This window comes from Pelodiscus sinensis, chromosome 4, assembly GCF_052426305.1.
Source record: "Pelodiscus sinensis isolate ZL-2025 chromosome 4, ASM5242630v1, whole genome shotgun sequence".
Lineage (NCBI taxonomy): Eukaryota > Metazoa > Chordata > Testudines > Trionychidae > Pelodiscus > Pelodiscus sinensis.
In genome coordinates this window covers 84,469,863-84,758,220 of record NC_143055.1, presented here as the reverse complement: position 1 = coordinate 84,758,220, position 288,358 = coordinate 84,469,863, and the positions used below count along the sequence as shown (strand labels likewise).

General features: G+C 40.8%; 3 protein-coding genes across 8 annotated transcripts; 2 read left to right on the top strand and 1 right to left on the bottom strand.

Moving 5' to 3' along the window:
- The first annotated feature begins 10,452 nt into the window (after positions 1-10,452).
- LSM6 (LSM6 homolog, U6 small nuclear RNA and mRNA degradation associated) lies at positions 10,453-26,556 on the top strand. Of its 5 annotated transcripts, none has more exons than XM_075929987.2 (4): positions 10,453-10,592; positions 15,913-16,024; positions 23,122-23,235; positions 24,363-24,439. In XM_075929987.2, the coding sequence occupies exons 2-4, from the start codon at positions 15,931-15,933 to the stop codon at positions 24,422-24,424; spliced, it is 270 nt and encodes an 89-aa protein (XP_075786102.1). In that variant the 5' UTR covers positions 10,453-10,592; positions 15,913-15,930; the 3' UTR covers positions 24,425-24,439. The 5 variants fall into 5 exon arrangements, with proteins under 5 accessions (XP_075786102.1, XP_075786104.1, XP_075786101.1 ...); XM_075929989.2 differs by lacking the exon at positions 24,363-24,439 and adding an exon at positions 26,258-26,556 and having other exon boundaries at positions 10,472-10,592; XM_075929986.2 differs by lacking the exon at positions 10,453-10,592 and adding an exon at positions 10,825-11,196.
- A 15,883-nt stretch (positions 26,557-42,439) lies between these two features.
- REELD1 (reeler domain containing 1) lies at positions 42,440-59,756 on the top strand. Its single transcript, XM_006133849.4, has 6 exons — positions 42,440-42,685; positions 49,181-49,403; positions 50,586-50,758; positions 51,739-52,078; positions 53,092-53,155; positions 58,753-59,756. Exons 1-6 carry the CDS (start codon positions 42,478-42,480, stop codon positions 59,389-59,391), a joined length of 1,647 nt encoding a protein of 548 aa, XP_006133911.4. The 5' UTR covers positions 42,440-42,477; the 3' UTR covers positions 59,392-59,756.
- A 23,727-nt stretch (positions 59,757-83,483) lies between these two features.
- SLC10A7 (solute carrier family 10 member 7) lies at positions 83,484-278,207 on the bottom strand. Of its 2 annotated transcripts, XM_075929991.2 has the most exons (12): positions 277,634-278,201; positions 273,600-273,682; positions 265,477-265,613; positions 258,425-258,500; positions 210,340-210,378; positions 145,498-145,533; positions 127,489-127,572; positions 117,237-117,402; positions 114,102-114,153; positions 111,375-111,448; positions 90,851-90,996; positions 83,484-86,607 (listed from the first exon to the last, which is right to left on the bottom strand). In XM_075929991.2, exons 1-12 carry the CDS (start codon positions 277,731-277,733, stop codon positions 86,563-86,565), a joined length of 1,038 nt encoding a protein of 345 aa, XP_075786106.1. In that variant the 5' UTR covers positions 277,734-278,201; the 3' UTR covers positions 83,484-86,562. The 2 variants fall into 2 exon arrangements, with proteins under 2 accessions (XP_075786106.1, XP_075786105.1); XM_075929990.2 differs by lacking the exon at positions 210,340-210,378 and having other exon boundaries at positions 277,634-278,207.
- Positions 278,208-288,358: the final 10,151 nt, after the last annotated feature.

The window sequence follows — 288,358 nt, the reverse complement described above, 5'->3', positions numbered from 1 at the left end:
CTCAGGAAATGTAGCATTCTTTAGTCTGCCCATTAACAGATATGCTTATATAATCTTTCTGAATATATTAGTGAAGGAATTTATTCCAGATACAAATCACACTACACCAAAATACTCAACAATACATATCTTATGGTCAATTCATCACAGAGCTTCAAGCCCTAAAGGAAACACTGAAAGTCATCAAAGAAAGGGAATCTGCTTCAATATCTTTAACCCTGATCAGAGGGACATTAAGGGTGTACAATTCACAAACTCCACAGCCAAGCCTGACATTGGGCAGGTTAGGAAGGAGGCAAAATGTTATCTTGTTTGTGAGCGTGATATACCATCAGACAAAAATCGAAGTCATTTTATCTGTTGAATACTATAAAATAAAATAAAATAAAATAAAATGCAAATAGAGAGCTACCTATAGACTAAATGGCAAGTTAGGAACCTGGAGATGAGTCATAAACAAACAAACAGAATTTATATAAACACAATTAACATAGAAAAGTAAATACAAATTACAAAAATGGAGGACCCAAGAATTACAAATTACTAGTCACATTTGCAAAAATTGTTATGAAAACTGAGCAGCCCGCAGTCTCCTTGTAAAGTTTTTATTATACTACTAATAATGGGGAAACTAGTATTTTACCATAAAAAACATTACATACTGAAGATTAGTGGCCATGTTATATTTTGCAAGGTTGTCCCTAGCAATAACTATTTTAGGCTTCTTTGCTGCTTCAAGTACTAGATACAATCAAGCAGAGTTGGAGGCTCCTGATAATATGATAGTTGCCTGGCAACCCAATTGCAATATGGCTCCATTTATTTGGCCATGCCCATTCCAGAACTCGTAGGCCAGTAAGATGAACTTTATCAGGTTCACAGATCTTGCTTTTTAAAACTCTTTAGGCTTTGAGAAAAATGTTACCAATGAATGAAATAAAAATATATGTTAAATAACTCCAGCAAGAGGAAAGGGAGGCCTTCATCAACATGTTTTCAAAAGCTCCACACTCAACTCTTTTTTTATTATTTGTCATATATCATTTAATAAGTTATTAATATAATGATTGAAGAGACAGGATGAACATAAAATCAATCTCAGAAACATTTCTCAATGAACACAAGTAGTCCTTAAAGAGAATTGGCCTTAAAGAGAATGGTCCAATAATTAGGGTGTTAGCCCAGGAAACACAGACTCAATTTCACACACTGCCACAGCTTTCCTGGGTGGCCATAGTAAGGATGTGATTGTGTACACAGTTAAACTGTTACCTGATGAACCTGGGCAAGGATCAGGTTATAGGCTAGCACGCTCCCCCTTCTTCCCCCCGCAACTGGTGCCTCTGCTCTTAAGCCAGCTCTCCGCACACATCGGCTCCCGCAGAGATGCCTCCCCACGCATGTAAATATATAACCGCTGAAAATTTCAACAATTTCATGTTTACCAAAACCTCCTTGCTTTTGACCGTCCCTAGTACATAGGCATGTCACTTTCAGCAAGATTCATAAGGAGGATTTAGGTGTCACTGGCATTCACAACACCCCTACTCAGCGGGTGCTAATAGATTCTAGGCACCCAAGTTTCCACCATTAAAGTCCACAAACATATGTGTTCATTTTTTTAATTGTATCCTTTGGTATATATGGTTGTGACTATTTTCTTCCACTATTTGATCTGAGGAAGTGGGTCTGGCCCACGAGAGCTCATCATCTAATAAACCATCTTGTTAGTCTTTAAAGTGCTACATTGTCCTGAATTTTGCTACATTTCAGCAGTGTGGCATGCTCATATCCACTTTATTCCTGACACTAGCAATTGGCACCTTACTCATAATTCCCATTACAATTACTGTACAGCATAATTCACATATTAGACTTGCCTTTTGAGCCTAATCCAGTAGGCATGCTCAAAGTACACCTAAAACAACACAAGACAGCCAGAGGATGAAGCGGTGGTGCCACGATGTCAGACACCCAAGTTTAATTACTCCCTCAGCTTGATGTTGAGAAGGGATTTGAAGCTGTCTCTTTCTATTCCTGTGATTCCTCCCCATGAATCTCACCTGTAACTCCTCTGTGCTTAAGTTCCCCATCTATAAAATGAAGATAATATTTTCCTTCCTCACAGGGGAATAGTGAGAATATACTAAAGCTTGTGAGGAACACAAATACTTCAGTAATAGGGTCCTTATGAGTACTTTGAGATATAGACAAAAAAGTTTGGGCATCAATGGAATTTTATTGTAACATAATTATATTCTGCATCAAATTTTTTATGAGAAATCTATTTACATGTAATTTTCTGCTATAAATTTGACTAAGAAACACACAAAATATTACAAAGGTGAATCTCCCTTGGAAAATGCAGGCAGATTTCTTACTGGTTGTGTGAAAAATCAATAATTGTCATAATTCTAAAATAGTCTAATGGTCTAATGGAAAAACTCAAGTTAAAAATATCAGATTGAAGAACATAAGAACAGCCATACTGGGTCAGACCAAAGGTGCATCTAGCCCAATATTCTGTCTTCTGCCAGTGTCCAATGCCAAGTGCCCCAGAGGATATGAGCAGAACAGGTAATCAAGTGAGCCATCCCGTTTCCCATTCCCAGCTTCTGACAAAGGCTTGGCACGCCTTCCTTGCACATCTTGGCTAATAGCCATTGATGGACTTATTCTCCATGAATTTATCTAGCTCTTTTTTGAACCCTGTTATAATCTTGGCCCTCACAACATCCTCTGGCAAGGAGTTCCACAGGTTGACTGTGCATGTGTGAAGTATTTCCATGTATTTGTTTTAAACCTGCTATCTATTAATTTCATTTGGTGACCTCTAGTTCTTGTGTTATGGGAAGGTGTAAATCATTTCTTTATTCACTTTCTCGTCACCTGTCATGATTTTTATACCTCTATCATATCTCCCCTTCATTATCTCGTTGAAAAGTCACAGTCTTATTAATCTCTCCTCGTGTGGCAGCCATTCCATACCCCTAGTCATTTCTATTGCCCTTTTCTGAACTTTTTCCAGTGGCAAGATATCATATCTTTTTTGAGAGGAGGTGACCACATGTATATGCAGTATTCAAGATGTGGGCTTACCATTGATTTATATAGAGGCAATAAAATACTATCTGTCTTATTCTCTGTATTATTCTCTATGCTTTTCTTAGTGGTTCCCAATGTAGGAATCATTCTATTTTATTTTTTTACTGTTGCTGCACATTGAGTGGATGTAAATATTTGGTGCTGTGAGCTAAAAGCTTTTAATATATTGGCAAAATGCATAGTCTAGAATTTTGATAAATTTATTTTTCCATACCACCTCTTCAAATGTGTGCATTATTCTCTATGGGAGAAACAAAAGCAAAAATTATAATAAATGGTCAAAAAGAAAGAACTATTGTAGGTTGTTTCCCAGCATGCCTATTGCATAATCTCAAGACTTTGCATATCTGTTTGGGAGGATCTTCTTCAAGACCTGTTTTTAAAATTATAGCTCAAGAGGGAATGTGGAACTCCATATCTGAATTTTGTGCCAGATTATTTTGGAATATGTTAGATTCCATTGCCCACCATATTGTAGACAATTCCAGGGCAGTTGCTGCAGAGAGGTTCAGTACAGAGGCAGCTGTGTTCTCACTTTATTTTCCAGTTAATAGGAGGATAGAGGTCAATGGAGGGAGTTATGGTTAAATGGGGATAAACTATTGGCGTGCACACGGAGTGTGCCGGGTGTGCCCAGGCACACCCTAATGTTTCAAAGGGCCGCCCTGGTGCGCTGGGGAACGGACCCTGGGCAGGTTTTGCCACACATGCGTGGCTAAAACCGGTGGGTCTTAGGACCCCACAGAAACAGGCGGCAGGGAGCAGACTCGTCACCTCACCTCCCCAGCAAGCGAGGTAAGTTTAAACCCCGGGCGGGAAGGGGTTGCCTCCGGGCAGGGGATGGGAGCAGTGCGGCTAGGCCGGAGATCGGCTCGGCTAAGGAGCAGCACAGCTGGGGTTGGGTTGGGGCAGCGTGGCTGGGCTTGGGGCCAGGAGCATGCGGCTGGGCTCAGCCTGGGGTCTGGGGCAGCGTGGCTGGGTCGGGGCAGCGAGGCTGGCCTGGGGAGGGGTCGGGAGCAGTGCGGCAGGTCCGTGGGCGGGATTGGGGGCAATGCGGCTGGCCCCTGCCCCCCCCAGAGCTGCTTTCCATCCCCCCTTCCTCCCAGCTCCCCTCTTCTTCCCTGCCAACCCCACATTCCTTGACCCCCCCCCAGCTCTGCTTCCTGCACCTCCTTTCTCCTGGTCCCCCCCTTCCTCCCGGCCAACTCTGTGGCCCCTGACCCCCCGCCAGCTCTGCTTCCTGCCCCCCTTTCCTCCTGGCCAGCCCTCCCCCCACTAGAGGCTCCCAGTGCCGATTGCGCCCTACCTTCCAGTCATTCCCCCTGCCACCGCCAGGCTTCAGTCTGGCACCCAGCCAGAAAACCAGGAAATACCAGACATTGCAAGTGTCGGGTATTTTCTGGATTTTTTTTACCAGACAGAGGGCCCAAAAACCGGACTGTCCAGTAGAAAACCGGACACCTGGCAACCCTCTGAGTCGGACCTGGTGCAGGCACCAAGTGATGGGGAGACTACCGGAACTTTGGGAACCAGAGACTGTGGGGAGGGGGTTTATGGCCCAAAAGAGGGCTGAGAAACCTAAGAAAGACAGAGTAGGGGGAGCACCAGAAGGGTGACAGGGCGACCCTAGAACTCTGTTACAGACCAGCTGGTGGCTGCTGGAGGAGGAGGGGAAAATAGGGGGAAAGGGAAGGGGCTTGTGCTGAGGGGAGCGGGGATGGTCAGGAGAAGAAAGGAGAAGGCACCAAGGGACAGAGTGGAGGAGAGAGACAAATGCCAGGGGGCCAAGGGGAGACAATGAGGAAAAGGGCAGGAGGGGAAGTGTTAGTGAGAGGAGGGACAGGATGATGCTAGGAGAGGAGAGGGGAAGGGCTTTGGGGGGCTACAGGGGAGAAGGGGAGGTGCTGGGAGAAGGCTTGAAAGAAGGGGTGGGCATGAGGAAGGCAGGGATGGAGCAAGGCATGTGTGAGGGCACAGGGGAATGAGGGAATTGGGGGCAGAGGGTGGTGAGAGGGTGGGCATCAGGGAAAAAGGGGGCAGGGGCAGAGAGGGAAGGGGGAGGCACAGAGGGGTACAGGGGTAAGGGAAAGTGCAGGTGCCAGGGGATGCTGGGGGTGAAGCAGAAAGGCAGACACCTGCAGGGGAGGGACCAGCACCAGAGGAGAGAGGTAGGGCAGGTGTGTAGTGGGAGGTGTTAGGAGAGGGGATGAGGAGGGGTAGCTCACATGATCAGCGTGGGGCTACTGGAGGAGTGGGCACAGGGGGGAGAGAAGGGCTGGTAGAGGGGGGTAGGTCTCAGGAAGGCTGAGGTCAGTGAGAAGGGCAGGAGTCAGAACAGCAGAAGTGGGTGAGGGGTTGGGGGGGGCAGCAGGCACCAGGGGAGCTGATGGAGCAAGGGGAGGAGATATGGCAGGAGAGGAAAGGACAGAGGTTTATAAGATACTTATTAATAACTTGGGTGCCTCAGTGGTACATCCAAACAAGCCACAAACTCAGTACTGGTGCACAATTTATTGTGCTCATGGGAGGAAACTCTTAGAGGGGACACTTTCCCCAGCCTCTCCACCCCCCAAGTTAATGTCACACACATTGGGTTAAAGGAATTGCAGTCTAGTTGCATGGAGGGTGGGGTGGTGTGGGGTGGTGTGGTGAGGGCCAAACTAATCCCTATTGGTAAGAGGATGGTGGGAAAAGTCCTTGTGGGGGACGGGGGTCACACAACACCTTTTATTTCTGGTCATGTGTCCAAATTGCCCCAAAAGTATTACCCCCAGAGGCGTGGCTAATGGGGGTCAGGGGATGTGGCTAATGGGTGCCCGGCATGAGTGGCCCCGCCCCTGGGTGCCTGGCAGCCCCAAAAGGTTGGGGGATCCCTGATCTACATGGTGCTTCGTCCTGCCAACCTGCTCTTAAATATCTCCAGTGATGAAGATTTCACAACATCTCTAAGCAATGTATTCCAAGTGCTTAACCACCCTGACAGCTAGCAAGTTTTTCCTAATGTCCAACCTAAACCTTGCTGTCATTTAAGTTTCTTGTCCTATCATCAGATGTTTTAGGGGAATATTTTTTCTCCCTCCTCCTTGTAACACATTTAGGTACTTGAAAGCTGTTACAGTGTCTTGTCTTTTCTGAACTAAACAAACCAAATTATTTCAGACTTCCCTCATAGGTCATGTTTTGTGGACCTTTAATGGTTTTATTGCTCTTCCCTGGACCTTCTCCAATTTATACATGTCTTTCCTGAAAGATGGTGCCCAAAACCAGACACAATATTCCAGTTGAGGCCTAATCAGTGCAGAGTAGAGTAGAAGAATTACTTCTTGTGTCTTGCTCACAACACTCCTGTTAATGCATCCCAGAATTATGTTTGCTTTTTATGCAACAAAGTTACACTTTTGACTCATAATTAGCTTGTGGTCCACTATCACCCCTAGATTCTATTCTGCAAGAATTTATGGATGGTCCCTCCAAGAGAAGCTTGAGGAACATTTGGAGACTTGATATGAGGAAACTTGCATGCGGCTGTACACATTATATGAAGAAAGGAAACAAATTACCATTGTTGTCAATCAAAAATGTTTCCTAGGCATAGCAATCACTTACAAAATACTGAAAATAAACACAAGTGGAATTGTTATATGCTAGTAAAGTTCATATTATGCACTGTCAAATGTGTCATGCAAATAGAGGGTTAGTTTTCAGTACCAGCTATAAACAAGTGTGTGCAATAAGTGAGAGCAGTGGTTTTTAAACTATGGATTGAGATCCTATACTGGGTCACACAATGTCAGGCACTGAGTCACCATGCTGTGGTGGGTAACCCAGTGATTAGTGTTCCTGCCTGACCTGGCATTGTGGATCATCAAGCAGCCAGCAGCAGGTGTGTCTCCTAGCGGGAATGGGGAGAGGCTTCATGCACTCCCCCACCCTGAGCACTGGTTCCACACTCCCATTGGTCATTTTCAGAGTTGCTTGTGTGCCTCTGCCTAGGAACCAGACCTGTTGATGGTGGCTTCCGGGGCAATGCGTGGTCTGCAGTGCCAGGAGAGGCAGGAAGCTTGCCTTAGCATCTCCACTGTGCCGCTGTCTAGGAGCTGCTGGAGGTAAGCCCATGCCTCACCATGAGCATCAACCCCCTGTCCCAACTCTGAGGCTTCCCTGAACCAGGAGCCCCCCTCATGCATCCCAGATCCCTCATTCCGCCCCACCCCCCCACTCCCAGAGCGCACATTCTAGTCAAAAGATATAATTATGTTGAATCACAAGCATCAAAAATTTTCTTCAACTGGGTCATGAGAAAAAAAAGTTTGAAAACCACTGAGTTAGAGCATGGCTGAATGGCATTCATACCATGTAATATGCCACTACTCCTTCTTCATAGACTTGACTGGTTCTTAGAGAGAAACAAGACCAAAGAGTCGGTGTATTTGAAAGTTTGGACTATTAACCCTTTAAATGATATTATTGTTGGAAAAGAGAAGGCCAAGGAGAACTTTTCAGGTAGCTCTAAAATAGGGTTACCATATACAGGCAGTCCCCGGGTTACGTACAAGATAGGGACTGTAGGTTTGTTCTTAAGTTGAATCTGTATGTAAGTCGGAACTGGCGTCCAGATTCAGACACTGCTGAAACTGACCGCCAGTTCTGACTTACATACAGAATCAACTTAAGAACCCCAGGCCCCAAGTCAGCTGCTGCTGAAACTGATCAGCAGCTGATTCCAGGAAGCCCGGGGCAGAGCAACTCTGCCTGGGGCTTCGTGTAGTCAGCGCTGGTCAGTTTCAGCAGAAGCTGACTTGGGGACGCCTGGGGCAGAGCAGCTGGGGTGCTACTGGACCAACCCAGCAGCACCCCATCTGCTCTGCCCCAGACGTCCTGATTCAGCCGCTGCTGAAACTGACCAGCAGCGGCTGAATCAGGACCTGGGGCAGAGCAGCTGGGGTGCTGCCGGGTTGGTCCAGTAGTGCCCACGGGCGCTGCAGGACCAATCGGCAGCGCCCCAGCTGCTCTGCCCCAGAGTCCAAAACAAAAGCCTGGTCTGCTGGGGGGGGGAGCACACTAGCTGCGCCACCCCCCCAGTAGACCAGGGACACGGGGAGCAGAGCCGCAGCGGCAGCGGGGTGCCGCGCCTCTGAGGCTTTGCTCTGGCAAAGCCTCAGAGGCGAGGGACCCCGCCACGGCTGCGGCTTCAGTCCGGGTGCCTGTGGTCTGCTGGGGACCGTCCCCAGCAGACCACAGGCACCGGGTCTCAAGGGGCAGCAGCAGCGGTTCCCGCGCTTCTGAGGCTTTGCTCTGGCAAAGCCTCAGAAGCGCGGGAACCCGCCCGGTGCCCCTGGTCTGCTGGAGACGGTCTCCAGCAGACCAGGGGCACCGGAGCAGCTTACGAACGGGGCTTTCTCGCCCCGACTTCCGGGGCGAGAAAGCTCTGTTCGTAAGTGCGGATCCGACGTAAGTCGGATCCGCGTAAGTTGGGGACTGCCTGTATCTGGTTTTTCCTGGACATGTCCTCCTTTTTGGTCCTTAAATCTCCATCTGGCCGTGTTTTTTAAATATCTAAAAATGTCCGGGATTTTGCCTTGCTCATTCTTTTTCAAACACCTCCTGCCCTGAGTGTTGCCATTGAGCTGGGAGCCCAGAGCCCCGCAGAGGAACCCACCACCTGGTGAGCCGCCTTGGGGAGTGAGGGGGAAGCAGGAACCCCCCCTGGAGTTCCCTTCCACAGGACTTCTCCCCTGGCATGGACCCCACTTCCCTGAGCCCCGTGCTCCCCATCTGACCTGGCCCCTCTGCATGACCCTCCCCGAGCGATCCTGGCTTCGCCCCTGACACACCCAACTCCTCATCAGTCACCGCAGCCACCATGAGCAGACATCCCCAGCCCTTACTCACAATCTGACCCTCCCAACTACTGACACCTCACTTTTCCTGACTGCCCTCAGGCCCAACCCCTCCCTACACGTGACTGATCCCTTCTGACATTCCCTCAACTCACCTGTCCCGATTCCTGCATTCTTCCAGTCCACTTCTCTTTGAATCTACCCCCAAAAGCCCCTTTCCAATCATTGCTCTTCAAGTCCACCTCAGACTGGCCCAGCTAGTCCCCCATGCCTTCCTTCCACTCAGCATTTCCTCTAATCCGGACTTCCTTCCTCTCTCCTTAAATACCAAATAATCCTTAAACCCATGTTCTCCCAAATTTGACTGTATCTGTTCCAAAACCCGGATCCGGGCTTTAACAGCCCTAACAACCTATGTACCAAGTCACTTAACTGGCCCTCCTTCTGAAAATCAGTAACAACCCCCTCTCCTTGTAGAATCTGATGTAGTGATTATTTTCCTGGGTGACTGAAGAAACTTTTGCTGCTATTGCTTCCTCATTTTACTTTTTTTGCCTGAAGATTCTTCTGTATGGCATTTAGAATGAAAGGATGTTTTGGATGTTTGTTTCCACCTTATGGATACTGCATAAACAAAGGGGAAATGCCCTAGAGCAGCGGTTCCCAAACTTTTCCAGATGGGGACCCATTTTGATAATTCAGGAAGACGTGGTGACCCAAGGCAATTCAAAAACGAAGGGATGAAGGGAGGCAGAGCCACCTGGGGAGACACTTGGCGACCCGTTTGAAATGTAATGGTGACCCATATTTGGGTCGCAACCAGTAGATTGGGGAACCCTGCCCTAGAGGAACTGAGTTCCACCTAATTGAGGAAATCCATTATTTGCCAGATTGCTAATTTCCTTGGACTGCTAAAAAGGAACAAGAGACTAACACAAAGTTTACATCCAAATTCAGAGAGGATTGAAAGGGGCTGAAAAAGAAGCCTTCCACAAAAATCTAAACTTGGAATTTCCATAGTTTTCCTTTTGACCTGGGAAGGATCGCTTCATATTCCCTGCCTTGCAAGTCATAAACTCGTTTTGTGGAATTCATAACTAGAGAATTAAAGTAGTAGAATGACCTCTTGTGTGGATCCCAAGATTAAACAGGGGGGGGGGGGGGGGGGGGGGGGGGCAAACATCAGAAAGGACTCGTGAGGTAATGGATTTGGAATTTGCTTTTCATTTTTTTCTTTTTTATACTCACTGTTACACGTTGTATTAATATAGGGACTTGGTAGATACTGATGCACTGTCCCTCAGGAGTGTCCTCTTTTTGGAAAGTTCAACTATGGTAACCCTACTCTACAATTAAGTGTATTGCAACAAAACGTATAGGACACACAAGCAGCCAGAATGTCAGAACACCAGACCTGTGCTAGGAGGGACTGGTCATGTGGCCCTGTCACTAGGATCCAGGAGACAAAGGCGATGCAGGAGAGGAGGACACGGGGGTCACGTGCCCCCAGCCGATGTCTGCCCGCTCGAGGCAGGCTTAGTGCGGGTGACCTCCCTGCCCTCGGGCCAGGGCGAATGGAGGAGTCGCGGTTCTGACGGCGGCCGGCCTGTGGCTCCAAGGCCCCGCGCTCAGCCGGAGCCACGGCGGGTTAGTGCTGCGCAGGCAGCTGTGCGGAGCCGCGGACCCCCCATTTGCTGGGGCAAGGGGCCCAGGCAGCGGGCAAACCAGCGGGGCTGCCCCGGGACCCCGCCCCTGGCAGGCGGCGCCGTCTGCGGCCTCCCCCAGCCTGCAGGGGCGGGGCCACAGAGAGGGGGCGGGGCCCTGCCCCCTCCGCGCTGCCGCTGCTCCTCCCCGCTAGGAGGCGCCCAGGGCAGGGGGGGGGGCGCAGAGGAGCCCTAGTCTCGCAGCGCCTGAGCCTACGTCACATGCCCCCTGCGCATCTCACCGCAGCCCAGGCGCCAGCACCGAGCACGTGGGACACCCCGGGCTGGGTTCCCGCTAGGACGCGGGCGGGGCGCTGCCGCAGGGACTTGGCAGGGGAGGCCGACGGGTAAAACACCCGCCAGCCCCGAGGAGGCACCGTTCCCCAGCCCCTGGCCAAGCGCGCGCTCCGTCTGCTGGGTGTTTTGGCTCAGCCGGCTGACCGTAGCGGAGCCGGAAGTCCGGGAGCGGGCGTTGATTGGCTGGGAGCGCTGCCCGTCCCGCGCTCGGGACCTGGCCGATTGAGGGGCCGCCAGCGGACAGGGCGCGGGTGAGCGAACGAGGTGGGCGCGCCGGAGCTCGGGCCAGCCAGGGGCCCTGTGTCCGCTCGGGCGTCACGCGCAGCCGGGGAGCGGCTCTCCTGTCCCGGGGGGGGGGTGTTGCCGGCTGCCGCGAGGCGAGTGCGGCTCCGCCCCGGGCCCTGCCCCAGGGTGGCCGCGCAGCCGCGGGGGTTGGGAGTCAGGTCTCCGCGAGGGGGGTGGGAGGCTGCGAGCCCGGGAGCGGAGCCGGCGCTGATTGGGCAGCGGCCCCGCGTCCGAAGCGCGGCGCTGCCGAGGTGCCGCTGTGTCTGGTGGCGGCGTTTGGCTTGGCACAGCCCCGCTGCCCCCCCCCCCCCCCCCGAGCAGGGCGGGCAGTGGAGCCGGGACTCGCCCCTCGGCTGAAGGCCCCGCGGAGGCGGCTCTGTGGGCATCTGGTTCTTAGCTGTCGCGGTGCCAGCCTGCGGCCGGGATGTTTGCACATGGGCTTTGGCTGGGGTTTGCCTACACGCTGCGCCTACAGTCAGTGTAACTCCTGCTAGAAGTGACAATGCGGGAAGTCCCATTAAAATCTGCAGCGCCATTGCTGATCGGGAATATCCTCAACCGGAGACGAAAACCTAACCCAGTACCTGTGACTGTTAATCTGATGCAGTGGTTCTCATGTATCCTCCCTCCTGGCCAGACACTGCACTCATCCTTGTTCCTGCACCCTCCAGATGACCCTGTCTCCAGCCTGCACCTGCACCCTACCTCTCACTGAGCCCCTCATCTCCTCCTGCATCCCCATCCCTCTCCTTCGCAGCTCCTTCCCACACAGTGGACCTGTCATTTTTGGCCCCATCCCAGGGCCTAGGAGGACTCACAAAATCTACTAACGCTAGAATAGTTATTCTGGAGAGTGGGGAGCTCTGAACCTTGGTCCTCCCTGCCTTCCCCCCTCCGCCCCCCGGGGGCTGGAGCACCTGGGAAGTGAGGTGTCTTAGTTGGGGGCCACATCAATAAGGATTGGGGGCCACTTATGCTATAGCTCCAATAGCCTAATATGAATAATTTAGTATTTAAAGTATTTAGAAATAAACATAGGCATTTTGTCATCATGAGTGGTTGGCTGGTGGTATACGAAAAGGTTTTCATTGAGCGGGGTAGGCTATGAGCCAAAAAGTTTGAAGACCACTGATCTAATGCAAAATTGTTTCCTAGGCAATATTCTCAGAAACATTTAAAATCTCTTAATCTGTGGGTTCTTTGCTGCTTCCTTTGTGATACTTTAGATAACACTGTATAATAGCAACAAGCTTAGTTTGATCTTCATCTTATTTATATATCACAAAAGGTTTGTTTGATGCTGACCAATACACACATCTAAAGATTGTTCCTAAGCCAAGACACTTTCCATTTTCCTTATTTCATCCTGTAGTTGCTAGTTATATCTCTTAGAACAACCATAAGCAAAAACTTCCTTCTGCTTTTTACACTCAAAACTTCTTGTAGAGTGTTATATTCCTCAATCATAATTTAGCCAAACTATATACTTAATTCAGAGGGGTAGCCATGTTAATCTGTAACAGTAAAAACAACGAGCAGTCCTGTGGCATTTTAGGTCGTGAGCTTTCATGATGAAGTGGGTTTTACCCACAAAAACTCATGACCTAATAAATTTGTTAGTCTCTAAGGTACCATAAGACTGCTTTGTTGTTTTTAATAGTTAATTCAGTGTCTCTGGCCTTTCACTCACTTTGCTGCTCTTGTCTAAGTTGTCTCTGATTTATCAACATTTTTCCAGTTTTGAGGTGTCTGGAAGTGGATGTGGTAGTTTATGCGGGGTCTTACCAGTAGAGCTATGATTTTGTCACGTATGTTTTTAATATTTTTTTGCGGCAGAGGTACAAGGAAAAAATTTACGGAAAGAAGAGACTGGGAGACTATAGATGGGTGGTCTGTGGAAAGCAAGCCTACTTTACACTGACCATGCAGGGGTGCTTCATTTCATGTGGTTCTGGGCCTGGCTTCCTGCTCCAGGAATTGTGATCTGTACATGGTGTTACATTACCACTCAGATTTTGTGCATCCTTACTCCTCTATAGAAGTGTGGCTGGGCCAAACTTGAGTGGTGGTGCAATGCAGTGCAAGGGATCGCAACATCTGAAGCTGGGAACTGAGCTCGTGGTCACCTCTGCATTTCTTTTGGAATTTTGGATTTCCAGTTAACTCTCCCATTGGGTTTACAATGCTCTGCCCCCCATTACTAGGAGAATATTAATTAATATTTTATGGAAAGTTACAGAAAATAGCCATTGAGCCAGCAGCTGTTCAATCAGTTTACAAAGCTAAACTGACACTGTCAAGTCTTTACATGTAGCACCTATCTTCTATATTTGTCTATTTACATTCACACAGTAGTCTTCTCACTGTGAAGATACTGTTGCTTATTTCCACACTGCAGAGCAAAGTGGTTGATAATTGCAGAGGTAGTAAATTTTGTTTCTCAGTACCCTGTGGCAGATGCTACAATTGGCAAACTGTACACTTCTGTAAAGTATTCTGATTAGAATTGGCTGGGGTTATGTTTCTAATTCTGTTTGTTCCCAGCTGCTTGTGCTAGCATCCAGACACAGTAGTGAAGAGCCTGTAAAATCAGCTGGAAGTTAGGCAACCTTGCTTCTTTTAGAGGCTTCTGCTATGTTGGTAGAGGGGGAAACACAAGCTATCTCCAGATTGGAGCTGCCAGCCATCACCTGTGTCTGGAGCGTGTTAGGGAAGCATGTGCTAGGAAGAAGAGGATAAATAAACTGGACATACACGTGTAGGGACGAGAGAGGAACATATGGAAGAGTGACATGGATAAAGGACAGAAATAAGACTGTTATTTTCATTTGTGAAAAGGACAAACCACGTACTACCTTAACTTAGGGTTTGCCTACTCTAGAAATCCTTCTGTGGTACAGGTGCAGTGCTGCAGCATCTCCCCTGTAATACTGTAAATACATACTTCAGCAGGGGTGGACAACCTTTTTTGAGTCAGAGGCCACTGACCCCCAGAAAAATCAGTCAGAGGCCACACACACAAATGAGAAGCAAAAAAAAAAACCCCAAACCCTCACTGACGTGGCCCCTAACTGAGACGTCCACTCCCCACATTCTCTTCACACACCTGTGCTGGGGGGGGCCCTTCTGGTAGATTTTGTGTTTTCCAGCCTTGGGTGGCGGGGCGGGGGGACTCTGGAGCATGAGCACTGGGACCAGATCCAGGCAAGCTGGAGGCTGGATCCAGGCAAACTGAGGGCCACATCCGGCCCCCAGAGCTTTAGATTCCCCACCCCTGCACTACAGTGAAGGAAGGGGTTCTTGGTCACAATAGCAAATCTACTTTTCTGAGAAGTGATAGCTATGTCAATGGAAGACTAAAACAGGGCTTCATTTGTCTTAATTACACCACACAGAACTGAGTGATATAGTTAAGCCAACCTAACTTTCAAGTGTAGACTAATCCTTAGACTAGGGATGTAACAGTGCAATCGATTAACCAGTAAGCAAAAGCTTATAAGTTAATGCTGCACACATTTCCTCCCCCCCGGCCAGTAAATTGTTAGCAGGCTGGACAGCAGCCTGGCTCACGCTAGGTCTGGGACCTACCCCTGCTGCGGCTCTGCATTTAAGGTGTATTAGGAGCCTAGTGGGCAGGCAGCCTGACTCAGTTCCAGCTCGCGCCGGGTCCGGGAGCTTAGCGTCCCCCCGCCCCCGGACAGGGGCTGCTGCCACCCCACACTGCTGCCTCTGAGGCAGCCAGTCCATGAGGGGAGCTGTTTTTTAAACTGGCTCCCCTTGCAGACCAGCTCCCATCTGGCATCCTGCGCTGCTGCCTCTGATACAGAGGCAGCAGCACAGAGTGTCAGGGGGCTCCTCGGGACTGGGGACAGAGTGCACTGACTTCCAGCCCTATCCCCCAGGAACTACAGAATAGTCGAGTAACTGATAAGAATTCATTGGGTCAATCGACTATTCAATTAACCAATATTTAACATCCTTACCTTAGACTAGGGCCAGTAAAGGTTTAACCAATTAACCTGCAAGAATTGCCTTACCAGCATGCTTACCTGGTTAACCGGTGCCCGGCCCAGTTGAAATAGGCCCCTGCCTGTGGCACATAGTGAGCTGGGAGCTGTTTCAACCCAGCCTGGGCCTACTGCACCATGGGCAGAGGGCACTACAGCCCTGCCAGGCTGGAGCAGTCCGCTACTTGCACCATAAGGGCAGCTATGACCTGCCTGGGTCCCCTACGCCTAGCCACAAGCGGGGAGCATTCCAGCCCAGCTGAGCAGTTTCTTCTTGCTTTTTCCATTTTAACATACCAATCTTCATATAACACATGTACTATCATTTTTTATTTTAGATATGACACCCTCCTTAACTATCCTTGATTCCATAATTCAAGTAAAGCTGCTTTAAAAAAAGCTGTTATGAAAAATAACAGACTTTTTTGGCTATATTGGAAGTTTGTAAGAGGCACAGCATGGTGAACAACTGTGAAACAGAAAAACATAAGGATTCCTATTATTTCAGAAACTGCAGAAAAGTTAAATTGAATGTTTCATACTATGGCTGTGGAACTGCAGTTTTGAATCTGTCCTCTTTTATCCACTTCGATATTTTTTCCCTACTGAATGCATTGAATATACATTTTAAGATGTATATTTGAGTTATTTATCTAATATATCTTTCTGTCTCAGCCTATCAGGACCATCACAATGAGTCTACGAAAGCAAACCCCTAGCGATTTCTTAAAACAAATTATAGGAAGACCTGTTGTTGTAAAGTTAAATTCTGGAGTTGATTATCGAGGTAAGTTCTCCTAACTCTCTTCTGTAATGAATAATGTCTATAATTACCACTTTTTGGGGATAAAGGGATAAATACAATGCTTTAGAACAATGACAGACCCATAACTAATAAAAGCAAGAAAACTTCGTAGGACTGTTAATTTCTTGGTACCTGTATCTGTTCTGTGAGGCTGTGTTCATATGGTGGCTTATGATAATAATCAGGAATTATTGCTATAGCAGTAATAGCATGAGATGGATTCTCAGGCTTATGTTGTGACTGGTGCAACTTCTGTATCCTGTGGCCCCAAAGTGACTCATTCATTTTAGTGATTTACATATTCTCCAGAGAGAATTTTGGTTGGAGATCTTAAACTGGGGATCCCAGTTAGTATTGTAATGATATGAAGTGTTTCGATATCCAATTTTAGATTTGAGAGAGGGTGGCATAACGTTAAAAATAAAGAAGTCTGGAGAAATTGATGGAAAAAGACTTGGGTTTTTGATTAAAACAATTTGTGCAAGTTAGTGGTCTCGAAAGAAGCAGTGTAGGCTCCTAGCATGGACATTTCAAATCCTCAATTTGTGGGCTTGAATTATGCATATGTTCAACCATTGGATTGAGGCTTTAAGGACAGAATTTAAAAAAATTGCTAAGTAATATAGGAGCAACAATTCCAATGGCTCTATGTGAGATTCTTGCTCCTTATATCAGTTACATATATTGGAACAGGATACCATACTCAAAGAGGCTCTGGGAGACAGACCCATAGTCTCCTATAGACAACCACCTAACCTCAAGATGATTCTTACCAACCACCACAGGACATACCACACTAATACCAACCCTGGTACCTTCCCTTGCAACAAACCCCGTTGCCAGCTTTGTCCACTTATTCATTCTGCTGATACCATTATTGGACCTAACCAAGTGAGTTATAAGATCAAGAACACATATTCCTGCGCATCCAGAAATATAATCTACGCTATCATGTGCCGAAAGTGTCCGTCTGCTATGTACATTGGACAAACATCTTAGACACTTCGCCAAAGGATTAATGCCCACAAAACAGATATCAGACAAGATCACAAAGAGAAAACAGTTTCTTGCCACTTTAACCAGAAAGGACACTCTCTAAATGACTTAGCCACCTGCATTCTGCTACAAAGACCTTTTACATCTGCACTTGAAAGGGAATCCTCTGAACTGTCATTCATGTTAAAATTCGACACTTACCAACAAGGACTTAACAAGTCTTTGAACTTTCTCACCCATTACCAAGACAGTTTCCCCAATTATCACCTGTAATACCATTAACTCACAAACATCCCACTCTCCCTACCTTTAATATCAGCAATTCACAGACACTTACCTTCCTTCCTCCCCCTTCCCACCCCCCCGCATCCCCCTTCTGTTCTGCAATGTGATTTGTCCTTTTCATATTTGTTCATTTTTTTTAATTGTATCCTTTGGTATATATGGTTGTGACTACTTTCTTCCACTATTTGATCTGAGGAAGTGGGTCTGGCCCACGAAAGCTCATCATCTAATAAACCATCTTGTTAGTCTTTAAAGTGCTACATTGTCCTGCATTTTGCTTCAACTACCCCAGACTAACACGGCTACATTTCTATCACTATCAGTTACATGTTTTTGAAAATCCAAATTAGTCATGAACCTATCCTCTCATAGCATTATCAAGGAGAATTTTCTCTTACAGGTATAATGTCACTGTATGACTTCTACCAGAATAGAAGGCTCCCTATTTGCTTTTTTTAAGCAATGTCACCTGTGGGTTATACCGCACTGCTTTCTTTCAGTGAAGAAGAGGAGACTGTTGAGGGACAGAAAATACTGTATAACATTAAATTATGTATTTCAACTCCCTCCTCTACATTCCACATCCCGTCACACTTCCAAAGTATTTTTCTGGGTGTTTTAAATATATAAATATTATGGGCCAGATACCGATCACACCCATTTTCACATGGGTATAATTCAGCTCACTTTACTTTACACTGTTTGAGAGAATAGTGAATGTGCTGTGGTGAGGGAAATTTACTTAAGAATTTTTAATAATACAGGTTGAACCTCTCTAATCTGACGCCCTTGGGACCTGATTGGTGCTGAACCAAAGAGTTTGCTGAACCACAGGAGGCCAGAATTATCTAGCAGCATGACAAACACTTCCACTGCTCACTGGGCTGTTAGAAGACATTTAGGGGTAAATTAGAGCTAGCTAACTAACTGTACCTAACACTGAGAGCCAGGACTGATTGCTTTATGGGACTGCAGGAAACTTTGCCACACCCCTGATAAAAAGGACATCCAGCTAACTAAAATGCCAGACCAGAGAGTGCCAAACTAGAGAGATTCAACCTGCACATGAAACTGTATGTAAGCTGCATTTGTGAAACTCCTTAAAACATTTTTAAAAGCTTTTTGTTCAGAAAGGATTCCAGACTCTTGTTACAAATTTGTCGACAAATGTATCTACTTCAGTTTCTAGGTAATGTTGCTAGTTGTACTTTTTTGCTAAATGTCACCTAATGCAGGTATGACTGTGTAATTGTAAAATGCCTCAATTCTATGCTAAGTGAAAGCCACATTTAAGAGAAGCCATAAAAAAGCACAAACTATATTACATTGAATGCCTGTGTGTGTATATACATTTAAAATATACATAGTTTAGGAAAACATAACATTTAATGTCAAGTTATATTAGTAGAGTGGAAAAATACAAAGGGGAAGAAGAGAGAATGAAAAATAAGCATAAATGTACACTAGGAACAAAAAAGGTTGTGAAAATTCAGCCATTTGAAGCATACTGAGTGATATTTTGAAAAGGTTTGTAGTCAGCTTAAGTCTCACTTGTCTCATTTTTTGCCTACTATTGTTAAAAATAATTTCTGAGATTACTATAATAGGGTATGTCCACACTACCCCGCTAGTTCGAACTAGCGGGGGTAATGTAGTCATCCGCAGTTGCAAATGAAGCCTGGGATTTGAATTTCCCGGGCTTCATTTGCATGAAGCCGGCCGGCGCCATTTTTAAATGCTGTCTAGTTCGGACTCCGTGCCGCGCGGATACACGCAGCACAGACTAGCTAGTTCGGATTAGGCTTCTAATCCGAACTAGCTGTACACCTCATTCCACGAGGCGTACAGCTAGTTCGGATTAGAAGCCTAATCCGAACTAGCTAGTCCATGCCGCGTGTAGCCACGCGGCACGGAGTCCGAACTAGACAGCATTTAAAAATGGCGCCGGCCGGCTTCATGCAAATGAAGCCCGGGAAATTCAAATCCCAGGCTTCATTTGCAACTGCGGATGACTACATTACCCCCGCTAGTTCGAACTAGCGAGGTAGTGTAGACATACCCATAGAGATTATAGGGGAGGGAAGCCTTTCATTTTGTTTATTTCATGTAATTAACAGTGCTTTGTGTGTAATCATCAGTTTTTCCTATTTGTGTGGAAAGAGAAGGGGGAAAAACCCACTTGTAGGAAAATGTGTTCCCCCGCACTGTAGGGCAGGGTGTACTTGAGCTCGGCAGGTGCGCTCCTTGTGCTGCTTCTCTCTCCCCCCTCCACCTTCCTTACTGCTGGGGGGCGGGAGAGAACTCCCTCCCCCTCCCCACCTGCTGGGGTAGCAGTACCAAACTGGGTCTGGTGGGGAAAAGTCTGGGTTTCTTCTCCCCACCACCCTCCCCCCACCACACACACACTGTGCTGGTATCCCTGCTGTGTGGAGGGTGGGGAAGCTGAGCTCCCTCCCCCTTCTTACTCCACTTGGTGAACAGCAGCACACTGTCCGGAGGCTTTCCCGGCTGTAAGGAGCACGAAGCCAGGTGAGCGTCCTCCCTCATGCCCAGACCTCCACACTCCCCCTCACTCACTCCCCTCCCCTCGCTAAGACCCTGTACCCCCAACTTGCTCCGATACCCTCCTTCCTGGACAGACACCCTACCCCAAGGCCCCTCCTGCACTCTCTCTCCTGGCCAGACCTACCCCCAGCCTGCTCCTGCGCCCTCCCTTGCTCCTGTATCTCCCCCCCCCAACCAGACTCCTACTCCCACCATGCTCCTGCATTCACTGTTGCTCCTGCACCGTCCCTTTTGGCCACACACTGCACCCTCCCTTGCTCCTGATCTCTCCACCTGGCCAGACACCCTACTCCCAGCCTGCTTCTGCACCCTGCCACTCACCCAGGCCTCACAACCTCTCCCCCTTCTGCACCCCACCTCCCACCCAGATCCTGCACCCCATACCTATCCCACACTCTGGCAGAGCTGTCCCACACACTGACCCCCTCATTTTTGTCCCCACTCCAGAGGCTAAGGGGGTCCATAAGATCCACTAACTCTAGAAACCCAGAAAAGTAAATCTGGCCTGTGGGAAGCCCTGAACCTCAGTCTTCCCTGTCCCTTCCTCTTGCCCCATGGGGCTGGAGTGCCTGAGCTGCAGCTGGTTCAGAATATGTAGGCACTGTAGCCAGTCTGCCATTCCCCCCCTCCCCCTTCCTGCTTCTGCCTAGCATACAGATCCTTAAATAGATGTGAATACGTTAAATCTTGTCACGCCACTTCTGAAAGGTTGCCAACCCCAGGTCTATAAGGACCTACATGGGGAGCAAATATTTAATAATGGGCTTTTCAATCTATCAGAAAAAATATAATCCCATGACTGGAAGTTGAAATTGGGCAAATTCAGATGGAAATAAAGTATACATTTTCAGTTCAGTAGCAATTAACCTTTGAAACACTTTACTAGGGGGTATGGCGGAGTCTCTGTCACTGACAATTTTTAAATGAAGATGTTCTAAAAGATCTGTTCTAGGAATTATTGTGGGAAAGCTTTATGGCCTGTATTCTACAGCAGAACAGACTAGATGGTCACAAATGGTCCTTTCTGGTCCCTTAGAAATCTGTGGATGTTGGCACAAGAACAAACTGGCTGTGAACAAATTTGGGTCTGGAAATTAAAGAAGGTTTTTACTATCAGGGGAATGAGGTTTTAGATCAACCTGCCCATCAAGGTTGTGAGGGCAAATGACTTAAATGAGTTTTAAGAAAGAGCTGGATACATTTGTGGGTGTGATTGTATGACAAGGTTTGCTTATGATTCTAGGGGTCAAAGCCCAAAAGTCCTTGGGGCTCATTTCCAGTTTGTTCCTAAAAACTCATGCTTCAAGATTTTAGCCAGCTACCTTCAGGAGTCAGGAAGGGATTCACATCCCCTTGTACCCCATATCTTTTGTTTGTTGTTTTGTTGTTGTTTTAAAATCTCCTTTGTCTTGTGCATTAAGGATGAGCATGGCTGGAAATGGGACATCGAATGGGGGAACCAGGGCTCTGAGATGGCAGTGAGCATGCTTACTCTCTGGTCCTTGGATGGCTGGTTTTTGCTTATCTACGTAGGGTCTAAATTACTGCAAGGCGCCTGCAAGCCGGTGGTGGCTTCCATGGTCCCAAAGTGCAGCTCCCTGTTGATCACAATCTCTGGTGATCTCTAGAGGTGTAGTGGGGATGCCTCTAAGATGGGCTCTCTGTCTGCCCTGAAACCTATGCCACTCCTGCAATTGGCCAACAGGCTCTCACAGCATCAAGGAGAGAGAGGAGGGGAGCAGAGGTCTCCTTGCACTGATCCTGACTGCAAGCATCGTCCTCCCCAGTTCCCATTGAAGATATGGGGGGGGGGGGGTATAAATTCCTTCCTGATGCCTACAGGCAGCTGCCTGTAACTTTAAAGCACGAGCTTTTAGGAAAATAAACTGAAAATGAGCCCTTATCACAAGCAATTCATCATACATTCATGCTCATGCAGTTGTGGGGCAGTGCCTGCAGAAAGGGGTGGCATGTAGAGCCACGTGACTGCCCAGGGATTTGTTGGCTCCTTGAAGGAGCGGCATGGGGCCAGGGCTGTCTGAAGTGCCCACACACTTCTGCACCCCAAGTCCCCTCCTTCATCCCAAGCCCCTGCCCCAGTTCTGAGCCCCCTCCCAGAGCCAGCCCCTCGTACCGCCTCCTGCTCCCCAATCCCTTGCCACAAGCTCAGCTCAGAGCCTTCTTGTACACTGCAAACCACTTGTCCCCAGCCCAGAGCCTGCACCCCGTCCTGAACCCTAATCCCGTGCCTGTTGAAAATGGGGGGGGGATGGAGTGAACAGGGTGGGGCTTTCAGAATGTGGCTCTCACATTGAAGGTTTTTTGCCAAAGTGGCTCCCACTTCAAAAATAGTGAAGAATGCTGGTGGAACTGATCACTATTTGAGGAGTTGAGGAATTTTCCCTAGGTCAGATTGGCAGTGACTTTGGAGGCTTTTTGTCTTCCTTTGTAGCATGTGGTTGTGGATCATTTGCCACGATTATCTGGATATATCTCACTTAATCATTTCCCTGTCATTGTGGGAGACCCTGGACTCTGGTGTGCCTCAGACCCTTCTGTTCTCTGTCTGTGGCACATAATAGTATAGTCTCCTATGGTCTATAATACTTTCATCTAATTTCAGTTGTTTAGTTTAGTGCCTAGTGTTGGTGGCCTATGATATATAGGAGTTCAAACTAGATAATCTGGTCAGCCCTTCTGGCCTTAAACACCATGACTCTACTATGTTCCTGACATGTCATTTAGATAAAAAAAACTCAGCCTCTTTTATACAGACTTTCCATTCCTTTTTCCAGTTAAATTCAGTGTGCCCAGTTCATTTCTAATGCATGGGGCTCTTCTGTAGAATATTAGGGGACACTCATCTCTTGATAATACATAAATGAATTACACCATTTCAACTTTTAAAGCAGAAGCCATTGATCTTGTGTCAAAGTTCTGTTTTATCACAAGCAATAAAAGAGGCTTTATATTTCATTTACGGAGCAATTGATGAAGATTTAATCGTTACCTGATGGATGATGTGGATATGGTGACAGTTTTTCATTGTACCATTGTTGACCTGTTTCTAATTGGCTTAGAGGAGACTGTATGCTTCAGTTAATCAGAACAGTTTAAGAAAGGTTTGATTTTTATTATCTAAAGAATAAAAGACTTTCAGATTTGTTTACTTTTATTTCTGAAATCTAATCTGTTTTATAGAATATTTTTAATTTTTTTAAACTTGTCTTCAGGTGTCCTGGCTTGTCTAGATGGGTATATGAACATAGCTCTGGAGCAAACAGAAGAATACGTAAATGGTCAATTAAAGAACAAATATGGGGATGCGTTTATTCGAGGAAATAATGGTAACTCACCCTCTTGCAATTCTCTTGATTAAGAAATTGGTTTTGGCATTGAATTTTGATTTTGAAGCATGTATGAAAACATGTAGGTGACTGCTGGTCAATAGAGGCCTTACATAATCTTTTCTACCATCTCATTTTCTGCTGCTATTACAGTTCTGTGCTCTTCCTTATTGATCCCTATGATTCCTTCTCCTAGCTCTGTTTTTTTTAACCAAACACCCTCTCTTTTCTATCCCTTCCTTAAAGCATATTAATCTCATTGTTGATCACATGACACTTTCTTATGTTAGTCAGCTATCCACTGACATTTTCCTGAACTGTTTGTCTTGCCTATCATGGTGTTTCTTGCTTCACAGAGTGTAGCCTGAGTAGGACTTGTGGTGGAATTTAGGTGGGTAAAGTTCGCCAATCTGATCAGAGATTCTAAGTTCGTCCTCCCTAACCCAGGTTACAAGCTGGTGGAATGATAAGATTCTCCCTCTGGAGGAGGGTCTGCAGGTGCTGAGTGACAGTCACACTTCAAATCAAGAAATGCAATTAAAATAAGCTTTATTGCCACGGGAATCACTATAACGAATACTACAAAGAATACAGCAATAAATACACAGATTAATTGAATTTCTTCTGTGGATGGCATTAACAAAATCATTTTGGACTTATCTAAGAATACAAATCTTAATTACCTAACAGAATTTCATACAAGATTTTTTTTCTTAACAGGCTACAAGAGCTAACCATATCTTGCTCTTTAAAGAATTGTGCATTTATATGGGTGCTGTGGGTGTTGATAGTACTATAATATATGCTCATTGTTTGGTTGTCCAAAACAGAATATTTAAAATTATGCTTACAAGTGAAGACTTCACTCTCATTAAATAAGATTGCAGTAATTAACACTGACCTATGATACATTATAATGAGACTTTCCAAGGTTCAACTACCATGGAAATAGCTGGAGAATAAGTATCTAGACATATAAGTTGTGGTGTGGTTCAAGGATGGTTAAGATTCTATCTCCAGCACAAAATGGCCCATCTTTAACTGTATTGAGAGATAATGGTAGTATAACCTAACCCCTTGATCTGGAGGTATTTGTAATATAGGCATACCTTTCACCCTGATATCAGGAAATGCCAGAAAGCGTTTGGGAGGTGGTTGTGGACATTTCTTATGGAATTTGAATTGGTAAGTTGAAGTTGGAGAAGCAAATAAGGTCAAGGGGATTTTTCCCCCATTTTATTCTCCTCTCCCCTTTTTTAAAGACTTGGAAATAAGAGTATTTTAGAAATGTGCATCTGTCTGTCTGTGTCCATCTGTGAGTCCATTTGTTCAAGAACTCCTAAATGGTAAGAGCTAGAACCACCACATTTGGTATATAGTAGGGATATTAGATGACGTGTAATTGAATGGTCATATAACTGCATTACATTTTAGAGGTTACGTGACTATTCGATAAACCCCAGAAACAGGCTGGCAGCCCTCTGTAGGAGGCTTCAGGAAGGGGGTAGGCGGAGCCATGGAGCTGGCACAAAAGCCAACTTACCGCACGTATCTGCTCTTGCCTGCCCCCTAACCCTCCACGCTGGTGCCTCTCTATTAGATAAGGCTTATCAGTTAATTGTGTTGTCGTTTATAAATTGACATCCCTAGTATGCAGCTGCTTCTTATCATAACTTAAAGCAAGATAACGGTTTAGGCGTGCCAGGACAATGGGACATACCTGGAATTCGATTGTTTTTCATAAAATGGAAAGGGAGGGTCTGGCAGGATGGACAGTTATACTGCATTATAACCATTGGGGGATAGCAAGGGTCCTGAGATGGGGACCAGGACAGCTATAACTCTATAGGGCCAGCATGTAGAAGATGATAGAGAAAGGGACAACTATCTACTATATATTTCAGAGAGTTTGTATGTCTGTTTATCTGTGTGTGTCTCTGTCCCCCAGTTGGGGGACTGCATCCCTCACTCGGCTGTGTCTGCTGCAGCAGCCTTGGACAAGTGCTTCATACTGGGCCCCAACCTGCTGTGATGAGAGAGGGTTAGGATTGTCCTCCCTCCTTGGCCAGCCTGCATGCTGAACCCCTCATCCCCATCCCAGAACAATTATTTAAATGAAGAAAAACAAAACATATTTTAATTAAGGATATTCTAGTTCTGAAATATTTCACACTCTGGGCACCCAAGATCCAATTATTATGTAGTCTTGTGCCCCAGAGGAGACCCCTTCTTTAAAACTTGAGGGAAGCCCTTCTTCACAAGACACCATGAAGTGGCTCAGTAAGTAGAATGTACAGGCTAACTTTGATTTTTATCTGCTTCAGTTTAACTACCCAATCTTCAGATATTTACTGATGCTTTCTGTCTCCTACCTCCCTCCCTTTTTCTTCCCTCACTCCTTCCCTCCCTCTTTTCTATTTATTTTGGCATCCTAAACTCATAACTCTGGTCATCTGAAGAAGTGGCTGTGCCCACGAAAGCTCATGATACCATCTACATGTTTTGTTAGTTTATAAAATGGTCTCCACACCATTTGTTGTTGTTTTTTTCATTAGTTACTGTTAGTTCTGACACAAGTTTTAAATGAAAAGGAGTAAGGATCCTGAATCCATTTGTTGTCAGATCAGGACTGTTATTTCTGACATCCTTAATCCAAGCCACCTGAAAATCTAGTTGTACTCTCCTCGGCATCACAGAAGGCAGTTCCAGTGCAAAAGGTTTTAGGAACAATTATAGAATCCATCTGTACACACGCTATCTGTTATGGTGCACAATTTGACAAAATAATATATTAAACTGTGTTCAACAAGGAAAACTGAATTAGAAATTACTACATGTTTTGTTAGTCTATAAAGTGCTACCAGACCATTTGTTTTTTTACATCTAAGTAGTTTGACTTAGTAAATATTGCTGTTGAATTACAACTCCTGCATTTTCTGATTTCTTGATTTAATGGATAGGGCAACCACGATACCTTATGTACTGGAATTCTCTAACATGTTTCACTTTTTCCTTTCTACAGTTCTGTATATAAGCACACAGAAGAGGAGGATGTGAAGATGCCTAAAAGAGATGTTTTGTACTGCTGCATTTTCTCCTGATGTGAACTGTTTGATTTATAGTTAGAAATTTTTGGTTGAAAAATACAGCTCTTCAATATTTCTGTTGTTTGCTATAAAGCCAGATTTACTGCAGTAACTATAGAGAGAAGAGTTGTTTTTTAAAAATTTCAAACTAGAAAACTATTGTAAAATTTTCTGAACACCTTAGTTGTGAAAAGTGCTTTGTTACACTGCAATCTTAAATAAAACATGGAAAATATGTAGTTTATTTATTGTGCAAGACAAAATCTGAGGCAGTATTTGGTTTGGTTACTTCTGGTACTTCCTTGTTTTCCAATCTGCATTCTTGGGTTTTGAGAATAACCCCACATTGGAGCCTTGAAGCATTGGCAAGGCGATAATTACAACCCCCTTCCACCAGCTATACAAATGTTTTGTAGAAAATGAGGTAGCCCGCTCAGGGGAAAAATTAGGCCAAGTTTAAATACTGAATTATATGAAAAGTAAATGGGGTAAAATATTCAGCTGCTGACCGGCAAAATTGGTCAAAACCCTTTGTCTTATCAATCTGAATAGGGGATGTAACCATGATACCTCAACTATGAGGGTAGGGAATAAATGAATCAATTGGAAACAAAGCCCTAGGGATTAACTCTGTGGCAGCTATAGAAGTCAGTTACACAAGTGAACAGCTCTTTAGTTGGTATGCCAACAGAGCCAGGAGGTCACTTCAAATCCTAGCAACTTTCTTTCCTCCAGATTGCAGTTACTTTTTTTTTCCTTCTCTCTCTGCTCCCTACCAAAACAATGACGGTTTTTAAAAGTATAAAATTACTTTCATTTCAAAATAAATATAAAGCTTTTTTTAATTGCTTATCAGGTGAGGCTGTTAATCTCTATGCTGGATACTCAAATAAACAAATCATGTTTTTTTCATTATTCCCACCCCCTCCTTATAGCACACACTTTTGTGTTCTTCCGCTCTGCACTAGCCATTAATGTGAACAAATACATATCAAGCTCTCATCAGGGAGTGTGTCAGCAAGATAGGGAGTGGGGGGAGGCATTGTTGCACAAGCAATGAACTAAAAACTGTTTGCATGTATCCCACAGCAACTTTAAAGAGATTAAGTCAAAGCTCAGTGAGTAAATTCAGTGAGGTTTTGGATGGCTACTTCTTAGGTTTTTTTCTTTCTTAAATTTGTGCTTGATTGCAATAAAATATAGTTCTAGGGTACTTATGAAGCTAAATCAGAGTGGAAAACTGCACTAATACCTAGTACTTAGTGCTTTCCTGTTGCTCAGTCAAGGTGACAACTTTGGGTAATTTGCCTCATGCTGAGGTTGTTTAACCAATTTGTTAATGAGTTTTCTGAAACCCTGCTTTATTCTCTGAGCAGTTTATGCTGCCTTCAGGAACAACAAATACTTCTGAGCTGTGGATGAATGAGCACCAAACAATTGTGTGAATATTACATTGGCCCATTCTCCCCAAATACCAGCAAGTTCTCAATGTCAGTAGCCAATGGTAACATTTCAATTATCCAAGGGAGGGAAATGCATAGTCTGTGTCTTTTTTTTTTTTTAAGAGGGAATAATTCCAAACAATTATTTTGCAATTAATAGTTAACCTTTCTACATTAAACATTATGAAGGACTCTGCAGAACACACAGAGATACCACATTATAATATGCTTCAGTGATTTATCATTTCTTGACAAGGACTTGATAAGGATCCAGCATGTAAGTAGAGATCACCAATGTACTCTTCTATAATTGACTTATTTTCTGAAGAAAACTAATGTGCCTCCAAGTGGAGCACACAGTTTCTCATTAGGTAGTATGTTTGTGGTTGGCAAGTTACTGTCTTTCATTCCCTGAAATTGCTTTTAGAAATAACTTGTTTTTCCACATATCTATAGCAACTTATTTTGTTAAACTTAAATTATGCATTTCCAACTTCATAATTGCAGTTTTTCTACTTCTACAAGTTTAGACATGGAACAACTTTGTAATCATGACAGCTATATAAAATGGTGCTTCTGAAATGTCACCAGAACACGTTTTGTAATCATGCAAGTAGTTCAACATTGAGAACCAGAATTTGAAGAATATCTGCCAAGTACTAAGATTTTCTTATTTAATCTAAGACTAAAAATGAAAAAACCCTTCCATTATTTTCAGAGTGTTGGAAAAATATTGATTAATCTCCTATACCCCTTGTGACACAGATAAGCATTTCCATGCTACTGATGTACAGTTGTGGTGTTCATTCGGTGATTTTGATTTTTTTAAATTAAGTATTCTTTCAGGGTGAGACTTCCAAAAGTAACTAGAGATATGTGACTTTCAAAGGGGTTGGGTGCCTGGCTGTTTTAGTCACTCTTGGGAAATGCCACCCTAAAGTCACATTCTCCTCCTACCTCCTCTTTTTTGTAAACCAAGAAGCTATTAATGAACATCACTCTAGTCTTTGTCCATCAATCCCTGTGCTTAGATATAGCTCACTTTGGGTGTCTGATGTCTTACACTTTGGATTTAGTTCAAAAGATGAATGAAAGGCTGTTACTTCACCATTGTACTGTTAGAGAAAAGAAACTGCCACCCCCAGTAAAAAAGTTTGGCCAGGCCGCTCTTGCTCTAGTGCGCTGTAGTACTCCTTGGAAGAAACCAGCCGCACCCTTCCTGCATACCATTGCCTTTAGAAAAAGGGAAGGTGTGAAAAGGGGAAAATAGCCTCAGACTCTCCCACCAGTCACCTTGGCGTGAGAACTGCGGGGCTTACCTGGTCGCATGAAACCTGCACAGTTTCGACCCCTGGGACACAGACCCCCCCGCTTGGTGACCATTTGGCCATATATGGTAATATGCAAGCGCAGGAAAGTGATGTGCAGATTTGGGGATAAATACCCATTGCACAGTTCGCTCTAGAAGGTCTTCGCAACACACGTACCACTGTGTGTGTGCCTTCTTGTATACTTCAAAGCGCTGCCGGCCTGATCAACCGACCAGCCACCTCCCCCGACTCTCGGGCGTAACCAAGGCCTTCGCAACCGAACCGATATCTGTGAAATGTTCCGTGTGCTGTGTAAGTTGGTATGTATGATTTGATTTTTTTTCTTGTTGTATAAGCTTAGTGTTGTAGTTGTTTTGGGTAGTGAATAGAGTTTGTAGTTATCACTGTTATTTAATTAGTGTAGCTGGATATTTTAAGATTAGAGACTATTCCCCTTGCCGTTCCCATCCTTACATCTCTGACATGTTTAACTAGAAATCATAGAATAAATATAATACTGTAAATTCATTATTAACACGGTCTATTAAAATATTAAAATAAATACTATAAATTCACCACTGTCATAAATAAATATTTTTTTTTTGATAAAACTGTCCACCTGGTTCTGTCCTTCCCCCCTTGGGTATGCATCATCGGACCTGTGATTCTTGCGACATGTACCACAATAAACCAACTGTAAATGAATCAGGCGGGGATGGTTCCCTGTTACCCCAACATATATACTATAAGTTTTAGAAGACTTTCAAGTAAAATACATCAGCATGTGAAAGCAAAATAGCTTACAATAGTAAGATACCAAATTGGGCCATTTCAATGAGTTACTGTGGAGAATGTAGGATATTGCTATTTTTATGCAAAGTATGTGTAAGTACAGCATATAAACAGGGAAGTGTCTGGTAGTGAGATAGTAGGCATGTCAGAGTCAGTATGAGTAGTCTATTAAGAACTGTTCAGTATGTGAACAGAGACCAGTGATTGGACCATTGACTGGACAACTGCTGGCCAACGGGTACTACTTGTGAAAACAGCATGATTGGTACTAGAGCCAAAGAACAGAAGTCTGAGCAGACAGTGGTAAGATTTCTGATTCTCTGTGCAGAGATTCAGCCCAGGGAAGCTATGTGCATAGAGGCTTTGCTTTACCATTCTGTTCTAATGTTCCTACACACTGTGTTCCAGGTGTAACTAATCAGTCATGTCCTGTTGTAAATGGGCTGTTCTGTGTTGTTGTAAATGGGCTGTTGGTTCTAGAACTCCCAAGAGGGTACCGCCATGGTTACACTATGGGAACTATAGTGGCTTAGCAACGTCAGTATAGCTATGCCAGCATAACCCCATCATATAGATGCAGGCTACGGTGACCGAAATGAGCTGTAAGACCATCATCTCACTGAGCAACAGTAGCACTAGCTATATCAGGGTTTCCCAACCTATGGGTTGGGACACAAATATGGGTTGCCATTACATTTCAAAAGAGTTGCCAGGTGGCTCTTAAGGAGCTATTCACACACATTTTTTTTGAATTGCCCTGGGTCACCACGTCTTCCTGAATTGTCAAAATGGGTCCCCATCTGGAAAAGGTTGGGAACCCCTGAGCTACATTGATGGAAGCATTGTATTTGGCTGGACGAGGTAGTCCCCACCAGTGTTCCCGCTAAGCAGCACAGCTTCACAGGTGATTAATCAGCCCCAACCAAGTCAGTCAGCTCCATGCAGGGAGCCCTGAGCGTCTGACTAGGTGGAGCTGATTAATCACCTGTGAAGCTGTGTTGTTCCACAGCTTAGAGGGAATACTGGTCCCCACTAATTAAGACATTAGCCCAGATCTTTCTGAATTCTAAGATCCTAGCAATGAAGGAGAGGATTTGGCATTTCATCTCACATCCACATTTATGTCCAAAAATTGTTTCAAGAAAGAGCAGTGACCTTGGATCTGCTTGAGTCCCAACATTTGGCTGTAAATGCATGTGAAATTTGGGAAAGCCAGATATTAATTATATGTAGCTTCTCAACTAATAGCTCACATAGGGTGAGTACATATGAAGATGTGTAGCATCATCAAGAATGAGAAAAGGAGAACTAAATAGATACTAATTGGAAGAGATATCGTTGCATTCTGGAATAGTCAAAAGCAAAATAACCCTTCTGTGCTTGCAGCTGGCTGTATCCCCTAGAATGATATAAAGGGCTGATTACCTCAAGAGCATGTCAGGATCTCTCTAAAGAATCCCCTTTAAATGGTAAACCCAAATCAATGGCTATACAGTCATCTCTTAGGGAAAGAGCAAGGAACAAATACCCCATTTTTGAGAGAGACTCATGAAAACCAGCATAGGATTTTGAAGGCTTACTATATATTGTATTTGGATTAGTTCTGTCCATCTTTCCTGTGGTATGGCATTACATTGACAAAATAAATGTCTAGATCCTTTTTGGATATTAGTTGCTGTCTTTACTTGAGATTTGTCATAATGCTAAGCTTTCAAAAACACTCACTTTATTGCCACAAGAAGTCACACTGATTTCAATGGGATTAAAGTTAAACTTGTGCGTAAATTAAACATGTTTTTCCCAGCTTTGGCCCATTGTCATTTTTGAAAGCAAGCATTTGCTTAGGAAATTGCTTGATCTTTTGTGATTCCAGTTCCAAATTGTTCTTTTAGTGATACCTGTACAACCCTGTTCAAGTCAATGAAAATTTGTAGGCATAGGGAGCAGAACTTCTCTCATGGTCTTTACACTCTTGCTATTCACCAAGCAAAGGGTTTTTAAGTGTTGCCATCTGTGTGTCCAACCTCATTTAGACATAGGCCATTGCTATCTGTTTTAAAGATGAATTGAAGTGCTTAAAAAAATCAAAAGTTCTGTTTTGATCTTAATTATTTAAGGACCTGTTATTGTAACTCCACATGTTGCACTATGATTACTTACATGTGCCCACAGTGCAGCGCTCCAATTGGCCCAGATGCACTTGCACATATTTACCAGTGCATTACCAAATATCTGAAAGTTTCTCCTTGTTTTCCTCCCACCCCCATTACAGTCAGCAAGGTCAATAATGACACCGAAAGTGAATGCTGCTCCTTGCACCATTTTAGATGATAGTATTGTCATCAGCTTTTGAAGGTGGGCTGCAAAATCTTGATTTCTGGGCTTGGCAAGTAAAATGCTTTTCAGTTCCTCTCTAAAACCTTTCTTGAACTGAAAGCAGATGTATCTCTCTCTGCAATGTACTGTACGTACTTGTTCATAAGCTGACTCCTTTTTGGTAAAGCTTCCTGCTGTGAAGAGTGGGGGCCAGCTTATGAATGGGTTTTTCCACTGTGGGGAGGGGTTGGCAAACTTCCTATGGCTCCCATTGGCTAATGGGCCCCTGCCCATTTGTCGTCTACCTTGGCTGCAGGTAGGTCAGCCATACAGTCTGCCCCGCCAACCTGTCACTGTAATCCTAGTGCTGGCTACAGGCATGGAGCCTCTCAGCTCCCATTGGTTGGGAACAGCAAAGAGCAGCCAACAGGACTTGAAAGGCTCCATGCCTGCAGCCAGCATGGTCCTCAGCCCGCGCTGACACTGACGAGATGGGACTGGAAGTCTGTACACTGGAGTCAGCTTATAAACAGATCGTTGACTTTTTAACATTTTTTTCTGTAAATCTGGGGGGATTGGCTTATGAACAAATGGGCTTATGTTTGAGTATGTACGGTACATGGAATTTCCAGCAATAGCTAAATGAATAAGTGTTAGGTATAGATTACAAGTAGAAGGAATATGCTGCATAAAAGCCTAGGATGAGTATTGTTGGTCTGATGATGAATCTGGTCCCTAAATTTCTTAAATATAAAATAAAAATATATGGAGATATACCATCTCTCAGAGCTGGAAGGGACCTTGAGAGAGCATTGAGTTCAGTCTCCTGCCCTTGCAGCAGGACCAAACACTATCCCTGACAGATTTGCCCCAGATCCCTAAATGGCCCCCTCAAGGATTGAATGCACAACTCTGGGTGTAGTGGGGCAATGCTCAAACCACCGAGCTATCCATCCCCCCCAAAGCTTCAACTTGTGACTTAGTGTTTTGTTTATCAGGCTGCTTATAGAATTATGTCTGATGTTATTTTTATGTCTGCAGTGAGGTTTCTCAATATCAGTACTCTCTGTGAAGGAGCTAAGAAAAGAATAAATAGGATGCAGGTTGTCTTGGCCCTTCAAAATAATGTGACACACAAAATACTACATTACCAGCAGTAATGAGTATGAGTGCTGTCAAGTGCCTTACCTAGTGTCTGGTAGAGATTGGGGCATGAATGAGGTCTAGCTGACGGAAGCTGAATCCAGAAAAGTTTTCACTTGGGAGAGGCAACTAGAAAATATGTCGAGGACTAGATCTTTTCATTGAATGTGTATGCCTGCAGTTGTGTTCAAGCTGACACTTTGAGGTTGCTGTTGCAGGGGCGGCCCGAGACAAGCTGCTGGCAACTGGCGCCCCAGGCGGAATGCACGATCAGCGCTCCTGCCTTCAAGAGGAGCTGCCGGCAACTGGAGCTCTAGGCGGAATGTGTGATTGGCACCCCCGCATCCAAAGCCCTCAACAGCGGTGCATCATCATTGGGTTCCCCGTTTAACGCGGCGCTCTAGGTGACTGCTGAGTCTGCCTATATGCACGGGCCGCCACTGTAGCATAGCAGTACCGATCATGAAGGGGCTATTTTTTTTCCATTTCTGTTTGAGTGGAAGATTGTGAATCTTTCATTTGGATGCAGATCTTGTAGTTTGAAAACCATACATTTGACAACAAAGAGTAAAGCAGTGAGATGTGCTTGCCAGAGGGTTACATTTGAATTCAGCCCAGAAACTAAGGCAGATTAAAATGCTGCAGCCTTATTCTTAAACAATGTGTCCTGGGATAGCATAGGACACTGCTGCTCTGTGTTCTGAATTGTCTTCCTACTGGTTTCCAGGTGAAAGCCTCTTATGTAATAGACTTGGGAGCTGTTGTGGACAGGTCAGAGGAAACTGCTGTGTGTAAAAACAATGAAAAAAGAACAAAATATTTGGATGCATAAGTAACAGGATAGAAAATAATACTGAAAATAAATTGCTATTAAATTAGTCAATAGCATGCACTCATCTGGAATATTGTGTTCAGTTCTGGTCACTTTGACCCAGAAATGATCTAATGTTAGCCATAAAGATAATAAAAGATATGGAACTACTACTATAATAAGCATAAAAAGATTGGGAAAGTTTATTGTGAGACAAAGGGGACTATGACAAGAATACACAAAATAATGCCATACAAAAGGTAAATTGGGGTGTCAGATTATCCTCTCATGTAATAAAAGAACAAAAGGGCAATCAATGAAAGAAAGGGAAAAAAACTAAGACTGATTACCGGAAATATTGTACAATGAACTTGCAGGACCCTTTGCCTGAGGTATCACTGAGGCCAAGAAATTCATACAGTTCAGGAACGCTTGGTCATCAGGACAATGACAACATCTGTAGTTATTTTAGAAAGGATTTTAAAACAAATTTTTAATTGATATAAACAGTAATTCTGTAAGACACTTCTGCAATTCACTGATGGGAGTTAGGAAAGATTTCTCTGTGGAAATCTTTTTTCCAGATACATCCATTATGAAGTTTCATAATGTACTTTTCTCTGAAGCGGTTGGAATAAGCTACTATTGGGGCCAGATACTAGACTAATTGACCACTGATCTGATAAAGTATGGTAAGCTTCGTGTTTTTGTATTCCATAAAAATAAGTCTATTTGGTGAACAGCTGTGAGTGTGGGGATAAATGCATTAGTTGAATGTTTCTGTAATTCTGACCCATGTTAACATTTTAATTGTTAACATTAGGCTTCAGAGTTAACCCACCAAGTTGACTGGAGTATTCTTGTTTCTCAGAGCTTCATGATCTCTGTAGACCGCATCCATTTACACTTGATTGACATTAACAACATTTTTTTTTTGTAACTGCAAAAGCTAGAATTTTTTCATTGCAATGAACACTTAGATTCTGGAGCAGCATTTTATGGCAAGAATTGGATTTCACAATAGTGGAACTGCAAAGTATTTGTGACCTTGCATGTTAGATATACCATCAGCATTCAATATTAGGTGGGAAGATATAGGTGTGTATTATTAATATGGAAAATCAAAATTAATTCAATAATGTAAACCTTTATATTTTAGTATGGGAGTAAATAATGTATAAACCTGTTATCAAGAGCTTCTGTTTTCCTCTAGGTATCACTGTTAAGTGTGGTTCTGTAGTCTGCCTCAGCTGAGAATTCCAAATGGTTTTTAGGATAAGCCTCAAGACAGTATCTTATCTGTGCTCTATCCTAACCGATGTTTATGTGATGTAGTAGTATTTATATTAAATTTTATGGTCACCTGAGAGTGCAGTGCAATTAAAAACAAGAGTGTTTAAAATATCAGTGAGGATTTAACTTTAAAATGGGAACAAATTTTCAACATTGGGTTTGAAGGAGTCAAACTAAATTCAGGTTCATAAGTTCTTATTTATTTGAACTGGTACACTCATTTCTGAAGTGAACTAGTGTGTAGCTAGCTATTCAGCTGAATTCAGCAGTCTGAAAGTTCACAGAGAAAATAGCCCCTTTTTCCTCTCTGCAAACTGATTTATTTTAAATGCATACATCTATATGATGCATATAGATCATGTTCTCATTTGTGTACAAGATACAGGCAGCTACAGATTACAATAACAGCTGATGAACAAGCTACTGCTGCCACCTCTAATCTGTTCTAAGTCTCGCTTAGCTGACCTCAAGTGGGGAAGCAGGTGCTCTTTGTGGTAGTCAGTGTTCAAAGCTTTTAGGCTGTGTCTAGACTGGCCAGTTTTTCCGGAAAATCAGCTGCTTTTCTGGAAAAACTTGCCAGCTGTCTACATTGGCCGCTTGAATTTCCACAAAAGCACTTACTTCCTACTGTAAGAAATCAGTGCTTCTTGCGGAAATACTATTCTGCTCCCGTTCGGGCAAAAGTCCCTTTTGCACAAAGCTTTTGCGCAAAAGGGCCAGTGTAGACAGCTCAGATTTGTTTTCCGCAAAAAAGCCCCGATTGCGAAAATGGTGATCGGGGCTTTTTTGTGGAAAAGCGTGTCTAGATTGGCACGGACACTTTTCCGGAAAAAGGTGCTTTTGCGGAAAAGCGTCCGTCCCAATCTACACGCTCTGTTCCGAAAATGTTTTTAACGGAAAACTTTTCCATTAAAAGCATTTCCGGAAAATCATGCCAATCTAGACGCAGCCTTAGAGTTTATTGGTCAAAATCAACACCTGGGAACAGCCTGGAAGTTGGTGCTGACTTGTAAGCACTGAATGCCACTGTTAAGTAAGTGGGGTTCTATAGTCTGTCTCGGATGAGAATTCCAAATGGTTTTCAGGTTAAGCCTCAAACAGAGTCCATTATAATAATTAATCTGGAAGTGACATGAATAACAGTGGCCAAATATATGTATGAGAGAAAAGGTCACAATCTCCTAGCCAAGGAAAAAGGCACTCTTGGCAACCGATGCTTTCTGAACATCGAGAATCAGTCCAGGCATCAATAATGCCTCTGAATAATAATAGGTTAACACATTCCTTTAAGTGATGGAGCCAATATGATCTTTCCCATTTCCTCTAGTTACTTCTTGTACCCACCAGCATTACCTCTTTTCCCTCATATTGAGTCCTGGCTAACCAGTTTTCATTCAAGCATCTAAGTTCTGGGAAAACAAACAAATATAGTAACTGGGACTGGTGAAACTGAGTAATACAGCTGTGTGTCAGCCACATCTAGAAGTGAAAAAAACTTAAAAAAAAAAAAAACACCCCAGCTAGTCCTGCAGCATCTTAGAGATGAACAAAAAATGAAGATAATGAACAAAATGAAGTGAATTCACTCTGCAGTTCCTCATGTATCTTAATGCCTTACTATACCCATTGATAAAGAGATATGACAGAACAGAACTCGTAGTACCCTGCATGAGAGAGCTGTAGGCATGGATGAGAAATCATCTAAAATTATTCCTTGGGGTCTCAAACAGGAAAAAAAAATGTACCAGCTAAGTCATTCTGGCTGCTGTGGCCAGGGACTGCTGCATATTAGCAGTATTAACGTCTCCACATACATCTGAAAGCTAATGGTACAAAAGTGCTGTATTGAAGAAGAAAATTTGGCTGCTAATCTTCATAACATTGCTAGGAAGAAATCACTGACTAATGAAAACAATATAGTAACTGTCCCAAACACTGACTTTAGCTGCAGTGGCAAATCAAGGAAATCTGAGAACTACAGGTACTGCCATCACCTTCTTGTATAATATTTCATAGAAAGATTAGAGTGGGTGATACTTGATTTTGAGAATATCACCAATTATGTATTTCTGGAGGAAAAAATTGATAATCTTTTTAAGGGATGTTGTCATCTGATGCCTCCACTTACCAGAGGATCGACACTCTGGTAATTGATTTTTTGGGGTTTGATTTAGTGTGTCTAGGAAAGATCCCTCTAATTGAATGCTGAGGGCTCCTCCATTGGTGCTGGTACAGCTCGCTGTCATGAGCACTAAGGGAAGTCAAAGGGAGCATTTCTGCTGTTAACCTCCTTCTGTGGAGATCACTCCAAGCTCAGCTTAAGGTATATTGACTCCAGCAACATTATTTATGTAGCTGAAGTTGCATACCTTAAGCCGACTTTCCGGGTGCAGTGTAGACTTGGCTTTAGGGACGACTTGATGATCTCCAGGTGTAAAGTTCATAATATATCTGTCTACCTTTAATCTGCTGTAACAGATTGTGACTCACCACCATGGCACCTCCTGCTGGTCTGCTTGGGAATTAGCTCTTTAGCCTTAGAGAGCCTTCTGCTGGCAGTGTCTTGTCCTCATTTACCTGTCTTCTGCTGCACTGGTTCAGACCCTGTGTTCCTTCCTGCCCACAGTGCCCTTTCCTCATGGTACTGCTCTACAGCAGTACCCCTGCTCTCTGGAGTTCTCCCCTCCCAAGGAACCCCAGTCCCCTGTAGCCACCTTGCCTCAGTGATCCACTGCCAGTTGACATCTAGTCCCTGCCTCAGGCAAACTGTAGTCTGAGATGGTCACTCATCATTGGCAAGGGGATGGACCTGCTGCCTTCTGCTGCCCTGGCTGCCTCCCTGCAGCCCTTGTACCCCTCAGGCCCTGAGAGTAAGGCCTTAGCCTGCAAGCTTGCCTGACCAGCGCACCCCAGTTCTGCCTGCCCTTCCCTAGCCCTGTTGTGTCTCGGGTGCCCTCTCTAGCTTATCTAAGCATCCAGGTCATTCCTGCTCCACAGCTGGAGCAAGAGTCTCTTCACCTTCTCTTGAGGAGCCCCTGTTTATACTACCCTAGCTGGGCCCTAATTGGCTGCTATTTGCCTCAGCTGTTGGCTCCACAACCTCAGGCCTGGTCTACAGTGGGAGTTTAGGTCAAACTTAGGTGCATTAGATCATTTTTCTAAACAATGAGCGTTCATACTACCAAACGTCCATACTGACTTTAAGGTCAGTTAAAAGTTGATTTTTGTACTCCTGCTTTCATGAGGAGAAACCGCTAAATTCGATCTTGCATGGTCAACTTTCCAGTAGTGCATAGGCAGCACTGTGAAAGTTGACATTCTTGGCCTCTGGGCGGTATCCCACAGTGCCTTGCAGTGGCCGGTCTGGCCACAACTTGGAAGTATACTGCTCTCCAGGTGAGCAACTTGAATTTCATTTCCTATGTGGCCAGGGTGGTGAGCAGGCAGCACACCTGAGCAGCACACCTGACCATGAGTTCAAGTTCCATGAGCTCCATGAGTTTCCTAAGGTTGCAGACAAGCACTAGCATGGAGCATGCATGAGCTCCTGGACCTCATTGCTACGTGGGGAGAGAAATCTGTTCTCACAGAACTTACAAACCAGCAAAAGAAACATAGATCTATGTCAAGATCACAAAGGGCATGGAGGAAAAAGGATACACCAGTGACGGCCAGCAGTGCCAAGTGAAAAGGAAGGAGCTATCTTTTCAGTTGTACCAAAAGATAAAGGAAGCAAACAGATGGTCTGTAACATTGCCTCAAACATGCCACTTCTACGAGCAACTGCATGTGATTCTGGGGGGAGACCGAACCAGCTTCCCTAGCCAGTCTATGGATTCCTCCCAAGACACACAGGCAGCCTTGGGCAGCAGCATGGAGGGCAGCATGGTGAAGGAGGAGGAGAATGTTCAGCAGGCAAGCGGGACAACCAAGGTCACTGAGAGCCAAGAACTTTTTATAACCTTGGAGACAATCCCCTCCTCCCAGAATGTCTCAGAGTTGGGCACTGATCCCGGGGAGGGCACTTCTGGTGAGTTCACATTTTTTATCTTGCTAAAAGTGAGTTAAGGCAGTTGGGCATGATCTGTAGTGGCCACTGCGCCTACATAGTGGAGAGTCCCCAGAACAGCTTGTTAACGAGTGTGAATCCACCTTGCACGTCACCATAAAGCTCTTATAGACTAGGGACTCTTTAATCCTTCTCAAGGGGTTTTTGGAAAAACTTGCTTTATTCCGTCCTTCACAGTGTGATAATCCCTACCTCCCCCCCCCCCCCAATGCTTTATGAAATTGGCTTATGAATATAAATATGCATAACTTGAAGACACTTTGGACAAAATACCTCCCATGTAACCTATCAATTTTAATTTACAGTCTGCTGGATCGGTATATCCTTTTTTGGTGCATGTATTATTCTTGTATGTAAAGTTAGAAATATTAAATATGAGACCATTTATAGTTTTAAATATGCCAATGAGAGCCATTACTGATGCTTCCTTCCCCTTCCCCTCCTCCAGCCTTATCAACTGAGTGACCAACTTAACGACTTGTACCTTTTGGCTCTGGTACATTTAAGTTAGCTACTTATGGTTACTCTAATAAGGGTGTTTTGAGATTTACTCTGCTTATTTCTAGCAACATACTACTTTTGCTTCCATGTAAATGTGAGAGAAAATTCAGCTCCTGTATCCTTAAAGACTGAAGGAAGCAGATGTCTTTGTTTTGCAAATCTTTACCTTGCTAGTTTAAAAAAAAAAGAACAAGGGCCCCATCCTGCCAAGCACCAGTAAAGGAGTTTTAGGGTGATCCTGTTCAGAACATAGGGGTTTTTTTTCCTTTCCTTGCTTTGTTTTTACTTTCATCCCTGAGATGACTTGATGATAAAATGAATTAATAGCACAAGTGAGTTGGTGGGAGATGAGGAGGAAAACTAATACGATTAAAGCTGATTTGGGCACTGGCAGAGAGTTCCTGTCTGTGTTAGAGTAACAGCTGGTGCACTTTCCATTAGAGGATGAAGTGAAGAACTTGCCTTAAAGGATGTGTCTCTGGCAGGCTGAGGGGGAAACCGTTACAGTGAGCCTGAAGGAATGTGTCCCAAGGTAAGTGTCTATCAGTGGCCGGGAACAGAGCTAAAAGGATACTGGGGACTAATGCCCCCCTATCTGATAGTGAGGGGAGCTTATAAAAGTAAGACACTGGGAACAAACAACCAAGGGTTTAAAAGCAGGAAGTGTAATCTGGTGAATTTCAAAAGCAAAAATGTGTAGTTCAGAAGTATTTTTTGAGGCCCGGGGAGAATTCATCTCTTGCAAGGATGATGTAAGCCAGTGGTTCTCAAACTTCATTGCTCGGCAACTCCATTCCGACAACAAAAATTACTATATGACTCTGGAAGTGAAGGAGGGGCAGTAAAGGGATAGAGTCTGAGCTCTGCTGTCTCAGGCCCCAGAAAATGTAATGCTGGCCCTGGAGACCCCATTAAAGGTCTCACAACCCACTTTGAGGTCCTGTTCCACAGTTTGAGACCTGCTGATTTAAGTGTATCCAGGGAGGAGGCCAGCCAGTGGTATCACACTAACTTTCTCTTCAGCATGGGGTTGGAATTTTACGAAGGACTTCTGCTAGCTGCTATGAACACAGTATGGCACTTAAGTGATTGGAGTGATGGAGCTTTATACAAGGTTAAGCGGCTTAGCTGCTCTCTGCTTGAGGCTGGGAGCAAAGTGTTTCATGTGCAGTGGCAAGTTTTTCAGAATCAGTGGCAAATTCAGAGATGATGTGAAACATGATATAATTGAGACTCCTTTAGTCTCAAACTTGCTCTGATTTATACATGTTCACTTTCTGATGTCTGAGCTAGGGAAAGCGAAATTTGTATAAACCACAGATTTAAAAGGCTTTATTTGAAGGTGTACATTACAATTTGGCTAGCCTGCTTTCATGTAAACATTTGCATGGGAGATAAACATTTGTCTACACCTTCTCTGTTATTAGTTTTAAAACCTGCTCACTGAAACATGGAGATAGGACAATTGTAAGAAACAGGAATACATCTACTCTCTCTGTTTTAGGTATTTATTTAGTACAAGTCACCATAGACTATAAGTTCCTGGCAAGACAGCAGGAGTTAACTTTGTGAACCTTGTATTACTGTTAGAGTTTAAAGATGAAATCTTGGTATTAAGCAAAAATAAGGTATTTATCTTAGGCTTCGCATGTTGATTTCAAATTTAGCATCGTGTATGTTTTACTATCACCAAGTGGCATTGACAGAAGAGGAAAATTTAGAAAAAATAGTTAAATATTAAATGTGGATGAACATAGTTAGCATAGACATTCTAGGGTCAGTAAAACCCATATTTCCAACACCTTGATGGGTTTGCTTTCAGCAGAACTGTGGTGGTTCTGTTGTACATACTGGAACCAGAGTATGTACAGTTTCCCCACCCTCTGCCCTGTGATTCAAAGCCCAACTCGGTGTTGTCTCCATTTATCAGTGTGCAAATGGAGTAGGGACAGCAGATTGGTTGCTACATGTAATCTTTCACCGGAATGGGCATGAAGTAGCTTCCATGAAGCAGCTCCACATATTTTCGGGATAGATGTTTTTATCTTGTATTCTGCCCAGATACTTGGGCAGGGTGGTGAGTGTTAAGTTGAGGATTTTGTACTGTGTGTGGATGAATAAGAACATGCAGAATCCTTGTTGTTGACACTAATGGTAACAAGATTCTTGAAAGTGATGGTTTTCTACTGCTCTGTGGACAACTTCACAAGAAAAAGAATCCTCTTTTGGATCATACCCTGCTTCCTAAAATGCTTCTTGAATTGTTCCTTTTTGTAGATTACCGGGAAGGTCTCTGTGTGTCATGGAAAACATTTTTTAAAAAACTAATTAAAAGTGTTTGGGGAAGGGAATTCTGTCTCAGTGAATTCAGCGATGACAAATGTAACATGCTTACTGATTGTATCTTCCTAGAAATTATTACTTTGAACTTAACCAGTGTAATGCCTGTTGCTTTGAATAACATAAGGTGGAAGATGGAATGAAAGTCCAGGCAGTTATCATTGGATGGGCATGCATGCTCTTGTGCTTGGTTTCGTACACTGCTGCCTTCTCTCACGGTGCAAGTCTTTCTGCCTGTGCTGACATGACACCCAAACATATAAGAGCTCAGCTTCAGAACCCATGGAACAACTACATCACTATCCACACCAATATGTCCTCCTACTTTCCAGGTGATAAGGTTCCAGGTAAGAAGTATCAACTAACTTGGCAGTGCTGCTTAGGCCCTCTCAGAGAATGAGAGGGGCTTAGGCCACTTTGAGTTTAGAGGACTCAGGCCCCCCGACATATCTCACTTCTCATCCACGGGGTCATACTAAAACCAAAAGAATATATGAAAATAAACATTTGAGACATTTATTTATTAACAATTAAGTCATTATACCAATAGCATGTATTTTAAAAATTTAACTTTAATTGTGAGTTTCCACTGCAAGCAAAACTCTTCATTTTAGGTATGCTTTTCTGGTTTTGTGGGCAAAGTTCTTTATAATTGAAGACAAATCTAATTTATGTGCAATATTACTGTTAATGTTAAGCATTGTGAGCCCATTTAAATGCTCTTGTCCCATTGTAGAACTATGATCGTTCTTTACTTGTTTTAACATGTTGAATGTGCATTCACCTGAAGCCACTGATGCAGGAAGACTGACAAAAATACGTAATGCAGTTCTGATATTAGGAAACATGGTCGACAGGTCGAGATCGAATATTTCTTGAAGCAGTTCTTTTGGCTTGCAGTCCAATATAAAGTTAATGGAATGTATAAGTTTCAGGAAGATGACCTCATCACAGAGATCTCTTGAAATTTCGTTGTGCCTTTGTTGAAACTGTTCAGCTGCTGAATATAGATCTTCATCACTTAGTTCTCTGAACTCCCAAAGGAATCCAAGAGGGTACAAATTTGTTGCAGTGACTCAAATTGATGTATAAGACCAGATTTGATGGAGTCAATACTAACAAAAAAAATTGACTTGATAGTGCCTTTCTTCATCAGATTGAGATGTTAGGCTGCAATTGGTGGAAAACTCAGATAAAATGTCAATACCCTGTCCTGGATTGTGTCCCATTGATCATGAATCTTTTGAATATCTTTAAGAAGTCATTCAGTGTTATCCCTCTCAACATCTAATGTAGCATTGCATGCTAAATTACAAGAATAGTTTTGTGGATGATTTTTAGCAGCTTCATCCACATGGCAGACATTAAAATGCATTCAAATTTAGACGTGTACTTCTGAATTGATTTAAGCTCAGTGTGAGCCTGTGCTGTGAGAGTAAGAGATTCAAGCTCACTTAAAGCCTCTCTCTCAGAGTCCAAATGCTGTGCAACTGGTTTAACGCCATCAATTCATGCCGACCGTCTTGTCCACATTCTGTGCTGCTTCAGAATTTCTCACTTTCAAGGACTGCTACTGAAGAGGTTGTACAACTGCTGGATTGTTTCAAAGTATGTGATTGCTTTCTTGCATGATTCAGTGCAATCAATGCCAATAAGATTTAGTGTGTGGTTGCCACAACTGAAGAGAATACAGTTTGGATTTTGCTCAAGAAGGACTGCTTATACTCCACTGTACTTCCCAGATATGTTGGATTCATTGTCATAGGCTTGGTCAATGCAGGCTTGAAAATTTAATTTGAAGCTTTCCAGAAATTCTAATGTATGAGCAGCGATTTCTTTTCCAGTTTTATTCATGAAATTGTTGAACAAAATGAATCGTTCTTCAATTGGAACCAAAATTGTCTGTTCTTTATGAAAACAGTCTGGAGTTGCATCAATAATAATTGAGAAGTACTTCACATGTTGTATCTCTTCAAGAACTGTTGTTTGCACAAATGTCCCACACAGCCCAATAAATTTGTTTTGTATTCTGGTAGACAGATAATGGACTTGCATTCATGAACACGCTTAGCATGGCCTGATAAAAGTGGGTCATACTTGCTAAGAAGCTCAAGAATACCAAGAAAGTTTCTGTTTGTAGGTTCACTGATACATTGACTGGAACCAAACAAAGCCAGTCCTCATTCAGAAAGAAAAATAATTACTTTCCATATGCACTCAAAGAGGTTTTTTTTCTTCTTCCAGATATCAGTTTCTGTATTTTTCACTTGGGAGTAAGTTTTCAATTGAACTGTCAGCTAGTGCTGTTCTGCTAGCTGATTTCCATGTAACATTATCTTTCTGTGATACTGAAGTTTCATGTGCAGGTGTTTGATCTTTAAACTTCCTCCAACCTCTAGTGATGCTCCAACGAGATGAATCAGACAGTACTAATGCATTTGAAGTATTACTATTAAAAAAGAACCAGGGTACATCGTAAAGCATGATTTTCATCATCTTTCGGTATAGTACTTGGAATCTGAAAACAACTAACTTTGAGAAACTACTGCATTTGAGCAACATTGTTCTTATCGAGAAGTCCAATATCAGGTTCTGATGCCACTGTGTCCTGTACTAGTCATAAGTTCTTGCTCTTGCTGCGCAGCATCTCCGAGGTCCTGATTTTCTGCCTGCACAGTCTCTAAATCGAGCATAGATTCTTCATCTATTGCTACTGTTGGCATTTCTGTATCTTGATTAATGACCTCCTCATATTGAGGCAGTGGCATTGAAATGTCATTTTTGGGTACAACGTTTTCATCATCAGAACTGGAAGTGTCACTGTCAGTATGGTCATATTCTAATGGCTGAGGCATCTTTTCTATGAGATGATATTATTGGTTTTAAACTCTTAACTGTTGCTTCACTCTATTGCTTTCACCGGCTCTTACTTGCACCACTTTCAAATCTTGGCTTCATGTTTATAAAGAAATTCTTTTAAAACACAGCAACACACAATAAATTCATTCGCTAAAGGCTATTGGTTATACAAAATTTTAATTGTAAATACTTTTCAATTAATATTATATAATAATGGTTTGGAGATGTTATTTACTATAGCCCTTATAGCCTTATTTCAAAGTCTTGAAATTTTGTCTGCTAACATGTTCCTGTCATTAAATTCCTCTAATAACTGGTGCGTTATTATAAATATGAACACAGGGCGGTTGCCAGATTAGCTATAAAGTTTATTAAACAAGTAGAATTAATAGTTTATTATCACAAAAAAGCTTTTAAAGGTGAATCTAAAACTAAATAAAGAGGTAGATTACAGCTGAGCCAGATATATTATTGTCTATGAAGACACATAAGAAAAAACAGGAATATGAAAATCTCCCATGCAGAGATAAACATCTAATTTAAAGGTTAAACTCACCCGCAGACCAAGAAAAATCACTTCCCAGTAACAGAATTAATTATGACTTTCAAAACCTCTAAACTGTGCAAAGACTGTAAACAGCATTTCATAACATAGAATCACTAACCACAGAAGCTACTCTAGTCATGCAGATGAAAACTCAGATGTGACTGAAAATTTGGCGAAGGGCCAAAGTCCCACGATGGTTTAAATCTTTTTTTGCGGGTGTATATATAGCTTCTTTTGTTGTTTCCGTTATAACTGCAAGGTGTATAATAAATGGAAATGTCTTGGTAGAAAAATGTCAAACTTTGAGGCCCCTTTCTCTCCTGAGGCCCGGGGCCAAATGGCCCTCCTGGCTCCTCTTCTGATAAGGAATGGTGCTTCTAGTAGTTCTCCCCTGTTGTAGGTCAAGGCCAGAAATGCAAATCATGGCAACAGGATTCTGAATACTGTATACTAGCAGGGAAGTTTTCTAGTCTACATTATTGACTCATAAGGAGTAATTATTTAAGAGGAAACTCACATATATAATATATATATGATAGCTAATCTCAGGTAAGACGTTTGTCTTTGAGTGATGAAAAGAGAGAGAATCTACGCCTGGAAATGCCATGAATGAGTTATAGCCTCTCTCCTCATACGGAATACATGTAATTACAGACAGCAACCTTCATTTACGGTATGTATATAAAATACGCATTCTTTTTTTCTCATCGTCCATCAAGCCTGAAAGGATTATATTCTGCAATCAGTGATACCTAGGTAAATTCAGAGAATGAAACTGTACATTTCAATAGAGTCGTCTTCAGATTTTCACCAGGTAGCAGATGCTGAGCCCATGGCAACCCACACTGAAGTCAGTCAGGACCATAGAGCCAATGGGAGAGTCTCACACAGAGAATTATAAAAGCACCCTAAGTATTTAAAATGGCAAATGAAGAAGAATCTGACCTGTAAATGTATTCACCATCCTGCCTACCCACCCACATACTCATTCCTATTCAAAAGATCAGTTCTTAAACAGAAATGGACCCCACACTCCTTTGAGTAACAAGACAGTTTAATTCTTAAGAACATAAGAAAGGCTATACTGGGTCTGACGAAAGGGCCATCTACCCCAGTATCCCATCTGCCAACAGTGGCCAATACCACATACCCAAGAGGGAGGGAACATAAAAGGTAATCCTCACATGATCTCTCCCCTGTCACTTATTTATAGACAAACAGAGGCTAGGGACACCATCCCTACCCATCCTGGCTAATAGCCATTGATGGACCTAACCTCCATGAATCTATCTAGCTCTTTTTTGAACCCTGTTAAAGTGTTAGCCTTCATCATATCCTCTGACAAGGAGTTCCACAGGTTGACTGTGCGCTAAGTGAAGAAAAACTTCCTTATGCATGTTTTAAACCTGATGCCTATTAATTTCATTTGGTGACCCCTAGTTCTTTTATTGTGGGAATAAGTAAATAACTTACTTAATCACTTTTTCCATACCAGTCATGATTTTATAGACCTCTATCATATCCCCCCTTAGTCTCCTCTTTTCTAAGATGAAAAGCCCAAGTCTTTTTAATCTCTCTTCATATGGGACCCGTTCCAAACCCCTAATCATTTTGTTGCCCTTTTCTGAATCTTTTCCAATGCCAATATATCTTTTTTGAGATGAGGCGACCACATCTGTACTCAGTATTCAAGATGTGGGCATACCATGGTTTTATATAGAGGCAATAAGATATTTGCTGTCTTATTCTTTATTCCCTTTTTAATGACTCCTAACATTCTATTTGCTTTTTTGACTGCCGCAGAACACTGAATGGACGTTTTCAGAGAACTATCCGCAATGACTCCAAGATTTTTTTCTTGAGTAGCTGTAGCCAAATTAGTCCCCATCATATTGTATATATAGTTGGGATTATGTTTTCCAATGTACATTACTTTACATTTATCAACATTACATTTCATTTGCCATTTTGTTAGGGTATGTCTACACTGCATTCCTCTTTCAAGAGAGGAATGCAAATGCAGCTGAGCGAAATTGCAAATGAAATGCGGATTTGGGACCCCACTAGTTACCTCTCGCCACTCGGAAAACTTACCATTTATTCCTACCTTTTGTTTACTGTCTTTTAATCAGTTATCAGTTCAGGAAAGGACTTCCCCTCTTATCCCATGACAACTTACTTTACTTAAGAGCCTTTGGTGAGGGACCTTGTCAAACGCTTTCTGGAACTCTAAGTATACTATATCCACTGGATCCCCCTTGTCCACATGTTTGTTGACCCCCTCAAAGAACTCTAGCAGATTAGTAAGGCATGGTTTCCCTTTACAGAAATCATGTTTACTTTCCCCTGACAAATTATAGTCATCCATGTGTATGACAATTTTATTCTTTACTATAGTTTCAACTAATTTGCCTGGTACTGATGTTAGACTTACTGGTCTGTAATTGCCAGGATCACTTCTAGAGCCCGTTTCAAATATTGGTGTCATATTAGCTTTCTTCCAATCATTAGGTACGGAAGCCAATTTAAAGGATAGATTACAAAGCACAATTAATCGTTCCACAATTTCCCATTTGAGTTCTTTCAGAACTCTTGGGTGAATGTCATCTAGTCCTGGTGACTTGTTACCATTAAGTTTATCAATTTGTTCCAAAATCTCCTCTAAAGACACCTCAATCTGGGACAATTCCTCAGATTTGTCACGTAAAAAGAATAGCTCAGGTTTGGGAATCTCCACAATATCCTCAGCTGTGAAGACCAAAGCAAAGAATTCATTTAGCTTCTCCACTATGACTTTATCATCTTTGAGTGCTCCTTTAGCATCTCGATTGTCCACGGGCCTCACTGGTTGGTTAGCCAGCTTCCTGCTTCTGATGTACTTAAAAAACATTTTACTATTACTTTTTGAGTTTTTGGCTAGCTGTTCTTCAAGCTCCTTTTTGGCTTTTCTTATTATATTTTTACACTTAATTTGACAAAGTTTATGCTCCTATTTTCCTCACTAGGATTTAACTTCCATTTTTTAAAAGGTATCTTTTTAACTGTCACTGCTTCTTTTACCTTATACTCTTATACTGGATTTTTTTTATTTATTTCTTTTTGCAAAATCAATCAATATGGTGTGTATACATACATTAATAGTGCATAGATAGCTCTCTTTGTTCTAGTATAAATTGATTAGTAGTTTATAATTTAAAAAAAGACTCAGGTAAAATTTCCACATAACTTTCATACGGAAATAGTCAACATTAAAGAATGTTCTGATATTTTCAGAATACCTAAGAGAGAGAGAGAAGCAAAGTGGCAAACTTGGTTCCCTACAGATTCCTCCTCAGTTCACCAATTTCAATGAAACTTCCATTGCAAATGATTCATGTCAGAAATGCAAGTGGATGACTTGGACAAATTGTTTTTTGTACAATGGTTTGTTTTGCAGTGACAGTGAGGAGCACTCGTGATTTCATGGGCTTTTTGCTTCAAGCTCGCAGAGTATCTAATGATCAAGTTGCTGGCACTTTTGTTTTCATTCCTCTGGGTTCCAAACTGCTGACTTGTTTTGAAGATGGCGATACTGTAACCCATTCTGACAAGTCACTGAAGAGAAATCTGTCATTTGTGTGGAAGGCACCTGCCCAGCCCATTGGAGACATCAAGTTTTTGTAAGTATATATGATTCCTAACTCTAGTTCATATCTAGGGAAAGGAGTTCCTTGCTGTCCTTATAGTTTGTTTGCCATGTTAAATGAGGGAAGCGGCAGGGTAGTGGTGTGATATTGCTTGAAATTCATGTAATCTTGGAGTAATTTCTCAGCTGCTGTAAATTGTCATAGATTTATTGTCTTCAATGGCAGTTTACAGCAGCTGAGGATCTGCTCCTTTGTATTTACATGGTCAGCCTTCTACTAAAACAAATTTGCAGATGAAAACTGACAGCTTAAACACTTTGAGAATCAGTAGCCCTGTATCTGATTTCCCTCCTGTAAAAGGTTAACCATAAACACAACTGTTCACAGAATGATTATTGTGCTGCATCAAATAGTAATGGAGAGAGAACCAGATATCTAAGCTAAGATAATATAGCTAGGTTTAGGCTCAATATACGTTATCGGTTACATTAATACATATTGCATCTAGAAATACAGTCTTTAAAAGAATGTTACGGTTGCGAAGTGAAACACTCCAGAATTAGCAAATGGCAAATGACCCGGGACTGCCACTGGTGTTTAATTGCTGTGTACCCACACCCATAGAAACTCACAACTGTGGGAAAGTGGCGTTTAATAGTTACAGACCTTTCTTCCCCATCCCCAGGCTTGCCTTTGCCCTCCTCTGGCAGAAACACATCATGGAAAATTTTAGCCTGAATGATTAAAATCTGGCAGTATTCTAAGCAACTGAATAGAGGAGCTTTTTTAAGAGAGAGTTTCCGGAAGTCTCAGTTATAGGCAGTGCTACCAACCCTGTAATAATACCATTGTTATAAAAATTAAATAGATGAGTCTTTTTAATCAGTGAATCCTACTTGCCTCCTGGCCAATGGAAGCAGAGCTAGTCAGTTTCCCAAATTTACTTTTGTTAAAATTTGAAATTAATGTTTTATTTTCGCCTTCATTTTTTCACCAGCCCTAATGATAAGTGAACCTTTACATAGCATTTTCTCTAGAGTATCTAGTGTGATTTGTTTTTAACATTAATAGTGTACACGGTGGGCTAATCTATTAATATTTTTGCACTGGTTGTTTTTAGTTGTGTGTTTTTAAATCTGTTTGATTAGCTAAATGTTATGATGCTTTAGTAATGCATAAGGTGACTAAATTCTTGCATAACATTATTTTTAACAGTTTATCGGTAGTCCAGTCATATTTTGTTTACTGGGTAAGGATAGAATCTGCTATTGTGTCCCAGCCAATCCAAAACAGAACACCTGCAGGTAATAGCAAGAAGTCCAGCATTATAATACCAACACCATTGCAGAAACCTACTGTTCTAAAAGAAACAGTTACAGCAAGCAAAGGTACGTGTTATTTTACTGACAGCTTAGTTCCAGTAGAATATTTTTCTGGCATATTATGTCATCCTGCTAATACAGGTGACAAGATAACCTCAGGGTTCACTTAACATTAGTTACTGGGGCCTGAACCTATGAGGAGAGTCTTGAAGTGGGGGCACTCCTCACCATTCAGTGCTTTAGTGTGAATGAGGGCAGTGATATACAGTTTAAACCGTAAGATTTTATCATGAGTGCTTCTATAGTTGGTGTTTTACTCTAGACACACATGATTAGATAAAAGCTGAGTTTCTCATGCAAACAAAAACAATTTCTAGCCCTTACAGCTGCAAAGAACAGCAACAAACATGACCCGAGTGCATGTTATATACTCAAATGAAAAAAAAAGTATCCAAAATGTACTTTATCTCAAAATTTTAAGCCAGTCTCATGATTTTGGAGGCTTGACTCGTGTTTTTTGAATGTTTGGGCATGGCATTATTGTTTAAATAAGGGAGAATCCTATATTTATTGTCAGTGTTCACATGCCTCAGCTGTGTATATTGGACAAAAGGCAAGTCATATATCGCTTCTCTCAGTTTGGAGTGAGTTGGTCTTTTTTCAAAGTAAATGTATGTCTAGGTAGAATAGGTCACTATTTTATCATTGCTTTAGCAGCCTCAGGTGACTGAAATACCTTCCTCCGAAGATGGAACAAACCATGAATATAGACTTTTAAAAAAGGAGCCTTGTTTCTGAAAATATTCAGCATGGCACTGTGACATTAATTTAATTATTTTATCCAAACTTAATTTGGGGAGGGCTTTTATTGGTTTACCTTCGAGTTTCCATGGGATGCCTAGATTTCTACTTTAGCTTTGTGCTACAGAAATCAAAGTTATTAGTAGTATCCGAATACAGATAACGTATTAATTTCATTACAAAACAGGGTTTGAAACATACACTACAGTGGAAAGTACACTTGTCCTCTTTTTGTATTTCTTAAGGTTCCACTTCACCCAACAGTGTTACTGATTTTACTCAGCCTGCAGAAGTTATGCCTACCAGGCCGACTAGAATTGCAGTGACACATATATTGGACCCTGTTTCTGGAAGCAGACAAGACCCAGAGCAACTTGATAATGGAAAGCAACAATCTGAGACCTCTGTGGACTCAGTAGCCTTGAGGGTCAGCAGCAGACATGGAGGAGGACAAGCCAAAAGAAGCAGCTCCTACCATGATCAAAGGCTGGAGCCATCACTTGAGTTTCAAGAGCTGGACGTGGTGAACATCTTGCGAAGTTTCATTTTACCAGATTATACCTCCAGCCCCAGCACGCATGATGGGTACTGTGTGAAGAGTGGATATAATGTATTGAATATGAATACAACATTTCTCCAAAAGTTACGGAAGGAGTAAATTAATGGGTGTTTGGATGCTGAGATTTTGAAAATTACTCAGCCCCTTTTAGGGTGGGTGTGATGTAAAATTACGACAATGGGACACTACAGGTTGAACCTCTCTAGTCCAGAACTTTTTGGACCAGGAAACATGTCAACTGGAATGATTTTAGTTAGCTGGATGTCCACTTTTCATGGGTGTGGCCAACGTTTCCACAGTCCCATGAAGTTTGTTTACAGCCACCAGTCATAGCTCTCAGTGTTCTGTGCTGTTGTTTCGCTTTAATTTATCCCTAAATGTCCTCTAACAGCCTAGTAAGCAGTTGACATGTTGGTGATGCTGCTAGACAATATTGACCTCCCCTCACCGGAAAATTCTCTCGTTCATAAATGGTCAGGCGCCAAGGGTGCCGGATTAGAGAGGTTCAACCTGTATTGAAATAGAACTGAGGAGAAGGTACACAAACACTAGTAATAGTACAATACAAATATGGAGATGGACAGACTAGACTGAAGAGTGTTTAGACTTACATTCTAAAGATGTAATCAAAATCAATCAAGTAATAGCTATATTTTTCTAAAAAACATAATCAAGGAAATGGTGAATTTAGCAGGGCTATCCTTCCATCGCTCGGGAGAAGGAAAAGGAGAACTGAACATAGTTGATTGCAGAAGTTTGTATTCAATGGGATTTGGGCAGGATTGGGTCCAATATTATGGGGAGAGGGGATTGATAAATTCGGCCTTGAATGTTCTGCATTATCTTATCAGTAGTGCATTTGAGTTGGATTGCATTACTGCTGTCCGCATGGGTGCCTCTCAGCATAATGAATGTGTATCTCATGGGCTATTCTAGTACGTAACATTTTTAATAAAGTACAGACTGGATTTTTTTTCATTGCAATTAGTATAGATACACAAAATATATTAAACCTATCTTTCTTTTTCCAATATTTTAGGCTACCAGCCATCTTAAGCACTTCCACATCACAGCTGTGTTTGACATGTAAGGAAGATATTCAGGTAAGAACTGTGTGGGATGTTTGTTCTGTTTTCTATTGTTGGGGTTCCCCTGAGGCCTCTTCAGTTCCCTAAGAACTCCAATCTGTACTTCAGTTAGGTGTCAGTCTTGTGTTTCACCTTCTTTTATCAGCATATAATCAAATTACATTTGAGTTGATCAGTCTAGGGGTTGGGTACAGGGTATGCCCCATGTCCAAAGTTACACAGAAACCCGATTCCTTTATGTGCACTTACACATTACATTACATCACGATTTGGAACTTGCATTGTTTCTTTGTAGGAACCAATCCCTGTATATGCTCTGCCCATGCTCTGACTTACTCTTTACCTCATCTTATGTTCTAGATTTATCTGATCCTTTGTAAGCAGTTCCCTGGGCATTTTCCCTTATTTTAGCTGGTATAGATGTTTTGTTTCCAGTCTGCTGACCCCTTTACCTCCCTAATCCCATCTCCCAAAAAATGAGGCCTCAGCCATGTCCAATTACTCGTATCAAACTGGGCCTACATCTGCCCCAAAGTAAAATGATTGGAAGCAGGTGGAAGTTTTAGGAGTAGACGACAATAAAATCTTTTGCATCTTAACAGCAACATGTGTTCTCTATATGCCACATCTGTTACTAAAGCTATTTTAACACTGTTAAAGTTTTGAATGTTTTCATGGGGACTGATTTTTGTGTCTCGCTATCAATAGAACCTTTATGACTATGCGTTCAACTGTAAAATGAAAAAAACCCTTTTCTGATGCATAGAAATGACACGATTTTAAAGTGCAAAAATGTGAGATATTTTTGGGTTAGAAGCCTGCATAGATTGCCACCGGGCATCTGGGAGTCTCGTGTTTCTAGCCCTGAAATGCTGGTAGATACAGTATTAAACCTGTCAGCATCTAGCACTTAATATTGTCTGTTCTGAGTCTCATGCAGTTTTTTTCTTTTGGGGAGAAATTCTACTATATAAATATATAAATGAAAGAAAGACACAAGCTTGTACCAAAGCCCCACAACCAAGCATGCCCCCAACATGGGAAAAATTCAGAACTGAATCTGCTTAGCTATTTTACCACTGAGCATTACCTGTGTCTTCACTATACATCACTTCTCTGTGGGTATGTCTACACTATCCCGCTAGTTCGAACTAGCGGGGTAATGTATGCATACCGCACTTGCTAATGAAGCCCGGGATTTGAATTTCCCGGGCTTCATTAGCATAAGCGGGGAGCCGCCATTTTTAAATCCCCGCTGCTTCGAACCCCGTGCAGCGCGGCTACACGGGGCTCGAACTAGGTAGTTCGGACTAGGTTCCTATTCCGAACTACCGTTACTCCTCGTGAAACGAGGTGTACCGGTAGTTCGAAATAGGCACCCTAGTCTGAACTACCTAGTTCGAGCCCCGTGTAGCCGCGCTGCACAGGGTTCGAAGCAGCGGGGATTTAAAAATGGCGGCTCCCCGCTTATGCTAATGAAGCCCGGGAAATTCAAATCCCGGACTTCATTAGCAAGTGCGGTATGCATACATTACCCTCCTAGTTCGAACTAGGAGGGTAGTGTAGACATACCCTGTGATCTTTTCTTACAGAAATGGATGGGTTTACTGATGTGTTTTCCTGCTTAGCCTGAAACCCTTTCTAGTTTCCTCCCACTGTAAATAATTACTTCAAAACACATGCACGGTCCAGCTCATTAAGCCACATAACATATAGCACATGTACAGCAATTTACTATTCCTTTGAACTCTGAAATAAAAATAAATCATTATATATTATGTGCTCACATACATTTATCAGGAAATACAGTAAGCTAAATAGGCACTTCTGCATGGGAATGTAGCACTACTGAACAGACAAGCATAGCTTGGCTTTGTTTAGCCAATTATTCCCCTGCATCTGTTTTTTAGCTGGGGTACTTTGCATTGAAGCATTTCAGGTCATTCTCTCTCTCTCTCCTTTCAGTATCTGGTTGCATTAGTTGCTGTTCTGGGCTGTACCTCTTATAGGGCAGTAAACACCCTAAAATCCTCTTATGCCTGCATGAGTTAAAGAGACCCAGGAAATGGGGCAAATTCAGTTATTGCATACGTTGGTGTAAAATAGGATCAACTCTGTTGAAGTCAAAGCATTTGCTCTACTGTAAAAGCACTGTAGGTGAAACTGGATTTTAACCCATTGGCTACATCTAGACTGGCATGATTTTCTGCAAATGCTTTTAACAGAAAATTTTTCTGTTAAAAGCATTTGCGGAAAAGAGTGTCTAGATTGGCATGGACGCTTTTCTGCAAAAGCACTTTTTGCAGAAAAGTGTCCATGCCAATCTAGACGCGATTTTACGCAAGAAAGCCCCGATCACCATTTTTGCAATCGGGGCTTTTTTGCGCAAAACAATACCGGGTTGTCTACACTGGCCCTCTTGTGCAAAGCATTTGCGCAGGAGGGCTTTTGCCCAAACGGGAGCAGCAGAACAATTTCGCAAGAAGCACTGATTTCAGACAGTAGGAAGTCAGTGTTCTTGTGGAAATTCAAGCGGCCAGTGTAGACAGCTGGCAAGTTTTTCCGCAAAAGCAGGTGCTTTTGCGGAAAAACTTGCCAGTCTAGACACAGCCATGGTGTTTATGGGTATCTGAATATCTGCATTTACCAGACAGCTGGGGTCACTTTAGACCTCCCAGCTTCAACTTGTTCCTTTGGGGCAGGCCCAGCATTCTCCTTTAGAAGCTGGGGGGGAATGCAATGCTGCTGCTGCCTGATGCAGCATTTCCTTTGTTTTGTGCCTGCCACTTCCTGCTGTCATCCCTGGTGGGGCTGTGGTTTAGGGGAGGCAGCCAGCAAGCAGCAGGGAGAAGGGCTGATTTTAGGTACAGCATTTGCCCCACACCATCCAAATAGCAGCATGTTTCCTCCTCTCCCTTGTGTTTCAGAGATGGTAGGATTTGGGGAGAAACACTGAGAATAAAGGGGGGGGGGAAGAGAGAGTGTGTGTGGTGGTGGGGGGTTGGGTTGGAGAAGGGTTTGGGATTGGAGAGAGGGTCTGTATTGGGGGTTTGGATAAGCTAGGAGTTATAGGCAGTGGATGAACATGAGGAGTCCTGTATGAATGGGGGTGGGGGTACAGGTGAAGGCAGGGTCTAAACTGAGGCAACTGGATCCATGGGGGAGAAGCAGCAGGGGCTGTAGGAATGAACTGACAGACTTGGAGAAGTATGAACTGGGAAAATGAAGGCCTAAAGAGATCAATGGGGCGGGGGGAGAGGTGACTGGAACAATGGCTTGGTAGGGGGCAAGCTGGAGATTAACTAGGAAGGGGAGAGATGATTGGGAGAAAGAGGAGAAAGAAGAACTGCAGGGAAATAGAAGCCTGATGAGGAGAGATGGACTGCAAACCTGGATGGGAACTAGGGCAGGAGCTGGATAGAGAGAGCAGATTCAAGAGGTAGGCGAGGGGAACAGAGAGCTATGTGAGAGGAGTCCTATGCAGAATACAGTGAATGGGAGCAACACGAGACAATGAAGACCAAAGTCTAAGGAGGTGGGAGGATGCCATAAGGAGAGAGAAACATGGGGACCCAGAGAGTCAAGGGAGAAAACAAATGAGAACTATTTAGGAGAATCCAGGAAAGATGCGAGAGAGAGCTGTGAGCTACTGGAAGAACAGGTGCAGCGGAGTCAAAGGCAACACAATGTGGAACACTAGGGCAAAGGGAAGAGAGGAAAGGAAAGAAAAGGCAGACTGAGAACATAAGAGAAAATAATTTTACAAATCAGAAAGAAAAGGCCACAATCCAAAATGGAAGGAGAGAAACAAAGGGTGAAATAATAGAGGTAGGAATCTGCAGAAAAAGATACGCTCTCATGTTAGTTAATTATAGTAGTTAATAGTTAGTTGGAGTCCCTGCATCCCATAGTATTTTCCAGGTAGATAACCCTTTTTGCATTTGGGGAAACGGACTGGGATTGCTGTTCTCAGCATCTATGCTGTTCTGACACTGCTGGCTAGCTAGTCTAGATTCTGCAGTTTATTCATTGAAATTCTATACATTTCTACGCTCACGTTCGCCTTCCTAAGTGGTAGCTCTCCCACAGAATGAGCTATTGCTGCCTATCCCCTACCTGGCCTCACAGCTCACCAGGCCTCCTGCCAGACTGGCTACCCAGCAAACCTTTTAAACAAGCACTAATGACATCAGAGACCCCAGAGCTCTCCTGGTGTAATTGATGATGTGCTAAAGAGCCTGCTGGGCTGTTCAGGTTGCATAGATGCTACTAAGGGCCTGATGCAAATCCAACGAAGCCAGTAAAATGATACCCATAGACTATAGTGATAGAAATGTAGCCGTGTTAGTCTGGGGTAGCTGAAGCAAAATGCAGGACAATGTAGCACTTTAAAGACTAACAAAGATGGTTTATTAGATGATGAGTTTTCGTGGGCCAGACCCACTTCCTCAGATCAAATAGTGGAAGAAAATAGTCACAACCATATATACCAAAGGATACAATTAAAAAAAATGAACACATATGAACACATATGTGATTTGTCCTTTTCATATGTGTTCATTTTTTTAAATTGAACCTTTTGGTATATATGGTTGTGACTATTTTCTTCCACTATTTGATCTGAGGAAGTGGGTCTGGCCCACGAAAGCTCATCATCTAATAAACCATCTTGATAGTCTTTAAAGTGCTACATTGTCCTGCATTTTGCATAGACTATACTGGTTCTGGAGCAGGCCCCAGCTGTGCTATATGAAGATAAGAATTCAGTGCAGGCCTCAAATTCATTTCTTTCAGGGGCACCTCTAAAATCCTCAGATTGCCTTTGCAGCCAGTCTTAATTAAGGTCTGTAGTGAAGTGTAGGCTAACGGCTTGCATGGGTCTCGTTCTGTGACTGCTACAAGAAGAAGGAACTGAGAAAAGAGAGAGTTAACAAAATACTGATTCACATTGTATGGGGCGTTCAGCACCATTTACAGGTGGCAGTTTTCCAGCTGACAATGTGGCGTGGGAAAGGCAGATTTTTGGCTAGGCTTGGTTTATTGAACTTTACAATCCTCTGGGGCCCTTTCTTTTTATGCAAATAAAAGCAAAGAGGAATGTAAACTAAATTCTTCTGCAACTCCCCTGCTCCAGAGCCCCCAAAAGTGAATGGGCATCTTTCTGTTGAGGTGGCAGCATGATCCAGGCATTAGTGAAGTGTCATGTCATTCAGTGTGCGGAGGTGTCTGTGACTGCAGGACTGGGGAGAGGTGCTGGAAGCTAGCGCCACCAACTGAAGTCCTATATGCGGAGACTGGCACCTTGATGGGGTAAGCTTCCTGCTCTACCCTACCATTGTGCTTCTACTTTGAACAATGGGATCAACTTAGAGTATCTATTCCTTCTAGCCAGGGATGAGACAGCAAGCAAGGTTGACGGTTGCATCTATTAAGGAACTCTGTGGAATGCACCAACTCATTCCACAAATGTCAATAAACGACCATTAGCTATTGTTCTTGGTTATTCCCAACGAAGTGGTTTTGAACCAGTGACAAGCAGGAAAAAGAGCCAATTAAATCCCATAAGCTGTTTAGACTCTCATCCGATATTTTGTCACCTTTTTGCTTTTAAGGAGGTTGCTGTGAACTCCAGCCAGGAGATGACAAAGCCTGTGTTGCATGCTACAGCTTCACTCTCCACCCAGCTTTGGTACACTGACCTGCTTGCAGTTCCAGAGACAGTGTCACAGCACAGAGATGGGGAAGCTGACTTGGAGGTCTCCAGCAGTTTAGCATCAGCTTCGAGGCAGCTGGCAGAAAGACAGTCGGTGACACAGAAGGCTTCAGCAAACTTCTTACTGCAGTCAGAACATGCAGTTTCTGGAGAGCAACAGGAAGAGAACAAAGAGGATGTTGCTGGGAATACACTTCCATGGGTGACCAGACCCAAACCTGATGCTGCTCCTCCTGGGAAAGGAGGAGAACATCACAGAAGAGGGACACAATTCTTAGCAGCGCAACTCGGCATTCTCCTTGGCTGCACAGCTGCCCTTGGCATGGCCCTGGCTGCTGGACTGCGCTGTATCCATTCCCAGTATTGTCACAAGCGGACAGAAGTGTCTTTTAGTGAACCAGACAATGATGTCATTACAGTGAGAGAGGGTGGGGAGATGATGCACTTCAGGAAGATACGGGAAAACAGCTTTGTGCTGGTGCAGGCTGAGTACAACTGGATCAGCCCATCAGGCAGTGGAAAAAAGGCGGTTATCTAAAAATACCTGCAAATCCCCATTTTTGAAACAACGCTTTATAGATTAGTGTCATATGTAGGGCAGATGGTAAAAATTATGCCTAACATGAATACTGGAAGCTGTTGTAGAGTAGCTCCTATATATAAGTATTTCAGTAAATATATTCCAACTGAGAAATGATGGAATTATGTGCATGTTCTGATCACAGTACAAATGCATGCAACTTAGTTACAGATGTTATGAAAATTACATGTTCTAAATTACAGATGCTATGAAAATATAAGTAGACGTATTGTTTAAAGTGTTACACTTAACGCAATAAATATTGCATACCTACTCATTAACTGCGCTATTGTAGCCATTACATTTCTTTTGTTGCCTTAAGGGATAATCAGAAATAGAAATTCTTCATTTGCACTTCAGTGTCGTCTCTTATTTATTCTCTGCAAAAGTTTCTAGAGTCTATTATTTCTTCCTTCTTTTAGGAAACCGACAATGCTGCTCTTAACCTCAGTTGTCACTTAAAACTTCATCCATTTTGATTGTGTGCAAGATACTTCTCAAATCAGTAAAATATTTGACACTTAAATTCTAGTTCCTGTTCAAAACCACAAAGAAATGACATGTCAGCTGAGAAAATTGATCTGAAGAAGGCAGAGCCTGGCTGACATTATTGAAGTGATCTGAAGGAATGAAACACACAGCTTTGAGGGAGAAACATGCCTCCTTGCAGGTGTAAATGGAAAGAAAGCCTTTCCTGTCCATTTACACCTGATGAGGACATGTTTTTAAGGCTAACAGCCAGAATTTTTTTTCAAAAGTCAAGTCAGTCAGTGTTGCACAAACACATATTGAGTGTCCTCCTCAGGTCTTCTCAGGGAACCCACGCCAGTAAAGCTCAGGTGACAAATTAACAGCATCTTTGTTCTCTGAACTTTAGCAAGACTTTCCTCTGATTCGGACAGTGCAGCGGCACTTGGGCACTTGGATGGCATTCTGTTCTTAACACATTCAGACTAAGAAGTAGGTAGAACAGCTAAATGAGCAACAGCAAATTATTTTTATAATGACGCTTTGAATAAGCAAACAGCAATAATAACTTGGAAGAACAACATTTTAAAACACGCTAATGTCATTTTGCCAGCAATTGCCCCTTGCTGCTTATGCTTCCAATGCAGAGATGCCCAACTGTTCCCTTACTGAGGCCGTGCTGGCAGCTTATCAGAGATGTATTTAATTTGCATTAGATGAAGCCCATGTACATGGAGGAATATCCTGCAAGGATATCATGTCACAGCATGTTGTGCGCCATCTTAAGTTAAGCAAACCCTGCCAGGCCTTGTATGGGCTACATCTCTTTACTGGAAGATAAGAATATATGTAGGGTTTCACCTAAGATTCAATGGGTCATCCCCAGACTAACTTTACCATCTTATATTTGATGGTGACCATGAGACTGAAGAGGCATGCTAATTTCTAACTTTGGAATAGGGAAATCCGCGGGGGATTTAAACACCCCCCACGGGATTTAAATAAACATGGCCGCCGCTTTTTTTCCGGCTTGGGGAAAAGCAAGTAGAAATAAGAGATCCTCCGGAAAAGGGCTTTATTCCGGAGGACCGCGTCAGTCTGGACGCTCTTTTCCGGCTTTTCCCCAAGCCGGAAAAAAAGTGGCGGCCATGTTTATTTAAATCCCGCAGGGGATATTTAAATCCCCCGCGGATTTCCCTATTCCAAAGTTAGAAATTAGCATGCCTCTTCCGAAGAAGGGGCCAGTCTAGACGTAGCCAAGATGCTCTGACTTGCACATTATATAGCTTCACTTTGCTTTGCACACCATCTTCAACAGTGATGCTTGGGGTGGAAGGAAGGTAATTCCAGCCCAGAAATTGCCTCCAGTACATTGTTTCCCTACTGTTCCTATTCCTGAAATATGGTGAGGATAATGGATTTAGTTTGTTTGCCAAAATATTTTTGTATCGTACTTCTCTATAGAGAAGGAGTTTGCCTTTTACTATACTATGATCAGTGCTGTTTAACCTTGCAGTCCATTTGTGGCCAAATTCTTTTGACACTAATTTCACAGGCACAGTGAACTAGAGAGACAGTGGGTGGAGAAAGGTCTAGCCATGTGGATCTATCTGAATGCTCAAAAGCTTATAAAGGCAAACTTGATAGGCTGAATCATTCTTTATTACAAGGAAACTATTCCAATGCCACATCTGCATCCTTTCACTGAAGAATAAACAAGTCTTGGGAGCAAAATGCTTATTGTGAAATAGTTTTGTTGCAAAATTCAGTAAAAAACTGTTGTTAAACAGCACTCATTGTTAAGTGATTGTCCTTACATTTGCTATTAAGGCCCTACTAAATTCATGGTCCATTTTGGTCAATTTCATCATCGTAGGATTTTTAAAATAATACATTTACGTATTTCAGCTACTTAAATCTGAAATTTCATGGCGACCCAGTGGTAGGGTCCTCACCTTGTGGGGAAGGGACATGCAAGGTTATTGTACGGGGGTTGTAGTATTGCCACCCTTACTTCTGTGCTGCTGCTGATGGCAGCCCTGCCTTCAGAGCTGGGTAGCTGGAGAGTGGTAGCTTCTGGCTGGAAGCCCAGCTCTGAAGCTGGATTTCCACCTGTAGAACTGAGCCCTCAGTCAACAGCTGCCACTCTCCAGCTGTCCCGAGCTGAAGGCAGGAGTGCAGAACTAAGGGTGGCGTGATATGCTATTACCTGCCTTGCTTCTTTGTTGCTCCTGGGGAAGTACTGCCTTCAGAGCTAGGCGCCTAGTCCAACAGCCACTGCTCTCCAGCTGCCCAGCTCTGAAGACAGCGCAGAAGTAATCTTGCTGCTTCACTGCAATCACTTTTGGGTTAGGATCCCCAATATGAGAAATGTTGGCTTCCCCTGTGACATCTGTTTACTATAGGGTAAAAGCACACACACACAAAAAAACATCATTCATGGCAGGAGACCATGGTCCATGATACATTTTTCATGGCCATGAATTTATATAGGGTTCTATTCATTGTTAGATAAGCAGGACACTTAAGTATTATTTATTAATTTATTAATACTTACAAGGGGAAAAAGTTCATTCATAACACATGGAAAATATTTTTTTCTGGTACTTCCAGCCAAGGTGCTTCTGTCCTATGTCATCCTTTCTTTAAAAAATAGTTACAAGTTTATACAATCTGATATAGGTGAACTGTAATTTCTAAAGCAGATTGTAGTCTAGTCATTGTTAATGCATCCAAAAAAGTCCTAATTAACTGAGAAAATAGGTCAACAAGCTAGTAAATATTTAAACAACTATCACATTTTATTTTAAAAGTTTCCTATGATGGCTTAGCAGTGTATGAATAAATTACAAATGCTTATGTCCTCTCTCACCATTTCTCTGTCTGTCCATGTTTAACAGTATCAGATGGTTATAGCTTAGGAAGCTTATTTCTCCCACACCCACTTTTATTAGGTTCACTGGCAGAAGCCAAGGACACCAGCATTCAGAAAGATTTGGTTAGTGTATTGGGATTTGCTGGAGACCTGGGCCAAATCCTACTTTGTTACATTCAGAGCAAGCCATTTTTTTATTTGTAGTAATATTTTCATTGTCAGACCTCTAGTCATGGATCATGATCCCACCATATTAGGCATTTACGAACTCAGAACTTAGAACAAAAAAATGACCCTTGTCCCACAGAGTTGACAATCCAGTTGTTACCTCACCCACTGGTCATCCATCGCAGTGGTTGGTGGTGAGATGCGGACATCACGAGCTCAGTTAAAGCGATGCTGGAAATCACTAATGGGAATGTGAGGATGTTGCTGGACTGATCAAGAACCTATTGTGCTTCTGAGTGAGGTTTCTTTTGCTGTGACAAAGGGTGGTTGTTAATCACTAACTCTCAGTCACTTAGTCAATTTATTCCCCCTCCCCAAGAAACTACTGATATTAACATGGAGATGGTAAAAAACTTAACTTTGACTTTTACTGTAGGATTCCAATGCTTAAACCCTAAGTTGGCAGAAGTGATTGGTAGTTTGCTTTAGGCTGGCATGGTGGAGCAAAATGGAGTTTTACATCAGGATCATTGGTAGAGCAACAAGGAGCAGGCACTCAGCTCTTATAAGTATCCATTCTAAGTTGTAGTGCTGGGCAGTAGAACAAAAGCACAAACATGATTCCTGTGCTGCCTCTGTCTGTTCCCTCAATAATCTCTGACCTTGTCCTCCATTTAAACATATACAAAAATTAACAAAAAGTTATTTTGCACTAACCTCAGTGCAGATATACCCATTTTTCTCCTCGCCAGCTTACAATAAAAGTCTCTTTTCTGACACCCCCTTCCTATGCCATCCTTCCTTCCCACACAAAACTACTGCTGCTCAGATCACCACTTTTGCATAGTGATCAGACTATTTGTGAATCCCTTCAGTGACTCAGTCTCTTCCAGTGTTACTAGCTAGCTCCCACTGCTTCCCTTCAAGGCTGCATAATTCTGCCCCTATTTATTTGACACCTCTGCTCCACTGGGAGGGAGGAGGGGGAGACTCCTCAGCATTCACAGAATTCTTAGTTGCCTTATTGGGTCAGCTTTACTACTGTAGTACAGCAGCAGTTCCCAAACTGTTGGTCTGCAGACTGGTGCTGGGCTGCAAACCCCTGGCTGCAGGGGCTTTGGGGGCTGGGGTTGGGGGGGCCTAGCACCTCCTCTCCTGCTGCGACTGTTGGGCGAGGTGTGTCCTGCCCCACCTCTCAGCCAGCCAGCTGAGTAGCTGGAGAGCGGTAGCTTCTGGCTGGAAGCCCAACTCTGAAGGCTGGGCTTCCATCTGTAGAGCTGAGCCCTCAGTCAGCAGCTGCCACTCTCCAGCTGCCCCATCTGAAGGCAGCAGTGCAGGACCTTAGAGGCAAAAAAAAAAAAAAAAAAAGTCACACTCTGAAGGCTAACGTATTTAACATGTTCATGCCATGCAAGTCCAGGGGGTAGAAGAATATGTGGGCTGAGAAATCTGGGAGGTGTGGTTTCCTCCCCTCTTATGTTCCTGCCTGTCTGCCTAATGCCCAGTTCAGCTACTTGGTCTGGGTGTTGTGCTGAAGAGTTGCCTTTATTTTGAGGAACAATTTAAAAAAGCCATGCAATGCACTTTAGGTAGCCTAATACTTCTTTAGATCTACAATCACAACTGATCACCCAACCTCAACACCTAACTGCATACAAATAAAGTAACCCAACCTGCCAATAAACTAAAGCAGCAAAACAAAACCTTCAGTCCAACCCCTAAAGAACAGACCCTCAACCTTGCCCTCAAGCCCTGTCAGCTAAATGGCTTTTGTGATGCAGTTAGCAGTTAGGGGCTGTTGATGAGTAAAGAACTATATTAGATCTATTTGCAGCCCCTTTTCCTTAACCCCCTCTCTGAGGTGCCATGCGGAGAAGTTTTGTCACGCAGCACCTGAGAAGCACTTACTAGTCTTGCGTCCTCTATATAGTTGGGGGGGGGGGGGGGGTCACAAGAACCCCAATACGCCTGGCACATCTGGACTTTCCCCCCTGCCTTCCTTTCAGTCACTGAATCACTTCCCCTCTTCAGATCTCATTTCCAAAATGCTCTTTTCTGGCCCACAAAAGCTCATCACCTTAATAAACCATCGTGTTAGTCTTTAAAGTGCTACATAGTCCTGTTTTTTGTTTCAGCTACGCCAGACTAACATGGCTACATTTCTATCACTTTTCTCATTAGTTTATTTTTGACTCTCTCTCTAAAGCATTGCTACACAGTTTATGAAGAATTGTGTCTCAAAGTACCTTTTATTATATGTTTCAGTGTATTCTTTGCTGATTTACTCTTGCTTTCATGAACAGCTCCCTTTCTTACCAGAGTGGGTTCATAAAGGATATATCAAATCGGAGTAATTATTAGTACGTTCCAAGATTAAGGTTATGTTCTCCAATCAAATCATGTGTAGGAGGGAGGAAAGACTTCAGTTTACCAAACTAAGGTCAGATATCACAGATGGTCTCTTTTAATCTTCAGTTTGTACTGCATTATAGATAGCATCTTCTAATGTCAAAGCATAATTTGCTGTTCAAGAATGTGATGCTATTGCAAAAGGCAAGTCAAAGATCAGAATCACTGCATATCAGTATACATTGATGTACATTAGGCAGTTGTGCCCAGGTTCCAAGGATGGTAAATAATGTGACTTGCTGATCTTTATTATGCAAACACAAGGCCTGAAGTAGAAAAATAATTAACCCAGTCAAGTGAAATGTCACCAGTACTTCCCAACACTTAATGTAGTGCAAATAACTTGTCGACAAGTTCACTGTGATCTTCTACTTTAGTCACAGCCAACCCGTGTGTGGAAGGGACAACAACAAAAATATGAGAAGCTCTCGTAGGGGAAAAAATGCAGTATATTCATCTCTTACGATCAGAGTAGCTGCTCATTGAGGCTAAATTATGGTCACAGGAGTGTAGGCCAGAGATCCCAAAGAAACTCTGGATGAAATCTGAGGATTTTGTCCTGTCTGGAGTGAGCATCCTCCTCCAAGCTTTCCAGCCTAAAAGTGATGTAAATGTACTTAACACTCACTTTAAAGTTAACCCTTCCAGAGTAGTGTAAAGAAACCTTAAGGTTCCAAAGAATCAGCTCCTAAATCTTTACTAAGGTGTTTAACAAATTACTTTGTGTGTATGTACTTCTTTCCCAATTGAAAGGAAATGCATATACAAATATGGAGATGCTATGAGATGTAATTATCTATTATTTAATCCTCACGGAAAGGTAGAAGTAACCTAGATAGATTTTCTTACAAGCATTAGTGCAATTTGCCATGCCAAACTGAAATAATTGATGATAATATACATTTGCCTATTAGCACCTAGCACAGCGAGGCCCTGATCTCAGTGGAAGCTTCTAGGCACTGCCATAATACACACAGAATGAATAATCATAAATACCTGCTTGATAGTCATCTCCCTAGGACATCATATATAACATGGGCCAAAAGGTGGTTCCTTAGCCCTTAGGTAAGTGGCAGGCTTGTTTCAAATGACCGAAGTTGGAATTCTAGATGAACTTAATCGAGCTGCAAATGTGGATAACATTTTCTCTACTTGATGATATACAGGTTCTAGCTCAGCATAAATCAGCTACATTTTTTAAAAGTATGTTGCAAAGGAAAAAATACACAGGTTATTTGATTTGGGGGTGTCCTGTATCAATAAGATAAAGTCAGAACACAACTATTTTGTGAAATATTCCCTCAGTAGTGAATGAAGAGTAATCAGATGACCTGAGCAGGTGTGGGAGAAAATTGAATACTGCTGAAAGTGAGGGTCTACCCAGGAACAGTACAGGTAAATGCTCTGAAAGATTCTTGACACTGTACTGGACTTCAGTTCTTACTTGCAATATACTGATCAGTTCCAGTCTTCTTCCTTTCCTGAAGTGAGGCTGTCACTTGTACCACTGGTTTGAAATGTGGAGGATACAAACAATTTAAAGCCTATAGAGAAAACATGACTAACATCATTTTAACCAGGCAATATTTGATTTCATATTAAAAAGCGCCCTTTTCTGGAGGATCTTATTCCTACTTTGAAGCGCCCTTTTCCCGAGGATCTTATTCCTACTTTGAAGTAGGAATAAGATCCTCTGGAAAAGGGCGCTTTTTCCAGAGGATCGGGACCAGTGTAGACGCTCTTTTCCGGCTTTTCTAAAAGCCGGAAAAAAGCGGCGGACATTTTTATTTAAATGCCGCGGGGGATATTTAAATCCCCCGCGGATTTCCCTATTACGATCTCTGAAATTAACATGCCCCTTCCGGAAAAGGGGCCAATGTAGACGTAGCCTAATAGTTTGGGGAGCTTCAGGTGGTAGCCGAGTTAGTCTGTACAGGATAAACTTAAAAAAACTACAAATAGTCTGGTAGCACTTTAAAGACTAACAAAACATGTAGATGGTAGCATGAGCTTTCGTGGGCAAGGCCCACTTCTTCAGATGACCAGTGTTGGATGTCCAGGACCAAAATAAATAGGGGAGAAGGGAGGGAGTAATAATTTGGTCACTTTTGTGTGGTTTATCAGAAATACTCCAGGGTAATCTTAGCAAAGATAGGAGACTTTTAATAAAGTTATCGTAATAAATAATACTTAGAGCTTGGACAGCATGTTTCACCATTAGCTCTCAAAGTGCTTTGCCAATGTAAATATGAATTAAATCCCCATTTGGCAAATGGAAACTGAGGCAAAGAAAGACTCTCTTGTGGCAGACAGAGCTCTGAGACAGATCTGACGATGTGCAAAGTGCCAGAATATGCTCTGATGTATTTACAATACACATACAGCTTCCTTAAAACTAAAGACAAACTAACCAGCTGCCAACAGAATTCCATTGTCAGTATTTAATCTGGGTGTGAATGTAATGTCCAGCCTGGAAGTGAGAGACTAATGGCACTGAGACAAGTCACGTTAGTTTGCTCATAAGGCTGTGCCAGGTGATGAACCTCACCAGAGGCTACTCTAGCTGTAGACAAGTTAGTCAGCTGCTCCTCTGTCATGGGCCAAATTTAAGTGGGGGTGGTGAGTGTGTGGGGCAGCACATTGAAGTGTTGCCTAGGGTGACAGATTGGTGTCTGCATTTCAATGCTAGCCTGCGACCACTTTGTTATTTCAAGCCTGGTCGTGTTTGTCAATCATAAAATCATGCTGTGATTTTATGATGCTAATTGTCCATTACGGTGTACAATAGGACAGCCTCTCACTTGCAACATAGGGAAACAGAGATTTAAGGCACTGAACACCTCCAACTAAAAAGCATGGGATTTGATAGTCGTTAGCACCTGCCAAGACCATTCATTCCCTGGCAGGACCTCTGATAGTTTTTGTACCCAGGTCCTCAGAGATGAAAGTCACTGGCTCAGAATCTGCTCTCAGTTATAGAGGTATCAACCCAGAATAAACTCCACTGATTTAAATGGTGGTGGTCCAGACTTTTTACTGGTACAAATGAGATCAAAATCTAGAGCACTGTATAACATATTGCTGTAGTACTTTATTATATTGTTTTGTGTACAAACTCTCAAATACAGGATATAAACCAGGATTTATTAGGAGCTCTTACAACTATATCAGTTATTAATGGGAAATTACTTTGACCACATATCTTGTTTGTTTACATAAGCTCTAACTTGTCCAAGTTACAGCTTTTAACTCCCTAAAACATTAGCTCTAGTTTTCCACTAGAGGGTAGCATTGGTAAATTTATTGTCATGTGGCATCTCTTAAAAATGCTTTAGTTTCAGCACAAAATCTTTCTTTTAATTTTTTTATGGTTAAAGAATGCTACAGTGTGTAAGGACATATAGTAGTAAAGCATTCGCCTTACCGTCTGTCAGCTTTCTTATTGCAATATCAACATACTAGTAAGAGAGCTGCTGAGTAAAATCCAAACTTCAGTCTAGACTTGTTTTCATGATTTTCGTTTCAGTAAATTATATGCCGTCATTATTCTGGAGTGGAGGGACAGGGAAGGGGAAAGATACCATTTGATAAAACTGTGAAAGCCACTATTAGCACTTTCTCACCTCTAGCTATTCCTCTTCTTTGTTGGGGATTGTACACACTTACATAATGGGCTGGTATTGATCCACTCCTTTGAGAAGTGCCAGAGCAGGTCAAAGCTGTAGCTCTAGGGCTGTGCAATTAAAAAACATGATTTCAGAACTGGAACCACTGTATTTATTTCAATATGGTATTAATTAGGAAGAGGAAAACACTTAGAATTTAAATAAACTACTCTGGTGATTTTAAATAGTCTATTTGCAATATATTTAATTGATTTTCAGTTTATATTACTGTATCTTGCTAATACATTTGATATTCAGCAATACATAGTTTTTCTGAATGGATAGAAGTCCTTGGTATACAAAGTCAAAAAGTCATCTGATATCTTTGTTATTTGCTCTCAGAAGAGAAATCATCCTAAAAGACAATAAGCTATAAATTAAAATAAACAGTGGAAAGTGGTATCTTCAATTATCAATGCATTAAAGGCTTGCATTTATTTTAAATACATACAGGGTTGATTCAAAGCCAATTCAAAGTAATGGAAAGGGTCCAAATGTCTTTGATGGACTCTTGATCGGGCCCATTGTAGCCATCGGAGGGTGAAATTCGGACGGTGCAGTTGGTCAGTACCAGGGGTGAAATCCTGGTCACATCATGTTTCATGGAGTTTATTCAAGTGTGCATTTCAGCCAAGGTCTGAGGACCTATTGAGTCCCATCTGAGCCCTCTTTGGAGGGATGAGGTGGTGTATAGTTCTTGTCCTGGCTGGCTGAGCAAGGCTGAATTTTAATCTCCCAGAGAAGCACTCAGAAGACCCAGTTTAGTGATAATCTGATCTGTGGATATGGCTTGTCAGAAAAATAATTATAAAGCTGTTTATTAATATCCTCAAACATGATTATTTACACATCTAGTATTTCCAGACATTATGTTTGGGTCAAGAGCTCCAGAATCTTTATGTATCAGAGGTTTAGCCGTGTTAGTCTGAATCTGCAAAAGCGGCGAGGAGTCCTGTGGCACCTTATAGACTAACTGTAGGAGCATAAGCTTTCGTGGGCAAAGACCCACTTGGTCAGATGCATAATCTTTAGTAAACCAAAGCAGAAAACAAAAGAAGATAAAGAAACAAATCAAGAAATTAGTGCTAAAAATCCAGCCTGACAGACCACTCTTAAAATCATGTAACTAACCACACACATACATACACACATGCACCCATCAACCTAGATTTGACTCTTGACATCACTTCAAAGTAAAAAAGTAGCTATCTGAGGAGTGATTTGTATGCAATAGCTATCACATGAATGAATAATTATGGACTTGTAAAAATAGATATTAGGTGTAGTTGATAACCGGCAACAGCTCTTATCTTATCTTGACAAAGCCTTTATGGGTGGTGGGTATAAAAGACTCGAACAAAACAACAAATGGTCTGGTAGCACTTTATAGCACTTAAAAGACATGGGGTGGCAATGCCTTTCCTGGATCTTAGTGCTCAACCTGTCCCTTATTCTGACCATTGCTGAAGGTTCTCACAGCGGGCTGTTGCTGCAGACTGGTCACTTTTCCCCTGAAGTGGATCTGTTAATTTAAAAGTGAAAAGCCTTCTAGCTTACCAGACTTATTAGCATAACATTGAGCCTGTGAAAGAGCCATTAAGTGGTAATAAAACCATTTAACAGCCATGTGACAACTCTGAATTTACTGATAAAAACAGTTGTGCATTACTATGTCGATAGGACCATATCTTACAATTTACTTTAAATATTTCTTTCGTTTGTTGCTGAAAATTATAAAATCACTAACAAAAATAAAAATCCTTGCATAGCTATTTAGATGCACAATCTGAATATTCAGCTTTAGCCTTAAATGTTTAGATCTTCAGACAGAAAAGTATTTTAAATAAATTCTTCAAAAGACCACCCTTCGCTAAGACATGTATTTTAATTTTAATTATTTTAGTACAAAAACTTGCTTCCAAATTTGTCCTGTCCTTTCTATCTATCCCTATTCCTCTGTCATAAAGGAACACCATTCCTTTTCTTTTAGATAGCTGGACAAATGAGTTTCCCTTTTGCTTCTGTTGATGAGCTAGTTTTAAGAGAACCCTCCACAAACACCAGTACTTTACTAAGATATAAAATCCTTTGTTATGCCTAAAAGCTTTAGAAACATATTTTAATATAAACATATATGAAATTTCACTAACATGTCTAACTTACTTTGTTTGATTTTCAAAACAAGTGTTTCCCTTTTTTGTTATGAACACACTAAATTACTCTGACTGATTAATTTAAAATAATGTCTTTGTTTCAGTGAGTTTAAATATGTAGTAATCTGGAATTATTACTTTATGAAGGCTTAAGAGTATATTAAAAATAGAAAATGTAAAACAGAGAAGGGCGGCATCGTATATTCCACAATAGTTAATGTTATATTCAGCAGGACATCTGACTTGCTATTTACTACAACATTTTTGGAAATAAATCTCTGACAAACTTCAGGGTACAACAAAAAAAACCTGAGACATTTTTTATTCCCAAATTTAATGCTTTTAATTAGGTACGTTCTGCATCTAGTTTTGCAATCTGGCATCCAATGGAAAATATGCTCCAGTTACCTTAGAAAGACATTTTAGAAGAGAGTTTTTCCCTCAAATGTTATTTGCTATATTTGACTTCAGGGATTTGGCTGGAATGAGAGCAAAGAGGGAAACAATGGGGAGGAGCAGGGGAAGGAGGCTGAAGCCTACCATGTAACCCCTTTAGCTTAGTGCAGTGGTCTCCAAGCAGTGTCTTAAAGCAGGAGATCACTTTTTGAACTTAAGTGCAATCCAGGATCTACCTCAAACTCGAACACCCTTGCCCCACCTCCCTTCTGCGCCTTCTCCGACACCCCGCCCCTGCTCACTCCACCATCCTCACACTTTTATCAGGCAGGGATCAGGGGCTTGGGATGCAGGAGAGGTTCAGGACTGGGGCCGGGGTTCGGAATGCTGGCTCCACACACCGAGCCTGGAAGATTGGACTTAAGGTCAGGAGGAGAAGTTGCCCAGCCATGGACAGGTGGCAGCCTTGTGATCGTCCATGACTAATGTGGATGTGCTAGATCAGTAACAACTTTGTGGAGCTTTTCAACAGCTGGAATCAAGCCATGCAATGTGGTCATAGACCTTCAGCGCTATGGCCCTCATGCTGCCAAGCATGTTGTTGATATGAAAGAGCTCAAGTGCACTGAAAGATTCATAGCACTTGCAAGCAAGCCAGAGTTGTTCTGAGGCTTTCCAGGAGACTCAAGTGAAATCTCCCATCTCCAGACAGTTTCAGACTTTCATCTGGCTTGGTCTGGTATTGTGGATTCAGTCTAACATGAAACGTAAGATAAAATGTGTGGGTGTGGGCACACTCCTTTTCATGCCGAACTAATATTGGCTTTTGAAGGCTCTTATACAATGAGATCATAGATGACAGAAACTCCTACAGTGCTCCTCTGTGGAAGCTGTCCAGCTCATGTATGGGTTAATACAGTATTGATAGACTAGCACAGGTATGCAATACTGTAGGCAGGGGGAGGCTGAGCATCCCCAAACAGCCTATTGTGGCCCCTCCCACAGGCCAGTGAACTACCCGCAGGACTTGGATGTGTTACCTCCCAGTGATCTGGGGCTTGGAGGCCAGGGGCTGTGATTGTGTCTCAGCTGCACTGCCCCAGAACTGTGGGTGTTGAGGCTGTGGCCCACTAGGGGTGAGGCCTTGCCTCCCTGCCACCAGCTGAGCAGCGCTGGAGTTATTGGCCACAGTGGGCATGCTTTGGCCTCCTGCAGGGGTGAGGGGAATAGAAGAGGGGAGGCAGAAGAGGGCAAAGCTAGCCTTGCCGTGCAACCTGGTCACTGGCTGCCCATGCTTTTAGGGCTTTTTAGTGTGTGGACGATTGAGCCAATAGACCACAGCAATATATCTATTGGATCAGTATGAGGTCTGTTAACGCAAAAAAGGCCTTAGAAAATTTTCTCCGGGGAAAAAAGAAAAGGCTTTCACTCATGCTGAGCAAATTTTTTTTTTTGGAGGGGAAGTCTAACTCATTTGAGAACAAGCACCGAGTACAATCAGGAATGTCTATGGATTTTTTAAAATGTTATAACGATGTTTTGTTTCCATTTTTAAAAACAAAGGATTAGTTTCTGTTTTTATAATGAGGATTGCTTTACTCACATAGTGCCATTGAAATCAGAATCTTGCTCTTCAATTATTTTAAAAGGAAACCAATTTTTCTTTTCTTAGGCTCATAATGTTAAAATCTTTCAAGTGAAATCCTGCTCATTACACATTTTCCATCCTGGTGTAAGATGGTGCTTCCCAAACATCATCCACACCACACAGTTGGTAGCTAGCAAACCCCTGAAGCCAGGAGTTAAGAAATGTCATTGGATTCCAAACAGCAACAACCTGAATGATATTTTAATATTTCAATTTTTGTTTCTCAAATATTTTGTTAATATTGACAAATATATCCAGAAATTCCCATGTTAAACTGGAATTTAATTTTTAAAAAGTATGAAGTTTGATTTCTGCTGTCTTCCGCATATATTACATTGGAACATCTTTTTATGTATAAACCAGAGTTAAGTAACCAGTTGGGACTGGGTAAATGAGCAGAGTGCTTTTACATCAAATGGCTGGACTAGCTATTCAACTTAAATATTATTTTAAAATCAAATTACAGCATGCAAAGGTGAATGGTAAGATACCGGTTAGTTCCAGGTATTTTCTTTTATTTAATTCCTACCTTAGAATCTGTCTGACTGTCCTGCACAGAAGGGATGGTCTGTACCTTTCCAGAATGAAGAACCAATGTATAGTATTGTACCACCACACACACAGGGCTCGCACAGACCATTTTTAGTCTGTTTTCTACTGGTTCACAGGATCTCATGCATTACTCCTCAGCTATGCTCTTGCACTCAGACAGACCAAGAAGAGGGCAAGAGTACAGTGCTAGAATACAGTGGCAGGCACACAATAGAACTGATCCCCATGTTGCCAAAAGGGGTGTTAATGTGAATGTGGAAGATTTGACTCCCCCTAGGAAAGCTCACAGTGCTAATGTTCATGTGCAGTTACAGCAGAGCTGAACAGACACTGCCTTCCCACATTAACACTTCATGAACAGCATCCAGCACAGTTATCAAATTATCTGCTTGGAAATGTGTCATACTTACATTTTAGCACAGTATTGTGCTTCTGGGAGATATTTTATTTATTGAGGCAATAGATCTAAACAGAGAAGATCTATTGAGTTCTCTACAGGAGGCGCAGGCAGCTCACAAACAGGTACCTGAAGGACCTAGCGTGTATGTATTTTGAAGAGGAGGGAAATGGGGCTGAGGAGCTGCATACGCTTCATCTGGCATGTACTATGCTTCTCAACCCGAAGACATGGTTCAATTGTGACATTACGTATTTCAGATAAATAGGGTTCTAAAAGATTTCCCTGAAGAAAAGTTTTTGTAATTATTTAAAAGTAAGTAAAGTCCCTTTGGAATGTCCCTAATGAGACATCATCATCAAATGGAACAAGACGCAGTTTGCTGAAAACCTTGGTGAACAGACACTGTGTAGTGATTCATCACACTCTTTACATAACTATGTCAACCCAGGAACATCAAATGAAGGCTGTGATCCAGGAAATATCAAAGGGGATCTGGCCCCTGCTTATTCTGGGCCAGATGCTTGTCCCCCTTAATCTATGCCGAATAAGAAGTCAGTAGAATTCCTTGCAGCATGATTGCTAAACATCCGGAAGAGTGGCAGAATCTGGTCTTCAATTCATAGTGCACTGGCATTTGGAGTTCTTTGCTACACAGAGGAGGCCAGATGAGGAAACAACAGCCAGGTTTAAGAAAGGCACGTTGGGGATACAATTATGTCTTGGGCTGTGTCCAGACTCAGGGTTTTTTTCGGGAAAAGTAGCCTTTTTCCGAAAAAACTTCCCCTGCATCCAGACTCAAGCTGCGTTCTTTTGAAATTAAATCGAAAGAACGCGGCTTTTCTTTCGATGGCGGTAAACCTCATTTCACGAGGAAGAACGCCTTCTTTCGAAAGTTCCTCTTTCGAAAGAAGGCGTTCTTGAATGTAAATAGGGCTTCTTCGAAAGAGAGCATCCAGACTCACTGGATGCTTTCTTTCGAAAAAGCAAGCCGCTTTTTCGAAAGTTCAACGTGCAGTCTAGACGCTCTCTTTCGAAAGAGGCTCTTTCGAAAGTATCTTTCGAAAGAGCCTCTTTTGAAAGAGGCTTGCAGTCTAGACATAGGCTTGTTTGTACTGCACTAGTGTCTAGAAGCCCCAATCAGGAATCCATCAGTGCCCCATTGCACTGGGCATTGTACATACAATTAATGAAGAGTCTTTGCCTCCAAAGATCTCAAAGTACAAGTACATGATGCAAGAACACAAGGGAATACAACAAATAAATAGGAAGAGCACAAAGTAACTGATTAATGTCCTATGCTAGCAGACAACACATCAGCTACCTAGCCCCTGGCAAGTATATTGTAGAGTTTCAAGACAAGAGTTGGAGGGTGACTTTTGTTTAAAAAATTCCCAATATTCAATACCTGACTTAAGATTTCATGTCCAGCAACCCCCAGCTTGGGATCCAGCTATCCTTACTGTGGTTCCTATGTGGCACTTCCACAGTGAATTCTCCTGTGAGTATATATAAAACGGAATCCCAAGAGTGTGACAGATGGTTTCAGACCCAAAACTGGGACACTGAAGCATGGCAAGTTGCTTCTGGGTAAAGGGGAGTTGAGATGGGTTGGTAGGACAGAGAGGCACAACCTCCTTCCTCAAATGTCTCTTGCAGTATTTCCTACTCAGTGTTGTGGCCAAATGTCACAATCTAGCCCTAAGATGACAGAGCTTTTAGTTACAAGGACATAAGTTTAACTGGGAGTAATTGGATATTAAGAAAAAAATTAGGCTGTACATCAGGAAAAAACTCTTTAACAATAATATCCATGGAACAAAATACAGGACTATGTAGCACTTTAAAGACTAACAAGATGGTTTATTAGATGATGATAATAAATCATCATCTAATAAACCATCTTGTTAGTCTTTAAAGTGCTACATAGTCCTGTATTTTGTTTCAGCTACACCAGACTAACACAGCTACATTTCTATCACTATCCATGGAACAGTCTTCCAGAGCAGTGATGGGTAACCAACCTAACAAGCCTGTCTCATCTACAACTTCTGGGATGCAACAGAGAAGGTAGCTTGAAACAGCCTGCTCAGGAGGAATTACAGGGTGCTGCTGACTAGAAATGGACAAAATATACAATTTTCAATTAACAGAATTTCACTCACAGATTGCTTGCTGGTGTTTTGTTTCACCTGAGTTTGAATTTCTCAGTATTGTCTATAGTTTCTTCCCACAAAATGCCAATTTTTACGCACTCTTCCCATATTTTTGCATTTTATCAATGAAATAAGCTTTATGGATGGTCCAATTTTTGCTTAAAAGCCGGCCCATTTCTTAGAACAGTGGCCTATTGTACACCCAAACATTGGTATAAATAATGTTTTTTGAGATTTATTTTGTTCTCTGGAAATGATCCATGTGGCATATTCATAATGGGCAGGCATTTGAATGCCTAGTAGCTTTGGCACAATTATTTTATCCTTTTAGAAAAGTGACATCCATTGGCAAAGAAGCCAGGATAGCCCAGCAAGCAAAGAGGCTTTTTTTTTTTTTGTATTTATAGGGTGAACAAGGGCTGGGTCTAGCAGGCAGCAGAAGGAAGCTTTAAATTCTGGGGAAGGCTACAGAGAAACTCCACTGGCAAAAGCTCTTCTGGAGATGTACTGAATTAACTTGTTCTCCAGGTGCTTTGGCCCCAGCCCTCTTCAGGCCAGCCAACTCGTGTGTACTACAGCGGCCAACTCACGGCCCATTGAGCAAGGATTGCAGCAGTTTTTGGTACCGAGCACTGCTCCTAGTGGTCCTCCATCTGGGCTTGCCAGCTGAAACCAGGCAGTGAAATCTGGCCAAGGCATGCTTATCACATGCATTAAGAACTAAAATAATTTAGTCTATGGTTATTTTAATAGCCATACAGCTACAGTGTAATTAGATTATGTTTCACTCACAGCTGTTAACAACTCATGTGCATTTAGTAAGTGAACTGGGTCCCTCGTTTCAGCATATTAAATAAGAGGGATAAATGAAATAATGATCTTAGATTTTAGCAAGCTAGGTGTCAGAATCAGTAACCAGTCAGTACAATGCAAATCTGAAACAAGATTCATTTCTGTGTAATGATGGCAAGGACTGTAATTTACTTTCCCTCCCTTCCCAAATCTGTAAGAGAAAGAAATAGTTTTTTGATGAGGGGATTCTGCTCATCTAGTAGCTCAATTGCTCATTTCATTGTCACTCTGTAGGTCACATGGCTGACAGATTGCCATAGAAATCCATCTAAAAATATTTTGAAAACTTTGCCTCCACGTTTGAGAACACTGAGTGGTGACTTATGCCCTGGTCTTCCAGACTTGAATATTGCAATATAATGGATTCTGAAACAGACATACCATAGAGACCATTCATGCAGGGTAACAGCCGAGAGATTTCATCAAAATAAAGTGTTTCCAACACATTTTCCCCATTTCTTTGATCTTTGCATTGACAACAAATTAAATCCCACTTTCTACTGAATATCTCATTCTCAATCAGTAAGGCAGAGAAACATTTAACCTCCGCTTGTTTTCCAGCTTTTAGCATGAATCAGACCTGCATGTGGAGGTGCCTTTTACCATGATCTCTGCATTGAGAGAGTTAGAAGATGCAATACACATCAGTTTGGTAGATTACTATCATGGCACAACTCATAATTTTCAATATTTAAAATCAACGCTAAAAATGTTTGCCAGCACACATTTATAATTATCTGAGAAGCAAATGTTACGATTTTATAGAATGCTCTGTCTTATGTGGTAGGTTAAAGGGTTTGCAACTTTTAACTAAGCTTGGTAGAATTTTTTTTTTTTAATAGTTTCAATGTCTTGATGTTTATGTCAAAGCATTTTTATCCATTTAAATTTCCATGGTTGTACAAAACTGTTGAAAGCATTTTTATCAATTTAAGTCTTCATAGTTGCAGGACATTAAGGGAGGGTCAGACAATTTAATGACATTAGACACATACTCAGAAACAGAGTTTTATAACAGCAAAAACACAAGATGTCAACATCACATGTCAAAACATACGAAGTAAATATCCTTAAACTAAACTTCAAAACATTCTCAAGTAGCATTTTTTTCTTATTTTCTGTATCTTCTGATGATCAATGAATTTTTAAAATTTGTTTGTACTGTGGAACTGATGGGTACCAACACTTAGTAGTGGAGGGTGACTAGGCCCAGGGCCCTAACAGCAGCAGATCAGTCTGCTGCTGGGTAAGCGGGGAACCTCACTGCAACACATTGATACCAGCTGTGGTTCTGCCTAATGTCAGCTAAAAGGAGGTTACCTACTTCGACGGTAACTGATGTTCTTCGAGAGGAGTGTCCCCGTGGGTGCTCCACATTAGGTTGGTGCGCCGCCGCCAAACCCAGTGACGGAGATTTTTGACAGTTGTACCCCGGGCCGCACATGCGCCGGCCAAGACAGCCACAAGGTCCCTAACTGCCTAGACTGTGCATGTGCAAGCCCCCCCTTCCTCCTCAGTTCCTTCTCTACCCCAGATTCCACTGCCAGACCCCAGATTCCACTGCCCGAAGTAGAAGGGAAGAAGGGAAGGTGTGAGCACCCATGTGGACACTCATGTTGAACAACGTCAGTTACTGTAGAGGTAGGTAATCTCCTTTTCCTCCTCGAGAGATGTCCCCGTGGGTGCTCCACATTAGGTGACTACAAAGCCGAGTCTCCTTAAGGAGGTAGGGACTTTGGTTCAGGAAGGAAGGCAGTGGATAAGACAGATTTTGAGAATTTGAGGTTTGATAGAGGGCCCTGAAAAAGTGCATAGTGTTTTGCAAATGTGTGGTCCAAGGACTATGCAGCAGCCGAACATATGTCTTCTAGTGGAATCTTCCTGAGGAAGGCAATAGAAGTGGAAACAGCCCTGGTGGAAAGGGTTCTTATTCTGTCCGGAGGGGCCACTCGGGTTTGCTTATAGCAGAGTTTGATACAGTCTGCGATCCAGTGTGATAGTCTCTGTGAGGATAGTGTGTCACCCTTTTTGTGTTTGCTATGGAGACAAAGAGTCTAGGAGAAGATCAGAAGGGCTTGGTGCGTTGTAGGTGGAAAGAAAGAGCTCTGCGGAGATCAAGGGTATGCATCTTGGTTTCAAAGTCATTCGCATGGGCAGGGCTCGCCGAGCCGCGGCGAGCCCCGCTCGCCAGCCGCGCTGTCCGGTGATCTGTGCATGCGCAGATCGTTCTGCGCATGTGCAGATCGCCCAGACCCGGCTCTTCCGGGTTGTAATCTACTTGCCCGTGGCGAGTAGATTACAAAGTTTGTCAAGCGCTGTGCATGGGGCTTCAGAAAGAAGGTAGGAAAGTGAATAGTCTGGTTGAGGTGAAATGAGGAATGTATCTTTGGGAGGAATCTGGGATCTTGTCCTTTAAGAAAGTGATATAGGGAGGATTAGTCATGGGTTCAAAGGGAGCCCTTGTAAGCATGTTTAGTACCAGATGGAGATCCCATGTTTGTACAGGTGAAGCTATGTCCAGTTAAAGTGTTTGGAATCCCTTTACAAACCTGTGTGTGAGTGTATGTGCGAAGACTGAAGTGTTGTTGATATTGACATGGAAGGTGGTAATAGCAGCGAGATTGACCCTAGTGGAAGTTAACACCAGACCGGTCTGTTTGAGGTAGAGGAGGCAGTCGAGGATAGTTGGTATTGGTGCTGTGGATGGTGAAAGATTCTTCTGAGTGCACCATACTGCAAACCTCCTCCACTTGTGCTCATAAGTTTTGCGTGTAGTAGGGGCTCTGCTGTGGAGAACTGTTTGTATTTCATGGGAACACGAAAGCTCTGTGCTTGAGCACCATTGAGGAGCCAAGCCGTGAGATGGAGAGAGGCGAGGTTCGGGGGGCTTGGCCTGTGACAACGGGAGGAGGCAGAGGTCCTGGAGGAGAGGGAAGTGGATGGGTTAATCAAAGGACATCCTGGTCAAGAATGGGAACTACGGTTGTCGAGGCCATGCAGGTGCTATGAGGATGAGAAGAGCTTCATCTCTCCTGATTTTGTGCATCACTTTGTTTAGGAGTGGTATTGGTAGGAAGGCATAGTGTAGGTGCTATACCCAGGTCACTAGGAAGGCATCGCCCAAGGAACCCTTGCTGATGCCCGCCGTGGAACAGTAACATTGGCACTGTTTGTTTGTGGCAAATAGGTCTATGATTGGTTGGCCTCAGAAGTGGAAAATGTCAGACAGAATCTTGGTGTTTAGTTGGTATTTGTGTGCCAGAGGAAGCACTCTGCTTAGGGCATCAGCAGTAGTGTTGAACACGTCCAGGAGGTGGACTGCGGTGATACTGGTATTGTGCCTTATGTACCAATTCCATAATGTGAAAGCCTTCGAGCAATGTGTGCGAGAGCGTGTGCCTCCTTGTCAAAATTGATGTAGAACATCACGGCTACATTGTCAGTATATAATCGGATCTAGTGGTTGACTAGAAGAGGCAGGAACTCTTTGCATGCATAGTAGACAGCCCTCAGCTCCAAGGTGTTTATGTGGAAGAGTTTTTCCATTTGAGACCATAGGTCCTAAGCAGTGTGTTGGCCAATGTCAGCTCCCCATTCTGACAGGGAGGCATCTGTGGTCAAATGACCTAGCTGCGCCCTCCCCCCGTTCGTAACTAGGGGTCCGACTTAAGTCGGTTTGACGTAACCCGGGGTCTGCCTGTACATCAGTGTTTTCCATTTTTTTTTGACCAAGGAACCTTTTTAAACTCAGAAAAATTTTAAGGAATCCCTACAACCACGGAAAAAGATTGTCGAGCAAAAAAACCACCCCACCATCCAAGAACATAGAAGGCAGTTAGGTCCCTTGGTAAAAGCAAAGCAGCAGCAGGAGACGGGGAGGTGTCTGAAAGCCCAGCGGGGAACCAGAGAAGGAGCCAGAGTCTTTGTGCGCCGGGCTCCTCTCTGTCTCTTTAAGGGCGGGGGAGCATTTGGGTTCTTGTGGAACCCTTACTTTCACTTCGCAGAACCCCAGGGTTCCGCGGAGCACCATTTGGGAAACACTGATTTACATAAACAGGAGAACTGTAACACTAAAACAATTGTAATGAAGAAACAAACTATCTAATTATGAGAGAGGGGTCTAATTCTAGTAGAGAAAAACTGAGAGAAAATGCTGTCAGGAGAGATGAAGCCAGAGGTGGTAGAGAAGGATCTGGGGGTGAAGGGGTGGGGAGGGGGGACTCGTGCATGTGCAGTCTAGGCAGTTAGGGAGCGCACGTCTGTCATGGCTGGTGCACGCACAGCCCAGTGGTACAGCTGTCAAAAATCTCCATCACTGGGCTCAGTGGCAGTCCACCGACCTAATGTGGAGCACCCACAGGGACATCTCTCTCGAAGAAGAACCCTAGGCTACTTCCCATCTCCCCCTCTTCACGTACCTAGTCCCATAGCAGACCCTCTGGAGCATTGGGGGTTGACAGCTCTGGAAAGGATGGTAGTTCCTCCCCATCAAAGCCCATCTGGGATTCTGGAGATCCGGGCCAGTCCTCAGACTCCTGTAAGCCCTCTGCAGCCTCCCATCTTGGGAGCACAGGGCAGGCGTCTGGTTCCTCTGGTGGCTGGGGCTTGACTCAGCTCCTGGGCTGATCTTTTATCTTGATAGCCACGCCCCCAACTTCTGGTCAGGTGATTGATTGGGGCCAGGTCCTGCCCAAAAGGGCTCACGGAGGGGCTCTTTCCCCTCCGGGTCAGTGGGTGGTCACCATGCCTCAGACAGAGATTTTGATCTAAAGTGCCTATCCAAAATAATTCACAGTTTGACAACTGTACTTGGTATGTAGTTCAAAGGTGTGTCTATACTTTCTCATCTAAGTATAGTCTAAGAAAGTACAATCTGTTTATATGGGAAACTGGGACTGATCTCAACTCTTGCAATCTGGGCCAGTGGAGATTAGGTTTGTTATGGGTTGGTGAGGACAAAGTACCACATTTAAAATAAAGCTACTCTTCATGTTCTCTCTTCACATGCTACATAACTTAGAACATTCTGAGAACAGAACTGATTCTCAAATAGCTTTTCTTGAGAGATTATTTCATAGTTTAACAGAGAGCTCACTGGAGAAGCACAAGTGTAACTGAAGGGCAGATTTTAGTCTCTTGTCTAATTGTTTGCAAGAGACCACGAGTGAGTATGACACTTTATAATAATAGTCATATAAGTGTATTTGAATAACAAAATGGAGAATTTATTATTTAGCTTCATACCAGATAGTAATTCTCCAAAGGCTTCATTCCAAAGATACCGCATCTATTTAATTGTAAAATAATTTGCATGACACAAGTTTAAAAACAGTATGATACCATGATAACCTGATATGCAGAGTTCTGTGGAAGATTGTGATTCAATTCCAAATGCAGTTCAGTGTTCATCTTTTAATGCTAGAATAATGTCAAAAATAGAAACAACTCTTTCACGCAAACTATTATTCTGGACTTGCTTCTCTCTACAGATTTACACACACACACACACACACACACACACACACACACACACACACACACAATATTTTTCATCATAGTTTCTATCCATTCTTGCATCAAGGTACTCCTTCAGAAAATCACGGTCATGTACAACCGAAGGTGAAAACTCTGATTAGGGAGCATACCACAAAGGTTTCCTCTTTCCGTGTTCACCAGAATAATTTATACAACTGTATTTTTGTGAAATCAAAGTGCTGAACTCCTCTACTTCTCTGTTGAAGGATATAAGTCATCAGTCTCTGCTGGGACTGCTGTTCTTTTAGCCTATGTGCCTCACAAACTAAACATCTGATTCACAATGTACAAGTACCAAAAATGTAGTGAATCTGAATTACAAATGAATTAGAAAATAATTTGACATGAACACATTATTTGGGTCATTAAACTGGTATACCTTTGGTGCTTTGTTTATTCCAACATATAAGAGATGATTAGCTGTTCCGTTAATTCTTTGGCCATATGATGAGTGATTTTTTTATAGTAATAGATGGAGCTTCAGATACAAAGTATTAATGACTGAGCGTAATCCTGAACAGAGGCAAAAATCTCATTTATATCAAAATAAATTTTATATTAAATGCAGATGGCCGAATTTCTCCCAATAAATTTGACGCCAAGGCCGGGAATATTCAGAAAGTCTGCTTATAAAATATCATTATATTCAAGTCATTTACCTAAATTTGATTACAACTTGCCATATCTTCTCCTTGGGTACTCATCTTTTCTCCAATATAAAAACAAGTCTTTGAAGTTATTTATATCAACAAGAAAAGGACTGCTTCTAGACAAAGAACTTTCTTCAATTTAATTAGTAAAATATTTTAAAAATTATTCACACTGCTTTTTAAAAAAGGAACACGCAGAGAATTCTACAACTTCTCTGACAAAAGAATGCAACTTCAACTTACAAAACAAAACAAACAAAAAACCCAACACAGCACAATCCCAGATGATCAGTTTCTTTCCCCTAATTTCACATTAACAAAACTAACTCCAATGCGTTCCTTTTATAAAGACATGTAGACATAATTAGAGGCATAAAATGAACACCGTAACTATTTTTAAACATACCAGAATATTTTGGATATGAGTAATTAAGTTCCACGTTTAAAAACGTATTTCAGATTTGCTTTATATCGCATTCAGAACAATACATCCAGCATTAATTTATGTAAAAACAGGAACAAACTTATAACATTTAGACTGCTCTAAACAATCATTAATTACACTCCAAAGGATCTCACAAAATTCTCTCTGGAAAATAGTCTTTAGAATGTTTTTATCACAGTAAAATTATAAAAAAAGACAGACATTTTAAATGGAATCTAAACTAGTTGTTGAACATACTGAAGGCGTTAGATTCAGTACATAGAGGTAGAACAATTGGAATATTAGCAGTGTCTTGTCTGTTTAGAGAAGACACAACCAATGAATGGGGAAAAAGCTACTGAGTATGCTAGAATTCTTTTGGTCATTTAGGAAACATCTAGATAGCAGCGCTATTTCAGGATATGTCTGGCATCCGGAAATAGTGTTTTCCGCATCTTAACAGCACACCCGTTATTTCAAGTGCAATCCAAATAATGGGGTTGCTATTCCGACATCCCGGTAAACCTCATTCCATGAGGATTAAGGGACTTGTCGGAATAGTGGTCTATTTCAAAATTTGGAGCTGTGTAGACAAACTCATGCTGTCTTTGGGCCTGATTCAATGCCTACTAAAGCCATTAGAAAGATTAATTCATTTCAACTAGAACTGGATCAGGTCTCTTTATACTTTGGGAGTTCAGAGACAGATTTGTGCAAGAAAAACAAAAAAAGCTGTAATGGAGCTAATGCCTTTTACCTAACCTTTGGCTGCTCTCAGTGCTCTTAAGCATTAGGTAAAAGAATTTTGATGCATATGGACCCACTTTATGGAAAACATTTGGTACAGTGGAGCTTATATTTTGGATCTAAAAACTTATGTCTGATCTATTTTTATAACCAGGTATGAGCACACCTCAAAAGGCACATTTGTTAAAAGCTATTACTCACTGGCCAGTGCCCTGTAGATTATTTGTATCTGAAAAGAAGCTTAATACAGGCCCAGTATTGCAAGTTGCTGAGCATCTTCAACTCTCATTTATGCTTAGTTTCATTGTCTCCACTCACATGACTGAAAACTAAGGGCATCAGTACCTTGCAGGATCTTTGTTGCTTACATGTTTTATAGATTATGGATTGAGGATTTCAAAATACATCACTGACAACCAGTACTAATGGCTGCTATTTTAATGCCAATGGCAATAAAAAACTCCGCTAAATCAAGACATCTCTGCTTGGAACCAAATGGAATCCTCTTATGTTAAACCAAGAACAACCAAGGAGAAATACAGCTAAAAATAATTTGACAAACACATAGTGACATGCATCCCAAGTTCCTTTTTGGATGGCACATCAAATGGTGTAAATGTTCACAGCTTACTGGAACCATGGAAGAGACAAACTAAGGGTGTTCCCCTTTGTGTTTGCAGATAATGCTTGCAGTGCAATTGAGTGAAATGGGAATAGATACATGCATTCTGATCTCTGAATTTGTATTTATCTTACTGTTTGAAGTTCTTTTTTTCCTCTTATTTTTTAATAGACACTCACTACTACCACAATTCCAGCAGACAGACTCCATCTTAGAGTCCATGTTAATGTACCTGTTCAAATTGCTTGACTTTTTTGAATAAGGTCCTTGTTGTGTGTTCAACTATATACCTATTCCCCTTTCTTTCTGGGCATAGATGTACAAATATCATTTCTGCATTCTTGGTCTTTTTCTCTGTGTATTAAAAAAACCTATATATTTTAAGAAAATATTTGCAACCAATTGTAAAATTAACCATGATAATGTTCTTGTTATTAGAAACATCCTTTATAATTTGTCTTACAACCGTCTCAATTAGAGAAAAATAACTGTCAACTTTCTTGTCCTCATGAGGTTTATTAACAAGGCAATATATAAAACTTAGCTTCTCTTTTACTACAGTAAAGATTCTATTTAAAAATAGCATCTACATTCTGTCATTGCAAATCTCTGTGTTGCAGTTGGGAGAGGGAACAGAAAAAAAATGTTCATCTTGGGTAAATAATAAAAAAGCCTCTTAGCTGCACAGCACAACTATTTCACTCATAACCCAAGAACCAGACCATTCTTTGAAGAAGCTTATGATGCACTTAAGATATACAATGCCATGATATCATAATACAGAACTGAAAGAAATTTCTTGAGAAACCATTAACTTTGAAGGAATGTCTAGACAACTGTGTCAACAAATGCAAATAATTTATGCTTCTCAGCTCCTACCCAATGGATGGCCCCATGCTGAGTATACACAAACTCAGAAGAAAAAGGCATGTCACAATCATATGACTAGGGAGGATAAGAGAATCACATAGAAATTTAAGTTAATCTTGAATAGAATTTCAGAAAGCACTTATCTAAAGTTAGCCAGCATAGGGATGTGCCCTGGTCATTTTAGCTAGCTTAAAACACTAACTTAGAGGTGTTGCAGCCTAGCTTCAAATGAGAGGTGATGAAGGGAACACAGCATTTTTAATTATTATGATAATTTTTTCTGGTAGAAAAATAAAAAACTAAATGACTACAAAATACTGTACAACCTCTGGCAGTAACTAACAAAGTGGCTTCTGGAAACAATGCTTTTGCCAAAAATGCATTTTAAGGCACTTAAATGGGTCTATCTTTTTAAATATACATAGAAAAATAAAATATATGCTGAAGCAACATTCACAAGTACCAGTTCTCAATTGTCTGTGAGTGTACAGTATAGTACATATATATATATACATTCGCTGTGACACGGTCTGCCTCCCTTCTTAGACCTTCACAGGTGCTTTAGGCTGTCTTGTTAACTTCAGTGCCTGCAAACATGAAACAAAATAGACTTTTATTGCATTTCAAAAGAATATAATCAAATACAAATCCAGCTTTTATTTCAGAGGGTGCAAATGGCTCAGTGTATTTCCAGGTGGCTCCGAGAGGCCATATTTATTATGGTTTTATAATTATCTTTTGACGTTGGCGCCTAACTGCACTCACTCTCTGCTTCATCCTCAAAGGCCAACATAGCACGCAGATGGATTAAACAGAGGAAAAAAGAGAGAAGATGGCTAGAATGATGGGAGTCTTTAGCAAAGCCTTACCAGTTGTGATGTAAATGTCTTTTGACACGGCTACATTTTCTTCTGCGCCACTATAGCATCTGCAAAAACCTGAATAACTGAAAAGTTTCCTTTCAGTGACAGTGTCAAGTTTTTCTTGCTATGACAGATTTTCATCATACCTGGATGATAAAATCATTTGGATCCATAACTGGGCTGTGTGTGCCTCTGCAGAGGCAAAGCAGCACCTGAAGGGGACAAATGCAAACTCTCTACTTGCATTCAGTCACTGTCGCTCACTGTGGTGCTAGGGAGTTAAGGGTTACACTAGAACCTATGTCCTTCATGAGTGGCAAAAGCCAGCAGAATAGCACTTGAGCGTTTGGAGAAGATTGCCAAAGCATCTCTGCTGGGTTAGTTCTCAAAAACACAACTGTTAGGTTCTGCTCAAAAAAAATCTTGTTAGGCAGATAATCCAATTATTGACCTGTTTTAAATGCCCTTTTTTGAGACAGACTGTTGTGAAAGTTAAGGAGAATCCACTCACACAACACTTAGGAGTACTCCCTTGACTTCAGTTCATCTGGTTTCAGGCCTGTTTATAGTATAGAAATTGTATCAATTGCATTGATTGGTGATCAAATATCACTACTTCCTTTCTGAGAAGTCCCAGATGGCAACAATAAAGCAACAGCTCAATCAGTCCTGTAGCCTCTCTCATAGTAATTTTATATATACTTAATGTCTATATCAGTTCCTTCAGTTTGTCAACCATCCCATTAAATATTTATACAAGACTGATACCTTCAATATGCTGACAACAACCAACTCTATGTTGCCATGGTACATGACCCAACAAGTGAAGTTGAGCAAACTGCCCCATGTCTAGCTCAGGTTCAATTCATACAAAGGGCAGACAACCACTGTAGGTTGGTGGGGAGAGGCACTCTTGATTTAGGGAATACACATGGAGGCTAGTCCTCAGACTGACAGTGTTGGTGCTGGCTTAGATCTTAGCTGCTCCTGGATGCTCAGTAAGTAGCTGTGAAGAATGTTTTCTTTCAGTTGCAGTTGGACAAAGAAACATGGCCTTTTCTTTTGAGTGAGGCTCTACTTGATTTATCCATGCCTTTGTCCTGTGGTGATAAAATTGCTGCAATGCATCCTACCTGGTACTGGACGCAGATGTCTGTTTATTAAGTAGTGCCTCCTATGGCACATTACACCAGTGCTCTGTGAACTATGGAAGCTTCCAGTCAGCTTCTTGGTGAAATATAGTGAGTTGGAAAGAAGCTTTACATGACCTGATTCCTTGAGAGGCCACTTCTTTTCTAGGGTGTAAGTCAGCAACTTCTCACTTTAATGGTGCTAGTTTTAACAGGCCATTGTTTAAAAAGGGGCAGGGAGGAATGGCAGGACATTTTCTAAGAGGTGTCCTCAACTCTTGAAGTTAACTCATAACTCTTATAGGTCCAAGAGAGAGTGGCTTTCCTGACCTCCCTCAGGGAACAGGCAGACTGGACCTACCCTGAAAGGGCACTTTAACATATGTAGGTTGGTATGAAAATGGAGACTATTATTTATGGATAGATAGATGGTTAAACAGCAATTTTTATTTTGTGAGATGGGATTTGGTGAGTCTTTGCATTGTAAATATTTGTCCTTTAGCATTTTACATTTTTCAAGCTTGTAGAAGCTCCTTGGCAGATGCTATTTAAAACCAATGTAAAAAATACATTAAAAATAAATTGGGCATATGTAAAGACCATGTGCCCCAACAAGCATAGGCATTTAACGATGGCCAAAATTTAGCCATTAGAAACCATACCCTAGGACACTATGTAGCAAAAAAGAGGGGAGAGTCACAATTTCAATCTTGTTTGAGTAACTATTTCTTTCACTTTGTAGTTTGGCAGATTTTGCTGCCATATTTACAAACTAAAAACACCCGACTGCAGATGAACCTCTAAATATTTAAATTCAATTTCATACAAGCTGATCACATGTACTATCATAATTAAGCAAGAATGTCAGTGGAACTGAGTACTGTGACTGGATAACCGTCTCCCACTGCAAGAGAAATGCCAAAGTGAAGCCAAGGTGTTTATAGAAAATAAACATCAAGGCGATGATGACATGTTTATTTTCAAAGCGGGAGACCATTATCCAGTCACAACATTCAGTTCTATTGTAATTATTGCATCTGTACCAAAAACAACTTCATTGATTGAAAAAAAATAGAGTAATTAAAATAATATTCAAGTGAATAACTTGGGAGAAATGTATTGGTGCAGCAGAATGACAGGTTCTCAAAATGTCTTTATTGCAGCATTGTAGTTTCAGTAGACAATGTGTTTGGTGCTTAATGAACAAGAAACAAGTGCTTGGTGCAGCTCCAAAGGAGAGTGCAATGGTGGTTCTAAATCACTTTCCTTTACTCCCCACCCTCAATCTTGGCCTGGCTTTTGCTAATCCAGTGCCCTGCCCGCAGGCTACTGTAACTTGTAACAAATGGCAACAGACTCAAGTGGCCTGTAGTACAAGTGGGGATCACAGATGTTCAGATGAGCTCTAGCTATTTTCCCTATTCTGGCCACAGGGAGGAATGAAACAATACATGAGCTGTGATGCCCTAGCAGGGCGGTGATCATCCCCCAGTACTGGTGACAGTTTTAACTGCTTTTTTCAGGAACAGCACAAAGTTGGGCTCAGACCCCTGTGAAGATCAGGACTACTGTGTCTGTATTGATAAAAGGCCAGCCTGAAAGGGCTTTTTTAGGGGATCGATTTTTAAGGTGAATTTTAGGCCGTGAATTTTAGGCCAAGATTTTCAAAATGACTAGTGCCCAACTTTTAGACAGCATTGAAGATCCACTCTCTGAAAATTGTGACCCTTTCACGTGTTTCAAAGAAACAAAAAAACAGAAGTGCTCCAAATCGCAAGTCTGAAAATCTTAGTCTTTAAGTTAGATACAGGCTTTGTACTGAGAGCAGTGGAGGCTGATGTCCTCTCTGGCTGCTGATGCAACAATCTAAACATGTTTATTGAAAATGTGAAATTCTGAAAATTCCAGTCAACTTTCTTCTCTACCTACCAAGGAGACTTGGGCAGTGGCAGTGTAAGCTATCCCACACTGTGCGGTAATGTCCCACTACTTTTACCTCAAGGACTCCCTGTCTGGGTGAGAGTTTCCCAGTCTCTAATACCCATTCAATGCTTGTCATTTCTACTAACCAGAGGGGCCAATTAGTGTCCATCACCAGGATTTGTTTCTCTGGTGTTGGTATTTCTATATTAAGAACCAGATAGACACACCATTACGCTTAGTTCACATGGATGACTGAATAGCTGTCAGACGGTAACAGCATCAATCACTGCTGTACTAAACGGAATTTGACCCATGTGACAGCCCTATGAACCAGCCAATGCTCTATTTTTGCTTTTAAAACTTGACATGAAATACCATTCACCACCTAGTAATCTGTATATTTTTCATAAGAATAAAGGGCAACATAATATAGGAAAACAATGAAAGGTTTCGTCCTGAATGATTTTAATTCATTGCATACAGGGCTCTCATTAAGAAACATCAAAACTCAGCAGAGACAACGGTCCTCAGAGTGACAGATGTATGAAATCTCATCAGAAGAGAAATTCCAAAGTTAGCTTTATTTGATAGAGTTTGGCTCATGTTGCAAAGTTCAGATCTAGCAAGGGCCCTTTTTATTGGGGGTTTTCTGTGTCAGATGTGTGGTTTACTAACGAGCAAGGAGCCAGCTGCAGAGGTCTGATCTGGATCTGAACTTCTTAAAAATCTGGGATGTTTGAACCCTGGGTTTTCATTCAGTCTTATCATGGATATCAACACCATAAAGCAAGAAAGGAAAAAGGAAACCAATGTGCCTTGATCTATAAGAACATCAAGGCTTTCAGAGTTACTTTTACTTACATTAAAAATAGTATTCTGCATTATAAATATATGTCTGTGGGAGCATTTCTTACCTTCTGTCTAGAAACCATCCAGGATTTTATAGTTGGTACCAACACACTACCAAGAAGAATCTGAGCTGGGTGATAGATAAGTAAGGGGACGGTAATTAAAGACAGGTGCTCATAGCCGGCAAATACAATGTTCAGCATTGGAATCCCTGCGGGCACAAAGACAACAGACTTAAAACTTGACTTTTCTTTTCACTTGAAGGGTCACAGTCAAACATTTTACCAAGATTTCAACCAGACAAAAAGAACACTTTTACAAGAACAAAGAGACAGAAGGATCTTATGAAAGGCAACCCTTCCTCAAGATTTACAAAACAGCTACACTGCAGAGGTCTCCTTCTGCTTCTGGCTAAACCTTGGACTACCAGAAAGGTTTCAAACAGAAGTTCCTTAATTGAGTCGACTGATCTTGCTGGAGGTGACTGTGCAGATGCTGGAAGGAGTCTTGGATTCCTTTTGTTTTCCTCTTTCTTTGCTCTATTTCCACTTTTCTCACTTGTCCCTTTGAACCTGCCCATTTCCTTCCATTAATAACCTTCCACCTGTCCCATCAGCTCTGTAGGAGCCCTATACTCCTACTAACTCCTGATGCACTCCCTTTTCAGAGAGAAGAGTTCAGGCATCAGCCTACCATCTCTGACTGATGCATATGGCTCATGTGGAGCCAAGTCCAAGGGAACAAGGATGTAAAGGGTTAACCGGTTAACCTTACTGGGAGATGCTTACCAGGTAGGTAGTTAACCGGCAGCCTGGCTAGGCTGGAGCAGCCCTTCCCAACCTGATGTGGGTGGGGCACTGCTCCATCCTGGCCAGGTCCACCATGACATGGGTTGGGGTACTCCATCCCAAATGGGCTGAAGCAGGCTCTGCCCGTTGCATGGTGGCCCCCTCCCTGCGATGTGGCGGGCTCAGCAACTGGCAGTGTGATCTGCTCCGGCTCAGCGGGGCCTCTCCTCATCTGCGTTGTGGGGGGGCCACTCCAGCCTGGCTAGGTTCACCACGCCACAGGGTTACTCCAGCCAAGTCGGATTGGAGTGGCCACCCCATGTGTGATCCCAGTTAACTGATTAAACAACTTTTAACTGGTTTAAGCCAGTTTAAACAGCTTAACTGGTTAACTTTTTAAATGGGATTTTACATCTGTACACAGGAACATTCATTTATTAGCGAGATAATATCACTTCCCACTCTGGTGAGAAGTTTCCAAAGAAAGGAAGGAAGACAGATGTCCTAATGAACTAATGGTGCAGCACAAATAAACCGAAGAAGTTAGTAGGGAAGTAGGAAATGGTTCACAATGGAGGCTGGGCAGGGCTGGATTAAGACATGCTAAGGCCCTAAAACAGGGCTACTCATCTTTGGAAGCCCCAGGGGGGCCACAATGATACTTGCAGTACACGTCGAGGGCCGCAACTTAAGTATGGTTGCATATACACACAAATATATGCAAATAGCTTTTTTCACACTGATGGGCATTAATACAAAGATTAAGGCAAGACTATACAACATGCAGGCCCATTTAAGTAGTTCTGCTGATATTAATAAAATGCAATATTTACCCGACTGCCACCCATATGACAGCACTTTTAACAAGCAATGACAGTCCAGGAATTTAACTACTAAAATGAATATGAAGGGAGGCCATTATATGGACTACTTTTTTGTTTTGGCTCCCACCTGCAGGCTGCGTGTTGAGCCCTGTGTAAACGCATACCTCACCGCAGGTCGCAAACAAATGGGCTGCGTGTTGAGTTGCCCTGCCCTAAAGTATATCAAGTTTAAGAGGTCCCATGCATTACCAAACAAATGTGTATTATTCTAACAGAAAGGACAATGAAAAAGAAACAATAATGTTTTATATTTGCATATATACTGGTACATAGGCGAAGATGCAACTAAAAAGTCTGTACTTAGAAATCCCTCATAATCTGAGGCCCTAAAGTGTGGCTTATTTAGCTTGTGCATATATTCTGCACTGACGGGGGGTTGGGAGAAGTGGAAGTAAAGCTCTAAATGCAGGACATTTTCCCTAGGAGTCTTAGTTTGAGCTCAACAATGCCATTTCCATTATACTTTTCCAAGGAGATTCTTTACAGATAATGCATTTGTATGTCTCTACCTGATTCCACCATTATAAACTAAAACAAGTTATCCTTTTAACATATTTGTTCTGTAAAATAAGTCTTAAAATATATATAATCTGAAAAGTCCTCTTTTTTGTAGACTATTTTTCCACATAAGGCTGGAAATAAAACACAAAACTCCAGGGAAACCGATTTTACTCTGCGGAAAAAGATGGCAGGGATGAAATCTACTAAACTTTCACCACAAAACCTGAATAGGTGAAATTTTTATCACAAATGAAAATGTGTGCGTAGAGGATAGTAAACCTCAGCTGAATTTGGCAGAAACACGAACCATCTGGATGGTGGGGGTTTAAATGAACGCAAACCAAGAAATTTGGATAAATTACCATGTGCTAAACCTGCAAAGTTTCACAAAGGTCTAGTGCAGGAATAGATCATACTACCTGAAGGCTACTGAATGACTTATGTGTAATGAACTCCAGATGTGAGTTCCCGTACCTATGGACAAGTTCCACATCACACATATCATCTATAGAATTAACACTACTGATAGTAGCCAGAAAGAGAGATGAAGGCATGAACACATCACTAGAAGATCAACAATGTGTTCCCTCTTCAGGGGGTTTGCCTGTGACAGGCCAGTGTGGGGAAATTTGGACTGATACTATCTTTGTTCTGTCATGTGCATATAAACAGATACAGGATACCTTAGAGACTTCAGCCTACCACTTTTCAGAAGCACTTCATTGTTACTTACCATTTAAAATAATACATTATTTTGCGTAAAGATGAAACAGAATGAAGTTATCCAGGTGATTACTTCAAACGCATCATTGTTCAAAATTTTTTTTTTAAGAAACAGAAATTTATTACTATGCTGTCCATGAAACAGGGGTGTAAGACAGAACATGTGATCTATCACTGCCTTGTCTGGACCATATAGAGGATCACACATGAAAGTACCAGCTATTCTCTAAGGGTGCATCTACACAGCACCCTAAACTCGAAATGGTGAGTCTACATAGCGCCGAATTTCAAAATAACATACTATTTTGAGCCATCCCATAACCCCTCGTGAAACCAGGTTTACCAGGATGGTGAAATAGTGTACCTGTTATTTTGAAAAATATTTTGAGATTCCTCCTGAAACACTGGCTCCTGGTTTGGCCAGAGAGTCACTACTAAGATGGCAAGATACTTACTCCCACCAGCTGATGGCATGGATCTACCAAAATTACTAATTCTAAGAAACACTAACCTCCCACTTCATTTGTGAACTCTTCCTCTTACTGTGATCCCAGAACAAGTGTTGTCTCCCTCCCTAGTTTGACAGCATAAAGCCTACTTGTCCCACATTCGCAGCTTTCCCTAATCCTGCTCCATGAATGATCCAAAGATGCTGCCTGAACTCATCCTTGTTCATCCTCTGCAGCACACTTCAGGAGCTCCTTTTAATCCAGCTGATCAGTTTCTTTATGTAAAACCACTGGTTCCAATCCTTCAAGCCGCACTCATACTAATAATCTTTACTTACAGGCCTATTCCCAGTGAAAAACCATTAACATAATAAAGGTCTGTAGGACTGGGTCCAATATTATTAAACAAACATCTCCAAACAACATTGTGGGCCTGTCATCAATCCAAAACGGGAGACATTTAAAGTTGTTTTTGTTGTGCCATATCTTAATCAAAATGATAAGTCCTGTTAGACTTGTGAAAGGCAAGGAGAGTAAATGATAACCTGTAGTAGAAAGTGAATTCACCAAGGTATAGGGACTTTTCTGAACTTTCAAGGTATTTCTGAGGTTAGTGGATATATTTGGATAGATACATATGATGGATAGTTGCATTGCTAAAGATTAATTTGCTACACATGGCCACCATGCTGTTTTTGCACAATGAAAACAGTTTTATTTGCCACCCCAAACTTTAGAACTTCAAACATAAAAAATAGCTTTCTTGTATTTAGAGGACTATCTGAAAAATGTCTTGTTAATATGTCTAATTGGTGAGCACATTAATTTAACTTAACAAAATGATAATTATAATACTGTGTTTAGCATTTAGAAAGCATAGTTTCATCCAGAAATCTGAATGCACTTTATAAAGGAGAATAAGCACTTTACAAAAGGTAAATTATTCCATATTTACTTAGAGAAATTAAGAAAGAGCGCTTTACTGTCTAGCCTAAGGTGACACAGGAAACTAATGGCAGAAGCAGAACTACAATCCTGATGACTAATCCTGTCCTAGATCCAAAATGATGGACATATTCTTCAAGTCCTGGGCTGAGAACAAACATGAGAAATTTTAGCTTAAAAGTTAATTTTCTGAGGAACAGTTATGAGTCAGTAAAAAACTGGGAAGTAAAATGAAGGCTGTCATCCATAACTGCAAAATATTACAACTACTGTGACAATATAATTAGATTATTGGATACTAAATGATCCTTAATCCATATATTGTTTAGATACATGTCACAACAGTAGCTCTTTGTGAGCCATCACTGTGCAATTACAGTACAGTTCCATAATTCACTAGGAAAACCTGACTAGAGGTGGGGTTGGGGTAACTTTTCAGATACGCATTAAGGAAAAAAATCACGTTAATTTTTTATGTAGCTCTTGCTTACTGCAAACCCAACCTTCGCCACCTTTAGTGTCTGTAGTAAATATGGCATTGGGGAGTAACACAGATTAGATGCTCAGATACTCATGTCAGTAATGGTGAAAATAAAATGTTAGAAATTTACTTTTTTACTGGATAAAATATACTCCCGAATTTTTTTTAAAAAAAGGTAAACACAAAGGTTGCATGTAATGTGCCAAGCAATACTCAAAATGTCTTTAATCCCAGTAAGAGTCCATAGGACTACTACTGTAGTTCTATGTAAAATTTAGCCATTTATAAAATAGATGTACCCAAAAATGTTATCGAATACCAGGTAAGAAAATCTTGCAAACTCTTAATTAGGAAAAATACAGACTTTTTAAGGTACAAGAGCAAATTGGAATCCTGATATGCTATTCTGTTTTGACCTCCTATAATAAAAAGCCAAATAGGTTTCTTTTTTAAATGCTGTAAAACAAACAAGCAAGCGAACAAAGAGAGCCCTTATCTTGATTCCTGGTCTAAGCGTGTATGTAAAGTTTCAGCATGCAATGTATTTTTATGGTTAGGCTGTGAACTGCTGCTGACTGAAGTTACAATGGAAACAGTGACTGAAACAGTAGTGACATGAGCAGGTGCTGTCATAACAAAAATAGTAAAATGAAGGGGATGCATTTAAATCTTTCAGATGGATAGCACAGAATGAAGGTGCTAAGCAAAAGGGATCTGGTTATCTTTATTTTGGTTTGTCTACTCCTGTTTTGCTCATCACTTATAGCATACTCTCACTGACTCTAATAAAAGCAACAGCAACACTAAGCTAGTTCAGTAGAAGTTTGTGCAACATAGAGCACATACACTAAAGAAACATACATAAGGCCAGTTAGACACCTCTCAGGTTCTCTCAGAACACACTGAGTATCCCATCTCATTGTCCATGGATTTTGTTAGTGTATGTGCAGTCTTACCTGATATGATCCTATTTATCAGGACATGTACTGCTACATGCCCTGGGTGATGGATTTTGTTGTTTCATTTTTTCTTAAGAGTTGTTGGGCCAGATCAATCTTTTCTTACACTACTGACTTCACTGGCATTAGTCCTGATTTACGCTGCTATCAGAAGAAGTTAAATCAAGCCTGTCCTTCATTTTTTGCTGGGATTTTAGATTCTTCTATGGCTTCATTGTACAATCCCCATGACATAAATCAGAGGTGGCCAAATAAATTCTGACAGATACATGGTGAGGTTTACACCCATTCACCTCCAAAGAAAGAGGGAGCCATCAGACCTGCTTAGAGGAGAAGCCAGCACCTCATAAGATATGAATATTAGAATGAAGGAACACCAAGGATCATCCAAAAAATGTCCCCTCCTCTGGAGAAAAATAATTAAAAAACATCTAGACAGCCATCCATCTTTCCAAGTCAGATTTTCCTTAGTTCTCATTCCCTCAAGCTTGTTCCTTTGTTCTCCCTCTCCTGTCTGCATTCATTCTTTGTGTGTTGCCTCTCAGTCTTTGGTTCCTGTATTCCTTGGGGCTCTCTTTTCTCTTCTTTTGGTCTTTGATGTTCTCCTTTCCCCTAAACTTTATTTTTCCGCATACTCTCTTTCCTTTTTCTCAATTTTTACCTTTTAGCTGATGTTCTTCTGCTGCATGAGGGTCACAGTTCCCCTGCCACTTACAGCAGTGAGGATCAGGTGTAACTCCACCGAAGGCAAAAGCGCTATACCAGTTGTAAACAGGTGTTATGAGAAGAAAGTTGGAGCCTCTGGAATCCCATTTTTTACAGATGTTTCTGCTCTTTTCCCATGTGTTTCACCACATGAAACATTAAAGCATGTTGTGATAGAGTGTGAGAGGCCTAGAGCTGACCCAGGGCTCTGGTCACTAAAGGTACTAGCTATTTCCCTCCTGGAGTACATTTAATCTGGAGGGATGGGTGCTCAATGACTTAATTGGACAGGAGGCTGAAAAGCTAATGAAAGTAATCCACCAGTCTGCTGGGAATAGTTAAAAGTACAAGAAGGAAGAACATGAGAAAAGCAGGCAGAGACCAGGGGATGGGATCTCAGGATGGTGTGATATTTCCCACTCACTACACAGAGTGGGTTAAGTGGGAAGTTTACTTTCAGTTGAAAGTGGCTACAGAAGGCTGTATTGGTGAATAGAAGAACATAAATATGGCCATACTGGGTCAGACCAAAATTCCATCTAGCCCAGGTCCATCTAGTCTTCTGACAGTAGCCAGAGGGAGTGAACAGAACAGGTCAAGAAGTGATCCTTCTCCTGTCATCCATTTCCAGCCTCTGACAAACAGAGGCTAGGGACACTCATCCAGAGTTGGTGGAACGGACCTAAGAAATAATACAATGGGGTTTATAAACTCAGAAGGGTCTCCCCGGGTTTGTGGTGATACAGAGGGTGGAGAAGCTAGCCTGTTACACATATAGAATAGATATGTGAGCAAGAGAAAAGCTGCTTACCCAACTTCATGGCTAACATGGCTAGCAATAACGATGGGGCAGCTACAACATAAGGGTACTGAAAAAAACTCCCCTAGCCTATGTAAGTATGCTGATTTGTCCTCAAGATTGCAGTTTGGGTAGCACTAATCTAAGGCTCCTGGTTCCCTAGTAACTAACTCCCCCAGCCTTGCACCCAGTGTAACCTCACACATCTTTCCCTGCCTCTCTCTCTCTCCCCCTCGTTGCTTTCACATTTTCTAGTCTCCTTTATACGAGGCCCTATGAAAATATTATGCTGCACTTCATTACATTTAGTTAACTGTAAAATAATAAAAAAGTCCTACAAGATTTGAAGGTATTTTAAAGCAAATTTAAATATAGGGCTCTTTTCATCTAGCTATCATTGCAGTCATATAAATGAAGCAAATTAATTTTAATGCTCCAAGGTACTGATTCTGTGTCACCATGGTTGACAGGATCCAACCAGACTTTATGAGATGGCATTTGACTTTATGGAAGTGAGCACTCTGCACGCATTTACAATTTTACAGGGACTTTAAGCTGTCATGCTGAAAAATGTTTATAAAACATTAATCAAAAAGTGCCTCTTTAATACAATGCATTGTCTGAAAGATGTTAGAAGGCACATATTGTAAATGGATTCTTTTTCTGACTAAAGTAATTTCTACCAAAAGCATTTCCCCACTGCTATACAAGTACACAGTGTGGATAGATAAAGAGCACTTTCTCAGCACATTACTACCTGATCCAAACACTTGGGAAATCACTAATGTACAGCATGCCATATTTCCATGTCACACATGACACATTTGTCTAAAATTACCCAACAGAGTTTGACATTGCAGCATATTCTATAGCAGAGCTTTCAACTGACATCTGCCAAGTAAGAACTTCAAGTAAGAGCTTTCTTCTTCTAACAAGCAAGAAAGAGTTTTCTTTTATCCTATACCCATGATGGAAAGGATAAAACAATAAGTACTGGCTCTCAGTTTTTCTATTTTAATATGTTTATTTTATGCTCCCTGAATTTGGAAGCTTCCTCATAGCAGCATTTCATCACTTGCTGCTTTCAACAGTACTGCTATGATTTGAGAGAACTTAATATAAAATTTTATTGCTACCAAAATACAGACTATTATATTTCACCTCCGAACCTGAATTACGTCTAGCCGCTATACTTATTTACCTTATTGTTCAGTTTTTCCCCTTAAATGTTGGTATACCAAACCGTTTATCCTAAAACTTTATCACTTACATTATTGGACCACATTCCAAATCATTTGTGCAATTGCATATATGAGAAATTCTGTATTTTTTACATAGAGAAACTTTTTTGGAACAACAGAAAGAATACCACTGAAAGTATGGACCCATAGCCATTCAGAAGATCAGAAGAAAAAGTAATTATCACAAAAGCAATGACAACCATTAGAATGCAATCTTGGTCTATAGATTTGTAACATTTTATTTTACTATACCTTTCTACTAAGTCAATTATCATGGTTATCTAAGGGCACGTCTACACAGCAGCATTATTTTGCAGTAATAGTTATTCCAAAATAACGTAGTGCACATCTACACAGCAAGCCTGCTATTTCCAAATAAATTCAAAATAATGGGATTTTTACTCCGACTTCTGTAAACCTCATTGTATGAGGAGTAAGGGAAGTTGGGAGAAGAGTGCTCTACTTCAACGTAAGTGCTGTGTATACATGCCCAAAGTCAAAATAAGCTATTTTGATTTACATTATGCACCTGATGTAGCTCAAGTTGCATAGCTTATTTCGAGCTTAGCCTTGCTGTGTAGACATGTCCTTTGTGTCCTACAAGGAAACAAGACATTACTGAGGTACTAGCTTCTCTTTTCTAACTTGTACTGTTTTTCTGCAGGATCACTTCAGAAGCTGATTAAAAAAGAAGGGCTCCCAAAGCCATTTGGAAGCCTTCTTTATTGAAAAAATACCCATTCAGACAGGCAAGTCTTGCAATGGGATCTGTCTGAGACAAGCAAGACATGAGCTCAGTTTGATTGGCAGCAGTGGGAGTTCTATAAGACCCTACCATTAAGAACATACTGCCAAGTAGTCTCAGAACTCTACTGGCAGTTTTGCCAGCTACATCTTCCCTGCTATGACAGTGTTCTCAGAGAAGTGCAGGGAGAAAGGTAGTCATGGGTAAGAGTAGATTCTAACCTGTTTAGGGTTTAGAAGATGACAACAAAGCTATTAAAGCAGACAAGGACTTGAATGAGGAGCTGTTATTGAGCACAGGGCACTGGTGACATACTCCGATCAATCTGTCTTGTTCAGGGGAGATGTTGCATATTGTACCAGATGGTGCTTTCATATGACTTTCACAGTTATCTAGGCAGAACACACTGCTATAGTTTAGCTTTGAGGTGACAGAGGATAAACTACTATAGCTAGCCTGTGGCTTAGAGGAAGAACTACACACTTCTGGGAAGCTGTACATGAAAGAAGGTGTTTCTGGCCACCGTTTTTTAAGACCCTGAAACTTCACATCAGTTTGATTTATTTATTATGTGGCATGCTCAATCCAGTCAAGCCAAACTTCACCATTCTTATCAGCAATGTTCAGGGCACGACGACCTCTAGGAAGTTGAGTTATTTTACATTCCTCAAGAAAGGAATTCACTTTACATTCACATGATGTAAAGTAAGTGACCGACTTTCATAATAAGCCAAAAATTAAGCTAATACTGTTTCTAAACAAGGCCAAAACAAGCCAATTCCCCAGAACCCCAACTTGTTATGTTACTACTTCCTACTCCAACCCTCTGCCCACACACATGCAGTCTGGGTTCTCGGACTGTTGTAGACTCGCTGTGAACCCCTGAACTCTCTCCTTCTTGTACCCACTTACTCCTTCTGCCGCTCCCCCTTTCCCTGGCTTGATGTGCATCAATAATAAAAAAGCAGCAACAAGCCAAAACAAGCAACAAGCTGCAAGCCCAAAACTAGCCAACATGCATTACTCACCAGACAATTAAGCCTCAAATAAGCCCAATTTCTGCGGTTTTGAAGAAGTTATAGCTATCTGCCCACTGAAATTGTGCTGCAGTACAAATTCTATGTCTGGTACGAAATCAGTTAAGGTGGCTCCATTGCGTTTGTGTTAAATTAAACCCTGGTTGGTGTTGAGTCGGAGACAAGATAATTATTTGTCACTTTCTCTGTAGACCATGAAGCTCACCACACATCATTTACAATAAATCCCTCTCCTAATAAAGTTATCCATAATGGGTCCTATGAGGGCAGATAACCATGTGGTAGATTAAACAAGTCTTTAGTGGCAAATGTGGCATATCATGCAATTTTGTGATGAGCGTTTCTACCTTTTCTTCTCGGTGAACAGTGGAGAAATACTGAAAAGCACTGGTAACCATGTGAGGAGTAGATTGAAGTGTGCCTGAAATAATACGCATGGTGGAATGAAGTTGTATGTTGATCATGATTGTGAGAGATGATCCAGCTCATACTGGAGCACAGTACTCTGCCACTGGGAACAGAGCCCTAGGGCTGAAGTGCATAACATTTGGGTATGGGTGCCCAGCTCGTTCCAACCAGCTTTCCAGGAAGGATGTTGTGAATTTTGACCTTAGTTATTGCCATTGTATGATGGTCACAATATATGAACGTTCTATTGAGAACTATCTTCAGCTCTCTGCCCACTAGCACATGATAGAAGACCTAACATAAATATGGCCATACTGGGTCAGACCAAAGGTCCATCTAGCCCAGTATCCTGTCTTCCGATAGTGGCCAATGCCAGGGGTGGCAGAGAGAATGAACAGAACAGGGAATCATCAAGTGATCCCATCCATGTCATCCATTCCCAGCTTTTGGCTTTGGGAGCTCAGCACTGCTGGAATACAGACGGATCACTGAGTAACAATTAACTTCTTACTTTGTCCCCAAAGTTATTTTGGGATACAGGAGAATATGTGAGATTCATACCAGCTGCAAGAATTACAGTGGGTCTGAGCTATATATAAAGGCAAAGCAGGAGGATGATTAATGAATGAAGAATGAGGCAGATATTTCTTTTGTCACTAACACTAAAAGTAAAGATGGAGAAAAGCTAATGCCCTAGACATGCTTTTACTAATTTTAGTTTTTAGTTGTTCAGGTCACTGGTTCACCTTGTTCATATTTACCACAGAAATTAGAGACTTTGCAATGTAAAATGTAGTTACCGAAAAACAATACATCTTCAGCCATCAAAGATTTAAGTAAATAAAAATGTAAAAGGAGGAAAAAGAGAATGTGCTGTTTTGATCTATTTATGGTTTTTCAATGGGCGTATTCAGAGTGGAAGTGATGTTTAATGAATGACCTGAGCAAGCTCACCAAATGCTAACAATGAAACATTAAACACCAACAACTGAAGACTGTTGCTTTAGACTCAGGAACGCCTTAACCTGTCTGACAATACTGTAGTAGTAATTTATTAAAAGAATGCATCAAACCACCATAAATCTTATTTTAAACACCAGCTTATCTCTAAAATGTGATTTAGGCTTATGCATGACAATGGTGTAGTTGATCTTGGTCAGAGACTTTTTACTGCCTGTGTATCAAGTCATAGTTCACACAAACAATACATGCAGTGCACTGAGGTTCATCTTGTACTACATTACTAATATATAAGCTATTGAGATTTGTGTTCTCAGTGAGTACAGAAACATCCTTCTTTGTCTATATTTCTGGTGGCCAATACTTTTATGGAACAGAGCCATGTCAGCCATGGATATTATGGTGATAAATGGAAGGGTGTACGGAGAGCCAGACAATATCCTAAATATTGAACATTTTATTAATTTGCTGTTTCCTTGAACACAAATTATTCTCTTGAGCACAGCAGATGCCAAGATCTGTGGAGGCATCAACATTTTGGCTAAGTGAATTTTATTTATTAAAACAGACATTATGGAAATACGTCTATACATTATTCCTACTGTATTTGAGTACTTGTAAGAAATGAAACCCCAACTGATTGCCACCTCATGCATCAATCTAAGTGCATAACCTAAGCATCTTTTCGTCTCCTTTCCCTTCTTGCACAATATTTTGAGGCCATAGAAATGCCAGATACCAGAATCTGAAAACACTGGCCACAACTTTGTTTTTAATTTTCTTTTCAGCTTTTTTTTTTTTTGCAGGGGGGAGGGAAGGGAACAAAGGAGGGAGCTGGTGAAAAAAGAAAGAATCAAAAGATTTACTTTCCCCATCATCTGTGCAGACACTTTGGAGGTAACAGTCCTCTATCCACAAGAGGGAGAAATACTGTCCTACATCCGTTTTCCACTCTAAAATGCTGAGAATTAGAATGGTGGTGGAATTACTGCAATTGCCAGCTGTGGGAGAATTATCCTTTCCAACCTCCCAACAATTCCCCATCTAACAAGATCACTACTTCTTTCCAAGTAGTTTTTTTTTTAAATCCTTGCACCCACAGTTCCAGAAGTGTCTGAAGCTAGCAGCTAAGACTGGCTGCCTGACGGTGCACTGAGAGCAGCACATGTAGATGTGATACTCCCACGGAGACTCAATGACATCTTCAATACTCTCACTGCTCTTTACTATAGGTGACATTCGTAGCCTGTGCCAGCTTGGGATAAAGGGATCTTGAGTCATGTCCAAACTCGGATCTCCCCAAGGGTAGCCTGTCAGCTATCTTCTGAGTATAATGTAGTGTCTTAAGTAGATAAATTAACTTTAACTAGTTTTGGTGGAGAGAGAGGGTTGGGAAGGCTCTTGTGTCATTATCATTTTACAGCTGGGTGTTTGTAGCATTTTTTTTATTATTATAAAGAGGTACGAGCTTGCTGTCATTAAAAACCTGCAATCTGGTTTTTAGTGTCTGATCCAATTAAGCGTACATCTGGCAAGGCACACAACCAAATAACTAATGGGAGAAGTGCAACTCTGAAATGACAATTGTTATTCATCGATCTCTTTTTGTAAGTCGAGATTGAGAAATGTAAACTTCAAGTGAATGAGATCTCCTGGGTGAGATTCTTCAGTTCAAACACAGTAAACAACTGTTGTTCTCTGATGCGCATTTTAGTACTGCTGGAGGCAAACTTTCTAAATATTAATAAAAAACCTACTACTGGCAGAGAGTACAGATGAATAGGAAGCATAGGGAAACAAGTCGGTACTGGATTTCTTGCCCACATTCAAAATCTAATAAAAAAAGCATATGTTTCAGGTCACTTAAGAAGGAAGATTGCTTAATTTCCTATGAAGTTCCCAATTTAGAATCATAAGAGAGATTAACATTCCGTAAACAGAAGTAGAGGAGGTATACGATATCATGAGTCCCATGTTAAACATAACAATATAAAAAGCATGTGCTCCAATACGACTCCTTTAAAAACTCTGACATTTCTTTCTTTGAAGTAGATGTGGGAGCAGATTATCTTCCTGAATATCTTTCTGACCTCACTATAGCCCCTTTGTGCTACTCTGGTGGTACAAAAAAAAAAAGGCCATAAAGCTGACTAGCCCACATGTGAGCATGATAGGAGACGAGGTGTTGCCAGATCATAGCTACTCATAAGGCTGTCAAAGCTGGCACACGAGAGAAGGGCTGACTCTGCTCTGTTTTTTGCCTGTGCCCATATCTACTTGCCTATTGTATGTATGGAAATATGTTCTGAAATATATGGAATATGTTCACTTTTTAGGTCAGTCTGAAACTCCAAGACACAAGCCTGGCAAGCCAGAGGACACTTCACTTCATTTCAACAACGCTTTAAAATATACAACTATTCATGAACATGGGGCTAAGAGTCACTGGCTGGTCTAGCTCAGCACACGATGGCTAAGTTCCTTGGTGCAAAGTCCTGGAAATGATAATTTGGCTGAAGGAAAAAGTTTCAAAGCAGTCACAAATTCAACTGGGTTTGGGTTAATGCTTGGGGGGAGGGGGAGAGAGGAGGGATTTGAACAGCTAAATAAATGAACAGGGCAGATTGGTGTGATGATGGATGCACTGGCATTCACCCCATGCCAACAAAAAAAACTAATAAATGGTACTGTGGCTAAAACTGCTTATTTTTGCTAGGGGCTAACCCCTTCTGGGGTGAGCAGGAATGCTGTACATTCCAGCAAATAGCTGCGTTTATTTGGGGAGCAGGAGAGTGTAGAGGCTTAGGCAGGAGGAAAACGTTTACGCTATCTCCATCCCAGAAGCCTTGAAAATGGATTTGGTTTTCTGTCCGCCCAGCAGAGTGACATCTTGAAGTCCCAACCATCAAGGTCTCCTTCCCTTCGAAGTCTAGTGAGGTGGAAACCGTTTATGGCATAATGCTTGACAAATAACGTTGTACTCCAAGACCCAAAAACAAATGAGGAAGAGTGGGAGGGGAAGCAAGTACGTAGCCAGTTCTAGAGAACTGAAAAGCCATGCAAGGAGGCATACCTGGCTTCTAATTAGACTGGATAGCCCTTTTCTTCCTTGGAAATATTTAAAAGTTTTAGGGGAAGACTAAAAGACTGGTTGGTCAGCCAACCATGGAAAGGGAGGAGAGTCTATGAAAGTAGACTTTCTTGGGCTTCTTGGCTTTGCTTTCAGCTACAACAATGTAGCTTGGGAGTAATTTCAATTACTTTAAATGATACCAACAGGTACTGGGAGCTTCTGTTCATGTATTGGGGTCCTATTACTGTCTTCTTGTGCCTCTTCTTTCTACCTGATGCACTGTTAGCCCTTCCAGGCCTAATCTTCTGAAATAAGTGTGACCTACTGGAATGGGAGGAAGCACCTCCCAACTGCTCTGGTAGCAGCAGGGAAGATACACAAAATAACTTTAAAAAACAAACTTAAAACTGACCTCAGGAACACAGATTTGAACTTGAAGTACCAGTACACTCAGAACTATCCTTGTACTAATTCTTCATAGCAGTTTGCCTCCCAACGTACTAGAAAAAGTATAGAGCTGGAAATGGACAGGCTACTGTAGTAGCTCCTGTGAAACTTTGTATCTTTATAGGAATTCAAAAGCAAAAATAGATTCAATAGGATCCCCATGAGTAACTATTTTGATGGAAGTTGATCCAGACTCAGCCTCCAGTCATCTGTTCTTTCCCTACCAGCAAGAATCATCTCTCTCTTATGCAGGCTGAATTGCAAGCAAGTCACTTTCACTTAGATTCCTTTCTCAATCAGGTTAGATGAAAAGGAGATGTAAAACTAAATATCAGCAGCAAGTATATGATAATACACTAAAATGTTGCTATTAGTCTTCATATAAACCCTCAACAAAAGGAGTTACAAGATGGATCCTCTGTAACCTCACACATGAAGAACATTAGTAAGTGCACAGCATTACTCTTTGGGAACACTGTGTGAGGAGTCAATAGAAATACCTGCCTGCTTAAAATTAGGCACATGCCTTATTTCCTTGCTGGATCAGGACCATAGAGCACAACCCTGAAGTTACTGGGATCAGAGAGCACTCAGCACCATGCTCATTATTCCTGCAGGTTCATCTCTTTATCTATTGGGTCCGCAAATTGGTTGACTGTAAAAAAATTAGTACTTAGTATTAGTACTTCAGTACTCTGGACCGAAACTTGGCAATATTTCTGGTATCACTGTATTTTTTTACTCTTGTGCAGTTATAAAAAGAAGCCTTATTTTACTGCTGCCTTGAATCTGTAATTGAATCCAATCTTTTGGCCTTTTTATATTTAAAGCAACTAGATTCTCATTGTCAGAAAACAGACAAATGCAGCTACATGCTCCTTATTTTAAGTTTGTCTAAATACAGATTGTGCACTCTGCACTGAGGCAATAAAACCGTGTATCCATTTTTATTAAAAAAACAAAAACAAAAAAACCTTCACATGAAATTAAACCACAAATATTTTCAAGTAAAGTTGACCAAAATAAATATAGAATTTCTTACTAGGAATATTTTATGTAAACTAAAAAATGTAATTGCGTGTGTTTAAGAATCTAGAAAACCATTGCATTATTGCTACCTAAATGAGAAAATGTACACTGCATTGAAAATAAAATTCTAATTCCGTAAGGGCTTTTTTCAACAATCCTTTGTCAATCATATCTGCTGCAGCTAGGCTGACATTTTGCACCTGTGATAGCTAGAGTCAGTAGCAGCCATTTATTTTCTGCTGGATAAAATACATATAAGTTATAGTTATTCAATTGTTATGAAGGTTTAAATTAAAAACTGAATTTCTAGTGAGTCTGCATTTTTATTTTTTTAAGTGGCGACCTGTAGCTAGTAATTCCCTCTCTATAAAAGATACAATAATCTCCTACACTAGCCAAAGACTATGTACAAGTGCAGGCAACAGACCCTACAGTATTGTTTTAGATGAACCATACTGATCGCTCTGCACTTCCTTCAGGCTTCCTCTTTCTTGCTGAACGAACTCCAGGGAATGGAATCATGTCGGGCTTTCCAGATGGATTATGTGAAGCCATAGCTCAATGTCATTTTCAATAGCAAGACTCATAATTAAAGGTCAAATAGTCACTTCATCTGCAATCAATCAATAGAAGAAGTACTAATACTAAGTACTAATCAATCATTGGCAAATGCACTAATAAAAGCCATGAATCAAATGTCCGCATGTGTGTGTACTCACATGTACTGTGTATATATGGGGAGATGGAGAAAAAGAACAAAGTGAGGGGGAATGTGCCAGAGGGAGTCATGGGTACCACATTCATCTTCACTATTTGTAAGTTTATATCCCTAATTCACTAGTTAAATGAAATACAAATAAATATGGTTTTGTGTGCCAACATGATGTATACTATTTAGAAACCACTGAAAGGACCATTTATATTAAGAAATATTAATCAGTTTATGACGCTGAATGAAAAATATAAGGGACCTAGTCAGTATAATTCATCCTTACACATACATGCCCTGCACCCTGATCTTTGAGGAAAAATGGGTGTGTCAGCTGTTCAGCATAAAAAATAAACCCCAGCATACGGGGACAATACTTGTCTCGGTGTAGAGTGAGCAATGTTTCGTGAATTCAACTATGGAAGTGGCAGTTTGCCTCATAAGCTTGTGCTGCATGGTCTCAATATGGTGAAGGAAAAATATTTTACAAAAGTCTTCTTATGCTTCTCCTATGACCTCTTTCAAGGCTTTAAAGCTGTCCTCTCCTCCTCCTCTTCAGTTGGTTCCATTCTAAAATCTCCAGGGAATTAACAAGAAACACCTATCAGAGTTTCACATGTAAAGATGAGAGAAATGTCAAGTCCCAAAATAAAATTGCTGTTGTAGGAGGTCACTTATATGCTACCCAGGTGCTTAATGGCCATGTCTTGAAGGTAAATGAAAACAACTGCCCCAATAGGCTTAAACTGCAGTGCTGCTCTCAGATACTGTAGAGGTGGAGACAGCAGTACTAATTTGAGTGCAGTTTTTGTTGTACAGTTTGCAGTAAATACACCTTATAAAATAAAAAACAGGACTGTGTAGCACTTTAAAGACTAACAAGATGGTTTAATAGGTGATGAGCCTTCGTGGGCCAGATCTATTAGATCTGAGGAAGTGGGTCTGGCCCACGAAAGCTCATCACCTATTAAACCATCTTGTTAGTCTTTAAAGTGCTACACTGTCCTGTTTTTTGTTTCAGCTGCACCAGACTAACACGGCTACATTTCTACCACCTTGTAAAATGTGATGGAACAACAACATAGCATAGGTATCTTCTGTCCGTTATGCTTCCACTGAAGTCAAAAGAAAAACTCTCATTAATTTCATTGGGAGCAAAACCAGGTTTCTGATGGACGCAAACAAGGATCTGGTACTCTGAACTGTTATTCAAGAACAGCGTATTGTTATAAACACATTACCCTTGCAATGCTGCCAGAGACTGGGAGAGGAGCTTTACAACAAATGTTAATTGCACAGGTTAAAGATTCCTATTTATGCCACAAGCTTAGGGGACAATTTTCTTAATACTAAAGCTATATCGATCCAAATCTTTCTGATAAACTCCATCCACTTCTTGATTTAAACATCTGTGCATTTTTTTAAATGCAGCTCACTTTGCTGCGGTATCTGGATACCCAAGCAAGAATTAACAGAAACAAAAATCCAGGCTCAGTCAGAGGCAACTGATAAAAAATAATTGGCAGGTGCGCTCTCTCTCGCTCTCGCTCTCTCGCTCTCTCTCTCTCTCTCTCACACACACACACACACACACACGCAACACCCCCCCCTCAAACTTGCTAACTGTGGCTCTGGTGAACTGCCAAAATGACCACTTTCCACAAATGGGGGTGCTCGTTCAGAAAGCCTTGGTTCTGATTTCTTACAGCAAAACTCCAGGAACCATCAACAGATGGAACACAATAGTTCTTGACAACATAGTTGTAACTGATGCAATCTCTCAGGAAGCTGGGTGCTGGGCTATTCAGAGCTTTAAACAATAAGCTAGTGCAAAAGCCCAGAGCATGAGAGTGCCCCTAGTTATTTGCACACTGTCAGGCAAATAGCAAGGCACCAGCTGGGACTTTCAAGTGTTCTTCAAGGGTAATCCCGGTGAAGCAGTCTACCCTAAATCTGACAAAGGCTAACATCACGGTGGCAAAGTTTAACTCCTAGGGGAGAGGCTGAAATATTCTGACCAACCACCACCAAGACCTAAAAATTTGCACACTCCCTTGCCTATACTAGTTATGTGAATTAGTAGAGAGGACTTATGAGTGCTGGAGAAAAGAGTTTTCAAAGAGCTCTGAACTTTGCTGATTTTCCACATCTGTTACATGTGCAGAGAGCGCTACAAAATGCAAGCAAAACCAGATTAATTTATGTGTTTCATGGAGAGCAGTTGCTTTGAATTCAGCTGCTTCTACTAGGATCTAGGAACCAGGTAATTTCAGAGAGAATATATGTAAAATAATGGGGACTGAATCACAAGCTAGTGGGGAAAAGGATGGAGAGAAGGAGCACTGACTTCAATGTATGCAATGTGTGATATAGGCACAGCTATGCTGGAGAATTTAGTATGAAAACAACTAGCGACAGAATAAAACAGATTCCTCATTTTTTCTGGGTGAAGGCAATCCCAAGGAGACTTCTCATGGTTAAGCACATATTGCAATGATATTATTTGCACAGCAGTTACATAAGTGTGTACAGTCTACACACAAAATCATATTTTCAAGAAAAAATAATAAAATAACTACACATTCTTAGGTAGTTGAAACTAGTGGTCTTTGTTATATCATAGTTGTACTCTCAGTCTGTAGGTAACTTGGTATAATTACACACGTTATTCTGTACTGTTACTTATAAAACAGGAGTCACATTTACTATATTTTGTCTGAAATTGTACCCCAAACAATGCAAACTGATTTTACTAAAAACGATTTCAAAGTATTAAGGCAGTTTAAAAGAAATCCATATAAATATTTCTGTATATAAAAATGTAACTATAGAAATGCTACTCAATGGTTAAGAATGTTCCTTCTGATATATCCAACTCCATTTAATAAATAAAGCTTTATCTTTGATAGTTATATACTCAATAAAATATGCCGTAGTTTATCAAACAAACATTTTCCTGTTTTGGAAAGAAATGAGATAATATACAACTCCCAATAGTCCCACTGATTGACCAGTATAAGAGAACTATCATGCACTATAATGACACTCTGAACATAACTATTTTAATTGTACTTTGTAAGTTTCCATAAGACATGCTTATTATCGCTTTTTCATCATTTTAAAAGAAAAATATTTCAATAACTGTTTTTGAATAATGAATTGCAATAAATAAAACACACAATTCAAAGACGCTGAAGACTTCAGATAAATACAATGAAGCTGCTAAAACTAAGCAGAAAACAGAACTGCCCTGAGTGATCTATTTCTGAATATGTTAAATGCTTTGTGCATGGCAAATGTTAACCAGTTCTGAGCAATTTCTTTCTTGGGTGATAGTGCAGGAATAACTCAGAACATTATGAGTAATGGAACCTCAAACTTTATCAATATTGGATTAGAGTAAAAGAACATCAGAAGAAGAAAATGAAGTAGTTCCCTCTAAAATATGAACTGATTAATGGCACTGCAGTACAACTACTGAACTCCCAGCTGAGTAAACTGTGCTGTCTCCTTTTTAATAAACATTTATTTATACCGTGCAAAAACATTACCATTAATATACCAATATTAGTACTGTGCTGTTCACATGCTTGCCATTCTGAAATAAATACTACTTTGATTTAACAAAAAGTAACTTTTTCTAATAAAGCAAAATACAATGATTCCTGTGATTGCACTGAAAACTTGATCTCTTGTAATGACTTACCCAGGGTGAGGGATTTGTGTGTGGAACAAAAAATGATAGCCACCGTGTCTGCTGGTGTGAAACCAGAGATGTTCCTAGAAAAGGAAGTTTTAATAATCTCTTTTAGAAAAATCTGCTTAAAACATCATCGATCAAATGTGCTATTTTAAGTATCCATACACGTATTCATAACACTTTGATCAGGTCTACTGACATAAATAATTCTACCCACAGGTGCACAGTAGTGTGGTTTTAGTTTGGTTTTTATTTAAACAGTTTTTTTTCTTAGTTGTGACAAATTCTGTCCTGGGTAAATTCCTACAACTTAAATCTATCCAAGGTTACGGCTACATATATTCTGTATCGCATTGGTGGCCAATTTCCCTTTGTAAAAACTGACCAACAGTTTATTTTCTTAGTGCTTTTAACATTTATCATCCAAATAGTATACTGAAATGAGAGTATAATAGCTATGTGTACAGAGATATAGGACACATTTCTGTCTATCGAGAGTGAAGCTAGGCTTGAGGTTTATAGGACAAAAATAAGGTGGTAAGGTTGGAAAAGTGACCAACAGAGACATATGTTTGCCCAGAAGAGGTCATACGTTCAAACCAAATGGGAAATAGCTTTTCCTGAAACTCTAGAATAATACAGTTTAAGTAGTATCCTACTCAAGTTCTTGTAAAATGGCACTGTGAGATTCTACAACTGGGCCACATCTGTGGTCCAGGAAAGAGCCAGCATTACAAAAGGCACTTAAAGATGCCCTATGTCTCTAGCTGGTTCTATGCCACATGTTTTAGGCAGGGGGCATAACCAGAATATGCTGCCCTCTAGCAATTCCCAGTTGGTAGAATGGTGCCTTAAGAGACTGCTGCAGGCAGCAGAACTTAGAGCAGAACTATGGCTGCTCTAACTCATACCAGTGACCAGTTAAACGCTCGGCTGGTGCCAGGATAGGAGAAGATGGAAAGATGATTTGCAGTCATTTTATTTTCCCTCCCACTTCAGCTGCACCCAGCATCATTTCAAAGCCCACTGTCTCGGGAATTTCCATATTAAATTTGTTCAATGTATAAAATGTTCTGTGGGACAAATGATACTTTCTGTGACACCCATGCAAATCCATTGCCTACAATAGGAGTAACTGAGTAGAACTTCATTACCAGTTCTGTAGAAAATGCACAAGAAGAAACAGAATCCAGCTCCTTCTTCCTTAGCTGTGTTGCCTCTGCAATGCTAATGGTGGGAGATGCAGCAAAAGCATCAAGTGTTAAAATGAAGTAGGGATGTTAAATATTAGTTAACTGAATAGTTGAGTAACCTCATGGATTCTTATCGGTTAGTCAACTATTCTATAGTCCCCGGGGTGCGGGGCTGGCAGCCAAGGTATCAGAGGCAGCTGTGCAGGGTGCTAGGTGGAAGCTGGTCCACGAAGGGAGCCAGTTTAAAAACTAGCTCCCCTTGTGGACCGGCTGCCTGTAGCCCAGTGCGGCTGCCTCTGACAAAGAGGCAGCAGTGTGGGGTGCCAGCAGCCCCTGTCTAAGGGGGGGGGCGGCGGGCCCTGAGCTCCTGGACCTGGCGCGAGCCAAAATGAAGCCAGGCTGCTGGCCAGCCTGCTAACAAATTTACTGGCAAGAGTGGGGGGGAGGGAGATGCGTGTAGTCTATAGCATTAACATATGAGCTTATGCTTATTGGTTAATCGACTACACTGTTACATCCCTAGAATGAAGTCACCCTTCTTTATGCTTATTAAGTTTGCAGATGATACCAAACTGGGTGGGGTTGCAACTTCTTTGGAGGATAAGGACATAATTCAAAATGACCTTAGCAAGTTAGAGAAATGGTCAGAGGTAAACAGGATGAAGTTTAATAAAGAGAAATGCAAAGTGCTCCACTTAGGAAGGAACAATCAGTTCCATACATACAAGATGGGAAGCGACTGTCTAGGAAGGAGCATGGCGGAAAGGGATCTAGGGGTCATAGTGGACCACAAGTTGAATATGAGCCAACAGTGTGATGCTGTTGCAAAAAAAGCAAATATGATTCTAGGTTGTATCAACAGGTGTGTTGTAAGCAAAACTCGTGAAGTCATTCTGCCGCTCTATTCTGCACTAGTTAGGCCTCAGCTGGAGTACTGTGTCCAGTTCTGGGCGCCACATTTCAAGAAAGATGTGGAGAAATTGGAAAGGGTACAGAGAAGAGCGACAAGAATGATTAAAGGTTTAGAGAACATGACCTATGAAGCCAGGCTTCATGAACTGGGCTTGTTTAGTTTGGAAAAAAGAAGATTAAGGGGGGACATGATAGCGGTTTTCAAATATCTAAAAGGGTGTCACAAGGAGGAAGGCGAAAATTTGTTCCTCTTGGTTTCTGAGGACAGGACAAGGAGTAATGGGCTTAAAGTGCAGCAGGGGAGGTTTAGATTGGATATTAGGAAAAAATTCCTAACTGTCAGGGTGGTCAAATATTGGAATAAATTGCCAAGGGAGGTGGTGGAATCTCCCTCTCTGGAGATATTTAAGAACAGGTTAGATAGACATCTGTCAGGGATGGTGTAGACGGAGCTTGATCCTGCCTTGAGGGCGGGGGGCTGGACTCGATGACCTCTCGAGGTCCCTTCCAGTCCTATTATTCTATGATTCTAGGATTCTTTCAGGACCACGCCCCAAATGTATGCATAAATAAATAAATATACACATTCTATAATGTACGTCTGCTCAAAACATTCTAAGCCACTCACCTTGTAGAAAAGAGGAATGTTAAAAGCATGAAGCTCAGCTGAACTGAAAATACTGAAAGAAAAACAAGTGAAATTTAAGTTTACATGGTAAACATAAAATTCACACAAACCACTGTCCTGTATACTGTATACATACTTTTTAAAATTGCATAAGGGATCTAAAGATATATATCTGATACATAGGGATGGGGCAAATCACTCAGTTTTAAACACTCTACTTACTCCTCATAGAAGCAGGATTACTGGCATCGATGGAAGCACTCTCCCAATTTGAATTAGAGTGTCTTCACTAGACCCACTAATTTGAACCCCAGAAGATTGACTGTGGCCGCTTCGATCTTAACTGTGGTGTAGACATGGCCTTGCAGAAGTACTTCCTGAAAATAAGGTACTTCTTGCCATGATGTTTCACTGACAGAAAAGTTGACTGGTGAATGCCATGCATCCATTCCCATAGTATTGGTTTACAGGAGTGATGACATAATGCAATCTTTTGACACACTTTAGAGGTGCTAGATACTTTAATTTAGCCCATCTCTGCTTAACTTATTGCAAAAATCATGTGTAAGTGTGAATACTGCACACACAAACCTGTATACACTCCGTTGTATATTTCCCTCTCAATGAAATGCTTGTACTTTCCATAATTGTTAACAGGCATTATAGGAGACATATACATATAGAGCATGCTGCTTGTTTCAGGAGGGATTTGGACTAGTAACATACATTTTTGCCTCACATTTCATTTGGCACTTACATCACAAATTAAGTAATCAAATAATTGTCACAAAATTATAAATAATTTTTTCTTTGGCATAAATGCATTAATTTAACATGCATAGAAAACACATCCTTTTTTAAATAGTTATATTAAAACCAATGTTGCTACCAGTGCTATGTTATGAATATGCTATTGAGGTTAAAATATTAACATACAAGTTACCATAAAACAGTAATCTGGAGAATAATAAATACGCTTTCCTCTTAAACACCTCGGGCCAAATTCACCACTGAAATAACATGGCACATGGCCAATGACTCCAATGAAGTCATTTGTAGACAATTTCTCTCATTCATCTCATCAACTTTTCTTATTTTTCAACGTTAGAAATAAAGACATGCTTTTTATCTTTAGCAAATTATGTATCTACAAGTGTCAAGGTGCACATTGCTTAGTTATGCACACTGGAACTGAATAAATATAGAACAGGCAAAAAATAAATGAAGTTGGATTATTTTTAGTTTTAAGAAACACAATGTTATACTGGAAATTGTTCTTTATCCTGAATGTGGCACAAACAGAACAATCTTTAAGAACACTGACGTAAATGACAAGAAAAGCAATGAAAGCAACTGGACTGCATAAACAGTCTAAGGAAGCATAGTTTGCAAAGCAGCTTAGCCTGTTTCTCACCTCCATAGTTTTGCTGTCAGTGGAACATGAGTATCTTTTATTCAATGTTTTTCTTTTATTTTCTTTAAATTTTAACTAAGAAAATATGTTTTTTCTCTCTATTTGAATGGATTCGTACATGAGAAGTTACAAGCACATCATGAGAGGAGAATATTCCTCTTGGCATACATATCCTTCATCTGAATTCTTTTTGGTTTTTATATTTTTGCCTCAGCAATTTTGAAAAAGCTCTCTCAATGCATACTCTTATTACTTGTTCTCACTTTACAATGTCACTTCTACAGTTTACTATTGATTATACAAGCATTTTATTATTTTGTATTGGCAGCAAATATCGTTAGTGTTTTACATATATATAGTGCTTGTCTGCTGACAGTGTTCCACAACTTATCCACTGTGGGAAAACAGCCACAGCAGGATGAACACTGTGGGAAAGGGGGTACAAAACCCAACCTTACAAAACAGGGCCATGAGAAATGTAAAACACAGATTAGATCAGGATTTATCTAAAAATCCAGAGCAAACTCAGCAGTTTTTACTAAATTCAAACATTATTCAATTCAGTGATGTACTTATTATGAACTGAGTGTTTTTAAACAGATATGGAATTATTAATTTTTTCATAGATGAGCTTGTTTTTTTCTGTTTACTTACAAGTGAAAAAAAATTATTTCCTTTTTGTATGTCAGGTGACAGACTGACTGAAGAGCATGTAGTCTTTTGCAACCCAGGATGCAAGAAGAAATGTAGTAAAAGGCAAAAGTCCTATTGACTTCAATGGATCTGCTGTGCAGGGTAATAGTGCGGGATTACACCTACTGGGAAGGTAGGTGATACTGGGGGATCTGACAGTGGAGGGTGATATTTAAGCTGTATTCAGGACTACAGAGAAGGCCTGTCAGCATAGGTATGCTGAATCAATGAATGTCCTTGGCATCTGGGCCAACCGCCTTTCCCAACCACTGCTGCCCACTTTCACGGTTGCACTAGCTGGGGGCCTCTGCTAAAGAAAGACAGTGTAAACCTTACTCTGCTTTAAGTATTTAAAATGAATAATTAAAGAATATGTGGGGAGGTAACAGGTGATTGAGCTGTTTTGGTTTTTAATGATCGTGTAATGTATTTTTACCTGATGGATACCAGGACACTGTTCTCTCAAATATATTATTTAAATCTGATGAAAAAGTAGAAGACATCTAAAATGTACTTTCTAACAATTTTCTTCAACCACAGAAAATATATCACATAAAAATTCCAATATTTTCAAGATTTATAGTTCAGTAAGAAAGGTAAAAATCAGCTTTTTATAAGCTGTTAACATAAATTTCTGTCAATAATAGCTCCAACTGAAATCTACATTTTCAATGAGGAGTGCCAAATCAACTGAAATTGCCCTTTAATAGATACAACTTCAATAAGATGGACATTGATATTTGAAAACTTCTTACTTTAAAAAGGAAATGCTACTCTGAGCAATATCAAATGCATACAATAGCAGGAGTCATACTTTTATTAGTGTAGCTGCTTACTTAACATCCTAAAAGTATTCAGCCTCTAGGAATTTTTTTTATCTTTCCTGCTTGGGAGATGCATTAAAAATACAAAAATCTAGCCCCATAGCAGTTAAATATATTTCCTTCTTTTTTCCTTCCAGTACATGCTGTTCACTACACGCGAGAGACTAATAAGTGATAAAAAGTATATTTTAAAACTGAACTTACTTATGAATACTATTATAATCAAGCTAAATTTATCAAGGTCAATATTTGGATTGGAGAAAGTATCACAGAATGTTGTATAGATGATCATCAGGAGCACGCAGCTGCTGATAGCACCAAATGGAGGTTTCTTCCTCTCAAGCCAGTCCTTTATGCGTCTTCGGACAATCTGAAACACAGAAATCAACAAGTTGCCTCTTTTCAAAGATGCAGAGAGCAAGTTGGGCATCACAAAATGAATCTGACAGCAGAAAGACATAAAGAGAAGAGAATAATTCGGATGATGGCCACAGTGGATTTCAAAGCTTCCCTGCCACACAACTCTTCTTCTGGGGAATTTAACATTTGTAGTGCAACTTCCACTGGGCATCCATAATGAGAGTATATTTTCAAGTACATTCAAATCTATCCTTAATCATGCCAAATGTTCTTTGCTAGCTGTCACTGAGACATTCCCATTAAGCCTCCCCAAAGTTTATCTCCTCTGCTGATACTAATGGATGTATGTAATTATCACAGTCCCCTTTGCACCAACAGACAATTCCAAGTGCAACTTTGGGAATCTTAAAAATCTGACATCTTCAGGAATTTCATGATGGTAGATAATCGAAAGTGATCCATGGAACATTTTAATATTTAAATAGCTAGCGATGCACCAGAAGTTTTTAATTAAATTATAACTCATGCTTGAAAAGCAAAAGTGCATGTGTTGTGGGAGTTTAAATAATTCAAACTCTGAATATACAGTTTTTGTAAATCTAAAGACAAATGCCATTTGCATGCTTTTAGAATATCAGAATTAACACATAAAAATGAACAAACGTACATTGCTTAGTGTAACTTTTCTACTTTCAGGAAACTGAATCTGAAATTGTTTTGCAAGATTTTGTTTTAGAGACAAATTTAAAAGTGAAAGTAACTTAAAGTTTAAAATTATATCAAATTGAACTGAGTATCAGTTCGGACAACATATCTATCTGAGGTCTACCTGGTGAACCACTTTTTTTTCTGCATTACTTTATATGGTTTTACTGAATTACCTGATTTCTCACCCTGTGTTACCATATTCTTTTAGAAATTATAATGCAATATCATGGGGTATTGCAATGGTAAGTTGCTAAAAGTATCATGTTACCTCCCTACTGCAATACTATTAATACATATCACCACTACTGACTTAAGACACAACATTTTACAGGTATTCAAAATTAAAATCAATGCAGCAGCACAAGTCCTTTCCACATGCCAGCTGCCAAGGCTGGTGCATCATTCTTAGCTCTGTCAGTCACTCTCATCACCTTCCCAGAGTGCTTGAGATCCCTCAGTAAGGAAAGTACTAAAAAACTCCTTCTACATTGGCTTAGGAAAGTAAATTTGATCAATTACATGTAGGACATATATTTTAAGAATTTTGAAGGTGGAGTGCAGGAATGCTGATGCTAATTAAAGACTGACATCTTAAGATGTTTCCAAATTTTCTGTTGACATAAAAGAGAAGACTTCTGGGAAACTGCACAGTAATATATTCTCAAGACTTACTTGCAACTCACAAACCTGGAATTTTATGCCTGACAAATGTAAAAGAGGGAATACGGTTCAATACTACGGCTATGTTTTTGGAGATGCTGAAGAGGATCTTAATGGTAGGACAATCAAAATTCCTGTTAATAAATTCTTTTAAAGCCACTGTATGAGAACAACCATTCTTCTGAAGCTGATGGACATGGCCTATGAAATTTTAATTAGGATACTTTCATTGCGAAACAGATCACATCAAAAGTATCTTTCTAGTCCTGGAACCAAATATGCAAAGGCAAGATCTTTGGCCTCTAACAAAACAAAACAAATACACAAGTTCTCCTTCTTTTCTTCATGGGAAAAAGAAAAGCTACCGAAGACCACATACATGCTAGTTGAATTAGGTAACTGACCTGGACCTCGACTGTGATAAAAAGACATACAAAGAGTCCAGAGGCACCCTAAAGGCCAACAGATTTATTTGTGCATAAGCTTTCGTGGGCAAAGGCCCATATATTTAGTGAGATCTGTTAGTGAAATGTAGCTCGACTCACCTCCCTCACAAGTGGGGGATATACAAGCTAATACATAAATGGCTGTCATATTCAGGAATAATTTATGTGTCCCATTACTGTTTGTCATTAATTGAAGTTAATTAGATATATTGTATTTTTCACACCATACAGAAATGGAGCCTTCCTTGACATTTGTAATACAACAGAAAAACTTTGTACAATAGGTTTCATACAGATATCTATAACTAAGATGTATAAACCCTAATAAAATAAAAGAAATGGAGGAAATGGTTGTATAGTCACATAACATTTTCTATTATGCACATAACAAATATTTCATCAGTTATAGCATCACACAAAGCAGACTGTACCTTCTAATCATACCTAGTGTTAGGGGATTTAAAGAAGACTGTTTTAATCAGAGATCCTCCTTTAAACCTTCTAAAACACTTTGACTTTAACCTTTCAATTGAGAGTGTGAGGTTTTATTCCCTTCTTGTGCTTTACCCAAAAATACTGGATCATTGTTAACTCCAAATCCAGTAGATGATTTTTCTTGTTACTCACTTTCTCTCTTTAAACCTAGAATTCTGAATTCTCCCTTTTGTTTCAGTAGAACCATTAAATATAATAGCTAATAATAATAATAATACCACTGTAATTTCAAATTATGCTTTATGAGTTCTTTGCCTTCAAAAGCTTTCTCTTCAAAGTGAAGCATAAAATACTGCACAACAGTCTAATAATCTCACCATGCCTTCTCTTGCAAAGTGATGGCAATAAGATAGCATTTTTATTTGCAACTTTAATCCACATTAGTGGGTCCTTCCTTCGGTGCCAAATTCCATTCATTTCAATGGGACCCAGAGAAGATCCCTTTACAGGATCAGAATCTTTGTTTTTATAACAAGTGTTTCTGTTAATTCCTGTGTTTTACTATGAGGGCCGCAGCCTTGCCCACCCTCAGGCTACATACCAATTCATGCATTCCTGCAGCAAGGCTGTGGTCCTTATAGTAGAATTTTAAAAAATGGCAGTTAAGTTACTTGTCCTTTATTAGAGAGCTCAAATTATGTTTTAATGTCCTGTCCTAAAAATGGATAAAGAGAAATGCTAATTTTTTTAACGAGAGAACTAAATGTTTACCAGGCTCTTGCTTTTTTCTTATTACCTGTGAACTGGAAATTTAAAAGTGATTTAAAATGTGTGAATCAATTTACTTTCATGTCTTAGTTCTCGTTCAAAAACTCTCTCAAAGTCAGTCAATATTCTATTTTCCATTTAGCTTGGGTTCCATGGAAAATGCTTTAAAGATTACTTACTAAAATTTTGAGCAATTTAAAACGGTCATTTTCTTAAAATTAAAAAATAACTGCATTTGGCAACAAATACTCCTATGACATTTAATGGGTAAGTATATATTTGTTCTTTTTATTTGTGTAGAATTTGTGCTGTTACTTGTTAAAGTTAAGTGTCAGAAGAAAGTGAATAATGATCTGAATCCTTGTCATCTGAATTTTCTGCACCGGCTTTTCAATATTATTGTTCACCCAGACCATCATTCCTGCAACTCACCTGCAGTTTGGTTATAACAACAATAAGGCCACTTCTCTGTGGGCTTAAATTACCAATATAATCTATTTGATAAAGTTTTTCTTTAGATGAAAATTTCTCTAACCTTTGTTTTTTTCATTTTAACCAATTTTAAATTAGATTACATTTAATTTAGATTTTTCATCCATATGTTTTGTACCTCTCTTCACTAGTTACAGTATCCAACTTCCTTACCATTATAGATTGTTCCTTAAAAGTATCCGTAGTCAAAATTTTACTGCTAAGATTCCTATTTTCAGTTCATTTGGTGGCTCATGTATCAGTGCAGCATCCTTTTAAAATTATGTTTATAGATACATGTTCTAGATGTTGGCAAAGCTCCTGCTGAATAGTCTTAACAAGGATGCAGAAGACAGATCCAAAATACTCCACTTGTAACATATCACAGATCTTTTTTGTTCACTAGGTTCCATGAAACATTATTGCACTTACACAACTAACCTCATTCTATGGATTTGTGGAAAAGAACGGCTGAAATTATAACATGAATTTCAGCTTCAGTTAAGGTCTGTTTAATATGAAGTGCCCACTTTATGCTGGCAGACAAATCACTGATGGGCCAACTGGAGAATGCATGAATGATAATGTACAGACACGCTTTTTATTATTTATTCATAGAAAACAGTGGGTTTTGGTGTGCTGCTTTGAAAAAATGTTCAAACTAGCAGAATATAATGAAAGCACAGTGAAAATTCTATTACATTAACATTTAATCATAAATCACTCTAATACAAAAACATAAAATAAAAATCTGTCATAAGCAGTTAGGCGTAAAGAAAAAAGATCTGCAGAGTTGGGAAAGGAAATATTGCAGCAGCAACCATTGTTTCTGTTATCTGTCACTTTTAGAAGGAAAAAAAAGGAACAAACAAAGAAACAATGTTCTTTGGCCAAACTCCCAAAACTGAAAATCAAGACGAAGCTGCTTAGGGAGTGATCAAAACTTGAGTTGGCAGTGTAAAAGTACTTACCACCTACTGTAATGAAGGCAAAAATTATCTTCACACATCACTGTAGTTCATGACTATCAACCTTCAATAATCAGATCAAATGCAGTATAGCACTGTGCTATATTGACCAGAATATGAAAGAAATGTAAGAACTTCAGGACACTATAACATATTATATGTGTATGCATGTGCATGCGTGTGTGAGAGAGATAATCAACTGTCAATATTATTTTAACGTTATGTTTATTTTTTGGTCTTGAGGATCAATAATTTATAACAACCTGAGATTTGTCTGCACTTATAGGGAGTTAGAAAACACCTGCTATATGAGATCTGTAATACTGTTAGAGAAAACAATGTTTATATAAAGATCTTATATAGCAGGTGTTTTCTAACTCCCTATAAGCACATGCAATAGGGGGAATACATCTCAGGTTCTAAATTATTGATCCTCAAGACCAAAAAATAAACATGTTACACAAATATTGACTATTAATTATGACACACAAATTACAGAGCTGTGAACTATAAACCATTTTTATAGCACTCAAGGATAAGACTAACGTGAACTCTACTGGAAGATCCAGTCTCTCATGGATGATTTCATTAAAATATTGCCAAAAGATGACTAATATGGTCCACTTTTCCAGTCATCACTACTATGCCCTAATATGACAATTCCCAAACCCATATGCTCAATGTTATGTTCTTAACAATATACAACTTTAATAGATTTTTAAAATCCAGACTCAATTTCTGTTATTTAAAATAAGTAGCTATTAGTGATCCTCTTGTTTGTTAACCTATGTATGCTGTGGCCAAAACTTTCAAAAGGTTTCCAATGCACAGTGCACCAAATGGTCATCTGTCACTACTTTCACTGCCCAGAGTTATGCATTCCTTTGACCTCCAGACTGTAGTACAGTAATTTTACACTAGAAAAACACTTGAAAATTACAGGACAGCCAGTGCATTATTAGACAGCTTGAGTAGTTAACATTAGAGCTGGATAAAAACTAGAATTCTGATTCCACAGGAAATTCCCAAAATTAAAAAACAACAATTGTTTCAAAACAGAATGAAAAGCGGAATGTCAAATTCTCTCACCCCACAGGAATTTCAAAATGTTATTTAGAAAAAAATCAATATGACATTTCATTTAAATATTTTCAAAATATTTCCAATGATGCCCTGCAATGAGTCATGAAACTCAGGGATTCTGGAAGCCCTAAGAGCACCATTTCAGGGCAGACCACCTTACAGACTGCCTCAGAGCCAGAAGCACGGAAGCCCTGGAAGCATATGTCTGCAGCTTGTGCCAGCAAGCCTCCCAGTGACATACTCAACTTAGTTTCTTAGGCTTCAGAGTCCAAGTCCTAGACTGAGCTAGAACTTGCATATTGACCAGAATCTATAAAGAACTTCAAAGTGCTGTCCACACAGCTGTTTTTAAGCATGAGCCCCACTAAGTCACTCAAGCTCCAGCCTAACCTGCAATCTCAAAACACTGTCCATACTGCTATTTTTAGAATTCTGGAATGCATCTCTCAAATCAGTCTGGGAACTCTTTTCCATGGGCTGTATAGACATACTCTGAGCTGCTGAGGTGGTTGCAAGTTTTGAAGCCCAGCAGGTGAGCTGGCAGGAAATGAGGCTGTTTTCCAGCAGAAACCTGCCTGGCAGGCAATTCCATTGCAAATAAGCCCGGTGAGATTGTTACACTCTCGCGCAATATTTCAATTTTGATGAATCGGCATTTTCCAATAGAAAAATGCTCCATGAGAAACTTTCTGATGCACTTCACTTAGCACTGGTTTCATATTGATTTCTAGGTGCAATTCAAGGTGTTGATATTGCGCTATAAAATCTTATGTATATTTTCTGGTCCTGGCTACCTAGACTGTATCTCCCTACACACTCGCTAAGTTAACATCAGTAACTAAAGCTACTAACAATCCTCAGTATGCACACAGTAGACCTAATGGTAGAGCATTCCCAATGGATAGCCTTCATCTCTTCGGTCTGACAAAACTTCAATTAATTGCTATTGGGATATATCATCTCACCTGGCAGTGTCTTGTAAAACAATGTATCTTTCCTGAGCAATATTTGTGCATGGATCAAAGTCGTTTTGAAAATTTTAATGACTGTTTAACACTTAACAATCCTCTAGAGATGCCTACAAAAATGTCTCAGCCTGCCACATGTAGTGCTGTGGAGGACTTCATTCTATTTAGCTTTGGTAAAATACTTCCTTCCAACCACACTGGAATATTGCAATACCCTTTTTACATTTTTTCCTGGGTCCCTGAAGGACTGAAGATTTTGGTTGTTCCGTTTTTATGAAAGCTTTCATTTAATTCTAACAACACGTAATAAAGATCTGACACAGGAATGCTAGTAATAAGGGTTTCTCTTTATAGCCCCATTGGAAAAAACATTGATGCATCTGTTCAACTTTAAGCAGCCTAATAGACCTTAATGATTTGAGTTTCATGCTTAAAGTATGTATTTATGTATTTTCCTGAATCTGGAGTCTACTTCCTGTCTTCTGACATGCCATATGGTCAGGGTTACAAAAAGTTATATCTATGTCACATGGCAGGGGATCAGTATTCATTGACTCCAGTAGCGACTATTACTGTACAAGACCCACAAGATCTTAACTTTAATCAAACCAGAATGCCTCCCTAGAACCTTTTACGGGGTACTCTATGCTAGCCTTAAAATTCAGTTAATATTTGTAAAATGATTTACATTGTCTACATTGCAAGTTACTGTGCAGCAAGCCAGCGTATGAATCTACAGAATGCCAGCTTGCCATATAGCAATAACTCATATGAGCACTGCTAAGTACACTTGAAGCTCCAAAGTATGACTTGCCATACTACACTTCCATGCAGTAGTATACCGAGCTGCATTCTGGGACTTTCACTGTGCTGTAGCAGTGTCCACATGGGATGTTACTGTGCAGTATGCTAATGTGCTACAGGATTCACTATCTTGCTTCTTGGGCAGTAATTGGCCACATAGACAAGCCCTTGTAGTTAAGGTTGCAAAATAGTTTCTAAGGTCCCATTTTCATTTGCTTTTATCATTGCTAAACTTTAACTGTTTGGGTTGATACAGGCCACATGTTTGCCTGAGGCGGATTTTTTTTGAAAACTTCAACCAAAATGGTTGAGCCATTTCTGAGACTGAAATTAGGGAAAGCCATGCTATTTTTGTCAGGTTTATTTATTATACAGAGAGAAGTTCTAGTTAAGCCTCCACATGTTAGAGCAGGACCTTGGTACTTGGCAGAAGGGATGCTCTGGTGTCTAGGGTGTGCCTTGCGCTGTCTTAGTGAAAGGCTGCTCAAATATGACCAAGTTATAAGTATACGAAAAACATCACACTTGGCACCTTCTCAGCAGAGGTTTGTTAGGGCTGTAAAAGTTATTCTTCAAAGATTCCATCTGCACCCTCCTTTCACATACTACTCCTGCAGGCTGACTGGATTACACATGCACTGCTGGGACTGCTGTGGTGCTGTACAACAGAAACGAGAGGCAAAGAGACTGCTTCTCATGTTCTCAATCACCTCTCCTTCCCAACTAGAACCCAAGGAACATATGAAGGAAAAAGAGGAAGCAGGCTTATTCAAATATGCAAAGGAGTGTGGTATAGAGGGTGGTGATGAGGGTACAAGAACCAAAATGAAGACAGAGGCTGAAGATTAGAAGTGTAGGGACAGAAGAGGGTATAACCACTACAGCACACTCCCCTCCTATACCTGGAACTCATCCCCAGATTCCTGAGTCTCAACAGCCCTCGGATTGCTAGAAAATAGCTGTGCATTCCACTTGCAAAGTGTGGCTCTTCTGTGAGATCCAAGATGGAGGATAACTGCCTGCTGCTGCCACCAGATAATCAGTTAGCTCAAGTGATTGAGTTCCGTGTTGTGGATCTAAGGATCTGAACCCTGCTGATGACCCAGGTAAGGGTCAGAAACATGGTTCCATGTGATGGATTTTTTTTTTGCAGTTTGTTTTTGGAAACATAGGAAATTACATTAAGTATATATTAAAAGAAAGCTAAGGCTGCAAAGTTAAGTGCTCAAAAATTCAAAGATGCCAATGAACAGGATACACAGTATTCAGGAAATGAATCAGAATTGTGTAGGAAGGTTTCTATATGACTCCTGTCAATGTTTATTGCTAAAATTGGAAAATGTAGAGTGAAAGAGGAAGCGGACTGCAGGAAAAACAAAGAGATATTCTCATGTGTAATTCAGCTGAATACCCCTGGATTCTCTTTGCTTTTGCCATAGATTCCCATGTGATGCTGGACAAGTCACTTGAATTAAACTTTTCCACAGATGGCCAGTTGTTGCATGTTCTTTGCTTTCTGAGTGTCTACCATGAGGCATCATTTGTCAGATTTGCAAAGGGCTAAGTGGTCAGAACTGCAATTGAAGTCAATGAGAGTTGTGCTTTCAATGCATAAATTGCTATAAAAATAGCAAGTATTCTGAAAAATCAGTCTATATGTAGGTCCACTGACTGAGGGCTGCAAAGGGGGCAATTGCCCTGGAGTCCAGCAATTCTGTAGGAGGCAGTGGTAGCTGGGAGCCCTGGGCCCTTTAAATCACCACTGAAGTGCCGTGCTGCATGCTCCGGGAAGCATTGAAGGCTGGTGAGGGAAAAGTGGGTGTACTCCAGGCAGTGCTGATGGTTGGTTGCCCCAATCCCACCCCTTCCAAAAGCACGGAGCTGGCCCCTCCACACACTTTGCCCAGGGGCCTGGCAAGTCTATCAGTTTCCCTGTCTGTGGGTCTCTCAATTTGGGTACTCAAAAATCTGTGTGCCTCAGTTCCTTGCCTATAAAATGGAGATAAAATCTCCTTGGCTCACAGGGTTGTTCAAATATTCACTAATGTTTGGGAAACACCCAGATACTACAGTGACAAGTGTAATAAAAAAGCCCAGGAGGAAATTAATTCTGTTTTCAGTCCAAGGGTAAGCTGTATGCTGTAAAAAAGGGAAGGGCCTCACACTGAATGATATAGTAAATGAAATATTGAACAGATGCTCATTCACTGAGCCACCCATCATGTACTCTAAATGAGGCAGAGGTTCTGTGAAAAATTTTTTTATGTGATCACACAATTAAAGTTTTTATTACACTGTGTATACAGAAGATCATAGGCAGCATTAATTCTGGCATTTTCTAACTTTTGAGGGCCTGACTTTATCACCTTCAAGTTCTTTTAACATAGAATTTTTTAATTAATATAATTAGCAGTAGCCATTACACAGGTAGAACTTGTTCCATCTTATAACGTAAAGGGCATAGGACAAAAGAACTCATATTCTCAATGCTCATTTTTGCCTTGGGCTGCAAGTTTCTCAATCTGGGCTGCTTTTTTTTCAGCATTTTATATTCACAAACTCCTCGATACACAATAGTGCATGTTTGTGACCGTGAGGGTCAGATGCTCAATCTCAACAAAGATCAGTGTGGCTACAGGGGGCACTGTAGTATCTTCTCTGTGATCTTGGACTCCATTACGCTGAGGTTGTGTCCCACATGGCAGCATACTGTGTTGACAGTTTATCTTTAAGACGACCCTCTTTATCTTAGTCTTTTAAAAAAATGTATATTTAAAAGACATACCTGTCCAATAATGAGAGGAACTACAACAGTCATAAACAGCTGAGAGAATATAGACGTAAAAGGAACAGAGGAGGATGATCCAAGCTACAAAATAAAAATAAAAATACATTGTTAATATTGAACTTTTCCTTAACATCTGTTTTGAACTTGGTAGTACAGATCTGCAATATTTACTTATACAGATTGATGCCCTAATGTATAATTTTACGTGTGTAACTGTTAAGCCCCATTAAGATATGTGGTGCTTCACAATTTACAAAATTAAGGACAGTCTCTGCCAGAAGAGTTTAGATTATAAAGCCCCAATTCTGCCATTGTTTATTTACATAAAAAAATTAATCTAGAACAGGGTAGGTATGAATTTAGAGGTATGAACTATGCCTGAATAGCACTTGTGAATGCTTTTATTCCTGAATAGAAGTGCTTTATCCAGTATTAGTTTACTCCACTACCATAGTGGATTAGTCAACCTGGAACAAGGAATTCTTATTTTAGGATGAAAACATACACATGCAGAGTCGACCAGTAATAGCTATTCTGGAATATCTCCCTGTGTAACTCCCATTGGTTCCTTCCATATCAACCAATTTGGATGTGTCACAGAGATAGCTGCTGTGGCACATACCTGGTTTGCATGAGTTCCTATGTAGATGCTTCTACCTGTGACTTCGCATGGGATTGCAGTATCAGGGAGACTCTTGCCTGGACATTTTCCAAAGGGGGAATTTCACACTTTTTACACATAAACCTCTCAACCTTCAATTTTAGGCGAATGTGAAATAGAGGTAGAGCCCTGACTCCTTGCAGTAACTTCATCACAGACTAACCAAAATCTTACCACACATTCAAAGTTTCTATGATGGTTCTACTCTTCTACTGATCCCTGTAGCAACTTCAAAGCCATAAAAGGTTTACAGGATTTAAAAACGTATTTTGGCACCATTTTTGGGCTGAGGAGTTAAGAGCATTAACTACTATATTTTCAAACAAACTACAAAGTTTTCAAACAAACTTTGTCAAGTGAAAATAAAGATTTTAGAACTTTAAAAGCAGCTTCAGGGATTTACTCCAATGGAGTTCTAAATCAAAATGGGTGGTCAGGAATCCAAGACTATTTACTTTGCTTCTTGAGGCTACAATAATTTTACAGTGGCAACGCTGTATTTGTGTGAAAGATTCACTAGCTTAAGAGAATATTTGAAAGTTTTAGGTCAACTACATAGAGGCTGTGTCTAGACTGGCAAGTTTTTCCGCAAAATCACTACACTGGCCACCTGAATTTCCGCAAAAGCACTGACGATCTCATGTAAGATTGTTAGTGCTTTTGCGGAAATACTATGCTGCTCCCATTCGGGCAAAAGTCTTTTTCCAAAAGACTTTTGAGCAAAAGGGCCAGTGTAGACAGCAGAGATTTGTTTTCCGCAAAAAAGCCCCGATCACGAAAATAGTGATCGGGGCTTTTTTGCGGAAAAGCGTGTCTAGATTGGCCACGGACGCTTTTCCACAAAAAGTGCTTTTGCGGAAAAGAGTCCTGCCAATCTAGACGCTCTTTTCCGAAAATGCTTCTAATGGAAAACTTTTCCGTTAAAAGCATTTCCGGAAAATCATGCCAGTGTAGACGTAGCCAGAGTGTATAATCATATTTCCAAGTCAAGAAGCAAAAGGTGTCTGCCAAAGGGAAATATTGCTACATCTTTGCCAACTCTTCAAACTCTTACTTCCAATGTAGCATTTCCAAGCCAGAATCTGCATGTTAAAGCAATTTTAAGCTACTGTTGTGGACTCGTCAGCACAGACATCAAGTTTTTTAGACAAAGGATACTGAAATATAGCTGGTGAGGGCAGGGAGATTTAAAGGGAATCACATCACAAAATAAATTTATCTATGAGAAACCAATTCTTTTGTACATAGCAATAATCTTCCAAACCAGAGTTTAAAAAATGCAGCTTTTTCACCAGTCAAGTGATTAACCACTTTGACACCCCTTGTTTTTGATCAGCGCATGCACTTGGCCCTGCTTGTATCCTAATGCCTTTTATTCATACATAGGTGGTTGCGGTGCTAGCATTCATTTTCCCATTCAGGGTGCTGCCATTTTTCCTTCTAAGGATGTTAAGATGACAAAAATCAAAAAGGGTTAGCAGTGAAAGCACTCAGTCCTGGCTCACGCTGGGTCCCAGCGTTGACTCTGCTGTGGCTCTGCATTAATAGGAAATTGGGAAGCTGGCACCCGGGCAGGCTGGCTCAGTCCCAGCACGCACTGAGTCCCAGCATCAATCCCGCAATTCCCTAATAGTGCAGAGCTGCAGCAGGGTTGCTGCCAGGACTCAGCACAAGCTTGGACTGAGCCAGCCTGTTGGTCAGCCTGCTAAAAAATGTACTTGCAGAGTCTTGGGGAAGGAGTGTGGAGCTTGCATGTCATCAATAGCATTAACTGGTAAGCATCTACTTATCTATTAATCATTTAATCGACTACATTATTACATCCCTAATTCGTTCTAGGGATGTTTAGTGTTTAATTAGCTAATCGAGTAGGCAATGGCAATTCCACTGACTACTCAATTCACCAATAAATGAGTGTGGGGGTTCTCGCTACCACTACTGCGGCTCTGCAGTTTAAAAGTAGTAGGAGCCTCTTACTACATTTATAAAAAGCAGAGCCGCTGCGGGGGAACCTGGCACAAACCCAGACTGCTTCAGTCCTGGCTTGCGCTGGGTCCCCATCCCCGCTGCACTTACTCCTTTTAAAAAGCAGAGGTGCAGCAGTCAGGGACCCAGCATGAGCCAGGACTGAAGTAGTCCCAGCTCATGCCAGGTCCCCCGCTACAGCCTCTGTGTCCCCTGCCTCTCCTCCCCTGGAAACCGTGCTGGGGGGAACCAAAGCTGGCTCCTGCTTCTTGCCATTGCTGCCTCATACAGAAGCAGGAAGGGGGAAGGGAGCAAGTAGTTGAGTAATGACTTGGCTAGTCACTTACATCCCTAATTCCTTCCTCAAAAATAGATGCCTGGTTCTTTGTTTTCTTTACCCGCTCTATGATGTCACTGTTATGCTATGTTTTGCCAGGGTCAAGTCCCAGAAGCCTATAACCTTAAAAACAACAGGTCAGATCCTCAGCTAGTGTAAATTATCACAATTCCATTGAAGTTCTGCTCCTGAACCTATGTCTAGAGGATACAGAAAACAGGAGGAAGGGGGATATGTCTAGGACAAGTGCACTTTTCAGCTCCTGACACAATATGGACACTGACATGTGAATCTGAGACTATTCAGATTTTGATATAAACCTTACTAAAATTATCTGGACACACATAGTATGCAAAATTAGATGGAAATCTCATGAGAACATGTTCCTTATGTGATCACCAGCACTTGTTGTTTTCAGACTTTATTGTAATTTGGCAACTGTGCCCTCATCTAGTAACAGAGAGCTAAACTAAAATAAAAAATGAAAAAGGAGGTAATCAAACAGGTCCAAATCTTAAAAATCAGGTATTCTCTTTTGTGATGGGCTAACATTTGCTTCAGCTTTTATTATAACCAGAATACACCCCCCTCGTTACTATAAAACAAAATTTCAAAGACAGACAAAAAAACTGAAAACCAATACACAAAACCATTCACCTTTAAAAAAGGGCATTTAACTATGTACAAATCTTACATTAATGACAGAGTGACCGTCTGTATACTCTCTTTAACATCATAATTCCAACACCTAAGGATGATCTCTCCCCTCCCCCCCGCCTTTTTTTTTTTTTGAGAAAGCCATGTAGAAGGAACACTTCTTCAGTAACTTTGGCAAGAAGCAAATTATCAATCACGTATTTATAGCTGTACAAATGTGATTGGATTTTCTTATCACTTATGTAATACATTAAACAGAAAATAAATTGTGGAAATAAAGCTTAGCATTTAATCACATCTCATCATAAGTTTGTCACATCACAATATTGAAAAGCGATGTGTCACTATTTCATTTTCAAACCTTAATTCTTTGCACTTGCATGTGATTTTTATTGAATGGGCATTTTCTTTACATATACTGTATAAACTGTGCTCTGTTGTATATCTATGTCTGAATATGGTTCTCATTAACAGTACAGGCTCATACTACTAACTAGAATCAGACAAGGGGACTAATTTGAGTAGTCCCTATTCACTTAAATAGTCTCATAGTGACAATGGGACGACTCATATGAGTAAGGAATGAACACAGGAGTAAGGATTTGCAGGGTCAGGCCATAGTGGGAGCAAATTCCAAGCAAGTTTCTCCACACAGTCCTGTCATGGTGAAGTACTTAAACTTGACCTGCAATGTTCCTGATACTACAGCCCTATAACTTTCTGCTCCAGAGACTGCTAATTTTAACAACACCTGCCAAATTATTTAGTGAATTTGTTTAGAGTTCACTGACTAAGCTTGAAGTGACAGGATATGTTTAACTTTTGTTATACAAAGAAATCTGCCTTGCATGAAAATGAAAGCACTCTGCACTTCCAATCCTATCCTACCTCCACATGCCAGCTGGTCAATCTTCTTTTTTTCTAGCTGCCAGGGCAGATATCACAGCTGGGGTGTCCTCCCCAAGGTAGAGGATACATCCATAACTACCAGACTCGCAAGAAACACCTCCTGCTAATCGTACCAAATTACCATCCAGTGCCACATCTGCTGTCCATATTGAGTCCACTTCAGAGATACTCCAAGCTCTATTCTACAGCATTTTCTTGTACTTAACATATTTTTCCATGCTGTGTTCTTGGACTTTATTAGTATGCTGGTAGCCAGCTTGAGCCTTCTCCCTTGCTAAGCACTCTGAGAATCTGTGCAAGCCCAACCAAAGATTACCAAGGAGGGGAAGACGGTACAAAAAAGAGATGACGGGAAGAGTCAGTAAGAGTTCTAGTTTGAGGTTATTTTATATTTAAGCTTCTCTTTGCCACCTTTAGTTCAGGCTTCTTAGCGCAGTGGTCTCCAACCTTTTTACGCCCAAGATCACTTTTTTAAATGGCAGAACAAGCCAAGATCTACCCCATCCCTTCCCCAAAACTCCACCTCTTTCTTGAATGTCCACCCTCTCCGTTCTCCCCCTCTCCATTACTTGCTATCCCCAGCCCTTATACACTCTCATAGTATGGCTACACTGCTGCTTTTTCCCCCCCAATTCTTCTTTAGGAAGAAGTTTTTCCAACATTTGGCCTGTCTACACTGGGCCAAATGTCAGAAAAACCCCTTCTTTCAGAAGCCCCCTTATTCCTCGTTGTATGAGGAATACAGTGGTTACCGAAAGAGCATGTTTGGACAAGGAAGAGTTTTTCCGGGATGCCTCTGGAATATCGGAAAAACTCCTGCAGTCTAGCTGTACCCTCACTAGGCTGAGACAGGATGTATGGGCTCTGGGGTGGGAATGAGGGATTTGGGTGTGGGAAGGGGTGAGACGTGCAAGCTCTGGGAGGGACTTTGGATGCAGGAGGAGATGGAGAAGGGGATGTTGGCTCGGGGAGGGGGCTTCAGGGTGGAGAGTGTTGGGGTCAGGTGGCGAGTTGGGGTACTGAGCAAGCCACAGGCTTGTGGTTGTGAGGGTGCAGGAGTTTGGGTTGGGGTATGTGAGGGGCTTACGGCAGGGAGGTTGGGAGTATGATGGCCTCAGGACACAGATTTGCAGTGTGTGGATGGTGCAGGAGTGTCGTGGCAGAAGACTGAGGATGTGGGGGTGCAGGAGTTTGGGGATGTGAAAAGTCCAGGACAGGGGTTCCAGTATATGATAGGCTCAGATCTAGGGTCAGGGGTGGGGTGGTGCAGGAGTGTTATGATACTGCGGCCAGATGGGGGCTTGGCCCCAATTGGGAGTTTGTTGGCCAGGCATCATTTTTAAATAAAATATTACGTTAACACAAGTTTTCAGCGGGGAACCTGTTTTGAGTCAGGGGGGCACTGACCCACAGAAAAGTCAGTTGTGGCCACATAAGTGAGATGCAAAACAAGAACTCTTCCAACCCCCCCAAGTCCCAACTGTCCTGGTGGGAGCAGGGGACATGGTACTGGGGAACAGTGCTAGTGGGTGCTGGGGCAGGGGACAGGGTGCCAGTGGGGGCAGGGAGTCCCTGGCACGCACCTCCCCCCGGACTCCTACCCCTTCCTTCCCACACAGAGGAGGGAAGTCCCAGCAAGCGCCTCCTCTGGGGACTCCTACTTTTCCTTCCCCCCTCCGTGCAACAAGTCCCTGGCATGCGACAGACCTGGGTCTGGTATCATGCCAGCTGTTTGAGGGAGGGAGAACAGCAGGCGCACTTCCTGAACCCCGGAAGTGGCTTGCAGCTGCCGGACTTCCTTCCACCCCGCAGGAATCTGGCACTACCTCTATTGTCGCTGGAGGTAGGTAGTGGGGCTTCTTGGGGGTGGGGAGAAATGGGAGGCCCCCGAACCTCGCAATCGACTGGTTGAGCCCTCCCTATCAACAGGTGGTGACCACGGTCTTAGCGACTTGTCTTTTTAAATATATGCTTTACTTGGGGTGTGTGGAAACACTGCTTCCCTTTGCATTAGATCACCCTTTCTAGTCCAGACTGTATCGCCTCAGAGGTCCCATCCACTATCACGCTCTCATCTGAAGATTTTTTTTCTGGTTGTCAGTCCCATCACACAATGAAAGAGGAGAGTAGTGCAACAGGAGATAGGAAAAGGATGGGGCCAATTAAGCAAGGTAGACAAAGAACCGATTTTCCAGTAGGACTAAGTCCTGTACCTACTAGCCTTCTCTTTCTCCTTAACCTGCTCCAAGTATTGTGACATGTATTTTATATCACAGGGATGAGTTGAGCAATTCTCACACAGAAAAAAAAGAGAAAATAAATCCTAATATACACTCCCGCTCCCCCGTTCACCAGCCCCATAGATATTTTTATTTCACTGGTAGAATACTACAAAATCCAAATGTGTTTTAGCAAGGACATAGCAAGGGCAACTCTTTGTATTAGTCAACAACAAAAGAAATCCCAGAATAACCATTTTTCCCTTCCCTTTGGAATCCAAGATGGCTTGGCCTGCTGTCCATAGTTGACTCTATTTGACTATGTTACTGGGGTGTGAAGGGCTAAAAATAAAAAAGAACAGCTCCTGAACTGCTCTGCAGAACTCTTTCAAGGAAGGATGTTACCGGTTAACTGACAGCCCAGCTGGGCTTGCGCAGCCCCTGCCTGATGTGAACAGAGGGTCTGCTCCTGTCTGGCCAGGCTTGCTGTGTCACACCATGCCAAGGGGACACTCCAGCCCAGCTGGGCTCTTTGCCCCATGCCATGGGGCTCAACCACAGAATCCCAGTTAAGTGGGTAACTGGTTAACGTAACATTTAACTGGTTAACTGATTAAATGGTATTTTTCATCTCTATTTCCTAGTAGCATGAGGAGAGCTGGCAGGTTATATGGCACTTACACCTCCTCCACTACTTTCAAATGCTCTATAGGTGTCTAGACAGTTCATTGTAAAGGAGAGCTTGGATGCCTAGAAGTCACCTGGACAAAAGGGAGGATGAGCCTTAGCTGTCTCCTCAAGTGAAAACTGCTGCATAAGATGGCACAGACTGAAGCCATTAGCAAGCACCGGCAATTGTAGCAACTAGTAGGAGAGAAACTAGCAATTACCAGCAGGACCAGAGCTACTAGTGGCAGAGGAACATCCAAGGAAGAGGAGAACTGGACATCTGAGCAGGGGGAAAGACCACCACACAGCAGATGCATTGACGACAAAAAGGATTATGTGGTAGAAAGAAGGATTAAACTAAGTTTTCATTTCATACCAGCATCACTATTTCCCCTGAGAAGGAAGTCTTAATATTGATTATTGGATTTGACAAACTATTCAAGGTCTTCTCTCTTTACCCAGCAGAAAACATGGTCACAGGTCCCTGAATTGGCTATAGATTAGTTCATATGCACTACTAAACCTATTGCTTCAATTTGTCTCCAGACTCAAAGGCTGTTACTCAAACTAGAAAATTCTACTATTCTATTAGGGCAAGGCCATAACACAACAATAAAGGCCATTTTAATTTAATAGGCAAAAGACAGGTTTCAAAGAATATCCATGTGTTTTTAAGTGATATCTGGTATACAATCATAGTACAGTCAAGTAGAATAATAAGTCCACTCCAGAAATTTTACAGATTTTAGATTTCTCTAGACTTTCAGATGTGCAATTATCTATACATGAGTGAGGAGATGGGAGGATCTCTATTTTTCTTCAACTAAAAAGAAGTATAATGCACGGCTGTTAAAAAATCTGACAAAGGTACACAGAGGTTGATGCAAAGCTCATTGATATCACTGGGGAGCTTTCTGCCAATTATTTCGTTGAGCTTTGGATCAGCCTATAGTAGCCACTGTACTCAGAGATTAAGGAGGAAGTTAACCTATATACATAATAGATATTCTAAACAACAGAGTAAAAAAAAGATTGTGCACTTGAAATCATTCAGATGAAAGAATTGGCCTGTAAACAGTGAATACATTGTATGGTCTTCCCCACTCCCACAGTTAATCTGTTGTCACACACCAGTGACATACATTAGCCAAAACTTCCTTAGCAACTTCTATGTCTTTGCAGCTATTAATATATTATTTAACAATTCATTATTGTCAGTTAACTGGCAATCAGCCTTTGACTTGTCAAGGTGTCACAAAAAATGAATGTGTGTATGATACTGAAAAAGGGAAGATCTTTTACCTGGGAAATAAGGAAATACCATACAGTGCAAAGAAATCCAGGTTGTTTCCCCTAAAAATTTGAAATATCCAACATTTTGAGGAAAGAACCGTTACTTACTTCGTAATGTGATTCTTCGAGATGTTTTGCTCATGTCTATTCCAATATAGGTGTGTACGCGCAGTGTTCACGTGCCGTCGGAGACTTTTCCCTCAACAGTACCTTTAGGGCCAGCAGGGGAGCCCCCTGAAGTGACGCCGGTATATCGGCCCATATATATCCCTGCTGGCCCCCTCACCCACTCTGTTCCTTCTTACTGGCATATTCCGGATAAAGGGCGGTGGGCGGGGATTTGGAATGGACGTGAGCAACACATCTCGAAGAATCACAGTTATGAGGTAAGTAACCATTCTTTCTTCTTCGAGTGATTGCTCATGTGCATTCCAATATAGGTGACTCAAAGCAGATCCTAACTAGGTGGAAGGCCGGATGTCGAGACCATGGAGGAGTTAAGGACTGCCCTACTAGGGCAGCATCCTCTCTGGCCTGATGCGACGGCTCAGAGTGGTTGGCAAACGTGTGGACCAAGGACCACGTGGCAGCCCTACAGATGTCCAGGATGGGAACCTGTGCTGCAAAAGCAGTGAAAACTGCCACAGCTCTTGTGGAGTGTGCTCTAAGGGTTATCCATGAGGCGATACGCTGACTGGATATAGGTTGGCCTCTCATGCGTTCCGCAATGGCTACAAAAAGTTATGGTGATTTTTGGAACGGTTTGGTCCTGTCTAAATAAAAGGCTAATACCCTACGGACGTCTAACGTGTGTAAAGCTTGCTCTTTCCCAGATGCATGTGGATTCGGGTAAAAGACTGGCAGAAAAATGTCCTGGGAAGTGTGGAATGATGATACCACCTTCGGCAGAAAGGTTGGGTAAGGGCAGAGCCGCACCCTATCCTTAAAAAACACCATGTGTGTGGGGGGGGGGGAGCGTGTATCTGACATCAGGGCCCTAAGTTGACACCCGCCTCACAAATGTGACTGCCACTAGGAGGGATACCTTATATGCAGGGCTCGACAAATGCACTCGCCTGTGGCGAGTAGATTTTTCCAGCTGGCAAGTGCAGGGGCGGACTGGCCCGGTGGGCCGTTGTGGTGGACTGGCTCGGTGGGCCATTGTGACGGGCTGGCTGAAGCCCGCACTACGGGCGGCGTGGCCCCATCCGATCGGCCGGGCAGTGGAGGAGCACTGCGCCACTGGGAAGGGGGAAGTGCGGCAATTTTTCCCACCGGGCTGCCTGCGTGAAGCTCCGGCATGAGGAGGCGGTGCGGGACACCAGGACGCCGGCGTGACCTGTCCCCGCTGATTTTAAAGGGCCGCAGCAGCTCGGCTCTGGCCGCGTGTCCCTGGGAGCTGGCTGCGGCACGCGGCACAGCCAGGGTCTGCCGGCTCCAGTCCTGCCACGGCCCCAGCCCTGCTTTGTCTCTGTGCCGCCCGTTCCCCACGCCTCCCCTGCACCCCGGACCCTCTGCTCTCCCTCTTCCCTGCGACCCTTTGGCTCTGTGCCACCCTTACACCCCGCACTCTGCTCCCCCCGATCCCTGCCTCCTCAGCTCTGTGCTGCCCATTCCCTGCACTGCCCCTAGACCCCCGATCCCTCTGTCCCTCCTGTTCTCCGCGTCCCATTCTCCGTGCCTCCTCTGCACCCCCGCACCCTGCTCCTCCCGAACTCTGCCCCCCCAGCTCTGTGCTGCCCTTTCCCTGCACTGCCCCTAGACCCCGGTCCCTCTGCCCCTCCCATTCCCCGCACCTCCACTGGACCCTGCTACCCCCGATCCCTGCATCCCTCTGGTTCTGTGCCTCCCGTTCCCCACGCCACCCCCGTACTCCCCCACTGTTCCCTGCACCCTGCTCCCCCTGTGGGTCAGGAGTGAAGGGTGCTTGCCCATAAGGAGCGGCTGGACAGGGCAGGGAAAAGGCTGCTGTGACCCAGCAGCGAGTGAAAGGGGGAGTTCGCTTGAAGCGCCTTTGCCTTTATGGAAAAAAATGAATGAAAATGCTATTTGTTATTTATAGGGCTAAAATGCCGGGACAAAAAAGAAAAAAAAAACATTGCAAAATGCAAACATGTGTAAAAGACAACAACAAAGCGCGGTGGGGGGGGGGGGGGGATGTTTTGCTTGGGGCAGCAAAAAACCTAGAGCTGGCCCTGGGGGAGTGGAAGGGGCTGGGCTGGGCTGTGGGGAGGGAAGGGGAGGGGAAAAATATGGGGAAGGGGCTTGTGCTGAGGGGAGGAGGTCAGGAGAAGAATAAGAAGAAGAAAGGGGAAGGCACCAAGGAACAGGGGTGCAGGAGAGACAAATGCCAGGGGGCCAAGTGCAGACAATGAGGAAAAGGGCAGGAGAGGAGGTGTCAGTGGGAGGGGGGACAGGGTGATGCTGGGAGAGGAGAGAGTAAGGGCACTGGGGGCTAGAAGGGGAGGGGGAGGTGCTGGGAGAAGGTTTGAAAGAAGGGGTGGGCATGAGGAAGGCGGGGATGGAGCAAGGCATCTGTGAGGGCACAGGGGCAGGAGGGTGGTGTGGGGGTGCGTATCAGGGAAAAAGAGAGCAAAGTGGGCAGGGGCAGTGAGGGAAGGGGGAAGCACCAGGAGAGTGCAGGTGCCAAGGGATTCTGGGGGTGAAGCAGAAGGGCAGACACCTGCAGGGGAGGGACCAGCACCAGAGGAGAGAGGCAGGGCAGGTGTGTAGAGGGGAGGTTTTAGGAGAGGGGATGAGGAAGGGTAGCTCACATGATCAGAGTGGGGCTACTGGAGGAGTGGGCACAGGGCGGAGAGAAGGGCTGGAAGAGGGGGGCAGGTCTCAGGAAGGCTGAAGGCAGTGAGAAGGGCAGGAGTCAGGACTGCAGAGGGTGAGGACTTGGGGGGCAGCAGGCACTAGGGGAGCTGATGGAGCAAGGGGAGGAGACATGGCAGCAGAGAGAAAAGGCAGAGGTTTATAAGATATTTATTAATAACCTGGGTGATATTTATTAATAACTTATTAGTAATTACTGTTCTTATTCTTATTAGGAATTTATGCCATTAAAAAAAACACTTTTTGTGGGGGAGTGTGGTGAGTCCCTTTTTTGTCTGGTGAGTAGGGTTTTCCATAATTTGTTGACCCTTGTTTATATGATAGGTGAAGGAGGGAGCATGCAACTAGCGGTTTGAATGGGGCCCCATAAATTTGGATAGAACCAAGTTTAGGTCCCACTGGGGAACAGGCTGTCGGACATGCGGATAGAGCCTGTCCATTCCTTTTAGGAACCTATTGACCATTGGGTTGGCAAATAACTACCCTTTCGCCTGGGTGGACGGCCGAAATGGCCACTAGGTGGACCTTAATGGAGGAGGAAGAAAGATGCTGGAGCCTAAGGTCCGACAGGTAATCTAGGATCAGGGGGACTGGTGCCCACCTCGGGTGCACCCCCTTCTGGGAAGCCCAACAGCAAAATCGCTTCCACTTAGCAAGGTACGTGGTTCTAGTGGAAGGTTTTCTGCTCCCCAGGAGGACTTCCTGAACTCGTTGGGAGCACTGGAGCTCCTCTGCCATTAACCATGGAGCTTCCATGCTATAAAGTAGAGGGACTGAAGGTCTCGGTGGTGAGTCCTGGGATATCAGGTCCTGGACTAGTGGGAGGGTTATGGGCCTCTCGCATGAGGTTGACAAGGGTTGAAAACCAGTGTTGCCTGGGCTACACCGGGGTGATTAGAATTAATGATGCCCTGAACTCCTGCACTTTCAGCAGGACCCTGTGAACTAGTGGGAAGGGCAGGAAGGTGTACAGCAAGCCTTGCGGCCAGTAGAGGAGGAGAGCATCCCCTAAGGAGCCCCATCCCTGTCCCATGAGGGAGCAGTAGGGGGGCACTTCGTGTTCTGCCCTGTGGCAAACAGGTCTAGGTGGGGAAATCCCCACACACGGAAGATGGATTGGGCAATGTCCCAATGCAGGGACCACTCGTGGCTCGTAAACCATCTGTCCAGTCTGTCTGTCAAGACATTCTGTGAGCTTGGGAGATACGAGGCCATCAGGTGGATGTCCACCCCGATGCAGAGTTGCCGCGGCAGGGTAAAGAAGAAAATTACAGAGGAAAGTCTTTAACTCAATTTGCATGTACTTAACTGAAGATTATAACAAAGGAGAAGAACTTGTGAAGAAAACAGACTCGAGGACGAGCTGAGGGCTATTCCAATGACCGTCACGGCGGTAAGAAGAAACTGAGTGGGTGAGGGGGCCAGCAGGGATATATATGGGCTGATATACCGGCGCCACTCCAGAGGGCTCCCTGCTGGCCCTAAGGGTACTGCTGAGGGAAAAATCTCTGACAGTGCGTGCACGCTGCGCACACACCTACATTGGAATGCATATGAGCAATCACTCAAAGAAGAATAGTAGTTTCTTTTAAAGACTGTTAACATAAGGCAAATGTTAAAATATAATTAAACTTTAATATTTATGGCAATATGTCGTTTCACTCATGTTTCTTCTCAGTAGCCCTTTCCTCCAAGATGTTTAAATTGAAGTATTCTCCCTTTGTCTAAGAGTAAATTCTTTCAGTAATACTATAGTTTAATATTTGTATCATCACTATTCACAAGCATATCAAAGTCACTGATATAAAATACAGAACTTAGGGAAAAAACACTGAATAAATCAAGTAGAAGGAGCAAGCTGATTAGGAAGTAGAAAAGCTTCTATTTCAACACCTGTATCATGGTAATCAGCTTTGATAGAATGGCAAATACAGAAGTAGTACATGACAGTTACATGGAGCTTTGCTAAATATATTTTTACAAATGTATGTAAGCATTGCAAAGTCTTTTTAACATTCTATGTTTAAGTTAGCACACTCTGAAGGCTGAAGTACACAAGAATGTAAAATACATACTTAGCCCAATTTGCAGGTACTTTGGTAACTTTAGTAAAGATATACTGATTCATAGATTTTTGTATTTGTTACTTTGTTATCCAGCCAACTATACTTCCTTTAAGAGGGTACCTACTACTCGTAGTGGTAATAATTTCAAGATCACGGCAGAGTTGTAAAGTAATATTGTAAAAAAGTGCAAAAAGTGAACATTTGTTTTCGTAAACATTCAAATGATTTAGGTTGTGGTACCAAATACATTATGAGGAATTAGTCATGTTTTATTATGTCAGCACCACTGCATTATTGCAGCAAAAAATCTCAGGCCTAGATTCTGTTCTACCCCTGAATACGGAGCAGGGAAAATACAAGGAGACTCCAAGCTCCTCAGCTGAACAGAATTGCAAGGCCACCTACATACCCAAGGACAGAACCAGATAAGATACTGGTGTTACCCATCCCAAGGGGCACCTGAGAGACCCATTCATATAGAACATGGCACTTGTGACAACACCTAGGCTCTTCCTGCTCCTAGGGAGCTCCAAGAAACAGTTTCCCTGAGATATTCACCTCTTCCCCAATGGAGGGCAATGCTTACAAGACACAGTCTAGCCATTCACAAAGATATAGACACAAATATAAATATACAGTACACACACACGGTATTTATGATGTATTTTAAAGAGACACAAAAGTGATGATGTAGTTAAAATCTTCCAGGGCGCTGTGCTTCTGTCTCTCAGATGAGACATAAAAACAATGGTGCTGTCAACTTGAGGTTATTAAAGAGATCACAGCACTATTACCTTCACAGCATGATGTTACAATTTGTTTAACTGTCTTTTATTAATGTAAATGCACCCAGATGCTATGGCAAAGGCAGCATATTTTTAGAATTCAAATAATAAACATTCACGAGAGTTAGATATCTTAGCCTTAGTGTTCCAGCCAAACTGAAACCTGAGGTCTAGATTCCTGCACTTTACTCATGTTAAGTAGAACTGTACTCCACAAAAACCAAAAACCAACCAACCACTATACAAGAAATACAATGATGGTTGACTTAAGTAGGGGTGCCAGATTTGGGTTTCAAGTAATTACATTCTGCTTACCTAAATTCTCTATGTTGTTTCATGACATATTGGTCATCACTTCCTAACAAACTGTTGTTCATCATTATTGTGTGCTATTAAAATTGGCTCTGTTTTACCTGAGAGGAGATGGCAATTATTTCAATATTCACTGCAAATTATATAGCTTTTACAATCAGAAAGCAACGTTTGTAAGGCACTGTGCAATCCATTTAGATGAGTGATGATTATTAGAAATGTAGTATCATTACTGCTTCTGGGGAAAATATATAAATTATTTGAAAACAGAGAACAAAGTAATAACAATTGTAAACACTAGATACACTTCCATACCCACACGATGGGACAAAGCCTGGGGAATTAACACTCTAAATTCTACAGTGTGACAATTATTCTTCATTAGTAGAGAAATTCCCCCCAAAGGAGATTTATTCTTGTCCATGAAAATTCGTAGCTTATTTTTTTCTGAATTATTTTTTAAAACAGCTTAAAATCTTGGCTCTTCAATTTAAAAATCTTGATTACTGTACCGTCACTACTGGTTTCACTTAAATATCTAATCTGACACAAGGAGGATAGGACCTGTCGTGGGTGCTCTAATATGTAGGGTCCTGTATCTCTCTAATAAAACCTTGCAAAATGTTGCAAAGAAATGAGAATGGCATATTCCCATGTTAACTTGCAACCAGTACTTTATGTTTCAGCCCTTTTTCGCTCATCATATATATGAATGCAAATGTGAATATCAATTATTTATGATTTATGGTATACTGCCCATTTATAACACCATCCCTAGGAATGCAACATAATATGTGTTAAAAATAACAGTTATAATGAGGAAAACAATACCGGGGTTTAATGCTGCTGGAAGCTAAGGTTGAATAGTTTCCTACTACAGTGGTAATCAGTGATGCTTATTAGTGTTGCTGTCCTTTAAAATCTAACAAAGGTTACCTACAAAAATGAAGTATGCTCACTTAGGATATAATACATGAGGTTTCACAAAATCAGTCTTCAAATCTTAGAGCATTTTGCTCAATAACCTTTATAGAACGTAAGTTTGATAGCAGAAATATTCTCTTCAGAAATGTGACTGACAATCTTATATTTAACACCATTCATTTAGGGAAATAAATTATTTGCAGGAAATGTATAATTTATTACAAGCTTTCACTCTTCCATTTGTGTACTTCAACAAGTCTTTAACAACTCTTAAAATTAATCACGTTGAAATTAACAGACATTTACAAACAGAGTAAGCAATTCAAAACATTATATATAGTCAGAAATTAACATGGGGAAAAATTAAACCATGACCATCAAGGACCAAGCTACCTACAGAAAACAAAAGAACAAATTTACAAGTATTCTGGTAGCACTGAAAAAGCATTAGGCACATTATTTACACATACAGGCCATGCCTTTAAAGAGCTCATAGCAGTCTTATATGTATGATTACTACAATACAGTATTCTGATTATAGTAGCATTACTTTGTTGGTCATTGTTTTATTAACACTACTGCGCATAATAGGCCTGATCCAAAGCCCACTGAAATGTTTCTGAAAACTAGGCAGCGTCTATTGAAGTCAACATAAAGACCAACAGAGTTGGCATAACTGTGCTCTCATTGAAGCCAATGGAAGCTTTACTTTGGTACAGAATGTTTTTGAAAATTCCACCCAACATGAATCAAGTTTCAAAGGGCAAATCATCCCTTGTCATACACAAGACTTTTATATTTCAAAAAAATCTCGCAAAATCGTGGCTCAAGTTTTAGACACTGTGATCATTAAAAAAGCTGTTGCTTTTGCAGATTTTAGTCCAGTCACACATTTTGTGTAGACCTTAGTTAAGAAATGAATTAGTGTTCTTTTTCTTCGGAATAGCAAACAGCTCAGAGTGCTACAAATAAATGCATCATTTACCATACGACTAAGTTTTACACTATTATACACTTGTATCTTCAGGACTGAATGGGAGCACATATGCCTACAGTACACTATCTGGCTCCTACTTCATTTTGAACATCAGAAACTTTTACCACTTGCTACTAGATGAGATACAAGATGAAAAACATTATAGCTGACCATAAAGAGATGTTTCTGACATAAATTAGGCCTTTATCTTGTTTAAAAAGCTATACCACTGAAAAATATAATAAATATCAGTTTTTACAAAAAAGGCCCCTTCCCCCAGGCTCTGTCTCAAAAGCATCCCCTCTCTGTGACGGTATCGGGGTCAAGATTTCATGTAGAAAGTGAAAAACATGCTCTTGTACAAGGTAATATAACAAAAAAAATTGTCTTTCTAACTCCACCCCTCTAGAAGAACTGCCATTTGTCAGAGAGCGCAGAAGAGAGACAATGAAGAGAGCAGACCATTCAGAACTAGTTCCTTCCTTTTCCTTTATAAGGCTCAGTTCTATCTTTGAACCGGTGTCATTCCTAACCTATACTAAAACACAGTTCACACACCATGAGTCCATACTTACAAAACCGCCTGGAGGTTTGATTGTCATAATACAGAAACTAACAGTAAGACAACAAAGTTCAACTTAAACTTTGGAGACAGGCTTGCCTACTCCTCAGGACTGCTCAGCCCATACCATATCTCTCTTTTTCCAGAAAGCAACATACCTCAGTGAAACCCATGTATCCTGTTGCCAGCAGGATCAACACCTGCTACTAATGATATTAGATATTTCAGGGAAACACTGCCAGTGGGTACAGGGCCACTCACTGTGTAATGACTAATAAACATCACTTGGAACCAGATCCCTGTCTGCTTTCATGAACTGTAAGTAATCAAGGCCCTGATAGATGACCAACTACTGAGTAAGACTTGAACAAACATGAGTCAACCAGATTCCTTGTTAGTGGTGCCTTGCAGTTCCAGTAATTTGTCATCCCCTTTCCAATCTCTCTCACACCTCTAACAAAAATATTGATAGGTTTTAGTTGCCCAAACAGAAAGCTGCATTTACCTGGCTCCAGTGCCCGTTATGATCCTAAGCTACTCCAGCACAGGTTATAAAATAGCTCTCCTGCTAGGGTAAGCACCTCATCATTGCAAATGTGTGTTTGGCTCAGCATGTCTGATAGCATATGCTTTTGTGATACTGTAAGATAAGCAGGCTTGTGCCCCCTTTTAAAAGGAAGCCATGGACACTGTGTTTTCTGTGACACATTTTTATTTATTACCAGTTTGGAAGAAGTTTGTCCACAATACTGACCACAATTCTTTTTGAGTACAAAAACAAGTGGCAAGTTACTTTTAAAAAGGGATTAGAATCTTAATATCAAAATACTCACAAAAAGCAGCAGTAGCAGTGGAGTTATAACGATACCCTGAAAAAAAAAAGATAATATTTTATTAACCCTGAAAGCAGAATCTTCTCTTTGTCTTAAACCCTGTTGCATGGAAATACATAGTTTAAAAAAAAATTAATGAAAGGCTAAGTGATAAAGTAGGGAAAAAGTTTAGCTTCATTCCTTACAGTATAGATTCTTCAGCATCCGTATAGGAATAATTTCTACTCAATGTAGTTATAAGTTTAAATTATATTCCTTGGATCTAGCTTTTTCCTTTTTAGACTGAAGTCTGTCTCTCTCAAACACAGACAATATAGAAGCTCAGACAAGTGTCTTGTGAAGATTTCCCCACCAATGGGTTGTACTTTCACTTGGTTAAGCTGCCCCTCCTGTCAGGGAGACAGGTGGTTCAGTCCCACACTGCCTAATTCATGGTCCTCTCCTGAGCAAAAGCTCCATCAGCTGTGATGAATTAGGTGTCCTGATTTTCTAATGTAAACTAATATCCCTCAGGAAATGAGCTGAGTTCTCAAAACTCATTTCACTTGATTAGACTCCATGTCTCAGTAGAGGAAGGCAAGTCTTTCATCTAATTTAGTCACACAGGACCACCTCAGCTCATCACATCCCCCAGGCACAGACAGGCAAAAGATTTGTTTTCTTCACTGACAGGGAACAGGTTTAAGGCTGATGATTGGACAAAATATAAGATTTTAAGGTTCATGAAAGCAAATCTTAAAATGAATTGTTTGGGTTGGGAGTTAACCTGACATGCTTCACTTTCATAGCTTCAAGTGGTACTTCTCCCTTACCCTTCCATCAGACATCAATATTTTCTTATGATTTAATAAAGCAATCTGTCGTTTAATGCATATTCATTCACAAGTTCCACTTAGAACTTCTTTTCTAAACAAAGGTTATTTGTCTTCACAATATTTATTAGACATCATTAGTCCATTACTGAGACCCACTCTCAAACTCCATATATGTTTCAAGGGTAAGATGCCAACCTGCTTATACAAATCTAGAATGAATTTGTAAATCTAGAATAACAAATCTAGTTAAAAACCAAGAATAGGTGGAAAATACAAGTTAAAAACAGTGCTCCATTTTTGGTATTATTTTATGATAATGCAACTTTATTCTGTCTCTTCAAAGCTATAAAATCCAATATAAAACTCTTGTTTTATATGCTGTATTTGTATTGCAGCAGCATCCACAGGCCCCAAGCAGGAGAAACTATTGAACCAGACACTTATGAACAAACAGGAAGACCCCATGCTTTTCTTTAAAACTAGATACATCAAGACACAACAGGAGGGGACAAAGGACAAGGAAAAGAGCAATAAGAACAGAAGTAACAAGCTACCTTCACAACTTGAACAAAAATAACAAGCTTGCTGCACATAATTTTAAAGTATTTTTTAAAATAAATAAATGATATATCTTCTCGTAGACAGCCTCTCAATCTTGCCATCACTTGTTAGCTGTGAGTGTCCCAGTAGAGGCAGAGTCTGGAAGGATAGCAAGCAGTGGCTTTAAGGATTATTTCAAGGAGAGTATTTCCTGCATGAGGAGTAGCATGGAACAAAAATGCAGTAATGTTTGTGGGAGACGTACATAAACGAGTAACCAAGGATGGCAACATTTGTGGAGCAGGAAGCAGCAGGTGGAGAGTGTGGGAAGGCATAAGAGCTGAGCAGATATTATGCAAAGTAGTTATTACAACATCTGAAATGATGGGCTACCAAGAAAATCTTTATAGAGGGAATGGCAGTCATTGAATTATTGTATGCCACATAACACATTCCTGACTGTTACTAGAACTGCTGAGTATATAGACTAGATCCCCCTTCTTCCACTCTGGCTCCTAACAAATACTTTGCACTCAAACTTCCCCTGGCAAATGGGAATCTCCAGAGGGTATAAAGATAGCATAGCTGGCTCTATGACACCCAATTCTGGATCCAAGCACAGAAAGCTTGTCAGGGATACCCAAAGCACCTTGCACTCCAATGATCCCCCCGGTGGAACAGTCCCACTGGTGTCATCAGGCTATTCTAAGGTGCTGAATTAAGGCTTGGCCACGCCTAAAATTCAGGGATCAGAAAGGTGGCTTATATGACTGCATAGTGAGGAATGGCCATAAAATGCCTCATCCTAGGAAGCGTCGGTGAGAGACACAGAAGGCTTGAGATGGTGCAGTGGAGTGACTGCTCTGTTTAAGCCCCAGTGGCTGTACATCATTCCAAAGACAGCAAGGAGGTTTAGGACCTTTTCCTCACTCCTGCAGCAGCTCAGGATAACAACTCATCATATGTGGGGACTTTGGTTCAGGAATGTGTATAAGCTTTGGGCATATCACCTCCCATGCCCAATAAAGCCTCTGTGCTGAGTCCAGAAATGAGCATCAAAGACCAGCTTTGCTGGCTTTATACCACCTGGGGATTCCCTTTTGTCAGCAGCTGTCTCACATAGGAAGAACATAAAGAGAGGTTAAATTATTGTTCTTCTCGTGAGTCTGGGTTGCTGTGGTCCTTTCCTTTGTATTTACTCAACTGTGCTTTTCAGGACAAGGTCTGTGTCTTCCTATGGGTTTGCACAAAGCCTAGTAATGGGGCTCAGGTTGTGATTAGGTCATTTGGGTGCTAACACAATATTATTGCTGCTTCAAATTCTAAATGGGCCATGTATAAAGAAAGAACCCTCTTTTATAGTAATATAAAGGTGGAGGAGAAGTTAGAATATCTCTGTACATGTTGTAGATTCCTGACTGACTGCTTTGTTGAAAATCTAGCTCCCAAAGGGCAATTCAAGCAATGCTTAGGGTAAGTTTTAGGACCAGCTCTGATGACCTTAATAAACTCAGGACTGAGGTACATGCGGTCTCTACACAATCAATATGTATAGGGTCAAATTCCGCTCTCAGTTCAACACAATCAATACCCAATAACAAAGATGAGGGGACAATTTTTACAGCAGGGGAGCCGAGAGCCATTGAATCACAGTGTAAACCCTGAATATAATGGAAACCACTTCAATCCAAGGGCACCCCCCACATCCTTAGTTCCAGCACCCTATGTCTACGGAAATTCATGGGAGCCACACACATTTATCTTAGGGCATGACTGTCTCATATGTAAGAAAACAGTTACTTGATGTTATCATTTTATTTAGATAAATAGCATCAGTTTCTGCACACACAAAGGTTTAAATTAAAGCCATATTCCTTTTCATTAAGCAGCTCTCTTCAAATGCAACATTATTATATTTCTGAATCACAGAATGGGAAACTAACATGTACCAATCTAAAAGTTACTGGTAAAAAGTACAGACAAAGGTTTAGATTTCAGAGATAAAACCAAAACATTGGTTCATTACAGAATAAGCAATTAAATAAACCATAGGAAAATAGTTGCTATTCAGTGCTGCCCAAAGTACTGTAAGAACAGGATGTGAACTATAACCTGTCATTGCTGCAGTACCAGTTACTGAATGCCACAAAGGGAAATACCTCATTTCTAGTCCACTGCACACAAACACCAACAGGAAGAAAAAATAAATAAATATGGACTACTCTTTTCCCTTCCTCACTTTTTCTGAGCAAGTGCTGTCAAGCACATAGTGTATGGAGATAAACAGATTGTAGATTAGCACTTCCAGCAGAAGTTGAGCATCTGCCCTTGTGGATGCAAGGTCACCACACAGTTTTAGCATCCTCAAAGTTAGGGTGGAATGTTAAGCCCTTTCTGTGTAGCCCATAATGGAATCTAAGTTGTAAAGTGACTGCTGTTTGCTATCTGCAGAAAAACTTTCAAGAAATCCATTTGCACCTCTGATGTGAAAGACTGACTGAATATATTTCAATGACTTTAGTGGGAAGGCTGGGGGAGAGAATCACAGCCTGACCTAAAACACTGATACAAAGTACAATTCTGCATAAAATCAGTCACATTGGAAACCTGTAAATGCACTTCCCTTTACAGTAAGGATCACAAAACATGTCACAGTTAAGAAAGCTAGTTACGTTTTTAAATGTTTTAAAATAGAAAACAGGTACTGAGAGATGCATTTTACTATAGTTCCATTGCAAAGAATGAGTTCAAAAAGAGATCATCCTGGTTTTCTCTATCTGCTTCCTCCAGTATACCATTGCCCCATCTTGGTTACTGAAAGATATCTTCTTCTGTGACAGAACACATACATATAATACATGGAACTGGCTGCAAAACTGCATAGCAAGAGGAAAAAGGATTTTACAGCCATAATAGCTAATCATTAGGAACAAATGATCTTTATGGATATAAGCAGCAGGCCACCTGATGGAAGAGGTGTAGGGAAGTGTTACTTAAACCTTTTAAGACCGAGGAACACCAAACAATTTTTTTTATGAGAAACACCAAGGATCTTTTTCGTTGAGAGAAAAAAAAGGGTCGGGGGAAAGTTATTGGGGAAAAAAAAGTTTGCCTGCCCCTCTAAGGGCGGCCATTTTGAATTCTGTTGTTCTCCGCGGTACACCTTCGACGGCCTCATGGCACACTGGTGTGCTGCGGAACACAGTTTAAGAAACACGGGTGTAGGGTGTAATTGCAGTGATGCAATGAGAGGCAGACTTTCTTTAGACTTCTTTGTCCACAAATTTGCCATGATATTTGTTTTGCCAACATTAGACAGTCAGTGATACCTGTTTGAGAGGACAATCAATGAATTTATCTTTGCACGTAGCCTTTAATCCAGTGTTTCTTAAACTGTGTGCCATGAGGAAATTGGAGGTGTGCCACAGAGAACAACAGAATTAAAATGGCCCCCTTAAAGGGGCAGAAGACCTTTTTTTCCCCTTTTCTCAATAACTTTCCCCAATCCTTTTTTTCCCTCATTAACTTTCAGTTAAATGTAGAATTGTCATCCTCACCATATCATCTAGTTCTTCCTCTAATTTATCTGCATCATATAAGTGTCATCTGGATCTAGCATCAGCCAGCTAATCCTCACTGATGCCAGGGTTTCACTAACACTGTTTGAGTGAGGTGCGATGGAAAGGGTATGGCATTCTCAGAAGTGTCCTAATTATATTCCCACTATGGGGTAAAAATTTTGATTTCTCTAGCTTACTTATTTATTAACTCATGTCTATGAAATTGCAAACTCCAAATTAGTTATCTTTTTTTTGTCCTTTCTAAGTTCTTAAAATGGTTTTGACGCAGAGGAGGAGTGGGTGTTAAGATGACTGAAGAGGAGAACTTTGAGTGGAGTAATTAGTAAAGTATATATTACATACAAAAAACCCTATATAATAAGATGCTTATTTAGGTTGCAGACAAGTTCTTGAAAATTAACTACTGCCAGATAATTGCATTTGATATTTTAATTCTGTCCTATTATGTGTCCATCCTATGCACTGAAAAAGGCAGAGGTCTCATAGAAAAAAGTTGTATGCGACTATGTAGTTAATGCCTATCACAATGCAGAGGCACAAAGTGAATGAATTAAGATGGTGCAGGCATTTTCTAATTTTTGAGCTTTAAACCATTTTTGAAAATGGGTTTCAAACATGTTAGAAAAATCATTTGTAAAAATGCCCTATATATGGATCAACAGCGTTAGAAATATGCTTGAGACAGTCCTTCATCTGGCAGCAAGCACTGCTCTTTAACACCATTTAAAATCTGTGTAGCATAGACCAAATACGCTGTCCCTTGTTCCAAACCATAATTTAAATATAACAATAGGAACACAATTTTCGTATCCTAAACCAGGTCACCAACTTCTACATTAACATTTAAATGTTTCCCGCTTTCAATAAACATGCTAATTCTTTCACAGATTAAAAAATCGGAATAGCTCTTTCCGATGTCTTCATTGCATCAGTCATTGCTCCCCCTTTGTAACTTCAAAGATCCCATGCCTTTTTCTCCCTGTACATCTCCGCATTTGATGCATAATCACCTTTATTTTCCTTCTTTGTTTTCCAAGTTTATTATTTTCAATATTTCCCGAGTTACTCACTAAAAACTTTTAACATTCCCCTTTCACACATTATTTTTTCATTAGCTATTTAAAAGTTATGTGTTTGTTGATTTTTAAAACAATCAGTTTTGTTTGGGGAGTTAAGGGGAAACATTTAACTTATTTGCATATTATATTGTTTTATTCCAAAAGATTATTATGAACAAAGGGAAAAACAAAAGCTTTATGAACTGACAACTTTCAGGGTACTAAGTTGATCCAACTCCTCCAGAATGAATATGTCAGGAAGTGAATACATCTGAGAATTGAATTTTATACTTTTAAAAATTGATATACATGTAATTTTCTGCAAAGACTACAGTGTACACATACTACACATTATCAGGACACCAAATTAAAAACAAATCTATAGATGTCAATATATATTTCCTTAAATCAATTATAACTAGCATGATAAAGGTAATGGCATTTTTCCAAAGAGATCAATGTTTGGATTTTAATGACTGGATTGTAAAATTAGAGGTGCGATCCTGAGACAGCCATCACTTTATTAGAGGGGACGTAATCTGCCAGGTTTAATTTCAGGCTGTGAGATTACTCCCTGGGCATGCAATCCCAATCAGATGTTGCACAATTTTCATCCTTCGGGATAGCACATTGCCGTCTCCTCTGGGGAAGGGAAAGGTTCATTAACATTACTATTCACATTAGATGCTAAAAGCATGACTTGCATTAGATGGCAGACGTGCTTCTATTATTCAATGACAATAACTAGTTTTAGACCCTAAGAGTTATTTCTCACTCATTACACACATAAAGGCTAATTGCAACCAACTAGGTTGCATGAGAGAAGTCAATTTTTGACCCAAAACTGCTGCCTGCATCTATAAGATGCACTTAAAAGCATAATGTGAGAGAGAGAAAAAATACCGTCAGCAGTCCAGGTTTACACTGGTACAGTGATCAAGGGTTTGGTTTCCATCAGTAAAGCTAGAAGAGAAATAGGGTTTTTAAAAAAATAAGTTTGAAGAGAAAGGTTTTAGCCTGGTACACCAGTCAACCTGAGAATATAAACAAGCTCAGAAATTTAAAACATAATGTGCCTAGTTTCCCAGCAGAGGGCATCGTTTACATTCTAAAAATCCTCTTCCTAACTGTAATAGTTTAAAACACACATCAGTAAGAAGCCTGAAGTTTAAAAATAAAGATGGAATATCAACTTCTGTATATTTCTGAAGCTTATTAGTAGTGTTTTCCATGCAGTCAGAAAGACACACACAAAACAAATTGGCCCAAATCTGCATAAGGGGAAGTTTTTACACATATGAAATGGACACCAACAGTTAATATTCAAGATTGAATTTCAGACATAGATTGTTAAAATAACATAGATCTGAATTTCAAGCTCTAATATTACCAGATTGAAGCATAACATTAAGTTTGTGTGTTCCAATTTAAAATAGAAGGGGATAAAATGTTATGTTTCAGGCAGCATGAGTATCAAGAGAGTGAATGATAGAGGCACTATGCAAAGCTGCGATCAAACCATTTTACAAAGTTCTGCTAGTGCAAAGCTGCTTACAGCCAGCATAACCAGTTTAAGGGTATCTACCAGCAGAGAACAGCCATAACAACAGTTCCTACAGCTAGTCTATGAGGTGGTGTCAAATGAAAGAGGTCCTGCTCACGTTTTTCCTGCGCTTTGCCCATATCCTGTTGCCACAGTTGCCCCTGGGTTCCACTGGCAGCCAACATAAATTAGAGCATCCTTCACAAACACAGCTGGACCAGTACTGGGGCCAGACTATATATACAAACCTGTATGCATCCTTTCACTGGTTCTTCCCTGAACAACACATTGAAGTTTAAATTTCTTATTTTCACCTTCAATGTACTATACAATTCTGCCTGGTGTACATCTCTGACTGTCTCCTAACACACCCTTCACCCTCCTCTGCCACCAGTACAGTCACCTCCCACTTTCTTCTTTGTAAATTGTTTTCCCTGCCCCCTCCCCCTCATACCGAGTCTGTCCTCAGTGCCTGCCAACAAACCCTAGTCATAAACTAACACATCTGCTTGTGCAGTGCCCACATGAAATAAGCTTATTATAATTATATATGGCTAGTTTAGAAACTGTATTGATGTATCATCAGTCTCTGAAGTGTAGAGCACAAATACTCATTATGGACGAGCAAGAAAGAAACCTTTCAGCTATCCCAGCCAATGAGACCCATTTTATATCATTTAGCCTGGGAGCCTCCAACTCTCTTCCATGCAACTGGACCCCAGGATCCACACAGAACCACAATGACTTCAGTGGGGGCACTGCACATGTGCAGAGCCCCATCATGCAAAGCTGCTTGTAGGGATAGGGGTCTTCAATTGTAAATTCAAGTGCTGACTTTCTGTGTGTTGAGTACAAGTATTAAAATAATGTCTAACAAGAAAACAATAAACATCCATTTCAAAAGATACAACTGTCAACCACACACATGACTATCCAGAAAGCTGTAGCTCTGTCTTCACCAGTGTAGAAAACTGAGATGAAGAATTTATATACTGAGATAAACATTTTTATGTATTTTAAAATAAAAGCTTTTACTCCATTTTTTTAAAAGATCCTACTTAGTGCAGAAGAAAATTATAAACAATCTAAAATTCTGCTTTACTTGGAAATTTCTCTCTATCATATCATACCCTATATTTAATTAATGGCAGTGATATATTAAAAACAAAATGTGATTCCTAGCACCTTAACAACCATGAGTTCATCATGTTAACAAAAAATTATGATACACTAGGTGGTGCTGTGGGACCTTCCAGAACAACCAGTTCCTCCTAGGAGAAGTTTTGTGCTGTTAAAAAAGCCTGGAAGTTGATTCCATATTTTGAAATTTATATACACAGTGTTGGAATGTAAAAAATATGCTGAAAAAATTAAATGTTGCACATATTCTTTTTCTACAAAATGAAATGTAACCCTTCTCTAGAATGCACTCTCATCTTTCCCTCCAAAATGGCAGAAAACAGCTTTCTTAATCTAATCACAATAATTCCATTTCCATTACACTTTAAATGATAATTCACACATATGAAACCTTTGCATATTAGCTGTGCTTAACTCAAATGAAAGCTATCAACAGGGTACCAATGAAAAAAATTAGCACATTAAAGTTGTACAGTCAACAAACAACACAATTAAAAGGCCTTGACACTCCCTCCGAAGAGAAAAGGCTTGTGAAAAATCATTCAACTACAAAGGGAGAAATGAGCATAACCCCAAACCTGAATCTAACTTCTTTGTGAAACCTGCTCTTTATGAATGAAAAACAGTGCCAGTACTAATCTATTCAGAAAATGTCATCAATATACTAACCAAAGCGCATTTCATTCTCTTCATTCTATTGTCAAGGTGTAATATTCAGAGAGAGAATTTTTTTCCCCTAAAGTCAAAAGTCTTAATTATGCTAAGAATGAAACATCACAACCCTGTATTTGTGGCAGAAAATAAGTTTTATTCAGATGGATGGGAAAGAATTATATTAACAGACCAACTGAAAACCTTCTTTCACCAGTTACTGATACAGGACACTATTTTAGCATTGAAAACATCTTTCTATCACTTATCCAGAAATATTATCTAAAAGTACTAGAGCATAGACATGATTACTCTCACATTCGCAAATTGGAGCCCACATGTACACATGCCATTGGGTAAGTCACAGGAACAGACAATAATATAGTCTGTGTTAGTTTTCTCAGGAAAAACTCTCTGAAACCAGAATAGCACCAAACAAATGGCTCAAACTAGAATACCATTAAGGAAGGCTCACTGCAAAGTGATGAGTGTCTCTCAAGCCCATTGGAGTTTATGGCATTCAACACCTTTCAGGCTTATGCTCTCAATTTGCTAGAAAGTTAGGCCACATATTAATTAGTTTGAGTGTGCTCGGTCCTTTTTGAGCTCACCCTCATATTTTTCTGCTCCACTATTTGCTCTAAGCTGATTTACAAAATGTATATCAAAACTCACTTGTTTGTTTTCCAGAATCTCTTATGAGGAGGAGTTTGATTTTTTTCATAACTGGTCAGTTCACAGATTTAGGGAAAAAACCCCAACAACCACCCCAAATCTCAGTATGGCAATCCATATTGCTTGTGCTCTGTGCTGCCTGGCAGGCCCCAAGTCATCAATAATGAATAGAAATGTACAGCTACAGCAGTAGCCTGTGTTGTGGGCTTGTCAGGGATTTCTGAAAAGGAACAAAAACACAGGTTTGCCATTTGACTGTATCTTCTTTAGTAAACACAGGGCAGAAAGAAGGGGAAATGTGGAAAGGGAAAATACAATTAACTCTTTAAGAACTAATTGAAACTCTCGTAAACAATACAAACAGAAGTTCGTTGCCTGTAGTGCAACCTATATTCTAGTAATTGTGGAACAGGCCTGGAAATCCAACAATAATAATCATCATCATCGTCATCATTTTTTGGGGGAAAGGATCAGAGTCGTTTTAATACAATGAAAATATAACGAGGGTTACACAAATGCATCATGGTTTATATGCAGTCTATTACAGGAATGAAATAAACAAATTTCTTTTCCCAGAAATCCAAGCAATTCAGTTTTTAAAATAAAATCTTTTGTAAAGAACAACCTTAATGTGTGTAAAAAAAATACATAAAACAATGAAAAGCAACAGTGTTATTAACTGATCTACAAGCTCTAATTAATTTGAATAGCTAGCCACTGTTTAAAAACAGATTTGGTCATTTTATCTCTTGTATTGCTTTCCAATTTTCCTAAACACATTTCCATAGATGCTGTGGCTGTAGCTTTATGAGAGTGATTATCTCATATTTTACAAACACAACACACCAGCTGGTACACTACCAATCTAATCCCTTGGGAGGGTAGGTGGGGGATAACAAAATTTCCACAGCAGGCACACAAACTAAATTTATTGAAATCCCAATGCAAAACCAAACCTTTGTTGCTTTCTGCATCTGAGTAAATTCCAGAAGATGTCTCTCACACTGTTTTCATAATGTTAACCTTAGAAGTCCCTGAGCTACTGTACTGGGGGGAGAGAGAGGGGAAACAGTCTCTTTTCCTGCCATGTGCTAAGCAAGGTTTAAGAATCTACATAAGAGCCCTGGTTTCAAGGAGCCTGAAAGCAGTCTATTTTTTAACAATGAAAGTATTTAAACACCTATTTTAAAGTCATGTAACTGTGCACAAAGTACAATGTATTTCACTTCAAAATTACGATGCCATGCCAAGCTTTTAAGTGAAAACATGAAATGAAAACATTTGTTTTAGGAACTGAGGAAAATTCTCATGAAGCATAGGTAAGTAGCCGAATCAGTGCTCTGGCCTAATGCCATCTTGTGTTGCCTTTTATATTAATGATTAATTTAAGATCTATTATTCAGCTAAATTCTGCAAAAACTGATAAAAATGTGTTTTAAATAAAGCAGACAAATGTTGCCAATGATTTTGTGTAAAAGAAAGGGAAGAAAACTTATTTCCTTATATGAGACATTTTATAAAACGGTAATAAAAAGCATGAATTAGAAACTATGAAATAGTAAAGCAACCCCTCTTTTCCCCCCATATGATTTTATTTAGATTAATTATGTCATTTTTAGTCAACAAATATCTTCATCTGATCTGTTTAAAGTTTGCATATTATTTTACAAGACACATAAAGCCATTTCTTAAGTGTAATGCCAATGTATTTTAGCAAACAATTATTATTAGACTGAAACAACAGATTGATTGCTATTTATTTCGCTAACCCTACAATCATAAACCTGCTTCTCTTCTCTCTGCTAAGTGTTCTGCTGACTAATTAGCCCACCCATCTAGTACACTGTCCAAATACAGGCTCAGCAAATTTTAAACATCTGCATCACCTTTCTGAACAGCAATGTGCTCTCAGCAATTTGAAACTCAGAGATGCAAACGGATGCACTGCCTGCTCAATATGCATAAGTAATTCATATGACCATATAGGAGAGTATTTCATTCATATCTGGTGAGGAATAGGCATCAACCCTCTCCCATTTCTTTGCCAATAAAATGGCATATAATTATTAAATCATCTAAGAAGAGAACAAGATGCTTGATATCTATTCCTCAAAGATGTGAATCATTTTGTATTGAAGGGTCTGTTTCCCGTCAAATATCAATGCAAAAACTCTCATTTATGGTAATATGAAAATATGAATCTACATATTTCACATATTTATTTTTTCAAGTGCTTGTTCGCAAAACATAGACAATCCGTTATATATTATCAGCCGACGGTCAGGGCAGTGAGTGGTGTGTGTGTGTGCTATACACCCGAGACTTCAACTGCTGAGACCGGGGTCCCTTGCAGCGGGCAACCTGGAGGAGGTTGACGAGCGCCCCAATAAGTTTGCAGGGAGAGCTTATTACACTTCAGATTTTAGCTGCTAGAATCTGTGATTCCTTCGCAGCGGGCAGCCTGGGGGAGGCTGAGAAGTGCCTCAACGGATCTGCCACCTGGGAGTGACACACATCCAAACGCCCAAGCTCTCCCTATATCTGTCCCTTAAGACCGGCTGAAGTTCTTTTAAATTGTGCCTGGTTCTGTTACAGCAACTGAAGGAGTCAGGTTAAAGCTTAAACAGTTACAGGTTTATTGAGGAAGCTTATAAATCATATGGTTGCAATGGCTATTGCTCTATTTCTTAACTACTAGCAAAATATAGATCTTAAAAATGGTTACAAAGAAGATAAAGATAGAAAAACAGAAATAATAGTACCAAGTAACAGCTTAACCTTTAAAGAGCTCTAAGTCTGTGTACACTTAAGACAGAGGACCACATCCAGGTACAATTTTTACCCGCTTCTGTGCCTCTCGACTCCAGTGTGTCAGACCAGGGCCAGACCCTCAATTCCTAGGAAAGACGAAAATACGAGGTGGGCGTCCCCATAGAACCTTGGGAGGTCAAACACCTAATCCGACCAGCAGGTAGAGGGTAGATTGACACTCAAAAGTGAGTGTGCTGCTGTACCCATCTTTATACCCATGGGGTCACTTATTTCTCTTTCTTATCTGTGATGCCAAATAGTGCTGGTCTGCCTTTTGTGAGACCAGTTCTTACAAGGGAGTTGTGCACTTAATTTACACTTGTAAGAGAGAGTTGAGAGGATTCAATTGGAAGTACTGGAGATTCTTTTCTCAGTGGGGGATTCCTCTCCCAGGGACGGCTGTGTGTTCGTATCAACATGGGTGCCAGCCGGGCACTTCTCGCAGCCTCGAGCTCAGCTTATTGCCTTAATCGCTCTCTCCTCATATCTATGTTTTCAGCTTCTCAGGATCAGATGAGCCAGCATAGACTATGCTGATTTTATTGCTCCTTCTCTGCCCTGTATGCTTCGGGAACCTCAGAGAGGCAAATAAGATGGATGAGATGGGGGGGGAGGGGCTCTCTGGCTACATTCCACCCCCTGATACGACACACCACGTCCCGGGAATGCAAGATGATGGTTTGCCAGCACCTCTTGCCCACCTTGGAGGAATCTAAAAGTACCCAATGGCCTGATTAGAGGGTTCAGGATATAGGAATTGACTAGGGTCCTTTCTTAGTGCTCTATATCAAATGTGCACACAAGAGATAGCTACATTAACTAGGCATTGCACAATGCATAGGGTTATGAAGAATATATATATATATATATATATATATATATATATATATATATATATATATATATATATATATATATATCTTGTCTCTTACTGCAGTGTCCACTATCCATCACTCCATCTCACCAAGAAAACAGATGAACCTTGCAACACATGCTGAAAGTCAAAGGGACTGTGTCATACCAAAGATGTGAGTTGCAGAATCCAACCTCTCACATACAAAAGCCCTGCCACCTGCTCCTTTTCTTTTACACCTTGTGGCTGTTAGTTCAAATTAATTCTACTAGCAGGGTGCAAAGGGAGATATCAAAGAAGGGGAAAGTGGTCTGTCCTTCAGCCAGCTCCAGCACCATTTCGGCTATTCTATTATGGTCTATACACACAACGTGCTGTAGTTTCTTCAAGTCACTCACAGCACAGAGATTTCACCAGGAATGCCCACATTCTCCTCACTGGACACAGAACTCTGAATATTTCCTACACAAAGTGTGGCTTTGAGTTTCAATTTTCTTTCCTCACTGTGCTGTTCAAACTTGCCATTAGAAGGAGCTGACTTTTTCCTTTACCTGATCTGAATGCTGTTCTTGTGCTTAAATGGTTTGCCCTGAAACCTGGATCTTTGATTCAATAACATAAGAGAACATTTCCAGAGGGGAAAACAACAAAAAAAAGGCCTCGCTCTAGGAAAGACTGCTTAAGCAGAGCAGTAAGACTACATGTCTGGGTTGAAGCCTATAAAGTGAAAAAACTTCCCTGTAGCTCTCACAAGAAAGGATTTTTTATTAGAACTTCCCACTGTCAAGATGGTGTCAAGCTCTAGTAGGTACTTCTTTCCTTAAAAAGACAAAAACATGGAAGCAGCATAATGACTTGTGCTCTGAGAACTCACTCTTCCCTTTTTCAGGGCGACAGTGCTCGGTGTGTCCTGTTTCTTGAAGTGATGTGTGCTTTAGCTAGCTGTTGTCTTAGTCCCTCCTCCAGCCCATACCAGAGGAATCACTAAAAGCTTGAATTGCTGAAAATATTGCTAGGGAGACCCTTACCTGCAGTTACCATTTGTGTGCTTACACTTTAAAAGCCACAGCCCTCTGCATACAAATCAATTAAGTTCTGCCTGCAAGCCTGGGTACACTTCTTTTGAGAGTGAGTATAATTAAGGAAGCAAATGACATGTGGCACGCACACTCTTAGCACCATATGAATTCCCCTTAGCTGGATGTCGGATGCATGTCCTAAGGCACTCAAGCAAGGCTGAATTTTAGTGAGGATTCCTAGGATTTTCTAACCAACAGGAGCATTTACTTGCATCTATCTTTGTGTTCATCACTATTCATAAACCGCACCATCCGATACACAGCAGACTGTAAACTCTGCAGGATCCATGGAATGAATCACATCCTTTTATCTACCTACAGGCTAGATTTTTTAGATATGGTGACAAGTTTGTGCCCACTCCAAAATAATATGCAATTACTTGTAAGCTAGCTTTCTAATGCCCTGACGTGACTGAATTTGATATTAAAGAAATCAGTGTGTGTGACCTAATTACAATCTTGTATCACCTTTGTACTGGTTGTTTTGACTTTAAAAATGACCAACATTATGTAACATATATGCTTCCACCCAATACTAACTTACCCAGCTGGCAGGTTTAGTCAATAGTAACCCCCCGTATTTGTCACATACAGTCTTAACATAATGTTAGGGACGACGCTGCTGTTGCCCTTGCTCAGATCTAACGTAAAACACAGGTCGTAGCTATTTGCATGTGAAAAATGCCATAGAACTTTCTAATCAGGAAAGGGATTTTGTCTCAGCATTATGGTCAAATTCTAGTTTCCTGCAGGTAACTATATCCTGCCTCTTACAATTCAAAGTGTGGTTTCAATGAGAGACAGTATTATTCTTCACTCTGTGTTACAGATGTAAAATCCCATTTAATTGGTTAACAGGTTAAATGTGATGTTTAAATGGGTAACTAATTAAAGGGAGGGTGGGAGAGGAGGAAGGGCTGTTCCAGCAAGAACAGTCTCTGTGCCTCTGGTGTGCCGGGCCTGCCACAGAAGTGTTGCTTCGGCAGGGCTGGAGCGTCTCTGTCCAGAGCAGGCCTGGGGTTGCCAGATGATTGAAACAAAAATACCGAACACCACCCCCATCCAAACCCCCCCCTCAAAAAAAAAAAAAAAAAAAAAAAACCACCGGAAAAAAATTCTGTTGAAGGGAAAAAAAGGGAGGTGGGGAGACTTTTTAAGCCAATAAAATAAAATAAAATAAAATAAAATAAAATAAAATAAAATAAAATAAAATAAAATAAAATAAAATAGCATTAAAGCAGCATGTCCCCTTTAAGAGTAAGTGCAGGGATAGGAACAGGGGAGAAGTTGAGCACTAAGACCCAGGAGAAATCATTTCTTCCCCTAGGTCTTTTGGCTAGCAGCCATTTTGTGCCTGCTGCCTTGGGGAACCAGATAAGCATGGGGGCTGGGGTCACGGGGCTGCAGTGTTGGGGGTGGGGTGGGGTAGGGGAGTCCGGGCGCTGAGTGTTTGTAGGGTTGCCAGGTGCCCGGCATTTTCGCCTCCTGACCGGGGAAAAATTCAGAGACTACCGGACATCTCAGGTGTCTGGTATTCTCTCAATTTTTTTTTTTTACCAGACAGGAGGCAAAAATACCGGACTGTCCGAGTGAATACTGGATACCTGACAACCCTAGGCAGGCTCTGCGGGGCTAGAGCAGTTCCCTGCCCGCAGACAGTGGGGAGCTGCTCCAGTTAACCGTACACATCCCTACTCTAACGTCCTACATTTTTCTAAAACTTTGATGGAAACTATTTAACAGTTATGATTTTTCCCTAGAAAAGGCTGCATGACAACAATGCGAAAAGTGACTGTTGTTGACAAATACAGACATAAGATTACACAGCCGCTGGGGAGCTCCATCCCTGGAGAGCTCCAGCTGGCTGGCGGCTGCGGGCTAGAGGCCAAGCCCAAACCCTATAGCAGCAGGGCTGGAGCCCAATGGCAGTGAGGCTAGAACAGAGCCAGCTGGAGGGCAGGGCAGTATTCTGGAAGACTGGTAGCAGGGGACCTCCCCTGATCTAGAAAATGCCCTCTTTCAGGACAGGGTCAGGCCCCAAGGGTGCCGAACCAGGGAAGTCCAACCTGTACTTGTATATACGATACAATACATAAACGTTATACAATGTTTTGGGGGTCCCTATGGATTAAAGGCACTCTTTAACATAAGGATCTTAAAATGAAACACCCTACTTAGATGCAATGTTATAATGAAAGTAGATTTCTATAGTAAAACAAAGTGGATCAGAACTGATACATATCATAAACCTAGCTATATATATATAAAGGTGAGAAAGCCAATATGTGTACAAAAAGAAAATTTAGTGTTTCAATTTTTCCTGGATTTTTTTCCTGACGTTGTGAATCTGTGTATCTTTTTTATTAATCGTTTTACATGAGGTATAAAAACTTGTCCCCTTTCAAAAAGTTTGAAGCTTTGGAATGAGGTCCCAGTAAAAGTTTTAGAGTGTCTAGAAGCCTACTTGATCATTCCATAAAATTTAACTGCAAGAACTGTCAACATGGGGCATTTCTGAAATGTTATGTTTAAACCTGTTTTAATTTTAATATTACATCTGCTTTGCTGTTTTACCTAAAAATTGGAAAGAAAATTGAGGCAATCAGTAATAAAAAGCTGTGGCTCTCTGACTTCAGGGAGAAAAAAAACTTGTTGTATGAACATTTTTGTTCTTACTAGATGACACAGTATTTTATTCTTTCTGATAGTGTAGTTTAAAAGAAATTAAAACAAGAAAATGTACATGGAAATTTTCTGTAAAGACGTGGACTGAAGCTTTATTTTGCTTGGTTTCAAATTCAGACTACTATCATTTGGAAGAGCCTGGGGAGCCAAAAAGAGAAAAAAGAAAATTTTCCCGTGTGTCTGACATCCTGAAAAGCACAAACAGCTGCTTAATCATGAGTTACTTGTCAAGGGAGTTTAAGAACAAGGCGTTGAGTTGGCTTTCACAACCATGGTAGGTATCACTGCAGTTTGAATAATAAAACCACATATTTATCAAATACACACATACACGCACTATAACACATCTGCACAATCAGTGTTAAAATTTAATGTCACTATTATGATTCACCACAGCGGAGGAGGATGGCCTACCATTTTATTCATGTTTATATCTACAGTAATTTAAGAATTTTTGCCCTTCATTGGTGCAACTCTAAAGGTGCTGAACATCTTCAACTCCTACAGATAAAGGGAATTGAAAGTGCTCAGCACCTAGTGGAAAGGGTCCTTAATGATATGTGGCTTTAGCAATAAGGATCTGAACTAAAGATGAGGCTGTCCACTCAAATTTTTTGAATTTTGCCTATTTGTATTTAGTGACTTACGATGCAAACAAAATATTACCATTAACATTTTAAACATTTATGGAGATATACCTATCTCATACAACTGGAAGGGACCTTAAAAAGGTCATCAGGTCCAGTCCCCTGCCTTCACAGCAGGACCAAGTACCCTCCCTGACAGACTTGCCCCTGATCCTTAAATGGCCCCCTCAAGGGCTGAACTCACAACCCTGGGTTTAGCAGGCCCATGCTCAAACCATGGAGCTATCTCTCCCCCCTTCCAATTGCCCCTTTGTTTCTTTCTCTTTTTCCTCTCCATTTTCCTCAAGTTTTCTTCTTACTGCATTCCTCGCCTCCTTCCTCAAAATCAATCTTCTTTAAAAAGCCATCAATCAGGATTTTACTAATAAAAGAAAGAATGCTCCACTGGTCTAAATCCCAATAGTCCCCCATGTGGGCTTTAATTGGTGTTAGGTCCAGTAAGACATCAAAACATCTCACTTCTCCCCCTCCATACCTTTAGGGAACTCTTGTTTATAGTTGAGGTCAGGAAACTCTCAATTCTCATTACCAATAGGAATACTGAAAAATCAAATTTGATTTCATCTTCAATCTGTTTCCTCACATTGTGAGCTGTGATGATGATTTGCAAACAAGTGACATGGCCATTATTCAACAAGTATAGAGCATCAATGTGAACATTTCCAGATTTGACAAGTAATTGCCATATTAAATACTGCACATATACATTCTCAGAAGTTGATGGCCCGTCTCTAGAGCACTCATCACAATCCACAATAACCATTCTGGAGAAGTGACTTTTCCTTCTAAGGGTAATAACATCTGCTTACATAAAGGGATATTTTGGCACATTGTCAAGATCTTCTTTCCTCTGCCTTGCTGTCAATGCTCTAATCAGATATGCATAGCACCTAAGCAATTCCCTGGTACTCTACTAATCACAGAACAGAACCTGTGAAACCTACAGTACCACTCTTGTTTCTTTAGTCCTCGGAATTCCTATATGCTCATTTCTAAGGAATTCACTTAACACTGGTCACGATGAGCTCCTCCTTCAATGAACGCAGTTAGACCCTTCCAAAGGAAACGGGTTTTGAGCATTAGTTTAGAACTGAATTTAAAAGATACCTTTTAAACACCTGAATTATCAGTATTCCAGCTAAAACGTAACCCTGTTCTTTCCCCCACAGTATATGATACAAAAAAAATACTTCCAAAATATTTCTATATGAGCTTATTCACGTCTGTCTCTATACATGAAAATCAATCATATTTTTTAAAAAGAAATCTAACTAATTATACCTGTGAGTTAAGACAAGTAAACTGTGCTTTAAATAAAAAAAACTCTTCCAATAAATGTCTATAGTCTGACAAACAGAAAAAAATACAGCTGATTTAATAAATGAATGCTCAATCAATGATGCATTGAGGCACATGACAAAAGCAAGTCAAAATCCATTACATTCAAGAACCTCTTTTAAATTCCACTTCAGTGCACTGACCCTGTTGCTCAATGCTAAAGACTTTACAAGGTATTCGGAAACATTCAGAAGAGCTTTTGTTTTGGCATTCATTCAGCTGCACCTCACAATTAACACTGCCAGACTTCTTTCTAATCAATTATTTATTGAGATTACTAGCATATCTTTTGAGCGCCTTAACTTCACATCAGAAGTGTGCGAGGGATGACACATGCATGTGTACTTTGCAGAATAAAAGGCTGACTCTAAGCAGGTTTTAACGCTAAATGAGAACAAGGCTAAAAGAAGTGAAATCAACACTTTTAGTCAAAGTTGAGCTTCAGGCGAGCTGCAGGCAGTGCACAGCATGAGAGAATTTGGCTCCAGAAAGTGCCCATGTGTTGACAGCTGAATAAGAGTTTGAAGGCTTAATGGTAAGAAATGTTCCATCAATGATAATGTTCCACATTATTTACTGGATTTGTTACTCTCCTCAGCAGTTTTGACACAAATTCTATCTGAGAGGGTTTTATCATTAATTATCAAAATGCATTTATTACAGTTATCATGGCTAATATTTAACCTAGTCATAATGGAAAAAAGGAGGAAATAATTTAGAACATAAATCTAGAAGCAAACTGTACTAGAAATTTCAGGATGCAGGAAGTCTTAGTTTGGCAGACTAAAAAAATGATACCGACTAATTGATGCTTTTTCCTGCATAACTACTAATACAACCTAATATATTTAGGAGACAAGTAATTAATTTGATTTGTGGTAGAAGCCAGGCCTCCAATATACTAAGCACATAATGAGATGGCTCCTGTCCCAATGTGTCCAGAAATGACAAACAGACAAGGATAACAGCCGGGGCACCATTTGGGGAGCAGTAATCTCCCCCCTTCCTGAGTCTGAACCCCTGGATTTCATGTTTGAAGTCTGCTTAAATCCTAGACCTTACTCCAGAGGCAGTTCTTAAATGCAACAGTTTGGGTGATTTGCAATTTTGCCTTTGGGGCATGTAGTTTGTTCTAAAAAGAGGGAGGGGCAGGGTGATTAAAAATAACAAAAGGCTTGTTATTTAGGTAATGAAGGAATGTTAGATCATCATGAAAACATTGTCCGGTGCTCCACTTACAAGATACGGCAGGGAAGCGTAGGAATGAGTGCTGTGCTGCAGGGATTTGCATTTGGAGAACTGATGTTAAACTTCTAATAAATGTTCTTGAAAAAGGGTAAACAAGGACTAATCCAAAGCTGACTGCAAAGAGTTACAAAGGGATCTCACAAACCTGGGTGACTGGGCAACACATAGGCAGATGGAATTCAGAGTTGGTAAATGCAAAGTAATGCACATGGGAAAAATATAATCTTAACTATACACACAAAAATGGTGGGTTCTAAAATAGCTGTTACCACTCAAGAAAGTGATCTAGGAATCCTTGTGGATAGTTCCCTGAAAACATCTGTTCAATGGGCAGTGGCAGTTTAAAAACTAAAAAACTAACCAAATATTGGGAATCATTAGGAAAGGAATGGATAAGACGACAAAATACCATATTGCCTCTATATAAAATCATTGTATGCTCACATCTTGAACACTGTATGCTGATTTGGTCACCCCATCTGCAAAAAAGATATATTGATTTGGAAAGGGTACAGAAAGGGCAACAGAAATGATTAGGGGGTAAGGAACAGCTTCCATATGAGGGAAGTTTAACAAGACTGGGACTTTTAAGCTTGGAAAATAAATTATTAAAGGATGGAAGGTTATGTTAGAGGTCTAGAAAATCATGAAAGGTATGGAAAAATAGAATAAGGAAATTTTATTTATTCCTTCACTAACATAACCCAATTAAATTTATAGGCAGCAGATTTAAAACAAACAAAACAAGTGACAGGGGACAGATCATGATAATTGCCACGACTGTTTATTCTTGCTGAAGCACCTAACATTGGCCACTGTCAGAAGACAGGATACAGGGTTAGAAGGACCATTGGGGAGATGTTAGAAGTCTAGAAAATCATGAATGGTGTGGAAAGAAGAAATGTTATTCATTCCTTCACTCACTTAACACAGGAAGCTGACCTAATTACATTTGTAGGCAGATTTAAAACAAACAAAAATAAATTATTTTTTTCACGATCAACTAGTGGTATTCTTTGCTAGGAAATGGTGGAAAGGCCCAAACTATAACAGGGTTCCAATAAGAACAAAATAAGTTCAAGGAGGGTAGGTCCATCAATAGCTACTAGCCAGAATGGGCAGGAATGGTTTCCCTAGCTTTTGTTTGCCAGAAGCTGGGAATGGATGACAGGGGATGGATCATGATGATTGTCTTGTCTGTTTAATTCCTTCTGAAGCACCTGGCATTGGCAACTGTTGGAAAACAGGTTACTGGACTACAAGAATCTTTGGTCTGACCCAGTATGGCCATTCTGATGTTCTTATATAGAGATGAAATGTATGTACCCCGTTCTGTAACCCACTAGATCTCACTCCCCTTCCAAAGCTGAGAGAGAGCCCTGATGGGGTCTGTCTCTCTCCCCAGAGTTAATAACAAAGTAAGAATACACACTAAAATCTTAAGGTTAACTAGTGTCCCTTAAGTGACTTGACAAAATGTCAGAATATGCTAATGTTAGAGCTGAGTTGGTCTAATATTTATTTAACTGTCTTTATTTTATATAGGAATAAGATACAGTCCTCCTACTAATTGCTAAGTTGTCTGCCTTAATATCCGCAAGATAGAGATGATGTGGGGCGTGTGTGTGTGCGCATGCGTGCACGTGTGTGTAAGGAATTGTTCCCCCCCATTTGGTGCTTGGCTTGTACTGAGCATGCTCAGTAACACTGCTGAAGCTGCTGTCCTCAGTCTGCCTCCCATCCTCTTATTCTCTCTCCCACATTAAGACATGCACAGGTCACCCCTCCCCCCCAAATCTGATATGATGCCCCTGATAATGGCAGGAAACTGTAGACTATTATGATTTTAATAAGCAGTCTCCACACATTAAGGCCCTGATCCCACAGAGACTTATAAACATACTTCACTAAAGTTTTGAGTTCAATGAGATTACTCTCAGTGCAAAAAACTGTTTTAAGCACATGCATAAGTAGGATGAGGGCCTAGTTGCTTACTTATTATCAACTGTTTCGTAAGGATGTTAAGTATTGTGTAATTCACTAATGGAACAATATGCAAAAATGCATCGACTATTCGATTAGTCAATAAGGCAGCACTGCCCCTTTGAAACGCTGACATGGTGTTTCAAGGGGCAGTGCGTACAGATCCCGGGGTCAGCTCTATGCAACGTTGCTGCTTTGAAACACTGCAGCGGTACCCCCCTCACGTGGCTGCTTCTATCTGAACATCCCTAATGTTTGGCACATATTGACCAAATATGAGTATTAATGAGAGATATTATGACAGATATAAAATAAAATTTTCAAAGTGCCTAAGTGACTTAGGTGCCTGAGTCCTACTGAAAGTTAATGGCATCTAAGTCACTTTGGGCCACATTTTCAAAATTATTTTAGATGCCTAAAGATGTAGATAATCCCCTAGTGGCATTTTCAAAAGCTTCTAAGCAGTTTCTTTGCCTAACTCCTATTATGCATTCCTATTAATACCTTTTGAAAATCTAGCCTCAGGCACTTCTGAAAATTTTATCCACAGTGGGTCTGTGGATGTTTACAGAGTGTTCCTTCCATGCATAATATATATTTAAACACCACAGTTAACATCCACAAACTCGGGCTATAGTTATTATTGTAACCCTGTAAGCCAGTGCTTCTTAAACCAGTGTGCCGTGGAGAACAACAGAGTTCAAAATGGCTGCCTTAAAGGGGCAGACCTTTTTTTCCCTCCCTTCAATAACTTCTCCCCCGAACCTCCCCCTTTTCTTTGGCTCAACAAAAAATCCTTGGTGTTCCTCATTTAAAAAAAAAAGATTGTTTGGTGTTCTTCGGTCTTAAAAAGTTTAAGAAACACTGTTCTAAGCCAACAGGAGAGTGCTTTTCCATCAACATGATAAGTCCACTCCCAATGAACAATAGAACTTTCACCGACATAACACTAACACTGTACACACTAGCATTTAGGTTGGTGTAAGTTATGTCACGTGGGTGGGGGTTGCTTATTCATACACCCAAGCAACATCAGTAGTATAGGCTTAGCTCAGACCCATTATTTTATAGATTTAAAATGGAAGCTAAAAGTTTCAGCCTCAAATCAAGCACTGTATTGGAGTTTTACAGATTAAAGTATCCCATAGTTATCAAACCTGCTTGACAATCTGCAGGATAACAATGAAAAGATCTATATCTAGAGCTATACCTAGAACCAACAATTTGCCGATCTAGATATAAACTTTAATGTTCAGTTAATATTTACAGCTTTCTTACAAATTTTTTTGTCACAAAGCGCTTATTTGTCAAAACAAACTCTTCAGCCAAATGTATCAGTTTCAGCATCACTTTCATTAGGAAAGGATTCTGAGGTTCAAAACAGAATTCTTTATCTGGGATGAAGGGTGCAGTTGGAAACTCCAAGCCCTGAGTAACAAAGTAATCAGAACAATCACCTGGGAAGTGGCTCAGGTCACCAATGCACCTGTTCCTGGCTAGATGTGGCATGGCATTTCTCTCTCTCCACTGGGGTCTGTTCCATCTGATGGCTCTGCTTTGGCAGTAGACTCTCACTTCCTGAGAAAAAATTCAGCATTTTGGTGAATTTTTCCCATTCCGTATTGAACTGGGAAGTTGTACAGCTGGAGGGGCAAGTACCAGTACATAAGCCAGGGGACTGTGTCCTTCATGGCCTTTAACCACTCTAGTTTCATGATCAGCAACAAGCTCGAATGGATTTCCCTCAGGTATTATCAAAAAGATTCCACTGTGAGTCCTTCAATTTCTGTTGTTAAATGACTGCTCCTGAGGGAATGTTTGTCATTCAGAGTACCAAGCATTCTTTTCCATTTGTTTCCTGGGACAATGCTGCACTCAGTCCCAATTCTGAGGCATCAGTTTGTATTTTGAGAAGTTGGAACTAAACTGGACAGATTCGATGTACAAGTGGTGCTACTACCCTTAATTAGATTTGTGAGGGTGGGCTACTATAATAAAAAACCCTAGCACAAACTGACTGTAGTAAACTGTAAGCCTCAAAAATTTTCAGACTTGTTTTTTTATGGCTGGCATTGGCATATTTTGAGGGCCTGGACTGTCCATGATGGGTCAGACTAGGCCTTTTCTCCATTCAAATCCTATGTACGTGGTCTCTTCTTTCCCAATCTTGCACTTTACTGAGTTTGCAGTTAGTCAAGTCCCCCATAGGGACTGAAGTACAGTGGTTACCTATGCCAGATGTTCCTCCTAATCTCAGCTGTAGCTAAAGAGGCTGCTGCATATGAGCCAAGTCATTGAAAAACTTTATCAATGACCTCTGGAATACTGCTGGGGCACTATGGAAGTCAAAGGGTGTAGTCCTAAATTGACAGAAGCCAAACAGTGTGGCAAAGGTAGCTTTCTACTGTGATTCTGATGTGAATGGAATCTGCCAGTAGCCATTCCTTTGGTCTAACATGGTGATATATAGTGCTCATCCAGCTGATCTAATGCCTTCTTTACTCACATCATGGGATAGCATCCAATTTGGAAACAGAATTGACCAGCTTTGGGATCAATATGACCAGGCTTTGCCATTCTGCATGCACTGTTGCTGCTGCTGAACTGTCATATGCTGCAGCTTCTAGGGCTCATCCATTTAAGAAGATGCTCTAAGGTCCATATTGTCTGACCTATCAACCCAGGCCTCCAAGTCTAGAGTGTATGACCTTCTGAATCAGTCTGTTCTCCCACTTCTGCAGGGGCAGGAAGGGTATCTCCATTCTCCATCACATGTGAAAGGATTGGCTCACCCTGGTGCCTCCTCATGGTTGAGTATGGCATGGTAGTTCTGGTCTGCCATTGCTGGCTTCTCCAGCTGAGTAGAGGCTTGCCTCTTCCTGTGATTTAGCCCTCTGGCAAGATCATGTCAAAGTCCCACCTTTTCTGCAGTAGTCCATAAATAAAAAGCAAAAGGAATTAAAGCAAACTGAATAAGGAGAGCAGGATGCATCCCTCTCAGAGTGTAGCAGGAGCAAAAGCAGGCCCCCCTTCCTACCAGGAGAGATCTTCAGACAGCTGTTGTTGGGAAATTCCTGTTTTCCCCCTTGGTCTTTTCTCAGGAACTGAGAGTTGAAAAGTTTATTTTCTTCCCTGGTCTGTTCACAGGTGAACTGTTCTGTTTCCTTTTGAACTCCTCTTCCAACTTGCAATACCTTGCAGGTGCGGCAGAACAGTGCTGGGAGAGTCAAGAGCAACTCCTTAATCCCTTGTTGTCCAGTCCTTGCTCTTCCAGAAGAGGAGGTTTAGGAAACTTTTTTTTTCATGATGGAGGTCCCCCTGAGTACAGTTTGTAATTGTTTCATGATACCCCACAGTGGTTTCAGACAGGTGATCATATGGACGTGCAGTCAGATATTTGTTTCCTGTACTGAAACAGGTTCTCAGGGTGTTTGGGTGGCTCAGTCCAAGAAATTATCTACTTATCTGCTAGAGTGTCTTTATTTTGTGTGGATAATTTAAAGCGTGTTAAGGTGTATCCCAGATTTTCTTCACAGAATATAATCTATAGTATCTGAGTGCCTGGATGTAGACAATAGATTTCTTGGTATGCTTGTGATGGTTACTGAATCTGCAAAGATAAATGTGGGGTATGTATCTGGGTTTTTTTAATGTAATCTTTAGGGCACCAATGCATAAGCTGACTGTAATGTCCAGGAAGTTGATATTGGTTTAGGAGTGTTCTAGAAAGAGTTGTTGAAGTTGTCGCAAATTCTTTCCCAAGCTCCCGCTTTTAGAATTCAAACAATCTCCACTCCCAACCTTGGAAATCTTATCAGCAGAAGCAAGTTCCCCATCTTACCAAAAACTGTGATAACTCTCAAACCAGCACCCACCAATTCCAAGTAGCACTAGTCCCTGCCTTAAGAACAAACACAAAGCTTGCATCTCTACAGCTAAGATAATCCCTATCTCCCACAACACAGATTTCAAGATCCCTGGTTCCTATGCATGCATATCATAACATGTGGTGTGCATCAGCTGTAGTGTACATGAAATCTCTACACTCTTGAATAAATAGACAGAAAAATTATGAACAAAAAAACCATTCCATCTCAGATAGGCAAAACATTCTATCACCCATGGGCATTTTCACAAAACGATCACACCATAACTGAGTTCTCAGTCCTTGTTCTCAAAAGAAACCTGCACAACTCCTTCAAAAGTCAAGCTCAAGATGCATAAATTCATAATTACGTTAGACACGAAGAATCATGGGGTCAATAAAGACACTGGATTTATGGCCTACTATTACAGCCATGAGTAGCCCACAAACTCTTCTTTGTTTGACAACTACAGAGACATTAATTGAGTCACCTTTATGGCCCCTTGCAACATGTTAACTCCTTATGCTAAACAATGCGTTCCTTATATTTAGCTGTGACACTCTGAGTACCTTTTCCGGACTGAAGAACTTGGTGCAAGCTCAAAAGCATGCCTCTTTCACTAACAGAAGTAGGTTCAATAAAAGATATTCCCTCATCCACCTTGTCCTCCTAATACATCAATGGGTAACCAAGGCTAGTGAGTGGCCCTCCTTCATCTCAGCGGGCCATGAGATTATCATAACCAAAATGGTCTCCTAGATAGGTTCGTTTTACTAACTGCACTTGCATACCTAGAATTTGCAGGGTGTGCCGACTAAACCATAGCAGCACTATGATTGGATGCAGAGGGTGCACATGACTCTCACAGTCAATATTGTATGTAATCAGCATGTACGTCATTTCATGTACCCTTGGCTTTACATGTGTCTCATTTTAGTAATACTGGTAGGAAAAAAACCAGTGGAATCTGGCAACCTTGTGCGTGGGAAACAGAAAATGTCCTGCAGGCCACATGTAGAATCTTGATGAGCTGCATGCAGGCTGCAGGTTGCCCAGCACTGTTCTAATATCTCAGGACCAGCATGGCTACAAACAATACATATGAATTGGTATGGTTTATATCCTGAAAACATCAACTAGCCAGATTTGACCCAAGGAAACCAATGGGATTTCCTTCACAGCAGTAACCAGTAGACTATGTATTCTGCAAGATCACATGTCAATTTTCTAATGGAAAATATCTGTGTTGTTTTTAAATGACCCTTTATTGTAATATTTCTGTAAGAATTTATCATACTAAAATTGAGTATTTTGTTTCTCAGAAAAAACAATAATGTGATCAGACAGAACTCCCAATGAAGTCTGTGGGGATTTTTTTATTTTGAATAAGATCTGAACACAAGTAGGAGTTTTGTAATGGAAAACAGTATAGGTCAGGAAATGTGAGAGTTGTTGTATGGAACTACAACGGATGGTTTATTTTTACTGTTGCTCAGTAAACAGTAAAAAACAGGAAACTGCCTGGTAGGCCTATTTCAATGATTGCTCTTATAAGCTTTCCTTTTCAAATTCACCAACATCTGTAAAAGAGATTAAGTGATGCCGCTAAACACTCTGTTTCATTGTGCATGCAACTATGTCCTCACGGTGCCTCTAAAATTCTAAAAACAAGAAATATCAGTAGTTGATTATCACATCCAATAGGAAAACAAATGAGGTGGAGCAAGGGATATGTCACAAAAAGGTAGATGGAAAAATGTTGAACTGCCAACAAATTTAGGGAAGAAAAAAAACCCGCTCTCAAAAACAATTTACAAAATAATTTCCTTTTTTAAAAAACACATTTAATAAACTGTATGTCAGAGTAAACAAAACCTCAGAAGCTTGAAGAAAGTTTCTTAAAAATCAATTAAAATGAAGTCACAGGGAGTGGTGGAAAATTGTTTCTGGCAGTTATTTGATATAATACAGTTAATATTTCTAGTCAGACAAATTAACACAATTTTGCCACTGCAGTTTTACAATCGCACAATGCATAATCTCCAGGGATTTGTTCTAAAAGTCAAAGCAATATATTCTTTGTGCACAAAAACAGCCATTTACTTATCAAATCTACACGCCACAAATAATTCAAAACCCATAAAATGGTTGAAATCATTGTTTGAAGGTCTGAAATTAACTTGCTAATGAGTTTATTCTTAAATCCCATCTACTACTGAAGACTAACTATGAAGCTCTTAGATAGAAACCTATTTATTTATTCATCTGTATAAATAGATATGCTTTTATTTCATACCTGTCCGCCTATCTGTACAATTTGTTTGGTGCCACATTGATATTGATTGAAGGAAATTCAGGATAGGCAGTGTCAGCTTTTATTCCTATAGGGAAACCAGTGAGCTGAATGGCAAGGCATTTAAGGTCAGATTAGGATTCATCTTGCTGTTTCGCTATGTTAAATTCGTATAGAACAAAGGTAAGCAATAGTAGCCTTTGCAGGCACACAAACAGCAGCACTTCAACGTTTTGTTTTTCACCCCTCTGTTGAGGGCTGGGATTATACATATTTGCAAGGAAATTGTTCTTTCTGCACCTTCTTCACATATTAATTTATTTAATTTTGATGAAGGGGGAAAACAGCATTTTCTTAATTACTTCTTGATTTACACTTTGCTCTCTCCTCGTCCTGCCACAAATAATCATAGAGAAAGCATCTATACACAGTGACACCAGAAGCAACTTTTGGGTCTTTAGCAGCCTATTTCGAAGCTAATGCTTACACAGGTTATCAACTTCTCATCTGGTCCTTTTAATTCAGAAGTTGCTACAGTTCTAGGTCTGAATTCTCACTACGGTTTGTCCACATGGACTTCAAACAAGGAGATGAAATTAAAAGTAAAAGGGCTTATCTTTACAATTGTGGGCTTTGTTTGCACATGACATTCCATCTGGTTGTGAAAACTGCAGAAGAGCACATTAAACTGTCTTTCATGTGTGCAGAGAAGTGGGTAAGAAAGAAGACGGTGGGCTTATTATATCCAGAGGTCACTGCACAGTACAGGTAATTGGAATGAGTAGCAAATACCAGAACTGGGCTTTTGCCTGCTGCTGCTGGAGAGAAGTGTTTAATATTAAAAAAAAAAAACAACCTCATTGTACTATTCGGTGTTTGGTGGGTCATCTGCGAGGAACTCAGTAAGAAACAGCAGAGTTTCTAGCTATCCAATGACTTCAAGAAATGCACTTCCTCTAGGGCACGTCATCTGCCTCAAAAGCCCAAGGTCCACAACAATGGCATGTGTGTGAGAAACCCAAGAGGTCTTGCTGGTTCTTTGTTACTGGGCTTGTACATGTTGGAAATCTACCCACTTTGATCAAACATTAAGGATGCTCTGGCATTGTTGAGCAAAGTTCCCTTTGTTTGCATGGCATGGTTTTCCTGTGTACATCCATGAGAATTTGACCTCAACAATCTTAGAGCTAAATGCAAGATTGATAATATTAAATATAAAGCCAGCCAAAAATGCTTAGTAACTATGATGCATCTTTCCTACTTGCAGCATTAGGTCATAAACAATGCAATGCTTGAATAATTCATAGAAGCCAGAAGAACTTAAAGAAAAAAAGATTTATTGTGACCGATAGTACATTATGAAGGGAAGAAAAGGTCTCTTCTAGTGTCTCCAAAGTTCTGTATGTGAAAAGGTTACCTATGGAAGAAAGTCACTTTTAGAAACCACAAACCTTTACTTGTGCTACTACTAAACATTTTAGATTATTAAAATCTATAAGTTTTTTAAGTCTACTTCAGTTTAACTAGTTGTATTTTTGCTTTATTTGCTACATTTCTCTCAGGATGGAAGAGGAAAACAGACCCATCACTTTCACTTCTGTTTATAATGCATTTCTAGATCAATTTCACCTTTTAAGTTCTCACACACTAACAATGATACAAAATTTGGGTTGACAAACAAAAGGAGAATATGTATTTGTTTATAAAAATGTTTCCATTTGAATTAAAAATATTTATGGAGACTTTTGTAAATTCTCTCCTTGTTTACACAAAAAGTTATTTTTTTCATCTCCCTTCTAACAGAGCTTGAAGCTTTGAATGAAAAAAATTATTTTTCCTTCTATTGTTGGGCGAAAGAAAGCTATAATGGCTGATGGTTCTGTGATAAAAACAAATGTATTTGTATTGCACATGGAAGAGTTTTTAATGATGCTTTGTCAGCACAGATAATCTAGGCAGCGCTCTCTCTCTCTCCTTCTCTCTCTCTTTTTAACTAACTCTCAGAAACATCACGGACTAACATCATTAACTTAAGATCCAGTTACCGTAATAATCTTATATTTTAATTTAACATTCTGTTTTCAAAAACAGAACTTAGTAAACAACCCTGCATACAACCTTTAACACAATGTTAACAGGTAGCATAGGTACTTTCCTTTGATGTTTGTTGTGAAATATGATTCAAAGATGCTGTTTAGTTCATCTTTGTTACATTTGTGTTTCTCTCTCAAATGTTACATTAAAAAACAAGTCTAAGCTTTTGGGATAAACTGTAAAATGGTATACACATAGCATATGCACACATCTTGTGCATTTATGCAGCCATTCTTCAGCTAATGCAAATTGTGAAGAGTGCACAAACATTACTTGGAAATCAAGAGATACTGCTGAAATAATAAACCAGGAGATTTTCCAAGGGGAGCTAGGCATCCAACTTTCACAGAATGGGAGTTGAACATTTATACCTTGAAAATCTACACCTACAGCAGCTACTGTGTAATTCTGGAGTTGAGAAGAGGTTGTTTATTATCATATTCCTTTAAATAATCTTATGCAAATGAGAATTGTGATTATAACTCGTAAGACACTATTCATTTCTAAAAAGGAAGAAGGGGACAGCCGCTTAACTGGTGCAAAATAATAAAAGGAAAAGAAACATGAAACAAAGTGACATCTATATATACATCAGTAAGTTTTATTTCACTTTTCTCTTAAAGTGGTAAGAGGGAGCTTACTGAGGAAAAAATCTGTTCTGCTTCTTTGAAGGGCCACCATATAAAAACTATAGGGTGATGACATGACTCAACAATAGAATCATGGACATGTAAATCAGAATTCAAATCACCTTGATTTCTGAAGCTGGTTAACACAAAGAAGATCAAAATGACATTTGAAATGTTAAATTTGGAGAAAGGAAGGTGGGGGGACACTTCCAGAGCTAGTTGGGTTGCTAATAGAATGAAGCTCAATTAGGCTACGTCTAGACTGCAGGCTTCTCGTGCAAGAAGCTTTTTGCGGAAGAGCGCATCCACATTGCAAAAGCATACTGAAAAAGCAATGCACTTTTGTAAAAGAGAGCGTCCAGACTGCATAGACGCTTTCTCGAAAGGAAACTCTGATTGCTATTTACAGAATGGCCACCAGGCCACCTGTGCTGTTTTCAAATTGCCTCTTTTTGTGCAAAAAAACCCTGTTCCCCGTCCACACACGACTCTTGCACAAAAAGGAGTTATTCCTTGTAGAAAGAGGAATGTCTATTGCGCAAAACCCCCTCTCCTCTTTCAATTTTTTTGCGCAAAAACTCGCTTGAGGTGTGGATACTTTGAGTTTTTTCACAAAAACTCTGTAGTGTAGACATAGCCTTAGGGATTAAGGACTACTTCGGTATCTTCCATATCTAGAAATTAATATCTGCTTCCTAACTATTTGGTCAGACCAGCCTGAAATACTGTTCCTCTCCCTTTTGTCACCAAGGAAGATATGCTCAGTTCTCAAACTTTCAACTCTTTCAAGTCGTTGATTCAAAGTTCCTTTCAGAGATGTTTGAGTTAATGAGTTTAGCTGGGTGAAGTTACATTAACATTTCCACAAAATATCAACTGTACAAAATCCCCCCTGCCCCTACTCCATTACTAAGGTAAGGTGAGCCCACCACGGTGAGCTTTCCAAGTGTTCAGATGAGGTATGTCATAGTTTCATTTCTATAACAGAGATGCTATTATCATATATGATTTGGGCTGAGGGGACCACAGCATATTTTCTTCAATAATGGTCACTTTCTAACCAGAAGATTCCGCCCTAAATTTATCAGCACTAAGTCATCAGCAAGACACTAGCTAGAGCCACACACCAAACTGCTGCTACAGTAATGCTAATATAGCTGCCTCTCTCTTAATTGTAATTACATAAGTAAATTCTGTTACTGATGTACATATAGTGCACCTATTCATAAGTATTACTGGTGTCTCCACAGCCAGTGTTTTTAAAAGTCTATAATCTGATACCTATATTAGAATGATTACCAAGTTCTGCTGCCAGATATGTTTATCTCCCCCTAAAAATCAACGGAAGTCACCGATGACATCCAAAGGCAGAATTTACTTGATCGTATACTACAAACACTTTCTTGGGAAAATGTGAAAACAATTCTTGAGGTTCTAACTGTTGGTGTTATGCCAAAAAAATACAGACAATCATAGCAGTATTTCTTTCAACCTCTTGTACAAAGTACATTAGAACTGTTTGATCACATATTTTATGCACTCTCACATCCAGTGAATACAAATTGACGATCATGCCCTTTGCTCTAGCATTATGAAATGGCATAATAAAGCACAGATTCTTCTATCTTAACTGATGCCCAAACTGCATATGGAAAACTGCAGACCACCAACCAGTAATTAAAAGAATGAATAGAAGATTGAATATTTTCAGTTTCAAAAAATGCTTTTCTTGTTCATCATCTTAGTCAGCTCCCTCATTTTAAATCCAACCTGTACAAGTAAAAGTTAGAGTAGGAATATTATCAGTGTAAGTTAAAAGAAATAATGACACAAACCCATATTATTTAACATTATACTGGGAAATAGTTCCTGCCATCTGCATCAGAACCACCAGTAACCATGCTTTAAGAGACTTATAGCCAACTTTTTAAGTCAAATAAAAATGAGACTTTTAAAAAATGTATTGTTATAGGCAACTCCTTTCATTACTGCTCCTCAGTGGAACTACAAGTGAGCACTGCTGAGTGCAGGATGCTTTTCTCCTCTTTTCTCTTGGAGGAACCAAAGAAGTACAGACCAAAGTAGTATCAGGGCCTCTTGTGGCATGGGACCTGGGCAACTGCCCTGCTCGCTACCCCGATGCTGTTCCCAGCTTATACATATTGAAAAAGAGTTGTTGTAGCACTGCTGAACTGTGAAGTTTTTATAGCACGTTGGTGGGGAGCTCAAGAAAAAGATTGAGAATCATGGCTTCAGAGGATCCTTCTCTTCCTTTCATCCAGTTTCCTGTAGTGGCTCTTCAATATTCAGTCCTTGGTTTCATTTTTTTCTTCACCAATTCTGTGGATAATCATGTCCACAAACACAAGCTAACCTACCACCTCTAGGTAGACAATTCAACAGAATGGTTTGTCTGCTCTAGGGATATTAAATTGCAGTTATCTAATTGTGCATCGACTACACGATTAGTTGATAAAGACTGCTCTGCAGAGCCACAGCGGGGGTAGCTCCAGGAGCTGGCTCCAGAAGCCCCCTGCACTACAGTTCTGCATTTTAAATGCTCGGCAGCTCTTAATTGCATTTAAAATGCACAGACACCGCGTCCCAGACCAGTGCGACTTGAGTATAGCAGCCTCTGTCCACCGCGAACAGAGGTTGCTCCGGCACCAGTCCCCCCATTCACGGTAGCCAGGGCTAGCCATATCCAGGGGCTGCTGCCGGTGTAGTCTGCCCTATGCATCCCTGTTTCCTCTGATAGAGGCAGCGAGGGGAAGGGAGGCAGCACCGTGGAGCTGGTAGTGGGGGATAAACCGGCTTTTAAGCTGGCTCCCCCAGCACTGGCTCCTGTTTCACCCCCTTGCCCTGTTCAGACCCATGCAGAATGCTGCTGCAAAGATCATGTTCCAATCCAGTCACTCAGAACATATCATCCCTGTCTTTGAATCCCTTCATTGTCTCCCTCTTCTATTCTGCATCTAACATTTCAATGCCCTTGATAACCTAGTCCCATCTTCGCTTTCTTCTTCAATTCAGTATCAGAAGATCAGCTCTCACCTCTGGTCATCCCACAATGCCAACATCCATTGCTTACCTGCTAAATTTTCATATAAGCACCTCCATACTTTCTCCCAAGTTACCTTAGCATGCTTGGACTCTCAAGTCACTGAGTAATGTAATCTAGTTTCAACAAGGATGAGACCAAAATCTCCTCCTCCTACTTATGGCACTGTGGACCACAACCTTTCACTTTCTCTCATATTTCTAAGTGCTCGGTTTGAAGAGAAGAAGGAACCTTACATGCAAGTGTTATAGAGTGTAAGGCCTGAAGAGCCCACAAGATCATAGAATATGACCTCTATAATAGGCTACCAATACCATCCAGCACCTGCACATCAGACGAAAGGTAAGCACTAATTATCTCCACCAAGGTTCACACAGAGAAAGGAATATACTTATTAAAGGGTTTTCCTAACAGACTCAAGCCCCGGCTACTAACACCACTAGGAAAAAGTCTCAACACAAGACTCTTCTTGTAACTTAAATAATTACATATAATTTAATAAAATCTGGTATTTAAATTTTATTTATACTAGTTTCTGCTGAAACCCTTAGAATAATAATATCAAAACAATCCTTATGCAGGAGACTAGAGCAGCACGTTTCATACATGCCTTTAAGACGTGGGGATTGGGAGGAGAACATTTGAAATGTGCAATTCTATGTTAAAATTTCTGGATAAAAGTGCTACCACTGATGCTGTCATAACCATGAGGCCTGGCCAGCAGCCTGGGGACTAAGGGGTTAACTATGTTTCCTGGCTCTAGTCAGGTATCTGGTCAGCCAATAGTAATGCAGGTAGGGATTTCAAACTGGGACAAAGGAATTTTTAACTTTTCCCTCCTTTCTCTGAGTCAGAGCGGTTTTCTTCCAGGTAACAAGGAGATGGGAGGCTGTCTCTCTCTCTCCAAGAAAAGTCTCCTCAAAATGTGTAAGTAGGGCAAAGTTAGATCATCCATCAGGCTTTATTGTTTTCCTGGTTTGGGAATGTGGAAATGAGGTCTGTGCTGTTAAAAGTGGGTGCTTCCTCTTTTTTGTAACTAAGTCCTGAGCCCAGGGGATTCCCCTGAGTATCTAGATTAATTGGTGGCTCTTTTCAGCTAGCCACGTTGTAATGCTAGCAACTATGGTATTATCTGATAATAAAAGTTGTTTCTTTTTTTTTTATTAACCTGGTATTGGTTCATTTCTGTGTCCTGGAAAATCTGTCTGTGGATATCTGCATGCCTCTGACTAGGGGACAGCTACCACAAATGGCAGTTTGTATTTTCTCTTTTCTTTTTCAAGCTCTTTGGGGAAAAGAGCTTGAGGTACCCCCTGAGGTCTTTAGGGAGGAGATTTCCCAGGGGATCTTTTCCTTGGTTGCTTGTAATACGTGGGTGGTGGCAGCAGATTTTATTCTCCAAAGTCTGGGTATAAGGATTTTGGAGGAGTTTTTTGTACCAAAGCCTGCAGAGATCAGGTTTTGGGGTGCTTTTGCGAGGTTCCAATTCTGCATTCATTGTGCCAGAGTGGGGAACAGCCTTGACAGATGCCAACACATTATAACGGAAATAATGTTAAGTTTGTGTGCTTCATCGTACTTTGCAGAGGAACTGGCAAACAGAATTTGAAGAGTAGTTTTGTCTTGTTACATAAGACAAATGCAGTCTATATGACATCACTAAATATAAACATTACACTGTGTGAAAGAAAACAAGCTCTATCAACTGACGATTTGAGAAATAAAAATCATTGCAAAATTATGTCCAGTCAACTCAAGTGTCAGAGACAAGCATTCTACATGTTTTTAGTTTTATCAAATAGTTGGTCAGTTGTCAAGGATGTGGGAGGAGGGGAGACGCTGTATAAAGTGCAAATAAAGTCTTCTCTTGTGAAAGTCAATACTTCATCTTAAGCTGAGAAAAAGGTCCCTTAACATCCCTAACTACAATCAGTAATTGTCATTAAAAGCTCTCATTATACAGAGTAAGTGTAATTAGAGCATCTTGCCCTCACAGGGTACAGCACACAGAGAATGCTGGAGGGCTTCATAAATTAGTGCCAAATCAGTCTCCTTCTCTCCACCATGCAATCTGCTGTGAGACAGTGGAAATGCTGTATTTACACATGTGAAATCAAGAACCCACTGGCCACTACAAAATTAGCCTAAGCACTAACTACAGTTGTGTGAAAGATTCCCTATTTCATTATATCTTAGAAATAAAAGAGATAAAGTTTGCCATCAATAACACTGAACATACCTGCTGAACCCTGCAGATTCCAAGGCATTAATAATTCAAAATCTTGTGGGATTTTTGTCATGGTGGAGACTTGTCTGCAAACGGAGCTCAGGTGATGTTCAATAAGATCTATTCCAGTATACACACACAATTGCTACATTTGTCATGATGCAAGAAAAATCGCTATTCTTAAAATTTTCAGTTTTCTTTTCTTTTTTTAAGTTTACACAATAAAACCTCTGGGGATGTAATAAAAATCCCAGGTCCTAAATATATTGTCATTTAAATCTTACTAAATAAGTTTCTCTTTCTCTCCAAAATGAGACTCATGCACATGATTTTTATCTTCACATCATAAAGTGCAAATAGAATGTGCACAAAAGAGTTGGCTGATGGCAATCTTGACTATACAACGTGATATAGGACCTTCTTGCAAGGGCAAAATGAATAGCTCTGCATATAAGACAGGCAGCTAGATGTACAATTAATGGATTACTGGGCATAAATACCTTTTGGATTATAGCTTAGTCTCTGGTGGGCATAACACATGTCCTCTTTTGAGATATTTGTTTAACTCTTGCAAAACACATTTTAAAATCATTCCAAAAATGGCCACACATTTGATGATAATCATATTCCAGTATCAATAGTATAAGTACACATGGATGTGATGTGTAAAAGGGAAGTCAAATCCCTCGGAGCCATTGATTCCCCTATGAGGGGCACGTACAATATACATACATTGCTAATGCTTAGATATATTTTCTATTTGTATAGGAGTAAGACATGACAAAGGTCAAGGCCTGTCACAGGTAATAACTTATAATAAGGAGACGAGGGGAAGTGAAACCAGTCTTCTGTTAAGTGGAGATATGGATAGATTCCACATCCTTTAAACTTGTGACCGGCTCAAGCAGGAAAGGGAAAAGGGAAGTATGGCTCGCCCATTGTTCAGCAAAAGTGAATGAATGTAACACAGCTGTAACCGCAAAGTCAGCAAGTAGGCACTGTATTTAACCTCATTTGGAAAATTAACCTGACCTATAGGAATGCTAAATGTCAAAGATGAAGTAACCTATCATGTTAAGGCACCTAAACCAGGAAAGATGTGAACCCTATAAAAACCCCTGCCTATGAGATGTTGGGGGTCGGCTCTGCTTTGAACATTGAGTTCCTTAGCCGTACCTTGGTTGCAACCAATAAACTTGAGTTGGACCCAGCCTGAAAGTGTGACTCTCTTCTTGGGGTAAATCAGACTAGCCTCCAAGGGGACGAAACTAGCAATTTATGCAACAGATGTAAATCAGGGGTTTTCAAACTCTGGGTTGTAGCTTATAAGGACAAGCTGCTAGCTGGCTGTGAGATGCTTTGTTTACCTGTGCCTCCACAGGTCCGGATAATTACAGCTCTTATTGGCCACAGATCGCCATTTCCAGCAAATGGGAGCTATGGAAAGCAGTGTCCCAGACTGCATCACTTTCTACAGCTCTCACTAGCTGGGAACAGTGACCTATTGCCAACGGAAAATGCGATTGCCCATACCCGCAGAGGTACAGATAAAGAAAGTATCTCGCAGACAGCCAGTGACTTGTCCTTATAAGTCACGACCCTATGTTTGAAAATCCCTGGTCTAAATCATAGTTACTGAGAAGCAAAGGGGATTCCCTTTACAAAGTTAAGCACTACATAGTGCACAGTTTTAGAAATAATTCAGTAAATGGAAAAAATAAGTGACCAAAAAGATAATTTTATTTTAACGTCACAATATAGGCTTAATGTCTTATCTTTAATACTGAATAGCCTTTTTACCTATAATTTAAAACAATCCATATAAAAACAGAGGAGAGTCTCCATAAATTTAACAAGAAACAGAGTGCTTCTGAGTTCAGTTCAAGAGATTTATCTAAATGTCATAAAAAAGCACAATATTTTTTCCTCAAGAGTGACAAAAGTTCATTTTTTAAACAGTATCTACTCTGTGGTTAGTAACTGAAGTGTTATGTTCATATTTAATATTAAACATGCTGTATTATTTCATCTCACCCAAGCATACTTATACCACACTAACTCAGAGCATTTGAAAAACAATTTTAAACAGGTCTTGCGCTTCAAATGCCAAAGCCAGACCACTTTTCTGGTTATGGTAAACAAGGACCTGCTCTGTTTTCACAAATAGATGTAATAGTCAATTGAGAATGGTTGTGGAAGGTCTCAGGGGACCAGAAAATAATTTTAGCAACAAACAACATAAACAACATCAGTTTTACATACATTATGTGAGAATCTTGTGCTAAATGTATCTTAAGTAAAGTTAGCAACATAATTGTGCTCTTGATGATTCAATTTATTATAATCATTTTAATTTTGAGATCTAAAACAGAGCAGACCAAAAACACAGATTATCTTGTCATTAAATAACGATTGTTTGGTACTGCAAGGATTTGTGGTGCAATAAACAAACCAGACCTCTATATATTGGTGTTTTGGGAGGATGATTTTCATCTGGTTGCTCCCATTCTGCCAAATCTTTACAAGCAAGGAGGTGGAATGAAGTCATTAGCATTCTGTGCGCAGCTAAGCAGAACGGAGGCCCATTTATATAACTATACTAGCACACTGACCTGGTGTTGCATGGGTCCTTATGGAGGGTCTCAGGACAGGGGGCTTGGAGTGTAGTGGGTGCAAGAATCAGGGCAGGGGATTGGGGCAGCTCCCCATGGCAGCAGGGACTGGAAGAAGAAGGAGATAGGTACAGCAGAGTTTTACTAATCACGCCTCCCTTTTTAACTGTGGCATGCATTATAGATTACGTGTCACGAGGGGCTATATCCTCCTTTGGAAATGAAGCGTCAATATTCAATTTTAGGAGCACCACCACAAAATACAGTGTATCCACATGTGGGGTTGCCAGGTGTCCGGTTTTCTAACAGACAGTCTGATATTTTCTGAATTCCCGGTACTGCACTGAAGCCTGGCGGGGGCGAGGGAGCGATGAGGAGGCAGGGGCATGACTGGCGCTAGAAGCCCTGTGGTCGCATGCAAACGCCAGGTGGGGCAGGGCAGGGGCTGGAATTCCCAGCCACTCTCCCCGCCTGGCTTTTGCACATGACCAGAGGCTCCCAGCGCCAATCGCGGCTCTGCCTCCCAGGTGGGAGCCTCTGGTTGCGTGCAGAAGCTGGGTGGGGGGGAAGGGAGGGAAGACTCCCAGCCCCGCCCAGCTTCTGCTCACAATTAAAGGGAGTGCCTGCCGGGGGCATGGTCCAAACGACTCCGGCTGCGGCCAGTGGCTGTACACCTGCTCCGCCAGGTCTGTTTCCTGCACCCCTTCCTCCAGGCCCCCCATCTCCCATCCAGCCCTCCCGGCCCCTACCCCCCCAACTCTGCTTCCCACCCCCCTTCCTCGTGTCTAGCCCCGCGGCCCCCCTCTGCCAGCTCTGCTTCCCGCCCTGCCCCCCTCCTGGCCGGTTCTCCTCCACCCACGACCAAGTAGGTCCGTTTTTTTGGCGGCGTCTACCTGGCAACCCTATCCACATGTGCTTCATTTCTATGGGCTGCTCACCAAAAACAACAACTGACAACAAAATAAGGGGAACAAAATACACAAGCCACTGTCTCCCCTTCTTCAAGCAGCAGCAGCAACAGCAACCCTCAATCAGACAAATGGATTTAGATACGGTGCCTCTGATAACTGTGTCCAGTTGTCCCACCTTCTCCCCTTAAGCTTCTGTGGCAAGCCCATACGGAGGAATTTGTGTGTGTGTCATTTGGGGGAATGGGAGTGCTTTTTTTTTTTTTTGTAAATGTGGACCACAAGGGTGCAAATGCAGCTCCCTATAGTCCCGCAAATAAGCATGCTCCAGCCAGTCAGAGGAAGGCTGGGGCTGGTTTTCCACCTCCCTCCTCCAAGAGCAAGGCCCAGCCCCCGCTCCAGCAGACCAAGTTCCCCCCAGCAGACCAGGGAGACGTGGAGCGGCTTTTCTCGCCACGGGAGCCCTAGCGTTCTGTTGGCTGGCCGAAGCACAGGGAAGGGAGGCTGGGGCAATGCACTGCGCTCATGCCTTCCCCTGATGGGCCAGAATAAGACCTACGGGAGACTAAGGACCATAGGGGGATGCCTTCACACGCTTCGCAACCTCCCGCATACAGGCCTGTGTGGGTACCCAACTGGGCTGTAACAAAGGACACTACTTCCTTTTATTATGGAGAAAAGCTATTGAGGGTCCTGTTTTGAATTCCAAAAGCTATGCAGTGGAATAAAAACCACACTGTAGTAGCTGGAGAAGCAAGTGGACATTGCAGAAGAGTGGTGCCTTCCATTTAAAGCTACCATTCAGGCTGCAAAAAGAAGAGCAGTCTGGAGGAAGAGTGAAAACTCAAAGTTCAGAGGGGGATCAGGATGAGGAGAGAAGGACTTCTCGGCAAATTGGTTAATTCTCTTGAGGCTAACTATATAAAATATTTAAGGCTCTCTGACAACATAATGGCAGAAAACACAACAATAAAATGTGCTGGTTTGCATAAGGTGCTTCATAACTTTCATATACAGATCTGTATATTGTAATTTTTTATATTCATTTTTGTTTGATGGGTTAGCAACCTCACAAAATAGTATTGTGCTTGCTCATTTTGACTCTTGTGGCATATTTCAGTATACTCCAATGTACAGTAGTTCTTTTGAAAATTCCACTTAAGTGAGCTTACTTATTACTCTTATTACTAATTGCACTGTGTGCACATCTAACCTTGGCACCAGATTTCTGTTTTGCACAGAATTGTTCTGTTTTTATACATTGTCTGCCTTTAGCAAAGACACCTGCAGTGGCCTCTAGTCATATACCAACTTGTCTGGGTTAATGACTTTCTGCACCAGCACTTTCACTTCCTTGTGACACAAACAGACCTCCTTCTCCTTTGCTTGTTAGAGCTTATGGAGGCCAATGTCAGTCAGACCTTGGACTGTGACAATAACCTACAAAAGTGAATCCCAGTTCTTACTCTTGGTCTTACTTTGGATTCTTTAGTCAAACTAACACAATTTCTCCACACAAACTAATTTGCTCCTTTTAATTGGGAAAAATGAGGGATTCATAATTCTAATATTTTAACATGTCAAGGAAAAAACTGACAAAGGAACGACCTATTTCAGACCTAACATACACACTAATGCCAGACCTTCTTCAGTGCAGTATCAGAAGAACATATAATATGGTGTTCTGAGTACACAGTGTTTTGCCTGCTTAAAGTGGCAAAATAAAAGAAAAATGTATTTTTATGACATAGTGAACATAATTTAAGTACTGCTGCTACTATTACTTGTAATAAGCTACATACTATGTGTTTTTGAAAGAATTAGCACATGTATGGCAGCAGAGGCTTAATATCACATTTAGTTTAATCAAAAGCAAAATATATTCAAAAGGCTGTGTTATATTATATAGGTTTTATTTTTGCATGATGGGTAAAAAGTGATAGACCAGAATTATGTAAGTGGGCACTGATCTCCATATACACAGGCACCCCAAAGAGCCAGCAAGATAAATGCATGCACAGGATTTTCAAGGGTATGACCTAGGCTTCACCCGTTGGCTTCCATAACTAAAAACTGGTGGCCGTGGTCATCTGAACCATCTTCTAGTAGAAAATCAATGTATCCTTCGAAGAATGTAGTGCTCTAAAAACACATAACAGTATGGCCAGTGCACAAATAATACATTGCTCCATGCAGGTAACTTCAATTTTCATGTGACATAGTATCTCCCACTCCTGAGTGAGATAACTGATAAGCTAACAAGGAACAGTATCCTAATCAGCTGATCTCTGTCAACATCTTTCACCCTTGCTACCACAATTTTAGGCCTGGTTGTGGCACAGAGACAGTATCTGTTGTACTAGCAGATAAGTTCCGCTTTGCTACAGAATAAGAAAGTATCAATACTTGTCCTTTTCTTTATTTCAGCTGTTTTCAAAACAATTAATCATGAAATGCTACTGGTATGTCACTGGGATCTAGACAGACTGAGATCCTTCCTATTTGACTGATCTCTGAGAGTCACTCTAGGCAGCTGTGCCTTTGCACCTAGGACACTCAAGATTCACAAGACATGATCTCTGAACTTGGTTATATAGTATCTGTAACCAATGGGGAAGAAACAGGGGCGGCCCGTGAGCCTAGGCAAACTCAGCAGTTGCCTAGGGCGCCGTCGGCCCAGGCGCCCGATGATGACATCACGGCCATTGATGGCTGTGCAGGCGGGGGCACCGATCACGCCTTCTACCTGGGGTGCCAGCTGCTTCAGCCGGCCTCGAATCACTCCTGGGAAGAAAGTCGAACAGCAGAAACTAATCCTAACAATGTGCAGAAGACTGTCTAGCGCTATATCTCTTTTACTTCCAATACAGATAGCACCATCCTAAAGCGGCCCACAAGCCCAAGTAAAATCAATTGTCTGAATAAAATAAAGCTCATTAAAACTTCACCCACATGAGAAATTATTTTTCATGGAAAAAAGAAAATATTTCAGGCACACCACAATATCTCATGCAGCAGTCTTCTACCACTGTGATTCAAAATAACATGCAGCATGGAGGCGTCCTCATTATTTACTGGAAACTTAGATGGCTGCTGCCAACAAAAATGCCTTTGTCTAGTTCTGACTGTCCAAGAAACTGAGGAGCTAGACAAACTAGGACACAATAGAAAGGTTTGATTAATGTGCAACCCTCCGCCCGATCTGATAATAGAGTGCAGCATCACATCAGCTGAGAACTGTGGTGGGCAATCTGCAGCCCAAGGGCCACATGCAGCCCATCTACATGTGGATCAGGAGATATTTTGTTTACCCTTGATTACTAGGTACCGCTGGTTTCTGTGTGTGTTGTTTTTTTCCTACTGGTATTAGTAAAGTGACACGCACTTAAAGCAAGGGCATGTGAAGTGAAGTGTGTGCTGATTGCACACAACACTGACAGAGAACTATGAACTCCCTCTCCATACAATCAAAGCACTGCTACGGTTCAGCAGGCACACCCTGCAAATTCTAGGTATGAAAGTGCCCTTAGCAAAACTACTCTATCCAGGAGACAATCTTGTGGCCCCCATTCAAGTGGCTCACTCACTAGCCTAGGTTGCCCATCACTGGCTTAGACACACTAACTCCTGCAGTCATACCGTTACTTCCCCTGACATTGCAATGGCTTTTCACTCAAGTCCTGACCCTGATTTTCAAAACCCTACCTGGGCTGTTCCTGAAGTACCTGAAAGTCTACTTTCCAGTCAGAGTTCAATTCCGGCCAGGACAATCATTTCACACACCACAGGAAGTAGCAATGTAAAGGGGTAACTGGTTAACCAGTTAGCTGGAAAGCATTGCTTTACTGGCATGCTTATCCAAGTAACCCTCTAACTGGCACCCAACCTGGATGGAGCAGCCCCCTGCACGCTACAGGTAGGGGACTACTCCAGTCTGGCTGGGTCTACCACGCACTTTGCCATGGGCGGGGGCTGCTTCAGTGGAGCCCCACCTCTGGTGCAATGCAGTGGGTGGATTTACTGGTTAAACTCTATGTTTAATTGGTAACACATTAAATGGGATTTAACATCCCTAGTGGGAGGACAAGACCTTTTTTTGTTCAAAATGCCTAGAAATAAAAGGAGTTCATTATTGGTCAAACAAAGCGGTTTTGTTTTTTTTCTTTTGAGTTCATCAACATTTTTTTGAATTTTCATGTTTGTTTTGGGTCAAACCAAATTTGTCATCATTTTTTTGGGAGCTGACAGAAAACGGAAAAAGCAAATAAACTAAAAAAAAAAATCAGCTCCGTTTCAAAGTTGGCTTTCCTTTAAAAATGGGGACAAATAAATATGCACTTAAATACCATGATATCTGATGAAAAATGATGAATTCCAGGACACAAAATGTTAAGGATGACATCTAGCTCACCAACTGGTACCTCTTTCACAAAAGTTTAATGAAGGATCAAATATCCTCATTAACCACAATTTCTCAGATTTTGTTGATCTGTACAGCAATTCAACTAATATGTAGACACCTTTGCCTATGTAGATTTTATACAAGAAATTTATATTTATATGGCATGCCAATGCTGTATAAGTATTGACATGGTATATACATCTTTTATATACATTTATCTAGCTGTAGTATCTATTCATTTGTGGAATTAAACAAAATTAAGTAAATTCTGCTTCCTTGTCAAATGCTGATAAAAGGAATGGAGGGGAGGCAGTTTAAATACAAAAGCACCTTTTCCCTAACTGCTGAACTATCTCACACAATAAAATTAATAATTTAACTATCTGGTACTTCACATATGAAGAACACTGAACATATGAAGCAGACCAGTGGCATTTTCACTTCAAATTTGTATAATCTTTAGTCAATACAGTTAATCTGCATTTCTAACACCTGCTTCAGTCAACTGTGAAGTGCAATGTTATCTGCAAAATCTTCTTTCATCTTTAGACTGTCCATCTAAAAAAATTATATGAGGACAGATAATTATTTTGCTTATAAAAGGATATCAAACTATTCACACAAATTTTTGATTATTTCTTAAAAGACATTTTTACATATACTTGAAATTCCATGTTAAAAGTTTTTGTTTTCTATCTATGGATCTCGCTCATTACTAATGTTATCTAATTCTATGTAATATGTTTTCCTTTCAAAAAGTTAACATTAATTTTACATACAGTAGCAAAAAGCTGCAAATAAACTACAATGCTATTAAGCTATAAGGCACAACAGGGTGTGCATTAATGGGCCATTAGTGCAGGCCTCAGGGGTATTAGGAGGCAGGGGGCCAAAGAAAAAATGACTTTAACCAACCAATAAGTGCACCAATAGCTCATTAGTACATACCCCAGAATTACTCATTCCTATTGCAATAAGGAACAGATCACCTAAATAGATATTTTTAAGGTTACTAGGTGGATAATATCATAAACAAGCTTTTATTGAGTGGGTTTTATATGGGTATAAAAACCTCCAAAAGTACATAAGTGGAAACATGGTGTCTGCTACAGCCAATTTAGAGAGTAAGAGGATGAGATGCCCCCTTGGTTGCTATCATTTCCATCTCTGAGCATTATTCTATGATGCCACAGTGAATGGAACACTCTCCCTAAGCCTTTTTCACCAAGGCTCCTGTCCTCATCCAATTCAAATTTCTCTGTAAACTCACTTCTGTCATCTTGCCTACTAGAATGCTTGAGTGGAGAACGAGAGGGGTATGGGAGAGGAAAAAAAGAAAGAGGAAAGAAAAGTTAATCCATCAAGATGTTCAAAAGCTTTACTGAGAAACAGTTATTGTTACAGTATAGTATTTCCTCTCTCCGGACTTGTTGATTTATACCCTTAGTGGTGCTGGCAGACCAAGTGTCAGCTCATGATAGAGCCCCACAATTCACTAGTGTATTAGTATAGATCAAAGTGAGCATGAAAGATAGTGTATATCGTATTTAAACTTCATGAAAACTAATGGGATGTGACTTTCATTATTTTCACTTATCTGCATCCTATTGTATAGTAATAGCAAACAATTACATGATATACCCCTGTAACAAATAACACATCAAAAGGAGAAAGAAACCTTGTAGAATGCAAATGAAGAACTTTAACAGAAAAGTGCTAATTTCAAAACAAGAGATCATTGTCTGATGATTAGAGGTGAAAGACTCAAAATGCATTCTGTGCTCTCTGTCATCAATGAAAAATCCATGTTGTTAGTGGCACTGTCAGCTTGTTTTCTGTTGATGGATTCAAGGACAGATCCTTCGTCTCTGGACTATTTGGACTCTTTTAGGGAAGGGAACCAGATGCAAAACACAGCTTCCCAAAGACGAATTGGATAACCTGAAAAGACTTCTGGGAAACTGGCAGTTTATTACATCACTGACACCATTTAAAATTACAAACTATGACTCACTTGCACATTGATTTTACCTGATTTAACCTCTCAGTAACTCATTTCCTTTTCTTAGGAAAGGAATGTCTACACTACAGACGTTTTTCCAACAAAACTTAACGAACGTCCACACTGCAACTGCATTCTTCTGAAAGAAAATCAAAAGAACAGAGGGTTTTTTTCCAGCATTGGTAATCCTCATTCTACAAGGAAGAAGCTTTTTTGCGAAAGAGCTCTTTTGCAAAAAGGCATGTGTGGACAGGGAAGAGGGAGTTCTTTCAGAAGAATAGAAAAGAGCACAGGAAAGTCTGGTGACTATTCCATCCATAGGAATCACAGCTTACATGTGAGAGAGCGTCCAATCAGTCTGGATGCTCTCTTTCAAAAAAGCAGATTGCCTTTTCAATGCACTTTTGCAGTGTGGATGCTCCCTTTCGGAAGAAGTATTTTCAGAACATCTCTTCCGAAAAAAGCTTCTTCTGAAAGAAGCCTGTAGTCTAGACGTAGCCTTAATGAATAACCTTTAGTTAGTTTACTACAGAATTGGCTACCAGCATTGTGTTTGATTTAAGATCTAGAATAACAATAGATATTGGGAAAGTGACTGGTCTCTTAGGACTGGGAGCAACCGGATGCAGTGTAATTTTTTGTTTAAGTGACCTTTTATCACAAAGCTGTTTAGGTGGCAAGATAGACTGGAGAGTCTAAGCGGACTGCCCGCCACACCATGGTAAGACTAGTGTAGCAATCCAGGAGTTCACATTTGTTACTGGTAAAATCTAATTACAGAACTCACCACCAGTTTGGGGTGTCTGCTCTGACAATCTGACCTGAGGTAGACTACTCATAGTTGTAAGCACTCCAGACAGCATGAGCCATGTTGAGTCTTTATCAGGGTTGTCAACATGTAGTGGACTACACGATTAAACGATAAACCTGGGCTTACTGGTCAATCTTGTCAACTACATACACTTCCTGCCCCCCACCTTGCTGCCTTTGTATCAGAGGCAGCAGGGGGAGGGTGAGCTGGTGCCTGTGAGAAGCTGGCTTTAAGCAGGCTCCACACAAGCCCCAGATCTGCATCTCTCTCTTCCCCCCTTCCCCCCACTTCATGTTGCTACCTCTGATAGAGGGGCAGTAGTGACAAGTTTGAGGGGAGCAGGCTGGAGTCAATACATGCAGGAAGCCGGCTTTCAAGCAGGCTCCCCGTGTGTATCCACTACTGCAGACCTGCCTGCCCCCCCATCATTGCTTCCTACAGAGGCAGCGTTAGGGTGCTATCAGAATGGCAATGGCTGTCTGAGATCCACTGAATTGGGTTTGCATGGTGGGGCTACGAAGTGCTGTGTAGATATTAAGACTGAGGCTGGGAACCTGGGCTCAAGGAATCCCAGAGCTCCAGCCTGTGCCTGAACATCTACACAGTAGTTTTATAGCCCCACATCCCGAGCCCCACAAGCCCAAATCAACTTGACCCAGGCCAGCCACAGCTGATAAATTGCAGTGTAGACATGCCCTCATAACTTACTTTTATGAATTTATAAATTTCAAATTAAATACACGCGTCAGGCCCAGACTACAACAGTGATGAAAGAGCCCAAATAATCACAAAATCATTAATCAAGACATTCTCTCATCTCCCTCTCTACCAAATGTATGTCATAGCAGTTGAAAGTTATAGGTGGTAAGGCAATGTGGGAAAAAAAAGCTTGCGGGGGAAAAAAATAATGAATGGAGTCTCTCAGTAACAATACATATATGTATCTTTCAAGAAAAAAAAAGAAAAAGGGTAAACTTTTGTACACTAAAGCTTTAATCCTCTCTTTTTTTCTTTTTTTTTTTTTTTTTTGGTGAGGCTCATCACACTTTCCTAAGATTGACTCTTTAAAAGGTCAGAAATAATAGATAATATAAATTTTGAAAAGAAGGGCCAGTTCTCTGACAACCCTCTTGACTGCCAGTTTAGTTAAGGACTTTGGGGAAGCTTCTGATTTAACCTTTGGTGTTTCCATAAAGACTAAGATTTATCACCTTGACAGCAAGGTGAAAGGTTTGGATCTAGCCTGATTATAGAACAACGGTGTCCTTTTTCTTTCTATCATTGGGGACCTCTAATTTTTGAACAGACATTAGTAGATCAGATAAGGATGATCAGGACTGGTTAGACAACCCAGGCATGGCTTTTAACAACTCTGGTGCAACATCAAAAAGGCTTACCTGCCGCTCCCCCAAGTTCCAATTTAAAGTAATGGAAATTTAAGTATAGTACCTGATACTGTATCATTTACATTAACAACATTGTTTGGAAGGGCTTGCCAAACCACAATATATGTATACATTTTATATAAACCTCTAATGTCTGAATTCATTCCCTACTAAACTTAGGTGAAACTGTTCCTTACTACACTAATGCTAAACCCTGTAATTCAAAATATAAAACTACAAATATTTTATATAGACTCAAATTAAAATTTACATTTTAGGTGAAAAACGAAAATATCCTTCATTAAATAATTACTATTACAAATGGTTTCTCTCAATTTTTTTGGTTAGAAAATACTAATTTTTTTTCACCAATCCTAGCTATAATGTAACATTTATACATACACACACTTACAGCACTAAAGAAAGTGCTAGAAAGAACAGAACAAAGAACAAATTATCCCATAGACCTTTTTGTTTCCTTTCTTGTCCTTCCATTTGAACAGCCACATGGTACAAATACCCAATAAAATCAAAACATATTTTTCTTATACCTATCTGCACATGCCACAAAATGATGATTAGTTTTAAAAATACAAATAGTTCCTCAACCTCCTCCCCAGTTTTCAACGAGTAGCTAATCTATCATATACAGTAAAACTTCACTTGTCCGGCATTCAGTGGTCCGGCACTCCTGCTAGTCCGGCACCACCTGGAACCTGGAAGTGCTCCAGGCAGCCGGACAATTGGAGCTGCTCTGCCCCGGGCTTCCTCGAGTCAGCCGCTGGTCAGTTTCAGCAGCGGCTGACTTGGGGAAGTCTGGGGCAGAGCAGCTGGGGTGCTGCCGGGTTGGTCCCACAGCACCGCTCCCTCTATCCCCCCCAGACCCCTCATAGCCCCCCCGCTCCGATAGTCTGGCATATCTGATAATCCGGCACCCCCTGGGTCCTAAAGGTGCCAGATTATCAGAAGTTTACTGTATATTCATATATACATATACATATATATGTAAATATAAATATGATACAAGTAGCTAATCTCTCTCTCTCTCTATATATATATAGCTTTTATACACCACAGTAGAAACACATTCATGCCTTCATTTGAGGTATTTCATGGAAGTAAAGTAAAATATCTTTCTGATTAGATCTGTAATCAAGATACTCCTGGAAGGCAGAATTACCATTGGTCTTCTCTTTGTGTAAAGAAGCCTTAGTAAAATTCCCTCATCTTTTTGGCTCCTATGTAAGTATTTTAAATTTTCCCAGATGAATTATTTTCTTGTTTAAAAATGAGCTTGATCAAAATTTGAGAGACTAAATGATCATCCTTTTTGAAATAAAGTGTCCATATATTTTCCTAAATTATTAGAAACGCCCACCGCCAATTTTTGAGTGAGTACCTGATATATCAAATTGTTGTGAACTAAATTCAATTCCTTCTTAGGGTAACTGTTTTCCCCAAAACCTGGTTAATAACAAGCGCTAAACCCAAAATACCCTTAAAATAAATCTGAAGAAATTAAATAAAAATTGTTCCTTTGATAAAAATGTTGTTACTGCCCCTTTTACTGTGGCAGTATGTTGCTCGGAAATTTTAATAAATTCAAGCTGATGAGTTTTACAAGTCTGGAAAAAAGTAATCTTTATATTACAAATTGATTTTAAACCAAATTTGTACGTATGTACTAATGCGATTTACATACTAATCCAGTAAATTGCTTGGTAATATAATAATATTAAACAATCTATGTCTCCCCATCCAGATGTTCTGACGACAATAGCTACCATCAGTACATAACCTCACACCTTTATTGTTCACATACTGGGTCCTACCATAAGGACAGGGGACTGAACTCTATGACCTTTCGAGGTCCCTTCCAGTTCTAGTGTTCTATGATTCACTAAAGTCTAAAATCAAGTTTTCCATACTATGTCTTTTTACCACTCTTTTTTGAGTGATTTTGCTGAGAACGGGATATCCAGAAAACTAGAGAACAGAAGGGGGGGGGGGGAATCAAATTCCCTATGAAAGAAACAAATGCAAGAGCAAAAGTCCCCAAAGTACCTGTCACCAGCATGATTGACCTATTTCTTGTTAATTTTCAATAGTCCAACAAGTGGCTAACTCAGGGTGCACCCACGCCTTACTCTCACACTGGGTAAACCAAAAAATCTGCCAGTGACCTAACCACAAAGCTTCTTGGGTTCCAATAAAGGAAAGATCCTTCCTGTCAATGACTTCATGCAGGAAGTGCCATTTGGTAAGAGCTGCCAAGCCTTTTAATTTGGGTTGATTGGCTGCCACTCCTTCTAACTATGGAAGGAGTAAGTCACTGTTTCCCTCAGCAGCTTGTCCTGGAAGGTCTTAACAGGCAACTGTGGCGGTCAGAAAGTCACTGCCCTTCTTTTCTAAAGAGGTGCTTCTTTGGGTACGGTGGCCAGGGCACCAAGAGGCCTGGTATGCCCCATCATCATACCACACCAAAAATAAGTAGTGGAAAGGATTACTGGCTGAAAGATATAGGAAGAAAATCCTGACTATCATTAACACACTTAGCTGATGTGTGGGAAAATCAGGGTAACAAAAGTGGAAATATCTTGAGTGGCTTAAAGAGATGATTGAGTAGTTTTACACTGAAAAGACAATAGTCAAGGTGAGAAAACATGAGGGACTGAATACTAATTTTAGTTGTAAGAATACAAAGAAATAGACATCCTGGAGATGTTTTGGAATAGCAGCATCTGAATGCAAGCTGGCATCAAGACAGGAAAAAAAGGCAGATGATCTAAAGGCCAGGGGCCTAGAGTGACAGGAAGAATGATGGCATTGTTACAAGTGACAGAAAATTAAGAGGTGTGGAGCGGGCTTTGATTTATTGGGAAGACCTAATTACATCAGCCACTGTTGCATACATAGCAATCCTCTTCTTGGCCACAGAGGGTATGTCTACATTGCAAGCCATTATTTCAAAATAATGTTGAGATGGAGGACTTCTTACTCCAACTCCTGTAACACTCATTTCACAAGGAATAAGGGAAGTCAAAGGAAGACTTTCTTCGACTTCCTACTGTGTAGACAGCGCTAAAAGCTGAATTAAGCTATTTTGACTTCAGCTACGCAATTGACGTAGCTGAAGCTGCATATCTTAATCCGACTTTTGCCCAGACGTAGTCAAAATCTCTGATTCACAAATTGTTCCTGGAAGTTACTTTGCACTTGATTGCATTGACAGAGATGACAAGACAAAAAAGAGCTTCTTGGACACATAGTCCATCTCTATGACAATACAGTCTCTCTCTAGTATTTTGTTCAATCTTGTTGTAAAAGTACAATGTGTAGTTTCCTGCATAAAACTATTATACTCACAGTCTAATACAACTTAATGCCTGGAAGCTTTTCCAATGCAGTTTAAATACCCCCCTTCTTAATTCCATCTTCTTACTTCTAGTTAAAAGTGAATCCTGTGAGCCTGTATAAATCTTCCCCATCATTGTTGCACTCAAATATTTGTTAACCTTTGTGTCTCTCAAATATCATCCTGACTGCTATTTGCAACTGCTTCCAATAACAGCCTGACTGCTGTTTGCAATTGCTTCCAATTTAGCATCATCTGCAAATTTAATTAACGTGCTGTTTTACTCCCTCTTCGGGACCTTTAGAAATACTGACTACAACTAGACCTAATACAACTCTCTGATACAGGTTCCAAAAACTTCCCCAAAACTCAATTATGGCCCTTCAGCCAGTCTTTACTGTATATGAGTGTTCCTATCCAAGTCATATGGAAATAATTTTGAGTGTAAAGTTTAATAAGCTACCTTACCAATGCTTCATTAAACCCAATGGCTACGTCTAGACTGGCCCCTATTCCGAAATAGCCATGTTAATTTCCAACTTTGGAATAGGGAAATCCGCGGGGGATTTAAATATCCCCCGCGGGATTTAAATAAACATGTCCGCCGCTTTTTTTCCGGCTTGGGGAAAAGCCGGAAAAAAGCGTCTAGACTGGCGCGATCCTCCGGAATAAAGCCCTTTTCCGGAGGATCTCTTATTCCTACTTCAGGAAAGTAGGGATTTAAATAAACTTTCCTGAAGTAGGAATAAGAGATCCTCCGGAAAAGGGCTTTATTCCGGAGGATCGCGCCAGTCTAGACGCTTTTTTCCGGCTTTTCCCCAAGCCGGAAAAAAAGCGGCGGACATGTTTATTTAAATCCCACGGTGGATATTTAAATCTCCCGCGGATTTCCCTATTCCAAAGTTGGCAATTAACATGGCTATTTCGGAATAGGGGCCAGTCTAGACATAGCCAATAGGAAAACCTAGGTAGCACTTTATAGATTAACAAGAGGGTTTAATAGGTGAAGAGCTTTCGTGGGCCAGACCCACTTCCTCATATCATATTCTGGAAGAGAAACGGCATGCCAATTCTCTTCCAGAATATGATCTGAAGAAGTGGGTCTGCCCCACGAAAGCTCATCACCTATTAAACCATCTTGTTAGTCTATAAAGTGCTACCTAGTTTTTCCTTTTGTTTTTGCAAGATCATACTAACGCGGCTACCTCTCTATTACTATTCATTAAACCCAAATACACATCACCCAAATTCTCTCGATCCACTAATTCTGTCAAGCTGTCAAAAGAAAAGTATCAGTCACAGATGTGCTTAGTAGTTTCCTGATTTGCTTTTTAATAAACCACGGTTACTTAACAACAGCAATACTGGGTCAGAACAAAGGTCCATTTAGCCCAGTATCCTGTCTGCCTACAGTGGTCAATACCAGATGCTCCAGAGCAGTGGTCCCCAACGTGGTGCCCGCGGGCACCATTGCGCCCCCCGGGGCATTTGTGTGCGCCCGCCGACAACCTGGGCCGGCCCCATCTGCGGCGCACGAGAGGCACCGGCCCCAGGCGCGTGACACGCACTGGTGCCGGGTGCGCGGCGCTTGGGCAGCCGCAGCCCCGGGGCACACGCAGGCGCTCGGGCACGTGGCACCTGCGCGGCGCCGGTCCCAGGCACGTGAGTGGTCCCACCTCCCGGGCGCCCGGCGCGTGAGTGGCCCCACCTCCTGGGCGCCTGGGAGCCTTTAAAGGTTGGGGACCACTGCTCCAGAGGAAGGAATCACAACAGGTAATCCTCACACGATCCCTCCCCTATCACCTACCTCCAGAGAAAAAGAGGCTAGAGACACCATTCCTACCCATCCTGGCTAATAGGCACTGATGGACCTAACCTCCATGAATCTATCTAGCTCTTTTTTGAACTCTGTAAAAGTCCTAGCCTTCACCACATACTTTGGCAAGGAGTTCCACAGGATGACTGTGTGATGAGTGAAGAAAAACTTCCTTTTGTTTGTTTTAAACCTGCTGCCTTGGTGGCCCCTATAATTGGTACATAATTCCATTTGGTGACCCCTAGTTCTTATATTGTGGGAATAAGTAAATAACTTTTCCTTATTCACTTTTTCCACACAAGTCATGATTTTATAGACCGTTATCATGTCCCCCCCCCCCTTAGTCTCCACTTTTCTAAGCTGAAAAGTCCCAGTCTTTTTTATCTTTTTTTCATATGGGACCCATTCCAAACCCCTAATCATTTTTGTTGCCCTTTTCTGAACTTTTTCCAATGCCAATTACTTATCACTAATGCTTTTATTTTTCCTTCATATATTGATGGTTCATGTATTTTCCTCTTGCTATTCTTCAACACAATGTCAGATTACTCAAAGAGAGGACCCCAGCGACACCCTACAGTGCAATCAGAACTAAAATCAGAGATGCCCACCCAATTTTCCTCAGCCTACAATGGTTGCTCCGCCTCCTCCCATTTCCACTAAGGGCAACGTGGAACCCAAATTAACATCATTCACAGCCTACTGCAGCAACGTGAGCATCCTGTTTTCATTGTTGTGTCTGTTTTATAACTGAGGCCCATTTTTGCTCATTTCCCTAATGCAAATGGAGGATTAATAAATATAAATACATAATAAATAGTACTAATCCTCTGCATATACACAATACATTTCATCTGAAGATTTCAAAGAACTGGATGATGTCTATATTACAGTGTGCTTCTAGCTGAAGCCAGCAAAAATTAAACAAGAGCAATTATTATAAAAGAGGACTGAACACTAGTTCCAGGATATGGAAAAGTTACAGCGAGACAACTGTAAATGGCTCCCAAGCAGATTTAACTTCTGTGCAATCTTAAGCCTTGTGAGCCTTGTACATAATACATGGTCCAAGAATTCTCTACTGCAGAGACGTGACCTCCTCTCCCTAATGAAAAAAAATCCTGCCTTCTGAGGTTGAGGAGGCTTCCCAAGTGGCTGATTAACATAAGAGCTTCCTTAGGGTTTTGTGAACTGAAGGAATCAAATTCAGAATACAGTCCAGCGGCACTGTTGTGCTGCTTCACAGAGAAAAAGGAGCCAACTTCTGAGAATGCAGTGGCACACCATAAAGCAGCTGCAGCAGCTACACTTTGAAATTAACTAGAATGAATCTAGAATTCAATACCTGTAGTGAACAGGCTTCCTGGCAAGTTCTTCTTGCAAGCAGCTAGCAAAACAAACAAACAAAAAAAGTCCCTGAAGACTTTTGTTCCTCTTTTTTCATTGCATGAAGTTACAATATGGGGTAGAGAGGAGTACAGAGAGAAGTATTTTTCTGGGGTTTTGGACAACGTTTTAAAATGTAAAAAATATATATTAAAATCAAAGTAAATACATACACCATCTGCTAAAATGTAATAAAGTAAATTAAGTCAGTCAATTGGTTAGTTCCACACTGCTGGATTTCTTTAAATAGTAATGAAATCATTACTAAAAAAAATCCATCATTATTAAAATATAAAAAAACCACGAGTTGGTTCAGCCTACCAAAATTTGATTTGTAAGTTGCCGGTCATTCCCATAATTAAATCTGTGTCACAAATTTGCAAGAAAAATGGACACTATGACTAATGCATTTACTTGCTACACAAGTCCTGTCAGGCTGCATAAAGCACAATGCCTACTACAACTGGGTAGATAAGAATTCTAAACATTTTTACTGTGTGGGCAGAAGGCTTATTTTTTTTACAAACACTTCTAATTAAAATCTAAATTTAAAATACAATTATAAAAAAAATTGGCCTGAATTTGACCATAAAAATTGCTACCCTAAAAATAAAGTGAGATGGATGTTATGGAGTATTCAAAAAACAAGGGCCATATTTGTTTAAGGGGACAGAAGTTCTGGGCCTTGTATCCATAAAGGTGCTATAAAGACAAGCATAACATATGATAGATTTAGGTGAGGAAAATGTTTGCACTGATGGAGCACGAGAGCAGGGGATATTCTTCACCTGATGTACTTCACTCAGGACACATGCCTTAATTTCCCCATAAGCTGCAATAAATAGTCTAGTACAAGTTAGTTGAAGACCGAGACAAAGGAATTTCAGCTAAACCTTTGATTTTTAGGCTGCCATTTTACTAATTTATTCAGGGATCTGAAAGCTCCTGGGTTCCTTATAGCCCTAATTTTATGTCTCCTACTACCACATACCTCAGGATTCAGCCACAATTCTCTGGTCCAAGAGAATAGATGACTGGTCTTGGAAATTTATCATTGATCCCAAATTAGCTGGAAGGGATCATCACTGAATAATACAAGGCAGTCCCTCACTTCGAGTGCTGACCACTACTACCGTGTAGATTTCCAACCCATTGGCTCAAGAGGAAGGGAGATAAAAAGACACAAGAAAGAGACATTTTTTCTAGCCTAGCAGTGCAGAATACTGTATAGACTACAGCCATTTCCCATGCACATGGCATTACACTGTGACTGAAAAAAAATCAAGAACCAAATTCAGCTGATCTGAGCAAGGAAGTCAAGAAAGCTGCACCTGCGCAACAGTGTATCTGGCTCAATTTCTGGAGACAATTTTAAAGCCAAGAAGGAAGGTGACTATCCTCTGCTGATACTTCCAGATAAACAAATCTGAATAAGCAGATGCATGGCAGGAGAGCAGAATACTGCAGGAATATACAATAGAACACAATTTCCCATGATAGTAACTCCCACATCAGTTATTAGCTGTTGCATTACAAGTTCCGAGTCTACCAAGATTCTTTATGTACTGGGTACAAAAGCTAACCCAGAGAGATTAATTATGTTTACACAAATTTGCTCAGTCACGCTTCTACCAAAGCCCAGGCAGAGTTATCAGATGGGGCACAGCCTCACCATTGATTGGAATATTCCAATGGGCACAACTACAAATAACTGACAACAAATCTTGTCACACAAACATATTATTCTGCATGAACATGTATTATTTTTTAACTAGATTTAAACTGAGTTCATCAAATAAGCCTAGAATAATACAGTTACATTTTAAAATACTAGAGAACCAGATTATCACATATGATGGTGTGGTTTAAGCATTTAACGTTATTACTTCTTTTCTAACATGACAGCCTTCAGAACTGAAACAGAAGTATTTAGATAGCATGAGGATGGGCTCAATGTAAGATTCTATGTAGCACTTTAAAGACTAACAAGATGGTTTATTAGGTGATGAGCTTTCATCACCTAATAAACCATCTTGTTAGTCTTTAAAGTGCTACATGGTCCTGTTTTTTGTTTCAGCTAGACCAGACTAACACAGCTACATTTCTATCTATCTGTAAGATTCTAGACAGACATTTGAACTTCTAGACTACTACTATTGTAAAATCAGCAACTTCTTTGGTCCTTTCCTTTTAAATGTTTGAGCAGTAGCTAGCAATGCTGTTGAACTCAATGGCATTGCTATTGCAATACATTTGCATGCTTTATAGTAGCAACAACTCTGATAACTAACCACTCTGTATTACTAAAATGCTATCAGATTTTATTAAAACCCCATCAAGGGGGAAAACTTGAATCACTTATTATGCTCCACAATTATTGCAAACCAAACTGTTAAAATGAGAGGAGGAGATAATGATATTAACATCCTAACTTAAAGCAATCCTCTGTGGCATGATTCTAAAATATTCTCATGGTCTGAAATGTATGTAAATTGAATTCATCTATCATTAGTTATTACCAGTCTAGCTACATAAAAAAAACAGTTTTCTGTAACAATTAGTTCTTTAAAACACTGTTTTAATTAGACCTGGGACATTATTAAACTAGCTATGAATATGTAGAGTATCATTTTGCACATCCTGCTGCATGTAAATCTACAGGAATTTTTTGTGTGGGGAGATGGGAGGGAGGAATGAAGTTGGTTTGGGGCACTGTTTATTAAACTTACCTCTCCAATGAAAGGATCTCAAGTTACCTGACCTAAGAACATGATGACCCATCACAATAGCATTTCAAATTCTATTATCTAAATACCAGAAACTTGTTAATTCCCCTTATATCAGGGGTCCTGCTCCACCCCATCTTCTTCCCTGAAGAAAGTGCACTAAGTCCTCCATAAGTATTCTCATTAAATCTTTATTTCTCCAACATCATCACAGGGGAACAGAGGTCTCCCTATTCTGAGCCTTCTCTGTGACTAGCCCCAGCTAGCTTTGTTTCCACGTGTAGAGATGTAATAGTGTAGTCGATTAACTGATAAGCAAAATTTATTGGTTAATCTACAGACTACACACATTCTCCCTCCTCCCCCCACCAGTACATTTTTTAGCAGATTGGCTAACTGCCTGGCTCAGTCCTGGCTCACACCAGGTCCAGAACCTACTCCCGCTGAGGTTATGCATTTAAAGCGTATTAGGAGCCAGATGGGCAGGCAGCCCGACTCAGTTCCAGATTGCACTGGGTCTGGGGAGCTTCTGTATCACAGGCAGAAGCGCAAGTGACAGGCAGCTAGTCCAAGAAAGGAGCAGGTTTTTAAACTGGCTTCCCTTACAGACCAGCACCCGCCTGGCACCCCACACTGCTGCCTTTGATACAGAGGCAGGGGGCTCCTTGGGAGTGGGGCCAGAGCACACTGGCTGCCACCCCACTCCCAGGGACTACAGAATAGTTGAGTAACTGACAAGAATTCATGAGGTTAATCAATTATTCAATTAACCAATATTTAACATTCCTAGACAGGTGTCTGATATTCAACTGGAATACCAGTTGAAAAAGGATCCTAGTGGCTCCAGTCAGCACTGCTGACCAGGCCATCAAAAGTGTAGTCAGTGGCACAGTGGAGCTAAGGCAGGCTCTCTGCTTGTCCTGGCTCTGCGCAGTGCCCAGAAGTGGCCAGCATGTCTGGCACCCAACCGCACAGACTCCACAAGGCTATTGGCCTCACTGCATAGTAGCTGGACATGCCGGCCACTTCTGAGAGCTACCTGTGGTAAGGCACTATCCAGCCAGAGCCTGCATCCTGAATGTCCCGTATCCAAGCTCCTTCCCAGAGCCCATTCTACACAACCCCTCCGGTACCCCCAACCATCTGCCCCAGTCCTGAGCTCCCTCCCACACTGTAAGTCCCTCCCAAAGCCTGTATTCCTTCCCCACTCTTTCACCTCACACCCTCCTGCACCAGTCCTGAGCCCCCTCTCGTACCCCACACCTGACCCAAGCCAGGGTCCACACACCCACAACCTAAACCCCCTCCTGCATTCCAACCCCCTGGTCCACCTTGAGCCTCCACCTGCACTCCAAACCCCTTTGCCCCAGCCCAGAGTCCCCTCCCTCACTGTGAATATCCCTCATTTCTGGTCAAACTCTTGAGCCTGCACCCCGCAGCCAGAGCTCTCACCCCCCTGCTATACTACAACTTCCTGGTGGTGAAAGTGAGGGTGAGGGAGAGAAAGTAATGGGAGGATGGAGTAAGCGGGGGACAGGGTTGAAGAGAAGGCATAGGGTAAGTATTCATTTTTGTGCAATTAGAAAATTGGCTACCCTATGACTCCTCTCTTCTCCCCCTCTTGCACTTCCTTCCAGGTGCCTCTTATCAGTCCTGGAATGATGGGCCAATTGAGTTCATTACCCACACTCAGCTTCTCCTAGGGCATGAATTAACCTTAAGTGATCAGGATGCTGGTGCACCTACTCACTTCATGCCATCTGTCGCATGCACATGGAAGCAGATCACATTTTAATATAATTAAGAACTTACCTATGCATCAATATGTTTCATCACAGTTTGTTTAGGAGAAAAGCTTCCCAAAATCTATGCACTCCCTTTTTGAGGAGTTAAAATCCAAGTAGAATACCCAAGAACATTGCAATAAATCTTTCAAAATTAGAATTCTCCCAGGCCCTTACAAGTGGCCTATATTTAGTCTAACATACATAGGCCTGATGCCACAAAGTGCAGCATGTAGGCAGACTGCTCCATCACAGAAAGCACCACTCACTTTGCCAGAGCTACACGTGGATGCAGCAATCTGTCTATATGCTATAAACTGCAGGATTGGAGCCACAATGAGCCAAATTCTGCCCTTAATTCAAATCTTCCAGATTGCCCATTTTTACCTTTAACAACTATATACCAATAGGCCTTTCAGTATTCTCGTGTGTAAATACGTGACTGTACAAAGAAAACATACTGTCTGATACATAGCTTTAAATACATTTATATATCAGTATCATATTCACATTTTAGAGGTAGTTTGAAGTTAAGATTTTCAACACAGGAATAATTCTAGGTGCTCAAAGTGTATATTAAGGCACCAAGTCATCAGATTTTCCAAGGTGGTGAGCATTCAGTAGCTCCACTGACATTTTATAATTAGGCTTCTTATTTACATGCCTAATTATGGATTTTTTAAAATCTGACACTAAATTTTAGCCGAAACACACATATGAATCAGATTCTGCTCTTGCAGTGGGATAATTCAGGAGCAATCCCCATGAAAGGAGTAAATATATATTATAGATCTATAGCATAAAATGGTGTGCGACTGAAATCCAGCTGCATATGAGCACCACTGCTGCAAAAATTCTCACTTTAATGGGACTACATACCTGCTTAAAATTAAATATGTGCATAAGTGTCTACAAGATCATAATCAATGCTGTTATGTTATATGCACCTATATTATCTTTGAAAAGTCATGGAAGACAGGAAAGATTACAGGAGACTGGAAAAGGGCAAGTATAATGCCCATGTATAACAAGGGAAACAAGGACAACCCATGAAACTACAGATCAGTCAGTTTGGCTGTGTCTACACTGGCGCGTTCTTGAGCGAAAATGGCCACTCTTGCGGAAAAACATGCCGCTTGTCTACACTGGCTGCGCGTTCTTGCGCAAGTAAACTGACGTTGTACTGTAGAAAATCAGGGCTTCTTGTGCGAGAACTCTGACTCTCCCTCTCAGGAAGAAGCCCTCTTGCGGAAGAGCTCTTCCAGAAGAGGCCAGTGTAGACAGGCAACATGAATTTCTTGCGCAAGAAGCCCCTATGATTACAATGGCCATCAGAGCTTTCTTGTGCAAGAGAGCATCTACACTGCCATGGATGCTTTTGCGCAAAAGCACATGCCAGTGCAGACGCTCTCTTGTGGAAGACTTTTTGCGCAAGAACTCTTCCACAAAAGAGTTCTTGCACAAGAAGCTGCCAGTGTAGACGTAGCCTTTAACTTCTGTACCAGAAAAAATAATGGGGCAAATAAGGAATTAAGGAATCCACTTCCAAACATCTAGAAGATAATAAGGCAATAAGTAACATCACAGATTTGTAAAGAAAAAATCATGTCAAATCAACCTGTTAGATTTCTTTGATAGGAAAACAAGCCTTGTGGATAAGAGGGAAGAGATAGCTGTGGTAACTTCAGTAATGCATTTGATACAGTCTCACATAATCTTCTAATTAACAAACTAGGGAAATACAACCTAGATAGGACTACTATACAGTGGGTGCATAAATGGCTGGATAACTTCCCTGAGAGTGGTGCACAGTCATGCCGGAAAGGCATAACAAGTGGGATTCCACAGGGATCAATTATGGGACCGGGTCTGTTCAATATCTTCATCAGTGATTTAAATGATGGCATAGAGAGAAAGAACACTTATAAAGTTTACAGATGATACCAAACTGGAAGGGATTGCAAATGTTTTGGAGGATAGGGTCAAAATTCAGAATGATCTGAAAAAACTGGAAAAATGGTCTGAGGTAAATAGGATGAAGTTTAATAAGCACAAATGCAAAGTATTCTACTTAGGAAAGAACAACAAAATGGGAAGTGACTGTATAGGAAGAAGTACTGCAAAAAGAGATCTAAGGTCACAGTGGACTAAAAGCTAAATATAAGTCAACAGTGTGACACTGTTGCAAAAAAAGAAAACATCATCTGGGTATGTATTAACAGAAGTGTTGTAAAGAAGCCAGAAACAACAAGGGAGGTTTAGCTTGGACATTAGGGAAAACTTCCTAACTGTCATGGTCGTTAAACATTAAAATAAATGGTCTAAAAAGGTTGTGGAATCTCTATCACTGGAAATATTTAAGATCATATTAGACAAACACCCGTTGGGATCGTCTAGATGGTACTTTGTCCTGCCCATGAGTGCAGTGGATTGGACTTGATGATCACTCAAGGTTCCTTCCAATTGTATAATTCTATACGTGACTTATTATTTATCATGCACACAATCCCCACATTGAATCACATTTTCAAACTTTTACAATATTTTTTTCAGATCTTTGTATGTATACATGGCTCACTAATAACCTCTTAATTTAATGGGACTTTTATATTAAATTTTATTTTAAAATTAATTACTCTTTAATTTTAATTTTTAAAAAAATCTGAATTCTTCTTCTATGGATTTATACAAGAAGGATGTTCACCACAACTCTCCAGTATTGCACATAAGTGTGAGATTAGTTAATCGCCTGCCTAGGGAAATTCAGAAACAGTATTAGAAATCCCTAGAACTAAAATTCAAAACAAATATATTTGTGACAAAGGAGTAATATGAATGTATGTGAGGTAAGAATTTGATCTAGCTTCTTTACACAAAATTTGTTTCATATACATTTTGAATTTGAGTTTAGAAATATAAATAATATTATTTTAATATGTTAAATTAGTCTGACAACACATTATATTATGGGTGACTTATGGTTCAAACTCTCAATGACATCAAAAAGCTACATGTAACTTAAATGAGCCTTGAAGTGAACTCTCTGGGTACGTCTAAACTACATCCCTCTTTCGAAAGAAAGATGTAAATTAGACATATCGAAATTGCAAATGAAGCCGGGATTTGAATTTCCTGTGCTTCATTTGCATAATCGCAGCATGGCTTTTTTTTTAAACGCTATTTTGAAAGTGAAACCACAGTCTAGATGCAGTTCTTTCAAAAAGAAAAGAACTTTTTCGAAAGATCCTATACTCCTCAAAAAATTAGGTTTACAGGATTTTTTGAAAAAAGGCTTTTCTTTTCGAAAGAACTGTGTCTAGACCATGGTTTCCCTTTCAAAATAGCGTTTTTAAAAAAACATTGTGACTTGATTATGCAAATGAAGCATGGGAAATTCAAATCCCGACTTCATTTGCAATTTCTATATGTCTAATTTACATCTCTCTTTCGAAAGAGGGATGTAGTCTAGCCTCAGTGAACTCAAAGATCTTCACTGCAGTAAAAATGGGAACTGCAGAAAATTTATGCTTTGCTGATCATTTTCTGTTACTAGACCAAAGAAAAAGAAGTGTGACTATTTAAAAGTTAATTTTACAAAAAGATTTCAAAACATGGTGCAGGGTGTTTTTTTGTTTGTTTATTTTTACAAGAAACAGTATTAAAGCCTCATTAAGCCATAAAAAGGGGGGAAATACTTGGAAGCTGACATTTTTAGATTTTACCTGTGGGTGGGTACATACATATATATATATATATATACACACACACACACACACACACACACACACACACACACACAGTATATAAACAGAGCTAAAGATGTACGTATTGTGTAACTCAAACACATCCAGCTATACAAACATGGTACACAATGGAAAATCTCAGTATTACTATCATTCCCTTTGCACTGTGTTTTATGTAAACACAGTTATACGTTTATACATATACACTATTCTAAAAATCTTTTTTACATGCTTTATAAACAAATTTCATATCTGTAAACCCAATTTCACCTACATATTTTAGATTAATAGATTTGTCTTTCATTTAGTTCAGACATCAGATTAATGCTTTATTTGAGTAAGCAAGACTGAGATTGAAATTACATATTTTTAAGCATTCACATATTTTTGTAAGAAAATAATCTATGTATAATATTCTCCAATGTCTCTTTAAACTATACATCAATAGAATATTTTTTCTTCATAAATACATGTGTTTATTAGAAAAACAAATTTGTTTGCCCTTCTTTTCAGTTAGTTTTCTGAAATTTTACATACCAAGATGACCACAAATATTACTTTGGCTTTTTAAAATGAATAGTGTGTTTGATTGTTTCCTTGTTTCTAGCTACTTTGGTCTTATCCTCAGGGACAGAGGGAAGAGTAACTTCTTTGACAGTAAAATATGCTAAACAAATGACATGTCACTGAGTAAATTAGCATCTCCTTTCTGATCAGCCAGGTCATGTTTTCTTTTCAAAGTCCATGGCCCCTTGACAGAAAATAATGATTATCTAATAAACTTCCTTAGAAAAATCAATATATTGATATTCATCTCTGAAACATCTGCCTAATAATAGATTCTGTTAACCCATTAAGGAGAAAAATAAGAGGCACTTAAACATTTATTTACATTGATCAAAGATTATTCATGCGCTAATTTTCTTGAAAATCTGATTCATTAAAAGGAAATATGTCTTGTTAATTAAAGGAGTAAAAAGAAATACAAAAATTATTCATTTTTTTACACCAGCTTACCTAAATGACTAGCCAGCACCAACCAGAATATAAAAAATACAATGTTATAGCACTAGCTGTAACCATTGAATTACTTACCAAAAAACTTCCAAAGGCTGAGTTAAATATAGCAGCTGCCTAGAGAAATACAAAAAAGAAGAAAAGATCACACACAATAAAAATAACTCTAGCACAAGAACAGAATGTTATGTCCCCTTCTCAGCAAGCCTTCATACTCTCTAAGTACACAAACACCTGATTACACAGTTAGTCATTGCAGTGGCCTGTAGCTTCCTGATGAATTCCAGCTATCAACTCATAAATAACGGGTTGTAAAAAACCCAAATGCCACTGCATTTTATATCTTACAAACTTATAATGGGTACCAAAAGAGTCCCCCAAAATACCTAGTATCTCAGATTCGCTGATTTTACTATAATTCACTGACAAGAATTTTACATTATTGACCTAGTCATTACAATCAACTACAACAAGAAGCATCTTAAGGGGCCTAGGCGGGAAAGAGTCCTAATTGTGTCGGATTAAAACAGAGATCCAATTTTAATATTCCCCTAATTTTTCAGCATAGTACTGTAATTGGGCAAGTAATCAAAGTAGTTACGAAAAATCACTTATTAGCAGACTGTGAAGTTGTATAAATTGAATAATAAATTGCAAATAGAAATAATGTACTAACCCCAGAATAATATTCTGAGGCCAAAATGTCCAATCATTACCTACAATTTAACAGTCTTTGTAAGCAAGAAAATAAACAACTGGCAATGACTTGGGAAATCTTTTTGCTTACCTAAATATCCAGGAAAATAAGATGGCATAAATATTAGCTCTTAACCTTAAAAATCACTAAATTCCATGAACTTAAAAATGAAATCATGAAAAGCTTCCACAATTACCAAAAAAAGAAATTCTTGTATGGCACTCAGTCCGATGATGAAAAGCCATGAGAGAAGTTAAAAGGGAGAGGATCGGGGAGAACCAACCATTACATGAAGATTCTAGAGCAGAGTTAAATTAATCAACACAGACTGTTTCAGCCATAATTACAAGTAGACGCTATCGACTTTAGCAAGTTTGAATAAAGTCCAAATCCAAGCTAAGAACGGTAGCGGAACCTGCCTTCTGCTTCATAAGAGGATGCAATGAGAGTGAATGGGTAATGAGATCTTTGGCTCTAGAGAGCTTAGCTTTCTTATTCAAGTTCATAATTAATTCAAAGCTTTGATAATTTCATTAGATTCCTCCTCTGCTGGCCCTATCAATAAAAGATGGCACTGGACCATAGCTCCTTGGTGGCCTAAACACACAAACACAGACTAGGAAACCTTGTCTTGCTTGCTTACTAACAGGGACAATGGCATATGGCAGCACATGTTATAGAGGGAGCATCTGAATAGACACAGCTAAATAAAACATTACAGCTGACATTTGTAAACTACAGCACCATATTTTAACACCTCTTCCTCACTGGCATGCCACTTTTGAACACAGAAAGGAAGCATAAGTCCAAATGGCTTTTTCTGCCAGAAGTCACAGTGCTTGCTACTGATTCTTCAACAAGTCTAAATAAGTCATGCTTCTTCATCTAGGTTTTGAAATTGTGATTGATCTTGTGTATGAAAAGACATGTAGATTGCATATGTGCATTGCACATATATGCTTATACACCCAACAGATCCACTGACACTACATTATTGTAGATATCTTTTGCTTGCAACCTTTCTAATTCCTCTTATCACTATATTAAGAGCTAAGCTTCATTCATTCAGCATTTCTTGGAAATGTGTCCCTCTGACTGGATATATTTGATCTGGAAGCCCCCTTTCAATTTATTTAGCCACTGAACCTACTGAGGAGAATCAGCTTTCGGGGAGGAGTTTAAATGAACAAACAAACAAAAATAGCCTTCACAATATAAAGTAAATGTAAAAGGATTGTCAGATACGAAAGGAAGAAACAGCTGGGCACTGCTTCTGCATCAGAAGGCTGCGGGAAAACAGAAGGTCCGTCTCCACACACATGCAGCATATACACTGAAATGTTACCATCTTACTTTACAAAAAATGTGTATATTTAAAAAAAGTAATTACATTATCTTTCCCCAGAATCCATAGCCTGGCCCAGCCCTCAGTGGTGGGATCATGACCAAAAAAACCTGCCCAGCCCAAAATGTTAAGGCCCACTCCACTGCAGGACACATTGTAGCTAGAAATGAAACAGCCTCTCCTCACCTGGACAACTGCTACCTTGCAGAAGAGTCTACAATGCCACAGTAGCAGGTGCAAGAGAAACAACCTTCAGGAGAATCCTGGAGCACTATTTCCATTCCAAAACCTGCCTGTGCAGAGGACTCAAGGAAAACCTGCTCCCAATCCTGATCAAGTCCCCTGACCTGACTATTCATACCAGCCTGGAAAAAAGACACTCAACCCAAGAACCAAAAAGGAACATACTCCACAACAGAATTCCCAACACATAACCAAAGATGACGTGGCTCCCCAACCAACCACCCACTGCACAGGCAACTGTCACAACAGGACCTGCCTGCAACCATTTCTCTCATATGCTAGCTGCAAAAAACACCGACAGGCTGGCAAGCCACAAAGAAAGTCTCCATGAAGAGACAGAGGAGAAAGTACGGTAGGGAGAGATGGGAACTGAAAGATTTGGGGTAAGAGGAAGAGTATGAAATCCATCTTTGTTTGGTTTTGTTTTAAAAGCTGTATTACCAAGGGAAAGAAATGAGGAAGACCTTGGTTAAAATTTTTGCAGCACCTCCCTATATAGGAAATATTTTGATGCTGTCTTGATTAAGAGTGATAATTTCAAATTCACCTAAAGGTAAGTGGGTTTTCTATTCTCATCAGCTTGCAATGGATGCTGGGTAAGTGCAGCATTCCTGGATTTAAGTTAACATACACTCTTCAGTGGTAGTCACTTTGACTAAGAGTCCCTTACATAAACATGTAATAGACTCTGCACCTACAAGGTCCTGACTGATGCAAAGTATTCAGAAACTGACATATCTATAGTGATCAAAACGGCAGACACATGTATTTCCTATTCAATGATAAATACAGTGGATGTGCAACAAACTATTCCAACAGGGACTCATAATATTAAGATCAATTCTGTAGCAACCTCATATTCACAAATAATTTTGGAAAGCTCAAAGATTTGCTGTTCTCAATTTTTCATTTAAACTATACAGTTCTGGTAGGAAAAAAAAGTAAGGGTATGTCTACAGTACAGAGAAGATCGAAGCTGCTGCTGTCGATCTTCCAGAGTTTGAATTAGTGGGTCTAGATAAGACAACCAATTTGAACAGAGAGGGGAACTCAGATTGATGCCAGTAGTTATGCTTACACAAGGAATAAGTGAAGTCGAAGGAGGAGTATTCTCCCTTCAACTTCCTACAGTGTAGACAGCACCATAAATCAAGTTAAGCTACTTCGACTTCAGCTATGAAATTACCGTAGCTGAAGTTGTGTATCTTAATTCGACCTTGTCCCATAGCGTAGACATACCCTAATAGTTAATAAACCTACCCTAATAGTTAATAAACCATCTATTAACCACCTAGTGACAAAGTAGGATAAAAATGTTGAAACAATACACCAAATAAATCATTTGTGTTTGTTTAAAAGAAGGAAACCCCCAGGGAATATCAACTGAATGCAATTCAAACACAATTTTCTGAAACAACAGTTTCTAATGAGTCAAAGTATTCAGAGAAAAAAGGAGCATGACAATGCAGTAGTATGTAGATCTATTTTTATTCTTCGCCCTGTCAAACACTTCCTGCATGATCATGTGAAATTATTTCTCCTAAATTTCTCCTTCTCTAAGGCAGAAATCCCTCACAAGCTTGTTGTCAAAATTCATTCACTGTTTGAAAAGCATTTTAAAATTCTTAGATGCATGATGTAAATCAAGGTTAGCTTATTAGACACATGACACAAGAACAACATATTTACTGTCTTTTCAAATGCTTCTTAATTGTGACTGCAAAGCTGAAGAATGAAATAGTTTAAAATGTTGACATTAAATTGCTATCCTTTGGTTTCAGAATTCATAGCCCAAAGGAGATGCATGTTCACAGCTTTATTGGGCTATTGTTTTATCTTTGTAGATTAATGGAAAACAATACTGCACAAATTTATACTCTGTTGGGTTTTCAAAAAGTTGCTTTATCCTCAAAAGGACTAGAAGGATTTTTTTTTATAAGGAAGAGCTTTAATTTTTAGAGCACAGTTCTGCAGCAAGAGGTAAAGTTCACAGCAAACTCCAGAGATGCAGAATAATGAAATTCAAAGATCCCAAGTGGCCAATAACCAAGTGAGATTCAGTCCTAACAATCATACATGGGCACTAGGGACCTCACAATACAAAGTGCAAAATATCGTCCCAACTCCAAAGATCTCGCACCCTAATTTAAGACATAACACAATGAAGGAGGTAACCGAACAGTTGGGAGAAGTAGTGGGGGTACCAGCAGTAATATGTGGTTACTCAGCAAAAGCTGGAGCACACTATGTATGATTGTGTGACCTTTACTGCTGTATTAACACAATGGATATTACTGACCTATTTATTACAGGCATTGCAGTAGAAGAGACTCTTAAGGAGAGATTTGAATAAGGTGAGCATTGTGGGTTGGAAGCCCAGCTCAAGAATAGAATTTTATCTATACATTGGGAGCAACTTGCAAAAAAGGCAAGGACATGGCAGTGCAAGAAGCAGATAAACAGGGCACCAAGACTTATGTGAATGGGCTGGCAATATCCCTCTAACTTATCACTTAATCCCTTATTTAAAAATAAAACATGTTGAAACTCTGAGCTTTAGGATTACCAAAGCTTAACTCTTAAGCATTATTTCAACTAACAAAATGATACAATGTTGCAGAAAGCTGTTAGCCATAGACCTGTTCCTGCAAAAAAGAATATAAACATACTTGATATATTTAGCCTATTTGTTGCTGTTCATAACTATTCATCAGGATTTAGACAGAGAAAAATATATGTTCCAGTTCCAGGTTGTAGGTGCTAAATTGAATCAGGTGTCCTCTTCTCTTAAGAAAATTAAGTTGCTTTTGTGCAAGAGTGTTTTAATGAGAACAGAGCCTGCCGACAATGATAAATGGGAATGACACCAGAGAAAGCATGTAAGCAGGACAATATGTGCATGTTACAGTCTTGCAGCCCATTTCTCACTGACTATCCTGAATGACTTCGCTGTTTCTTAAGGGGCCTATTAATCTCAAATTTAGTTATTACACAACGTTCATTTGAACATATATTCTGTGGATGATGACAGTTAATAAAGGAAATCTTCTACAAGCTATATTTTTACATATTGTTCCAACTACAGCTCCCCATCATTCTATTGTACTGATGGAATAACCCAGTTATGATGGTGCCTTTAAAAAAGGCACATATATTCAGATTCCTTTCCATGCATACTGGGACTCTTAAATTACTGTTAAAAACGCATATAAAAATCCTATTACAAAATGGAAAAAAAAAAGGTGGTGCTAACTGCTCAACAAATCCATCAGATGAACAAGTATCCCTCAAAGGCAAAGCAAATGCTTTTTAGCATTTAAACATCATTTTAAAAAAATGAACAGAGGCCAGATTCTGCCATGGAGATGCAGATACAATTCACACTGAATTCAGTGGGAGTCAAACATATGTACCTAAAAACAGCATTTAGTCCCAGGTACATAATTTCTTACTAGTAATTTTTGCAAAAGTACTTAGCCACAACAAGATAAGCTTTGATGAAGACTGATTTTACATGAAGCCCAAAAAATTAGGGAAAAAGACGTATTGTTTTAAAACTGACAAAAATATTGTATTATTGCCCACTTTTGGTAAAAGAATAATATTGCATGATTTTTCCTTAATCACTTACGCTCATTAGCCTCCCCTTCCCACCAACTAAAAATGTCACAGCAATTACTACTTTACATATTTACACTCAGGAACAATCAAACTTTGGATAGCACTTCTTGATTAGTAATGTTCAATGACTATCAGTTTTATGAAAATACTAAAAAATCCAGCACAAAATGCAAAGGTATATTGTTTATTTGTACGGCAAGATAGAAATGCTACACAGAGTATGCTGTTCTCTGAAACATCTTGACATTGATCACAGTATATGAAGCTCGGAATGCTGATTTGTTCCATATTAGAAGAGATTGTCATCAACTACATAGCAGTCTTTGTTCTCCAGTCACAGGTTTGTGCTAAAACAAGTGGAAGGATTTACCCAATCATGTATTGCTGCTAACGAGAGCAGTTATGCTATTAAAAATTAATCACAATTAATCATGACATTTAACAAAATGAATGAAATATTCATTTCAATATTTTTGGATGTTTTCAACATTTTCCAATATATTGATTTCAATTACAACACAGAATAAAAAGTCCACAATGCTTACACTATATTTTTATTACTTCTATCCGCACAATAAAATAAATATTTTTCAGTTCACTTAATACAAGTACTGTAGTGCAATCTGTTTATCATGAGAGTTGAACTGACAAATGTAGAATCATGTACAAAAAATAACTACATTCAAAAACAAAACAATGTGAAGTTTTAAAGCCAACAATTCCACTCAGTCCTACTTCTTGTTCAGTCAATCGCTCAAAAAAACAAGTTTGTTTACATTTGCATTACATTTACCAGAAAGTGGGAACAGCCGGGCATATTGTAACTGTTGCAACTGCTGTTGCAAAATGCTTACATGCCAAATAAACTAAAGATTCATATGTCCCTTCATGCTTCAGCCACTACTCCAGAAGACACACACTCATGCTGATAACAGATTCTGCTCAATAACAATCCAAAGAAGTGCAGATTGAAACATGTTCATTTTCATTGTTTGAATCAGACACCACCAGCAGATGGTTGACTTTCTTCTTGGTAGTTTAGGTTCTGTAGTTTCTGCATCAGAGCATTGTTCTTTTAAGACTTCTGAAAGCATGCGTCAAACCTCATCCCTTTCAGCTTTTGGAAGGCACTTCAGATTCTTAAATCTTGGGTCTAATGCTATAGCTATCTTTAGAAATCTCACATATTAGTACCTTCTTTGTTTTAAGAACACTTTAGCTGCAGATTTGTCAAAACAAAAAAAATATGTGCTGAGTCACCATCCAAAATAACATGAAACATATTTTTATAACATGAAATATATGGTTGAATACAGATAATTGGTATACAGATAATATGGTTGACTACAGAGCTGGAGATACATAATTCTCCCCCGAGGGAGAAGTCATATATTTAATTAATGAATTATTTTGTCAACAAACATTATCAGCAAGGAAGACTGTCCTTTGGAATGGTGGCTAAAGCATGAAGGGATGAACAAATATTTAACATATCTGCCATGTAAATATACAATGATGGCTACAGAAGTGCCATGTGAATATTTCGTCTCACTTTCTGGTGACACTGTCGATAAGAAATGGACAGCATCGTCTCCAATAAATGTAAACAAACTTCTTTATCTTCTTGGACTTGTAGGCTTTAAAGTTTTATTTCTAACTGCAGTTATGTAACAAAAAAAATCTACATTTCATAATAAAAAGAGATTGCACTATAATACTTGTGTTAGGTCAACTGAAAAATACTAACTTATCATGTTTACAGTGTAAATATTTGCAAGCAAAAATAAATGGAGGGATTTACCAAATTATATATTCTTGCTAATGAGGGCTTTAAATGAGCACTGCACACTTTGTATTCTGTATTGTAGTGGAAATCAATATATTTGCATATATACAGAAATATCCAAGATTTAATAAATTTTAGTTGGTATGATATTGCTTAACAGTGCAAAACTATTTAAAGCTGATAATCATGATTAATTTATCATAATTAATTTTTGAGTTAATCGCGTGAGTTAACTGAAATTACTTGACAACCCTATTGTTAAACACATAGTTGTGTCCAAGGTCTTTTGTGAAGAAACAAGGCTTTTAAACTAGTACAAGTTCCCACACTCTAAGTTCCATCTAATAAACACTGCCCTTTAGTAACAATTATTCATAGGGACAAAACAAACCTGTTAAAAACTGGGGATACGTCTAAACTACAAAGATTTTTTGAAAGAGGATATGCAAATTGTGGGAATTTGCATATCTTCTTCCGATCACATTTTCGAAAGAGGAAAATGAAAGTAGTCTGGACGTGGGGGAGAGGGGTGGTTTCAGAAAATTGCGTAAACCTTTTTTTAGGAAGAGCAGGTTTTTTTCCCCCAAAAAAAGGGTTTCTCTCCCCCCCCCCCATGGAATTTGCATATCCTCTTTCGAAAAAATCTTTGTCATTTAGACATGACATGGTATGAAAGCTAACTTCCTGGAGACATTTGTTTAGTTTTCCTACTGTGTCTTTGAAAGTCTCCTTAAACTTTACCAACATCTTTATCTATATTGAAAAAGAAAAACTATCTTCCTCTTCTCCAGTCAGTAAATGGTTACAGCTTTCTATTTGCAAGCTGCTTGAGTGTTTCTAAGTGAATCAAAAGTGCCTTTGTGGTGTTTACAATTTAAGTGGTGATAGGAAAAAGACTGAAATCTATCCAGAAAGGGTGTGCAGATGATCGGGAACATCTATGCCATGCCTTCACTCAGTGGAAGATTGATGATCAAATATTTGGGAGTTCAATTTAGTGGGTCTAGTTAAGACCCGCTAAATCAAACTCAGAGGGCACCCCTGCCAGTGTCTGCTACTCCTGCTCCAGCAAAAAGGGAAGCTAATGAAAGTATTTGCTCTCATCAGCCTTCCACTTTGAGGACAGCAGGGAATCTTGAATCAAAGTATGTTAACTCCAGCTACATAAATAACATTGTTGGAGTTGCGTATCTTGATTCGACGTTCTCCTTTAGTGTAGACATTGCCTAAGAAACAAAGACAAGGAGTGGGGGAGGACTGAGCCCAAACTGGAAAAGGTGTCTGGAATACGAAAGAAATACTTAGAGTTTTAAATGGCAAGCAAGAGCAGCTTGCCTTCAAGAACACCTGCAATCTTTTTAAGAACATTTAGTTGAGAAATTACTGCTTGTAACCAGTTTCTTTAGTATCTAAGCTTCAAAGAGCTCTTCCATATCAGATTTGGGAAGGTACCCTAGATCAGCAGCAGAGAAATAATGTATCTAGGAATGGCATGTGTATTTTTCACCAAAGGACTGAAATTATTTCTACAATCTTTCGAGTCATCAGGAAACAGATGAGTCCCTTTACTCTCCTGCACCCCCAAGCATTTCATTATTGTGTTGAGGACACAGAATCTGGGAGACTGGCAGCAGAATAAACCAATCCTGTGTAACATCATTAAATGGTCATTATAAAAATAGTAAAACCAACCACCAAACAGCCGGCATGAAAACTATTTGCAAATTTTGTGATTTATTTTTGTTAGTGAATGAAGACTTATTAGCTGAATAGGCCAGGCAATAGCTGTAGCACCAAAACAAATGGACTGCCAAATGATGATTTAATAAAAAGGCCCAGCTGAACAATGGTGTATAAGTTACTCTGACAACCAGAGGCTTTATTCTGGTCAAACATTTTATATTTGTAAGTGACTTTCTCTTTTTAAAAAAATTACCTCAGAAAGTATCCTCAGAAGGATAAGAGCAATAACAACCTCCCAACCATACTTTTATTTAAGTTCAAATTTTCTGAGATCTTAAGTTGTGATAAAAACACTTAAAGGTCTTGTCCCCAGATTCTCCTGAAGACACATCATCCATAACATGATTAGAGGTCTAGTTAAACAACTCCAAAGAGTATTACTTTTCTGCTGAAGTGAAATGAAAGAACAAGGCCATTTTCTAAAAGGTGCCCTTTCACATTAACTCAAAAGTTGTGTCTATACCCGTATTTATCTACAAATACTCCATTCTCTTACTAAAGTGCAGCTCCAGTGCGTGCCAGGCATTTTAACCATTAGCTCACCAAAGCTCACTCAGAACAGGAGTAAATGGCATTGTAGTTATTTTTTTGAGAGTCTGATTTACAGCAGCACTCCCACCATTGTTATCACGGGCAGACTAACTGGCAGTGCAATGGTGGGAGGATTTAAAGAAAATCACTAGTGCACAGAAAGCCAATGTATGTAGTATAAGTACTTGCTTTATAAAACAAAAAGTTCAAAGAAGGTACTAACCAAATTACAAGCCCCAACCTCAAGGGGATGCTAGAATTTGTCAGAGGTCACGAATGAAATATACTCATAGGTTTCTATCTAGTTCCATGTAGAATAGACATCTGTTCATATCCCAGAACCAGCACCGATTTGGTACAACTGCCCTTTTCTAAAATGGAATTAAGGAAAACCAAACCAGTACTGAATTGTGCTGGTGGCCCCATCAGTTTATGAGTCCTGCCAAGCTGTGCACTTAGGGTTGCTAGATGGTTTAACCAAAATATACCGAACCCCCCCCCCCCGCCAAAAAAAAAAACACTGGGGAAAAAAATCTGTTAAAAAAAGGTTGGGGGACCAAAGATATTGAGAGGGAAAAAAAGGACCAGAGAGTTAAGTAAAAAAAAAAAAAAAATTAAAAAAAATCAGTTTGGTCCCTTTAAGAAACGTTTTTGAGGCTTTTTGGCCCTAACAGGCTGCTGGCGGCCACACACCATCTTGCCTCCCTACGCCACACCAGACAGCTCCCCAGCGGAACCTGGTAACTACTTGGGATTTTTGCCTCCTGGCCGGGAAAATGAAGATACAGGACATTTTAGGTGTCCAGTATTTTCTGATTTTTTTTTAAACCAAACAGGAGGTGAAAATACTGGACTGGAGGTGAAAATACCGGCCACCTGGCAACCTTATCTGCACTCTCCATAGTATCATGAATAAAACTGCATGCCAAAAGCACCAAGATCACTCCGGGGGGAGGAAGGCAGAATTTGTATGTATATAATTTTGCAATTTAAAAGGTGCTCTGACATTACCGTGATAAGCATAGTACTACATATATTTAGATACAATTTGACAGACAGAAAGCTATTCATGAAGTGTTAGATTATGTTTTTATATAGCACCTTCATGACTAAAGTATCAAAGCATTTGACAAAGTAATGAGTTAAGCAGTTGGTGCACAGTGACTTCAGGCAAATGGAATAACTATTTGCTCTCAATAATAGCTCTCTCACAGTCTTGGGCACTTGACTTGGGCATTAAGAAAAAAGAATGGGCTAAAACACTTTCAATCTCTTTTTGATCAATGCCAAAGGATGCGTAACTTCTAGTTATACAGGTATCCCAAATAAACCATAGAGTCCTCAGTTTTATTCACTAAGCTAAAAAGCAATGGCTAATACACACTGAGCTGCACGTTGCATACAAGCCAAATCTTGATTGGGGACTTAAATTCTGCTTTCTTCAACAGCAATAACAGCCCTATAAATACGTTTTGATATATATATTTTTCTTTCATAATTAAAAAATCATATTAAATAAGAAATAAGTTTACCCAGAAAAACGTAATGATATTTCTTTCTTAAACATAGGGCATTTCCTGATATCCAATACTAAGAGCAACTATTCCAGTAAAAAGGGGGAGGAGCATCAACTCCCAGTATACAGTTTCATTCACATCCTTTTGTGTGGGGAGTGGAACTTGCTCCTTTCTGAAGAGTTGGCAAGAGATTTGCCCCAAGGAACCTGGAAGCCCCAGTATGGATTTTTCTCACTAGAGCTTGCATGAGCCCTGCCACTAAAAATCACAAACATTCCATCTGACCAAAATATGGCTCCAGCTGACCCATCTTCTCTAGGTTCCAGCCACAATAGAGCTTGCTGAAAATAGGTGTATTCATCCCATAGGAAATTACATTAATCCAACATTTGCCTTAGCTCCAATTTGGGGCAAAATGACAAATATTGTATCTGTTCATGGAACAGAAATTTCCCTCCCTCCACCACACATACAAAGTCCACAATTCAGAAATACCAAAACGTTTTATTTTAGTTTGTTGAACCAAAATGATACCTTTAATTTTATTTTGACATTGAACTGCATCCACTTAAAGCTGTTATGGTGCCTGATAGGGGTTGTAGAGTGAATACTTCATTCCCCAATTCTCATCTATTCAAGTTAATGTCAAGCTAACCTGAACGAAAACATTTCAATTCTGTTCAACAAACTGAAAAGCTTTGATTTGAGTCAATCTTCTTGACATAGAAGTGAAAAAATCTCTGCAAAATCTGAATTTTCCTGTGATGTTTTGAAAATAACTTAATTTTTCCATTTACTAACCAGTTCTAATCTACACAGACCAAGAGTTTTAATGTTTTTAATCAAACATAAAACCATTGAAGATATTCCAAAATTAGCAAGCACTTCAGCAAACTTTGGCCATATTCTCTGAGCTATTTTTAAAATGATCATACTACTACTTTTATAATTCACTGGAGAGTTCTGAAGATAAATTCATTAATGTTAATGAGGACCAGATACTCAGGTAAAGTACTCCATTAAAAATCTGAAAAAATTAATAATTCTGAATTCAATACTGTGTTTAAATTTTATGCAGGGCAATATACTGAACAATAAGGATAAAAAGATCTATTGAGTAATTATCCATTGTACTGTAAAAAAAAAATAGCTTGTGATTTTGTAATTAAGCACTGTATCATACTACACAGGCACAATGGGGCAAAAATAACCTTAAATCTGGAATACTTGACTTTGCAACCTTAACTGTCTCTAAAATGTACAGATTTTTGCATACATATGTGTATGTACGTGCATCTGCATACAAAAATACACAGACCCAAAAAAACTACTTTAAAAGAACATTTAAGGCTGCAAAGTCCAGCATTCAAATACTGCAAGAGTCAATGGCTTTTCTATACAGCTATAGGCCTTAATTCCAAGGAGGAAGTAGCTTCCTATTAATTACATGGAATTGCCAAATCATATCAAGCTGGCATAAAGTAATATAACTGGAGGTCAGGTTACATTTTAGCAAATGAAAATTCAACAGCAACAAAATTCCCACAAAATGTTGCTTGCAGCATATTATTTCAAAAAGTTAGATACACACAGTTTAACTGCTCTTTTAAAATATATTAATTAAAATACGAATACAAGCATACACAAAAATACTAAATGTAAGATAAAAATATAGAATATGTAAGCCATGTATTACACATAAATGTATATCTGCTATTTCAGGTGTATTTCATAGTAAGTGGTAAAATGGTAAAAACTAAAAAATGGGTTTTTTTAAGTTAATCTTTTTTGAGTACTCCACAACTTTATTTTTAGGGTGTACTAGAAGAGTGAGAATCATTTACGAAATTGCATGTGGCTGGAATTTTGAATGGAGATTTGCTATTTATCAATAGAGGGAAGGGGGCACATTATTCCTAACAAGAATTTGCACTGTGTATCAACAACTCCAAAAACAGTCAGTTTTCAGACATATCAACCAGCTCATTCTTCTCTTTCAGTCACACATTTGTTCCAATGTCACCCTTTAGGAATGAAATACGAAGTATAAGAAAGATGCAAAGAAAAGATCACTGTACAGTCACCACAGAGTCAAAACAAAATTCAATTTGCTTCCTATGCCAGAATAAATGTATCTGTATCTCACTCTTATTGAAGTATTAACAAAATCAGACTTATGTACTTTCCTACAATATATAAAAAAAATCATATCATTGCTGTAAGCTACAGTGTAGCAATACAGCGGCAGAGTATGAAACAGTAATCAAAGTCCTGAAAAATATACCACTGTCAGCATTGTGCACTGGTACCAGTATCTTATAGCACCTTGGTTCAAAATAAATCAACCTAAGTGCCTGCTTTGGTAAGCACTTCAAATTCAGTGTACATCAGCATTACAAGGGGGTACTGCTCAAAGAAATGAATAAAAAAAGGGGTTTATAAATAACAATTTAATTAGCAGATTTATATTACACATTTTCTAATAAACTTTCTATTTGCACCTATATGAAAACCCTCCTACAGATTTGCTTCCTTCATTTACATATCTGTGTGGGCCTGCTCTTTTTTCTTCCAAGCCCCTTTGCCCTTTCAATCATGAAGCATATTACTCCACTGTCAGTGCAAAGCAGTTCCTAACAACAGGGAACCCAGCTGGGATAGGAAGAGGGCAGCAGGCTCATGCATTAACATAATAATCCAACTGTGTTCCCATAGGCCCTTAGGGCAGACAGCATATTAGGTAGGCCTCCTGTGCAGACCCTGGTGGAAGCTGCCTTATCACCTGCCTATCAACCTGTGGCAGTTACAGCCAATTCAATAGCACCAACTCCTGCCAAGCTGTGGTGCCAAATTACCTTACTACAAAAAAAAATCCATTTTTCTACATCTATTTAATGTGCCTGATAAATGTCCTTATTTATAATTTGAATATACATTTCTGCATTGTTTCTAGGGGACTTACTTACTGCCTTTTAACTTTTGAAAGTTTAGCTGTCTAAAGGACATATTGCTACACCAAGCAGTAATAAGACCTTGAAATAAAAATTCAAACACAAAACACAGATTTGCAAATATGACTTTTCAGCCCCATAATGAACAAGAGGTTGTGGGAGCCAGTATGGTGGTGATGCAGAAGATATATATGCCATAATTATTTCTTTTCAATAAATAAAACTAGCTCAATCATTTTTACATTTGCTAAATCTGATGGGTTTCACCAGCCCTGCTCTTTTATTATCTATGATCCAAACTCTGCTCTCAGATGTGTGTTATGGCTGCTACTGAACAAGATATGGCCCTATCTCATGTTCTATATGTATAGCTGTGTGTGTGTGTGCGTGTGTGCACGTGTGTACACACACACACACACACACACACACACACACACACACACGGAATTTCTCAGAACAGCTATTTCAGACAAAAATATTAACAAAAATATTAACAAAAGAACATATGGTTTACTGAAGGTTTTGCTTAAGACTTTACTAATCCTCTTTATCTCGATCTACAAATTTGCTCTTTCCATAGCTACAAAGTAATTACCAGAATGTGTCTTTAAACAAACAACAAACAGAAGCTCCCCTTTTTGTGCTCCATAAGGTAAGCAGATCTTCAAATGCATTATGCAGTGTATTTAAACACTGTTCTATTACAACACCTTTGCTTTATTGTGTGAACACTCCTTTTGACAAGACACAGCACATACCAAATAGGGACAGGACAAGTGTGAATGCCAATAAAAGGTATTATTTATTACCTAATATACAGTGTGATGTTCTAAAGAACTAGAAAGATATTCTGATATTAAACATTACAGTCTTCTTTCTTAACACATTTCTCTCATTTCCTCTTAATAAAGGGACAGTGTCAAACGTGTCTAGCAGACACTTCATTTTATACTACTAAAATGTATGGGGGACTGTGCAAAACCATGCTATTTACCTAAAGCTAAGCACCATTTCTGTCAAAGACCATCCTGTCTTCACTAGACAAGCAGTTTCAAGAGAAGCTTTCTGAAGTAATTTCTAATGTTACTTTTTTTTTTGTATTTTATTGGTTTTCATCCTTAACACAAAGGAAAATTTTAGAAAGCATATCTGTATAGTAATAATATCCCAGAGAATAAACATATGGTTATTTACATCCCTAGTACTTCCACCAACTTGGCCATATAAAAAGTGTAGCCATTAAACTTGGCCATTGAGACCTCCTACCCAACCAGGTCAGTGACCATTGGTTCCACTATAGAAGCGGGGGGTCTGTGAAGGTGAGGGTCCTACAGATGGAGACCCCTCCACACCTCTGGGGGTGGGCTGCTGCTTGAGGGTGTTGGCATGATTTGGGAGCCCAGGGACTACAAGCTATTAGACAAGATAACCCGGGACTGGTGATATGCCCAGCAGATTCAAAGGGGCCATTGTGGCGACCATGGTATTGAGCTTATCTCAGGTTGTTGGTGTGCCGACCGGTGCTGACCCTGTCAAGACTATCTAGACCCTGTATCGGAGTCTGAGATCAAGGACTAGGATCTGGTGCTGAGCAGAAGGGCATTGGCACCAGGAGCTGGAGTGGTGCTGAGATCTCAAATGGTACCAAGGAGATCTATGGTGTGATGATGAGTGGCGTCAGGAATGGGATTCTGATGATCTGAAGACTAGTTCTGTGAGTTCAACTGGTGCTGAGAGCAACGCTGGAACTTCAAGCTGCCCCGTGACTCCCAGCGGTGCCAGGACTCAAGACAATGCCCCCTTTCGGCGTCAATGATCAAGGTCCTGGAGATGCTGGGGGGGGGGGGGGGGGGGCACACCAGGGTCAGTTTGCCATGGGACAGTACCACCCTTGGCAGTGCCAGAGGCTTGTTGGGGACCACGGTGCTGTCGTGTGGCTTTAAAGGCGTTGGTGTGGATGGTAGTTCCACCACCATCTGGACTGGGGAGTCCAACGGCACTACACTCAATAGTATCCTTTGTGGGTTTGAAATCCCTGGTGTCAGCTCCAAGGCTCTCAGGGATGCACCCCATTGTCCGAGAATACAAAGGTGGGTCCACCTCTATCCTGATTGGAGTATCTTTTCTGTAGTGCTGGAGGATGAGATCAGTGTCAGTCAATTCCCAAGGTCTTATGCACTGGGGATTAGTGATGACACGAGTCTCTATGTTCAAAGACCTTTGCAGGGCCAATTCTGGTGTGCGCCATACCAAGAACTTGGTGCTAGGACCTGTTGTGCTGTGCCTCCCTCAAACACTTTAAACAAGCATCATGGGGATTACCTGTTGGCATGGGCTGACTACAGGACTTGTAAGGCTCAAACCCTGTGGAACGAGGTATGAACCAAGCTCCCAAAGGGAAAAGTTCACATGCTACTCCTAACAGGAATGCAACTAACTAATTTAAGAAAAAGTGAAACTTCAAAGAATAACTACAAAGCTAGGGAAGGGCAAGGAGAATTTATAAGCATGCAACTAGTAGTATTGATAACTGACAGGTGGTAAGAAGGAAATAAGGGAGGGGTTGGGCCAGCAGTGTCTTATACTGAGTGTCATGAAGGCACCACTCCAAGGGGCTTCACAGCCAACCTAACAGGAGCTGCTGAGGGAAACGCTTTCCAGTAACTGTGCATGCAGCATATCTGAATGGAATTAATCTGCACAAGCACCTGAAGAACTGTATTTTTGATAACTGTTGCAGTCTACAGCAGTGGTTCTCAAACTTTTTGGCCCGTGGACCACCTGGCTCTATGTAAACCTTCCCACAGACCACCAGTTGCTAATGGAAATGCACATTTAATTACTTAATTATGCCCGAGCCATTTTGCTAGTACTGCAGCTAGGGAGACTGGTTTAACTTAAATTATTAAACAGATTAAGCGCTTTACCTTTTCAGGTTAGTTTATAAAACTTCATTTTAAATAAAGTAAAATATTAATTTATGTCCAACACAAAAGGTTTCAATGTTTTCTTTATTGATGGCAAGTATGGGGAACCTTTTTTGTGTCAGGGGCCACTGACCCACAGAAAAATCAGTTGGGGACCACACAAGTGAGAAACATAGCAACACCTCCAAAAACCTTCAACCCTCACTGATGTGGCCCCAACAGAGACACCTCACTCCTCTGGCATTCCAGCCCCACGAGGTGAAGGGAAAGGACAGGAAGGACTGAGGTTCAGGGCTTCTTATAGGCCAGATTTATTTTTCAGGGATTCCGTAGTTAGTGGATTTTATGGACCCCCTTAGGCTCCAGGGTGTTGACAAAAATTAGGGGTTCAGTGTGCGGGATAGGGCTGCCAGTGAGTGGGATATGGATGAGGTGCAGGATCTGGGAGGGAAGTGGGGTACAGAAGGGGGTAAAGTACATGGTCTGGGTGGGAGGTAGGATGCAGAAGCAGGCTGGGAGTAGGGTGTCTGGCCAGGAGGGAACATTCAGGAGCAGACTGGGGTTAGGGTGTCCAGCAAGGGGCAAGGTGATGGGGGCAGAGAGTGCCTGGGGCTAAAACTGGGGGAAGGGGGACAGAGCAGCTGAGGGAGTTCAGGGAGATGGGGGCAGGGTGCCCTGCCCCTGGGAATAGGCATGGGATCAAGGTGGCTTGGGGGGTGGTTCAGGGAAATGGAGGGACAGGGAGGCTGAGCGTGACATGGCAAGGCAGGGACGGGTGGATAGGTGACCCCAGGGTGTCCAGCCCTGCAGGGGGTGGGGTCCTGCATGGGTCCAGTGCATGGTGCCCTCCCCCCCATACTGAGTCACCCTGGGTGCAAAGCCCCGAAGGGCCCCAAACCCCCACCTGTCTCCTTCACGTGCAGGGTCCTCAGCCCGTGTGTCACCTCTTCCCACCGCCACTAGGCCCGTGCAGCCCAGTCCGCTGCTGGGGAAGGGGGTGGCACCGGCCGCTCATGAATGAGAGCCCAACCTGCCTAACCAAACCCTGCGCAGCCCAACTTGCTCTCTGCCCCGCGGGACCAACTGAGGGATGCATTGCTCTTACCATGATGGCGGTGCTCCTCCATGTGTAGCTCTGTGGCCCGCAAGGAGGGGAGGGTGAGTTTTCTTTCTTCACCTCCCCACCTGCCAGCCAGAGTTGGTGCTGAAGCCTTGTAGCTGTACACAGACCACAAGGCTGCGGCAGCAATGCAGACTCCCTGCTACATGGAGGTGAGCTCCCATCATGGACCTCCTGGGAGGCAGCCGAAGACTACTAGTGGTCTGCGGACCACACTTTGGGAGCCACTGGTCTAGAGAGTAATCCCCTAAAGACAGCTCTATGGGGGCCCATAGCATATATACTATGCAGCATGACCCTACTAACTACTTTCATATGTATTTAATTCTACTTAGAAGCTAAGGAAATAATTTATGCATTTTCTATTGGCTTTATACTTAAAACTTAAAAGGTCAAATCCCATCTCCACAGAAGTCAACAGGAGATATTCCATAAATGTCCACAAGCCCAAGGTTAGAATAGAAATGACTTTTACCCAGCACAAAAGTGAAACTGGGGCATTAGCTGCATATTAAGGTAGTGTTAGATAGTCAAGAGGATTTTTAACCAGTAAACGTTTCCTACATTCCCTAAATTACCCCTAAAACTGGTCTCCTTAGCCTCTAATTTTTGTAACACTTCTGCAAGTTTTCCAAAATTTTTCAATTCTCTCCTCGTAATTAAGTTCCCAGAACTGACCATAATATCCTACACGCACTCACACTGGACTATCCTACAATGTGATGCCTTGGAATACATACCCCAAATTTTCTTCAGCCTTTATCAAGGTTTTTTGGTGTATTCACTAGACTAATAAACTAGACAAACTTCTTGAGAGTTTACCTTCCCGTCAGTTAAAAATATTTTTCACTAGGTTTTTGGTTTACTGACTTCTATTCTTTTTGATAATTGGCAAGGCAAACCTACATGAACAGGGCACCGAGACTCCAATCTTTAACTCCTTCAATCACCAACTCCATCAGTTTCAGAGCTCAAGAATAATCATGTATTGGTTTAAGAACCAAACCATTCCAAACCTCCACTACAAAGTACAATGCCACGTTTGTCAGAGACTGGTAGATCTTCTAGTTTGCAAAGCTTTTCTCTCCCTTTCCTGCATCTTAGTGTCTCACATCCCCATAGTTCCTGTCACCTCTTCACCCACAAAAGATATGTGAAACAATCAAACATGGGGTTGATTCAGTCAGGTATGCCAGGCTACATCTACAATTGGATGATATTAACATGATGTTTACTACCTGTACTCCAGTGCCACTTGCCAATGACAAAGTGCTTCATGCTGTGTGAAACCTCTATGGACAAAATAAAATGAATCACCCAAGCAATCATACATGTCTCTAGCTTATGACTGCAGGTCCTCCCTCTGGTAAAAGGAAATCCCATCTAATAATGCTCCCTAATCACCAGTTCCAGTCATATTTTTCTTTGCTATTTTCATTGCCTGTGAGAGTCAAACCCTTGCTGAATACATGGCAAAGAAGTTCTGGATAAGTGAAAAGATCACACTGAATTTTTGACCTTGCAGATGTAAGCCCCAATCCAATAACTTAACAGCGTCCCTCAGATTCACCTGTAATGGCCTTGCCATAAACAGCTACAGATTGCTACAAACACTGTATCTCTTCTCAAGTGGGTGGGGGATTGATGGAAGGAGGAAGACTCAAAACCAAGATAAACATGAAAATAGTAGCTCTGTAATTTCATACTTCATAAAGGAATGGGAGTCAAAATGCTCAATGAAAAGGATATCTTCAGTTGAGAGTAAACATCATGAGAACCAGCAATGTCACTAAGTTTCTCATTAAAACCTCCATTTTTGCCTGCTTTCTCCTGTGTGTGTTAATGGGAGTGGTGGAAAGGGAGTGGAAGAAGAGGCAAAGCAGTTAGAACAGGTGCAATCAACACCAAAAAAGCAACTTGAGTTTATGTTGTTGGAGGTAGTCCTCTGGCACATGTGTAAAGAAAGAAAATATAAGCAAGATACTATTCTAGTGGACTTTTGCTAAATTGACTTCTTTTTTCAATAATGTATTAGAGATAAAGACTGTCAAAAAATCAATTGTCCTTCAGATGAAACCAGGGATTTTTTCTTCAGAGTTAAAAATGTAGCTCACCCAAAAATGTCCCTTAGAATTGATAAACATGAAACATGTTTTCAGTGTGACCAGATTCTTGGCCCCAGTGTGTACAGCACATTAACATTACTCTGTCCTAAAGAAAGTGAAATAGTAACAGTTAAACCACAGAAAATAAAGGCTTGTCTTTGATGATAATTTATTACTTGAAAACTAAGAAATCATCTTGAGGTTTTAATTCTGCATGACTGATACCATTGAAATCAGTCATACATGTTTAGTAGCCAAGATGGGCTGGGATGGTATCCCTAGCCTCTGTTTGCTAAAAGCATGGGCAACAGGGGATCGATCACTTTATGATTACCTGTTCTGTTCATTTCCTCACAGGCTCCTGGCATTGGCCACTAGCAGAAGACAGAATACTGGATTAGACTGACCTTTGATCTGACCCAGTATGTCTGTTCTTATGTAACATTTTTATTGAATAAAATAAACAAATCATTGATCTGTCCATCTTGGTATTTTCCTCTGAATGCTGACACTTTGTCAAATTTCTGCCTCTCCCCAGGAGCTATCCCTCTCTAAAAGCATTACAAAAATCTAGAGCTAGCACTTATCCTAAAATAACACAAATTCAGATTTTATATAACACAAACAGGTGTTGATCACTAAAAATGTTAATTAGCATTTCATTAGGAATATCTATGTGGGGGGAAAAAGCAGTGATGTGCAGATATTCTGCCTCTGGGATTTCATCAGAATTCATTAAGACTATGAAGCAATGATCTAAAATCTGTACTGAGACAAGTTACCCTTTTCACTGATAATTTTGAATAAAGAGGAAAAAAATTACTAACACTGGCCTTCATATGGCATAAATAATTTTTAAACACTGGCCTGCATATGGCATAAGTAGTTTAAAGAGACTTACCGTGTCTTTAAACTAAAATACAAATCATATTTTATATACAAAAAAGTGGTTGTAGTAAAAAATAGTAGGCTGCATAATTTTGCCAACATATGTAATATTAACTTATTATTGTACATTATACTAAAAAAACCAAAATATTTAATATCAGACAGAACTACAGAGTCATACTTAAATATAATCAACAAAAGGGTTCATTAGGGATACAAATTTTCACCTACTGTTAATAATGGGAAAGACATATAGTATGTACCCATAAGTAATTCTCAGGTATCTTTGATCTTCAGCCCTGAGCAATTACTGTTGCCTACCATATCCTGGCCTTTGGGACTCTCTCAGAACCAGACATCTGGCTACTTTGTTGTTTTAGACTAATCTCATCCCACGAGAGCTCAAGAAATGACACCAGGCAAGGAGGGTCCTGGCAAGGGAAAAATCAGTATTAGCAGATTCTTTGAGTGGACTAGAGAATCAAAATTGTTTTCAAATTTCTACAGGGGGCTTGTGGGATGCTCTGTTGTGCAGTTTCGCTTTACATTAACAAAGGGAAATGCATATTAGATCTTTAAGAATTACCAAACACCTTTAAGAATCTATGGAATGATGACAGTGAAAAACAGCACAAGAAAAAAAACTAGAAGAGATAAATAATCCAGATTTATTGAATGATCAACTGAAACACACAGCGTGATTGAATAATTTCAAGATATATAATTCCAACATCTGACCTAACACTTCTTCCTTTCAATTGTTTGGCTTTCAGGGTTTTTAGCTGCCAGACAAATTAGCAATGTTATCGTTCAAGTACCCTTCTGTCTTACTGCTATGATTCACTACCATAATATCAGAAGATGTGCAATTTACAGTGCTTTGTGTCCACCATGGCAGATGGATTGGCACAGGCGCTTGCCCCAAGGTGCGATCAGACCTTCCCCACCCCAAGGGATATTTTCCATGACTAGAAATCAGTTTTATTTTAAGGTCAAAGTTACACAGGCATCCAACACGTAGAAGCGGCTTGGGAGTAATGTTGAATCAGCACGTATTCCAAGCTACGTGATTCCATTCCTCCTGGACCAACTTTGCCCAACAGATGGATATTGCTGGATGTGGCTTTCAGGCCAAGTGCTATTGCAGCCAGCTTGTACCCCGCTCCTAGCATATTTTTCATTGCAAACATCTGGCTACTTTGTGGCGCTCCACAAAATGCCTGGGGGGGGGGTCCTTCCTGCCAATCCTATAACCTATCCCTGAGCCCTGGTCCTGCATTGAGAATGACACAGACTCAGAAGGAATTCTCAAGGGACCCAGACTTGGAGACAAACATTTCAAAAAATAAAAAAAATCTGAAGACAGTATCTGTCATACAACACTATGATCATTATCTCAGTTACATTCTGTAAGACCCACAATGTTTAAAGGGGTTGGGGAAAAGAAAAACTAAATAATCATGTACCAACACTCGTTTAAAAGAGATATCTTTTTGCCTTCTATTCTGTTTCAAAGGATCCACTTTGATTTTTCATGCCTCAAGTAAACTAATAAATAAATAAATAAATAAATGAAAGGAGTACACTGAAGAATGTCTGCTAACTAAAACATTATCTTTAATTATACCTTTAATGTTTCTTACTTCCATCTATATTATTTAATTTGGTTTCTATTTATTTATTTAATAATGCAGTTGCTCTCTGGAAAACTGAACAAATTCCTAACAGAATTGGCTCTCAGCTATAAAAAGTGAAGATAGGTGCCTTACAAACAATGTAGACAGATGTAGACCACATCTTGAGAAAAAAAGCTCTGATATTTATCTTGTACTGCTAATCACATAGACTGCTTTCTCTTCCAGTATCATCATATGAATTCTCAGTGTCAATCACAGTAATTACTTAAAAAGAAATATAAAAACAGGAAATCATTTTAATGCATTTTTATGTTTTTAATGCAATTTAACAGTTGGAAACAAGGAGTCTGCAAAGCAGCAAGTACCTCCCTAGCTCTTTGAAGATCACCACTGACAAACACCCTGCAGACTATCAATGGTCTAAATCAGGGGTTCTGAACCAAGGGGTACGTGAAGCCAAGGGGTACGTGGACCGAAAAAGGTTCAGAACCGTTGGTCTAAATCATTCATGAAGACTGAATATATATTGTTGGGCATCCCTCCTTTTCACAATGTTATTGTTATTTGTACAGAAACAGCGTGTTTACTTAGGAACTGATTTGGTCATGCTGGTTACTCCCCTCTTGAAGTCACTTTTCTCTTTGTGACATCATAAACATTCACCCACTATGATGCCTATCATTTGCAGATTGACTCCTATTGGAGAATGAACAACATGAGTACAGGTACTCCTAAAAGGAACAAATATGTCCACTGGAGAAAGAAGAAATAAAATAATTATTTCCTGAATCACAAGTTGAGTCACTACACTTTGTTCTGAAGATGCCAATGTTTCTCTGCTACTGTCATTTGAATGTCCATATTTTTCTAAGACATCACTTGTATTGATTAGTTTGTAGTTGACTCTAAAAGATGGCTTTAAATGCCATGCATTCTGATTTAACAACTATGATTTTTTTTTAATTATCTGTACACCAGCATCTCAGTGAATCAAAACAGAGGATATTGCTGCTTATCGCCTCATAATAGTGTCTAGAACAGTGTTTCTTAAACTTTTTAAGACCAAGAAACACCAAACAATATATTTTTTTAATGAGGAACACGAAGGTTTTTTTTGTTGAGGGGAAAAAAAAAGTGTGGGGGGGGAAGAGCATCGGGGGGGGGAGGAGGAGTTATTGTGGAAAAAAAGGGTTGGGGGGAAGTTAGTGAGTAAAAGGGTGTGCCGCAGAACACAGTTTAAGAAACACTGGTTTAGAACAATCCAGAGGGCATGGGAACTCAACAAAAAGAATGCTCCATATATATGTTGTCTGTGCATAAAAAGGGCTTTTTTAGTCACATTTAGAGTGGGATGGAAGTCGAGGAATTTGAGCAAATCAGATTATAGAGAAGAAATGCATACATTACTACTCATTCTGTGGTAATTCTATACTGCTGAGAAATAGTGGATAAGACTCCCCTGACAATGGAAATAGTGAACATCTGATGGAGTAAAAAACTGTTATATGTGTTTCTAATTAGTATTAGTAAATTATCTTCTGTTTTATATCCAAATGTGTATGAGTCACTTAGTGTACAAATGCTACACTCTTTAAATAAAGGAACCCAAGCCAAAGATACTGATTTTGACTAATCCATACACTATTACAAACCCACACAACACTCGTAACAATAGCAATAATCAATTTTCACACATTCCAAATTAACGTGTAATTAAAGTACAGTGGGTGAAACTGTGTGGACTTATTTTCAAAAAGTCACATTTAATCACCACAAAAAAGTGTTTTAGCATGCAAATGCTCGTGTTATTTTATTAATTGATTTATGCACTGTTGTATTAAAATTGTTTATGAGTAGCCATGGTAAAATCACAGCTATACATGCCATGATCAGTCTCAAAGTTGCTGACATTCAAAATGATAGTAACAATAGTCTTGGAATTGCCCCCTTCCCAAGGTCTGAAAAAGATAGGCCTTATAGCATGACTGGATGGCAAATTAATCCAGACTGTAGAACATCAAAGTGCAATAGTGAATTCCAAAAAACAAAGGATCTTAAAATAAAATGCTTAGCCAGCAGCCCTCTCTTGTTTCTAGAGCCGTGGTCACCAACCAGTAGATCACGATCTACCAGTAGATCTCAGGGGCTCTAAGAGTAGCTCGAGCCCTCTCTGAACTGCAACCTGCGCAGTACATTTACATTAGATTTCCTCATTTGAGGAGCAGCTACTCACCAAGCAACAACACAGGTGAGTAGCTGCGAGGAATGGTGGGAGCTGGGAGGTTGGGAGGGCTGAAACACCCCAACCAGCTGACTGTGGCTTTCAGCTGAAAGAGGCTGCCCCATGCCCCAGCTGATCGGTGGCTTCTCCTCTGCGCCTGCCCACGTGGAGCTTGGTGCACCCTGGCTGAGCGCCATGGCCAGCTGGCCGGGCAGCCACTTCTCTTCCCTCCAGCCCGGCTGCCTAGCGCTCAGCCCAGGAAGGCTGCGTCTAGCTCCAGCTGTGCTGGAGCAAGCTTCCCAGGCTGAGCACAGGATCACAGATGCCCATCTGATGGACTGTATACGACTAGCAATCTCAGACTACAACCCAGACTTCAAGACACTGGCAGATAGGCTGTGTCTACATTGGCATCCCTTTCCGGAAAAGGGATGCTAATGAGACACTTCGGAATTGCAAATCCACGGGGGATTTAAATATCTCCCGCAGCATTTGCATTTACATGGCTGCTGCGGGGGGAATAAGGGATCATCCGTAAAAGGGCTTATTTTCCGGAGAATCGCGTCTAGACTGGCGCTTTTCTCCGGCATATCCCCAAGCCAGAAAAAAGCAGCAGCCATGTAAATGAAAATGCTGCGGGGGATATTTAAATCCTCCGCGGATTTGCAATTCCGAAGTGTCTCATTAGCATCCGTTTTCCGGAAAGGGATGCCAATGTAGACACAGCCATACTGTTCAGTCACAGGTGTCACACTGAGACTTTGCTATTGGAAGAAAAAATATATAATTATCAATACTTGATTTTAGATTTACAAAATAGCAGAGAACAAAATGTAGAATTGTAAATGCTTCATTTGACATTTAAATAGCGTGAATTAAAAACATACATTTATTTCATAACTGTAAACATGTGATTTTAATTTTATATATTGCATAATTTAAAAATAAACTGTTTAACAGTGTATAAAGGCTGGGGATAGCAAGTGATGGACAGGAGAATAGAGAGGGCGGGGCTTCAAGGAAGGGGCGGGGCGGTAGATCTTCGCCTGTTCTGAGACTTAAAAAGCGATCTTGGGTGTAAAAAGGTTGGAGGCCACTGTTCTAGAGAGAACGGAATCATCCTCTACTCATCTCATCTGGGGCACCATGCCACAAGGACATCTCAGCAGTTTGAGGGCACTGAAGGTTAAAGCCAGTATATTTAATTCCTCCAGAAACCCCATCAATTTTGTATGTCCAGTCCCTAAAACGTTAGTGAAGAATTAAAGAGTAATTAAAATAAATGTTTTAAGTCACAGAAGTAGAGAGCCTTTAGACCTCTTCCCAGTACTAGACACTCTAGATTCTGTCTCTGATTCAAATTATCAATGTATTTTATGTACAATGTCTCAGACAATTTGTTATCCTTGCTATTGAACTAGACATGAATGTTGCCCTGATTCATTGCTGATTCTGGATGCGCATGTTTATTTTTTTTCATTTATATCCAAGTATATGAACAGAACTAACAGAAAACAGATGTAAACCACTTAGGGTGAAATACACCCAGGATCTTGGGAGCTACAAGACCACTCTTCCTCCCAAATCCAGCCAATTTCTGGCCTTCTACCTACACTGGGGTTTGGGATTTAGGAAGGGTTACACAAGGTAACGTCATACATTTTCCATGTTGCAGAGCTACATTTGTTGCAAAACTGTTGTATCTTGTTAACTTATTTCTCCTTTCAAAATCAACCTATAATATCAACTGTTACTGTATGTGCCCTAGGAACTGCATACTTATTGGATAGGTTTATGTCAACGCGTAACAGGAAAAAGTCTGAGATAAATGGTAATAATGCTTTAAGACTGAGACAATAAAGATAAAAGTATCACTTAAACCACAGATAAGATTATTATATCTATTTCCTGAGTTATGGTGAAATCTTGACTTTGCTGCCTTTTTAAACAGTATAACAATACTTTAGAGTGCCTGAATTTTGCTTATTTGCAAACTAAATTTCTTAGTCACATGCTAGCAATTAATGGATGAGAATACAATGCTGTGTTAAAAATATTTACCATTTTGTGTCAACAGGACACATTGCAGAAGGAGACCAGCCATGGCCAATTAGCCTTGATTAAATCAGGCCTCTATAAACACTGTAGGCCTGATCTTGTTTTACACTGTTTTTACCTCAGTGTAAGTGCTTGAACTTCAATGGAATTACTTCTGTTTTACATTAGTGCAAATGAGAAGAGAATCAGACCATCAAGTCAGTTACCTCTAAGTAACATGATCATTGTCTTGCCCTAGCACCATGTATCCACTTAATTAACAGGAAAGCCCGATTCAGGTTGGACCTCCTTGGCTGGTACCCTCGGGACGTAACCCATCCCAAATGAGGGAATGTGCCGGAGATAGGGAGGTCCCTTGCCACCGGCCTCCCTGGATGCTCCCCATCCCTGCAGTTGGCTCCACTCCAGCCCCATTGCCAGTGGGCTGCAGCCTCAGGGACTGAACTTGGGCTCTGGCCTGCTGGAGCTCCCCAGCACAGAGCTCCCCAGCCATCACAACCCTGCTTCTCCATCGCACAACTGGGGTTCACACTCTCGGGCGCCAGGGCTCTCTGATCCAGCAACATCCATGGTCCTACTGGACCACGGATGTTGCCGGACCAGAGAATCCCCGATTTTTGAGGTTGAACCTGTACAATAATTGCTACTTACATTTGAAGAAAACTTTAACAAGAGCAGCGTCACACCATAAAACTTTAGCAGTTTACAGAACACAGCCAAAGAAATATCTTCCTCCTCTTCTTACAAGATTCAGAAAGAGACAAGTGTGAAACATAGGAGAATTCTTACAAGTTTCTCATTTTGGCTTATACTGTATACCAGCATTAATTTCCTAAAAGATGAATTAAGAACATGAAAGATTTTAAAACATAAAATAACCACCCAGCAACACAATCTGATAAGAAAGCTGCCGTCCTCAGAGATTCTGTATGCTAGACGAGTACATGCAGTGAGCTGCCTGAATAGATACAGCTTTGTTTTAGGTTATGGAAGCCTAAGATACTGTTGAGAGTAAGCAGTTTGGGATGCTGAGAAACAGAAGACTTCAGTACAGATTTTAATCATGTTGCATATTGTAACCTGGAAGAAGGATTACAAAGTAACATGCTAAAACCAATTGACAAATGTGGAAAAAAAAGTATGATTGAATTTAAATGCTTTCCACCTTTATATTTGAATGGTTTTACAAACAAGACAATATGCCTATTTAGTTAGTACAGTGAATTATTTGGACAAAAAGCACAATTAAAAAAAGTCTACCCTGTTAATACAATAGAATTTTCACAACTAAAAATCAAAGTTCAGTTACAGCTCACTCAATTGTGATTCAGCTTCCCCAGACACGTGCAGTGTGGCCGAATTACAATTCGTAGAAATCACTTCTCTGAATTTCTTGTTCTTTTGTGAATGTGAAATATTAACTATAAAACTGCACTAACGTAGACTCTTGAAAGTAATTGTCTAGATTTTTTTAAATAGAAAGAAAACAAATGAAAATATAGAAATGCAAGTGCTCATCAGGCACTTTGCCATTATTTGTCGGTGAAGAGGATTTCTGCATCAGGGAAGGGACTGGACAGTTGTTAGTTGGAACAGTCCAAAGGATTTAAAAAGCCAGAAATAGTGGATTATGCTGTTGTCAGTTAAGGGGTTACAATAGGAGAGCTTATGAAGCAATAATAGTAATAACTTTCTTTTTGGTAAGGATTCAATAGCATACTCAAAGACCTACAGTTTTGCTTTCTATATTGTTTAAGATTTCCCATCTTTTTAACAGTGTTTATTAAAAAAATTAAACAGGTGAAAAACTGTGCAAAAAATAACTTTCTTTTCTGAAGAAATATTGAGGTTTATATTGGGAAGGGGGAGGAGGAGAACAAAAACAGAAGAAAAAGAAAAGTGAAAGTAAAGTTAGAATAAGTAAATGACAGCATTAATGAACCATATATTTCTATTTAATACACATATGTGTCTGTATCTTTCACAACATGGTCTTAATTCAACAGATAAATTACTCAAAATCTAAATGGAAGGCTAAAACAACTACATAATATAATGTGTAAGATTTCTTAACATAAATCAGTGTTTTAATGTTCTTGAGTGGTCTAAAATTCAGGTGAAAAAAAATCAGTAACAATCCAAAACAGCTTCTGTAAAACCTGAAAATGTTTTAGTAAACATCAATAAAATCTGAAGAGAAAAATGGGCCTTAAACATACTCTAGTATGGCATGCTATTTTGTGTGTATTCCTAATGAATAGAGCCCATTGTCCTGATCTTATTGCACTTGTGAGAATCAGGAATAAGTTTTTATATTCAAGAAGAGTTACACTTATGTTAAAACACCATGAAAGGAGACTCAGACTGCATGAAAATAATCTATATAGGAGGTACACATGGGAGCATGATAGCATTTGTAGGCCACACAGGTTTTAGTAGGATAATATTGAGCAATTTCTCACAGACTTGCACCTTAAGCAAGTTGTGTTGCTGGCTGAAAATAAATTGTATAATATATGGCTGTTAACTTCATTATTAAAATAGATGTCTTAGAGAAATTATATAAAAAGTCTACCTCAAATATCTATTACACCATTAGGACAATTAAACATTAAGTATGTGAAACAGATTTTTTTTAAGCTACTGCACATATGACACTAAGAAAAAAAACTATATATTTTGCAAATAACGTAGGATTGTGTAATTTAAAACTGTATGCAGTTTTATATACAACCTTAATTTTTATCAATTATTCAATTTTGAATGTTAACAATCCAACTGCAACTTCCTCTTAAGACAGTTTTTAAAAATAAAATTACATAATTTCTTTTGCAAGTTGTTTCCTTGTAAATGAAACAAAATATTATGCTCAAAGAAGTGGGAGACCCTGACAACACACATTTTGAGACAGACAGAAGCTTCTACAATCCCCATTCATTATCAACATGCTTTCTTTTAAATTAGCCTCTATTTTAAATAAATTAAAATATCCCTGTTAAAAATAAAAAGTACTTAAGATTTGTATCTGTAGTATATAAAAGTAGCGTACCCTAAAGCAAATATTCGTGTTTTAATATTGTGTGAAGTATTTAAAAGTAGAGTCAATTTGCCTAGAATTTTAATAGTGTGTAAACAAGCTGCTATGAAGAAAACCAAAGGATCCAGTGCCTTCTTGAAAATACATAGCCCTTTGCAATACAAGGCAACAGAACAAGGAAGAAGTCCACTTCTGTCCTCACCTGCTTATTGTTATGCCTCATTACTCAATCTCAGCATTTTTTAAAAGGAAGGGGATTGGCCAGTAGCAGCCCTTCTAATAAATTATCGCTGTCAGTCAGCCAGCAAATACCAAAACATCTCCCCCCAGAAATGGCTTTTGAAAGGGGCACAGACTACTGAGAAGATTTCAACTGCATTCAGATATCACTGGGGTGAGTGCTGTGACTGCCAAAGCAATTTCCTTCAATATATTGGACAAACCTTACTGAAATAATATTATGTAACACTGCAGGCCAGGGATTGTGTGCAACTCCATGGAGGAAGGGGACCACAGTCCTTCAGGAACTAAGAAGACTGGGAAGCAGTTGGGCAAATTCACTCAGAGAGTGAACACCTCCAGAGAGCCATCACCATTTAGAGACAATCTCACTTATACTGGTTCAAACAGAAGTCTCCAGGGACCAACAGACAGACAAGTTTGTAGGATAAATAGCCTGAATTGAGGGCCTTTTTTCTGATCCAACAAATAGGCAGAATCTCCGGTCCAAGAGAGGGCTGCAATCCTTCCTGGGAAAAGTGGAAAGGATTTCAGTCTGTATCCTCGTTTGAAATTAATACTATTATGAACATGTCACAACAGACAACCCCCTCGGTCGGGTCTGAACTGGAGTTTATGGCCTGTGAGCCATTTATTGCCCACTCCTGGGGTTTAAGTACTGGTCACCCACAGAACACTTGTTTGAGTCAGGGGTGATCTCTGATAAGCTTATTTGTATGTGTGTAGATTCTTTTATAGGTTTCTCTGTAATGCTTTTGCCTTCAGAAGAAATGAGCTCGCTTAGGAAGATTTGTGTGGTAGCTCAACTGTGGCCAATTACACTGCTTATTGTTCTGAGAAGAGAAGCAAAACAGGCCTGCTCTGGCAGTCTGCTTTTTGCTGAGGATAGCTGAAATACCTCAATTAGGAGAGCATAGCCCAAGAACTGCATAGCTGAAAAACCTCAATTAGGAGAGAGAAAAAACCTCAGGTCTCTATTCCAGAGATGATGGCACAGGGGAACCTGGAGCCTAGAGTGGGTGTACTTGCCAGACCACAGAGTAGTAATGGTGCAAGTTGCCTTCATCTATGACAGGTGCATCACAAATACATTAGAAATAATATGCAAGTGTCATGGAGTCTCTGGGCCCTGCATCCCCATCCACAGCCAGATGTTACTGTCAACCAGCAAAGTAGAACAGAAGGTGTATTTGTTCACAGGGATACAGCATGGCACATACTTGTTAACCCAGGAACCAGAAGCAGTTAATACAATCCATCCTGAGGAGAGGGGGCCCAGAGCCAGGGCCCCTACCCTGCATCCTAAGCCAGCCAGAGAAAACTCAGCAACTGGTCCCAGGCCTGCAGGCAGCCCCACCTCCTCCTTTGTCCAGCTTCCCAGGCAAAGGTATTACCTGGTTGCACCCCTCACCTAGGCTCAGGTTACAAGTGAGCCTGAGCTATTGTTGTGTACCTATGGAGCTTGGGCAGCCTCTCTCTCAGGGAAAGTCACACCCAAAACTTTCATCCCCAGCTGGGCACCGGTGTAGTGCTAAGGGAAACAGAGGTGCACACACACAGAATTACAACAGAGCAGCACAGGGCAGTAGAAATTACACATAACGTAACAAGCAAACAGAGTTATACAATCCCCACTTTGTCACTGCAAGCCTATTGGATAACTGGGCAAATAAATAATGGTCTACTGGACAGAACTCTAGAATGTGAATCAGGAGATGTGGCTTCTATTCCTAGCTCTGCCACAGATCTGCAGCAAGTCCCTTTACCTCTCTATACTTGTCTCCCTTTCAACCTTGTCTGTCTGTCTGTCTCTCTGAGTATGTCTACACTACAGTGCTAATTCGAACTAAGCTAATTCGAATTAGCACAGCTAGACTTAATCACAGCACTCGGCCATCACCCCGGCTGCACTTGCCACAGGCTGCCATCCGGGGGGAGGGAGCAATCGGGGGGCTGCAGGAGAACTTCCACCCCGAGAAGCCCGCAGAGCCAGCCCAGTCCTCCCCATCGGGGGCTCGTACCCCATTCCTCCCTCACCTCCTTCCACTTACCCCTCCCTAGCCCCCCTTCCTGATGTACAAAATAAAGGACACGTGTGTTCAAAAACAGAATCTCTCTTTATTGAACAAAACTGGGGGAGACTGGGAAAAAGAGGTGGGAGAGGGGAAAAGAGAGGCTGGGAGAGGGGAGGGCAACTAAAATGATCAGGGGTTTGGAACAGGTCCCATATGAAGAGAGGCTAAAGAGACTGGGACTTTTCAGCTTAGAGAAGAGGAGACGGAGGGGAGATATGATAGAGGTCTCAAAGTATGAGTGGTGTGGAGAGGGTGCATAAAGAAAAGTTCTCCATTAGTTCCCATAATAGAAGGACTAGAGGACACCAAAGGAAAGGAATGGGTAGCAGGCTTCAAACTAGTAACAGAAAGTTATTCTTCACAAAGCAAATAGTCAACCTGTGGAACTCCTTGCTGCAGGAGGCTGTGAAGGCTAGAACTAAAACAGAGTTTAAAGAGAAGTTAGATCAATTCATGGAGGTTGGGTCCATGGAGTGCTATTAGCCAGGGGGTAGGAATGGTGTCCCTGCCCAAAGTTTGTGGAAGGCTGGAGAGGGATGGCACGAGACAAATGGCTTGGTCACTGTCTTTGGTCCATCCCCTTCAGGGTACCTAGGGTTGGCTGCTGTCGGCAAACAGGCTACTGGAGTAGATGGACATTTGGTCTGACCCAGTACGACCATTCTAAGCTCAGGGCTCAGGGTCGGGGGTCTCAGTGGACCAACTTGATTTTCATGCAAACCTGCTCCTGGGTGGCCAGGCTGGCAGCTTTCCTGCCCTAGATGGCCACTTTCCTGTGCCTAGTGCGGAGATCGTGGATGAGGTCCACAATGTCTGCACTAGACCAGGCGGGTGCCCACCTCTTGCGGTCCTGGGCAGGCTCCCGAGAGTCGCCAGCCTGGTCCCGGGAAGAGGCGGAGGGCTGGGGGGGCATCGGGTGGCTGGCTCAAGCAGTGCCTGGTGCAGGGTCTGCTGGCTGGGTGCTGGCAGGCTTGCACCTGGCACGGGCACCGTAGCCAGCCCCTGCCCCTTTAAGGGCTCTGGGGCTGGGAGGGGGGCAATAGAGTTTCCCTGGTGGTGCCCAAAGTGGCCACCAGGGAAAACTAGGGAGGGCTAGCCTCCCACTAGTTCGAATTAAGGGGATACACAGCCCTTAATTCGAACTAGTAAGTTCGAACTAGGCTTAGTCCTCGTGGAATAAGGTTTACCTAGTTTGAACTAAGCGCTCCGCTAGTTCGAATTAAGTTAGAACTAGCACAGCGCTAGTGTAGCGCCTATCAAAGTTAATTCGAACTAACGTCTGTTAGTTCGAATTAACTTTGTAGTGTAGACATACCCTCTCTCTCTCTCTCGTCAGAAAAGCTAGCTAGCACTTCAGTGCAGAAACAATCTCACTTTGGATGTATCTGTTGATTAGAACAATAGAAACCCTAAGGTTAGAGCTCTAAGTTCTACTATTTAACAAAGTAATAACAGAAAAGGCATTTCTAATAAAGGTACATACTATAACACTGTAATAGCTATAAAATAATGATTTTTTTAAATAAAGCCCTTAAATTATCAATGTCTTCCTCATTTAGGAAAACCTGGACTAAAACCAGAATAGATTGTGAAAAGATTACAGTGATTCTAATCTTCAATATTAGTGAATGCAAATAGAAATACCTCTCTAATAAACATGAAAATTTCTGTGAATGTTTCATGTCCCAGTGTTATGTCTCAGGTAGAACTTTTTAGACTCAATTATGTCTCCCATGAACTTGATCTTTCACCCCTAATGAAAATTCTCTTACAACTATAATTATAAAGTTAATGATGAGAGTTTTCATTTGCTTTCCAAGCAGAGATAAAACCTCTCTGAAATATTCTCAATGCCATGACCTTGCTCTATGACTTAGAGTTCACTACATGTAACAATTTACTTTGGCCTATGGGACTCATTTATATAGCCTTTGAAAAAGATTTGGATACATATCTGGAACTGGAAACATAACATTTATACAATGTTGATTTTTATTATGGTTTGAATAGTGAGCAAATTAAATTAAACATTTATAAAATGCAATATTGTAGCACTGGAATGGAATTTTGTAACTAATATGTCAGTTGTAATAAATGTATGTTATAGCAAAAGGATTGGATTAAACTTAAATACAAGATATAGGCCTCATACACAGTGCCAGGCAGCTTTATCATCTTAGCTCCAGCTCTGTTTGATGTTAGCATATTGAAGTGAAGGGATGGAATATTGTAATACATACTGATGTTAGTGTTAGTTAAGAACTTGTAGTAGATAGAAAGAAGTTTAATGTTGAAAGACTTTGTAACTTTGACTAGAAGTACCCTTTGTTCCACGCTACAATTCTGTAAATGTATTGTTTGTGTGAATGAGAGACAGAATGTTTTAAGAGGGAAGTGTAAAGGCAACTGAATGCTCAAATGGTCAGAGGAGGGACCAAAGACTCAGAAGCACCAAATAATAATCAAAACATTCTGAAAACACAGACTACCTAGGTAGACTGATGAACCCTGAAGCTAGAGGCAAGCACCCCTTGATAGGGAACCAATCACAACTTTCACCCGAAAGACAACACCCAGGAGGGGTTGTCAGCATACTGATATCAGATGACTGTGAGAACAACTTCTTCCCAATAAGCATATGTCGTAGGAAGACTGATTGTGATGCTGAATGACTAATTATGGCCTGACAAGGCAAAATGCGTAGACTTGCATGGAAGGAAAATCCTATAAAAGATGGGTTGTCTTGTATGGTTCTTCGGGTTCTGCCCTGTTAAACAAGACCATAAGGAGCGTCAGTCCGGTCTGACATGAACCCAACTCCTTCCTTGCACCCGACCTATCTGGCCAATATTCCATCAGCGTGGGCGGAAGGGGGGGTTGGAGGGGTATGTGTGTATGCATACGCTACTTTGTTATATTATCAATAAATGTGGCGTGTTGCCTTATCCCCCTGAAAAAGATTCCGTGCGCTTCTTATAAGCATAACAATATCATTAACAAGACCTGTGTGTAGACATTCATATCACATTTATACATTGAAAACTTATGTTAAAAGAATTCAACTGCAGATAAAAATGGTTTTAAAAAACCCAAGTTCACACATTTTTGCAGGAGTCACATCTTTATATATGTAGTAACATGTAAACTGCCAAATTAAACTCTGAAAACATAATTTTGGATTCATTAGCTCAAATATACTTCAAGAGTTGGGTTTTTTATGTTTGTAGGCTACATAATTACTAGAAACTGAGGCTCTTGTGGCTGCCTCTCTCTTTTTGATGCAGTCACCTGCCAACTGTGTGCTTGTTTGCTCACTATAGTTCTTATTCCAATTTTCCTTTTGTACAAAATGTTTTTAACTAAGTTCTTCCCTGAGACAGCATTTCCAAATACCAGCAACTTCTATTCAAGCTCCAGGCATGTAACTGAGAACAAAGTAAAACCCTCTGCTACTGTCTGGCACACTTATTGCCCATCCATCCATGTGAACCTAAGTCAATTATGGAAGCAAATGCCAAGGGGTCCAGTGTTTGATTCTACATTGCAGAATAGGTGACATTTAGAGATATAGCAGTAAACACCTGAAAATCTCCACTGCCCAGTTAAGTTCTCTGTTACGGCAATCTTAAGCATTATGGATTGACAAAACAGGGGTGGGAGGGGAGCTTTTTGAATGTTGAAGTTGAGATTTTTTTTTTAGCTCCTATTAAAAGCCTAACTTTTGTTTGTTTTTTTAAGTCAGATGACTAATTTAAAAACTGTTGAGGCACCAGCTACTTGGTGCTGAAAATCAACTTACCAATTTACGATGCTAAATTACAAAAAATCTCTTGATTTCTAGAATCTTTTGAAAAGCCCTAAATTCTTACTAGTGATCTATAAAGACAAAAATGGGTTTGTGCTTTTAAAGAATAATTAAGGAAAATTCAGTACTCATTTATTCAGGGCGGAGGGAAGAGAGAAATGTTTCAAGTCTTCATGGATGACTGAAGAACTGAGATAGAAGTGTTATAACATCATAATACCAAGGAAATTAACTATTTTGGTTAGGGTTATGATGATTTTTTTTAACCCAAATAGTTACAATCAGTTTAACCCCTAGCCAGGATAGAATTCTACTGATATAAAAGGTATAGCTTACTACAGTAAACACCTTTACAGCAAAACAACAGTGAATATTCTGAGGAGAGAAGGGATTTGCACCATTTTAAGTACAGGCAGTCCCCGGGTTACATGGATCCGACTTACATCGGATCCCTACTTACAAACGGGGTGAGGCAACCCCGCACTAGCTGCTTCCCCCCAGCAAACCAGAGAGATGCGAAGCTAGTGCCCCCCGTACCCCCCAGCAAAAAATAAGATTTAAGGAAATTAAAACTACATGATCATTTAATTCCTTTTCTGAATCTCATATTTTCTATCCTTTATATATTACCAGTCAGTCTGCAATTATTTACATTTATCCATTAGATCAGCTACAAATATTTTCTGAAATTATGAAAAAAATACTTTCCTAATACACAGACACATTCAATTTGTACTTTTGACTTCAAAAAAGAATCCTAAAAACAATTGAACAGAAGTAACCAAAGCCACAAAATTACAAATATCTGTTAGTCGTTGTTTACAGAACACACACTTCCAAGGAGGAAACTACTTATCTTGACTGATTTCACTAAAGATATTCTCACTCTAATTATAGGGCATTTTATCATCTTACTTGTTGTGTCCAACTCACATTAACTTAAATGTTTTACAAGGTAAGTGGAGAAAATAATCCTGACTATTTAGATGATCCCAGTGTTCTAGATGCCATCATTCAGATACTGTCACCTATTTTCAAAAGAAGAAAGATGAATACCTGTTTGGCTCTAGATTAATGCCTGTTTTTCATTAAGCAAGAGAAAACAACTTTTGTTAGACTTATAAATAAACTGTCATTTTACCACCAAAATACTAACAGAAGCAACCAGTCTCTGCTCAGTCACATTCAGTAGATCCTTGTCCTGAAAATAGTCTCATTGTTATCTCTGGGTGGTTAATAAGGCAGGCAGTCAAGTGTCACCCTTTTTTGCTTACTGAAAAAACAGAATGATGTTCAAGAAATGAGGAAAGATTGTGCCATTTCTGTTTTGCTTTAATACTGGTTTTAAATCCAAGCTTTAGTGCATAAAGAGTAAATAATATGTTTAATCATAAATATTTAAGTAGCTAATTATTTTTAAACCAGTATAAGGCAGAGTGGAAACAACTGCAGTCTGGAAGTAGGATTCAATTTAAAAAAATGGTGGTATTTGCAACCACACAAATACTGTTCAGAAATACCACCTATTCTATAGAATTTTGTTAGAATGTAAGCAATGGCAAAAACTAAAATTGCATACGGTATGAATAACCCGCAAAATGTATTATTTGACATTCTGCATGACTCAGTTTCCCTGTTCAGCATAGTAGTAATCTTCATGGCAAATCCCAAAGAGCTACAGCTTCCTTGGAGATCAAGTACCATCCACATCAATCTATACCAAGGTCTAGCTGGATATTCAGTGGCAATCTTATTGTGTCAGGGAAGTTTTTAGTGGCCGTGTCATGAACGGCCATATAGTGACATTTCTTGGTAAACATACTTTGCATTTTATTGGCTTTCCATCCCAAATGAATGTCCATACCAAGAAAGACTCCAAATTGGACCAGTGCAGATGTAAGCGGTTGCAGAGTTCAGCTTAGGACAAACTCACTTCTGATCCTGTCCTGAAGCGGCTGGCAAAGTTTACAAGAATCAAAATGTCAGTCCAGTGTTCTTCAGTGCTCATGTTTCACTTCTATAAAACAATGCTGGTACAACTGTGGTTCTAGAGATCTGCAGCGTTGTGACAAGCTTTATGTCATGACACCTGCGGAGCATAGGCTTGACAATTTTCTACTCGCACAAAACTGAACACCTTGACCTGCCCCTCCTCTGAAGCCCTGCCCCCTGCTCACTCCATTCCCCTCCCTCTGTTGTTCTCTCTCCCCACCCTCATTCACTCATTTTCATCAGGCTGGTTCAGGGGGCTGGAGTGCAGGGGAAGTGAGGGCTTTGGTCTATGGGCGAGCAGAGCCAGAAATGAGGAGTTCAGATTGTGAGAGGGGGCTCCAGGCTGAGGCAGTGGGTCGGGATGTGAGGACTCCATCTGGGAATGTGGGCCAGGACAATGCTAGAGAAGAAGGATTTGGGGTGTAAGAGGGTGCTCAGGGGGCTAGCTGGGAGAGGGAACAAGGCAGGGGCAGGAGGTTGGTGCCTGGGAGGGGGGAAATGCCAGGTGCTTTAGAAAACCACATGGCACAGAAACTAGTGGGGAGTCTGCCAGCTCTGCAGCACGGTGCTGCCAAGCAGACAATCAGCAGCCCCGTCAGGAGCCACAGGATCCCTTTTGTTTCTGACTGGGTGTTATGGTTGAAAACCAAACATATGGTCACCTAGCAGAGAGAAGGCCTGCAATATGGCAGCAGCTGCTCTTATATGACTGTTCACATCTTCCGAGTAACCTTTAGCACTGTATGAACTGCCCCAATACTTGACAATTGCCACCAGCTCAGTGTTGCTTCCAAACAGGTTAATACTGATCTTGTGATCTGGAGCTGGAGACTGCTTGATGGTAATGGCCAGGGATTTTATTACTGAACATCTGCTTAAAGCACAGCATTAAATACAGGGGGATTTGTTAAGGAACCCAGGAAAGAGAAAACAATGGCCCAGGAATATTCCCTCAAACAACCTTATAGCCATCTGAAGGACATCTCAAATCAAAACCGACAACAAGACCTTCTACCAAGGCTGGGAATGTGGAGTTACAAAGACACTGGTCTATTAAACATTCCCCTGATAGAAAGGTAGGGAAGAGGTGGTCAGAAGTAGTTTGTGAAAAGGCTGATAGACTAAGGGCCTGTCATGATCCTGAAGGTTAGCCAGCAGCCTGGGGATTAAGGGATTAACTACACCTAACTCAGGTAGAGGTGGCCAATAGGAATTTCAGACTAGGACAAAGGAATTTTTGGGTTTCCCTCCTTTGTCTCTGGGTAGTTTCTCTCCAGCTACTGAAGAGGATAGGATGTCTCCCTATAAGGGTACGTCTACATTTGTTTCCTAGTTCGGACTAGGGATGCAAATGTAGGTGACCGAAATTGCTAATGAAGCGGGGATTTAAATATCCTGCACTTCATCTGCAAGATCTCGCCCAACGTGCTAGTCCCAATCACAGCTGATTCGGACTAGCGCGCCGGGCAAGATCTTGTGAATGAAGCATGGGATATTTAAATCCCCGCTTCATTAGCAATTTCGGTCGCCTACATTTGCATCCCTAGTCTGAACTAGGGAGCAAATGTAGATGTACCCTAAGAAAATACACTTCACAGTCTGTAAGTAGGATAAAGTTTAGACAAATCCATTAGGTTTTATTGTTTTATGGTTTGGGAAATGGGATCTAGTGTCTGTGGATATTGCTCTCCTTTGTAACTAAGTTCCTGGCCCATAGTAAATTTCTCCTCCATGAGTACATTATTTTGTTGCTGTTCCATCTAGTCAGTATGCTTGCATCAGGAATATTGTGATGATAATAAAAGTTTTTTCTCTTTTCTTTTTATTAACCTGGTATTAGTTAATTTGTGTGTCCTGGTTTGTACTTTAGGCGTAAGATTTCCCAAGTAGTCTGTCCGTGGTTGCTTTATTAATATTTGGGTGGTGGCAGTGGATTTTATCTGCAAAATCTAGGTTGTTAAGATTTTGGGGGGGATTTTTATACCAAAGCCTGGTAGATAATGTTTGGGGTACTTTTGCTGGCCCCCACTTTTTCATTTATCATGCCAGAGTGGGAAAGAAGCCATGAGAGGGTCTATCTACACTTTTCCCCTTAGCTGGAGGAGACGTAGCCAGGTTAGATCTAATCAAGTTGATACACTCAAAACAGAAGATAGCCACAGCAGCATGAGCAGCAGGAGGGCTTATTCATCCCAAACACAATCCCAATTGAAATGTCAGGAATCTATAGGGGCAGCTAGTTTCCAATCATTGCTTATACTGTCATAGCTACTCTATTTGTAGCGAATTAGCTTGATCAGAGTGATCGCGCATGTATCTCCTCAAACTGGAATTTACACCTACAAGTCAGAGTGTAGACATACCCTGAAAGGGTACATCTAGATACATGGCTCCGTCGATGGAGCCATGTAAAGTGTTTACTTAACATAGTCAATGAAGTGGGGATATAAATAATCCCCGCTTCATTAAAATAAAAATGGCCGCCGTGCTGTGCTGACATCAGCTGATCTGGCACAGCACGGCAGTCTAGACATGGCGCGGTCAACAAGGGAAGCCTTTGTTGACCACACCGGTAAACCTCATTTCACGAGGCATACCAGAACGGTCAACAAAGACTTCCCTTGTCAACTGCGCCGCGTGTAGACTGCCGCGCTCTGCCAGATCAGCTGACTGTCGGCACAGCATGGTGGCCATTTTTATTTTAATGAAGCAGGGATTATTTAAATCCCCGCTTCATTGATTATGTCGCGTAAACTACTTTACATGGCTCCGTCGACGGAGCCATGTCGTCTAGATGCACCCAGAGAAACAAAAAATAACAGAGGGACCAGGTTGCAAACCATATAGGCTATTTCTCCAATTCAGAGATGGGGAACAAGTCAGATCCACCTGAGCTATGGATAGAGAGGGTAAGATTATTTAAGGGAATACATAAGAAAGCCTCTTTATTTTAAATCTTCTCTTGGGCTTTGTTTTGAAGAAACTGTTTCTGTTTCATTACTAATGCAGGCTATCACAAGTTTCCAAAGAGAAATGCTTGCAGGGTAAATTAGTCATCATATTTGGTACTCAGAGAAATGTAGCCCAGGCCCTGATCCAAAAGTGTGCATATCACACAATCCCAATACAGGATAAGAAAGAGGTCAAAGCCTAAGCACTGTAGGGGAGCACTTGAGAAGGGAGGACAAGGATGCAGCCATCCCAGTAACTCTAGGCTGTCTAAATTATGTCAAGCTCGTGGATCATTTGGTTATACATTTGAATCGTGCCTAGCACAATGGAGCTTTGGCCTCAATGCTCTAACACAGGAGAAATTAAATAAGTGAGCTAAAAAAAGGATTCCAAGAGACAAACACAGGAAGGAAGCTCAAACTGTGTCTTTCCTCAGCCCAAATGCACTTTGTAAGAAACTTCTCAGGTAACCTGGAATAGAAGTATTTACAAAAGGTGCAGGGAAAATCCCTGCTCTAATATGTCTTAGATCTTCAGCTGGGAAAGGTATAAAGCAGCATCTCCAGAGCCCAATCTTTTGTAAGGGAAGCTCTCTCCTGTAGACTTTACAAGGAGTGCAGCCACACTGCATCCATAGCTCAAAATAAGCTACTAAATAGCTTATATCAAAATTTCACGCTGTCTACACAGCACTTATTTCAAAATAAATCACTATTCCAAAATGTCCCTTACTCCTTGTGGAATGAGGTTTACAGGACCATCAGAATAGCAAGCCTGTTAAATTTTGAAATAACGACACTCTCAAAAGATACGGATTAGCTATTTCGAGATACCTCTGGTATCCCAAAATAGCACTGCAGTATAGACGTAGCTTAGGTGAGCTGGAGAGTCGCTTCTTTCAGTGGAAGCTAGGCTTACAGGCAAACAAATAGGATAAAGGCTTTGAAAGAAATTCTAAAGCCAAAGTTTTCCCAACACTAATGCAGCCCTTCAGGACTAGTCCTGCCCTCTTGCTGACCCTATCCTTGCACACATGCCAAACCCTGAAAAATAGTAACACAGACTATAAATTCCAGGTTATAACTACATTTTCATAACATCTTAGGCAAGATCACTTGAGAAGATTTAAAATATAGTCATAAAAGGGTTGAAGAAAGCCAAACATTGCAATGTGCATATTTCCTATTAAGATCCTAAGTGATCTTGTTTCATAATATTTGTGTGTTACCATCCAGTATCAAACAATTCCCCCCACAACGAAACAAAATAAGAAACACACACCATTAAGGCTTGCACTTGCCTTTAAATTCATGTCATTTTGTTTTTAGAAAGTTAGTGTAAATATACACACAGTTCAAAGAAGCTTTCTGATATTTTTAGAAAAATCAATATCTTTCTTCTGACTTTGCCCTGTTGTTAGTGTTCACCTTTTTGTTGTTTGTTTTTAATGAAAAAAAACAAACACAGGAATTTTCCAGTATTTATTCGCCAGTGTGATAATTCCCATGCAGTTAATTTTACAATGTCAAGTTAAAAACATTAATTTATTTTTATTTTGTTATTCTCCCTTTGATTCCTTTCCCAGGAGGATATTCGTGTACCATTCATTTTACAATTTGGTTTTTATCTTTTACACATCTTTAAATAAAGCAAATTTAATCAATTTTGTACTTTCCCCAAATATCTTGGTCTTTGAATGCATTTATTAGCTTTTTCATTGCATTTCATTCTTTTATGTTTAGAAGTCCTCTGACTGGAATATACAGCTGTATCTTATTTTGGAAAACAGCATATCCAGTACATACAGAGCCAGAGCTTACAAAACTAAGAACACAGCCTGACTAAAATTAAGGAATTATTTAGACTATAGATTTTTAATGAAGTGTCAAAATAAAATAAAATAATCACTTCTACAATTCCTTTTTGTGAGGTCGTAAAGGGTCATTTTTTCTATAACACAACCTATCTGATGTGATTTCTTGCCACAGTCCTGTCTTGGCTTTTGTGTAGTAAGTTACACTGTTCAAAATGTAGCCTATAAAAGTCATCTAATTTTTTTTATTGTACTTAATCTAATTATCAGTCTTTTTTTCCAGTGTAATAACTATAATTGTTCTCTGCCAAACACCTTTTAATAATATTTTGCACATCTATAGAATTCTCCACCTGAAGATCTGAAAGCTCGTTTATGAGTTTGCAACACGCTGTAATTTTGGTAAAATTACTGTCCCCATTTTACAAAAGGTAGAAGCATATATACATTTACCACAGAGTTTTAGCAGTATTTAGGTGACTTATAGATGCAGATTCAAAATCTTTTGTTACTGGGAAAATACTAAAAATTATTAATGGTACAACCACGCAAAAGTGTGGAAAACTTCTCAAATTAAAATAGTTAGATATTGATAAGTCATTTTCACAATAGACACTTTTGCATTTACTTTTTGCCAACATTCATGTGAACAGAGTTTTCCTACACACAACATATTTACTACATTAAGTGAATTCCAGGCCTGCACCTGAAATTGCTTTTCCAAATAAATTCAATTGGTTTGAGCCATCTTAGAATTTTATTCGTAGGGATAATGAAGATATCAGCGCTCTGAGGGAAATAATAGAAGAAGAAATGGAGACTAGTGAGAAAGCAGTGGGGACACGGACCTTCAATTTTGCAAAATAAAGTGGTAGGAAATAGACTATAATAGATTCAGCCTCATCTCATAGTGGGGACAAGGCCTAAATGGATGGAGAGAGAGTTGAGAGGATGACCCTCTCATCAAGATTTGCGTGACTTTTGTCAAAGGGAGATGAGCAGTGGTACATATGAGGATGAGTCAACACTCTGGATTCTCCCAACTGCTACAATGGATATAAATTGGGGAAACCTCAAAGAAAGCTATTTTTCCTAGTCAGCCACAGATGCAGCATCTCTCATAGCATCATCCCATTAGTGCCATTAGTGATCACCCCAACATCGAGTGTCTGCAGATAAGAGCAGCTGTCCTTTCTTGAAATCCTTAAGAACCATTTTATTCTGCCATCCTATTAGTGGCCTCACTGGATTGCCCCTTCTGTCATCCTCTGAACTCCAATACGGTATTTTAAATATCTTTTATTATTGGTCAGAGCATACTGAGACATCTGCACATCATACTTCTCTTTTGCTCACTGCACACTCCTCTGCCTTTCCTTTGTTTCTCTTTTACAAAGCTGCAAGGTTTATTACTCCCTTGAATTTTTGTATAAGCTCTACTTTTGCTCCCAAATACCTTAAACAAGTTGTCATTCATCCGCATAGCTGAGTGGAGTCTAAGAGATGTCAGTTTTGACCTGCAAAACCCTAAAGCATTTGAGGCTGCTTGAGAGAATCCCTCCCCCATATCACAATGCCATGAGTGCCACCTGCAGATGTCCTCAGCTTAATTCCCCTCTCACTCTAAAAAGCAGGGGACTATTAGCAGTGGGTTCCTCATAAAAGCTAGTTTCATCTCAACTGCTCTCAAAGTCTGAAATAGTGCCAATTTGATGGCTTTGCAGGCACTCTGCAAAGCCAATCTGAGCAGGCATTGTGGATGGCAGAGGCAGTAGAGTGCACTAGAGGGTCATGCTGTACGGGTCATGTGTTAGAAGACCAAATGATGTGTGCAATGAAGGAACATGGAGAAGTGTTACTTGCTTCTGATGATTTTCTATTCTGTAACTTCTGAGTCAGTGTTCTTAAATGTACATCAAGGTCACCCCACGCTTTGGTGGTCATTTTTTGGTGTAGAGTTTGTTTAGACCAAAACAGAAATACGCAAGTATTGGTAGGTTTTAAAGCTTTATAAGTGCCCATGTATGCTGCTAAACAAATTACTCATTTTACTGATTCTGGATTTTCAAAATGTATCTGGTTTTGCACCAAAAGTCCCAGAACCTGACATTTCAAATCACTGAACACAGTTTAAGTAGTTACCCAAATTACCCTTAAGATTAAGTTCACCTACTGAACCCTTCTGTTTCAACAAAACCATGCCTTCTCTACTACATGCTGATTTAAAAATAAATCCTTATAGAATTAACAGAACCTCCTCCCTTTATCATCTTAAATTCATGGTCCAAGTGTTTCAACTATTATGCTGCAAAATCTCCAGTTACCCCAGCGATTTCTAGCCTAATGGTGTCAGCAAACTCCTCAAGCATCTCAGTCAATACTTATTCATGCTTATCCAGACCAAAACAAAAATGTTGCATTTATCTAATGAGTTTATTATATAGTGCTTTACCATCAATTGAGCTTAAGTGCTTCACAAACGAGGTAAGCACCATTATCCTTATATTTTAAAGAGGGGGAAACGGAGGGAATGAGCTATGACATGAATTGGCCAAAGTCTCCCAACAGACCTGTGGCAGAGATGGGAATAGAATCCAGGTTTCCTGTGCCCCAGCTGAGTGCTCTGTCTATTAGGCCACACTCTCTAATATTTCCTCTAAAGACTTACATTGTTTTTGCCTTCAGTACTTGAATTCAAAGAATCCAGACTGAAACACAGTAGTGTCTGCTATTTCAAACTAGGCATCTCTAATCACCACTTCATGTTTCTCACTAACATCTTGTAACTATCCACCACTCTCTACCCTTCTAAAATCTACTGAAGCCCCTATAAATCCCTAACTCTGTAAAATCCACCAATCCATGCAAGTAGAAGAATCAGTGCTTGATGAGACAACAGCAGACTAGAAGTGATAACAGTTAACCATCACTACCACAATGCAAGCATGTAGCTGCATTTTGCTTCAGATATTAAACACAACTTCACAAATCAAAGGTTATTTCAGTAACAGAGTAAAAACTCCGGTCATCTGAAGAAATGGGCTGTGCCCACAAAAGCTATGATACCATCTATACGTTTTGTTAGTCTATAAAGTGCTACCAGACCATTTGTTGTTTAAGTTTATCCTGTACAAACTAACTTGGCTACTCCCTGAAGCCAGAGAAAAATATATTGTTATTCCTATGTTATATTCTCATAACCATTTGATAAGCTCTACAACCTCCTTGCTTTGGAACAAGAAACTGATATTTTCCAGGGAGTTTTGCCCTGGCGTCATTCATGTGCCTTCTACTATTCCCATGTGGGAAAAGCCTGAATCTGACCAAGCCACAAATAAATACATATGATCGCTCTGGGACTTGTTAGAATTTGGCAGATACATTCTCTATCTGCATTGAGAATGCTACAGCCCACAGCTGCAGCAGATTTACAGATGTTTTCCTGCAACTGCTGTTTCCAGCACCAGGCAGCTGTTGTAACACTATACACCAGAACTGAGAGCAGGCAGATTGTATCTTCTGTGCTCTCAGTGCTACCACTTCTGGAACCCAAGGAGTCTGGAGGAGGATGCTCCCTGACTTGAAGAAGAAGAGGGAAAAGATTTTGACAATGAGCCTGGGAAGACCACCAAGATTAGGAAGGAACTGGCAAACTGGTATTGGGATGTGAAGTCCAACATGCAAGACTGGGCAAGTGAAGAGACGAGAAGAAAAGGCTAAGGCGAGGGCAGGTAGAGATGACTGAAGCAGGGACAGTCTGTAGGGAACAAGGCAAAAGGGATCACGCTTAGGGGAACAGAGCCAGAAATATGTGACGACTAGACCACACTCCCCTCCAACGTAAGAACATAACAGTCATACTGAGTCAGACCAACGGTCCATCCAACCCAGAATCCTGTCTACTGACAGTGGCCAATAGCAGATGACCCAGAGGGAGGGAACACAACAGGTAAGCCTCACGCGATCCCTCCCATCACCCACTTCCAGAGAAACAGAGGCATGCCCCCTCTCCTGGCCCCATTTGTGAAATATGGATAATACCATCTCCAATTTCACTGCTATGCAATGAAAATAAACAATATTTCCACGCAGATTCCATAGTGATAAGAACAGAAAATCCAAAGAGGAAATTAATAATTCTGATTTCTGAACAGCATTTGAACAGTGTGCAATAAATGAGGAGGAAAAAAGTAATGAACAGATAACACAGTGAGCATTGTCCATGATATGCACTGAATAAAGTAGAGACCCTGGGCAAAAAAAAAAAAAAATAGTATGTGAGCATGTAATTAAAAACATCATACTACATACACAAAAGGGGACTGAATTAAAGTTGTCTGTACAACCTTTTTCTGGCATTTCCTATCATTTGAGCACTTGACTTAACAACCCTCTAACAGTCTTTTAATGCAGTTTTATATATAATTTTTTGTATTGCCTCCGGATGCTAAACAGGGCTTAGTGCCTCATAATCTCAAGCACTGTACAAATAACCACCACAGAGACTGTCCCTGCCCCAGAGAGCTAACTAAGACTCAGACAATACACAACAGGTGAATACACACACAAATTGGGAAGGAAAAGAGAAATATACCATTATACACATGGATGCGTTTATATCACTTTGTAATAACAGCAGTCTCAGTAGTCACAGGAATTTGCCAGCATGTTAAGAGGACATTTACATCATAAATTTAAGTTTGCTTCCTCTCCTCTCCCCTCCCCCAGTGCTTTAACTTCGAGAGTCTTCATAAACTGTACGTTTTAGCACAATTTTTGTAACACAAAAGCTTTGTATAAATGAACTTACAAAAAATATAATCAGTTGTGAATCAAATTAAAAAACACAAACTACTCACCTCATTTCCACCAACAGCTTTGGTTAAAATCACTGCAGAAGATACAGGAGGTGGCATGCACCCTACTGTCTGCAAACTAAACACAAAAAATAAAATGCAATATACACTGCAAGTCACTAGCATTAAGCCACCACAAAGCTGAACAGAAATGATTATTCATCACAAGCTCAACTGTCTACTAGTTAGAGCACTGCACTAGGAAATACATGTTCGGTTATCATCCACGCCACTGTGTTCATCCATACTCTGTGAGTCTGAATAAATCAGTTAGTGACTGTTATTTCCCTCATCACTACCATGGAGATTATAACACTTACAATTCACAAAAGTGTTATGATTTATTTATAAGTGTAAAGTGCTTTGAAACACTACATCAATTATGGAAAATATGCAACATAAGATGTATGCACTTATTTTTCGACAGATGATTCCATGTTCTAAAACATGAATTATAGGGCAGGTGGGAGGGAAGATGGAGGTTCATTAATTTAGGTTCACACTGTCCTCTTTTACCTTTAATTAAAACATATTAAAAAGCTACTAGAAATTTTATTTATTGTTTGTTAAGAGATGTCAAGTTTTTTATCTTCACTTGCATTTTACAAGAAGACGGGAAATAAACATTTTCTTCCTTACTGGTTTGGTCCACAGTCTTTTCCTCGATTTTTAAAACTGGAAAACTAAAATAGCTGTGTTGTTCGCATCTTTGGGCATTAATGATGTGTTAGTAATATATACAGTGTATAGTGACTGCACTGCAGAATGAGCACAGGAGAAAAATAGCAGGTAATCTTTTTGTTTAAGTACATCCCACAAAAATAGTAGAATGTACACAGTTAATCACGGATTTTTTAGGTATATAGTTAATGAGGAGAATATGCCACAGCAGAGTACAATACATTTGAAGAAAGATTAAATGTTATGCCTAAATACTTGGCAGTGTCCCTTTTGAAAAGAAGGGTCTTGAGTTCATGTACCATGACAGTGTTACTCACTGTAGCTGTAATAAGTTTTATATTACATATACAAGGTTGCAAGCAATACATTGTGATCTTACTAATGCTCTGATCTTGTAGGGCATCATCTATTCACAGTCACTAATTTTACAACAACAGGGTCTCTGGTTTTACAAGATCTTCAAGACTCAGCAAGACTTTAGACTCAGCCCATTAAGATTGGGCTGTTTAAGGCAACAAAACCAGATAACGCTCTTTCTTAACTAACATGGGCCCAACCTAAACTTACTACAGGCAGTCCCCGGGTTACATGGATCCGACTTACATCGGATCCCTACTTACAAACGGGGTGAGGCAACCCCGCACTAGCTGCTTCCCCCCAGCAGACCAGGGAGACGCGAAGCTAGCGCCCCCCTCAGCAGACCAGGGAGACGCGGAGCGGCTTTTCTCAGCAGACACCTCAGCTTGAGAATAAAGGACTGAGGGAAGTGAGGTATGGGAGAATAAAACTGAGCTCTGGAGAAATGTTTGGCTAGAGTTTCCCCTACAATATGTACCAGTTCCGACTTACATACAAATTCAACTTAAGAACAAACCTACAGTCCCTATCTTGTACGTAACCTGGGGACTGCCTGTAGTGTTTGTTTCTGTCCCAGGATTCTGGTTGAAGGCCATCTCTGGACATACTCCTTTGCATTTTAAAGTATCAGCTCACAGTCAGAGATGTAGTATCAATATCCCTTTGGTGTTGATATCACTTGGTAAGCACAGAAAAGCTATATTACAAAATAGATTTGTTGTTAATGAATGCCTTGAAATATGAGAAAAAATTAAGAAAGAAGGAATGGATAAAGGATGAGGAATGTGGCTGCTCCACCAGTTAAGAGCTGTTAGAGAGGAAACTGCAGAGACTGGAAAGCAAAGTTATATGGATCCAGTCATGCAAGGTGCGGAGAACTTCCTTTGAGGTAGTGAGTGCCCTCAACTTCTAAAAATGCCTGGCAGAGTTAAAAACATTCAGTGTTTTTGTAGGAGAAGGGTTATTTAAAAAAAAAAAAAAAAAAAAAAAAAAAAGAGAGAGAGAGGCAAAACATATACAAAAAAGTCTGGCAAACAGAGGGTGCCTCTTAAAAAAAACAAACAAGCATATAATTAATCTCATGCTCTACCCACTACATCATATCCTGATTTAACTAAACCTCTTTTTAAAATGCTTAGTTCATGGAAGTTCTCACCTGAAACAGTAAAGGGCAAAAAGGGGTGGATTAAAATAGAAGGTATCAGTAGAGATTTGAAATGTATATCCATCTCAAGTTGACAGAAAAGGGATTTCCGCACTAGAAATCTTTAGCGAACAAGATTTGTGAGAGCCACTTCAAAAATAGGATTTGCAAGCTTTTTAAAATGACTCTACTGACCTATTTCTAAACATCTTTTATAACATATTAATCTGTAGAAAAGTACTAAATGGAATATATTCCTAGCAGTATAGACATCAAATGAATATCAAAATATGTATGTTAAACTAACAGCCTGAAAACTATCATATTATTTAATATGAGCTGTATGCAACACACTACAAAGGGGTGTGCCATGTCTTCTTCCCCTGGCCAGCAGCCTATTAATTCTGTTAGCTAATGGAGACAAGTCCATTAGGTCAGACAGAAAAGATCTATGCTCTGGTTTTGAAGGTCTGGAGTTTAAATGCTGATGATATTTGGTATGTATTTTTTCAGTGTGTTACAACTATGTGATTACTAAGCAGCCCCATATTATAACATCTGAATTTGTCTCCTCCCCCTGCCTTGACTTCTGCACCCCCACCTTCTACTCCCTGCCCTGAGGCCATCATCTCCTGCCTTGAATCCCCCCATATCTCGCAACCCTATGCCATAAGTCACCCACCCCCATCTTTCCTTACCCCCAAAATGTCACTCCAGACTTCATTTTCCTTCATTTTAAAAATATACAACCATTGAAATAAAGCATGCACATTTTTAATTTATTTTCTTTAAAAAAAAAAAGTCTTCAGTTAAAAACCCAATGGGTACATCTGCTCCTTTAAAAGAGGCAGCTACTCTGGACCAACATGTCACTCCTATCGTTCAGGAGACCCAATTACTAACTTACTTCAGAAGCACTGCAGGATTGCTGTATCTTTTAGACAGAGCCTTGTGCTGAGAACAGGGCAGAGCAATACAGTCCCAGAGAGAATACTAAGAGGTACTCTACCAGGGGAGGCAGAATGCCTCAAGGAATTCACGAGAACACAGCAACAGCAAACACTATTACCTTTGTGAGGAGGAGAATCCTACCAGCCAGACTCTAGATGTCCTGGCTGGTGTGTGAAATAGTCAAACGGTAGCCTCACCTCCTTTTACAACTCCCCCTCTGACTAGAGAACCCTAATGTCTCTGGAGAGCAGGGCAAGATCCATCCAAACGTTACACAAAACACAGAGGACGCATTTCAGCCTGCCCATTAAACAGGCTGTGCAAGGCATGGGAAGGCTCTTTGCATCCTCCCGATTCATCCTCAAAAGAATCATAAGCACAAAGCAGAATCCAACCCAAAATGAGCTAAACTAGAATTTAAGAGGTCCTAAGTTGTATCCCTTTTTTTGAGTAACGACTACTCCGTGGCTCTGATTTCCACTGCTCTCCCTGTCCTGTATACTTTGCATGTAGCCGACAGCTCCCTTTGATTTTTCCTCTTTGGCAGCATACAGCTTTCCCCTACCATTGCACACAACTGCTGCTTGCCTTCCCAGAATTCTGATTAGGGATGTTAGCTATCGTGTAATTGAATAGTCATGTAACCATATTAAATTTCACTGCTTACACTACTATTTGATAGTTCCTGGAGGTGGGACCAGCAGCCTGGGAAGCCCCCTGGAAATCCCCTGCCACCCCAAGCTGCTGCCTCTGATACAGATGGCATTTGTGCCAGCTCTCCACACATGCCAGCTTCACAGACCCACCTGACTGCCCCCCCTCCAGGGCCTCCTACAGAGGCAGTGGGGGGGAGGAAGGCAGAACCACAAAGCTGGTGCTGGGGGAAACCGGCTTTTAAGCCAGAACCCCCCAGCACTGGCTCCTGCCTGCCTCTCCCACTCCCATGCTATCTGTGTAGGAGGTTGCAAGCGAGCGGAGGGGGGAGGGGAGAGGCAGGTCTGAGGAGCCATCACAAAAGCCGGCTCCCCCCACATACTGGTTTCCACCTGTCCCCCCTCACCCTCTGCATTGCTGCCTATCAGAGGCAGAAGTACCTGGGGGGAGTGCGCACAGTCAAAAAAAGGATTAATCGATAAGCCCAGGCTTATCAGTTAATTGTGTAGTCGTCTATACCTTGAAAACCCTAATTCTGATAGTAGTATTCATAAAGAAAACACCCTCTTTAAACAATTTTCACTCATCTGAGTTGTGTGTGAAACACCCACGGGATAGACTAATTGTCATAAAAGGTAAAATACTGTCAAAACAGAAACGATACAGGTTGAACCTCTCTAGCCTGACATTCTCTGCTCCAGTCTGATTTTAATTAACCACATGTCCACTTTTCAAGGGAGTGGCCAAGTTTCCCGTGGTCCCATAAATTTTGTTTACAGCCACATCCTGGCTCTCAGTGTCCTGTGCTGTTATTTAGTTCTAATTTACCCCTGTCTTCTAAGAGCCCAGTGAGCAGTGAAAATGTTGGTAATGCTGCTACACAATATTGACCCCCCTTGATCTGGCAAGTTTTCTGGTTCAACACCAGTCAAGTGCTGATGGTGCCAGACTAGAAAGGTTCAACCTTGTGGTGGAGCAACTGCCCCACACTGGCTGGGAAGGTGTTAAAGCAAGCAAGAGGAAGCCTGCACGGAGCTCTAGCCTATTAGGGAGGGGATTTTAAGGAGCAAACAAGAGGGAAGCTTGCTAGGGCAGCCATGTATATAAGAAGCTGCCCAGCAGAGACACAGAGGAGTCTTGACCAAGGAGTGTGCAGGATCAGTTCCCTAAGAAGTACTGTAGAGCAGTGCTGAGCAGCCTAAGGTGAGATACTGCCAGACTGTAGGCCTTGCGACAAGGGCCAGGGAGGTGCATGGATCACAGGGAAAGTGGCCCAGGCAACAAGAGGCAGTAAAAGGAAGTAGAGGAGGGCAGGATAAGGCTGCCACCAGTGGGTCCCTGGATAGGGGCCTTTTTCCTTCCCCCTCACACTTCATCTAGCCACCAAGGCAAGGCACATATAAACTGTGGCTTTGCCTTGAGCCGTAGGGGCTAGGCTAGGAGGCCACAGAGACAGTAGAAACCAGGACTGCTGATACAATCCCTGGAAGGGGGCAAGAAATCACTGTAGTGGACAATGCCGGTCCCCTATGATGTTTTTGTTCTCCCTGGTAAACTCTCATGGAGTCATCTGCCCCACTGACATATAGAACCTGTAACATTGTGAGTGTATGGAAAAATTCTGAAGAGCAGCTCTTTTACCTGAACTAATGCAGAATCTCCACCAGCTGTTAGAAGGCAAGGCCATTAGAGTGTGCATTGTCTGAAAAAGGACTCCTCAGGTTGGGAGTGATACGGGTCCGGAACACAAGTGTGGAGCGAAGATAGGTGAGACACCACTAGAAGGGGATGCCCTGAGTAAGAATTAATTTCCCAAGTAATCAGCAGGAGGCGCCGCAGAAGTGAGTTCTGCCCCACGACACCCTGTAGAATGATTTTATGGGTTTTCGCAAAGAATTTGAAAGCTTCAGAAAAAACATGGTTGCATAGTTAGTTCCCCGTGTATAAGGACTGTAAATGCAAATTTTATGGGGAAACAGTGTTTAGGGAGTTTCAGATGAATATCCCTATTTATTAAGAATGTACCCCTTCTAACGTGTCATGAAAAAAGTCATCAAAAGAAAGAAGGGAGTGGAAATGGCAATGAAGAGACTGGGAAAAGAGGAATCAAAACTCCTTGCACTTCACAATCTTGCAGCTGAGGCTGTTCTGTGTGAGGACTCGATTTTGACTGGCTATAACAATGAGGAAGGCTGTCACTGGTCTTGCAGGTGCAAAAACTTTGCAATCATATTCACTGTAACCATTTTCATGTTTCAAGTTTAGATTAATTTTGATATACTGGCATACTTCTGCTCCAACCGATCTATTGATATCATTTTGAGAAACAGCACTAACATTTCCTAAATGATGTTTTTGTTGTCTCAAATTTAACATCACTTGTAACGTATGCACCATTTCATAACTGAACTGCTTGGAGAAACACTTTTGGGGAAAAAAAGCAACAGCTCTATTTTAAAGTCTGACCTTGCAAACACATAAACAAAGCAGATTTACAACTAAAATAGTTAGATGGATGGATTATTCTAAAGCAATCCCACATTACTGGAACAATAGGGTTTCTTTCCAGTGGCTAGAAAAGCACTGCTCTCTAGTTATAACTGGGGCAGCATATGTTTAATTTTGATGCTTCTATATTTTAAGATTTTCTGTACTATTCATTATCATATCATTTATGGTGTCGCTTTTTATCAGTAAACATCTGTTTAAAGATTACAGAAATTCACTTAAGCAAATGCTTATTATTCTCATAACAAACAGCCGTTACTTATTCCACCAATTCAAAGAACAAGAGATTTGTTCCAACATAAAAGCTCCAATATTCTTCTTTCACAACTTAGTGGAAGAACTAATATTGAAAAGCCATCTGGATGTGTACAGTGATGCCGAATACATACAATACTTGTAAAACATATGCCATATACTGAGCTTTTTCAAAGCGTTCATAGATTTAAGCCTCTCTTCAGCAATCATTTTTCTGTACATCTTGAAACCTAGCATAGCAGCTTCAACAGACTACTTGTCAAAGAGAAAGCTGCTCTGCTGCAAGTTCCCTACACATGAAATTAGCTGACAAGTCTTTCTAAACATGATACCATGTTTCTGAAAGGATAATCTTGTGTGCACTGCTTCTTCAATAGCAAGTGTCAAAGCATGAAACTACACAGTGAAATCACTTCACTATATAACTGTTAAACACATATTACTGCAAGAGCAGCCCTTAACAAGTAGCCATAAATATATTTCACTCTTAAATGTTTAAACATACCCTTTTAAAAGCCATTCATTTATAGGTGTGACTGATAATACTTGAAGAAAAAGCCATATTGCTGTTGGGAAGAACACAAGCGTAAAGATCTGGACAAAAAGATGTAGCTTCACATGCATCAAAGCACTTGTCAGCTCCTGCAAAACAAGAAGAGAAGAAGCTGCAGTTATAATAGCCAAGATAAGTTAACTTCTGTGCTGTTTAAAATAGTCGCCTTTATAGTAAGACAAAAACGTATGCAATCTAAGTAGCTTATTTTAAACTTTTAGAAGTCTATTTTCCCCTTCACTAAAGAAGTCCCATAAACACTAAAACTTTGTCTCCCATAGGTTCTTCATTGAAAAAAATTCCCACTGTTGCTAATACCAGTTCAGGTCCCATAATGGCAGGTTAGTGAAAAGGTCTCTGGCTCGGTCACCCTTTCAAGAACTGTGTCAACTGAGAGCCTGTCTACACTAAGGCACCCATTGTTGATACAACAAGGGAGGTGAGATAGTGTTAATAGAGACAGTTTAAAATATGACTCTAGTCTAAACAAAGCCAACAAGAGTGTAAGTCTCTTGCATACCAGCAGAAAAGGACCTTACACTGTAGAAAGAATCACAGGTGCTCTCTCAAGTGAGATGTTAAAACTCACATAGAAAATTAATTGGGTGCCAGTTTTTATTTGTTCAATATCCCAGAAATGCTTAAAAACTAAGTGTAATTAGCGTTCTCAAAATAACTTAGTCCACGTCTACCCAGCAGGCAGTTATTTCGAAATAATGTCAAAATACTGTCAAGCTGGAGGACTTCTTATTCCAACTTCCGTAACCCTCATTGTACGAGGAGTAAGGGAAGTCGGAGGAAGAGTGCTCTATTTCAAAGTAAGTGCTGTGTAGATGCTCCCAATCGCAAAATAAGCTATTTCGAAATAAGCTACGCAATTGACATAGCTCAATTTGCATAGCTTATTTCGAATTAAGCCCTGCTGTATATAGGCACCCCCCCTGACATTATACACCAGAATAATTGACAGCAAATTCATAGCCAAGTCATATTAAGGTGGGTAAGAACTACACAGAAAGAATGCTGAAGCCGTAAAACTAAGAAAGCAAGAAAATTCAGAGAATGAAGAGGAATTTTCAGCTGGGTACAGGAAAAAAAAATAACGTAGCACTTTTCATCAGAGGACCGCAAAGTACTTCACTAAGGTACTTAAAGATTATTACATATTTTCCTCTTACCCACCATTTGTCTCTTCATATTGACATTCTTAGAAATGTAGACACAAATACTTTTCATACAAAAGAAAAAGGCTTCTTCTTGTCATATCAACTCTGAGTGTAATAAATCTGAAAAGAACCAAGTCAACTTAATCTATTTAGTTGTCTACCTCAGAACACTGAAGTCCATTTTAGTCAGCTTACTTAACTGAGGTCTAATGTAACTCTTACGAGAACGCTAATTTGTTAGGTTTCTTCAGCTGCCCTTAATTAGATCAGATATGTCAAATACATTTTAAAATGTAGAAAGTCTAACTCATTGCACATACACAGCAGTGATTTTTAAAATGTCAATTTGTCAGCTAGCAGCCGACTTTTTCAAACTTGAATAAAGAGCCTATTGAAGTTTTTAATTTTAAAATTTAGCTAACTTCAAAAAACATGGCAATTTATAAATAAAACCAAACAAGTTGTTAAAACCAGACTAAGCTACAATAGAGCTTCTTTATCCACTCAATCCACCAGTGAGGAAAACACAAATTTTAGCAATATCAGGCAGGGATTCTGCATTGGATCCTTGTCAGGTATTTTTGCTTTCTCTTAAGACAAAAGTGTTTCCCCCAAACTTGATTTTAAAAAAAGAACCAAGATATTTGATCTAAAAATTACTCCCTTAATCCATTTAAAAGGTGTTCTCAGGAAGTAACATGGCCCTGAAGACAGGAATTTGTAATATACACTGACAGTATTACCACAAAAGAAACAATGTTCAATTTTTTAAACACTGAAGATCTTTAAGAAGTGAAGATATTTAAAAAAAAAATGAAAAATCTTCAATACTACTAAAGGCAACCGATATGAGAAAGAGATCCTGTTTACTCATGAGAGAGCTCAATGTAGTGTAATCTGTAAAGAAACATTAGAATGGCATATTCTTAACAAGCACTGCATGTCAGTACATCAACAAGGAGAACAAAGATGAACAGAGTATTTAACACCAGCATAGGAAAGATGTTTTTACCAGATGTCGTGAGGGAATACAATAGGTGACTGAAGTATAATGATTTTAAAGGTAAGTTTAAAAGAGTCCTATTATATATACACCAATACCCGAAATACTCAAGAGTTAGAGAATTATTTGGTACATTTAGTCTAATTTCTTGTCAGGTCCCAAAAGTTTTGTCCTACCATAAATCGTTCATTAAGCCAGTCCAAGATCCCTAGTAGAGTGTAGGGGTGGCAGTCACATTCATCCCATAATCAGTCTGGGTGAGTGTGAAATTACCACCCATTGCTGGATTTCAGTACTGTAGTTTTCAATATTTCTTTTTTTCTAATATATCATCTTATACCTTTTGGGAAATGCCCTATAAGGAACCTAAGGAAGGCTTAATGGAACCTGTGCAATATTAAAAAAAAAAATCACCCCCACACAAAAACTTATCTACAGTTTGGCTGTGGTCTCCAGTAAGTATCCAGAGTAGATGCAACACTGTTGTAAAAGTGCATGCAGTGGTACCACATTAATGGATTAGGTCTTTGCAGATCTGAAAAGATGGGAAGGAGGGAAGAGATTTGAGTTACAAGAAATATATTCCCCGAATTATTGATGTTTTCAGTATCTTTGCTGGTCACCATTACAAGGAGGAGACCCTTACAAAGGATACATTTTGGATTATATCATCATAGTCCCTGCCGTGGATGCAAGGGAAAGGAGTGAATAAGGTGGCTCCACCTTGTTGTGCATCCCACAAAAAGATCTGTCAATTTCTGTCTGTGCATATGCAAAAATGTAGAGACTGCTCTCTCAGGACACCTCAAAAGGGGTAGAGAAAACTGCTAAACCATAGCCTTAGCCCTACCCCGTTCCTCCCTGCACAAACCAACAGAGAAGGCTACCACATCTCCACAGCATATCAAGATATCCAAGGTGTCTCTGTCTTCCAAGATCCTACAAGACAACACTGTTCCTTTTTACCCTCATGCTAATAAACTGAAAGTTGAATGGGCATGATGGTAACATGTGAGCAAATATTCTGCTCATGGGCTGTGTCTAGACTACATGCCTCTGTCGTCAGAGGCATGTAGATTAGACACATAGGCAAAGTCAAATGAAGCCGCAATTTAATGATCGCGGCTTTATTTAAATTTACATGACTGCCGCGCTGAGCCGACAAACAGCTGATTAGCTGTTTGTCCGCTCAGCGCGCTAGTCTGGACGCTCCCCTGCCGACATCAAAGCCCTTTGTCGGCAGCCCCGTTATTCCTCATGGGATGAGGTTTACTGGGGCTGCCGACAAAGGGCTTTGATGTCGGCAGGGGAGCGTCCAGACTAGCGCGCTGAGCGGACAAACAGCTAATCAGCTGTTTGTCGGCTCAGCGCGGCAGCCATGTAAATTTAAATGAAGCCACGATCATTTAAATTGCGGCTTCATTTGACTTTGCCAAAACAACAAATCTACATGGCTCCGTCGATGGAGCCATGTAGTTTAGACGTACCCATGTATTGCAAATTCAGAGTTATCACTACAAATGTAAAATTCTGCTTATATTAATGCATGCTTCTGAAAATACAATCAAGATTTCTTTGTATGTGCATAAACAGAGCTATGCCAGTAAGATGACCACCATTTTGTCAAGAACTTCTGAATCCACATCTACAATAGCAGGACACTGAACCATGAAAGATAATTATAAAAAACTCAGCATATTGCCCAAAATAAAAATTTGGAAGTGTGAACATTTTGTCTATTACTGACATAAAATTGGTATAGTTTTTTATGATTTTACAGAATATACTGAATGCTTGCTCCATTAAAACGTACAGGTGTAAAGAAGTGATAACAATACACACAACATGCATGTGCGTACATACTCAAAAGGATAAAACATAGAAAATAACTTGCACTGCATCTCAAAATACTTTAACGTTAAAATATGGGAGATAGATCTAAGTCAATATATACTTTTGGATTGTACGTCACACTTCTGAAAAACAGTCAGATACAGTAAATGACTAATAAAACATGCTCTGTTGAACCTCAATGCTAAAATAATCCAGCTCTCCAAGAATTTGTCATAAATATTTTAGAATGTAATAGCTACTAGTAACAACAGTCCCAATTTTCTTCTCTTTCTTGATGAGACCTGAACCTGAGTATAAATAATTGTGAGCCCTTACCAATAACTAGAGAGCCAATGAATGGGTCTGAATATTACCTACCATACAAGCTAAATCCCTGGTCTATACTACAGAGTTAGGTTGACACAAGGCAACTTGCATCAGCCTAAATATCTACACTAAAATTTCGCTCCTGCTGATGTAACCACATTGCAATGCCAGCTTAACACCACCTCCACGGGCAGCATAGAGTTAAGGTCGATGCATTTAATAGTGTCAGCATAGACAATGCATTGCTTACATGATCTGTCATAGGCTTTCAGCAGCTGTCCCATTATGCTTCATACACTGACAGTTCAATGTACAATTGTACTTGGTGAAGACACTCACAATTGAAGCAAGTAGCGTAACATGCGAAAGCAATTGAATTACTGTGGCAGCCGTATGCCCACATAACATAGGTCAGCATAATAATATAAGATACATGTGTCCTTATTCGTGTTTATAAATTGCTTTAAGGTCCCTGGATGAAAAGATGCCATGTGAGAACAAAGCTGGGCTTGAAAAGTTTATTAGGTAGGTCACAGGTGGAGAAACTGTTTTGGGTCAGGCCACTGATCCACAGAAAAATCAGTCAGGGGCTACACACAAGTGAAAAAACAAAACAAAAAAAACCCCCACCCTTCACCAGCATGGGCTCCCCAATGCTGGAGAAGCCATGAGCCTCAGGTGCCAGATCCAGGCAAGCCAGGGGCTGCACCCGGCTCCCAGGCCTTAGGTTCCCCACCCCTGAGGTAGGCACTTAACTTGCTAAATAGTAAATCTACTAGACAAAGGTAGATACAAAAAATGATGGGGCGTCAGAGTGCCTCACCAACCAGACATAGAAGCCAAGCCCCTCTGCTGGCAGTAGGGATGTGAACTAGTCGACTAGTCAACTATCCGATAAGCAAATGCTAATCGGATAGTCGACAGGTTGGTTGACTACTCACTCTCCCCTCTCCCCCCACTGTCTCTTTTGGGGGAATCCCCAGCTGGCCTACACTCCATGCAGCATTTCAAAGCAGCAGCACCATGTGGAATCCGGGGTCAACTCCCCCGCTGACCCTGGGTTCCATGCGGCGCTGCCACTTTGAAATGCCACATAGAGCCTGATGCAATGACCCCAGGCTCCACGTAGTGCTTCTGCTTTGAAATGCCACGTGCCAGGCTCCCCAAGGCATTTGAAAGTGGCAGTGCTGCATGGAGCCTGGGGAGCACGGGACCAGCAGGAGACTGCTTGAGTCCCCCACTGGCCCCATGCTCCCCGCAGCACTTTTGCCTTTGAAGTATAGCAACAGCCTTGTGGCCTACGCTACACTTCAAAGGCAGAAGCACCTTTACTGACTAATCGAAATTTTACGTCCCTAGCTGACCACCTCACTTATTGGCATGGCTACCATTGTTCTGTCTCTGGACAATGAGTGGGGTTTCAACTCTCTTACCAGCCTCTCGTTATCAGCCGTTTTATGAATTTGAAGCTTCAAGACTTGAAATTATTGAACACCACCAATTCCCACCCGCTGTTGTGGGGCCTTCTTCCCCATTAATAACTACAGGGCTAGCTTCTGTTTGTATTAACTGGTTTTCTATGAAGAAGAATGAAACTGACATGCTTCTTGACCACTAAGCCATCTGTGGTCATCATACAGCAGCAGTGAAGCCAACCAGAGTTACTGATTTCACTGCTGCCATAACTGGGCAAAACCATGAGATTCAACAGTGGCAGTGGAGCAATCTGACTATAGACTCAGATCGCATTAATTCAGACTTGGCCCCCATATGGAGGGTTACCTTCACAACCATAAGCTTGAAAACTTAAAATGGTATAAGCTTAAATTTGGCAGAATTCAATAATACAATCTGGCTAAATAGTCAAGAGAAACTTCCCACTTCACAAAGGTGAGTAGGTAAATAGATTTGTCAAACTCTGGTGCAAAATATTAGCTGAATTATTGATTTCCTCATTGCTGTGCAACTAACTAAAGTGCACTAGCACCCATTTAAGTTATCCTCTTAACTGATCAAATCAGTCAACAAAGTGAAAGGGAGCAGAGAGTCTAGACTCACAGAGAAATGCAATGGTTTTCTTTTAAGCATGGCTACCTGAGATGCACTGGCAAACAAAAATTTGATAGAAAACTGTTGCATCTCTCCACCCAGTCACCACAGTTTTGCAGGTAACTGGGCAATGTTTCTTTTCCTTAAGATACAGGAGAATTTTCCCCCAACAATTTTTCTTTTTTGAAAAATAAAATGGAAGAAAGAATTGAAACAGGCTCAGGAACCATGGAAACTTCTAGGAAACTGTTCCCAAGCCAAAAGCAATTTATGGAGCTCTAGAGAAAACTCGACTGTGACCACTATTCCAGGCAATAAACTGCGGTAGCAGCTGCTATCCCCTTTGGTGTCCACCTTTGAAACACCTTTTGAACCCACTGGATCCTCACAAGTTAGGGATGTGAAAGGTTAACCAGTTAAGCATCGTCCATTACGGGTGATGTTATCAATTCCAGTTAACTGGTGGGAACTGGAGCAGCTTCGTGCCTGCCACAGGCAGTGGGCTGCTCCAGCCCTATGGGACTCACTGCAGACAGGGGTGCTCCACCCAGCAGGCAAGCTGCAGGCAGGGGCTGCCGGTCCGGACAGGCTAGACCAGCCCGTGCCTGCGGCTAGGTAAGGGCACTCCAGCCAGCTGCAGAGGGCAGGGATCTGCTCAGTACAGCCAGGCTGGAGCGAGCCCCCGATATGATTCTCACAGATTGTATTGATATTTGTACTGATTATAATGAATTAATGGGGTAAGAATAAATAAGAATGATTGTGGAGTGGACAGAAGAGGCCGAAAGCAAAAAGGCAAAACATCAGGAAACCTGATTGCACCAAGTGACCATGGAACAAACAACATGTAAAAAAGCAAAACTAAGGAGAATGACTGTTTGTGTGATACCCAAAGGAAAGTTTTACACAGCAGCTTCTCAGTCAATCATCAACAGAGCTACTGATTAGAAGTGTGTAAGGGTTCTCTGCACCGGGGCATCAGTGGAGATGAATCAACAGAGAAGCTGAAGTAGCGCATGCATGGCCAGCCTCTTCCAGATACCATCAAGATTGGCCACCTGATAAGTATGCTTGTGTGAGTATGCTTGAAAAGAGGAATAGAATATCTCGCAATTACATATAAGCAATCTTAACATCTTTGTCTGTTGATATATATATATACACGGAATAAAACTAATATAAGGATACTACTCTCATTGTGCCCTCAATCGTTCAGCTCTCCTCTAAGATCCTGGAGTGGTCTGATTGCCCACACACAGAGGGACAGATTTGTAACAACCCCATCCAGGTCCTGTTTATATCAATTAACCAATCAAACTTTGCATTTAACTCGTTAACTAATGAAACAGGATTTTACATCCCTATCATAAGCATACTTGCTCTTGTCAACCCCATTTGGGGATGGTGCTAAGCCCTCTGCATAGTTCATAAGCATGGAGGCTCCATTTACACCTTCTCAATCTCAAGAGATCTACTGTGGGCTTTCTGAAGCAATAAAGTGTCTCATGCAGACCCTTCACAGGTGAGTAAATTTCACTCAGTATATCTTGCTCTAACTTTCACAGGGTTCTATTACTCATCTATCAAAGAAAGGGGTCAGTAATTTAATGTGCTCAACTGCATTCATGGCTTTTGAAGATCAGCCCGAACTTTTAAAATAAACCAAGAAAGAATCATAGAGAACTTATTTACCATACCTCTGTTTTTAATGAAAGTCCACTGTTAAAGAATATCGCTGAAACAGCAATGTATGTTATGGTAATTTCTGGCTTCAGTGGTCCTAAAAAAACAAACACAAAAACAAAGTGAAGCATTTCAGGATAGTACAATATAAAAAGTTATAATACACCAAAGTAATTAGATATTTCAGAATGTAGAGAAATATTTTTGGAGTACTTTTGATTATTAACTTTAAAGTCTGTCTTAAAAGGCTAAGTTTTTCTATTTAAGTGAATGTCGTTCTTATTTTAATACAAAAACAAAGACATGGCGATTGCATGATGCAATAAAGAGTATGCCTATGTAACCTGTTGGTTCCCATGGGGCAGATTCTGCCTTGACTTAATATGGAAATATTAGGTGGTGAATGGCAAATAAGGAGCCTTCTTCCACCATTGGGTTGCACATATGTGGGACAGTTAGAAGAATTGCAATATGTATCAGCCAGAAGGCCTGGCAAGCTGCACCCTCACAAAGGGCTTCACAGGGCAGTGTAGTTCCACATAATCCTCAGCACAGACTTGCATCGTAATGGCACACTCAGGCAATACATTATTTCTAAACACACGCTAGTCCCAATCTGGCAGTCAGATCTCCCTGGGAAGACCCTGGCTCCTCCAAAGAACATGACCAAATCAAAGGCCTAGTATACTCTTTCAAATAAATTAAAATTTAACACTGTTATAAAAATGACAAATATCCTTTTGGGGCAGGAACCATAAATCATGAGGGACTGCTGAAAACAAAACCCCAGTCAATGTTCTAAGTTCACACAGATCTTGATTCTACACTGAATCCACCCAACTTCTGTCTCTTTGGAGATGAGCTATTGGCATAGAAATCCTGCATTTACATAGCCCTGACTCTACGAGATATAAAAACTGTGTGTATTAAATACAAAATACCTTGTGTTATACACAACTTTAAAGCAAGTCAGGAAGTAAACAAGTTAAAGTTTCAGATGCAACAATAACTTGGCTATACTGTGCCTTCTATATACTTGGAAATAGTAAGTTAAACATGTAACCAAAACCGAGGAAATAGAAAAGTGCTATGTATGCGCAACATGGCTATAATACCGGTGTTGTTGGAATCCAATGTTTATTTTGCCTAGTTTTGAACTGGGCAACCTGAATGTGAATTAGCTCATGTTACTTTAAAATCAGTATACTCAAATACCTCCCTACTGCATGGAACATCTAATGAAACCATAGCTCTCTCTTATCTCTTAACAGAAGGCATATACTCTGAGTGGACTCAACAGAGCCCACCCTCCTGTCAGTAAAACAGACAGAAAGGTGGGTTTTGCTTCATGCCCTGAAGATAGTCAGACTAGAGCTCAGCCTAGTTGTTAATGGAACAAGGTTCCACAGCCATGCACATACTGCCAAAAAAGCCTTGGACACCAATTCTATAAGTTAGACTATGGTTTTGTCAGCTGGAGTGTCACAGCCTCCATAGATTTTACACCCATGCATGCATCTGTGTCTCACTCATTTCTTTTCAATCTTAAAGCATCGTGATTCAATATGTACATGTATTTTATGGAAGTTGTCCCAGCAACAGCCCCTGGCATGACTGGTCATGAACTTGATGGTCAAGTCAGTCCAGCGATATCACAAAGGAGTTATCCCACCACTAGGCTCTGCTTAAAGCATGCCCTGATCCTGCAAGGAAATCCATTTCGATGGTGGCCTCATTCACTTGTACAGAACCCCACTGGAAGTCAGTACTCTGAGTGAGGCTTTGCGCAAGCACAAGAGTTTGCCCGCAGTAAGCTCCATACAGCATTGCTGCCCCCAGAAAACACTAGAAAGAATTTTTAAATCCTGTAAAATGTATTTTTTCTCCTGAAGCCAAGCACCAGCCCTAGTTCCTCAGCAAGAACTGTCCATACCAACCTTCAAAATTCAGCACTGTTAAAAATTAAAACAAAGGTTAAAAGGTTAGAAAGCGTTCTTCCTCCCATAACCTAAAAACAACTGAAGAAAGTTTGCTAATACTTTCTACACAGGCATAAACCAGTCATATAGATAGCAAATATTCTGGGTATTTGGAGCTGGAATGTCTAATGAAAACTAATTATCAGAGGTGCTACCAGTTACCTACTATAATTAAAGAGATGCTGTCAACTTCAAAATCAAACAGAATGTTCTTTACTTTTTGTTACAAGTACCGCATAAGATTTCTTCAACAAAAAAATGTCCCCTTTCCCTCTGTTTATTGCATGCATTTGACTGCACTTGGTGTATAGACATATCGCTTCATTGTTACCCTGGTAGAATCAGTCATTTTTGCCTGTTGCTCACATGGAGGTAACAGTGGGGACAGAAGATATAAAACTGGAATATATTTTAGTAAAACCATAAACAGGAGCTTGGGGCAGAGGAAGTACTTAAAATTACTTCTGACTCAATTTCACATTGTCATTCAGCATCCCTCTCGAGTTAAGTAGAGATGGAAGACGACAAATATTCAATTCCAGTTATTAATCAACTTCTCCGCCTGTTCTTAATGGAAGTTATATTTTGCCAAGTCAAAATATGTTTTAATTCCATTTACACAATTATCAGTCAAGGCAGAGATACTCAAAAACCTTACAAATATAGACACATTATTTTTGTAGTGTAAATGGAAGATGAGAAGGGGAATGTTAAAACCAGCAAAAGATTCTACACTAGAAATGTATAATTTTGATTAAAAAGTAAATGTAGCAAAATGCTAATGTACAGCAGATTTAATTATGGAGCTTAGTGCTTTAGCTCCCGAAAACCTAATAGCCTCTCCTCAGGTGCCTCTTGCTAATTCAAACTTCAAAGTTATTTGGGGGAAGCGCTTAGAATTCTGCTGCCATTATAAAACATGACTATTGCTTCAAAGAATGCAGATGTCACAGAAATAAATATGAGCATTAGAAAGGATTTCAAGTCCAGTGATGCCAAATAACTGCTTTTTTTTAAATTTCTTATGTTTTGATATTTGAACAAGAACATGATCAGTGTTTGATGTTTAAACACTGAGCCTGGCACTAAAGTTTGCAGCACAGTGAAGGTAAACAATAGCATGCAATTGCATAAACTTCACATATTTCAAAGTTACCATATTAAGTCAGTTTTCATTTGCATTTGACACCTTAGAGGCTATATTAAGGCTTCTGATTAAGATACGATCCATATAAATTAATATTTACTGAAGAGTTTCTGGAATAAAGAAGGAATTTAACTCTTAATAAAACTGGACTAGCAAGACTGAATCCCCCACATTATGAGTTGTATCCGCATAATATGGTTTGCATTTGGTTAAAACCTGAGAGTGGTTCAATGTTATTCCTCCAGTTATTAATATTCATTTGGAAGAAGGTTCCTTAATTTTGGACTTATTTTAGGTCATTTTAAAGTGTTTCTTCTCTCGTGATCAAGGATTTATAGTATACATATGTCAATGAGACCCTGACAATCCCCACTCTTAAAAAAAAAAAAAACTTCTCTGCAAGTTTGACAGCTGCAGAAAAATCACCCCTTGCCGACAGAGTTGGGCTGGGCTGGGCTGGGAGGTAGCACCGTTCCGACATTCAACTGCAGCACACGGAAGTCGTGCCCGGCTCAGTGCAACGTGTCAGTATGTGTCCTGGAGCCTCAATGAAGCCCTGTGTCGGGGGCAGCAGCCGCATGACCTGCATGGCCCATAACGTGCGCATCCAAACGCCCCAGCCAGGGTGGGAATTTACCCGTGTGCTGGAAGCAGCGGCCACGTTCAAAGCGCGGTTTGGCATTTCTGGGGCAGCACGATGCTTTGCCGAACGTACCCCGCCCGGGCTGGGCTGCCCCCCTCAGGGAGCTGCAGCCAGGGAAGCCCCCCACCCCCACGCCCCTTCTGTGTCCGGCCCCTTCCTTGCAAAGCGACACGCCGAGCCGGGGTCCCCGCGGGGATCGCTCCACAGGGCGCTGCCCCCCCGCCCCGCCCCTCGCCCGGGGGCTTCGCCAGCCCCTGGCCCCAGCGGCGCCAGACTTACCCCCTTTCGCCCCCCAGGCGGGCTCCAGCTTGGCCACGGCGATCACCAGCGCGATGCCGAGGATGAACCACTCCTTCCGCGTCCGCTCCAGCAGCCCCATGCCGCGCGCCCGCCCGCCGGCCCCCGCGCCCGCTCTCGGCCCCCGCCGCTGCCGCTCTTGCCGCCCAGCGAGGCCGGCGGCGCTGTGCTGCGCTGCAGGGGGCGGGCGGGCCGGAGCCGGGAGTAGGAGCCAGTGACAGCGAAAGTCTCCGGGAGAGCCGCCATCACTACCACGCGCCTGCTAATAGACGCGCACCGGCGCCCGCAGCAGCCCCCTCCCCGCGGCCCGGGGACGGCGGCCGGGCTCCGCGCCACGCCTGGGCTGGGGCTGCAGCGGTCGCTGCGCGGCCTCTCCCCTCCCTCCGCCCCCCATCGTGCCCCGGCGCGGGGTTACCCTCGGCAGCTCCGCGACCTCCGGCGAGCCCCGTCGGCTGGAGCCCAGCAGCGCGCGGGCCCCGCAGAGCAGCGCCCGCCAACCACCCGCGGGTCCTGCGCTGCAGCCCGCCAGGGAGCCCCCAACCGGCGGCGGATCTGGCGGGGCCGATGCCTGGGCGAAGGCAGCGATTAGGGGGCTGCGCGCTTTTTTGGTACATTACAACCTGCCCGTGACGCCCGGCGCTTGACGTGCGAGCGGGGGGGGGAGGGGTGAGAGGGCTTCCTGGGGCCGGCCGCTTTCCCCCGGGCTGTCGGGGAGGGGGCGGCCCGCGCGCTCCTAGCGGTGACCGCGTGCGGCGCCCGCAGGGGAGGGGCGCCCCGCGCCGGGATGGCCACAGGTGGGAGCAGAGCTGTGGGAGGCGGGCGGCGGGCAGGACACGCGGCTTTGTTGGTGGCAGCCGGGGTGGGTGGGTGAGGGACCAGGCTGCTATCCGCAAGCGGCGCACGTGCTGCACAGGGTGAGATGAAACAATTGTTGGCAAAGAGAGTTTCAGGTCCCCACAATAGTCTGATAGCAACGTAAGAGAGGATTACTGTGCAAAGCACACCTCCCTCGTCTGGCCCTTCCCGGCTCTTTTATGACCAACCAAGAAGAATCATAGAATCATAGAATAATAGGACTGGAAGGGACCTCGAGAGGTCATCGAGTCCAGCCCCCTGCCCTCAAGGCAGGACCAAGCTCCGTCTACACCATCCCTGACAGATGTCTATCTAACCTGTTCTTAAATATCTCCAGAGAGGGAGATTCCACCACCTCCCTTGGCAATTTATTCCAATATTTGACCACCCTGACAGTTAGGAATTTTTTCCTAATGTCCAATCTAAACCTCCCCTGCTGCACTTTAAGCCCATTACTCCTTGTCCTGTCCTCAGAAACCAAGAGGAACAAATTTTCTCCTTCCTCCTTGTGACACCCTTTTAGATATTTGAAAACCGCTATCATGTCCCCCCTTAATCTTCTTTTTTCCAAACTAAACAAGCCCAGTTCATGAAGCCTGGCTTCATAGGTCATGTTCTCTAGACCTTTAATCATTCTTGTCGCTCTTCTCTGTACCCTTTCCAATTTCTCCACATCTTTCTTGAAATGTGGCGCCCAGAACTGGACACAGTACTCCAGCTGAGGCCTAACTAGTGCAGAGTAGAGCGGCAGAATGACTTCACGAGTTTTGCTTACAACACACCTGTTGATACAACCTAGAATCATATTTGCTTTTTTTGCAACAGCATCACACTGTTGACTCATATTCAACTTGTGGTCCACTATGACCCCTAGATCCCTTTCCGCCATGCTCCTTCCTAGACAGTCGCTTCCCATCTTGTATGTATGGAACTGATTGTTCCTTCCTAAGTGGAGCACTTTGCATTTCTCTTTATTAAACCTCATCCTGTTTACCTCTGACCATTTCTCTAACTTGCTAAGGTCATTTTGAATGATGTCCCTATCCTCCAAAGAAGTCGCAACCCCACCCAGTTTGGTATCATCTGCAAACTTAATAAGAGTACTCTCTATCCCAATATCTACATCATTGATGAAGATGTTGAATAGTACGGGTCCCAAAACAGACCCTTGAGGAACTCCACTTGTTATCCCTTTCCAGCAGGATTTAGAACCGTTAACAACAACTCTCTGACTACGGTTATCCAGCCAATTATGCACCCACCTTATCGTGGCCCTATCTAAGTTATATTTGCCTAGTTTATCAATAAGAATATCATGCGAGACCGTATCAAATGCCTTACTAAAGTCTAGGTATATGACATCCACCGCTTCTCCCTTATCCACAAGGCTCGTTATCTTATCAAAGAAAGCTATCAGATTAGTTTGGCATGACTTGTTCTTCACAAACCCATGCTGGCTATTCCCTATCACTTTATTACTTTCCAAGTGTTTGCATACGATTTCCTTAATTACCTGCTCCATTATCTTCCCTGGGACAGACGTTAAACTGACCGGTCTATAATTTCCTGGGTTGTTCTTATTCCCCTTTTTATAGATGGGCACAATATTTGCCCTTTTCCAGTCTTCTGGAATCTCCCCTGTCTGCCATGATTTTTCAAAGATCATAGCTAAAGGCTCAGATACCTCCTCTATCAGCTCCTTGAGTATCCTGGGATGCATTTCATCAGGACCTGGTGACTTGCTGACATCTAACTTTCCTAAGTGATTTTTAACTTGTTCTTTGTGTATCCTATCTTCTAAACTTACCCTCTCTCTGCTTGTATTCACTACGTTAGGCACACCTCCAGACTTCTCGGTGAAGACCGAAACAAAGAAGTCATTGAGCATCTCCGCCATTTCCAAGTTCCCTGTTACTGCTTCTCCCTCCTCGCTAAGCAGTGGGCCTACCCTGTCCTTGGTCTTCCTCTTGCTTTTAATGTATTTATAAAAGGTCTTCTTGTTTCCCTTTATGCCTGTAGCTAGTTTGATCTCATTTTGTGCCTTTGTCTTTCTAATCTTGCCCCTGCATTCCCGTGTTGCTTGCCTATATTCCTCCTTTGTTAGCTGTCCTAGTTTCCATTTTTTATATGACTCCTTTTTTATTTTGAGATCATGCAAGATCTCCTTGTTAAGCCAAGCTGGTCTTTTGCCATATTTTCTATCTTTCCTACACAGCGGAATTGTTTGCTTTTGGGCCCTTAACAACGTCCCTTTGAAATACTTCCAACTCTCCTCAGTTGTTTTTCCCTTCAGTCTTGCTTCCCATGGGACCTTACCTACAAGTTCTCTGAGCTTATCAAAATCTGCCTTCCTGAAATCCATAACCTCAATTGTGCTGGTCTCCCTTCTACCTTTCCTTAAGATCATGAACTCTATTATTTCGTGATCACTGTCCCCTATACTGTCTTCCACTTTCAAGTTCTCAACTAGTTCCTCCCTATTTGTTAAAACCAAATCCAGAACAGCTTCTCCTCTGGTAGCTTTTTCAACCTTCTGAAACAGAAAGTTGTCTCCAATGCAGTCCAGAAACTTATTGGATAGCCTGTGCCTCGCTGTGTTAGTTTCCCAACATATGTCTGGATAGTTGAAGTCTCCCATCACCACCAAATCTTGGGCTTTGGATAGTTTTGTTAATTGTTTAAAAAAGGCCTCATCCACCTCTTCCACCTGGCTAGGTGGCCTGTAGTAGACTCCTAGCATGATATCACCTTCGTTTTTTACCCCTTTTAGCTTAACCCAGAGACTCTCTACACAGCTATCTCCTACGTTCATCTCCACTTCAGTCCAAGTGTGTACATTTTTAATATACAAGGCAACCCCTCCTCCCTTTTTTCCCTGTCTGTCCTTCCTGAGCAAGCCGTACCCTTCCATACCAATATTCCAATCATGCGTCCCATCCCACCAGGTTTCTGTAATACCAATGATATCATAGTTGTATTTATTGGTTAGCAATTCCAGTTCTTCCTGCTTATTACCCATACTTCTCGCATTTGTATATAGGCATCTAAGATACTGATTTGATCTTGCCTCCCTGTTGTGCCCTGACCCTCCTTTCTCCTTGCCATTATAGGCCGTAGAGCATGGACCTCCTCCAGTTTGTAGCCACTAGTTGTCGGGAGACTAAAGTAGCCAAAATTCTAGCAAAAGTTCAGTGTTTGTCATTCCAGGCTCTCCCAGGAGCTAGTTTTCCTTCTACCAAAAGACCAAAAATTCAATTTGTGGCCTTCTAAAACTAATTTAACAGATTCCTGTTTCTGGTCGACTGATAAGATCACATACTAGGCCAACTTATTCCCAGTTTGCCTCTGCATGCCAACCCCCTTCAATTCATAACATTGTTTATATGACAATAAAGAATAGCATACACAAATGCATCTGTCAATCTCATTACTAAACAAATACAGCCGCTTCAGGGGGTAGCAGAGTTAGTCTGCACAGGAGAAACTTAAAAAACATCAAATGATCTGGGGGTACTTTATGGACTAACAAAACATGTAGATGGTAGCATGAGCTTTCGTGGGCAGAGAACACTACTTCAGATGACCGGAGCTCATAAAACCATCTACATGTTTTGTTAGTCTATAAAGTGCTGCCAGGCCATTTGTTGTTTTTTAAGTTTAAACAAATACAGTATTTTGTTCTTAAACTTATGACCACAGTTCTGACTTTTGTCATATTGTTTAGATTAATCCATTAGTTCATGAATGATTTGTAAGGTAGGGATGCTAGATATTGGGTAATTGAATAGTTGTGTAAATCTGAATTCTTATCAGATACACACCTATTCAATAGCCCCCTGGGGTGGGGCCAGCCGGCAACTAGTGCGCTCTGGCCCCACTCCCGGGTTTTCCCCTGCCATCCCACACTGCTGCCTCTGTATCAGGCACGAGCTGCACCGTAAGGGGAAACAGTTCAAAAACTAGCTCCCTGTGCAGACTTGCTGCCTTCCACCATGCGCTGCTGCCTCTGATACAGAGGCAGCTGTATGGGGTGACAGCAGCTCCTGTCTGAAGAGGTCCAAACTCCTTGCGGACAGAGGCTGCTGGAGGAGATGGGAGGGAGGGGAGGCTGCCACGAAGCAGCCTCCGTCTACAGCAGCCCAGGCTGGCCATGAATAGAGGCTGGTCCCTAGCACCAGTCCCTATTGGAGGGGAGTCCAAGCTCCCTGCAGACTGTCCGCTGGGAGCCTGGAGCCTCTCCTGCCCCTCACCCCTGGGGGTCACAGGCGGCACCACAAAGCTGGTACTCGGGGAAGCCGGCTCCCCCCAGCACCGGCACCTGCTTCCCCCCTCCCTTGCTGCCTCATCAGAAGGGTGGAATGTGTGTAGTCAACAAGATTAACCAATAAGTCTAGACTTATCAGTTAATCATATAGGCTACATGTTGGCTCTGTCTAGACTGGCCAGTTTTTCTGGAAAATCAGCCGCTTTTCCGGAAAAACTTGCCAGCTGTCTACGTTGGCCGCTTGAATTTCCGCAAAAGCACTGACTTCCTACTGTAAGAAATCAGTTCTTCTTGCGGAAATACTATGCTGCTCCCGTTCAGGCAAAGGTCCCTTTTGCGCAAAGCTTTTGCGCAAAAGGGCCAGTGTAGACAGCTAGATTTGTTATCCGCAAAAAAGCCCAGATCGCGAAAATGACGATCGGGGCTTTTTTGTGCAAAAGTGCGTCTAGATTGGCCACAGATGCTTTTCCTCAAAAAGTGCTTTTGCGGAAAAGCGTCCATGCCAATCTAGGCGCTCTGTTCTGAAAATGCTTTCCGGAAAATCATGCCAATCTAGACGCAGCCCTAGACTACATCCCTCTGTCAGCAGAGGGATGTAAATGAAACACTTTGAAAGTGCAAATAAACCCAGGATTTAAATATCCTGGGCTTCATTTGCATAATTGTGTCATGGCACGCTTTCAAAAAAGCACTATTTCAAAATTGAAACTGCAGTCTAGATGTGGTTCTTTTGCAAATAGAAGCCTTTTTCGAAAGATCCTGTAAACTGTGAGGTTTACAGGATCCTGAGGTTTACAGGATCTTTCAAAAAAGGCTTCTGTGTTCAAAAGAACTGTGTCTAGACTTCGAAATAGCGCTTTTTTGAAATTTTGAAATAGCAGTTTTTTGAAAGCGCGTCATGATGCAATTATGCAAATGAATCACACGATATTTAAATCTCGGCTTCATTTGCACTTTCGAAGTGCTTCATTTACATCTCTCTGCTGACAGAGGATGTAGTTTAGACGTAGCCATAGTTGCCTACATATTGACATCCCTAGTGTAAGGCATGTAGAATAAGCTTTATTTGGCAGGAAGGTCGTTCACAATAAAAATGTGAGAAACTACCACAGAAACTAATTTTTATTCAGATTATTATTGAGTATTACTGATGTATAGTTTGGAGAAGGCTGTATATGCCTCAGTTGAGATATGCTGCTACACACTAGCATAAACAAGCTTTTGTTTGTATATAGCTTACCCCACAGCCTGCAAAATAGTTTCTTGAAAATTCAAATGCTCTAATTAACTAAATAGGAGGAGACTTCATGACCTCAAAGTTGTCTGTATTGGCCTTGAGCCTGCAATCTGATCCACACAAGTGTAGTCCAACTCTTCAGTAGAACTCCAGCTCCCAAAAAGTGGATTGCAGGCACAAGAGTCCTTACATTTCTTTCTAGAGCAGGGTTTTCAACGGGACTGTGTTTTCCTTTATGCTCTGTACAGCACCAAGCGCTATTGATTCTTACCAAATAATGGTGTTTTTCCCTCAGTAATGAAGTTTCAAAAGTGAAATTTGATTCTCTTTCATCAATAAATCTTGAGTTTCATGCAGTCAAATTATAGAGAGCCAAAAATTATTATTGGCCAGTTAAATTATGTGATAAAACCAAGATTCATCATCTTGCCTTCAAGTTTATCCACTTACACTACCATTGTATCACCACAACAAGCAGATTCCATGTTTCACTCTGAATTGATTTTAGTCATCTGCCCTGCCTGTAGGAAAAGGAACACTAACTATAAACTAAAGCTAACTTAATCTTTTGTGATTTATCCTGTTTTATTATGTATGAATGCCTACTGAATTAGCTTGCTTCCAGACTTAGACAAATATATATGATTCTCTTCTAGTCTTTAGCTGAAAGTCAGTGGGCTTATTTCAGTGCTGAATAAATCTCCATTGAAACAGTGTATCATAAAAATCTGATTCAGGTGCTCGACCTGCACTTTCAATTTTCTATTCTTCTCTTGTATCAGCTTCCCTGATGGATTCATTAGTCCATTCTCAGACTGGCCATGACCCCCTTCCTCTAAATCACATTAACAAGGAAATGATAAAGTATGAAACATTTTATCATTGTAACTGCTCACTCCAGTACTTTTGTAGTGCCCTTGTGCAGTGATGTTTAAAGCACATAAAATCAGATATTGGAAACTGTTAAATGTTTAGGTACATTTTTGCTGCACATTCTCTGGGTATTCAGGCTTCAAAAAAAAAGTTGAATCATATAGTTTTTGGCTTCCCAATATTCCTTAAACAAATGCTTACTGTTTGTAGCTCACAGCTCAGTTCTTATCTCACCTACTTAAGTGTATATGGCTAGGAAGCCTGTACAGTTTACTGTATGTTTAAATCCACATGTCATGGCTGAATTTTCAGAATATGTAGGGCTTCATTTTCTCCCACCCCATCAGGAGAAATTTGCTCTTTTCAGAATGTTAATATACTCTACTTACTTTGTAAAGTAAGCAGTCAGGCTGATCTATATGTTTTCTGTCAGACTTCACATGCCCTGATTTGACTAGATCCATCTTCTGGCCAATGTCATTGTACTTTATAGAAGTTCTTTTATGTTATGCTTTAACATAGGAAATTGCTATTAACAACAGTTGAAATGACGCTGCTGGTTTCACAATGTCAACAGGTGGTTACAACAGTTATGGGACTGAACCTCCTGCAATATACTTACTGAGTTTTTACCTAGTATTCCTAATTTAACGGTATTTATGTGGACAATTCACCCATGGACCTTAAAGCATTTTACAAACATTACCAGCCCAGATAGGGAAACTGGGACCTTACTCCACACTAGTAACACATCTATTTAACGAGTCCTAAAAAACTTGAACTACCATTATTACTAAGCAAAGGAAAAACACTTATATTATTTACTTCAGTGTCATACAAAGACAAAAATACACTAACACACATCATAAAGCTTTCAAAGCCAACCATTCAAAAGGGAATTCCAGAATTACAATTCCCTGTTCACCCTTAATTTGCTCCCTGATCCCTTTTGTGTATGTATTCTGATAGTTTTTGATTACATGACCAATACTTTTCCAGTGCACAATAGATGGTATTCACTTACTGCATATCTATTCAATTTTTATTATTCTTAGTGTTTAAAGTGTAATCCAATGCGCTGTTCTCTGTATGCTATTCAAATTTTGCTCTGAAGACAGGATTAATTTCCTGATGGGCTTTCATATGACACTCATCATTATAAGAGCTGAATATTTCACACATATTCATGTGTTTAGTTTCAGAAATCCCCATTTTACAGATGGGGTACTGAGGCACAGAATGATTAAGGTCGAAAGTATCAGTGAATAAAGGGTGCACTATTTATAATTCTAGAACCTTAGAATTATATAGCACTGTGTATGTTCAAAGCATAGCTTCCAATGATTTCAGTTTAAGCTGTGAGTGATGAGCATCTCTGCACATCACACCCCAAGTCTCAAGTCAGACAATCCCAAAACAAGGAATACACAATTAGTAACTACCGTAAAAAGTTGGGCTAAAGGGATTTGACCAGAATCACAAAGAAAAAATAAAGCACATTTAAAGTCACTGACTTTCGATATTATCAGGCCAGAATGGGGCTAGGGAAGAGGACAATTCCAAGAAGGTATCATTCAATGAACCAGACTGATTTTCTCTGTTCTGCAAAATAATACTCTCTAACATTAACATGCTCGATAGTACCATACTGGGGAAATTATTCAGTGTTAGGAAATCAGATACTGAATCACCAACACCCACTTCCTGCAGCATCCATACTTTCCTCCAGTGTTTTCATGCATGCACTTTGCATATCCTAATCAATTAACTGGCTCTGATCAAATCTCAGCATAAGCTGGTTCATCTTCAGGTGTATTGTCCATTATACTATGGAAATATTACAGGATAAATCTGCTTATGGCTGACAGCACACAACTAGAGACACAGCACACAACTAGAGAAATGTGTAATGTCTCTCAATTTTCACATTACTAATCTTCACATTTTTTCTTTTTTTTTTCCAGAAGAAAATGTGCGACGCACTTCAGAAATTTCCAGCTGCCTTTTCTGCCTCTTTATGCGTCTTGTACCTCCTTCTGGTTGATCCAACAGCATGATGTATAGTTATGTGGAACCAAATCCTGTCTGAATGAATCATGCAAGTTGTTCTACTGAAGTCAATAGGACTGCTTGTCTATAGTGAACAGGATTTGGTCAAAAGTAGCCTTTTTCAAGTTTTAAAAGGTAGTGTAATAGAACGCACCACTCTGGATTTAGGACTTGTCTATGTTACCACTTTTGCTGGAATAATTTATGTCACTCAAGCCCCCTTCTTCTGAGTGATGTAAGTTACACCAACAGAACCACTGGTGTTGGACAGTACTATGTCAGTGGGAGAGCTTCTCCCACCAACAGCTGCTGTCACTTGTGGAGATATTTCAACTGGAAAGCTTTCTTCTGTTGGCATAGAGTGGCTATAGGCTACATTGATACAGCTGTGCTGCTTTAAGCTCATTAGTGTAGACAAGCCTTTAATGTGAACATCCAATATAGGTAATTCTTAAGTCATGTCTAGAAGCTGGCTCTCTCTGCAGCACATCTCTTTCTTTTGTGTATTCAACCTCTCATGTGCATGACATACCTTGATGTCTAATAACTACACAGTTAGCTGTTTTTAGTGAAAGTGCTGGGATTTTTAAGTTCTATAGTAGTGGATGTCATCTGATTATCATTTAGACAGCAGAGATTTCAGTATAAAGGAAAACTTATCACAAGATAAAGAGATCTTAAACGAAAGGAAGAGAAGGTATTAAATTATTTACCTTGAAAAGAACAAAGTTAGTCAAAAAGAACAAGTTGAAGAGAGGTGTTAATTATACAGAAGTTGAGAAGGGAAAGTGGAAATATATAGAAGACAGTTTACAACACATTTATATTTCTCACAGTCATTTAATGGCATAATCTCAGATTTCCTCAACAGTTGAAAGAAATTGTTATAACATTAACATTAGTTAACTGGTGTTTCTTAAGAAAGTGGAGTTCCTTACTTTGCCTATATTGTATAGGTCTTTACACTGCTTTATATATTTGTAAGGATTCTTTAGCTTGTTACTACTGGATATTAGAAATTGTCTTGGGCCAGTTGCAAGAGTTATTAGTGCATTACTTAAGTGGTAGTAAGAATGATGCACATTGGCTCCAATTTAGAAGAGCACTAACGTGTGTATTTAAGTCCCCTGGATGCTAATAGGATGTCAGCACATTCTCAAGTGCTGTCCTGGATAGAAGGTATTCTCCTAAATCAGAACTTTAGAGAGGATATTAGATTTCATGGTTCTGTATCTTATGTTTGTTCCTGTGGTAGTATTTTCTTCACAAGTACACAACCAGTTTTTAAAATCTGTAATAGAAATGCCCATTGTACTACTTACAAATAGACACTCACCAAATAAGCAAGATACATCTTACACTACACAATATAAAGATAGTCTGATATATGATGAAATATATGCAGGTTGGCCTTTCCCCAGAAGTAAAT

What these genes read in the sequence shown, in the direction of transcription:
- LSM6 (XM_075929987.2), top strand. Translation starts at nt 15,931, where the DNA reads ATGAGTCTACGAAAGCAAACCCCTAGCGATTTCTTAAAACAAATTATA. An exon ending in TTCTGGAGTTGATTATCGAG is followed by an intron (nt 16,025 to 23,121) that starts GTAAGTTCTCCT and finishes ACTTGTCTTCAG; the next exon opens with GTGTCCTGGCTTGTCTAGAT. An exon ending in GTTTATTCGAGGAAATAATG is followed by an intron (nt 23,236 to 24,362) that starts GTAACTCACCCT and finishes CCCTGATATCAG; the next exon opens with GAAATGCCAGAAAGCGTTTG.
- REELD1 (XM_006133849.4), top strand. Translation starts at nt 42,478, where the DNA reads ATGAAAGTCCAGGCAGTTATCATTGGATGGGCATGCATGCTCTTGTGC. An exon ending in TCCAGGTGATAAGGTTCCAG is followed by an intron (nt 42,686 to 49,180) that starts GTAAGAAGTATC and finishes TTTGTTTTGCAG; the next exon opens with TGACAGTGAGGAGCACTCGT. An exon ending in CATGTAAGGAAGATATTCAG is followed by an intron (nt 53,156 to 58,752) that starts GTAAGAACTGTG and finishes TTTGCTTTTAAG; the next exon opens with GAGGTTGCTGTGAACTCCAG.
- SLC10A7 (XM_075929991.2), bottom strand. Translation starts at nt 277,733, where the DNA reads ATGGGGCTGCTGGAGCGGACGCGGAAGGAGTGGTTCATCCTCGGCATC. An exon ending in AAGCTGTTGGTGGAAATGAG is followed by an intron (nt 210,379 to 258,424) that starts GTGAGTAGTTTG and finishes GTATTTCTCTAG; the next exon opens with GCAGCTGCTATATTTAACTC. An exon ending in ACATTCCTCTTTTCTACAAG is followed by an intron (nt 111,449 to 114,101) that starts GTGAGTGGCTTA and finishes TTCCTTTTCTAG; the next exon opens with GAACATCTCTGGTTTCACAC.